Consider the following 288,358-nt stretch of genomic DNA (forward strand, 5'->3'; position numbering starts at 1 on the left):
AGACTCCCAGACCCCTCCCTGCAGCTTCTGAAGTAGAGGGTCAGCAATGTGTCTTTGAAAACAAGCACCCAAGGGGAATGTTATGAACAGGTCCATTTGGGGAACGCAACATAAGGACCCAGTCCCCACCTCCCCGACACAGCACTACCAGAGGTCCAAGGTCACTGTAGCAGAAGCCAGAAAACAGAGGCCCGGAGGTAGAAAACAAGATTAGAACCGTGGTCCTCAACCCTCACAGCGTGTTAGAATCACCTGGAGCTCTGGTTTACATGTCTGTGTCCTGACTGCAATCCAAACCCCCTGAGCCAGAACGTCCGCAGGTGTTTTTCAGAACGACCGCATGAATCTGAGGGACAGCCAGTGTTGAAAATCACTGGAGAGCTGCAGCTGGCCCTCAAGCGGGACTGACTCGCCTCCTTCCCGGTGTGCCAAAAGAATGGAGGATGCCGTGCTCTCCTTGGGGGGCCGCGATCTCCACTCCATTGAGGGGATTTGTGCAAAGCCGTCAATCACCCTTTATTCCACAGATATTCACGGAGCACCTGCTAGTTACCGGTCCCGCTCTAGGTGTTCGGGGATGCCGTAAACAAGATACAGGCATGGTCTCTGCCCTCCTCGTGCTTACATCCTGGAAGCAGAGAGGCACAGCCAGATTTTTCAGTTGCACTTAGACCCGTGAACTGCACAACTGCACATTAGAACCACCTAGAGAGCTGCTAAAAAGTCCAAATGCCTGGGTCCCACAAAATCAATTAAATGAGAATGTCCAGGCGTGAGGCCCAGGTCTTGGGGTTCTGTGAAAAGTTCCCATGGATGCTTCTCACATGTGGCCAGGGGTGAGAACAACTGCGGTAGACTCAAACTCCACTGCAGGGGCCCAGGCCTGGCTCAGGACTCACCAGCCTTCAGAGTCTTGGGAGGCAATTTCTGGCTCTCCCAACACAAGGAAATCCCCTCCTTGGTTTCCTAGCCATAGTGCAGCCATACTGTGTGTATCCCACAAGCATCTTAGCAGATGACTGATAAATTTAGATGGATGAGGAGAAAGGGAAGACCCAGGCACTTACAGTCAAGCTTCTAGAAGGAGATGGTTGCTCTTGGATCCCATGACAGTTAGAAAGGCTTTCAATTTCCCATGGGGTCCAGGCCCCTGGAATTTGGTCAGGGATAAGCACAGGAACCTGCTTCCCTTTGTAGCTTACCACAGTGGTACAAGACCCCATGGTGGTATAGAACGGCCAGTGTCACCCCCAGACATTTTTTCTTATCCCTCCACTCCTAATGATTAAGTGCTTCTAATCTAGTAGGCATTTGTTGACTATGTCTACATAGAATCATTCTGCCCTTCTAAAAGCAGCACCCCAATGTGTTACTTTAGGAAACTACTCCAGGCACAATCTTGGTAAAACTATCAACCCATGTGTCCCACCCTCCCCTGGCAAAGAAGTGAACACATGGCCCAAACTAGACCAATCAGAAAATTCTATCTATGGCCTCTTCCTGTGAGTTCCACTAAGGCAGGATTATCACTGCCTCATTCATAGCTTTATGTACATTGGATATACGGATGTATGGATGTATGGATGGATGGATGGGTGGGTGGATGGATGGGTGGGTGGGTGGATAGATGGATAAAGCTTGAATAAGATCCTTCTATCTCTCTTATAAAGTGTTCGCCTCCTTGAGACATAGCCTGGCCACCCATTTGGTAGGACAAGAACCCTAAATTCCCTTCCCAACTTGACATCCTCTTGAGATACCCAATAAGAAGAAGAGTTAATAAACTGAAGATCGTTTTACAACTGATAAAATACTAAGAAAAACAAAAACAAAAACTTCAGCCTTAGGAAGAATGGTTCTAGACATTCTAAATAGGCCTCTTACTTGCCTTAGTTGTCCCTCTGAACAGTGGATATATTTTTAAACCTTCTAGGATTCAGAATCTGCACCAAAGTGATCAGAGTTCTTTGAAGGGAAAAGGTCCAGGCTAGGGCCTGTTCTGTAACAAAGTTTCTACGGAGCAGTGGGAAGGGAGAAGGTGTTCTCTAAAGGCCACCTGGAAGGTTGGGGTGGGGTTGCGGGTACATATTTTCAATTCTAAAATGAATTATTCGTGTTCTTAGCAGCACAGGGCCAGGAGTGGAATGCATGGCCTTTATGCCTTCAGAGGTCAATTCAGGGCAAGGGGGCCTTCCGAGCCGCCCTGTCAAACCTGCTGTCTGCCCCACAGCTGCCCTCCTTGTAGAGGCTCTGGCCTTTTTTTTTTTTTCTCTCTAGTCACTCCAACAAAAGTGCCATGGAAACTAGCAAAGCCACTGAAAGTTTGAAATATTTAGGATACACTTGTACTGTCTGAACAATGGCCCAGGAAGTCGGCTCACTCTAACAAGTATTTACCCCAAAGTATAATTACAAACTGAGAGGAGCCAGGAAAGGAAAAGAAATGGTGCTATGGAGCTTAGTCAAGGAAACCTGATCTAAACAGGCAGTGCATGGAAGGCTGACTTGGGGAGATGATATTTAAGCTATAGCAGGAAGGATGAATAGAAGTTAGCTAGGGAGTAATGAGGGGAAGAACTAACAGCCAGATGAGAAAGTAGGTGCAAAGGCCCTGAGGCAGGAGGAAGTATGAAGTATTAGAGGAGGTGCGAGAAGGCTGGAGTGGCAGGTACTCAGGGAAGAAGGAGAAGTGGTGTAAGGTAAGGATGGGGAGGTAAATGGGGCCTGGGGCACCTTGTTGAGAATTTTGGATCTAAAAGCAATGGGAGAAAAAAATAAAATAAAAGCAATGGGAGACAATTGAAGAGTATTAAGCGGTGCATGACACAGTCATATCTGAGTTTTTAAACAACTGCCATGGGTTCTGTGTGGAGAAGAAACCGCAAGGGCAAGGATGGGAGCAGGAAGCCAGTTAGGAGGCTTGGAGCCATCGAGGCAAATTTCCAAGTTAGCTGGGCATCCCTTGTTTTATCTGGCATCCCTGGCTGCCTCCCAAATCCTAGAATAATAGCCTGCAGATGGTATGTCCTCACCACATTGTAGCTGAAAGAATGACTGAAAGAATGGTGCCCAACTGATCTTCCCCGGGAGAGATCAGTAAGTAAATGAAATCGCCTCAGGAGGAAGCGCTGCAGCCCAGCTTTGCTCGCTCTGATGGGACAGGTCCAGTGACAGTGTAGAACCTGGCGGTGGCTTGCACAGTTGGCAGCCCACTCTCTAGACTGGTTATAATACCTGTAATTATTTTTATATAAATAACATTTTATCTGAGTCAATGGCGTCAGGGAAATTCTGCCTGTACATGTTTTTTAAAAAAGAAAAACAACAACTATTCTCTGTAAAGGTAACTGTCCTTTGTCCTGTTATAGAAAATATGTCTTGGGGTTATTAGAACAAGACTGGTTGATTTGAATCGAATCACCACCCCACCACCCCAAGCTCACTTTCCTGGGAGTCAATGGCACCCACAGGCCTGAAATCATAAACGTTTGGCCAAGGCTGGGGTAATAAAGAATAGCTCAGAACTGTGAGGCCCTGGATTCAATCCGAGTGCTTCTTCCTCTAACCCACTTTATGACCTTTGTAAGCAAGTCACCCAGCCTCTCTGTGCCTCGATTTCTCCATCTGTAAGATGCCAAGGGTGGGGGTGAATTAGACAATGCCCAAACCCCCACTTCAGCTCTAACACTCGGGGATTCTTTGACCCTGGTAAGGGAAGCCAAGCTAAGCCGAGCTGCGGTGTGGGCAGGCTGCGGCGCCAGCGGCCTGGGCGGGCAGGCATGGCCCCACGCTGGGAAGGGCCCCTGCCTGGAGGGACCCCACACCTGCTACAAAGCTCTGCTGTCACTGTCGTGAAATTCTGAGTAATTTATAAGAACACGCTGACGATAAATCCAGGCACTGAAATGTTTTTAAGTCCAATCCAGAGAGTGAGAACATTCTTTACCAGATTCCAGAAACCTGCTCCCCCAGTTAAGCAAACTCTGGGGTTCATTATCATTCTAGTCTATATTATAATTTATAGACCAGTGCATTTAATCCTACAGGGCTGGAGCTGGGGTGAGGCAGGTAAAGCAAAATTTAAGAGGCTGCCAAAAAACTCAGTAATCAATATTTTAATGCAATATTTTGAAAAATTGAAACACGCAACATATCCATGATGAAGAAAATGCTATGATTTGAAATAAAGACGGGATTGGTAACAGCACTGTGCCAAGCCAGATTGAAGCCTGGTGGTAAAAGGGAAAATGAGTAATATTGATGCTGTCTTTATTTAAACTTGTGATTTTTAAAAATGCATCATGGATTTTTTGCATTGAATCTGATCTTTTAAAATATTACATTAAAATCAATTATGTTAAAATATTAGTTTCTCTTGATTACTAAGTTTGTTGGTTGGTACCCCCTCAAAGTTTGCTCCTAAGGTGGGTGCCTCACTTGCCTCGCCCCATGCCGGCCCCGGAGTCCTGTACCGTGAGCCTGCAGAAGGATGGTGCGCACGCCTACAAAGCCATTGTCAGGAGATGAGGTCTTTATGGATTGGGAAAGAATAAGACAGCTCCAAACCTGACTTTCACTCCATTCTACCATTTCCCACATCCTTGTTTAAAGCCTGAAGTAGCATTTTTAAATTGGGAGATTTCATATAAAAATCCAGATTTCCAATTTTTCCTGTAAATGGGAAGAGCTGGCCATACCAGGTCCCTCTTCCCAAGTGGAACAACGAGCTGCTGTTGAGTAGAAGCTGCTCCCTTTGGATGAACCTGCTGCTCTCAGGTCCCCACAGTCCCCACCTGGCTGCCTCCTTCATTTATGGCACCTGCCAGCTCTCCAGGATCATTTGGCTTCGAGACCCTGATGTCCAGTTTCTTGACGCTACCTGGTCCCTGCTCGCCAACTTAGTCCTGGGTTTGGGTCCCCTCCTTGCTCCATGGTTATCCCCCTCTGCCTTAAGGATCCAAGGTTTAGGAGGGGCAGTCAGCAAACCCCCTTTTACCACTGCCCTTGCCCTCAATGAAACAGGAGATGCCACCAACCCACGCCCACGGGGACTTCATCTCCTATGAGGTCAGAGCCTTCAGGGCCGGGTGGTGGAGGGCTGGCGAGTTACAGAGTGGAGGGCTGGTGAGTCTTTACCCCACTCCTCCATAGAAGCAACCACCCCCTGGCTCCTCCTCTCCCTGTCACCCTTCAAGACCCACACTACCCTCCTAGAGGACTGAGCCCCGACTCCCACTTCTCACTTCTGTTCTCTCTCCTGCCATATTCTTTGCAGGCTCAAACACCTGTTTAATTCCATAACCCCTGACGTGAGGGAGGGTGGGGAACGATGAGGGCAAGCAAGCTGACTTTAAGGACCTCAGAGCTACCCAGCAGCAGCCTTCACCAGCACCACCACACCCTGGAGGGCCTCCCACCCCCACCCCAAAGAAGCACATGGCACCTGCTCTCTCACGTTGCATGCTCTCTCTTGTTGTTCTCCATGGCCACAATCACTAGACTTCACTTAAATTTTTAGTTACTTAATATGAAAATGGCTTCAGTCTCCCCCAAATTTACCTTTAAAAAAAAAATCTTTATCTCCCTTTCAGTGGCAAAAAAGCACGTCTTATGTATCATGGATTTTCTCTATTCCACCTAGCAAAGTGTTTTGCATCTAGTAGACTCTCCACAAACACCTCTGGGCAATTGAATGGCTAAAGTAGGTCATCTAGGACCCACACAACAAACTCCGAGTGTCTGGTAGAAAATGGATTTATTTCCTTCACAAAGGTCTCTTGAAGACGATTAGGCTGAAGGCAAGTCATAAGAAGAAATTGAAATTAAAACCATAAAATCATGTAAAAATGGCAACCAACATAAAGTGACCACTTCACACACACCCTGAGAGGTTTACAAATACTATCTCCTTTAAACCTCAAAGCACCCCCCATGTGAAGGGCTTACTGTGACCCCCCTTTTTCAGGCATAGAGCAGGTGGTGATGTTCATTTTACAACCCGCCATGCCACCATGGAAATGGTTTGGTCCCACATGAGTCTGACACTCATTACTGAGTCACACTGCTCCTGGGTTATTAAGTGAGGGTGGATTTGCCGAGGGACATTTTTGGAAAAAGATGAAACACTAAAAAAAAGTCTTATATGACTCCTAATGATAGCAGATGGTGGAAGGGAAGCTGCCGTGGGAATCTAGGCGGGTGGAAGGCATGACTAAAGCGCTCACATTGTTGACCAAATAAATGAATGGCATCGACATTCAGGTGCTAAAGGATGTCCCTACAGAACCCTGGGTCCAAGGAAACATAGTATGAGAACCGCAAAGGGACGCCCAGTGGACTGGGAGGGAACACTTCCCCCCACCCGCTCTGCCCCGCGCTGGTCTCAGTGACCACCATCTGTCTGGGCCACTTTCAGCAGCCTCCCGTTGGCTCTTACCCACCTGAGGCTATTCTCCCTTAAAGCTAACGAAACCACACGCGCTGCTGCCGAACAATCCCCCAGGGGCTCCGTGTCACCCGGAGAGAATGCCAAACTCCTTCCGAGGCCCTCGGAGCGCCTGCCCTGCTGCCTCCCTGATCGCAGCTCCCGGCACATGCCCCCTTGCTCTTCCTGTTCCAGGCACGTGGTCTTGCTGCTGTTCACTGAACATCCCGAGCACATGTCCGCCCCCAGGGCCTTTGCATGTGCTGTTCCTTCTGTCTGCAGCGCTCTTCCCTCAGCCATGCTACAGGCAAATTTCTGAAGTTGTCAGTTAAAAAAAAAAAAAAAGAATCTCCCAAGGGCAGGGGTCTTAACCTTTTCTTGTTCCAGGGACCCCTTCTCAGAATGAAGCGGCTGGCAGTTTTATGGCATTCAACATCGGAGGTCAGAGAAAATAAGGATAGTAAGTGGATTTTTGTTTTTCAATTCAAGCTCACGGACCCCCTGAAACCTTCCCACCAACCCCTTGGGGGTCCGTGGACCCCTGGCTAAGAACCCTGCCTTGGAGAGATCTGCGTGGGCCACACAGTCTGAATCGGCGCTGTCCACCCACCTCCCACCACCGCACGCCCAATCCCTCTCCATCCATCCTCCCAGTTTAGACCCTGGCATCCAGCACCACTTGAAATCCTCGTGGCTTCGTCTTCCGCAGCGGCAGCCCCATGACCTGCCCGCCCCCCTATCCCCCGCCCCTTGGACAGTAACTGGCACCGCCTGGATGCTTTTAAGATGTGCGTTAAGGCAAGTCAAACGGCCCAGGAGGTTCCTTGGCAGAGTCAGGGGTTGGGCGGGGCCTTGAGCAAAGGCTGAAGGGAGAGGGCAGCCCCGAGGGGGGACCCGGCGCAGGGTCCCTGTGAGGTGGGGGAGCTGAGCAACCCACATGGGCCAGAGACTGGGCTGGAAGGGAGGCCAGAGAGGAGGTGTCCGGAGGGGATGGGTGGAGCAGAAAGGCAAAGGCAAGGCTCCGGAAGAGACCCCACCCAGACCCTTCTCCAGCTCGCCCCCTTGGCTGGGTGGTCCTGCTGCCAGAAGCGGGAGAGGCAGGAAGGACCTGGAGATCTGCCGCGGGCTGGGTCTCGGCCAGCGCTTGGCGCGCGCGGTTGGCTTTCCTCACCTCTGGGAGGGGATATTGACAGGCCTCCAGGGTTTTCTGCCAGTGCAGTGAGGAGCTATCTGCAAAGAGCTTGGCCCTCCAGTACCAGCCCAGGGGGAAAGCTGATCGCCCTGCTTCTAGGCTGTTCAGCTTCCCCGTCAGGGTGGCCCGGGCTGGAACCCAAGCTCGTGACTTTTCAGTGCTGTGACCTGGGTGAGTGGTCACCTCTGTGCCCAGTGGGGGCAGTAACTTAGGGTTGGCACAGGGACCCACAGGGTGGCCCACGCGTGGCTCCTCAAGTGGTGTCCGCTGTGGAGCTGGCGCTCAGTAAACCGTGCCTGGTGCTGTTGGGCCTGTTGGACGGTGCTGCTGAGGCCACCGCCCCAGGTGTGAAAATGTGGACCTTAGCTGGCCACTGTCATTGACAAAAGGAGGCAGGAGACAACGAGCCAAAGAGATGGCACAGCACTTCCAAAGTTAATTCTGTGGTCCTAACAAGTCCGTTCACTCCTACTATGCATCATTTATTCATTCACTCATTCATTCAACTATTGATTTAATGGGAAAAAATTACTGAACACCTACTAAGTGCCAGCACAGTCCCTGGCATGGGGGCCACAGTGGTGAACATGATCTTTGGTCCCTGGAACGCACACTTGGTGAACGACACGGAAGAATCATTGGACGTTTCCTGTCAGTAAATGACAGCACCGTGAGTGGGGAGCCCAGGGCTGAGACTTGGGGGACCCAGAGGAGGTTCCAGTCAAGGGCAATTGCAGGTTCTCAAATTCCTTTTCTAGAAAAGGAACAAAAATAGGAACCTGACCAGATTCTTCCACGTAGTATATTAAGTGTGTGCCGTCCAATGAGAATATGTGCGAGAAAGCACTTGGTATTTTTTTTTTTTGGTATACTAATTTGTTGTATTAATGAATTGTTCAATGATAATGATGGCTATTATTTACTGCGTGGAAACTTGGAGGGTCATATAGATTATTAAAAGATTGAAAACCTCCATGGATTGATAAAAAATTGCTGCTATGAGCCCCGCCCCACTCCCTACCAAGGGCCTTTGCAGTTAGGATCCTCCCCACAATTCAGCAAACAAAGGGTTAAGGCCTGGCCCAGCAGGGGACTGTCTTGGGAGCTTGCTCCTGCTGTTCTTTCAGTTGATACCCAGTTGCTAAATATATTAAATATCACTCTTTTAAACACAGGGAAACTGAGGCATGGGATGGGAAGTTACTTGCACAAGGCCATGCAGCTAGCAAGCGTCAGAGCCAGGATCTGATCCTCTGACTCAGAGCTCAAGCTGTTCCTATCTTAGGTGGAAGAAAGGTTATCCAGAGCCCACTGGGAACTCACAGAAATAGAAGTCTGGCCCCCCAGGGGCCTTACAAAGGAGCCAAGGAAGGGTTTGCTCTAGCAGGGCTGTCTGGGTAGCAAAAGAGGGGGTTAGGCAGGAGGACGGGGCCCTTGAGGGCTCTCGAGGTGCCATGGGTGCAGAAGAAGGCGCTGGCTTTAGAGCCTCCTGGCCATCTGGGGCCTTTTACTTCCTCCAATAAAAGAGGAAACACCCGCTTTCGTTTCCCTGAGACCACTCCAGGCAAGTAGCCCTCGCTGACTTGCCCAGGGACCGATCAGCTGCTGCCACAATCGGCCCCCGCCCCCCAACACCGATGCTTGTAGCTGATACATCCTCTACTTGTGCTCTCTTTCCCTTCCAGGAGATGTCAAGGAATCATTGGTGAAAATGCCCAGGACACAGGGCTGGTCCCACCTCAGTTTCCTCATCTGTCAAATGGTATTATGAAAAGTTACAATGTTGGCGAGTTTCAGAGGCAGCAGAGACCGGGTCTGACTCACGGCTCCGCTGCTTCCCTGCTGGATACCACGGGGCCAGTGACTGCACCTCTCTGTGCCTCGCTCCCTCCATGGAGGGGACAAAGATGACAGTACTCACCCCGTAGGGCTGCCGTGGGCATGAAAAGAACTGATACTGGTAAAGCATCAGCCGTGTCTGGCTCCAAGTCAGAGCTCCATATCTGTTTGCTGTCACCGTCACTGACAGCAATCGAGCACTCCCTATGTGCCAGGCACCAGGTGACTTACTTGCCCTGTGACCCTGGGCAAATCTGGGTCTCTCTGTTCTCGACCACCAGTCAATAGGAACATTTGGAGTGTGTCTACTGCGCATTCAGCACAGTGACAAGCATTTTGCGTGTGTGATTTCATGTGCAGCCGTGGGCAACCCTGTGCCAAGTGCACTACCATTGTCCCCGCTTTACAGAGGAGGAAATTGAGGCTTCCCAAGTTAGGAGCCTAACTTAAGGTGTGCCATCCTGAGGCTCCTCTAAATTAAAAGCACCTTGAGAGGTATAAAGCACTGCATCTCTTCAAATAATTTTTGTAGTGAAATTTCATTTCTATATCCACGTTATTGTTTTCATGTCTCCAATATAATAGGAGCTGTAGGTAACATTTACCAAGTGTTGGCTCTGAGCAAGACACCATTGACTCTCACACAACACCTCTAGGAGGTAGGCATTTTTATTGGCCCCATTTTACAGAAGAGAAAACTGAGGCACAGAAAGGTTAAGTTACTTGCCCTAGATCGCACAGTCGCGATGAAGTCTAATCCACGCAGAAGGCAGTTTAGGTCTGGGAGGGGGCAGATCTCACCCTGGGTTTGTTTATTCCTGAAATACTTTCCATCATCCCATCTCGGATAAAACTGAACACACCTCTTTCAGAGCTTCAGTTTTTCCCAGGGCTTCAGCCCAAAGCTGCATAGCAAACTTAGATATTTTCTGACCGTGCAAATATTTCTATTCTCCAGCTAATGGCCCCACCCATCTATCTGTATGCACACGGCAGGTCTGTCTCTGTGAGCGTGGTGGTGCTTGAGTTAAAAGGGGCAGCAGGCTTTCCCTCAGGAGACCCCTATGAGGGGCACAGTCGAAGCTCTTGGACCAACCTGTCTAGAACCAGCTGGCTTTGATGCCTGTCGTTGCACCCTGTGTGCCCATCTGCCCTGGCATTCCAAGTGCGGTTCTCCCGGGAACAGTATGGAGGTGCCCTTCTTTCCCACACTGGCATACACATACCCACAACCCCGGCACACACGAGCAGGGACTGGGGAGGGTCGGCAACACACGTGCACATGCACACACTCACATGCACGTAAAATCCTTAACAGAGGAGCAAGTTCATAAACCTGGAACAGAGGTTTAGCGGCACTAATAAAACTGGAGATTTGGGTTAGATCACACAGTGAAACAGAAGCCGGATTTCTCTTCCAAGCTGGCTCTCTCTCTCTGTCTCTCTCCCTTTCCGGATAGAGCCTGGTTTCAGCATGTATGACAGTAAAAACCAATTCACATCTTTCATGTATCCACTGCCTGTCTGAAAACATCATTTTTACAGATGATGCAATATTAGTAATTTATTTTCTCTCTCTCGCTCGCTTTTTCTTTCTCTGCCATTACTTTTTCATATATTTAACCACTAGCAGGAGGCAGGATAAACTGGTACAAGTGAAAACATTAAAAGCGTTGGCAAGGTCTCCCTTTCAAAAGTGCAACTCGGCTAAAAACGTGTCATTAAGGTCTCGCTGCTTGGCAAGACCAGCCATTTACCTAACCCAAGGCATGGCCTCTCTCTGGCTTCAGAAACACCCCATAGGTTTATTTACTGAGATTGTCATTTCTTCCCCCCCCCCCAGAACTTTAATCAGCCACGCAGAGCACAAAACCTACATTCACCTCTGATTTTATGACACGAGGCTAACTCCTCCCACCGTATTTATTTCACTTAACTCTTCCGGCCCTGCCCTCTTGGCAGTGCCCCCCTCCCCCAAAGCTGGGCTCGCCTCTGAAAACGGCATCGCCGCAGCGCCCGCCGGCTTTCCACTTTCCAAGCCCGGTTCAGTTGTACAGCCCAAAGCCCTCCTGGATCCCGACCAGATGGGACATTTTCATATCATATTCTCAGGCATTAACCCCGCTCCCGGCATCTCCAAGCCGTCTGACTCCAACACTAAATCCAAGAAGAGGGGGTGAGGAAAGCAGCAGAAACACAGAAAGTACAGTGTAATCAGATCGCAAAGCAAACTGATGGTACATTGCACTTTAAAGGGGAGACTGGATGATTTTACCCATCAGGCACATCCAAGAGGGAAAAGAAAATCGTTTAAATGTCCTCAAGCATCTGGCTCTGTCAAGCTGTAAATACGAAAAAAAAAAAAAAAAAAAAAAAAGCACGGTCTTCGGGGTCCCCTCTATATAGTAAAATGCCAAGCCCTTTCTCTTAAAAAGAAAAAAAAAACTAATAATAATACGGCCGAGCGGCATCTGCTGTGAAAAGCCGAGCGCTGAAACGGTTAAGCCGCCAGCGGTTAGTAGCGAGAGTCCCTCCCGGCGCCCCGCCGAGGGGAAAATCCCCCGCCGGACTGGCCTCGGGCACCCCGCCGGGCTCCCCTGCTCTGCCGCCGCGCACAGGGGTCTCAAGCCGGCTTTCCAGGGCTTTCCCTTCTCCGCCGGGGCACCCTCGCCTCCTGGCCCCTCCACCTGGGCGCCCCCGGGAAAGCGGGGTAGGGGCCGGAGCCCCGGGGCCCTCCCCCGCCCCCCGACGGGCGGCCCGGGCCAGGCGCGAGGGGGCGCGGGCCGGGCGGCGGGACGGGCAGGCGGGGAGGGACGGCCGGTCGGTTACCTTGATCCACAGACCCCATGATGCGGAGGGGATGGCAGTGCCCGGGTCTGCACGCAGCCTCTCTCTGCATCTGGAGGGGACGGGGCCCGCGGAGGGCGCGCGCACGGGGGTCTGCGTTCAGAGCTCGGCAGGCGCGGGGCGCCGTCGGCGCTGGGGCATGCTCGCGGGGCTGCGCGGGCCGAGCGGGCTCCAGGCGGCCCGGGAGCTGCGCGCCTCCCGGCTCCCGGCGCGGCGGAGTCGGCGCGGCTCCGCGGTCTGGGTTACTCGAGAGGGAACGCGACTTCCTTCCCCGCGCTCCGTGTTTATAGGCTTTCAATGCAGTAAAATAACGGGATTCCCTCACTGTTTCCTCCTGTTTACCCAGCGCCATGGAAACCACTGGATCCCGTCCATCTCCAAAGCTGAGGGCTTTCCTGCAAACTTCACACTCAGGAATCCATGACGTCGCCTCCTCCGCCGCCAGCCAGCGCCGTGGCTCCCTCGGCCGCCAGCACAAGTCCCCGATTGTTCCGGAGAAAAGTCCGGGAGCGGGAGCGCCGTGGACGGGCGGCGAGAGGAAGGGGGTGGGGGCGTGCGGGTGTCCAAGGCCCCGTCGCGGGAGCCGGGGGCCGCCGTGCGCGAGGACCGCCGCCCACGCCGCCTCCCCAGGCCGCGGGCGCTTCGCAGACGGCCCGGATCGCCCCATGCCCCAAGCGGGGCGCCCCTGGGAGAAAGCCCTCCTGGGCGCCTGCCACCCCGTCCCCATCCTCCAGGGGCCTTTCCCAATGCCCAGCTTTTTTTTTTTTTTTTTTTTTTTTGACTTCAGGGAGAGTGATCCAAGGAGGAGGAGGAGGGAAGAAATTAAATAAATAATGGTGCCTCCTGTCAACTCTCCAACTTCCAAGTTGTGTTTTTTTTTTTCTTCGAGGAGTTTATTTTTAGATTCATTTAGAAAATCCAAGGTTTCCAGTGATGCTCAGAGACTCCAGCAGGAATGAAATGGCCAAAGAGACGCAGAAACCAGGCAACCCATGTGTTTACACATGCTCCAAATAAACAGGAAAATAAAGGGAAGGGATGTCGTGAACTCAGCTGCAGGCCCTAGGAGAGGGCCCCGGTGATGCCACGCAGGGTGGGTGTCTGTAGGCCGGAGCCCCCCTGAGCAGGCCAGTGGGGCTGGGGGACCGAGGGATGCCCTGCTGTGCAGGCTAAGTTTCTGGCCTCCGGCTGGATCTGCCTCTTCACCTGCATGCAGGGGGAGCCATTCTGGGCCCAGAGATAAAGCTGGCTTTGAGACTGGACATTTCAAATGCTGTTGTGAACTCCGATAAAACTGTGGATAGCAACCAAGGCTGGTGACTCACCACTCCCCCCACCATCGCCACTTTCTCACAGAGACTTGAACTTAGAGAGCATTGAGAGGCAGCTGGCTCGCATCCGTGGGACCTCTGTTTTCCACGCCTCAGCCTACAAGAGCCTCACTGGGCTCTTGGACTGCCCCTCCTGCTGGAGCTGCTGTCCCCCAGAGAGCCACTGGGACTGGATCTGAGACAGCCCCTTTCCCTTCCCCCTGCCCCACCCTGCCAGGGACCCTCCTCCAGGCCTACCTCAGTGGGGGTGGTCTCCAGCAGTCGGATTTAAGTGCTGCTGTTCCTCCAAAGATCAGCCATTATCTGCCCACCTCCTGGGCACCAAGCTCTGGATGACCTTACCTGGAATTCCTCGCAGCCACCCTGCAAGCAGGGAACCCTTCCCCTCTGCTTTCCAAAGGGGGAAACGGAGGCACAGAGAGGGCAGGGGCTGGCCTGTTGGTGTACTTGACAAATGCTGGACTGCAGACTGTCAGGCTGTGGAAAGGAGTCTTCTCAGTGGAGCCCACGGGGGAAGCCTGGTTCCCTGAGGACTCTCCACCCAATCAATCTTCTGAGGCATGAAAAGGACCCCTAACTGTCCCGGGTGGCCTGGGATCAAGGGTCCCAGGATGCAGGACTTCCCATTTTTAAACGGGGACTGTCCCTAGCATGAATGAAACTCAGGAATTCCACTTTCTTTTGCTGCCCACCCAGACAGCAGAGAAACTGATGGACCACGGTCTTGTGAGACAATTCCTAGACTTAGCAACACTTAACTCAATAGCAACCCTTAACTCAGCACCTACTGTGCACTGGACACTGAGTAGGGTCATCTACCAGATTCCTTCAAAGGCTCACCACCACCTTGCAAAGCAACTCATTGAGGCTGGGAGAGGTCAACCCTGCTCCATCCAATATGGTAGCTGCTTGCCACATGTGGCTACTTAAAGTGATTAAAAAACGAAGTCAAATTTATAAACCAGTTCTTCGGCGACATGAGCCACATTTCAAGAGTTCAAAAGCCACATGTGGCTACTGGCTACTGAACTGGACAACGCAGAGCAGAACATTTCCACCACAGCCGAAAAGCTGTTGAGCAGCACTGTGGTAGGCGACCCAAGAGGCAGCTGAGAGCACCTGGCTGGCCCGGCTTCCTGCCGCAAAGCCACTTACCCATTCTGTCAAGTGGCCTTCGTCACAGATTGACGAAAGGACGAAATGAGTTTATTTCACTGACGTGCTGGGAACAAGCGCTAAATACATATATATATAAAAAATAGGTCATAGATATAACCTTCTCGTGGTCACAGATTAGTAGTGATTAAGCTGGGATTAAGAATGTTTGATTCTGAAATCCTGGCTCTTAAGCTTCAAGCCTCCCTTTTCTGAAACAACAACCCAGTCCCTGGAACCAAGCAGGCTCGTTGCAAGATCTCATTTGTATCACCCTCCCTCCGGGCTGGAGGATTGTGACCGCTTTGTCGGTGGGCAAACTGAGGCTCCGTGCGCTCAAGTGACCTGCTCGGGTTCACAGTCAGTGCGCGGCGCAGACTTGAACCCAGCTCTGTTTGACAACAAAGGCCACGTTCTTGGCACCGCGGCCCCTGCCTCCCAGAAGCCTCCTCGGAGCCGAGCTCTTAGAGGCCAGGAGCGAGGCAGGAAACGAGCTTGCTGGGCCCTCCTCTGCCAGACTCATTATCGGGGATAATTTTAGACTCAGTCCCACCCAAGCTCAAGGCGCGGAGGCCGGTCCCGGTCCCCACAGGTGCTGCCGAGCGGGGGACGCCTTTTGGAACTCGGTGGAATCAGCATTAGGAGCGTTTTTATGGAACCCACTCTTTGTCACGGTTAAGCGTTTTTCCCTTTTAAAGCCCATTACTACTGCCGGGCCTGGAGCTGGGGGAGCCGCGGCTGAGTCACCTAATTTGCCCTTCTGGGCTGCAGCGTTCGGCTGCTTAGTTTAGCCGTTCTTCAGTTCCTCAGACAATTTCTTTCCTCTCCCAGTGCCAGAGCAAGAAATATTTTGTCCTTTTGAACTGAACCACCCACTGTTTTTCACTTCTCGCGCGCACTCTCCCTTTTTTAAGGGATGCTCCGAGGGGGGTAGGTGGGGAGCTCCCGCCCACTAAATTATCCACGAGAACTCCCAAAAATAGAGGCCCTCAGCTGGGACGGGAACACGCCAGCGGGCGAGGAAAAAGCAAGAGGGAGGCCGAACCAAAGCAAACAGGAGCCCAGGTGGCCGCGGCGGGGAGGGCCCGGGAGACGCACGGGCAGCCGGGCCGCGGAGCCCTCGCCGCCCGGCGAGCCTTTTATGAGGCTCTCTGCCCTCCGACGGCCTCGTAAATAAGACACGCGGTGTTTCTGCTGAGACACCACTTCCCGGTGCTGCCCCAAACGACTGATTCAACACCAGGGAGGTTGGCGAGCCCTGGGCAGGTGAGGGCCCCGTGCGGGCCCCCGCGCAGCTTTAGCGCCCAAGCGTCCGCGCCGCCTCTCGCCGACCTCGATGGCAGTTGAGATGTGGTCTGGATCTCCACGGGTCCTGAACGTAGACAGTTGTTCAACACGGATGTTTGAAAACCAGCACGCTGAGGTTGACTGGTCCATCTGGGACCACGTCGAGGATTTGTTGGCTACGTGGCTGGCGTCGTTGTCAGTGTTGTTCACAGATTCACTCATTGAATCCAACCAACAGTCCCATGGTTCTCATAAGACAGAGCTGGAAATCGCGGCACAAGAGGTTAAGCAGCTTGCCCAAAGTTGCCCAGCTGGTAAGTGGCAGAGGTGGGACTGAACCTAGCCCCCCTGGCTCCAGAGCCCATGCGTAGTGCCTCTCGACTGCCGTCTCGGTGGCTCTAAGAACATGGTTTCACCCAACATCTCCTCACACATCAAGCTTATTTCATGTGCCTGACTCTGTGCTCGGGGATAGGGGTGAGTGGCAAAGGCAGAAGACCTGGTGCTTCCAAGAACCTTGGGCTTGGTTGACAAGGCCACAGCGATGACACGGGAGCAGCAGGGAAGCGTGGCAACAGCAGGAGCTGCTCGCCTGGGCCGTAAATGCCGGGGACGCTCACAAAGCAGGGTTGGTGCAGCCAACCAGGGGCCCTGGAGAGGCCATGAACCTCCGCCCTCCCCCCCAGCTGCCTCGGCCAGGGACCTGGCCGTTGCCATCCTCGACTCTTTCCTTCCCTCCCACCGCCACACACCGCAAAGCTCTCAGGCCTCAACATTTCCCTCCTAAAAAAATCTCTTGAATCCATCAACCCCTCTTCCCCCAACATCACCAGGTTTGCCAGCTGCCCCACCCCATGTCTTCCTCCCGCCCTTCCCTAAGGGCTACTCTCTCCTGCACAGCCAACAAGGCATTCTTCCCAAAAGCTGGAACCTAAAGGACACCTGATTCAACGCCATTCCCCCTGCTGAAAAACCAGGGTATGGTGGCCTTCAGGACAAAGACCCAAATCCCACGTCTGGCCTGCAAAGGTCCATAAAACTATGCCACCCCCACCAGCCTCACTGCTCACCTCTTGTGCCCTGAAATTCTCAGGCTCCCCTGAATTCTCCTTGCCTACTTTCCTTCGGGCTTTCTCTCTTCTGATCCCAGTCTCTTCTCTTCTTTTGGGTGATTCTACGCTTCTTTGGAAAGTCCCAGCTGCCTCATCTGTGAACGGAGCTCTGCCTCCCTCTGAGGGAGTCCAAGGCTGAGGTCCCCTGAAGCACTAAACAGCACAGGGCCGGGACCCAATAAGCTCTCAGCGACGGCAGCTAGTGTTTCTAGCATCTCGCCACTCCATACGGCACACGCACACGTGTCCAGCCAAATCTGCCCTCTCAGAGGTTTTGTGTCCCTCTTAGAATGCAATCAAAATGCCTCGCTGTGGCTTCCCGGCCATCCCTGAAGGAGGCCCCAATCTATCTGTATAGGTTGTCATAACCTACAAAATTGTGCAGGACTGTGTGTAAACTAATGTAAACTGTAATCTGTGGGGTAGTCAGAAAAAAAAAAAGAAGTCCCCAATAGGCCTTGGTACTTGTCACCTTCTACACTGGATAGGGCCCAACTGTGTAACACCAGGAGATTGTGGAAATGATGGTAAGCGGCCTCTGTCACAAAAGCCAAGTCTTGATCCCTTGGACCACTTGCTCTGGGAAAGCCAACCACCATGTTGTGAGGCCCGGGAGCAGGGCTCTGGGGCGTCGGCCTCTGCCCACAGCCTGTGGAGTGCGCCATTTTGGAAGTCCCTGTCAAACTTTCAGACGACTGCAGCTGCTGCCAACAGCTTGACTCATGAGAGGCCCGGAACGGGCCAACGAAGCTGCCCCTGGCCCACAGAAAATGTGAGCGAAGAAGCATGTCCTTTTAAGCCACTGTGTTTTGGGACAGCAACAGGTGACAGATACAATGGCCTCCAAGACCCAGCCCTACCCACCTGGCTGATCTCATCTTCCCTCTCTCCCTCCCGCTGTTGCAGCCGCCCTGCCCTTCTCTCTCTGCCTTAGTACCACCTCAGAGCCTTTGCACTCCGTTGCCTAGAACTCTTTGTCTCAAGTTCTCCCATGCCCAGCTTATCCTTTCAGGCTCAGTTCACGTGTCACCCTCTCAAAGCATTCTTCCGTGACCCTCCTCTTAATGCTCAACCCCCACCCCACAATTCTCAATCACAACACCCTGCTGTGTTTCTTTACGGAATTTACCACTTATGTAACCATTTGTATATTGTCATCTCTCCCCTCACCCCCACTAAAATGTAAAAATGTAAACTCTACAAAGGCAGGAGCTTCATTTGATTCACCACTGTGTCTCCAGCACCTAGAATAATGCCTGGCAACTAGTTGAACCTCAAAAGTGTTTGTTGAATGAATAAAAGACTATGACATCATCTCATCTGTTTGTTAACTTGGTTATGACCTTTCTCCCCCACTAGACTAGAAAAATAGGGGCATGCCTGGCTTACTCAGGGCTTGAAATGGTGCCTGATTTGGGGTACTCAATAAATAATCCTAGTAAGTATCAAGTGATGACCAGGCGACAGGCCCTCTCCCACGTTCTCCACTTGTACTAACTCATTTGATCCTCACACCAGCCCGACAAGATAAAGACTATCATCGTCTCTGTTAGGCAGGTGAGGAAACTGACGCATGGCAAGCCAAGGTCACCAAATAGTAAGCAGCAGGTAGATGTGAACTTGGACCCCAGCAGCCGGTTCCAGAGCCATACCCCTGCACACTCGCCTCTGAGTCCTTCCAGCATTTGTTGAATGAATGGACAGACCCGATGGCCCCCATCATAGCTGGCTGAGAAGGACCCTCACCCAGTCACCGGGCAGAGGAGGTGGGTGAGGTGCTCAGCCAGAGCTGGCAGCAGAGAAGGAACGAGGCGGTGGCCGGGCAGCTGGGGAGGCTTCCCCCAAGTCCGAGAGATGGAAAGGTCCACCTCATCCGGAAAGAACTCCCAGTTCCGTGGTTGTGGCAGGGAGCAAGGTGTCTCCCTGGCCTGGTTCGTTTCAAAGAACATTGTCTTGCTTTTAATAGCCTCACAATCTGCTCTTGGAGGTTCTCATGACTGCCTGTTCCCAAAATAATACCCGGTACTGCTTTTTCCAGCTCAGAAGTGCTGAATCTTGCTACCTCCCAATCAGCCGCTGGCTGCCATGGAGAGCCCTGGTAATCCCAGTGTCCCCCAAGCCGGAATGTGACCCAACAGGGAGGTTTCCGAGACATTCAGAGAGAACCCCAGACGTCCCCTGCCAACTCACAGGGCTGCTGACAGCAAGTTTCCAGAAGAGCCCTGCCTGCCCGCGGGCCTCCCTCTGGCTGCTTCGGGCCGGCTGGGCTGGGATGGGACAGCGGGCGGAAGGCAGCCCTCGGATTGCCCCGGGCCCTCCGAGACGGGGAAGATTTTCCTAGAAGCTGGAGAGCTGACGTGGAGCAAGAGGGAATTGGCTTTTGGCTGTCGAGGCTTCGATCGGCTTGGCTTGCCTTCCCCCTTCTGTGGGCAGCTGAAAAGAGAAGAGTGGGGGTGGGGGGGAGGGAAAGGTTGGTCTCGGCAGTTCTCTGAGCCCTTGAAACACGGAGCCTTTCTTTTGTTCAAGAAAGGACGGAGGCACTCAGAACCAGAGGCTGTCCTCCTCCTATTCTAAAGAGCAGTTTTTAAAATGTGTTCATTTGTTTTTTCATTCAACAAGTATCATCACGGCCCTGCAACGTTCTGGGCACCGAAGATGCCGCCGCAAGCAAAACCGAGGCAGATGCTGCCCTCCTTGAGCTTACTGTCCAGTGGGGGAGACAGAGAGTGAACTCGCTCTCCTGTCGACTGGTGATATGTGCCAGGAAAAAAAACATAAAGCAGGGCAAGTGTAGAGAGAGGGGCAGGGAGAGGGGCCAGTTTAGCCAGCGTGATCAGGGAAGGCTTCACTGAGGAGGCAACAGTCAGCAGAACTGCATGACGTAAGGAAGCGGCCGTGCAGGTGGCTGGGGAAATGCATTGGTAGCAGGGCGATCTGCATGTGCAAAGACCCTGAGAAAGGATCTTGTAAGGCAGTGAGCCTGCTGTTGCTTCATGCAGTCAACCAATTTTCGGTGGCACCACCATGTGGCTCTGTGCCTGAGGCTGGGATACAGCAGGAAAATAAAAGAGACAGCGCACGTCTTCACGGAGCTCTCAGTCCATTCGGGAGAGAGAAGTTAGGGTTCTAGTGCTGCAGTGGGGGTATAGGTAGGCTTTCAAGAGAGGTGTCATCTAAAGGAGTCCACAATAGTCACAGCCACTGACATTTATTGAGTGTTTACTCTGTGCTTGGCCCTAATCCAAATGTTGGGCATTTATTAAGTCATCTAATCCTCATAACTTTTGAAAGAAGTTTGATTGTTTTCCCATCTTACAGATCACAAAACAGTGTGAATGAGAAGCACCAGGCCATACAGCGGAGGATCCTAGAATTAAGCCCTTAATGAGAAGGGACATACTCTCCACTTCCCTTTCTCCCCTTACTACTAAAATAGGGGCTTGATGGCAGGAACTTAAGCAGCCATCATGGGTCATGAGGTAGTACCGATTTAATAAGGCACAGCTGTCAGATAGAGGGAACTCAGATCCCATTCCCAGTGATCATGGTGCCTCCATACCTGCCCTGAACCTCCTACCCATATTATTTTATAAGAGAAAAATTAACATCTCAGGTTAAGCCACTGCTATTTGGTGATCTTCAGTGCAGCAGCTGAATCTGTGCCCAAACCAATATGGATTTTATGCGAAGAGTAACAGGGAGCCACCAAGTGTGGAGATACTGAATGACATGATCAGAAATGTACTTCAGAAAGATGGCAAGAGCTGGGGTTGAGTCCAGCCTCCGGAGTCGAATGACCTGGCTTCAAATTCCAGCTCTGCCTCTCCCTAGCTTTGTGACCTTGGGCAAGTTATTTAACCGCTATCTGCCCCGGTTTCCTCATCTGCAAAATGGGAGTGATATGACACAATTATAGAGCTGTAGTTAGGATTAAATGACTTGGCCTGGGTAAGAGTGCTTGTACACATATTGTAGAGCCTTGGAGTAGCGAATCCAGGTTAGGAGGGTACCCTCCTTCAGCCTTTTCTGCAGGGCTGAAAAAGCAGGTTGCAACTTCCCTCTCCCAGGAGGAGCTGGTGGGCACCTGGAAACACAAGGAGCAGAGAAGGATGCCTGGAGGCAGCTCCGAGGCTTCACGTGCACTCAGAGGAAATGGGTCACCGGGGAGAAGACCTGGAAGGGACAGTAACCGAGGTCTAGGCCACTGGGCCATCCTGGGGGGTGGCTCTGCATCCAGAATGGGCCTTGGGGGGCCATTAGGCCCCATTGCAGAAAGCCGCCTCAGCACATTCCAGCCCAGGAAGCGGATCCGGGAGCCCCGAATGGACAGGGGGCAGCGCCCCCGCCCAGAGAAGCGTGCTGCCCTTTCCCGCCGCAGCTCCCTGGAAGATAAGAACCCCAAGCTTCCTGAGGATATGCTCTGGCCCCGCCCGCGGGCTCCTCTGGGCTTGTCAAAATATTTCTTTGTGATGCCATCCCGGTTTTTCCATTAATAAGAGTATTTTGGGGCTCCCAGCAACAATGAGTGTGTGTTACAAAAGAGGCCGGGCCTTCCAAGGTAAACAGCCTCATCGCCGCCCTAGCCGGCCGGCCCTGGCCCCCAAACAGGGGCCGCAGGTTCTCACTCGGGCTTTCTGTGGTCTGAGCAGCCGCTGCTCTGGGGGCCCCGGGTTCACGCCGAGCCTGTCATCTGCCTGTCCCTCCAGACAGCGGAGGGCAGCAGGAGAGGCGCAGCGGCGCCCCAGGGGGCCTCCCAGGGTACAAAGGAGGCGGATAAACCCCCAGGGGCCGCGGTAGATGTCTCCCCCGGGTCAAGCAAGGCCAGAGGCGAGCGAGGCCTACAGCCCAGCAGTGAAGATTCAAATCCAGATTCAAATCCAGCTCCACCGCCTACTGGCCGGCCAGGAAGCCTTGGGCAAGTGATTCGGCCTTTTAGGGAGTCAGTGTCTTCACCTGCAAAGTGGGGACCCTAATGGAAATTAATACAAATAGCTTGGAAGAGAACTGTAAGCAGTACAGACGTGTTGGCTATTAAATAGTGGCTTTATGGGAAACGGACTTGGCCCAGTGGTTGGGGCACCCGTCTACCACATGGGAGATCCGCGGTTCAAACCCCGGGCCTCCTTGACCCGTGTGGAGCTGGCCCATGCGCAGTGCTGATGCGCGCAAGGAGTGCCGTGCCACGCAGGGGTGTCCCCAGCATGGGGGAGCCCCATGCGCAAGGAGTGCGCCCAGTAAGGAGAGCTGCCCAGCGCGAAAGAGGGTGCAGCCTGCCCAGGAATGGCGCCGCCCACACTTCCCGTGCCGCTGAAGACAACAGAAGCGAACAAGGAAACAAGATGCAGGGAATGGACACAGAGAACAGACAACCGGGGGAGGGGGTGAATTAAATAAATAAATAAATCTAAAAAAAAAAAAGACAACTTTCTTTTAAAAAAAAAATAGTGGCTTTAAAGAGCTCAGTGTCTGTTGAAAGAGTAAATGAATGACTGGGTAAGAAAGTGGATGGATGGATGGATGGATAGATAGAGTCAATGTGTCAGGGACTATTTATTACTGTATAATAAATCACCCCAAAACTCAGTGTCTTGAAACAACAATAAACAGTTATCATCTCGCCAAGTGTCCTGAGCCAAAAGTTGGAAAGCAGCCTTGTTGGGCCAGCGGCAGGCCCTGGGTTGGACCCCTGGAGCCGGCGGGGGCTGCCATCAGCCAAAGGCTTGACTCAGGGCTGCTCGAGGGTCGTCACGGCATGGCAGAAGGCTTCCCTCAGAGCGAGTGATTTCAGAAGAGACCCAGGCAGAGCTGTGACCAGGGCGGAAACCCCACACCACTGCTCCGGCCACATTCTGCTCCTTAGAAGCAAATCACTAAGTCTAACCCAGGTTCAAGGACAAGGGAATTAGGCTTCACCTTTGCCTTTTGAAGATAGAAGCATCAAAGAATTTGCCATTTAAAATTCCAACAGTGACCAGATTTCCCTAAACAGACCAGAAGGGCCTCAAATACCAATCTCTCCAGAAGAAAAGAATACAGAATTCCATTTATATGAGACTCTGGAAGAGTCCAGCTAGGCTAAAGTGAGAGCAGTCAGATCAATAGTTGACCATGCTGGGGTGGGGAATCACCTGCAAAGGAGTGGTCAACACTCATCAAACTCTTCATTTAAAATGTGACTTTGTTGTATGTAAGTTATAATCTAGAAAACTGATCTTTGAAAATACCAGCTTCCTGACCGGAAGTACCAACCATTCCAACAATTTCTTTGGTCTAGAGTAGGGGTCAGCAAACCACAGCCCTCAGGCCAAACCTGGCCCTCTACTTGTTTTTGCAAATAAAGTTTTATTGGAACACTGCCATGGCCGTTCATTTGCCTATTGTTTGTCTATGGCTGCTGTCGTGCTGCTGTGGCAGAGGCGAGTGGCTGCAACAGTCTGTAAGGCCTACAAAGCCTAAAACATTTACTATCTGGCCCTTTGCAGACAAAGCTTGCTGTCTCCTGCTCTACAGGAAAACTAGGATCTTAAACCTATTTCAGATGCAACCACTTGCAGAGCCAAATGGAGGCCACCTTCTCAAGCCTTTCACCCCAAGGCAGCCCCAGGTAAGGGTTTGCATGGTGGGGGAAGATATGTATCCTTCCAGAAGAGCCCTCAATTTGTCCCCATTTGGAAGCCATTTGTCATTTCCATAGACGCACTTTCTGCAGCTTGTCTTTTTGGATCTGGGAGCCCTGACAGGAGCTGGTAAATCAAGTATGACCCCAAACAGATCCTGGGCCCAAGGAGCAGGGACAGTGGCTGCACTCCTTGGGGGCTCTTAAAATTCGACGACTTATGTTTATCTACAGTCAACCCTTTTTCCTTCTTTCCTGCTTTCTTACTGCAAAGACACGGAAGTCCACCAGATTGGTTGTGTGGGCTGGAGTCTCTCAAAGTGATTATTTTTCATGGCACTGACTCAATCAGTAGTCAGGCAAGCAGTATAAAATGGCACTGTAATCAGCTTTAAGAGCAAAACTAATTAAAAAAGAAAATGGAAGCTATGAATAAAAGGCTGCAGGGAGGACAGCCGCCCGCCACTGGCCTCTCTCCCCAAACTGAAAAGTCAGAGCAGGAAATGGACGATCTCAGGGTCCCACCTGACAGCCCCTGAACTCTGCCAGGGATGAGGGAGAACTTTATGCTGCGGCCGGCTGGGGGCGGGGAGGTCCTCCCTGCCAGAAGCCTCCCTCTGGTAGGCAATCACTGGGTTTTGCCTCTTACCCCGAATCCCTCTTTTTCTGGAAACAGTGCCTGAAATTTTCTTTGGGGGTCAGACCTTCCTGCCTCTCGGTTCATGTAGCTCAAGAGGGGGTAACTCAAACCCCAGGTCTAGGGATGAGCACGTGACCGAGGCTCAGCTAACTGGCGGCATCCACAGTGACTGACTCGAGCCAAAGAGAGCCAGCCACGGGCCTTCAGCGTGGACTATGAGGGAAGCAAATCTCACACAGACGTTCTCTCTCTTTCCTCGAGAGCTAGAAGGATGCTAGCCTGGAATTGTTGGTTGGCAGTCATCTTGGTGCCCTGTACTGTAGGAGAATGGAACAAACATTGGCGAGAGAGGGGAAGCAGTATTAGAGCCCCTGGATCCGACCATCCCTGAACTCAGGGGAAGTTCCTGAAGCTTCTCACTTACATGAAAACATTTCCTTTCCACTTAAGCCACTTTGAATTGGATCTTCTGTCACTTGCAACACCTCCCATTTCATCCAAAAGAGTTTGAAATCTGGAGATGCCACCCCCGCTGCTGATAGCAGCCACCTTGTCACCATGAAGGAAGCCAGTCTGAGGACAAAGCAGATATACAGAGGAGGACAAACCAGGGAAATGCAGAGACGTGGAGCCAGAGCCCTGAGCGTGCAATTCCTGAAACCCACCTTACCGCGACATCTCTGAGCGTGAGCTGACACACTGCCTTACAGTTCAGGCCTTTCGGGTGAGGTTGCGTCTTACCTGCCAAGTTTACTCGGTTTCCTTCTGTGGAACATGCTGATGATCACTCTCACCTCAGTTAGTGGCCTGAGGAACAGACACTGGATTGGTGAAGGGCGCTGCCCGCCGTGAGTGCCCTGCCCTACTCTGATATTCTCCTCCCCGTCCTCACTGCCAGTGCCTTGCAGGGCGGCAGGGAAGTCGTGGCTTAGAGCCCAGGCTCTCCGTGTGCAGCGCCTGCAAGGGCTTAAAGTGGCCCCCCGAATTTCTCTCTGCAGCCCGGCCCTCCCCCACCCTCAGTCCTGGCACTTGGCGGGCACTTCACGCCAGACCATGCTGAGTCACGTGAGCAAGGCTAAGCCAATCAGCACACCGAATGCCCCTGCCCGCGGAGATTGGCTCAGTCAGGGCCGACGCAGGTTGAGGAGACTTCAGCGTGGGTTCTGGACCGTCTCTCGGTCTTTCCTGCTGGAAATAAAGGTAGAAGAGTGTGGTGATCATGGAAAGGAGAGTACAGAGTCAGGGCAGGAAATCAGAGTCAAGAAAGCAGAGAGAGAGAGAATCCAAATCCTAAAACACGGCACCAACCGCTGACTCCAACCGAGCCTGAAGTCCACACCCTGAGCTGCTGAACAGTAAAGTCCCGCCTTTTACTTAGACTGGTTGGTAGGGCTGCCAGATTTAGTAAATTCGAATTTCAGATAAATTTGAATTTCAGATAAACAAAAGATAATTTTTGAGCCTAAGTGTGATCCATACACTATTTGGGACATACTCATACTAAGAAAATATTCATTGTTACCTAAAATCACACTTGACCTGCATCTTGTATTTTACCTGGGGATCTTACTGGTTTGGGCAAGGTCTCTGATTCCTGGCATCCAACAGAGTCGTAACTGATGTTCAACCTATTCTCTTAAAGGCACAGAAGTGGCCTCTGGCCCTGCCTCTGGCCACAGAACCGAAGCCCCTACTGCCCACGGCAGAGGCTCCCTCCAGCTGCCTCCTCTGGACCGCAGCTCCTCCTTGTGTGCCCGGGGCAGTTGGGAAGCACCTGGAACTGCCTCCTACCTCCACACCTGCACCCCCACGCTCCTTTCCAGGAGGGAGGCACAACCACAGCCCTCATCTTACAGGCGTGGAAACTGATGCTCAGAGACTGTGTGACTCACCCAGGGTCACACAGCTACCAAGAGGTAGAGGCACATTTCAAACCACGTCTCTGTCTCACGAATTACATTCTAAGCCGGCGAGAACAGGGCAGAAGCCGCCGCGCTCTGGGTAGAGGTAGAGGCCTGGGGAGAGCTGAGTCACCGGATGGCTGCGGAGGGGGGCCCTGGATCAGCAGAAAACGCACAGGCTCCTTCCCCGAGGGGCTGAGAGGGGCTGGGCACGGGGCAGGGGGGCAGGGCACCCAACAAGCTGTCCCCAGCAGGCGGAGGGTCGGGCTGTGTCTGCAGACACGTGGGGATGGGTCCCCACCTTTGACTCCAGCCTCCTTGGCCTTGCCCGAGCCCCTCCTCCTGAAGGGCTCCCTCGCTCTCAACTTCTATTTCACTCTGTTCTGTTTTTTCCCCTGTTGTTACCACTTAAAAATAAGTAAATAAACCAAACCAACAAAGCAAACATCTGGAAAGCTTTGTGGAAAATGGCATCTTGTGCTGAGGATCCGCCTTCCCTGGGGCAGAATGCAAGGGCTGACGGGACACTCGACTGGCCCCCGCGTGGTCCACGGGGGAATGAGGGCAGGCCCCGGTGCTCCTACCAAAGCCCTGTCTTCCCTGGAGGGTCATGTCCTTCTAAAGTCACCACCACCCTCAGGGCTCCCAACTCCTCTGCTGTGGCCCTGACCAAGTGTCCAACAGACACTTGGGCCTCCCTGCCCCACACCCAGCATGTCCCAGACCCCATTCTTCCAATTCCCTGCTCACTTCGGTCGCTCCTTTCCACCCTAGCAGCCACCGGCCTATCTGGGGCTTGTGCCACATTTTCCCCGGTCCCGTCACAACAGCCTTTTTCCTGATCTCCTTACCTTTTTCTCTTTCCACTCTTACTGGACCCCTTCCCTACCACCACTGTAGAAGGCATCTTCCCAAAGAACAGCTCAGAGAATACCACTCCCCTGCTCAATAACCTTCTATGGCTCCCCAATGCCTTCTGTGATGCTAAAACCTTTCCAGCATTCCCTCTGGGTTTGGTAAATCACTCTGGGCTTTCTTTGGGGGCACCACCCCTCCCCCGCACTGAGTCCTGGTGGTTTGGAGGCTGAAGACAGCCCAAGGGCCAGGGGCGGCTCCGTGACCAGGCTAGGAGGACAGTGTGATGTGCGGCTTTCTTCTGAACCTAAGAGTTGGTTTACAGTTGGCCACGTGACCCAGATTGGACCAACTATAGCCAACTCAGATCCCTGGCTGGATCTGCTGAGAAAAAGAGGCCGGCTGGCTGGCTGTGTCAGTTTTGTCAGGTTGAGAGGATGTAGGTCAGAGCTTCAGGGGGCCATCTTCCTACCACAAGAGGGGAGCCAGACCAGGGCAAGGCAGAGCTACCAGTCCTTGAGAGAGCTGTAAATCCCTGTGCCTGAAGCGAGTTATGCCGGGGGTTCTCCACCACGTGAGCCAACACTCTCCACCGCCCCCCCCACCCCTTACTTAGGCCTGCACTCATTTGAGATGAGTTTCTGTCACGGGCGACCAAAGGAATTCTAATTAATACGGCCCCCAACCAACTGATTCCAACTTACTTTTCTAGCTTTACCCCTACTCTTCTCCTACATGTCTCTGTGCTTTTGATCCAACGGGGCCTCTTGAATGGTGGATGGAACAACCCCACAGCGCTGCCTCTGTGCCTTTCATCCTGCTATGACCTGGACCTGAAATGCCCTCCTCCCATTACTGCCCGCAGAAACCCCCGTGCTTCTTTAAGGCATTGCTCAAGCAGATCGCTCTTCCACGGGAAGGTCCTAGCTGCCATTTTTTAACCTTCAGATCCCTACATTCTCTCGAGGAACTTTTCACACCGCCCTTGAATTCTGGTCATTTGTGTACCTATTATCCCTTCTCTGAGACAGAGAATTAGAGGACAAGGAGGCGCTCTGGCTCAGCTCTTTCTAAGCGCAATGCTTAACCCAGAGCAGAAGCTCAGGGACGGCTTCTCTGCACGGGTGGCCACGTGGTGACGCTTCCCAGGGCTCACTCACCTGAGGCCTTGATTTTGCGAGATGGCTGGCCTGCCCTGCACCCATTATCCCATCTTCTCATACCAGCACTCCAATTTTTCTTTGGAGAACCACTCCATCTCCATTCTCATTCTTGTGGCTTGGGCAGACGTCACCCCAGTTCTCTCTGGCTCCACAGGTGGCCTGTAACACAGCCCTGGGGCCACCCAGACTATTCCACATCCCTAGCCATAGTGACTGTCTCAGGGTTGAGCCTGCGACCGAGGCCAGTGTGATTCAAACCTAGAGCCTTTGATGGAACAACTGGAAAGGAACAGTCCTTTGGTTGCGATCAGGGAAGTAGAGGGAGGTAAACCTGGAATGGCCAGGAGCCACCAGGAAGAGAGTTTCTGTCTGAGAAAGAAGCAAACATAAAACAAAACAGGGGCAGGAGAGAGAGACAGATGCCTGAAGCATTTGCATCCTAGATCTGGCCATGCCTGAAGGTAGAACTCGCTGAACATTTTAGTTACATGAGCCAGTAAGTTCCCATTTACTAGGGCTTCTGTCACTTGAGACTTCTGTCAGTTGAGACCATGAGTCTCAACTGATTCATATTCTAGTCTTTCTCCCGAGGGTTAGGCCTGATCCACGTCTCAAACACATCAAGGGGTTGGTAAGTATTTAGTCATGGACTGAGGCCAGGGCTTGTTCTCCACACTGTCACTTTCCCTTCTCTCCACTCCATACCCCAACTCTTATTCTAGTTAAAAACACCCATACTTCAAGTCTCAGCTTAAATATCACTCCCAGAAAGACCTTTCCTGATATTTCCCAGGAAAAAATTAGGGCTCCCCTTCTACTCTCTCCTGATGCCCCAGGCTTTCCCTTCACAGCACTTCTCATAACTGGTGACTACATAATGCATTTATTGTCTGTCTGTCTCTCCCCCAAACTGCAAACTCTAACAGCCCAGACATTTACTCATTTGCCACTGAATTCCCGGTGCCCAGCACAGAGCCTGGCACACAGTAGGTGCTCAATAAATAGCCACTGGGTTAATAAATACATTGATAGAACACAGGAATCAATTAAAAGGATCTGTCTGGTGGAGCCACATCTCCCAACAGTACCTGGTCGATTGAAGGGGGTGGGGGTGTCCAAAGAGAACCCAGGCTAAGGAAGGCTTGGGGAGAAATTGCCACTTCATTTGTGCAACTCCACAGGAGTACTGGCATACTGAACTCGATCAGAAAGTCCAGCACAATTTGTGATTCATTATGGGAGAGACCCTAGCCACGCCCTGAAGCATATGTCAAATTTCACACATTTAATGAACTCCAAACTTGAAATATGTGACCTATAAAATCTGATTTACACTGCTGTTAAAATCCTTGGTGCCTAAAGAGGAATGTGAAAAGTATGTATTTGTGCACAGAGAAGGGGTGCGCTTTTTTTGAGACATTAATTCACTCCAAAGCATATAAACGTTCCCTAAAGCATTATTTCAATTGCAATATTTCTTTCAGCACCTCGAATTTAGTTACCAACGCTTGAGAAGAGTGACTGTGTTGGGTTACACGCGAGTGGAAAAGCGCCACCATGCAACTGTCAGCTCTGTGGAAGGTAAGCCGAGTTGACAGCTGAGCTCGGGCGCCCCAAACAGGCGCAGTACAGTTTACCTGGCACCATAATTAAAACCTGACTTAAGTCAACACTGGGCGCAGTTTTGGGGCCTGGCAAGATGATTTTTTAATTTTTTTTTCAATTTGGCCATGACACTTATTTATTGGATGCTAATACCTGGTTTCTCTTTGTCTCCAGGTTCAAGGTTCACTTTGGTGAATATTTGGTAGATTCAATGAGCATGAGGGGCTGGGGTACAGCTGAGCTACCCGGAGTGACAGATGGCCTCCCTCTGGGGTGCCCCAAAGGAGCAGTGGCCACATAAACCAATCTTCAGGAGCACCTTGCACCCTGACCCCCACTTTAAAGCTTTACTGACTTGGAGAATTCTGTCCAACCAAGCCCTGAGACCCTGGAGCAAGAGAAAGCAAGGCCCACCAATCCAGCGGCAGCCAACTGCCACGCCCCTTCTTCCCAGCTTCAGGCAACCACGTGGTCAGTAAGAGTAGAGTGAAATCTGATTGGTCTTAACTCATTCCCCTCTCGCCATTGATTGGTGTAGACATGGGAGTGCATCCCAGTACTGGCCAATGAGTTGTAAGAGGGACCTCCACGAAAGGTTTCCAAACCACTTCAAAAGAGATGACCTAAAAGACATTGCCTTCTCTTTTTCTACAGTTCTACCAGAGATTCTGAGAGTCACCCTGGTGAGGATCTCAGGGCCTTATTTGATAGAGTAGAAAGTGAAGCCTGGAGAGGTGACATGACTTAATCAGGTGAGTTTCGTGACAAAGCCAACATCATTATTCTACTGGAAGTGTGTTTTTTTTTTTTATCATCAGACAGTCATTTGCCTTTTCTTCCAGAGGAAAAATAAAAATACCCTGTTTTCCCTTTTGAGGAATGACCTCTTTCCCAGTTCCCAAGTCTTGAGACTTAAAGTCTTGAGACCTTCACAATTCCCCAGTCTTGGGTGAACTGTCAATCAAAAGACTCCTCCCAAGTGCAATGGCTAAGACCAATAAAGAAGGATGGTCCAACAATGAGCCCTTGATATTAATGACTATGCTTGTGAGCCTGTGTGCCTGAAATAAGAACTAGGCCTAGAGCTGCAGGGTGCCTGAGAATTACCTCCTGAGACCCTCCATGTTGCTCAAATGTGGCCAGCCTCGAAGCCAAACTCAGCATATAAATGCATTAGGTTCCCCCCTGCCTGGGACATGACTCCTGGGGATAAGCCTCCCTGGCACCAAGGGATTACTACCAAGTACCAGTTGATGATGTAACTAGAAAATGACCTTGAATAAAAGGGTCAACTCAGACCAGCAGAATATCTCAGCCTACATGTAGTATCGGGTGCCAAAAATACTTTTTGACCTTGATTAAAAGGGGGAAATGGAAAGGACAAATGCGTTTACATGGCTATGAGTCTCCAAAAAAGAGTCAAGAGGTCATCAGAGGGGTCGCTATTACACATGCCTCAGCAGGGTCCCAGAGACAGCCAAAGTAAATACAAGCACAGGTATTGGTTCTTCTGAGGCTACAGAGACCCACAGGTTCTATGGTCATGGCAGATGGAGTTCAGTGCCATGTCAGTTGGCCCTACTTTGGAGTTTGTGTTCCTGAGTGTGATGGAGTTGAACTCAGATGTGATCTTTTTTCACAAGCCTCTCCTGTTACTTTTACTGGACCTGTGGTTAGTGCTGGGGTTTAGTGTATCCTCAAGGGACCTGAATCTTTGGATTGTCCATGTGATAGCCAGGTCCTGAGCCTCAATAGACCTGCAAATCCTATCCTCTGGTTTAATGAACTTACTCCAGCCAGCTAACAGGGAGGTGAAGAAGGTCAACCACCACACCAGGGAGCCAAGAGTGCCTACAACCGCAAGCAGGAGAATTGCATCCATCATCCATGTGGAATCTAAGCACCCTCTTGATATAGATGGGGAGTGGACATACCATCCCAGGGTCCACAGGATGGAGGAAGTATGGATTAGAGTGGACTTACTGATATTCTGTTCTGGAATTATTGCGATTAGTAATGGAAGAAAATGTAGCATTAATGTGGAGAAAGTGGCCATGGTAGCTGCTGAGGGTAGGGAGAGGGAAGAGGAGATATGATGTAGGGGCATGTTCAGGACTTAGAATTGTCCTGGGTGGTACTGCAGGGACAATTGCTGGACATTGTAGGTCCTGTCATGGCCCACTGGGTGGACTGGGTGAGAGTGTAAACTACAATGTAAACCACTATCCATGTGGTACAGCAGTGCTCCAAATGTATTCACCAAATGCAATGAATGTGCCATGATGATGACAGAGGTTGTTGATGTCGGAGGAGTGGGGTGAGGGGGGTGGGAGCTATATAGGGACCTCATATTTTTTAATGTAACATTTAAAGATTAATTAATTAAAATAAATTTTTTAAAAAATACTCCGTCTTACCCCTGGTCAAAAAGTGGCATGTGACCTTACCTTGGCCAGTCAGTTTTTCATGCCAGGACGTTGACTGTTGAGTGATGCAAGAAGGGGGAGGGAGGTGTGGCAAAACAGCTGGAGGTGAGCAAACAAGCAGTGGTGAGCTAACACATGGTAGCTTAGCTCCTGCTACCTGGATCCCCAGAGTGTCCTGGCTCTTGTCCATTCCAAGCCAAAGCTCCAGTCTGAGCTATTCCATATCCTTGCAATAAACAGCTTCCCCACTTCTCTGTCTTAATTTTGCCAGTGCTAATTTCTGTTGTGTGCATCCACAGAGCTATCATGGATACAGAATGGCTTTCTATGTTCATGCCCCATACCAGACACTTCACATACATTGTCACATTTATTTCTCCCAACAATATTATCAAGTGAGGACTGCACACATAAACACATCCCCATTTTACATATGAAAAACCTGTGCAGTGTCCCACAGCTAAGTTGCCAAGCCAGAAATTTAAGTGCATCTTGCTCTCCTTCTCTGTAAAATGAGTTTAATTCCATTTAACCCACAGGTTATCATGAGGACTCAAGGAGATACTACCAGGAGAAGTGCCTAGCACCCAGCATGTGTCAGTAACCATTAGTTCTCTTATTTTTAATCCACCCACACACTCATTTGGAAGCCACGTGGCTTTCAGAAGTCTCCTTCTTTGAGAAGTATTCCTTGGGACCAGGGGAGGTTCTCACAAGAATTAAAAGAACTTTTTCATGGATTGACCCAACTCCTGAAAGCCACGGTTCCTCACTTGGAGACAGCAGAGTGATCTGGGGTGGGTGAGTCATCTCCTTGACATCTCTGGCTACAGGACTCCAAGGTCCCAGATCTGGGGTCTCTCATGTGACACATAGTAGGTCCCCTCTCTACGCTTACCTGCAAAGGCTAGAGGGCAGCTGCCTGGCATGGTAGGGACAGCCCAGCAGGTACACAGATGCTATCTTACTAGTCAGCAATACCCACCTTCTGTATTTGTGAACACTGGCTGCCACTGGTCAACTTTCTATTCCCAAATACACCAAACCCTTCTTGCCACAGGACATTTGCACTTGCTGTTTCCTCTACCTGGAATACTCTCCCCTCAGATCTGTGAATGCTGGCTTCCTCTCCTTCTTATTTCAGCTCAAGAGGCACCTCCTCAGGGAAGCCCCCCTTGATCACTGAGTCAGTCTCCTAACAGCTTCCTGATTTAATGTCTTCATAGCAGAAAGTCCTCCAAAATGCAGTGACCTCATTTGTTCACTTCATTCATTTAACATTTATTGAACACCCCCGCTGTGCCATATTTTTCTAGGCACCCTGGATGGCAAACAAGCCAAAGTCCCTGCCCTCACAGAGCTTACATTTTAGTGAGTGACTGGAAGTTATTGTCCTAATAGCAGCAAGTGCATGAGGACAAATTAAGCAGAAAAAGGGGCTAGGGTGCGACAGGACTACAGTGCTGGAAGGGGTGGGCAGGGGAGGCCTGAGAAGGGACATCCGAACAAGACCTGCCAAGGCCCTGCCAGGACCAAATCTCCATAAGAAAGCAGGGACCATCATGTTCCAGAGCCTAGAAGCTGCCAGCAACAAGTAGGTGCTCAATAAATGCACATGCAGTGGATTCCAGTGGTACCTCCAGACAGCTCAGAGGCTATTTCACAGGGGTGACAACATCCCCACAATGACTCATGGCTCGAGGGCTCTACCCCATCGAGTCTGGCTCTGATCATAATTAGAAGGTGGGACAGCCACAATGACAGCAGCTAGAGAATGTGGCAATGCCCTGGGAACAGCTATGTCAGGATGGAGGTGAGGAGGGTCCCTGGGGGTGACTGGAGTCAGAAAAATGGAGCATTCGTTCATCATCTTTGTCAGCATTTCTCAACCTCCCGTGACATGCCATAAAGGAATGCAGATTGCCAGAGAGAAGCAAGGCTGCTGCTTTGCCTTTGAGCCTTGAAGCTGCGGGTTGAATCACATCTGAGCTCAAAAGTGGCAGCTGGTTTTGAGACAAGAGTCCTGGGTTTCCATCCTGACTCCACCTCTCACCTGCCAGCTGCGGGAGCCTGAGCGAGTCACCGCATCTCTTAAAGCCTCACCTGTAAAACGGATAATGAAAGTCCCTTACTCTAAAAAAAACAGATTCTGTATGTAAAGCATTTTGCAGATAGCCATATCTGCTGCTGACCCAAGACTCCACAGACAAGACTAAGAAAGGATTTGATGCAAATCAAAACCACAATGAGACACCACAACACACCTGCCAGGATGGCTAAAATTCAAATACATACCATAAAGACAATGAAAAGCCATGCTACAGACAGGGGGGAAAAGTTTTGCAAATCCATATCCAACAATAGACTTGTATCCAGAATAAAGAACTCTCAAAACTCGTAAGAAAGCAATATAATTTTTAAAACAAACGGGCAAAAGATATCAACACTTCACCAAAGAGGAATGTGGATGTCAAATAAGCACATGAAAAGATGTGTGATATTATTATCCATTAGGGAAATGCAAATAATGCCAAGGCACACCCATTAGAACGGTAAAACAAAAATACTGATGATACCAAGTGCTGACAAGGATGTGGCGCAACTGGAACTCTCATACACTGCTGGTGTGAAATGCAAAAATGGTACAGCCACTCCAGAAAATGGTTTGATGACTTTTTTAAAAAATAACTTTTTTGAGTTATAATTTATACACGATAAACTTCACCTAGTTTGCAATTCAGTGGTTTCTAGTATGTTCACTGAGTCGTGCAACTATCACCAAAATCTAATTTTAGAACATTTTCCTCAACCCAAAAAAGAAACCCTGTGTCACTTAGTAGTTGTCCCCCATACTCCCGAGACCTGTGGAACTACCAATCGATACAGATTTGCCTATTCTGGACATTTCATGTCAATGGAACCACACGGTATGTGGTCCTCTGTGACTGACTTCTTCCAGTGAGCAAGTTTTCATGGTTCATCCACGTCGTAGCGTGAACATGGGCCGCTGCCTCAGGTTGGCGGAGTGGAGGGCTGATGTGTCCATGATGGTCCACGCCAGCACGCCTCCCCTGGACTTCCTCAGCCCACCTTCTTTGTTATTTTAACTATTGTTTGGGGGTTTTCTGTTACATCACACTAGATGATTTCCTCAGACACACTCTCTCTGCAAATGCAACATGGAACATTCTTAGGTGTTGTGCAGGTCTGGCTGAATCTCAGGCTCTCAGAGGGTCGCTTTCCTCATCTGCAAAATGGAGGTAATGACCCCTGCCTCACAGGGTTCTGAGGCAGAGATGTGAGAGCACTTCACACCTATAAAACGTCATGAAAGGCCAAGGCTCTGCTTTTTTCAGTCAGGTTCCTGAACCTTCTAGAATCTTCTACCTCAGTGGCACATGTGAATTGACCATCGTTGAATTGGCAGGATGGGGACATGAGGTTTCGTGATCCCATTTTTCTCTACTTTTGTACATATTTAGAATTTTCCAGAATGAAAAGTTCAAACAAATGTAACTGATGATTATATCCAAATAAAACAGTGCTCTGAATTAAAAATAAAGCAGCAGCAGCAAACATCAATGGCACAAAGATTTACGGGGCCCTAACCAGGCCCTGAGCTGGCTGAGGAGGAACCGGAAGCCAGTTCCTCTCAAGCCATCCCTCCAGACGCTGTAAGAGCCGAAGCCAGTGATGGGGCCCCTCCCAGCATGACACTGGCCACCCTCTCCCCCACCACTCCTCTCAAGCCTTGCAATTATTTTTTTTTAAAACTCAAGCAAATTTTGTCTTTTATGCTATTAAATTAATGAATTTGTTTTCATGTAAAAACATGTTAGAAATGATTTGCCAATTCAATTACTTCCATTCTCCCAAATCCGTGAATAAGCTGGATTCTTTGGGCAGTCCCTTGGCTTCTTCCTTTGGCTACACGTAAGCCCAGCCCTGGAGGTGTGTGTGCTCCAAGCAGGGGTGCTCGGGCCAGCCCCGCACATTAGAGGTGGGTTCCCTCGCAGTTCAGGGCAAAGGCTCAAGGGAGCGGGCCTCGGAATACATCTGAAGGCAGAGCGTAGGCAAAATTAGGGAAAGGGGGCATGGAGAGATTCAAAGTTGAATGGGGTCACAGCTCCAAAACCTGGAAGTCTTAATCACAACTCTATCCTGCTGGGCGTCACGGCTTTGAGGAAAACGTGTGCATGAACCCATTTCTACAAGGGATGGAGTTCTGAACTTGGGAGAGATGCCTCCTCTCAGGGGCCTTGAGTGGCCATTTCCCCAGCATTTTATTAGCCCCCCCTGCTGAGCCTCACAACCCCTGGAAGAGAGAACCCAAAGCTCTAAGGATTTCAGAGATTGGCGAGTGGAGGCCTGGCATGTGAAGCAAGGCTGTCTCGATCCCAGCTGTGTCTATGGGTTATCCTTTGCAGCGCCCCACCCCAAATTCCAGCATGCCCCCCTAAAATGGCATTGCATTCCTTTCCACCCCCATTCCCCATTCATCCCCAGAAGAAAGGTCGTGCTTTTCCGTGGTGTCTTCCTCCTGCAGGAGGCATTTGGGAACTGAAGTCTCCACATCCGCATGAGCCAGTTCATGGAATTTTTCTGGGTTGATTTTCTCTAATTCTGGTAGGGATGAGCTGCCTTATAAAATTATGCTAAGTTATGTGCATAAAGAGGAGCATCTTACGCTCTAATTATCAGCCACGTCTTTGAAGAATTCTTGTGTAATTTCCAGGGTAATCAACTCACCTCTTTCTTCGAGCCTGATTAGCTGTTTGGGCTCATTTAAGCCCCCGGCCCCCCAGCCCCCCTTGAATCAACAGGGTTCTGGATGTCGTTAGCCACTCCAATTGCCTTTTCAAAAATCTGTTTCACATCAAAGGACAAATGAGGATGAATATTTGCCCATCTTTAAGACACTAACTACATTCTTTTCCGCAGCCTGTTCTCGTTATTCGTTCTTTCTTCGGGAGGAATCTGAGCACAGCTTGGGCCCCTGCAGTTCTTGACTGCAAAAGGCTTGGTCTTCGAACCAAGACCCAAGTAGGCATAGTCTGGATATGTGGCAACTTCGAAAATCATGACCCAGTTATTTCTTTCTTCCTCTTCTCCCTCCAGACTCATCTCCCAATTCCGGTGGCTGCTGTATGTGCCTGCTTTCCAGGCCTCGCGGGCCACCGCAGCCCAGATGCCCCACAAACAGGGCTGCTTGATGGAAAAGCAAGAAGAAACTTCACCCAAGGACCGGCTTCCTCTGCTCTTCATTTAATATTAATAGTTAGCGTGGCTTATGCCCACAGGATCATGCAGCAATTCTGGATGTGGGGGTGGGTAGGTTTCCTGAGCCTCCTGAGAACCACTGAGATGACAGTAAGAATGGGGTGGGGGGTGGTCAGGGAGGCAGGTGGAAGGAGGGAGTGACATAGTTCAAAGACAGAGGACTAGCTAGGCTAATTCCTGGTTTAATAATGCATGGTTTTGGCGCTGTAATCCTTAGCCCCGCTATCACAGCCTGCAGGCCCTGCTACTTCCCCGACCTCACCGCCTCCACACTCCTCCTTGGTCTTAGCACTCCAGCTATGTTGCCCTTTTCTGCTTCTCCAATACACCCAGCCTTTCCCACCCCAGGGCCTTTGCACATCCTGGACTCCACTTCTCCTGGATCTTTCCACAACTCCCTCCATCTCATCTTTCAGGTCTCTGCCCCAGCGTCCTGTCCCCAGAGGGCCCTTCTGTGACCCTCCCCCCCCCCACTTTCTCTACCTTTACTCATACCCAACCCCTAGCCTACTTATCTTCACAGGACTCATCTCTACCTGGTATTACAGTCTGTGTTTGTTTACTGTCTTTTTCTTACACAAGCAAGACTATAACCACCAGGAGGGCAGGGATTGTCAGTTTTCTCCACTGTACCTCCCGCCCAAATAACTGTACCTGACACATAAGCATGCAGTATTTGGTGAGTGACCGAAGGAAAATGTCAGCCTAGTCCACATGCCTGTACCCTGCGCTCTCTTTTTTTCTGGACTCTGCAGTCTTTCTCAAAGGAAAACATATTTTCCCAGGTGTACCTGGATCCAAGAAAAGGGAAAATGTTTTTCTCCGAAACCTCTTGGAAATGGACAGCCAAGACTCAGAACATCAAGATCTTAGTTTGAGCAAAGAGGACCTGCAGTCTGAAAAGTGAGACCTGGCTCGTCACCAGCATAGGATGCAGGGCTGGTGACATCACCCCTGACTCAGTTACCCAAAAGTTTAGGGGGAAATGAAAACCTCAACATGGAAAGCTGGGGGTAGCTTCATTGTGGCATTCTGGGACATGGAAGCTTCCTGGGGAGGCGGGGTGGGCAGCGGGAAAAGGAGAAACCCCAGGATCGGGTGTATTTCGCTGGTAAAGGCTTCACATGAAAACCGATCCAGGGATGCGTGAGCCTCCAAAAATCTGCCAGCCCCAAAGTGCTTAAGTTACGCCTCTGACCACAGCCACATGGAGAAGGAAATTAAATCCCATGGAAAGATTTGACTTTTTTAACATTATGCAATGTTTGGGTGAAAAAAGGGGGGCTAGGAGATATCAGGAAGAAAAAAAAAAACTCATCTTTTTCCCAGAGTTTAGCAAAGCTATTTCCAGCTTTTTAATGATACATTTCACCATCACTTCATGGGTAGTTTTAAGAGCCGCGAAGGCGGGACTGTTCTGTTATGTAACCCATTTAAAGTAGGAAATTAGCAAGTCCTGAATGAATTCTGTTACTGTGCTTTGACTTCTGGAAAGTTTGGAGCGACGACAGTTCTATTTTGAGGTGAGCAAATCCATCATTTATAGATCTTCTCACAAATACCGCAAGCCTTCGTGTCACCCTGAAAAGTTTCATAACAAAAACAGTTCAAGTACTTGGGGTGTTGGAACATTTCGTCTCAAAACCTTATGAGCCTAAAGAGTGAATGGGGCAAGGCGTCCCATTGCCAATTATTCAAAAATGCAAATATCCGAGAGCAAATAAATATTCATCGCCCACACATCACCACCCGCCCCCTCAGGTTTTTGGGGTGTTTTTTTTTTTAAACGAAGTCCAGCAAAATATCCTGGTCAACAACATAAAAAGAAATGTTTGTTTCTAACAGAGCCTTGCCCATGAAATAAATTCTGAAGCTATGAAAGCAACGTCTTGAAGAAACTCCGAGCAGTTGGGCCTGCCCGATTTTTGAAAACAGGAAACAGAACTTTCTTTCAATCCTCAAGTTCCCCCTAGTGGCTCGAGTGGAGCAGTGCCTGCACGTTAACGGAATTTCACCGCAAACGAACGCAGAGGCCTGAGATCCTCTCCTTGAAGGAAAAGTACTGTCCATCTGCATCTCATTGCGCCCCCTTCCCAGGCGCGGAGGGCTGTGTCCCAGGCCTGCCCAGGAGCGCCACTGTGGACAGAAGCACAGCTTCGTCACAACTCTAAAATACTAAGCAAACGGAGATCCAGCAAGAGGAAACCAGCACCTCGCACTGCGAATGGCTAATTAAAGCAGGCCAATGGAGGGATAATTTGCCTCCTGAGACAAACCCGCCTGTAGCGCTGCACCCTCTAGAAATGAGGAAAGACTTTTACAAGTGGTCAAGCTGACCTGTGCCGACTAAATCAGGTTTTCTCAACCTCAGCACTTGGGCCGGACTGTTCTTTGCTGTGGGTAGCTCTCCCGCACACTGTATCCTTGGGCTCTCCCCGGGAGCTGCCATTTGCTAGCAGCATTGGCCCTCCCCCCCATCTGCCCCCTAAGTTGTGACAACCCCAGATGTCTTCAGACTCTGCATGTCCCCTGGGTGCAAACCACCCCCTTGTGGAGAATCACTGGAATTACATTGATTAAAACAGGGCCTCTGCAGCCTCCTGCACGACAGCTCAACCATCTCTTTGGCCCAAAACTTACGGGAGCTTGCTCCCAAGTCTTCCATCACTAAATATTTAAAATAGGATTCCCAAATCCCCAAGGATTGTGCGTATAAATAAAATATGAACCTGATAAAACATGTTTTCACTTTTTTCCATTTATCACTTTTTGAAATTCTGACTTTCTGGAATGGGCAACAGTACAGAATAATAAATAATTCACTGATTTGTGTTTGTTTTTAACCAAAATCAAAATCGTATTTTTAACTTGAAAAGGGATTATTTACTTTTTATATACTATGAGAGAAGCACAAAATAGGAGCATTATAATAGAAAGCCCTCGTTTTGACACCAGAACCCATGTTTCCATACAAATCAAAATGATCCTCAAAGGCATAAAGTACATGAGCTTTATTGGACAACAGCAACGGGCCACGTTGGCAAACAATGAAAGTAGAACCACTCAGAAACACAAAAGATCACATGTGTGTCATCACAGAATTGAGAATTTAAATCATCTGGGAGTTCCTGCTAAATTAAAGCATATTGTACCAGAGTTTCCCTTTAATCAAAAAACGCTGTCCTGGTGAATACTTGCAATGAGGATTACATCTAAAGAGATCTACTAATGAGGAAATCATGGAAGCCGAGAAGTGCTTACTGTTAACCCCACTGCAGCAACTAATACATTAGCCACAATTTATTTTGCGAATACCACACCCCCCACTGATCCCCAGAAACACACCATTCACTGACATTGCCCAGCCACGGGAACAGGCTACTCTTCGGCCAGGTCCACGGGGAACGCTACTTTGGCGTGAGAAGATGCTTCGCAATCAAAGCAGTGGGGTGCTGCTCATGCCACACAGAGGTTCACATCTCAGCTCCATTCCAAAACATCATATAGAGTTTCCCCAAGGAGACGGAACTAGTGCTAAGAAGTATATACATATAGAAATGACAAAAAGCGTCACGTTAAAAGAGACGAAATAAAATGTTTACAAAACTTCTTATATATTTTTAAATACAAAGCTGGGAGTGAGGGACTTTTAATGCAATGAACACCGAATATTTCTTCCAGAAACTTGCGATGACATCACACACTCATGCACACGCACTTATTTCAAACACACACAGAAAAGATTAAAGACAAAAATGGCTGATAGGTGTTTGCCTTAAACTGGATGGAGCAGAAGAATGTCGCTCCCATAAGCAACTTTGGCAAAGGTTTAAAATGCTGCCCTATAAAGGTATGAGCACACTCCCATCCCAATCCCAGTAAAAACAAAAAGTATAAAAACCAAAATCTGAAGGGGAAAAAAAATTGGAGTTATCGTGTCAACTTCCAACAAACGCAAAATTCAGAAAACATTGAAAAAGTAACGTCAGTTAAACCTCAACTTTCAGCAGAGAGCACACTGAGGAAATGTCAGTAAACGGATGACGGTATTTAAGATTACTGCTACAAAAAAGGGCTTCACTCGAGGGAACCTAAAAGAGGGGACCCAGGACACAATGATGCTAAAAGTGGGAGAAATTCCAGCAATTGGCCAAGCAGCTCCAGGGGCTGCGAACAGGTGGTGGGCTCCGACTTTAAGACGCTCACGGGTCGCCCTCCATCCCCATCTGGCACATTACTTCGTCAGAGCTCACGTTGGTGCAGCCAGTCTCACCTAGCACCGCAGGCAACATACACGTGATCTCAAAGTTAGAATCCAAACCAACATAAGAAATGACTCAAGATGGACAACTTTTCGAGTCATTTTCTTGGACAGAAAGGGAGGTAGGAAGGAAGAAAAAAGAGGGAAACTAAGAGATCCTGCCCCCGTCACAATCATTATTACCAAAAAATAGAACAGAAAATAATAACCAAAGTTTTTACTCACACAGAAATAACCCATGTTATCAGAGGGCGGGGGAGAATTGTGATTTTTACTGTGAAAAGTGTTAATGGTGCAAAATGTGTGTCTCTGGCCCTGTCATCTCAAGTTAAAGCCTTAGTCCCAGGACTTTCCAAGGTGAGGAGACGGTGTCAGGGTTTCTTTCCAGATTGGTGAACCAAGAAAAAAGATCAACTGAATTCTTAAGTTTTACAGTAGAGTTTCCTATAAAATAGCTCAGGTTTTTTATTTGCCTTGTGTCTTTTCCCCACAACTAAGATAACTCACCTGAAGTGCCCAAGCACTCACTGATCCTCTACTGGGAGTAAAGTCTGGTTCGTGCAGGTAAGGAGCAAGTACTATCAGCTGATTTGCAGCTTCTGCCCTTTTGTTTCCAGTGTGGGAGCAGCAGTAGGTGCAGTCCTAGACACTCGGCCACCACCAGGGAGCGGGCATTGGCATGCTGCCCTGTTGGTGGTGGTCTTACAACATGGCGATTTCCACTTTGATTTTGTCCTTCTCGCCCCCAAATGCCTCCACCAAAGTGTGACTGAGAGAACAGAACAAGGAGGTCCAAGGCTGACAGTGAGAAGCATCTTGGACTTCTAGGTGTGGCTTCTTCAGCCCCTCTTGGGACCTTTCTCCCATCAAGATGTCAAGAAGTCAACTTGGGTGTTGACTTTGAAAGTTTTTTCTCAATGAATATAAAATCTGACTCATGCACCTTAGTCAAAATTGGGACTCGAAGAAAAAACCAAAAAGGCCATCTTCATTTCCTCTATCTGCTGGAAACATCTGCAATCTCTTAACAAGGATTCCATATGACCTGCCTATAGAGCTATCACTGTCTCTGTGAACCCAGAATGGAACTATCCTAAGACTTCTAGTTTTATAGGTTGACTTCTGATAAAACTGACTAAGGCTCACAAACTCTCAGCCCAGCTATCCTCCTCCACCTTTGAAACTACATAAAATCCCTCAATGAAGAAATAAGACTGGCTCGACCTTTCTGAAATTTTCAGATAAAGATCCTATTCTTATACAATCATCCATTCGATCAAGATATCTAGTGCGACAGAAAAGGCTGGAACAAAAGGGAGAAATACCATGAAACTGCAGAATCTTCCACCCAAATAGAAGTGATGTCAATAGCCAGTTTACCGCTACCTGCATCGTAGTGTCATTCTATAAAGTTTTAGACAGGTAGCACAAAATACACGAGCACCATCAGCATGCTCCTAAGGCAAGGGACTGCTCCTCACATCGACTCCCCAGGCCTGGTTTACCCCAGGGTCATGCGAATCAGCAGCCAGGCTGCAACGTAAGAGGCACCTGCAAGAAGAATCTGCTGAAGGGCTGAAAGGTATGTTCTCATAAAGAATTAATCACACATCCAAGGCATCAACTACATTCAACTCTTGAAGATCCACCAACCTAACCCTCTGGCATGCACATGTGGCTTTTGCAAGAAGTGACTTGAAACCCCAAGAATGCCTGGCCCTGCCACGTCCCATGCTTCCCAACTCCCTTCTCCCTCTGAAACAAGAAGCCACAGCTTTATAAGAAACACACACGCATGTACTCCATCCTGGTGGGGGAGGAATCTTTACTACTGGCTGCCTTTCAGCAAGTTCCTCTTGAAATGTGTACACAAGGAAACAGTCCCGCTGCAGCCCTGGCCCCTCCCCGCTGGGGCTCCTCGGTTGGAGCCGCCATTGCGGGATGGCAGCGCTGTAAGATGCCTCTGTCTTTGTCAGCTCGTCCTCATCATTCCTCCTAACAGGAAACAGATTTGTGTGGAGGTGAAGAACCCCGGCTCGCTGACCTTTCCGCTTTGGACGCAGGGGATCTGAGTCACAGCTGCCATGCTGTCTAAAGAATTAGCTGAGCCTCTTATCACACTGTCGACACATTTAGAGGCTGTTCAGTTGCACATTTCCTGCTAACACAACCCTGCTGAACATTTTTGAGGGTGTCCTCGGCCAGTTTTTTAACTGTTACCGGGTCTTAACAAAAGTAGGATAACACCTTCGAAAAAAATGTTTACGAGGTGGCAGGGGACGGTAACGCGCTGGAGATGTTGACCCAGACCAGGAATGACATACTGGGCTCTCGGAGCTCTTCTCAATCTCCTCTCGATGACCATTTTTTCAAAAAGTATCATTCTTAGAGATTCAATGCAGGCTTAATATGTGGGGCGATCTTAGAAGGAATATTTAGCATTTTCATATTGAGACTGTTGTTTGGATAACTTTTTACCAAATGACACTATCTTGTCCTCCAAATTTACACCAAGAGCTTTATATTTCTCTGGAATGATTTTTTTTTTTTTTTGAGCAAGAGAGAGAGAAAAACCATAAAGGGTACACATATATTAGGACTATTAAAAAAAAACAACACCTTTCTGCAATCTTCATCTAGACAGAAACTTTTATCACATGACCACAAAATTCAAGTCCTTAGGAAGCTTGCACAGTGACCCGTAGAAACATCTCAGCTGAGCCACCAGTTTTAACTTATTCACAGTCACTCAAATATGAATCAACAGGGGTGAAAGCAGGTCTGCACAGGCACCTTCCGGAAGCCCCCTCCGGCTCATTCAGCGTTAGGGCGCTGTTGAACTGCAGCGGCACTTCACATCAAAACTGCACACATGAGCAATTACTGCAAAATCCACAGGTGGCGGTTAGTAGGAACAGAACTTGAACCCCGTCCAGGAGGGCAGTGCAGAGACCAGGTCCCTGCGCCAGGTGCGCGGCCTACGACGTGAGCTTCGAGTAGCTGGGGGGAGAGAACCGCCTTCGCAGGTACTTGAGGACGTAGAGGGGGAGGCAGCTGACCAGCGTGATGACCGAGACCTTCCACAGGAACGACAAGGAGGCGATGAAGTACACATCTGCAAGGGGACAGTGAGGAGGCGGTGAGCCGGCAGCCACATTCGGGAAGGGGCACGTGGTTCAGAAAGAGCCATTGCCGCTCTCTAAGGGGAAGGAGCCTCGACACAGCCCCTGCACGTGCACGCACATGGTCCCCCACCCCCCACCCCCCGAGCCTTCCCGGGACCTGCCGTGGGTTACGAGCACACAGAGGTGGTCAGCCTGGCCCCCCTGCCCCCGCCTCCTGTCTCTGACCTGCTGCTGGCGCGTCCTGATAGTCACTGAAATGCTATTTTCAACGACTAAGAAACCTATGGGTACAAAAAATCCTCACAGGTGTCTGTGATTTGGAACCTGGCCGGTGGCGTCTCTCTCCCTCGACCCCCGCTGCCGCAGCACAGAAAGTGACCATGTAGGGCACATTTCCACTTCCCAAAATCCTTTTCCCTTCATCTTGGTCACGCCATCACAGAGACAGGAGATAGATCTGAGCCATGGGGCACAGCAGGCTGAGGTCCCCTGGCACATCCGGCAGCTACCGAGATTGACCCCAGAGGAGTGGCATCTGGTGGCTCGGCAGTGCGTGGAGAAACGTGAGAGGAGATGCCACCCCCAGATCCTGGCTAAGCATGGCCAGGGGAAAGGGCGGCTGGTGTTGACTGAGCACCTACTAAGTGCCAGGCTGGAGCGCCACCCAGTGCACAGAACTTCCCCGCGTGCTTCTGACCTGGCCCTGTGGCTGGTCTGTGGCTGAGGCCATCACGGCTCCCAGAGGGAGGGAAGTCTTCTAGCCCCTCAGCCCTAAGCTCTTTGCACAGAACGGGTGCAAAAGAAACCCAGGTTGAGAGATTTTTGAGACAAGCGTGAAACTGTCCTAACTCTCCCTTTTTCATGGGCACGGACTTTTTACCTTGATTAAAATTTATGAAGGAACTTTTGAGGCAGAAGAATAACAGATGATGGCCAAAGGTGCTTTGGTGGTAAGGGAGAGTTTCTCAGCCTTGTTTTTCACTGCTGCCCGCTAAGGAGCCTTTTTAGACGCTCTTTCCTCCCCTCCCCTCCTTATGAAGTTTGAGAGCGCAGGCATACTGGGTGCTTGTCTATGTACTGAATGTACACCGGCACTTCCTATATAGAAGTAAGATTGTGGACACTGCCCTGGGGGCAATGTCACCCCCACTGAGAATGCCTGTGGTAAAGGAGCAGGGTCCAACAACTGCTGTCCCAGAGCCCTGGAAAACCCCAGCCCTGCTGGCCTCCCACTGTGTGTGTATGGCGGGGAGGGGTCTATAAGGGAAAGCTTCCCCGGAGGGAAGGCAACCTGCAGCCAGGAGCAGAGGTGAGCCACCTGGCAGGGAAGCAGCCTCGGAGTGGCTAAGACAGGAGAGAAACCACCCAGAGGGATTTAGGGATTTTTTTTTAAGTAACACAGACAGAAACTTAAATGCCTCTATTAATGAAGGAAGAGCTGTATCAGGCTTTGCAAAAATAAAGAAGGCTATGTGCTGCCTCGGAGCTGGGCTTTACAGATGACCCGTGGCTTGAAAGTTGCCCCGTGCTGGGGAAACTAAGATTCGATTCCCAAAAGGTTAGCCACAGCACAATACAGTGTGGGGTCATCGGGACGGTCCCTGGCCTGACAGTTTATGGAGCTGAGATAGAAAACAGGCTTCTGCAGGGGACATGAAGCCCACCGCACCCTGGCAGGGCCCAGCCCCCTGCACGCTCCCCCTCGGGGGACCCACAGGGGCTAATGGCACAACAGATTGGTCAGTGCTGGCGAAACTGACCTGGCTTGGCAATATCCTGATACAAATGGCAGGTTGGCTGGGAGGGTCAGACACCCCTGCCAGCAGCCTGTGTATCCCAGGGACGAGGACACACTTGCCCAAAGGTGCCTGGACACCCCACTGTGGTGGGAGAAACCAGGCCTGCTCGTTGTGGGGCCTACACTTTCCCCCGTAGATTTCTAGGAAGTTTTTTTCCCCATTAATTACTTTTTATTTACATTTCCTTAATTATTGTGACTTCATTTTAACCTTTTTTTCCCTCTATTTTTTTTTTTAATGTTACATTCAAAAAATATGAGAGGTCCCCATATACCTTTTTTGGTCTGGGATCTCTCTGGGTCTCCAGCCCCTCACCCTGGTTTTCCCTCTGTGTAGCTCTGATGGCAATGAGGTTCCCGTGCTCACACCAGCGTTTACTTGACTGTCCTCCCAAGGAGAAGGCGTGCTCCAGGCCACAGCCTGCCCGCCTGGCTTGCCGCTGCAATCCCGGGACCTGACTGCTACTCAGAAATACCCACTGCATGAACCCGTGCCCACTGTCGACATCTTTAGCTTCTTAGTTCAGCCGCAAGGAACGGTGGTTTTTATTCTGAGCTCCTCAGAGTCGTCTTTGGAGCTATGTATCTGGATGAAAAAGAAAAGGGGGGGGGCTGGGCAGGCAAGCTTCTGGGGCTTGACGCCTCCTGGCGCTGGGTGGACCAAGGGGAGTCCAGGCTAATCAGTTTTATAGAGGGGACTTCTGATGAAAAATTCATGGAACGAAAAAAAAGTTTGAAACCTCAGAGGCACAGGTATGATGCCAGAGGCCACTGCTTTTCCGGGGCTTGGTTTTGGGACCCTCAGTGGATGGCCGTTTAGCTGGCAGTAAGTCCAGAAGCGCTAACCCACCTCCTTAGCTCAGCACAGCACTCAGCTCGCAGAGGCCCAATAAGTACGTGGTGAATTAAACGGGATACCCTTCTAAGCCAGTTGGCTTTGGGCGGCTTAAACAGGAAAAGTCTCTCTAGGGTAGGGGTTCTTGACCTTTTTTGTTCCACGGACCCCTCTGCCAGTCAGGTGAAAGCCACGGACCCCTTACTAAGTCCACACTACACTGTATATTATTTAATAAACATGTCACACCTGCACCAACACATCCCCACAAGAATAACACTTTTTTGAACTTCAATGCAAGCTCATGGACCCCTGGTTAAGAGCCCCTGCTCTCGTGAGACTGGGCACTGCACACTCAATTCCGGGGGGCTGATTCACAACATTCACTTGTCCCAAAGGGACACCAGTAAGAAAACGTGGTGGTCCAGTGCAAAGGGCAGCAGGACCCAGAGTCCAGGGGACGGGTCCCAGGGCTGGCCGCCCTCCTTCCCAGGCTGCTGGCACCCCCGGCCACGCAGCAGCGGGGCAGGGGTGGGAGCCTCACCGATGAACTCGTGTAAGAAGACCAGTGAGGCAATGTAGCAGGCCAGGCTGAGCAACTCGGCCACCGTCATGAGCCAGTGCCAGGTCTGAATCGTCAGTGCCACCATCAGCAGCTCGGTGAGGATCAGTGACGTGAAGGAAATCGCCACGATGTGCACAAATTCCGACTCGAACAGCAGCAGTGCCCCGTACATGATGGTGCTCCCTGGAAAGGCCCAGAAGAAATGGGTGAGAAGGCAGCTGCCCGAAGCTGCCTCCACCCACGATCGCCACCGCATGTCCATGTTGCTCGCCTGTATTTGACTTTTTAAAAATTTTAGACATGAAAGGTATTGTTTGTCGAATAAGATTAATGAGTGGTGTTTTATGGATGTTTTAAAGAGAGGTTTCACACTGTAGTTCTTCTGTTTTCCCATTTGAGCTTATACAATAAATAATCTATGGTGGGAGAGAGAGAGAGAATGGGGGGAAAGAAGAGAGGTGGAGGGAGGGGTTGAAGGGAAGAAGTGGGAGAGAGGAGGGGAAGGAGGTAGGGAGGAAGAAGGAAGGAGAATGGGACAGGGACAGAGGGAGGGAAATGCAAATGAAAACCACAATGAAATACCACTTCACTCCCACTAGAACAGCTCCTATGAAAACAACAACAAAAACAGAAAATAACAAGTGTTGGTGAGGATATGGGGAAATAGGAGCACTCGTTCAGTATTGGTGAGAAAGCAAAATGGTACAGCAGCTGTGGAACGGTGTAGCAGTTAAGGAAAGGACAGGCTTACCACACGACCCAGCAATACCACTTCTAAGTATATACCTAAAGGACTTGACAGCAGGGACTTGGACAGCTAGTTTTCACACTGATGTTCACAGCTGCATTATTCAGTTGCCAAATATGGAAGCAACCCAAGTGTCTGTCCACAAATGAGTGAATAAACTCAGTGTGGAATATACACACAACGGAATATTACTCAGCCATAAAAAGGAAACAAGAACTGATACATGCAACAACACAGAGGAACCCTGAAGACATGGTGAGTGAAATAAACCAGATGCAAAAGGACAAGTATTACATGATCTCACTAATATGAAATAATTAGAATACGCAAATTCATAGAATCAGAAACTAGAAACAGGCTACTAGGAGCCAGGGTGGGGTAGAGAAAGGGGAATTAATGCTTAATTGGTATGGAGTTCCTCTTTAGGGTAGTGGAAAAGTTTTGGTAATGGAAAGTGATGATGACAGCACAACACCGAGAGTGTAATTAATTCCACTGAATTGGATATCTGAACGTGGTCAAAAGGGGAAATTTTAGGTTATATATACATTCCCAGAATAAAAACTTACAAAAACCACAGGACTGCACAACACAGTGAGCCCTGACGTAAACTACAGTGTAATCATAATGACATGTTTCACCGATTGTCACAAAGGTACCACACCAACGCAAAGTGTTACTACCAGGGACTACTACGAGAGGGGCGTATGGGAATTCTGCACTTTCTGCGTGGCTTGTCTGCAAACTTATAGCTTCTCTAATTAAAATAATTTTAATAAAGAAAAAAGATGGAGGGAGGGATGGGCAGGGGATGAGGCGGGGAGGGGAGTCGATGGAACAAGAAATAGAATTTAAAGCGTATTATTTTTAAGTTATAAACATAATTCAGAGAGAAAAACTCAAAGAATTCTCGCCCTGTATTGAGAGGAGAAGGAAAGGTGGGGGTGGGGTGGGTACAATGAGTCTTCTCTCAGCAGGGACAATGGCTGGTGGGTCTTGCTGATTAAACGCACCTGCAGCAGGAGCAGACTATGGAACGAGGCCAGAAGACCCTTGTGACAAGACTCTCCCAGCGACTGTGTCTGGGAAGCAGGTTGAAGATGCAGAGGGGTAGGTGGAAGGGCCATGGCTTATTATTATAAATTGTTGCACAGGATTTGCTTTGGTAACCACATGCTCCTATTATACTTTGAGAGGCTTCTTTTAAAAATAAATTAAATAAATAAATAAATAAATAAATAAATGCCTTAAAGACAATCTAAGCCCCTGCCAACAAACTGAATGGTCTGTAAACTTTTTTAGTGTACATGCCATCTTCAAAACCAGTAAGAATGAACTCCAAATATACATGCTTATTTGTAAGTTACATATACGGGCTTGTGCAGATATAGATAGAGGCTGGAACCACTGGGGAAATATACTGTTTGCATTATAAAACATACCGAAAAATAGGAATTCTAAAGCGTGAGGGACAAATAAATAAAAATAGAGATTTTGACACTTTCTTGTTATATTCCAACAGGACATCTTACAAAGCCCCTGCTCTCTTTGAGACCCACTCTGGGGACCACTGAAATAAATATCTGTTTTTCAGAAACTAAAACCTGACCTTCCTCTCACAATGTGTCAGAATATTCTGGAAACCGACCACTCCGTTGCAGGGATGAAGCCTCAGCGGTTGTGATCAGCAGCGGTTCCACTTCCCTCTGGCTCTGCTCCCCTCTGCGGCAGCCAGCTCCTACCCTGCAGAGCCGACGCTGTGCTGAGCGTTGAGTCCTCTCTGCTCACTGGGCAGGGTCTCCCCGCCACACGTGTCACACTCATTACTGTTACATTCTCTTCACGGTTTATAGACATGAAGGGCCAACACCAGAGCACAAGAAAAACCTGGCGCTTCACCCTTCCTTACCTTGATAGATGCTGATCAAAACCCAGATTAAGAATGTCTTGTAGGACAACGGGCGACCCTAAAGGAGAGACAGAGAAAGGTCAGAGCAGGGCATCCAGCCGTCCTCCTTTGCCGGATTCTTCCACTGGCTAGGCAAGGCAACCTGCCTGTTTTCATCAAAAAGTGATTAACCAACACCTGACTGCATTAGAGACATTAACTTTTTAAGGATTGATATTAGGTGGGACGAAATCTGCCCTTTAGGAAAAAACCTTCAAAGACACGCATGCACACACACCCCACATTTTTAGGAAGTGTGCAAAGATCATTTCTAAAATAAGACACAAGTTGCAGCTGCAAAATGAAACTCTAAGGGGCTCTTTGGAAGCTGTTAGTTGATTTGTTTTCTGTTTATATATGACTGTACTGCTTAAAATTCTTAACGGGCATACATTACTTTGGGAAGGGAAAAAAAAACAAAACACCTCCCCACTCCTGCCTCCAAACAGTGAGAAAGGTACTGGTGTCCCTCGAGTTTCAAATCAGATGTGGAACTAAATTAAATGGAGAGAGCGGAGGGGCGGGGGGAAAGCGGGAGGAAGGAACCTTGAGGAGATCTTTGTAGAGTTCCGGATACAGCATGGCAACTTCTGATTTGACATCTTTGTCCAGGACCAAGGAGAATACAGGAAACATGGTGTAAATCGTGGAGTATCTAGGAGAGAAAAGTCACCACGCATCAGCCAATGGAACACGAGCCACCAACGTGCCCCCAGCTGGGCACCCAAGCCACTGGAGCCCATCTGCCTTCCTTCAACAACTGTTTACTGAGTGCCTATTAGGTGCAGGGCCCGTTTTGGAGATTCCAGATGAAAAAACAGACAAAACACTTCTGCCCTCAGAGAGTTTTGACGCTAGTTAGAGTGCATCAATAAACAAATACATTAAAATACATTGCATGTTAAAGACAGACGCTAAGAAGAAAAACAGGATGGGGAGAGGGAGTAAGACTGCAGGGGGTGCACCTGTAGAGAAGGGGCCAAGGAAGGCTTCACTGAGGAGGTGACATTTGAGTAAACACACACAAGAGGTGAGGGGAAAGAGCAGGTGCAAGGCCCTGGGGTGGGGGGGTGTCTGTCACGCTAGAAGAACTGCAAGGAGGCCAAGGAAGCTGAAGCGGGCAGGGCAAGAGACAAGGAGATGTGGCCAGAGAGGGAAGGGGGCGGACCCTGGAAGGCCACGGAGAGCACGGCTCGAGTAGCCCCTGGCCACCCTCTGGCATGTCCTCCACTCTCCAGGACCCGACGAAAGGACAGTCTATTTTCTCAGTTAGAAGCAGGCAGGATTCCAGGGGCTACTCTCAGGCTGAAGCAACGGGCAGAACATGCAAAGATGGAAAGTGGACTCTGAAGACCCTCCCCTGGGACTACCCTGCCCCCTGGACTTCCCACCTCTCCATCGCTGAGGGTGGGCCCTGGGTGCACCCGTGCATTTGCTAACCCCACCCCACCAACCCGGGCAATCCAACAAGGGAGCACATTCTCAGAAAGGGTCCAAAGGAACCTCGCGACGTTCCAGGTCAGGAGTGTGTGGTGTGAGGACAGCAGATGTCCGAGGGCCTCCTTTCTCGGGGTGGCCGGCCTGGGGCCGAGCCCTAGTGATTGCGTGTGTGTCCGCAGCAAGAGCCAGCTCCGGCCCTCCTGATGGAGCCGGCAGGGAGGCCCACCGGGACAGCAAGGAGACCGCAGACCCTCCTTTCACTTGTCCTGCGACGGTGGTAAAGTCACCAGCTCTGGGAGCCCGCAGACTTGCTCTTGCTGCAATTCGCTGATGGCCCCCAACTCCGCCGGGTGAGCTCTTGTTCATTACCAGGTACACGTGCAAGGGCCACAGACCTAGCAGGCTTGCCTTGCTCCATCTCAAGGGTGTCCGTGTTTAGGGACCTGACACAAGGAGGCACTGCGCTGCACGGCTGTCCTGGGGACCGAGGCGGCTCTGGACAGCTTTTTCTCTCTTTTGTGGCATTTTAAGGTTTCAGTTTTTTAAAAAATTAATACCTTGCCTGGCTTTCCTTACCCGATGATGAGGAATCCTTGATAGAGAGGAACGGAGGCAAAGTAAAACACTGAGGAAAAGACCGCCTGTGAGGGAGGGAAAAGAAGATGTCACCAAACACCAGTGGGACAGCCCTTGCGTTTATATACTAAAAATAGCGCCTGACACCTAGACTGCGGTTAGTATACACCCGGCACCATGGGTGCTTCATTTCAGTTGATTCTCACATCAACCCTACGAACTAGAGACTGTTATCACCACCCCTACTTTACAGAAGAGGAAAGTGAGGTGCAGAGAGGTTAAGTGACTTCCCCAGGCCACAGAGCTCATAAGCAGCAGAGCCAGGAATTCGAGCCCAGGTAGCCTAGCTCCCGGGTCCGCGCTCGGCCACTCTGAGCACTCGGGGACCTCCGCGCACTGGACACTGTACATGATCTTGGTGAACCCCCGACCCACCTATGAGATGGAGTCCCAACAGCACCCACGTTTTACAGGAGGGGACGCCGAGAGGCCGGTGGCACTGCCGGGACTCCCGGCCAGCTCTGCCTCCAGAGCCCACGCTCCTAACGGCGAGGAACGGCCCCTCTCCGGGAGCGCACACCCACCAACAGGTTGGCCAATGTATGGAACCAGTCAGGAAGCATCCTGAAAAGGCACACCAGCCACTTTGGGGAGTGGGACTGCAGAGAGCCCCGTACTCCTTACATGACGCATTTTTGTAATTTTGGAAATTTTTACAAAGAGCAGTTACATGCTCCTTTTGCAATCAGACAAAAGCAATCAAGATATTTACAAGCCCGTTCTGAAATCCGCCTGCTTCCTGATTTGGGAAATATTAGCCAGTGAAGCACAGGTAGGGAGGTAAGACTCAGGCTGGATGCTCTCGGTGCCTTCTCTGGGTGTTTCTAGGCTAACAGGAGAAAGGCTGTCCCAAAAGCTCAATCTCTATTACTGGAGAACCCAAGGGAAGGCAAGGCCCGCAGTCACCTGAAGGCTAAACGGAGAGAGGCTGAGTGACCCTAGTGATGAGAAGCAGCTTCTACCCAGAGCCTTCTCCCCTCAGCCCCCGCGGCAGGTGAAGAGGGAAGGCACGTGAAGAACGTGCCCTTGACACGGGTGCCACCGACAGCCATGGCCCTGATTCCAGAACCACCGCACCGGGAAAGAGCCTTTCAGCTGACTTCTCACCCACGCGACCTCAGGAGCCCCTCGCTCTGTAAGGGCCGTTATGACCACAAAGCCTTCGCCCTGAAAAGAGCGCTTTGGGGGAAAAAATGCCGTGTCCATGTCTTTCCAAGAGGCCGATGGCAAGGGGCAGTTTAAGGGGGGCTGGTGCTCAGCCAGCCACTTTCAGCACAGTGGACAGGGGTCAAGGCCATTTTCTGCACCACAAAGAGGAGCCAATTCCTCAACCTGGAACTTTTTCCCCAAATCTATAGCAGTGGTATCACAAGGGCATTGCAGAAGTCAAGTTCAGCTAGCATGGCTTTTGTGTGTCCGCCCAGTGACACGCTGATTTATCTCCCAGTGATTAAAAACACAGCAGCATCCAGTTGAGTCGACGAGTTAACACAGACTTAAAGTACAAATGTGATCTGATGAGCCACATCGGCTGTTTGGGTTTAGATCATTTTGGTGGAAATCACTTTAAGGGCTTCTCTACTCACAAGCGTGATAGACATTTAAAACCTAAAACCACCTCCAAAAGTCACGGAGGCGGTCAGGGCAGGGTGAGTTCTCAGGCACGTCCTCGAGGCCCTCCTGGCAGGGTGCCTTTCATGCATGACTTAAACACCTTCCCCATAAACTAAAATGTCACATTCTGTTTATAATTTACCCTCTTTCACTTTAATAATGGTAAGGATGCCTGCCGTTTGCCCGGCACTTGACGGCTTATAAACCTCTCGCACATTCGAGATCTGTTTCTAGTAGCAGCCTGTCCACGAGGCAAGGCAGGCTCTATTACCCCCATTTCACAGGTGGAAGGACTGAGGCTCAGAGGAGGAAAGTGACTTGCTCACAGTCTCACAGTCACTTAGTGGTGTGGCCAAGAAGAGATGTGGGTCCCACTCCGATATTTTCATCACTAAACTGTATCTTCACCTACATGTGCAAGGAGGTGAAAGAGTCAATACTTTCAACACCCAAAATGTTTGCTTCGCTTCCCTTTGGTCTCCTTCCCAGTACATACTTAATTGCTAGCACCTGATGACAGATTTGAGAGAGATGGTGAGAGAGAAGGTGGGGAAATGCCTTAGACCCTCTAGAAGCCTTTGGTGGAAAAGCAAGATGGTGGCAAGCTGCAGACTCCCTCCCGTCACTAAGCTTGACCCCTCCCCGGGCCCTGCTGGGAGGCAGAGCTGGGAAGCCAGACGAGCTCCCCGCCATCTGCTGCACAGCCCCGGCCCCAGGACTACCCTGCACGTGAGGAGGGGCCCCCCACGCCTTCCCCTTGATGAGGTAAGGCGGGCCTCGGCAGCGGCCAGACACAACGGCCACAGTCCCGGCCGGCTCCGGCTGCTGTGAGGGTCAACAGAGACCCCGCCCAGTGGGCCTCAAGAAAGTGAGTTATTCTTTGGTGGCTGTTCTCTGGAGGCCCTGGCCTCTGCACGTGGAAAGATCAGATCTGGAGCAACCGTTCGGCATTTAATTCTGCATCTTTCCCTCTGGCAAACCAGTAGACCTGCCCCAACTGGAACAATCTCTGTCATTGAACTCTACACCTCTGGTGTCCAGCACCGGGCAGGCACTGTTGCTAATGCTCACTGCACTCCACAGGCAAGAACGGTCATCACCACGCAGCAGGCGGGGAGCCTGAGGCACCAAGGATAGGGGCCGTACCCAAGCTCTCTCAGCTGGAACATGGCCAGGTAGGGAAAACAGCGCCAAAGCAGGCCCATTCTACAATAACTACACAGCCACGCACACCTGGGCAGGGGTACAGCTGCCCACCTACCCACCTGCACAGTGTAGCCACATGCACCTGTGCAGAGGTGCAGCAGCCCACCCACCTGCATGGTGCTGATACAGAGGCTCCTGTGGATCACGAACTGGCTGAGGGCGGCCGATCGCTTGTAGCTGTTCCGGCCGTGCACCATGAGTAACCGGCCAAGATGCTTAAATTGAGTGATGGAGAAATCCGCAGCTAGCGAAGCCTGTTTTCCTTCCTAAAATCCAATGGCATTGGGCTCCATCAGCACAAGAAGTCAGGGCAAACACTTCTTTTTTTTTTTTTAATGAAAAGGCAAGACACTGTAAAGAGATCTTGGAAAAACTTCAGTAAAGACATTCTTTGGTTTGTAGCTATGTGAGGATGGTGGTTCAACTTTAAATTCAATTTAAAGAGAAGGATTCGTTTAAATAAAAAACATTCTGAATTGCAGATAGTTATAATTTGGAGGTCAAGCACAGCTAATGTGAAACCTAGGCCCACCCCATAATCTGTAGCAGAGCAAAAATCATTCAAAAATAGGTGTTTTATAACCTCCAGTTCCTTTAACAGGTAAACTTAACAGGGGGAAAACCTGATGCTACCAATAATATCATATCAAACAGTCCTAGACATACAGCTTTGCACACTTGGGGGACTATGTGTGGATAAAACTCATAGAAGTGGAATTAAATTACGGCACAGCCATTACTTCATAGGACAGCCAGAGAATGGAATTTTCTGTCTAAAAAATATGCAATGGACACCAATTACAGGACCAGCTGATACCAGGGCCTCCTGATGGGATGCAAGAGAAGGAAACAAAAGCCCCTGCAGGATGTGATACACTAAAACAGAACCGGGACCTAAGCAGTCAGACCAGCAGACCTCCTAGGACAGGGCTTCCTAACCAAAGGTCCATGGGCTTGAAATGAAATTCAAAAAAAAAAACCATTATTGTGGGGATGTGTTGGTACGGGTGTGATATATTTATTAAATAATGCATAGTATAGTGTGGACTTAGTAAGGGGGCCGTGGTTTTCACCTGCCTGGCAAAGCGGCCCATGGAACAAAAATGGTTAAGAGCCCCTGCTCTAGGACATCCTCCAAGACAATGGTTCTGAATGCTTCAAATAGATCAATGTCATGAAAAACAATACACCCTCCCTCTAAAAAGAGAAGGGATCATGTTCTTCTACATGAAAGAAGATGCAAGAGACATGAAAACATGATAATAAAATGCAACTTGTGATTCTTGATTGGATCCTAGATATTAAAAGAAAAAAAAGTTATAAAAATATTTTGAGGACAATTGGGAAAATTTGACTATGAATAGTATATATTACTATATTAATGTTATGTTTTTGAGGGGGAGATAATGATATTTTGCTTATGTAGGAGAATGCCCTTGTTTTTAGGAGATCCATGCTGAAGTATTTAGGGGTAAAGTATTATTATCTCTGCAACTTACTTTCAACTGATTCAGAAAAAGATGTAAATGTGTCTATGTATGTATAGATGGATGTATGTGTAAATAAACATATAAATGTTCCAAATGGTAACAACTGGTAAATCAAAGAGAGGGACAGATAGGTGCTCATTGTTCTATTTCTACTTCTCTGAAGAACCAACATTTTTCAAAATAAAAAGTTAGAAGATGAGTAAAACTTTATGGATCTACATGTTATGATGCAAAAATAAATCCACGATATAAAATATTTAAGCAGGCTGCATGACAAAATACATAGTATAATGCTTTTCATTTAAAAGCATACATGAAGGGAAGCAGACTTGGCCCAGTGGATAGGGTGTCCATCTACCACATGGGAGGTCCACGGTTCAAACCCCGGGCCTCCTTGACCCATGTGGAGCTGGCCCATGGGCAGTGCTGATGCACGCAAGGAGTGCCCTGCCATGCAGGGGTGCCCCCGCATAGGGGAACCCCACACGCAAGGAGTGCGCCCCGGAAGGAGAGCCGCCCAGTGTGAAAGAAAGTGCAGCCTGCCCAAGAACGGCACTGCACACACGGAGAGTTGACGCAGCAAGATGATGCAACAAAAAGAAACACAGATTCCTGTGCTGCTGACAACAAAAGAAGCTGACAAAAAGAACACACAGCAAATGGACACAGAGAACAGACAACTGGGGCGGGGGATGGGGAGGGGAAGGGGAGAGAAACAAAAATAAAAACTAAAAAAATTTTTTAAAAAAGCATACATGAAAATACATATGCATAAGATACATATATGTAACACAAATATATACACACCCATAACCAGTAAAATGTACACAGAAAAAATTCCAGAATAACCAATGTTAATAGTTTGATGTAGCTCTCTAAAACAAAGGATGCACTTAATCCATTTTGAAATGTTTTAATTTTTAACATTGAATACTATCTACTTTTATCATCTAAAAAACAAAAGAATCAGAATATAATTTTCTAATAAAGGGGAAATGTTTTAGAACTTGTAAATCATTCTATCTACCAAACTCCAGTATGCTACTTAAAATCTACATTAAGGGAATCTATATAGATTTCAGGTATAAATTCTCAGTCAAGGGTCATTTAATACTGCAACTTCAAATAATGGTTCTGGTTGAGAACCAGAAAAAATGCACATGGGCTTAACCAAATGCATGAAGATACGCAACAAAATGTATAGGAGAACATCTTGGCCCTCACTCGGGGCCTCTGTGCTGTTAGTTTAAATTGAAACCTTTTTTTTTTTTTGAGGTACAAGGGGCCGGGTTTTGAACCCAGGGCCTCGTATGTGGGAAGCCGACGCTCAACCACTTGAGCCACATCCGCTCCCTGCACTGTTAGTTTAGACACAGCTCTAACAAGCTCGGTGACCTCACCTCTTGCCTATAAGCATTTAGAGGTCACAAATTAGAGAATGCAGAGTAAACGTAAGAGGCAGGCAGAGAGTTGGCAAGGAGGAAAAGACAGAACAACGATTTTATTATGCACAAAGTTTAAAAATTTGGTGAAGTCTTTGAACAAGGGGCAAACCATGCGACACTGCTCCATCACCCCAGAAAGCTCAGAACGCAGCGTGGTGAGGTTTTTATCAACAATGATGACAATGGTGGAAAAGCTTAAAGGACATTCACTGTATCTTAAGAATACAGTAAAACACTGTTTTTTTGAAAAGGTATGTTTTGACAAGCAAAAAAGTCAACATTTGGCTGTCTGTAAGATTTACTGACATAGATCTCTGATTTCCAAGTAATATGTGGTTCCGTAGGTTTCTGAAATTTCTATCTAGAATTTCCAGAGGCATTAAAGCTGTGCCTTTAAAGGAAAAAGAAATCAGTGGAGCAGAGCAGCCACAGGGGAAGGACCTACAGACGTATCACTTGAACACTGACCATTCTGCTCCCCCCCTCCACTGGTGCTCACCTTTCCTTCGACCCCCACGCCACAGTCAGATTCCTGAATCATGCTGACATCATTGCCCCCGTCACCTGCAGGTAACACAGAGCAGAGAGAAGATGTGACAGTGGGGGAGGCAAGAGACACGACTCCCAAATATTAATACCATTCTTGCTTTAAATAACAGATTTTTGCCTTCTACAATCATGATGGCTTACCAAATGTCTCACCTGAATGGCTTCTTTTAATCACCCCAATTATCGCTTGTTTAGTCACTTCAACCACCCAGGGGCTTTTAGGATACTATTTTGTAGAAGAGGAGCTGAGGGTCAGAGAGCACAAGGCACCGAGCTATAGAGCAATGGAGACAGAACAGCATCCACACCGTGCTTATAACCCTGCATGTGCTGCCTCAGAGGTGGGTACCTTGTCGCTATCAGCTACGACGGGCACTTACTGAACACTGCACACCGTGGTAAGCACCTTTTAAATGTTCCCTCCTCTCATCCGTACAAGTACTGTTGGAAGTAACCACTATTGTTATCCCCTTTCCACTATGGGGAAACCGAGGCTCAGATGGGTGAAGGGAGTCAGTAAAAACCAGTGGAGAATTAGGTCCCAGATCCAACTCCCAAGTGTGAGACCTTTGCCCCTCTGGAATGCCGCACTTCCGGGTCCCTAACAAAGGAAGTGCAAGCCAAACAGGGAAGAAAACCTTGGGACATGCTTATCTACTCTTTCTCAAAGGGAAATACTAAAATTAATAATAACAACAACAGAGACAGTTTGTGGGGAAAAAAGTCATGACTTGTGGGCGGCGGACTTGGCCCAGTGGTTAGGGCGTCCGCCTACCACATGGGAGTTCTGCGGTTCAAACCCCGGGCCTCCTTGATCCGTGTGGAGCTGGCCCGTGCGCAGTGCTGATGCACGCAGGGGTGTCCCCCGCGTAGGGGAGCCCCACGCGCAAGGAGTGCGCCCCGTAAGGAGAGCCGCCCAGCGCGAAAGAAAGTGCAGCCTGCCCAGGAATGGCACTGCACACACGGAGAGCCGACACAGCAAGATGATGCAACAAAAAGAAACACAGATTTCCGTGCCGCTGACAACAACAGAAGCGGACAAAGAAGACTCAGCAAATAGACACAGAGAACAGACAACCGAGGTAGGTGGGGGAAGGGGAGAGAAATAAATAAATAAATCTTTAAAAAAAAAAAAAGTCATGACTTGTGAAAAATGGCCCAGGGAATTCAAAGAGCGCAGCAGCCAAATCCAGTTCTCCTTACGGAAAAGTTAGCAGGTGGACCATCAGGACAAGCCAGCAGGGCAGGGCCAGCCCAGACGCCTACCTACAGCGCAGGTGAGCTTTCCGGTGCGCTCCTGCAGCAGGCGCACAATCTGCGCCTTCTGGGTGGGCGCGCAGCGGCAGCAGACCACGGCCGGGCACTGGCAGGCCAGCTCCATGAACTCGTACTCGTAGTACTTGAGGCAGACCTGGGAGCGATGGCAGAGGGAGGGGGGGGCGGTCAGGGCTGGTAGCCTCACGTGCTCCTCGCCGAAGCCGGAAGAGGCGTGTGCTTCCGGGAGGACGGGTTCGTGGCGTCCCCGTGCCCACCTCCAGCGAGTCTCCAGAGATCACCAGGGCGCAGTCGTGCTTCCTGCGGAAGGCGTTCAGCTCAAGGTGGGCCTCCCCGCGGTTGGTCACCTGGAAGGGAAGAGAGGGGCGGAGAAGGCATCACTCTCTGCAGATGATAAAATAACAAGCAGTGGCTTCGTGGAGCCCGTGCGAAGACAATGGCCACCCCAGTCAAGGATCCCTTCCCCTCCTCAACCACCACACAAAGCCAAATTAAATCCTGCTCGGGATGATTCTGTGGGACTCACCGAGCCTGTACACCAACCATCACTTTCCATTTCCCCCAAGGACTGAGGTGACCCAGAGAATAAAAATAAGAGCTAAAATTGTGCCAGGCACTGTGCCAATAAGCACTTGAATTTTCTCACTTATTTCCCACAACTCTATGAAGTACATAACAATAATATCTCTATTTTGCACACAAGGAAATTGAAACAGAGCGTGATTATTAACCTGCCTAGAGGGACACAGCTAATGCGCTGTCAAGCAAGCATTCGAAGCTCAGCATTTTGAGGCTGGCCACCTTTTCTGCAAAGGGCTGAACAGTAAATATTCTAGGCTTTGTAATCCATATGGTCTCTATTGCAATGACTCAACTCTGCTGTAGTAGTGCAAAAGGAGCTAAAGGCAATATGTAAATATGCCTGTGTTCCAATAAAACTTATTTTCAAAAACAGGCAGCTGAAGAAAGAAGTAAAACTATCCCCATTCAATGATGAAATGATCTTAAATAGAGAAAATTCTGAGGAATCCACAAGAAAGCTACTAAAACTAATAAATGAACTCAGCAAAGTGGGGGGCTACAAGATCAACACACAAAAATTATTGGTGTTTCTATACATCAGCAATGAACAATGAGAAAGGGAATCAAGAAAAGAATTCCATTTACAAGAGCAAGTAAAAGAGTAAAATATCTAGGAATAAAACTACATAGAAAACTACAAAACATTTCTGAAAGAAATTAAAGAAGACCTAAGTAAATGGAAAGATATTCCATGTTCATGGATTGGCAGGCTTAACGACATTAGGATATCAATACTGGACAAAATGATTTACAGATTTAATACAATCCCAAACAAAATTCCAACAGAAACTGAAAAGCCAATCATCAAATTCATATGGGAGGGCAAAGGGCCCTATGTAGCCAAAACCATCTTGAAAAAAGAACAAAGTTGGAGGACTCCTACTTCCTAATTTAAAAACTTATTACAAAGCTAGAGTAAAAACAGATAAACTGGACTTCAAAATTAAAAACTTCTGTGCAACAAAGGATATTATCTAGAAACGGAGAAGAAAATCTACAGAATGGGGGAAAACAGTTGCAAATCATATATCTGAGAAGGGTTTAATATCCAGAATATATAAAGAACTCCTACAACTCAACAATAAAAAGACCAACAACCCAATCCCAATTAAAAAATGGGCAAAGGACTTGCATAGACATTTTTCCAGAGAAAATATACAAATGGCCAATAAGCACAAGAAAATATGCTCAACATCATTAGCTATTAAAACCACAATGGGATATATCACTTCACAGGTACTAGAATGGCATTAAAAATTAAAAAAAATTTAAAAAGGAAAATGAAAAGTTTTGGCAAGTACACAGATAAATAGAAATAGGAATCACTGTACATTGTTAGTGGAAATATAAAATGGTGCAACTGCTATGGAAAACAGTTTGGAAGCTCCTCAAAAAGGTAAATATAGAATTACCATTTGACCTGGTAATCCCACTTCTAGGTATACCCCAAAGAATTGAAAGCAGCATTCTGAACAGATCTCTATATTAAGAGCAGTAATATTTACTTTAGCCAAAAAATAGTATACATGAACAATAGAATGTTATTTGGCTGAAAAAAGGAATAAAAAAAGGAAGTTCTGATGCATGCTACAACATGGAGGAACCTTGAAGACATTATGTTGAGTAAAATAAACCAGAGCAAAAGGACAGATTTTGTATGATCTCACTTCTATGAAATAACCAGAATGTGCCAATTTATCGAGACAGGAAGTAGATTACAGGTCACTAGGGACTGGGGGAAAGAAAAATGAGGAGCTAATGCTTCATGGGTAGAGACTTTCTGTTTGGGGGGATGGAAAATTTGGGGGAGTGGACAATGGTGATGGCAGCACATTGTGAATATAATTGCCACCATTGAATTGTATACTTGAAAGTAATTAAAATGAGAACTAGAAACAAAAAGAAAAGAAAAGAAAAAAAAAGGAACAAAATCAGGTGGCCAGCCCCCGGGCCACAGTTTGCCAGCCACTGAGAACATACTGGCTTCTACACAGTTTGTACTTCTCCAAAAACTGCTGGATTTCTTGAAGCTTCTATGTGCTATGGGCCAAAGGTAGGGGAAAGGGGAAGAGTCCCAAAGCATCCAGAGTCCCTCCAGCTGTTTGGGCTCTTGGCTTCGGTTCAGAAACGTGGGATTGGTTCTTCCCAAACCGAAGGGGACCTTGTGCTCCCCACCTCCCTAACTCAGCAGAGCCGGGACGGTCCACGTGGACTTCAGGTCCCATAGCTGCTCCTGATACGTACATTGTTCTGGTCAGGTGCTTGCCCCAAGGGCAGGAAATCTTTCATTTGCCCGTGTTACACGCCTCCTTTGAGAAGTTCCTGAATGGTCCTAAACATTTCCCTTCAGGACAGACAGGCCAATACCTGTGGTCTGGAATCCATTTCTTATCCGAGGACATGGCCTTTGGGAATTCCCGTAAAATCCTGGGAGGCGTACGCCCCCTTTCTCGCTTATGAGCTTATCTGAGGGCTCCCGCCTAACGTGCCTCAGCCCCTCCAAGGAGACCATGGCCCACCCCTCCAAGAGGTAAAGACCACGGCATCGGCCCAAGTGCGGTGCTGGCAGAGCTCCTACTCCACCCCTCGCCCTCACCTGAGCCATTCCATCTCCACCCAAACCAGTGGCGCTGGAAGGTCCCCCCAGCCTTGGTGGCCGATCAGCCCCCACCCCAGGCCCACTTGGGAGGGTGAGGCTGGGGGAAGACATAGGACGCTTTACCAGCCGGAAAATGTGGATGTCCTGATTTCTGGTGACCAGATGGGCATTCTTGGCTGTGCACGTCGCCGTCTCCAGCTTGTCCCCCGTCAGCATCCACACCTGAAAGTATGGCCCCAGAGAGGTCCCGGGTGTGACTTTTTGAGGCCAGCCTGTCGACTGCATCAGCTAAGTGTCCAAGAACACCGAGCTGACCTCGATATGCTCCGTTTCCCAACCCGAGAATCATGGTGTTCCCAACACAGCACAGGAAACACCCCGGTCTGCGAGCTCAGGACCCCCCGCACTCCTCTGCTGGGGGGAGCAAAAGCAGGGGCAACGCCTTAGAAAGCCTTTGGCCTGGTGCTTCAGGAGCCATAGGGAAGCTTGGCCATTTGGCCCTGGAACCCTCTCCTGGGAATTTTTTTTAAAGCAATAAATAATCTAAGCAAAGGGCAAAGCTGCATACATGGAAGGTGTCCTCAGTGTCCTACAAGGGTAAACGCTCAGGGGGTGGTAAAACTGCTCATAAAACGCTGATGGTAAATCGACCGGATTCTCCTATACCTATTATTAGATAATTTCACCTTCACGGCAGTGTGCTCCGAGAGGAGGGTAGGGGACTTGTCCCAAAGCCACACAGGTCCAGAATATGGGCCTTTGGAGTCCAAACAGAAACTCTTCCTACTCTATCTTACCTGCTTAGCCCATTTATTTTCTTTGCTCCCAGCAGAGAGGAGCCTTCCAATAATAGGACAAAGAAAATCTCAACAGTGGGGAAGTACAGGAAGGGAAATTGCAACAATTATTTCCCGATTTCAATGACTGTTTATAAAGCAGGAAACTGAGGCACTGAGAGGTTAACTCACTTGCCAAGAGTCACAGAAGCAGTAAATGGAAAGGCAGGATTCGAACCTGTGGGACAATCAGAGGAGGGAAGCAGGTACTTCTGAGAGGGCTGAGACTTCTGGGCCATTTGCTCCAGGTTCGACCCTAGTGTGTGTCAGCAGTTGCCCTCACTTCCCCACCTGGCCTTAAAAACAAAATTCTGCTAAGACATCCCACTTAGGTTCTGGTTTTCTGATTTCAACGTGAGAAAGCAAACACTGGAGAGGAGCCTTCAAAGTCCCAACAAAAGCTCCAAGCAAATGTCGAGATAAAAGAGCAGATGTTGGAGAATTCTAGATTTTCAGTCACTTGAAGACTACTTTCTAAAGTATTTAAACTCTAGAGACAGTTTTTATCTTGCAGTGAACATAGTTAACTTTTGTAGTAGGGCTTATATCACTTTTAATTTAATGTGCAGTATTGTGAATGTTCAGTTCTGATTACTGAGTGTTCTCTATAAGTAGAATCAGTAAACATGAGTAAAGTGTGTGCAATGTTTGGTCTTATTCTGGTTGTAAAGAGAAAAAATCTGTTATTTCACTTACTTCATGATAAGAAAAACTATTACATGAGGTTAAATTTCCTATATTGTGGTTGTCAGAACTATTAATTGATTAGAATGAAGCATACGTCCCAGGTATGAAAGTATGATCTAAGACAAATGAGCTGTGAATATTAAGTTTTAAGAGCTAGTTCCTCTGAAAAAGTTCCTGCATTTTAAATTTCAAGTGGAACATAACTATTTTAATTTTAATTTTGTCACTGGGCTTGACAAATTATACCATGAGACCATTCAGCTGTACTTAAAGGCAATTCAGTTCAACTACTGGGAGTTCAGAGTGAATGAACTCATGCCAAGAAGGCTGCTAAACTTAATCTCCAAAAGCAGTAATAGTATTTAATTTAATTAATTAATTTACTTTGAATTAAAGATCTTTTCACACTTAACAACAACAACAAAAGAGCAAATGCTGGGAAAGGACTTGGGAGGCTCATGTTCTAGGAAACCATGGAAGAGTTCTCAGGGACACCAAGTAGTTCGTATCCCATGTTGGGGTGACAGAAGGAGCTAACAGGTAAGTGCCCAAGGCCACGTCCAGTCCAGGTTCTGCTGCTTCCCACATTGAGAGCCTTGGGGGTGGGGCTGCCGCTCTCAGCCTCAGTGGCTCTATCTGTGAAGAGGCTGAAGTAGAAAATTTCCAGGTTCAAGCCTCCTCTGAACCTGTGCAAGATCAGTACCTGAGACTGAATTACAGGTTGACCTGCACCTGGCTTCTCCCCCCACCACACCCCCCCTGCACCCCAGCATCTGACGAGGGAAGCAGGAGAAGCCAGTTTGGCACCATGTGAATGAAACCTCACATCTTTTGGAAAGTAGGGTTTGAAAAGGAGAAAAATCCCACAATGAAGCCAGAAGCATAAAAGCAAGTCTCCAAAACTTCAAGAGGAGATTGGCCAGCGCCAAATTATAACCACCAGAACAGCAGGAGCGGGCTCTTTCCACCAGACTGTCACATACCCAGGATCCCTCTGGCAATTCCCTTGTGGTAAACTAAGTCTGTGGCCACAGGTATGTGAGACACGAGCACACCTGCACTCACAGAAGGTCAGGAAGGTGGCAGGAGCTCACTCGCCATCCGGGTCTGATCTGCTTACAGGGCAGCCCCTAGGATGCAGCCAAGAGCTGCCTCTGAGTGGAGGCAGGTGGCAGATACACATATTTTCAGGAGCTTCAATTCAGTGCATTCTGAAGGAATTTTTATTTAGAAACCGAGTGGTGCTCATTAAGCTCCAGCCCGGGCCTCAGGCGCCCTCTGCCGGCCTCTCTGGTTAAACTCCTGGCTACATCATTTTTGGGCCCCAAATAAGTAAAGAACAGAACGCAAATAGGCAGTTTGTTGGCACAGACAGTCTGGTCACACTGTCGGGTGGGCAGTCACTCACTCACACGGCCGGACCAACAGGCAGATGGCCAGCCAGTCTCTCAACAACTCGGGGATGAATGCCCCCTGGGGACCGGGATAATGCAGGTGTGGCTCTGGCCTCCACGGAGCCCAGGGCAGTCAGGGGACACAGCAGCAAGAGTCATCAGAAAACCAAGCTGTCTTAGGGAGACAACCCCACTGCGAGGACGGGAGGTGGCGGCACTGGTCTGTCGTAGAAAGGGCTAGAGGTCACTGCCCGGGCCCCACTCGCCGTCCCCTAGCTCTTCCACGACCCCGCATGGCAGGTGGTCTCGGCGGCCGGGGGTGACTGGCCTACCTTGATGCCGGCGTTCCTCAGCGTCTCCAGGGTGGGCCGCACGTCCGCCTGCAGCTGGTCCTCCACGCCCGTCAGGCAGAGCAGCTCCATCTCCATCTCCAGGCTCTCGATCACGGTGGCCACTTTGAGCGAGCGGTCATGCACGCTCAGCTTGGCCTGGACGTAGCGGGCCTGGAGGCAGCCCAGAGGACACGGTCAGCGCTCTGGGCGGACGGGCAAGGTCAACCGTCTGGCTCTGAGAGTGGGCTGGACTGGGCACCCTCGCTCAAGCCCCCTGGGCCCCACAGGGTGGGCAACCCCAGCAGGTGGGATGGACCCCAAAGGGGTGAAAGAGGATTCCCGGCTCCTCCCGAGCTCAGCCCGGCCTCTGGAGTGGACACACTGGAGTCAGCTCTGTCCACACTCACCAGCTGTGAGACTAGCAAGTTGCCTAACTCCTCCAAGCCTTGTTTTTCATCTGTGGGGTGGCACTGTTGCAAAGACTAGTACACCCCAAAATCTCAAAAAACAGAAGGTTCTCCCACACACAACACTTTAACCAAGAATACTCTTGACCAACAGGTTTTCTAAAGACAAAGTCCCATTTTTGTGAAGGCCATTGGCCCAACCCTTCTGCTTATCCCCTCTCTACAGTGTCTAAAAGACCTGGACAAAAAACCAAACAAAACAGCCTAATAGGCCAACTCAGAGCATATGCTTTTAAAATGGAAAGGAAGGGAGAATTCATGAAGGCTAGAACACTTGTGAAATAAACCCTTACAAGCCCAGTGTCTCCAGTGGGAGCAGGGCAAGGGCCCAGTGGCCTGCCCTCGCTCCTCCCATTCGCTCACCCTTCCCTGGGGCTCACGGCTTTATGCCAGGCGCCAGGGACACAGCAGGGAACCAAACAAGGACTCTGCCCTCAAGGAACATGTGGTCCATGGGGCTGTAAGATGACAACAAACAAGTAAACCCGTGAAGTCACACTGGAACCCTTAGCAGCAAAAATCAATGACCTAGTTCGACTCTGACAATTTTCACAGCTTAAAGAAATTGGGATCAAAGAGAGTGACTTATTTATCCATTAAACCAAAATTTCTGAAGGTACACTATGTGCCAAGGACTATGCTAAGCATTGGGGATATCAACGAACTGGACTGATAAGATCCTTGCCCTCAAAAAAGGGTTATTCCAGAAGGCAGATGGATAAGAAGAATGTAAAAATGTAAATGAGGTCAAATATAGACTACTTAAGAATGATGAAGAAAATAAGGCAGGGTGATGGGTGGACAGTGACAGTGTGGGGCTGCCTTAGACGGGTGGACCAAGGACGACTTCTCAGAGGAGGTGGCATCTGAGCTGAGACCCAAAGGCGGCGAGGAAGGGGACCATGGAGCTCTATGGAGGAAAAGGGTTCCAGGTGGAGATGAGTAAACACAAAGCCCCAAGACAAGAGGGAGCCTGGAGGGCTCAACAGACAGGAAGTCAGAATGTCTCCAAGAGAATAAGCCAGGGGGAGGGCGCACCAAGATATGACAGGGGGCTGCAAAAAGAGCAAAAGGGTCACAGAACAACTTACTTCAAAGTCTTGATACTGCTCCTCCGCCAGCGACTTCTTGGCCACGACGAGCACCCGCAGCCCTTCTCGGGCCATGTTGCCACACTGAAAAGCAAAGTACTGTCAGCAGAGCCACCCCCAGGACCCAGGCTCGCACCAAGGAGGGGCTCGACACTGGCGCAGATGCCCCCTCCATGCAGAGAGCAGAATGGCAAATGGGAAAACTGCCTTCCCAAAAGCAAACCCTCTGAAAGGCTGTGGGCTGCGTGTGGCCCACAAATCGGTCTCTTTGACCAGCACAGTATATTTCTGAATTTAAGTCAACATGACATGATTCACACAAAAATCTTGATTTCTGCCTTCACTGGGGGGAAAAAACACACAAACATCTGACAAAATGGGGTATACTTTCCTGAAGAGCTATCAGCGATGGTCGAGAAGGGGCTGCATCTACATGTTTCCAGAAAACACAGGTGTCCAATGAAGACCATTCCGGGTCTATACGATTCATCTGCATTACCTGCCCTGTAGGCATTTGAGCCTGCCACCCCAACCTCCAAAACCACTCAATTAAACGGGAACTTCCCACTTGGAGCTGAAGGATGAAACCAAAATGGCCTATAAACCCGAGCCTTCCTTCCCTCCAAGACCCCCACTGCGGGCCGCTGTCCAGGTCAGAAACTGTGCTAGGCCAGACTGCCCAGCAAGGGCCCACTGACCCCCTCCTGATGCCCCAGAACTGGAACCTCACAAACAGTTCAGCAAAAGTCACATGTCAGTTCTGAGATGAGGTTACAAAAGACACACTTGCGTCTCGCTTGCCCTTCCCCGCTCCCTCTCCTGTAGGCTCTGATGGGGCCGCCTGCTAGGTTGTACCAGGAACTCGGGGCCGCCTCCAGCCAACAGCCGCTAGGAACGGAGGCCCCCGGCCCCGCAGCCCACCAGGAACTGAGTCTTGCCAACAACCACATGAGTGACCTTGGAAGCAAATTCTCCCCGAGTCGAGCCTTGAAGGGCGGTGGTCTCGGCCAACACCAATTGCAGCCTGTGAAAGACCCTGAGCCACAGGCCCCAGTGGGATTCCCGACCCACAGGCACTGTGAGATAAAACACGTTTGAAGGCTCTGTTCAAAAGCTGGAAGCTTTGGGATGATTTGCTACGCAGTCATAGATAACAAGTACAGAGACCCGCCTCATGTACAACGCAAGGGGCTGCCTCTTCCGAACGGGCTCCTGCGCCCCAGTTTTAACTCCCCGTGTCATGCTTACCTCTTCCTCCAGCCAGTCATTGTACTGCACAATTCCAGCCATGACAACATCCGCTCCCTTCATGTAAAATGTAATTTCTCCAGTTGATTCATCCTGGAGGGGGGGGGGGCGGGGGGGGAGGCAGGAAAGAATGAGTAACTGCAAGGAACACCCTCTCTCTGCTCCAATGCCCACTTCCCATTAAAGATGATGTACAGAACGTGCTTAAATGACTCAAATGTTTTTTCATTTGGCCAAAGATGAAAAGTGAGGGGACCTCGCTTTGGGGCGAAGGCCATAGAAAAGAGAAGAAAGCTCACAGCCTCTGAAAAATTATTAAATGAAATCATTATCAAAAAGAATGGACCACTTGGTTTTTACAGTTATTACTACTCCTTTGGGAATGATCTCCCACAATATAATTTCAAATTTATAGGTGGGACTGACAGTGTCACCAACTTGTGGTCCACCCAGAAGAATAGGGAGGAAGATAATTATCCAAATCAGGGTTTCTCAATCTTGGAACTATTGACTTTGGGGCTGGATACTTCTCTGCTGGGGGAGGAACTCTGTGCAGTGTAGGTTTTTAGAGCCATCCCTGGCCTCTACCCATGGGATGCTGGTGGCACCCCCTTCTCCAGCTGTGACAACCAGAATGTCTCCAGACACTGCCACATGTCCCCGAGGAGGCAGAACCGTCTCAGCTGAGAACTGCTGATCAAGCTAACTCAGGACCCCCTATGACTATTTGGGGACTTGGAAAGAGATGAGATAACCTAGATGCTCAGGTCACACTGACCAGATGTCCTGGTTAGGGATAGTGCTACTGAGTTGGGATTAAATGCTTGGGCCAGTTCCAAGCTGTCCTCAAACAAGATACTTCATTTCTCTATGCCTCAGTTTCCTCTGCTATAAAACAGGTCCGAGCCATTCTTACTGCACAGGCTGTAGTGGCTTTGGTGAGATAATCCACGTAAGGCCCCAAGCACAGTGCCAGACACGGGGGCAGGGCCCGCTCGGTGCTATCATCTTGGTGGTGGTGTTGGTAACGTCACTGAAGGCAAAGAACAAGGCGTGGAGTGGCTCTCAGCCGGAGCAGTTCTGTCCCCAGAATTCTCTAGCCCCGGATGTCAGCAGCGCAGAAGGTGAGGCCCCGGCTTAGAGCAATGGTGGCGGAATTGCCAGCTTCTACCTTCCTCTCCCCTTGATGACCTCAGTCATGGGGAGGCCAAGGGAACCAAACGTGGCCATCAAAACCGTGTGCCGAAATTTTGTTGTACCAGGAAGTCCAGAATAAATGCCTGTAAACTCTTCACTGAATACAAAATAAAAACCCACAAATTAGTGGTATAGTTTCCTCTTTTAGAATAACTTTCAAGTGTCCTCTCATCATTAACCATCCTTTAGAACAGCAAACTTACCAAAAAGCACTCGCAGGGCAAGAAGAGGCACCTGCGTGCTACAAGCTTTAAGTGCACGGTTTATCTTTGATGTATCACTCCTGTGCTTGCTTGTGGTTCGGGTCAAAGATAGTTGTGGGTTCTCAACATAAAAGCATCAGAGTTTTGGGTTTTTTTTTCTTTTCCCCTCTACCCAAAAGGTGTTTAACAACATGGCTATAGGAAATAACGCCCCCCTCCCAGCTTCCTTTACTATGGAAGGGGCTTAGAGCATTTAGAGAGTTCGTCCAATATAAATACTGTATCAACTAACTCCTCCCATTAGTCATTTCCTCCCACCAAGTTCATCACAAGGTTACTTCGTTCCCATATTATGGCAAGATTACGCTATAAATTTACAGAGAGATTTGCCGGGTGTGTTGCATTGTTTTGGGGCTTCATCTTTTTCCACTGTGGTCGGATTCTGGCACCTGTTCAAAGGCCTTTTTTATTCAAACCATGACAATGGTGTGATCTATAGCAACGACCCCTCTTCATCATTCCACACGGAAGGGGAGGGCAGTGGAACATCTTGTCCACAGCAAAAACAAAACAGGCGAGGGGACCTTCCTTCAAAAAGACAAGTACAAAGGCCCCAAGCAACCGGTTTCACTAATCTTGGCCAAGTTTTTAGCAGGCGGAGAGTCATGTAGAGGGAAGCCCTTGCTTTGTGGGGCCAAGAAGGAGCTGCCAACTGCACTGTGCATGAGCTCCCACAAGTTCAAGAGCTTTGATGGAACAGACCGGCAAGACCAAAACCATAACTGGCAAGAGTGGGTAGTCCAAGCCTAGACACGTCATGCGTGGGGGCAAACTTCCTCACACCAGGCAACTGGACAGCCCTTTTCACACAACAGGCAAGTTACAGGAACACAGTAGAGCAGGGATTCTCCATGTCAGAATAATCACTACTTGGGGGGATCATTCTTTGTTGGTGGGGCCATTCAGGGCATCGTGGGACCCCTACCCACCAGATGCCAGGAACATTTCCCCTGGGGACAAGTTCACCCAGGGACGAGAACCACCGCATTAAAGGAGTGTGGTGAGATTTATGTAAACTGCAAAACGGTCCAAAAATCTTGGACGCTGATTTCTACCCGCCCAAACCAAAGATAAAGAGGGAGGCAGGTCAGAAAACAAGAGGAACTAGCAAAACAACATGCATTTCATTAAAGACAGCCTAGCAAAGAGGGATGCTCATAGCAGCAGCATTTTCAGTTGTGGAAAACTAGAAACAACTTAAGTATCCCCCCAAAAAGGAAGAGTTAATGACATAATGGTACATTCTTTCAACGAAACACCATGCACACATTGAAAATCATGTTTTAATGATATTAGGAAATTTTTACCATATATCGTTCAATGAGGGGGGTATAGAAAGTCTTATATACAATTTTATTTAAAATGTATGAATTTAGCCAGAAATGGCAGCTGTGTGCAGCAGGGGGGAGAGAGAGAGAGATTGAGAGGTGGGGAATTTTGTTTGTCTGTTTTTTTGTTTATTATTATTATTGAAGTAATGGAAATGCTGTGATAATGACTGAAGTGATGAATGCACAACTATGAGATTATACCAAATACCATTGATTGTATATTTTGGATGAATTGTATGCTTTATTAATATGTATCAGTAAAACAGATCTGTTTTAAAAAATTAAATGTATGAATTTATACTAAAATTCTGAATGTAAAATATAAAATTTTTAAATTTAATTCTAGATACATATATACATAAAATTTTAAATATAAAATATATTAAATTGAAGTTGAAATTTTATAAATTTATAAAAATGTATGTGGATATTTACTCTCATATACTTTTAGAAAAAAGAGTGAAAGGAAATTGCCTGATAAGAGTGGTTGTCTTTGGGTGGTAAAAATAGAGATGAATAGCTTTGATCCTCGTCTTTATATATGTCTTTGTTCCAAATGCCTATGCTATGAATGTTGACTATTTTTATAGCCAGGGGATGGGAGGGTGCTATTGTAAAATGATGATAGATTTGCCCATCCAACATGTGTACAGTACTTCTGGGTACTTCTGGTCTTGCTGTGGGCTGACGTGGGGCCACGTCTCCTAAAATGGCTAGTGTCTGGGAATAAGACGTCTTTACAACTAAATGAAGGGCAGTGTATAATGCTCACTTATTCCAGAAATGGTTGATGTCGGACACATTCAATGATGATTCAACCTTCAAATGACTTCAGCAGAGCCCAAGGCCCCAGAACTTGAAAAAATAAAGGCTGGAACAAAATTAAAGTCATTACTTAGGAGATAATGGCTCCAATTCCCTGGGAAGCAGTCACCGCAGGACTGATGCCACTGCTTCCACATCAGGGACCTTCTTGGCGTCAGATGTGTGCTCAAGACAGGGCTCAGAAACCAAGGGTTGGGCCAGGTGCTGAGCAGTGGGGAGAGCAGCAGCTGTGGGGGGCAGGGAGCTCCCTTCCCACTGAAAGAGGCCAAGAACACACATCCTGGGAAGCCTGAAAATGTCTGCTGGCATCTGGGACATAAAAATCCCTTAAAATGCATCATTTTTGGGAAGCGGAGTTGGCCCAGTGGTTAGGGCGATCATCTACCACATGGGAGGTGTGCAGTTCAAACCCCGGGCCTCCTTGACCTGTGTGGAGCTGGTCCACGTGCAGTGCTGATGCGCGCAAGGGGTGCCCTGCCACGCAGGGGTGTCCCCCGCGTAGGGGAGCCTCACGTGCAAGGAGTGCGCCCTGTAAGGAAAGCCGCCCAGCGCGAAAGAAGTGCAACCTGCCCAGGAATGGCGCCACACACACAGAGAGCTGACACAAGATGACGCAACAAAAAGAAACACAGATTCCCGTGCCACTGACAACAACAGAAGCGGACAAAGAAGAATGTGCAGCAAATGGACACAGAGAACAGACAACTGAGGCAGGGGGAGGGGGGGAAGGGGAGACAAATAAATAAAATAAATCTTTTTAAAAAAAATGCATCATTTTCAAAAGCATGTTCCAAGTGCGTCTTACTGGATTGTCAAAACAGTAGCCCATGGAGCTGCCTCTGCCTTGTGTTGCCTGGGGGCGGGGGGGGGGGGGTGGCATGCTCTAAGATGGCAACCAGTGAGCCCCCTCCTGGTAGCCACACCCTTGTATAAACCCCTCCCTTTGAGCAGGGCAAGGCCCAGTGACTCGCTTCTAAGGATGTCACTTCTGAGGTTAGGTTACAAATGCCTATGACTGCTGTCATGCTCACACTCTCCCACTTGCTCAGTTTGAAGAAGGCGGCTGCCTGGTGAGCTGCCCTGTGGAGAGGCCCACGTGGGAAGGAATTGAGGGTAGCCTCTGGTCAACCCCAGCGAGGAGCTAAGGTCTGTGGAGCAACAGCCCATGACAGCTGCATCCTGCCAACGGCCACTGATTTTGCCAGAAGCAAAACCTGCCCCAGCTGTACCTTGAGATGGCCACGGCCCCAGCTGACACCTCAAGATCCTAAGCCAGAGCACTCAATTAAGCTCTACTCAGATTCCTGACCCACAACCACTGTAAGGTAGTAAGTGTTCTTTCCAGCCACTAAGTGTGGGGCAATTTGTTACACACGATACATAACTAATACGCTACCTCAACATTACTGTGGATGCACTATTAGCTTTTGGCCTCCCTGCCATCACACCCAAACTCCCAAGTCCTCACAGTAAAAAGCCTGAGCTTGGAAAGCAAATAACATGGGATCGAATCTCAGCTCCACCCTTTTCTAGCTGTGTGAACCTGGGCAGGTTTCCTAGCCTCTCTATGCCTCAGTTTCTATCTCTGACAAATGTCAATAGGGACAGTACCTACTTCACTTGGTTATGGTGAAAAGTAAAAGAGACAGTTTATGTCAATCGCTTACAATGGTGCCTGGAACACAACAGGCGCTGTTTAAATGCTGCCTGTCGTTATCGTTACTGTTGTTACTACTGCTGCCCCTAGTACTCCTGCTACTCCTACTCCTACTAATCCAGATTCGCCCCAGGCACTAAAGCTACCTAGTAAATGATGGAGGAAAAGACTGTTGAAAATCTAGGAGGGCTAGAAGAAGCGATGAGGTGTTCTGCCCTAACATAAGAAAAATAACTGGCCATCACCCTTGAGCCCCGTTTAGTTCAGCGTGTCCCGGAGCCCACCGCGTGCCAGGTCAGAGGGCGGGACACAGGGCTCAGCAGGGGGAAGAATGTGGCCTTGGTCCTGCCCTCACCTCAACAGAAAAGTTGGGTGCTGAGCATGGAAGCCCACAATACACAAAGATTTTCAATATGTGACAAATGCTCCCGGAAAAAGAAAGGTGCTGCAAGAGCTTGTTTGAAGAAGACAAGGGACCTGTAAAAGCTGAAGGGGCCAATCACTGGCTGAAGGCACTCTCCCAGCAAGAAGGAATGAAGTGCCACATGCCAACAGCTACTCTTTTAATCAACTAAAATGGAATCCAAGGCATGAAACACTTGGGTTGATGGAGTAGAAGGGATTCTCATTTGTTTAAAAAGAAAAACCCAGAAAAGAATAAAGTTATTCCAAAGATTCCTGTGATTTGAGGCAGAGTTTTCCCAACCAAGCCAAATAATGTGAAGAACCTTTAAAAAGAGTGGGAACCATCCCAATATCAAAATAGATCTGGGATGGGACCAAGTAATGTGTACCGTAAAAGCTTCCTTGCTAATTCTGATGACCCACCAAGTTTGAGGAGTACTGAATAAAGTGATATACAAATACCAGCTTTTGAGAGAGGCCTGGCTGCTTGTGGTTCTGATCTGCTGCCTTCCCATTCCAGCCTGCGAGCTCTCGGGGCCAGCGAGCAGGCCTGTTTGGAATTACCCTTGACCCGGGAGAGAGTTCCAAATGGGAACTTATGGCCAGGGTCCACGGATCCTGCACACTTCCAGGAGGGGTCCAGGGCCACGTGGTCTGCCAGGTCTTCAGCTGTGACCTAAGTCTCCTCCATTCTAACCTGCCTCAGGTGGGCAAGGACACAACTCAATAAATGGCACCGGAAGACCATGACAAACCCTCTGTAAAAAACATTAAAACGAGTTTCCTATGGCAAATTAAATTCTAGAGGAATGGTTATTTCTAAAAATCCATAAAAGTATTAAACTCAACATATGTGATGTAAAAACTAATATTGATATGCAACCATCACCTAACAGAGTGCCTGGTAGAGCTCTTAATATGAAACACTTTTAAAATTTCTGTGTAGCAAGAAAGCCACAACACAAGAAAGAAAACTTGCAAAAAGCACTAAAAAGAGCGGGAAAAAAAAAAAAAACACAACAAATACCAGCTTTTCTGGGCTTCCCAAAATGTAAAGTATGATCTCTTCTGAGTAAAAAAGCAAACAGAGAAACAAGAGAATATTAATTTAGTCTCTGCAAATTGGCAAAAAGTTTAACAAGGGAAGCAGATTTGGCTCAACTGATACGGCATCCACCTACCACATGGGAGGTCCAAGGATTCAAACCCAGGGCTTCCTGACCCATGTCGTGAGCTGGCCCATGGGCAGTCTGATGTGCACAAGGAGTGCTGTGCCACGCAGGGGTGTCCCCCACATAGGGGAGCCCCACGTACAAGGAGTGCACCCCTCAAGGAGAGCTGCCCCATGCAACAAAAAGCACAGCCTGCCCAGGAGTGGTGCTGCACACACGGAGAGCTGACACAGCAAGATGATGCAACAAAAAGAGACACAGATTCCCAGCGCTGCTGACAAGAATACAGGCAGACACAGAAGAACACGCAGGGAATGGACACAGAGAGCAGACAATGGAGGGGGAGGGGGGAGGAGAAGGGGAGAGAAATCAATAAAAATAAACCTTTTTAATGGAAAAAAAAGTCTAACAATATCAAGTGTCAGTAAGGTGATGGAGGAACAGGAAAGTTCAAGTAATGCTAGTGGGACTACCATTAAGATAATCACTTTGAGAAAAGTTGACAGTATCTGGTAGAGTTGAAGATATGTATATTCTACAACCCAGCAATTCTAGCTCTGTACAAAGGGTACTGGAAAAGGCAAGAATCTAGATAATAGCATTGCTTCTAACACCAAAAAGTGGCAGCCACCTAAATGGCTACCAATAGGAAGAACAGACCTTGAGAACAGGTATATTCATACGATGAAATACTGTAACACAGCTAAGATCAGTGAACTAGAAGTGAATGCATGAACATAATACACATTTTTTAAAATGTTCAACAAAAAGAAGTGAATTAATGGCATGCACACTTTGCTGCCATTTATAGAGAGAATAAAAACATGGAAAGTCCTAATACATATTGTTTATACCCAAACATGTCTGATGATAGTATGTTTAAATCCCTAAGAATGATGAACTTGGGAAGCGGACTTGGCCCAGTGGTTAGGGCGTCCGTCTACCACATGGGAGGTCCGCGGTTCAAACCCCGGGCCTTCTTGACCCGTGTGGAGCTGACCCATGCGCAGTGCTGATGTGCACAAGGAGTGCCGTGCCATGCAAGGGTGTCCCCCGCGTGGGGGAGCCCCACGTGCAAGGAGTGCGCCCGTAAGGAGAGCTGCCCAGCGTGAAAAGAAAGAGCAGCCTGCCCAGGAATGGCGCCGCCCACATGCAGAGCTAACACAACAAGATGACGCAACAAAAACAGACACAGATTCCCGTGCCACTGACAACAACAGAAGCAGACAAAGAAGACGCAGCAAATAGACACAGAGAACAGACAACTGGGGGGGGGGGGGGGAGGGAAGAGAAATAAATAAATAAATCTTTAGGAAAAAAAAAAAAAAGAATGGTGAACTTGGGGAATGGCATCTAGGAGGGACAGGTGGGGCTCCAGTGGAACCCCCAACATTTTATTTCTTTAAAAAAATGTGAACTACAATACATGCAAAACTATGTATGACTCTCACAAACATAACTTGGGCAAACAAACCCATTTACATAGAGTTCAAATACAGACAAAACTAGTCGGATCAAGTCATGCCAAGGACAGTGGTTCTCTCCTGGCAGGGAGGAGGTGCAGTGGCTGGAAAGGGCCACATGGGGGCTTCTGGGGTGACGGGCAGGCAGGTTCTGCCGCTGGCTCCTAATCACGGGTGTGTGAACTGTGAACACCTGAGCTGTCCACTTAGAGTGGCTGCATTTTTCTCGGTGCATGTTCGATGTTGATAAAAGGTAAAAAATATATAAAAAGAAAATCTAAAACAATTGTAACCCCTGTATTTTTCTCAATGATGGTCTAACTGCACAAATAAAAACAATTTAAAAATATTTCATTAAACAAAAAAGTACACTGGGCGAGATCTATTACCAAGAAACACCTGATCTATACTCATTAGTCCTTTGGCTCTGAAACTGGGTTAACCGGAAGCTGGTCAGCTGTCTGGGCGGGTCCAATCGACGGCGTTCCCTTGTTAGTCGGGGCGAGGGGCACACGATGAAGAGGGTTAGAGAGAGGTAAGAAAGAACGTCGAGCCACAGGGCGGGTTCCGACCTCAAGTCACACACACAGGAAACTCACCCGCACGATGATGCCCATGCGCTTGCTCTCGTAGGTGAAAGGGAAGATCTGCAAGATGGTGAAGTTCAGGATCTGGTCGCCAGGGGTCCTCAGCTGCATGGAAGACTGGTCTCGGCCCACCAGGGTTAAGCCCACGCTTTCCGTCCACTGTACCAGGGCCACCTAAATATAACACAGGGTCGAAGGTCAGGCGCGCAGCCCAGGGTCGAGGTTCACAGGTCATGCAAATGCAGAAACTGCGGGGGGGAGGCAGAAACAGGTGAAGGGCAAGCGGGCACACCTGTCACTAGGGGAGGCCAGGACTCGGCCCCGGGGACCTCGAAGCTGCCCCTGGCCCCCGAGGCTGTGCCGTCTGGGTGGCGCTGTCCATCCCCCTGGCCCTGAAGGGGCTACTGCTGGAGGAGGAGCACCTCATCTTCTCTACCAGGCCCTGAGGCGGGCTGCACGCCCGAGCCAGGGCGGAGGGGGGCAAGGCGGGGGACGAGAGCACCGAACAAAACGGCGAAGCTGGAGTCGAGTGCAAGGAGAGAGGCAGCCACACGCCGGTGAGGAGCGTCCCCTCCCAGCCCTCACCACCGCTCGGCCAGGGGAGCATCTACAGCGGGCCTCAGCCGGGGCGACCCCGTCCCCAGCGGGCCTCAGCCAGGGGGCCACCTCTGTCCCCAGCAGGCCAAAACCTGGGGACGACCCCGTCCCCAGGAGGCCTCAGCCAGGGGGCGACCCCATCCCCAGCGGGCCTCAACCGGGGGCGACCCCGTCCCCAGCGGGCCTCGACCGGGGGCGACCCCGTCCCCAGCGGGCCTCGACCGGGGGCCGCCTCTGTCCCCAGCGGGCCTCGACCGGGGGCCGCCTCTGTCCCCAGCGGGCCTCGACCGGGGGCCGCCTCTGTCCCCAGCGGGCCTCGACCGGGGGCCGCCTCTGTCCCCAGCGGGCCTCGACCGGGGGCCGCCTCTGTCCCCAGCGGGCCTCGACCGGGGGCCGCCTCTGTCCCCAGCGGGCCTCGACCGGGGGCCGCCTCTGTCCCCAGCAGACCTCAGCCTGAGGGTCGACTTTGTCCCCAGCAAATGTTCAGAGACCTTCCTGAGAGTCCTAAGTTGGGGTGGGGGGCATCTGGTGGGCCGAGGCCAGGGATGCTGCTCAGGAATTTGCTCAGGGTGACACTGCTGGACGTGGCCAAGGCCAGGCCAACCCTGCAGCCGCGGCCTGCAGAGTCCCGTCCAGCACAGCACACTGCACCCCCCGGAGGCCTTTTCTGGGTGGCGAGTGGGAAGCTTCTCATGGAGCCAGCACAGCCTGCATCACTTAAGGCCCAATGGGCGGAGACCACAGACTCCAAGGCAGGGCCAGGCAGGTGACGCAAACGCGTGAGGAGGGCCGGGCAGGGACGGTGGCAACGGGAAGAGCTCAGGCCTCATCTGAAGGGGCAGCCACCAGCCAAGGACGCTGCCCTACAGGAAAGCAGGCCCAGGGTGGCGGGAGCGTCCTGTGCCCCAGGAAAAAACAGAGATAGGGACTTTTCCCTGAAATCTTCTGGTTTTCCAGTGTAAGTGATTCATTTGCCTGTTTTTAAAGCCCATAAAGAAAATAAAGCATGTCTGCAGATCGCATCTGGCCTGGGATTTACAGGCAAAAAGGGAGTAAGAGCAGAAAAGAAAAACAAAAAAGTTTTTAGAAAAGAGGAGAAAATGTAGGAGCAGAGCGGGGAGACAGGGAAGGGCCCCCCGGCACCCTGCTGCGGGGGCAAGGCCACAATGGGGGGGGCACCAGAAGCAGGAGGAACCCACAGTCCCAGGCGGGCTAAGACACACTCCACATGGGGAACGCAGACGCTGAGGCAGGGAGCGGAGAGCTGCTCACGGCCGTGACGTGGCCGGGGCGGGATCTGACCAGGTGTCTAGGTGACCTAAGGGAGGGGGCTCAAGGCACAGACCCTGCCAGCCCAGGTCCTAGGTGCCAGGGCCCGGCAGACTTCAGGCTTAAGTCCACCCGCAGCAAGCCTGTCACCATCAGGAAGCTGGCGGCAGGTGTGGTAAGCAGCGCACCTGCCCCACACAGACACCCACGTGCTGCGCCTGGCAGCTGTGACTACCCGACCTCAGGTGGCAAAGGGAGGTGGGAGGATTCCCTGGATTCCCCAGGTGGGCCCAACGTACTCACACAAAGGGGAGAACCTGCCCTGGCTGCGGGCAGAGGGCTGTGAGGACAGAAGAAGGGTCAAAGGCACGTGACACTGCTGGCCGGGAAGGGGGACGGGGCCCCGAGTCCAGGAATGTGATGACCCCTGGAAGCTGGAAAAGGCCAGGGACAGTCCTCCCCGCGGCCTCCGGAAGGAAGGCAGCCCTGCCGGCACCTTGATTTGAGCCCGGGGAGACCCGTGTCGGACCTCTGACCTTCAGAACTGTCAGATAATAAATTCATGTTGTTTTAAAACACCAGGTTTGAGCTAATTTGCTACAGCAGCAGTTAACTAATACAGGAGGCTCCCAACTCTCATGTCAGACAAGCTGTGATTGCAGCGTGATCCAAGTGAGGGCACACGGCAACTCAGACCATCAAAAAGCAAAGGTACCCCCGCCCCCTTTCTTCTCATAAAATTGAACCGGGCGGTGGGGGGGAGGTGGGTTTGGACAGACTGTTTACATGGGGGGTGGGGGGAGAGTGATGAGGGAGGGTAGACAGCAGACCTCGGTTCTCTCCGCAGTGTTCACCGTCTGTAAGCCAGGCAGTGGGGCTATGCGGGGTCATTACATTTACTCTCTATGACTCTGCTCATCTGAAATCTCTCATCCTGACTCTTTTTTTCACTGGAGGAGGTGGATGGTAAAGGGGGTCCCTTTTCAAGGCCCTCCAGCACTTGCTTCTGTTCGGCTAGGGTCCTACCCGAGCCCCCCATCCTCCCACCAAAGGACTCTGCAAGAGCAAGAAGGCAGCGCGCCCCCCACAGCTCCTCCTTGTTTCTGGGGAATCCACACCAGGATTCCTGAGCCTCTTCCTGGGCCAGCCTGCTACTCCCTGAGGGCCACTGAGGTGGCACCACCCCCGGCTCAAAACTGGGCTCCAGTCCCAGCCTCTCCACCAGCTCCCTTCCCCTCACTGGGCCTCTGCAAAAGAAGGGATTCGAAGGCGACTGTTCCTCATTTCTCCTCGGGCTCTAAAAATGCCTTTGATACATCCTTAGTTAGATGTGGACAGAGACCTAATTTGATATCTGTTGCTGACATTAACATTTATATATATTATGTGTGCATTTACATGAGCAAAAATTCTTTTCCAAGAATGAGAGGCTTGACCCTGTTTTGATGAATATCATAACTAGTCAACCAGAATTAATATTAACTAGCCTTCAACTCTGACCAATGGAAGAAACCGTCATACTGCCCCCCAACTTTCTTTGGGACCAAACAGATAATGTGTGTTTTGTCTACTGGTGTGTCTCTGTTTTTGTTTTTGTGTTTGCTACTAGCCTGCAGAAGTCTTTGAAAATGCAGTCATTTCTTTAATTCAATGACTCAAGCTTTCAATATGGCCTGATTTGTCTTATAACAATTTTCTTTAGAAGTTTAAAATTAACCAATCTAACGAAGATTGGGTCATACAAAATAATCCCATCTGTATGTACACACACACACACAGCTTGGATATATATACACACAAATGTTTATGGACTGATACACATAAAGAGAAATGCTTCTAGCTTTTCTGTGTCTATAACACTGAAACATATTTAACATTTGCACACATTTCTTTTAGTTTTAATTTTAGTTAAGTAAATAAATATGCCAACACTATTGAAGATATTATAAATACCTCAGCACACACAAGCTAAAAAAAAAATGCCTGACTAAATTTACATCCTTCTTCACATGCCAATTTAGTAAACAAAGAGGGCGGGTAATTCTTCTTTGGGTGCCTTCAAACATTATTGTTATTGAAAGGATTTTTTTCATTACTGTTTTTATGTAGATGTTATTCACCCCTTAAAAACCTATTTAACTGTCCTGAAGAGAGGTGAAAAGTCTGTGGTATTGGGCTTCAAGGAGATATATTCACAAATTCCCCAAACACATACCCTAAACTTCAGCAGAGAAAACCTGGAACTCCAGTTCAGAGCTGGAAGAGGCTCCCAGGGCGAGAGAAGCTCGCGGCGAGGGCAGCCCAGCCCCGGGCCGGGGGCGGGTGGGGGGGACCCTACAGGCCTGTGTGAGGGGAAAAGGTGAGCAGTCGATCTGAAATGATCGAAAATGCCAAATATTCCCAATGAAGGATGAACTACATGTTTCCATTTTTTAATTGTGCTTTCTCCCAGAACCAACCTCTCAAAGTTGATAAGGACCCTTCGGCCCACCACTGCTTGCCCCCTCCCCACGTGGGGTTCACCATCCTCATCAAAACCTCAGGGGTCTTGGGGGCTTATTCAAACAGGATATGAGCCCTGCGGGGGGTCTTTGGGTCTCACCTTCCACTCTCAGACTCCGCCTTCACATATGTCAGTGATAATTTAAAGCTACTTTCTAACAGAACCCGTAAAACCCCCGGTTGTAGAATCTGGGTTCTCACTAACGCTTCTCATTTCGGGAAGAGAAATGTGCCACAATGATGAAAGAAGCTGTTGATGTGGGAGGAGTGGGGGGGTGGGGTGTGGAGTATATAGGAACCTCTTATATTTTTTAATGTAACATTTTTTGTGATCTATGTATCTTCAAAAAAGTACAATTAAAAATGATGGAGTGGGGGTGGAGAGTGGGGTATTATGGGAACCTCGTGTTTTTTTCATGTAATGTTGTGTGATCTATTGACCTTAAAAAAAAGATAATTGTAAAAATTAAATTAAAATTTTTAAAAAAGTTAAAAAAACACTAGAGGAGTAAATTGAGACAACTGCATCCCTTTCAAAACAAAATGACAGAAAGCACGGCTAGTTGTTACCCTGGTGGGACCGAGCTATGGCTCAAAGGGACCATATCGCAGAGTCAAAGGAAACTGGGCTTGAGTCTCCCCTAAACAGCCTGAGATGGGGTCTCAGGTCAGAATGTCCAGATACCAGAAGGGCTCAGAATGAGGAACCTCATTAGACACCAACTAAACCAAACTCTGGAAACGAAGGCGGGATGGGACAGAATCTCACAAGTCTGTGGCGCCTCCCGTTTGGGTCTAAGGGGCAAATCAAAAAGACAGCGCGCCCCACTTTCCCTTCCCAAAGTGCCCGTCCCAAGAACTCACACACCAGAAACCATCCGTGAAAGGGCTTTTTCATCATGTGCTGGTCAGCAATAAACTACCTGTGACAAGTTTTAATAATTTTCCCTTTGTACGTGGGAACGTGTGCTTGGGACACACGCCAGGCCACGTTAAATAACCCCGTGTTCTTGTTAAAGGCAGGGCATAGACGGATCAGGAGAGCGTGCACGATACAAAGACGGGAATCTGAGATCTGATTAAAAGGGCTCTTTGGGGGCATTGGGTAAGAGAAATACCCAGGCTCTCAAAAGAGGGGCCAGTGGGCCCTAATCCAGCTTTTCAAGATTATAAATCTATCTACAGACCCAATGTTTTATTTTTTCAATTATTAATTCAACCACGAGCCAGATGGCAATTTTAGTTTCCAGGGCCAACAGGGACTGGGCGGGGAGCAGACAGGAGCCAGAGAGGCGGGGCGTGAACCGAGCAGGCCCCCTCCAAAGCGCAGCAGCGGCCCAGCTCAGCCCACCTCTGGCAGGGAGAAACGAAGCCCACTATTTCCAGATCAGATCTTTCTCAAGATAAGCTGATTTTTACATAAAATTACATGGTTTTTAAAATAGTGCCTTTTTTAAGAAAAACAAACAAAACAGCTTAACTACATTTAGCCATCGGTGGACAACATGGCATAAGAGAAATCGCTCAGCTCAAAACTTCCTTGATCTTGTGCTCAAAATTCATCCTGAAATCATTTAACTTGGATAAAAATAAGTATTTGGAAAGGGATATTTTAGAATGGCATCATCTCCATAAAAATGTAAATGGTCCTTGAGAAATAACTATTTAAGTCCATTCTGGGTCAACACTAATTAGATGGGACAGAACTTTTGCATCACTGGCCCATGGAAGGGCTGATACCAAAAAATGTTTGACAGTTTTCTATGAGGTCCCAAAGACCCTGGCTGTTGCTGCCTTAAACAGCCCCTAGTTCCTTCTTTGCAACCAAAACCCTATTTCAAGATTCTAGCCTAGTGGTTAATAAATAACCCTGATGGCACATTTTCCCCTTACGTTCCCGACCTCTGGGCTCCGACCTCACCCTCCGAATCCGAGGGCAGAGCGACATGACTGTTAAAGCCCCCTTCCCCTCCTAAATCCTTCTGAATCAATATTCCGTGTGCCTTGTGCCACGTCTGAATGCTGGCATTGTCTGCAGGACTGAAGCTGAAGCTCCAGGTAGGCGGAAGCTTTTAGAAAACTGCACACACCTGATGTTCACTAGAGATATGAACGTGACCATGAAGAAAACAAAAACTAGAACCACCTTACTGTTCCAAAAGGACTGTGAGGTCACAGGCCCACCCTGAAGCCATGAGCTTGAATTTCCCCAATCCTGCTCCCACTCGCTCTGCTCTCAAGCAATAAGTTTAGGGACTTCTTCATACACGGTCAGCGATGGAGAGAGAGGTAGTACATAAGGCCGCCTACTGCAGCAGGACTTAGGACGCCAAAAGGGGAAGACCACCAAACTGCTAGGCTTGGGAGAGAGACACAGAAATCTGCGGTATACTTAAGCAGTGTAATAGAGGACAGCCATTAAACCTTCTTACCCCAGGTGGTAAAAAGAGAATTCTCACACTGTACTATTAAGTAAACCAATCAAAATGGAATATGGGTGACACTAAATATTTAAATCATATGTAAAAAAAGGGAGCTAGGAAGGGGGAAAAACATCAAAATGTTAAGTGATGGTCACTGAGTTTTGGAATTATGGATATTTATGTTTTTTTCTTTTTTTCCCTTTTTTCTACAGCAGGCATGTGTCACAATTGGGGAGAGGGACTAAAAATAAAATATGTTGCTAGGGTGGCTGTATCTTTCACTGTACTTTCATATTACACCTGCCTATATGACCGTCAGCATCCTGAGGCTCCAAGTGGGTGCAGGAATTCTCTCCATCAACAGACAGTGCTGTCAGGAGGAGAGACCCACAGCCACGCCTGCCCATCTCTCCATGGTCATTTGCAAGGGGGTCGTTTAAGGTACCATGGACTGGAGGAGAAACACATTCCTTTTGGTCTTTCTTTCTAAGGGTACTGTTTTGGTTTCCCAGCTGCTGAAACAAATTCCATACAATGGACTGGCTTAACAGGAATTTACTGGCTCACGGTTTCCAAGGCTAGAAGGCTGGCTCCCTATCAGCATCTGAATCTTCTGGCTGCTGGCTCCCTATCAGCATCTGAATCTTCTGGCTGGCCAGCAATCTTGGGGTTCCTTGGCTTTTCAATCACATGGCATTGTCTTCTCCTTTCTCTCCCAGGGTCTGCTAACTTCTAGCCTCTGGCTGCTCCCTGAGGCTTCTTCCTCTATGTCTGAATTTCACTCTGCTTATTAAAGCCCAACCTGACTCAGCTGGACCACACCTCAACTGAAGTAGCATCTTCAAGAGAGCCTCTTTACAATGGATCTGCACCCACCAGAATGCAGACCAAGCCAAGTACGCATCCAACCTGGGGTGCATGGTTCAATCCACTATAGGCAGGACCTAAAGATGGGTGGGGAAAGCACCAGACCCAGAAGGTAGGTTTTGGAGGCCTGGCAGAACAAGGTTTATCATCACCAATTGGGAGCTTCCCAAGAAAGAAAAGGGGGATGGAACCAAAGAAAGTTCCATGGAGGCTGGGAGCTACGCTAGCTCAGAACAGGGCACCCAAGAGGGCTAGAGTAGTTGAGAATGACCAGAGTCTTGAGCTTTGTGCAATATCAGCCCTGAGTTTCCCAAACACAAATGCCTTAACTCTGCCACATTTCACGAGTTTTCAAAGCACTTTCCCACTATCACCCATGGGTAGGGAGGAGGTATTATGGGGTTTACAAGTCTTGCTCTGGGTGTGGGTTAGCTGATTTAACCTTTCCAGCCACGTGAGTCCGGGAAAATTCCTTAACCAACCTAATCCTCATCTGAAAAATGGACACAATAATACTAACTCTACATCATAAGATGAGACCTATAGCACAGAACATGACAGAGTAGGCATTCAACAGATGGCCAATTTCTTACCAAAGTCATCATGGTGGCTACTTTGTCCTCATTTCAGACCTGTAGGGTCAATAGTATTAGCAGGAGGCAATTTGCCTAAAATTACATAACTAATCACATCAGAACTTCGAAGTTAAACACATGGCTAGCAATGGTACTGGGGGTGGGCCATGGGATCCATGCATCTTCAATGGAAGGTAGTGGAAGGAAGGGTCTTAAAATGTAGGCTTTGGTCTAACCTATTTAGAGACTACAGGACCCAATGATGTAGAACAATGCAGCCCTCCACTGAGCTCATTGGGCAGTGGAACTCCATGTGCTGACTCACTTCCAAAACTGACACACCAAAATCAGAGTATCTTTATGTTTGTGTTCGTATTTTGAATTTTGAATTTTAAAAATATATTAGTACTTAGAGGGTGAGGGTAATTCTTATATATTGAGAGGATTATCACTGCAAAGATCCTCAGATATCAATAACAGTGGGTGCCTCAGACCTGGGACAGGGAAACCGGGGCGGAGACTGGGAGAGTGGCAGCCTTGAGTAGAAAGGAGACTTGCTTCTCACTCTGTGCCTAAGCATGTGCGCCTGGAGAAAATTCTATATGGCTAACTTTAACTTGTCTGCAATGGATCTTTCTGAAATTAATGAGATATTAAAGACATGGCCAAATACATCAAGAGACTTTCGTTTCTACTCCCACATACTCATATACACATATCAACTCATGTACACGCAAACTTCCACACATTTATACATATGCACACACATACTACATGCTCACACCACACAGGCACACACCTGTACATGCAAACACCTACACACACAATGCACACATATAAAAATTCTACAGGAATATGAAAATTATATGACTTTCTAAAGGATGTTACAATCAATTCACTTCCATCCTATTCAATGACATGTACTACAAAACACAAAGGTTTCTACATACACCTAGATGTGTGAGCATGCGTGTGCGCATGTGTGTATGCATATTCATGTATCTATGTATATATAAATGCACAGATAGATAAATTTAGGGAAAAAACTTGGGAAAATCTACACTAGATAAATAGATAAATAGTAGTCATCGCTAGGTGACAATAATAAAATTATTTCAGTCAACTTTTTGAATCTGCAATCTCTACTTTTTCTGTAGTGAGGACAATATTCCTTGTGATTTAAAAGCTTAAAACATATTTTCAGTATGGGAACTTTCATGGAAAAGACAAATGAATGCTTCCCAGGATAAGTTCTGACTGCTCCGAGGAGGGCGCCTCGTTGACTGCTCAAGCCAAGAAGCAGAAACTTTACAAGTTGTGTCACTATTGCAACCCCTGCCCTCTTGAACCCTCCCCTACCCCCAATGCGCCCGAATATCCTGGAAATGATGAAATGCTGTCGGGGTTGAAACTGCTTGCTTGAGCATCTGAGGACTACTTACTTATCTCAGGTCAGATCATGTATGTTTCATTTCCCCTGTGAGTTACTGTACAGCACATGCAGGGCCGAGCGCCCCTCGGGCTGAAACTGATAGCTGCGTAAAGACACTTCAAGGCTTCCAAAGGAGAATGTGCACAGGAAACAAATTTAGGAAATCCTGCTTTCTGTTTCAGGAAATGAATCCTATGCCAACTGGTAGAAATTACTTCATCGACTCCACAGTAAAATGAATACTGGCTTCTGTATGTATTTCACAAACTGACCTTGCCGACAATAGCAGTGTTTTATTGATATAGAATTTCAAAGGTAGGATTCCAGACCTAGATGGGTCTACATAGAATCCTACAGGAATTTGGAAACAGTATGGCTTTCTGAAAGATTTTCCTTGAACTAGATTTAGCTTCCTTTTTGTCATGTGATGTGTATGTGTGTATAGGCATATTTATATTTTGCAGTACACAACATCTGAAAATAGTTTAGAAGGCTGATCACCAAAATATTATCAGTGGCTACACATTGAATTCGTTGACTTTCCTTCTTTTGTTTATCTATATTTTCACATTTTCTACTATGAACATGAAATATTGTGCAGCAAAAAATAATAAAGTTGGGGGTAAGAGATACCAATAATGTATAATACTGACCTCTGTAAACACACCAAAGAAAAATACCTCCAATTTTTTCCCAATCACTACTCAGACTCTTAAAACCTCAGGACAAATCCGAATCCAAGTGCAATTAGTGGACAGAAGAGATAAAAGAATTTTCACCTTGAGAAAAAGGCGCTGAGAAGCACAAGGCAGTCCATGAAAGATTTATCCTCATGGAAAAAACTCTGTGCGGCCATAAAACCAATATAATCAAATTCGGTGGGAACACGTGGTGTGGCAGGCATTAAAGACCATGCATATGCACATCAACATTCAATCACATATCAAGAGACCGAAGGCAGAGTGTGGATCAGCTTGTCAACTGCCGGAACTTGCTCAATTTCAAAGTCTATCAAATATCCATAAGCACCTGATTCCCAGTCTATAACCACTAAGAATACAGTCCTTTCTCCTCTATTCTTCAGTGTACAGTATTCGCATTCCCAAATGAAGAAAACGAGGTCAAAGAGACTAAGCATGGTGAGCCAGAAAAGAAAAGTGATGGTAAGCTTGAAGTGTTCTCAGTTCCCATGCTTGAGCCCAGTAGAGTGGCAGAGCCATCCATACCTACTCCCCCCACCCTCTTTTGGCACACAATTCCCATTTCAAAATGTGATGGGAGTGGGGGGAGTGGCACAACAATTTTCACTCAAAAAAAAGAAAAACAACCCCAGTTCAAATCTGAATGGTCATAGATGAACACAGTCACAAATCTGAATGGTCACAGATGGGCTTGGTACCTTGAACTGTTCCACACACACCATGCAGACTGGAAGGAGGCATCCGCCAGGTGACAAATTCCACTGCCCAAATAAAGGAGAAAGAAACAACACACCGGACAAAAGACATCCACGAGTCCCTCCATTTCCAAACTTTGGGGAAAAGCTCATTGTGCCATGCCCAACCACTGTTAAGTACAGGTTGGTCCAGACCAACTTCCTTTGCCCAGAGAGGCTCCCTCCTCCTCATTATGACCCCCACTGTAAAAAAGGAAGTCCCTGTAAAGTCGGTACTCTGCAGGGGATACCATCAAAGAAGTGAAAAGACAACCGTAGCAGCTTGATTCAAAGGTTTTTAAGTTCACTTGATTAAATCAAGATTAGGACTTTGATTTGACCACATCAATAGGGTCAAACTGAGGGTTGAGAATCCACCCGCTTGGTGGGCTGATATAAATGGACATTGATTCAGGAAGACACACAGAAGAGGAGAGAACTTGGTCCTTTCGGTCCTGCCACTTGACAGAAAGGAGAAGGCTCAAACAGCTAAGCTCCAAGAAGAGAAACGAGTCCTATGCGAGCCTACAACTGAGATCAGAAGAAACTGAGCCCATGGAGCCTTAAGAGGAAGAAGGAAAGAGAGACCAGGACGGGGATGCCTACCATCTTGCGTCAACACATGGCAACTGACTTTGGTGAGGAAGTAACCTTTAGTTGGACTCTTTAGGACCTTGTAACTGTAAGCTTCTACTGCAAATAAATACCCTTTATAAAAGCCAACAGATTTCTAGTAAAGCTTGCTTCAGTATCCCTTTGGCGACTAATGCAACAACCCTCAGAATGCGGGAAAATATTTGCAAATTATATAGCTGAAAAGGAACTTCTATCTAGAATATACAAAGAATTAATAATTAAAAAGAATTAATAAAACACAATATTAAAGTGAGCAAAGGATCTGACATTTCTCCAAAGATATACAAATGGCCAATAAGCACATGAAAACATGTTAACATCATTAGTCATTAGGATAATGAAGTCCAAAACCACAGTGAGACACCACTTTATACCCATGAGGATGTCCATAATCAAAGGACAGACAATAACCAGCATTGGTGAGAATGTAGAGAAATCAGCCCCCACATACACTGCTGGTGGGAACACAAAGTGGTCGAGAATAGACAAGTCCACAGAGAAAGAAAGATGAGTGCTTATCTGCGACTGGAGTTTTGGGGGAGAAAATGGGTGCAGGGTTTCTTTCTGGAGTGAGGGAATGTTCTAAAATTGATTGTGGTGATGGTTGTGCAACTCGGTGAATATACTAAACACCACTGAATTGTACACTTTAAACAGGCGAATTGTATGGTATGTGAACTCTATCTTAATGTAGCTTTTATATTTCTTTTTAAGGATGTGGCTTAAATGGCATCTTGTGCCTCTCTTCAGTGCATTGAGTTACAAAGCAAGATCTCTTCCTTTTTCCTACTTCATAACTTATCTCAAGTCCATAATCATTGCTTTTGGAGGAAGCTTAACTCCCCTGTATATTTGGAAAGGGGTTTACCTAACTTTGGTGCATCACCCTGGCTCCTGTCGTCCACCACCCCTGCCCTGGCAGGTCGCCTCAGTAGGAAGCCTCTTGTGGACAGCATCTGCCCCAGGCGCTTACCTCGTCAGGGCTGGACGCCTGGTAGACACGGCAGGCGTCCTCATACTGCTTCTCGGCCTCGGCCTGGTCGGTGACACCGTTGGACTCATACACAGGTGTCACGTTGTGGCACAGCGCAATGGCCTTTGCGGCCTCGTGCACACGGCTGCTCATGGTGCGCCGGACCTTGGTGGTGAGTGCAGGTCCCTTCTGAGCAGGTGGGTCCTGGGATTGCTGGTGGAAGAGAAAGGAACAGGTGGGTGATGAGCAGTGAAGGGTCTCGACAGTGGGGACGGACAGGCATGCAGAGCTGCTGCTTTTCTTGCTACTGCTCTACACTCCCAACTCTTAGGTACGTCAATGGCGACAGTGCTGTCAGTGATAGATTTTCAGGATTTCAATTATTAATGCTTGGCAAAAAAAAAATCAGGATAAATAGAGAAAGGGAAAATTATAATGTAATGAGTGTGGGTGATTCCACCTGTGAATGATGTTTGAGACCTCCGACACAGAGGGGAAGTGACCCCTGCATGTCAGACCAGGGGCTCTCAACCTGAGAACTCCCTGTTGCAGGGCGGGGGGGGGGGGGGGCAGCTGTCCTGTGCACTGCAGGATGTTGAGCAGCGTCCCTGGCCTCTGCCCAGCAGACGCCAGCAGCAGCCCCCCCCCGTCAGGTGTGACAACCAAAATGTCTCCAGACATTGCTGGACACCCCGTGGGGGACAAAAATCCTCTCCAGGTGAGAATCACTGTTTGAAATGTACGTTGTTTTTGGTTTACAATAGTGGCCCCTAACCAAAGGCTACCACTTCATCTGGTTCCCTATGGAAATAACCACCAGCAGTCAACAATGGAAGGAAACACAGCTGGGTGAACCTTACAGAAAAGTGGTACTGAGCATTCCATTAGGGCAGGTACAAAGAATATTCCAGAGTAATTTTAACTCTGCTCAATTTCTGCCCTCCACACTGACTTCGGATCCCAGCTCTTACCTCTGAAGCGACTCCACTGCTTATGCAGTCTTTACCCATCCGTCTGTTCGTACCTTACAGCACATGGTGGAGGCCTTCTGAGGGCCACATTGTGAAGACTAGGGCAAACGTATTCAATTTCTATGGTGAAAAGAGCATGGAGGACTAGGAAATCTGAGTTTATTTCTGGATGGGTTGCTGAACAGCTTTCTGATGTTGGGCAAGTCACATTTGTTCTCTATGCCTCAGTTTCCTCATTTGGAGAAGAAAGGGATAGAGGGATGGTTTTCAACTCATCCTCCACACCGAGTCCCAGGAATCCCAAGGAACCCGTTCGGTGCCACCAAGTGTGGAGGAGAGAGGAGATTGCAGCAAGCAGCCCCAGTCCTATCTGTGTTCTTACCAGGTGCCATGAAGGCCTTGAGATATAATAAAAAATTAAGACCACCAAGAAAAAAAAAAACACTTGTTTCCATTCTATGACTCAGTACCCAATAAAATCCAGATGTCCTCCCATGGCCCATGAGGCCGGCCAGATCGACCACTGCCCACTTCTCCGGCCTCTCCTCAGGCCATCTTCCCCCTCAGTCACTCTGTTGTAGCTACACTGGGCTCCTTTCTGTTCTTTGGATGCTGCCAGGCTCTTCCTACCTCAGGACCTTCGCACGTGCTGTGCCCTCTGTCTGGAGCACAGTTCCCTGGATCTCTGCAGGGCTGGCTTGCTCCCATCACTCAGGTCTCAATTCTAATGTTACCTCCTTAGAGGCCCTCTTTTGACCCCACCGCCCATCATGGTGCCCCTCTCTCACCTTCCCCATCACCCTCTGTGATGCTGGCTTCACTGTCTAAAATTGGCTGGTTGGCCTGATGAGTCTCTCTCTTGTGGGACGGTGAGTACGGAAAGCTTGTTATCCATCACTATACTCCTAGAACCTAGGACAGTGACTGGCATGCAACAGCTATTTGCTGAACAAGTGAACAAATCAGTAACTTAATATTCTCTGAGGTGGTAGTGGGAGCCCTTGCTAAGCATGGTTGTTTTTTTTCCATTTCCAAGAAATAAATATCAAATTGACCACCATCAGCTCCAGGTTTAAAATCACAGCTTTGATCAACAGATCACCTGCAAGAGTCTTACTGCCTCCATAACTAACCTAATCCCCAAAGGCAGAAATGTTTATGGAGTTACTGGATTCCACGTCCCATTAAAAACCTACTTCATCCAAGAGAAGAGAGGCGATCTGATCTCTTAGAATGAACTGCCTTGTGTACCCCTGAACACGTGGTTGCCCAAAATAGAGACCAGATGGTTTACAAGAAACAAGAAGATGACTTTCATTTAATTTTTTAATACTATTTTTAGTAGTGGCATCAGACTCCTCAGGTAATTAGACAATTACTAAATTATACTGGTCACTGCGGGGACACACGGTGTTCTGCTTCCTGCTCTGTTAACCTCTGGTGTCAAGAGGACACAAGTTTCACTTCCAGGCCAAAGGGCACTGCATGGTAACAATAATTAGAGTAATGAATCACAACTACAGTTTAAATGAATCATTATTTGCCAAGTGCTTTTAATTATAAAGAATTTAACCCTAAAAATTATAAAGAGCACTGAAGATTTACAGAAAAGGGTCTCTCCCCTGAACAGACTAAATCAAGAACTTTTTAAAGTTCCCTAATTTATGTTCTAGCCAAGGACGTGTGTCTTCATTTTTACCCACTTTCCTCAACACCTGGATCAAATTATTATTTAACATTAGGGCCAATAACAAGACCTTTGACAAAGCAATTGCTTCAGTTGGCAAGTTTTAGTAACGGTGGGTTTGAATGAAATGCCACAGGCTGAGTCAAGGGCATCCTGGCAAACTTTTGGACTTTGTAAGCGATCTGATTTTGTAACCAAAGAAGTCAAATACTTCCACTAATATTTCAAATGTGGGACAACACAGAGCATTTGGGTTTTGTATTCCAGGTGATTCAGCTCCCGAGCAAGGCACAAAGGCAGCACTAGAGAAGCGTGGGCAGCCAGATTTTGCAAAGACCTCACTTTCAGATCAGGGGACACTTGACAAGGACTCAGAGCAGCTGGGTGACAGCCCCAACCAACATGATAGGCCGTTTAATGTCTCCACATTAGTTTACTTCTCTCTTAAATTAACGCTTGTCCCACTTTCCTACGAAGCAGTTTCAGGGAGGTGGCAGTTGGACACACACAACCACCGATGCTGAAATTCTCTTTCAATTTACAAATAAAAAGACGCCTCCACACACCCAATGTTAATCCACAGATGTGGTGAGAGGGGGCTCAGCTCGGGGGGTGCCTAGTATTAGGCCCATTCTGCAAACATCCTCACGGTCCCATATGGAAGAGTTTCACATTGTACAGTGTTTATCTCTAGCCTCCTCCCAATAGACCCTTTAACCTACACACATTTCTTCCTACTTAAAAAATACCAGGGGAAACAAAAACAGATGTGGTATCCACAGAGGCAGGTTACGACTCTTTCTGCCCTGGGGGAAAACCAGCGGTCCCCTCACGGAGAGAGGACAAACTCTCTCCACACGGGGTCAGAAGCGATTTCACAACCGACCGCCAGTCCTAAGCGATGCTGGGAGGAACTGGGACCTCCACATACAAAGGCCCCTGCAGTCCTGGGGTGGGCACCCCTGTCATAGGGCACGGCAGAGTCCTTCTCCAGCCTCCCAGCCGACAAACGAGGAACCAAGACAGGGAAATCTAGGCCTCCCTTTCTCACTAATGAGCCAAGCAGGAACCTTTCCTGATGCAAACTCCAGGCCACGATTCAGGAAAGAAGATCGCAAACATCACATGCTGGCTCATCACAAGCACCAGTGTTCCTTTTAGATGTAGTTAAAATTGACCACTTGTTAACATTCATAAGAGTAATCGATATTGTGAGTTGGGTGTAATTATTAAAAATACACCACTATAGAAAAGTCTGTTTTGAAAGCCTCCTTACCCCTACGCCAACTCAAAGAAGCTCAAAGCTGATAACTCAGTCTCAAAGAGCTACCACCACAGAGACAGGCTCAGAGCTCCTATTTCCAAACAAGTCAACCAAGTTACCGGGTGATTAAATGACCAAATAAATGCAACGATTAAAATGTAATAGTAGAGGGAAGCAGATGTGGCTCAAAGCCCTTGGGCGCCCACCTACCACATGGGAGGTCCCAGGTTCGGCTCCCAGTGCCTCCGAACGAAGACAAGCAAGACAGCGAGCTGACGCAACAAGATGATAACACAACAAGGAGACACCATGAGAGACACAACAAGCAGGGAGCAGAGGTGGCTCAAGTGATTTTGAATTTCTAGCCTTCCAAACTGTGAGAAGGTAATTCCTGTTGTTTAAGCCAACCAACTTGTGGTATTTATCACAGGAGCCCTGGAAAACGAAGACAGATGCTTTCTTTTTTGGGGGGGGAGCAGGGGAAGAACAGACACACATTCACATTGAGCAGACATCTGTCCAGACACACAAAAGCAGAGAAAATGGTTTGGCCTTTTATACACTAAGATGTTCCAAATGCTTATCTCTGAATAACATGAATACAAGTGATTTCTACGTTTTTCTTTGTGTTTATTGATTTTTTTCTGCAGTGATAATTTATATAAAGAACTAATAGAGATTTTGAAAATTAGTTTAAACTACAAAGTAAGCTCTGGGTCCCAGAGGAAAACATATAGAAAAAACAAGTCTTCCTCAAGAAAGCATAAATGGAAGTTTACATATGTTTCCTATGGATGCAGAAAGTGAGAATTCTGCCTGGCAGAGAGGAACTGAATGAATCATGTGGTACAAGAAACTAAACCACAAACTCACATATTCATAAACACTCATTTTTTAAAACTCACGGTAAATTCTAATTTTAGCAAAAATGCTAAAACCATATTAGAAGGACTTCTGGGATGATGGAGGATTAGCGAGGCATAGGGCTAACTTCTCTGCCAGAAAAATAGCTAGAGGACAAACAAAAACTATCTAGAAAACTGTTCTAAGGCTTAGGACACTAGGGGAAGGCTAGACTCCACCCAGAAGAGAGAGGGCTGAAGGAAAGGAGTCTCTGCTGGCTGAAAAATCCCCTGAATAAAGCTGAAGCAGCAGCTGCTGGCACCCATCCCTCCACCTTCAGAGCAAATAGCACTGGGTCCTCCAGCCCCTGGAAGGAGGCTGCAGACTAAAGTGGGTACAGGTATCCTCTTCCCCAAGAAAGGGAAGAGGGAGGGATATAGCCTACAGCAAATTCAGATTTTGCCCAGGGAACTTGGTCTGCTGGATTGGAGAGGCTGTACACGTCCAGGATGGGTAGGGCCGCGACACTGTTTGCTCTGAGAGGCTGGAGGTAGCTAAACATAATTTGCCTTCTCAAATACCCTCCCTACTGCCCTGGGCTGGTTGCTGAGGACTCAGAGGGTGGAAGTATGCAGCTGCCCAAGGGAGGAAAGCAACTTCTGAGAAAGTTTGATTGGGAGGCTTGGCCCGCCCTGAAGACATTGCTACTGTACCGCCCACCCACTGAGTAAATACACTGAATGCATTCACCCCAAGCACCTGGCCTGACCTGAGAGGTCTGTCAAAGAGTGGCCTCTACTGGCCAGACCAGAAAAGTGCAAGAAAAAGGGAAAGTAATAATAAAGAGAAGAGGCAAGCAGGTGCCTTTACTGCCACTCTCTCCAAGGCCCTTGGAAACTGGCCTGCCCCCCATTACTGGGTCCTCAGTCCTGGTTTGAGCAGTTAAACAGCGACAATCCTAAATATCTAGAACAAGTTGAACCAAGAGTCATAGAACAGTGGTAGCACACAGCTACTTAACAGTCAATCCCTAGGCAAGAGAGAAACTGAACATCAGAGTAATCTCAGCATCTTAATCAGATGCCTAGACATCAGCAAACAATTACAAGCTATACTAAGAAAAAGAAAAATATGTCTCAGGCAAAGGAACAAATCAATGCTCCAGACAAGACACAGGACTTGAAACAACTAATCAATGAGGTTCATACAAATCTCTTAAATGAAATCACGGAGTTGAAGGACAACATGGCTAAAGAAATAAAAGAAATTAAGAAGACACTGGATGAGCACAAAGAAAAATTTGAAAACCTGAATAGAAAAATAACAATGCTTAATGGGAATGAAAGATACAAGTAAGATTTAAAATATAACAAATCAGGGGAGCAGGTGTAGCTCAGTGGTTGAGTGTCTGCTTCCCATGTATGAGGTCCTAGGTTCGATCCCCAGTCTCTCATTAAAAAAAAAAATCCATGATATGAAAATACAACAGAGGCATATGTCAGCCAATTTGAAATCATGGAAGAAAGAATCAGTGACATAGAAAACAGAATAACTGAAATTGGAAAGAAAAGAAGAGAGAGAAAAAAGAATGGAAAAAATTGAGCAGGGGCTCAGGGAGTTGAATAACAGCATGAAGTACACTCACATGTGTGTTATGGGAATTCCAAAGGAGAAGAGAGGGGAAAGAGGCAGAAAGAGAGTCTGAGGAAATAATGGCCAAGAATTTCCCAACTCTCATGAAATACATAAATATATGTGTCCAGGAAGTACAGCATACTCCAATTAGAATAAACCCAAACAGACCTACACCAAGAAACACACTCTTCAGAATGCCAAATGCCAAAGATAAAGAAAAAATTCTGAAAACAGTGGAAGATAAATAAAACATCACATGCAAGGGACATCCAGTAAGATTTACTACAAATTTCTCTTCAGAAACTATGGAGGCGAGAAGGTAGTGGTATGATATAATTAAGTTACTGAAAGAAAAATCACCAGCCAAGAATTCTTTATCCGGCAAAACTGTCCTTCAGATACAACAGTGAGTTTAAAATATTCACAGATAAAGAGAACCTAAGAGAGTTCATAAACAAGAATCCAGTGCTGCAGGAAACACTGAAGGGAGTTCTGCAGTCAGAAAAAAAAAAAAAGACAAGAGAGGGAGGCTTAGAGGAAAGGGTAAAAGTGAAGACTATCAGAAAAGACAACCAAAAGGCTAAAAAGACAGACAAAAATAAAATATGACATATGAAAGCCAAAAACTGAACTAATGCCTTTACAGTAATAACATTAAATGTTAACGGATTAAACTCCCCAATCAAGACACAGGCTGACAGCATGGATAAGCAAACATCCGTAGGGGACTCTCCTTAGACCTAAGGATGCAGTAGACTGAAAGTGAAAGATTAGAAAAAGTCATTTCATGCAAACAGTAACCAAAAGAGAGCAAGGGTAGCTATAGTGGTGTCAGACAAAACAGACTTTAAATGCAAAAAAGTGATGAGATGCAGAAGGACATTATATATTAATAAAAGGGATAATCCACCAGGAAGAAGCACAGTCATAAATATCTATGAAACTAACCAGGGTACCCCAAAATACATGAGGCAAACTCTGGCAAAACTGAAAGGAGAAATAGATGTCTCTAAGAAAAATAGTTGGAGACTTTAATACATCACTCAAACCAGTGGACAGAACAACTAAACAGGATTAACAAGGAACCAGAGAACATGAACAATATGATAAATGAGCTGGACCTAGCAGACATATACAGAACAGCAGGTTATACATTCTTTTCAAGAAGAACTAGGGAAACGGACTTAACCCAGTGGTTAAGGCGTCTGTCTACCACATGGGAGGTCCACGGTTCAAACCCCAGGCCTCCTTGACCTGTGGAGCTGGCCCATGCACAGTGCTGATGCGCACAAGGAGTGCCCTGCCATGCAGGGGTGTCCCCCGCATAGGGGAGCCCCACGCGCAAGGAGTGCGCCCCGTAAGGAGAGCCGCCCAGCGCGAAAGAAAGTGCAGCCTGCCCAGGAATGGCGCCGCCCACACTTACCATGCCGCTGACGACAACAGAAGCGGACAAAGAAACAAGACGCAGCAAATAAACACAGAGAACAGACAACCAGGGGAGCGGGGGTGGGGGGGGGAGTTAAATAAATAAATAAATCTTAAAAAAAAAAAAAAAAGAACTCATGGATCTTTCTCTAGGATAGATCACACATTGGGCCACAAAATACCTCTCAATAAATTTAAGAAGATTGAAATTACACAAAGCACCTTCTCTTACAATAATGGAATAAAGCTAGAAATCAATAATAGGTGGGAAAGAAAAAATTTTGCAACAATATAGAGGCTAAACAGCACATTTTAAAAAATCACTGGGTCAAGAAGAAACTGCAAGAGAAATGAGTAGATATCTGGAGACAAATGAAAACAAGAACAGAACTTTTCAAAACTTATGGGATACAGCAAAACAATGCTTACAGGGAAATTTATAGCCCTAAATTCCTATATTAGAAAAGAAGAAAAAGCTAAAATCAAACACCTATCTTAACACTGGAGAAACTAGAAAAAGAACAGTAAACCAATCCCAAAGCAAACAGAAAGAAATAACAAAGATTAGAGAAGAAATAAATGAACATGAGAATGAAAAAAACAATAGAGAAAATCAACAAAACCAAAAGCTGGTTCTTTGCAAAGATCAATAAAACCAATAAATCCTTAGCTAGACTAACAAAGAGAAAATGAGAAAAGATGAAAATAAATAAAATCAGGAATGAAAGGGAGGGGGTATTACAACTGACACCATAGAAATGAAAAGGAACATAAAGGACATTATGAGAAACTGCATGCCAACAAATTAGACAGCTAGATTAAATGGACAAATGCACAAACCACCTACATTGACTTTACAAGAAATATAGGAAATCAACAAACCAATCACAAGTTAAAAAATTGAATCAGTCATCAAAAATCTTCCAACAAAGAAAAATCCAGGACAAGATGGCTTCACGGGTGAATTCTACCAAACATTTTGAGGACAATTAATACCAATCCTGTTTAAACTCTTCTGAAAAAACTGAAAAGGAGGAAAAATTACTCAACACATTTTATGAAGCCAGTGTCACCCTAACACCAAAGCCAAAAAGATACAAGAAAAGAAAATCACAGACCAATCTAATGAATATAGATGCAAAAATTTTCAACAAAATACTTGCAAATCAAATCTAACAGCCTATTAAAAGAATTGTACACTTCAATCAAGTGGTTTTTACTTGGCATGCAAGTGTGGTTCAAAATAAGAAATTCAATTAATGTAATATACCATATTAACAAATCAAAAGAAAAAAATAAAGATCATTTCGATTGATGCAGAAAGGCATTTGACAAAATCCAGCATCCTTTCTTGATAAAAACACTTCAAAAGATAAGTATAGAAGGAAAGTTCCTCAACATAACAAAGGGTATATATGAAAATCCCATAGCCAGCATCATACTCAATAGGGAGACGTCAAATGCCTCTAAGACAGGGGTTCTTAACAAGGAGTCTGTGAACTTGAATTGAAATTCAAAAGAATATTATTCTTGTGGGGACATGTTGGTGCAGGTGTGATATATTTATTAAATAATACACAGTATAGACTGGACTTAGTAAGGGGTCTGTTGTTTTCACCTGACTGGCAAAGGGGTCCATGGAACAAAAAAGTTTAAGAAGCCCTGCTCTAAGATCAGCAACAAGACAAGGATGCCCACTGTCACCACAGTTATTCATAAAAAGACTAAAATATCTACAAACTAATTTAACCAGGAATGTAAAGGATCTGTATTCAGATAACAATATACTGCTAAAAGAAATCAAAGACCTAAACAAATGAAAGGACATTCCATGTCCATGGATCGGAAAAATTAAATATCATGATAATGTCAATTCTACTCAAACTGATTTACAGAGTCAACACAATACTAATCAAAATTCTAACGCCTACTTTACAGAAACAGAAAAGTCAATTACCCAATTACCAAATTTATTTGTAAGGGAAGGGGTCCTGAAGAGAAAAAAAAAAAAAAAGTCCTAAAAAAGAAGAGCAAGATTGGAGGATTCATGCTTCCTGGGCTTGAAGTGTATTATAAAGCTACAGTGGTCAAAACAGCATGGTAATGGCTTAAAGATAGACACAATGATCAATGGACTCAAATTGAGAGTTCAGAAATAGACCCACATCTCCATGTCAATTGATATTTGATAAGCCTACCAAGTTCATTTTTCAGAGACAGAACAGTCTCTTCAAGAAACAGTGCTTGAGATCTGGATATTCATAACTAAAACAATGAAAGAGGTCCCATATTTCATTCCCTAAACTCAAGGGAAGCAGACTTGGCCCAGTGGATAGGGTGTCTGTCTACCACATGGGAGGTCCCCAGTTCAAACCCCAGGCCTCCTTGATCCGTGTGGAGCTGGCCCATGTGCAGTGCTGATGTGCACAAGGAGTGCCCTGCCACGCAGGGGTGCCACCCACGTAGGGGAGCCCCATGCACAAGGAGTGCGCCCCATAAGGAGAGCCGCCCAGCATGAAAGAAAGTGCAGCCTGCCCAGGAATGGTGCCGCACACATGGAGAACTAACACAGCAAGATGACACAACAAAAAGAAACAGATTCCCGTGCCGCTGACAACAACAGAAGCGGACAAAGAAGAACACACAGCAAATAGACACAGAGAACGGACAACTGGGGCTGTGGGGAGGGGGAAGGGGAGAGAAATAAATAAAAATAAATCTTTAAAAAAATAAATAAATAAACTCAAAATGGATCAGAGACCTAAACATAAAAGCCAAGACCATAAAACTCCTAGAAGATTATGTAAGGAAACAACTACAAGACCTTGTAGTAGGTGGGGGTCTCTTAAACCTTACACCCAAAGCACAAGCAGCAAAAGAAAAAAATAGATAAATGGGACCTCCTCAAAATTAAACACTTCTGCACCTCAAAGGACTTTTCGAAGATGGTAAAAAGGCAGCTGATTCCATGGGAGAAAATATTTGGAAATCACTTCCAACAAAGGTCTAATATCCATGATATATAAAGAGATCCTACAACTCAACAATAAAAAGACAAATGACTCAATTAAAAACTGGGCAAAAGACCTGAATAGACATTTTTCTAAAGAAGAAATACAAGTGGCAAAAAATATATATATATAGGAAAAAATGTTCAACATCACTGGCTATTAGGGAAATGCAAATCAAAGCTACAATGACATATTATTTCAGACCTATTAGAATGGCCACTATTAAAAAGACAGAAAACTATAAGTGTTGGACAGGATGTGAAGAGATAAGAACACTTATTTACTGTTGGTGGGAGTGTATAATAGAATGGTATAGCCATTGTGGAAGTCTGTTTGGCAGTTCCTAAGTAAGTTAGATATTTATCTGCCATGTGACCTGGCAATACCACTACAAGGTATATACCCAGAAGAACTGAAAGCAGTGACATCAACAGACATCTGCAAACCAATGTTCATAGCAGCATTATACACAATTGCCAAAAGGCTGAAACAATCCATGTGTCCATCAACTGAAGAATGGGTAAACAAACTGTGGTATATACACAGGGTAGAATATTATGCAGCTGTAAGAAGAAATGAAGTCGTGACACATATCACAACATGGGTGAACCTGGAGGACATTATGTTAAGTGAAAGAAGCCAGGCACAAATTGACAGATAAAGAACGATTCTCTATTATGAACTAAATATAATGAGTTACTAGCTAGAATAAAAGTCACCAGAGAATTGAATGTGGTTAGGGAATGGAAAGCTGAGGTTTAATCTGCGTAGGATTGGTAAAAAGTTGTTTGGAAATGAATAGAAATGGACAAAACACATCATAAGATTGGTAATTAGTAGTGCTAACACATGGGTATGAAGTGTGTTTTTTGCTTTTGTTTTTCTTTTTTTGGAGTAATGAAAATGCTCTAATATTGATTGATGTATGCACAACTTGGTGATTATACCAAATGCCATTGATTGTACACTTTTGATAAATTGTATGGTTTATGAACAACAAAAAAAGTAGGTGGGTTGGGTGGAAAATACACCAAATATAAGATATGGACTGTAGTTAGTAGTAATACTTTGACAATGCTCTTTCATAATTTGCAACAAATGTTTTACAACAACGCAAGGTATTGGTAGTGGGGTGACGTATGGGAGCCCTGTATGATGTTACGCATGTTTGTTTTATAAGTTCACAACTTTTACTATAAACTTATTTTGTAAGTATGTTCATGTATGAATGATATACTTCAATAAATTGTTTTTAAATGAAAAAATACTAGAGAAAATATTATTACATGAAAACAGCAGTTCACAGATTAAACTATGTTACATGATCTCAGTTACGTTTTTTGAAAAACATGAATTTATGCATATAAAACAGCTTCAAAAAACACATGCAAAAACACTGGAGCACAACAATCATGAGGCTCCCATTTTTTGTAGTCACTAATTTTTAGTTTTTACAGATGTACATATTAACATGAATTAAAAGAGATTTCTAGTTGGTGAGAGGGTAGAATAAAATAGATTGCTATATAGTCTAGGTTATATAGACCCATTGTATCAAAATATTTTGATCATACAGAAAAAACTTTTTATCACAAATTGAGAAAAAAAAATTTGAGCAATCTCATATTCTCTCTCTCTATATATATATATTTATATAACCTTGCATAAAAATTGCTTATGTATTACTGTGCTTTAGAAAACAACAAAATTTTAAAATATTAAAAAAGATGGGGAAGCAGTTGTAGCTCAACTGATAAAGCGTCCGCCTACCGTATGGAGGGTCCAGAGTTCTATACACAGGGCCTCCTGACCTGTGTGGAAAGCTGGCCCACACGCAGTGCTGATGCGTGCAAGGAGTGCCATGCCATGCACTGGTGTCCCCTATGTTAAGGGTGCCCCATGCACAAGGAGTGCACCCCGTAAGGAGAGCCACTCCGTGTGAACAAAGTGCAGCCTGCCCAGGAGTGGCACACATGGAGAGCTGACACAGCAAGATGATGTAATAAAAAGAGACACAGATTCCCAGTGCCACTGACAAGAATACGAGTAGACACAGAAGAACACACAGTGAATGGACACAGAGAGCAGACAATGGTGGGGGAAGGGGAGAGAAATTTTAAAAAATAAAAACGTAATGAAAATGACAACCAATAGTGCCCACAAAACTAGCTAATATCTCAAGGAAAACAAATACTCAGGGTAAGGGGCACTGGGGATTATAAAGTTACACTTTATGGGAGATGTCCTGAGAAAGGATGCAATCTGTGCTAGAGCTAAGAGCACAACCAGCCTGACTACACCTAAACCCAGGACGCAGGGCTATTTTAGACCCCAGAGCAGGAAAAGCAAATCAATTTATGTGCTTTGCTGAAGAAGGGTTATCAGGTAGAGTTCATGGTAAAAAATGTTTTCTGAGATTTAACACTTAGAAGTTAAGCCAAACCAAAACCTGAACCACAAAAGCTGAAATACACAAATATCCTTAGAAAGGATGACTTCTGTAAATACCACAAGCTCTTTTAAAAAACCCACAAATACGGGCAAGTGGGCACGGGAGCGCCTCCTGCTGGCCACACACACCACCGCCTGCGAAGCTCTTACATGGTCATTAGCAGGGTCGGTACCCCTGGCCAGGGGCTGCGAGGGCTGCCTATCTAGCCAGGTGCTTATAAACACAAGGATCCAAAGAACGAGCCCCCGCAGAAGGAACCTGGGAGACACGTGGCGTTGGTGGTTCAGAGGAAATTCCTCCAAGATGCAGAAATGAGGCAGCTCACCCCACCCTACGCACTGGAGTGAGCAGGAGAGGATGAATGGCGGGGCGGGGGCACAGGTCGAGGCTAGACCCAGGAGAGAGCCGATGGCATGAGGGCACTCCTGCACCTGTAAAGGGTGGATGGGAGAGGAGCACGAAGGGAAGCAGGGCATCCATGCTGGAGGTGAGAGCACACAAGTCAGGCGAGATGAAAACAAAAGGCCACATGGAGAACCTGGTGGAAGATGTGCCAGAGACGGGCACATTCCTGAAGGCAAGAGGTGAAGGAGCAGGAATAGGGGAGGTTTCCCAAATCCTAGGCTGGAGCAACAAGGTGCATGGGGGTGGCATTTGCTAAGATGGGGACCTCTGGGAGAGCAATGGCTTAGGGGTGAGGGAGGAACATGGGGACCCACGCAGCCATGCCAGCGGCAGGCAGGCTACAGTGCGAAGCTCCAGAGCAAGGAGGGGCTGGAGACGGGGGAGTCATCGGCAGGGGACAGCAAGGGAGCAAGAGGGAGGAGGGGACGACCCAGAAAGCAGCATACGCAGAGCACAGGACACCAGCGACGGATCCCCATGCAGCAAAACAGAGATCAGAGAGAAGAGACACGGGGCCACGTCGGTTCTCCTCCCTCTCTAAGGAGGGCCACGGGATTGTTTTCATTTTATTTTCTAGTCTGAAATAATTTCAGATTTACAGAACATTACAAAAATAATACAAACCTATACAGAGAACTTTACCATATCCCCACACAGATATCCAGATCCATCTATCAGTCTATTTCATCCACCTATTTCCTAAACACGTGAAAGCAGGTTGTTTACACCATGCTCCCAGAACACTTAATACTTCCTTGTGTATTTCTCAAGAACAAGGATATTCACTTACATAACCACCTTAAGTACAATTATCAGGCTCAAGAAATTTAACACTGATCTAATGCTTACGGTCTTTATTCCAAGTTTTTCATATGTCCCAATAATGTCCTTTTGGGCACATAATGATTTTTCAGTAGCCCTAAAAAATCCTTGAAAAAGGCCCTATGATCCATTTTGAAATAAGTCACAATAAAGGCACATGGTCCTAGAAGAAGCATAAGTGTTTCACCCCAGTCACAGGTGACATTAGGTGGGAGTTTCTAATTAACCATTGTCCACTTAAATTCAGTGCCAGCTTTCACACACTATCACCTGCCATCCCATTTCCAAGAGACAGCCTGGAAAGCCAGGTGTGTCTGCTACCAAATGTGCCGGTAAATTAAACGTTGACTATGTGCCACAAGGATTCAGGGACTCTGCCTTAAACCCCTATCAGAGGCTTTTCCTTCACATCTTCAACTGATCTTCTGACTACAGTGTCATTATCTATTTTGACAAGTTTAAGCAAAAAAAATTCTCCCTCTTGTTGTCTCCAAACGTGTGTATAACATACAGCTTAGCCCCAGACGTACAAAAGAATTACTGTGTGTTGGTTGGTCTGTTTTGTCTTGTCTTAAAAACACAGAAGCCCAGGCCCTACCCTAGTCTTCAGGTATCAGAATGTCCAGGTATCAGGCCCAAGTAAATGCCTTTTGTTTTTGTTTTGTTTTGTTTTTAAACCCTACCAGTAATTCTGATGAGCGGCCAAGGTAGACTCTTTAGGAATATTAGGATACTTCCCAGGAATGTCTTTCCCTGAAAAATGACTGGTTTTGAAAAAGTTTGTAGAATTAAAGAGGGGAAAGCTAAGTTGTAAGTCATTTCTGAGAAAGTAACTTCTTCCATCTGATTGCTGAGCTGAATGTAGATGAGAAATCAAAATGTCTGAGTTTGCCAGAGCTGCTATGACAAATGACACACAAAGCGTTGGCTTAAACAAAAGTGTTCACTGTCTCATGGTTTTGAAGGATGAAAGTCTGAAATCAAGATGTCAGCAAGCCTGCTTTCTCCCGGGGTCAGCAACATTCTGGTGGTCGCTGTCCTCTGTCACCTGGTGCCCTCTCCCTCTCTCTCCTCTCTGGCTCCTTCTGGCTGACTGCTCCCCTATTTCCTCTCTTTATAAGGTCTCCAGACACACAGTTCAAGACCCAGCCTCATTCAACTTGACCACATCTTAAGTAACAATGACAACTTCAAAAGGTCCTATTGACAAACGGGTTCATACCCACCAGAACACGGATTAAGAGCTGAGCATGAGCATGTCTTTGGGAAGGGGGCGCATGATCCAATCCCCCAAAAGAGCTAACCAGTATAACAGCCTATTTCATAATTAAACCATTAATTATTGCTGCTTTGGCTCACAGCTAGGGAAGAGGAAAAAATAAACATGTTCACAAACGTAAGTATAAATAAGCAGTAGATTCTCAGGCACATCACTTTCTATTAGGTTTTCCCCAATATCCACTAAACCTTCAACAGAGTATTTTAGCCCTTGGCACAAGGAAAACGGGTAAACCTCAATTTCGATTTCATTCCAAATATAAAAGATCAGTAGTGTCTAGAAGTTGGGGAGGAAGCAGGGTTGGGAGAAAATGGGGAGTGGCTGCTCATGAGTGTTGGGTTTCTTTTGGGGGTGCTGAAAATGTTCTAAAATTGATTGTGGTGATGAATGCACAAGTCTGTGAATATAGTACAGTACACACCACTGCACCGTCCTTTGTAAACAGGTGAATAGTGTGGTATGTGAATTATACTTCAGTATCGCTGGTAACAAAATGCAAAGGAATTGTCTTGGGTGTTGAAACAGGAGGCTTTACCTGGGTGTAAATACTAAATATGTGGCTTTGTACTTCATCCATTGAGTCAAGTCCATAGGCCACCGTTCCCAGATGGAGCCGTTTGAAAACCATCTCATTCTGGGTAAGAGTTCCTGAAATACAAGACAAATGAGTAACTGTGCCTGCACTCCAGGACTATACTGATGATAACTGCTTTTTTGTCACACACAGTTTAAATACTGCCCTGGATGGGGGCCGGTTAGACATCCGTGGGATTTTGTCTGCCCAGAATCCTATTCCTCCTTTTTTGAAAACGGGACCCTCGGATTCCATGGGGAAATTACCACCCACATTCCCTGGGATGGCCTGGAGGGCCTGTCAATCAAACAGCATGAACCATTTCATTGGCCAAAAGCGTGGCACGTGATATACACCATGCCAATCTGAAGGAGAAAGAAAACATGGCGATAAGATGATCAGAAGAATAACAGAGCCCTACAAAAACTGTCCCAGGGTCCTGTTACTGACAAATACAGAGCTTCCCAGGGTCCTGTCCTCCCTGAAGCCTGGATCATCTCTGATTTGGGGAGCCACCTGGGACCTCACAAGAGCTCCCCTTCCAGCCTATAGCCACCCAGGTCTCCCCACTGCCGAATCCTTGCTCTTAGCCACTATGGGAACCTCATTAACAGACAGGCATTAAATCGTGGGGCAGGATCCTGGTGTGTGGTCACGAGAGCAGCACTTGAGGTCAGGCTGCCTTGTTCAGAGCCTGGTGCTACTGCGATGACAAGTCACCGAACCTCTCCATAAAGTGGGATAACAATACTCCCTAACTCATGAGGTTTGGATGGGGATTCACTGGGTTACTGTAAATTACACCTCAGAACAGTGCTTTCCACATAATTAGTATAATCTGTAAGGGCTTGCTGCCATCACCATCATCATCAAATAAGCAGCTTCCCCTCCCACCTCAAAAGATGAGGAAAACAAAACAGCAGCAGCATGCGTCTCTAATACCTGTAGAAAGAGAACGGGAGCGTTTGGGTCACAGCACTTGGGGGCCCCCTTTCACCCGGCATCCTGCTTGGTTCCCTGGGAAGCGCTCACCTGTCTTGTCTGTGAGTAAGTAGGAAATCCTCCCCAGCTGCTCAGGAATTGTGCTGGAGCGAACCACGGTCCCAGGGATCTTGGAATCCCTTCGAATCACCCAGCTATACACAATCTTGCCCATGTCCAGGTTCACACGCAAACTAGACAGAAAACCAGGGCAAATGGGTTAATAGGAGCACAGAGGGCTCCTGGAGCTCTTTTTATAAACAACTTGGGCTCTGCGTAAACATCATTTGTGCCATAACATCTGGAATCATTCCCTATGGAAACACAATGCTGGCACTGAATTCACAGATTTAACAAGAGTCAACACCACTATCAAATAACTCGCTAAACAAACCGTTATTTTCAAGGAACTCTCCTCTTATGGACTGAAGTCACTTAAAAAAAAACCCAAAGATGGAGGAGTGGGATGAGGGGGGTGGGGGGGTATATGGGGACCTCATATTTTTTCAATGTAACATTAAAAAAATAAAGACAAAAAAAAAACCCAAACAGGTATTTAGCTATTTTAACTTAAATTTTTTTGTTTTTAATTTTTTTAAGTTATTGGTTCCTTAAGTTAAAACAATTTAAATAATTTACTAATTTTTAAATATTACTTTATTGCAAAAATAAACAGAAGTCTTCAAAATTATTCATAATCCTATAAACCAAACAGCTTGTCATTTAATGCCTATTCCTAGGCCATATGCATATTCATTCAATTAAGTAATTTTCACTAATGTTATAGCTAGAACTTAATAACCTGCATTTTCACTTAACACTATACCACAAACACTTCTCTCTTTTTTTTCTAGCAATCAAGTAGATTTGCTTATTATTGGAAACCAACATCCAGAGCATCCCAGCACCTCATTACAGCTGGGATGAAACAAATATGCAAAAGAGCAGGACAAAACAGAAGACAATACGTAAGTGTAAGGTAGAAATGATACATACTAAAAGTTAAATATTTATGTATCACTTACTATGGAAGAAAAAAATCAAAACAAGTATCCAACAACATGGGACTAAATAAACTGTTAAACCTAGAACATATTCACATATACATTGCCTTCTTTAAAAAAAAAAAAAAGGCAGATTTTATGTAGAGCAAAATCCCCTTTATCTAAAATAGAAAGAAACATATATCCCCAAATATTAACAGTGATTATTACCTGGCTGTGATGGGAAAAGGTGGTTTTTAATTTTCTTTCTTCTTTAGCTAATGTCAATCTTCATTCTTTTCTACTATGACCATCTATTACTTATATAATTTTTAAAAAACAGTTTATTCAGTCCCCACACCAGGTAGGCAAACAATTGGCAGGTGTTACCATTCTTCCTTTATATATTTATGGCAGATGTTACTAATCAATCACAAAAGTTATTTTGCCCGGGAGCCCAAACTCAGACTCAAGAGTCCTTCTCGACACAGCACTCCTGGCACCTACTGCCAAGTTGTCAGAGCTGGCACATGAGGTGGACTCTATTTGGCATCCCTAGCATAGACTGGACAAGGCAAGATCTTTTGAGCAGAGGTTATTCAAGAAATGACAGTTCATGGAAGAATGTGCCATCTAGTCCTACAGACACAGAGCATGGTTCACCCTCCTGACCTCAGTCATTCTTGGTCATCACTCTGCCAAGAGACTGGATCCTTTTAAAAGCCACAAAACCGGAAGCAATTAGGCATCCACCTCCCACATGGAGGTCCTGGGTTCGGTTCCCAGTGCCTCCTAAAGAAGACGAGCAGACACCACAACCAGCAGGGAGGGGAAGTGGCTCAAGCGGCTGGGCATTCGCCTCCCACATGGGAGGTTCCGGGTTCGGTTCCCGGTGCCTCCTAAAGAGAACGAGCAAACGGGGGAGCCATGGTGGGGGCGGGCAGGGAGGAGGGTAAAAACAATAAACAAACAAACAAAAAAGCCACAAAACCATGATTTTTAAATGAGAAAAGAAAAGCAAACATTCAGGGGCCCCAATACTCCCCCAAACAGTCAAGTTCCCAAACACGAGATCGTCCCCGTCTTACCTGATGGGAATGATGTTGGAAAACAAGAGGAGGAACCGGATGATCTGTAGGTACCAGCGGCCCGCGAAGTGCTGGAGGGCAACCATGACCAGCGAGACCACCACCAACGCACCGAAGAGGATCTTGGTGAGGCAGTTCACTTCCAGGTCAAACAGGCCGATCTGGGGACAGCGCACCAAGGTGGCCTTGAGATGACCTGGGGCACCCACAGCCACTGGACAACCCATCCTCCACCCCAGGGGAGACGGTGATATCCATCGGTCCCACATCTTTTGTCTGAGAAGACTGGGTTCCATGGGCTAGGGCTCAAAACAGACATCCAAGGGACCTCAAAGGACTTGGACTTGGAATTTGTCATGATTTAAGAAGATGGACACTGGAGAACATATAAGCAGGTCACTACTGCACCTCCTGCACAGTGTGCATCACAACCCTCCACTGTGGCCCTGCGAAATGACTCACATGCATGCACTCTTAGCACCACACCACACACCAATTCAGTTTTCCCTGAAAGGTCGAGACATACACTTGGGACCTACAAATTGGGATAGTGTCCAATTCTTAGGTGCTACATTAATAATTATTTATCTTAATGTATATTCCCCTGCAAAAATGTACCTAACACATCAATCCCATTGACATTACAGAAATATGGCCCAGGATGAGGCTGAAACACTAAATAAATGACATTAGAGTTGTACTGTGGCAGGGAGGGGTGAAAATGACTGAGGTTTAGGAAACAGTTCAAGCTATTGACAAAAGAAATCTTACTGCAATATTCTGATTCCTGGGACCTGGAAGAGGGGTCTTTGTGGGAACTAAGCAGAAAAGGGAGGCATCAGGCAGACCATACATTTGACACCTTAGGATGCGCTACCGCCAGGTGTTCAGCTGGGGTTAGAGGCCGGGGCTGCCCCTTTGTCACCGTGTACCCCTGGACCGAGCCACTGCGCTTCCTGTCTATAGAATGAGGGCTCTAGAAGCACCCTGCTCATAGGAACTCTGCAAGGAGCATGCAAGATGCTTAGAAGGGTGCAGCCGATACCCGCAAACAGGGCACGCTTAGCAGTACTGTTTAACTTAAAACTTTTGTTAAGTATATTTTAATAACGCACATTTTTATAAATTTTTATGAACCAAATAATGCTATTAGGTGCTCCTGCCTTTAAATCTAGTCTCTCACCTCACCCACACCAGTCACTAAAATACACCTGGGCAGAAAGCTCTGACAAGGAAATGCATCCTGGCGACATGGAACATACCTTGCTACGGGGATTTGACGTATTCATGACACTCCTCAGTTCCCGGCCCGTGTAAAGAACGACCCCCACCACCGTACCTAAAATGAGAAAACAAACCCAAAGAAACATTAACACTGACAGGCAGGCTTACAAGCAGAAGGGCCCTGCCTGCTTGACTGAATGTTCTAAACCCAACGGCCACACCATGAAAATATCAGAAAGTCTACACAGGTGCCCCCAATGATCCATGGCTATGCTACCAGTATGGAAGCCCTTGGCCACGGGTAACTAAGTTCAAATCCACATGATGAGATAGAATACACATCTTCATTTTCACTACCTACACTTGTTCAGCAGCCACGTGGTCTATGGACCTGCCACGTGGGACAACCAAGAGACTATGGTGTTTCCATCATCTAAGAAAGTTCTATTGGCCACACTGATCTGTGAGGGTCAGAGGCCTCTAAATATGGGAGATTTGGGGGGCAGAGTGTTGTCCTCCCAGCCACTGGCCTTAAAAGTTTCCAGAGGTGCCTTCTTACTAGAGGGTATTCTTGTTGGTGAGTCACACCCTTTTGAACATTGTGTCTGACCAGGCCATTTGGGGGGGCATCTGACCAGAGAACAGTACACGATTTTCCTTTTCTGAGAACTTTCCCCATCCAATGATCTCATCCACCCTCCCCCAGGACACAACATGGAAAAACATCAACCCTTTCAAAAGTAAACAGTCTAGAGAACAAACGCAATTGGCCAGTTATCATTAAAAAAGATGTTCATACAACATAAGTTATAATCCATGCTGTGTAGCAATGCTCCAGAATATACTCATCAAATGCAGTGAATGTACCACACTAATGAAAGAAGTTGTCGATGTGGGAGGAATGGGGAGGGGGGTGGGGAGGGGGGTATATGGGAACCTCTTATATTTTTTAATGTAACATTTTGTGTGATCCATGTATCTAAAAAATAAAAATAAAAAATTTTTTAAAAAAGATGTTCAGCCTAGTGCATGATCAACGAAATGCAAAATAAACCATTTTATGCCCAACAGATTGGCAAAATTTCAAAGGAACAATAACACCAGCAGTGGCCAAGAGGTGGGGACACCAATCAGAACAATCTTTTTAATGGAGGAGGGACAGGGGTGGCAGTATCCATTTAAAAATTTAACAATGTAAGAATGAGGAACTGTATTTTATTTAAGTGTAACTGAATTTTGGCGTGAGCCAAGAAAATGTTCACATTGCAATGGGAAAGGCAGACAATAAAGAAGGAAGCCAGGTGAGCACAATAAACTGGGGCAGTGAGGAGGGCCACGATGAAAATAAAGCAGAGGAATGGGGAGCAGAGTGGGAGGGCCCCCGTTTGTAGTGGGCTCAGGGAAGCGGTCGCTGAGCTGATGACATCTGAGCTGAAACCTGAAACGGGAGAAGGGGCCAGCCCTCCAAGCTCTTGAGAGAAGATCCAGGAAAACAAACAATTCCCTGGAAAAAGAAAACACCCGACCCTCACTCCCCTCTCCCCCTTACTCCCAGGAATATCACTGTCAGCAGGGTATCCAAAAATTCAAAGACTGCTAAAAATCCAGAGGTTATAACACAGTCGCAGTAAAAGAGTCCAGTCCCCAAACGAAGAACGGCGACTGGACTGCCTTGCCTGGACAAAGAGGAGGGGCCCTGAGGTCCCTCGGAGTTCAATGCACTTGGCCAGGCGAACAATACCTTCCAGCACAATGCGGTTCCGGCCGAGGGGGGCTCCGGCAGATGGCAGGCCAGGGCGAGCCCGCTGCCCCTCGGCAGATGGCAGGCTCCTGGGAAGGTGGTGGGCCCGCCCCTCGGGCCCCGTCCCCGCAGCAGATGGCTGGATGGTGGGAGCCGGGTCCGGGCCGTGCTGGGGGCTGCCACGGCCGCTGCACCCACTCCTCCAGCGTGGCTCCACCCCAAAGCTGATGCCCAGGGCTATGAGAGTCCAGGACATTCAAGGAGCATCGCCCCGCTGGCCCTGGCCAACCCCGATGCCTTCATTTTTTTCTTTTTTAAAAAATTTATTTCTTTCTCTCCCCTTCCCTCCATCGTCTGCTTTCTGTGTCCATTCACTGTGTTCTGCATCCGCTTACATTATCTGGCAGCACTGGGAAACTGCATCTCCATTTTTTGCATTATCTTGCTGCGTCAGCTCTCCATGTGTGCGGCACCACTCCTGGGCAGTCTGTGCTTTTTTCACGCAGGGCGGGCTCTCCCTGCGGGGCACACACCTTGCACATGGGGTACCCCTACACAGGGGCACCCCAGCATGGCAGGGCACTCCTTGCACACAGAAACACTGCACAAGGGCCGGTTCACCCCATGGGTCAGGAGGCCCTGGGGAATCGAACCCTGGACCCTCTATATGGGAGACGGACACTCTATCAGTTGAGCCACGTCCACTTGCCCCGATCCTTTGAACACTGCTGAAAATGGCCCTGCCCCCACCACAACGCCTCCCACCCTCCAACCAAAACGAAGGAAGCCAGCAGCCAAACCACCGCCTCACCCTGAACATCGTGGCCCCCCAAAGACAAGCGCAAAGTGGCGGCCCAGGGATGGGCATTGGCTTGGTCTGCCCAGTGCTTTAAAGACTTTGAACTGGTTGCCAACTTTCAAATTCAGGAGCTTCCCATAAAAAGTTGAGAGTTCTGACTTCTGGAAAACCAGGTCTGCTGACACCAGGCCCTCATGTCATCCCTATCACCCGCTGGTGCTGAGCAGGGCTGGCCCCTCAGAGGGTGCGGGCTCGCAGCTCACCCCGGGCCCCACCCAGCCCACCGCACTCCTCCAAGCCCCCTGCCCAATCTGCAACTCCCGACTCAAACCGCTCCACCCCAAGACCTCTAGCCCCTGCTTCCTACCTTGTTACCTCTCCTGGTCCCAGCCACCCATTGCTCTTACTCTCTGCAGCCTGCAGACTACAGAACCTTCTGGACTTTCAGTCAGCCCACGTCTGGCTTCGCCAGTGAGCCAGGCTATCATGTGAACTCTCTAGAACGGGGCCGGTGCTACTCCATCGCCACTTTTTCCTGGTCCATAGCAAGACAAATGCTGGACTACTGAGAATGAGCATTTAGAAACTTCAACAGCAACGTGATGTGGCTGCCACATTCGCACCTGGACCAGCGGGTTCATCCCACCGAACAGGGAGCAGACCACTTGGGCGCTGTCAAACTTGGGTGGCAAGGCCCAGACAGCATGATCTGCATACTGATCCCACACAGGAGGACCACAGATCAATTTGCTACAGATTGGGAAACAAAATGACTGGAACCTTCCCACTGGAAGTTTGAGAGGAACTGGGCTAGGGCAACAGGACTCTATGACATCCAGGCCACCGGCTCTGCCAAACCCCCAGGCTCCTCCATCCCGTCCCTTCATCCATCACTCCAGCAATGTGTGGTGTTATCCTCCACATCCTCCACAGATTGATACCAGTTGGCAAGCCTTTTTTTTAAACTTCCAACTGAATTTGTGTAACAAGAGAGTGACCAAGAAGCAGTATTCAGATTCTAAACGGAACAAAGAAGGGCAATCTCATGTCATTGAGATGACATTTTTTTTTTTTTTTGGCTGCTTCAGCAGTTGAGTGCTATTGGGAAATGGCTTGCATTTAGCTCCAGGTTCACATTAGAATCAGAGTACAGTTTGGTGCCCCCTCAATTAGAAGCAGGAGGGAGACCATAAATGCACATGCAGCTGCGCACACGCATTCCAAAAGAGAAGTCCACCAAAGGCCATGGAAGGCACCTGCTCTCTCTTCCCACGTCCCCAAGCCCAGAGAGAGGAATTCAGACAAGATTTTTTAAATGTTTGTTCAACTCCACAATTCATTTCTCATGAACTGTTCAAGATCCCAATTTGCCCATCTCCTCTCATCCTCCCAGGAGGCAACTCTACTGAAGTTGCGTGACACTGGACAAGTAACTTAACCTCTCTGAGATCAGTTCGTCATTCCATTAAACGTCCTCATTTTTTGAAAAAAGGTTTATTTATTTATCCCCCCCCTTCCCATGTCTGTTCTCTGTGTCCATTCACTGTGTGTTCTTCTATCTCTGCTTCTATTCTAATTAGGCAGCTCCAGGGACCCATCCTGGGACTTTCTGGAGTGAGAAAGAGTTGATTATTCTCTTGCCCCACCTCAGCAACCTGATCTGCCACGTCTCTTATTATCTCTTCTCTGTGTCTCTTTTTGTTGCATCATCCTGATGTGCGCGCTTTCCAAATGGGCCAGCACTCCTGTACGGGGCAGTACTCTGCACAGGCCAGCACTTCATGTGGGCCAGCTCGCCACACAGGCCAGCTTGCCTTCACCAGGAGGCCCCAGGAATCAAACCCTGGACCTCCCATATGGTAGACGGGAGCCCAATTGCTTGAGCCACATCCACTTCCCTTAAATGGACTCGTTTAATGTTGTGAGAAAACAAGAGAATGACAGCAAGATGTTTTGTAAATAAAAAATGATAAATGAAAGGTTTTGTTGTTATTCCTCTAAGATTACAGCTGACAAGCCCCCTCAACCTCACTCCCTCTACCTCAGCATTCTACAAACCTTCACCTAAATCATTTTCCTTTTTTCTTGTCCCAGACGAAGTACATAGAAGTCTCTCCTGTGTCCTCCCACCTTTTCCTTAAGCTCCTTCTATACTCTAAATTCCAGGGGGTTGGAGGCCACAGTTACCCTGGGATCTAGCATGGAGTTTGACATACAACAAGTGCTTAATAAAGGTCTGTGGCATAGAAGAAGGAGAGAGAAAATCACCAAAAAGAAAACCAGACACTTAAGAGTGTATTTATAATTGAAATGTTAGCATTATCAAATCAACACCCGACCAAACCAATCGAGGCTATTAGAATTCAAGGTAGTGGTTAACTGTGGGTGGGGAGGAGGCGCCAGGAAGGGGGCTCAGAGGAACTGTAGAAGGAGCTGGTAATACCCTGTTACTTAGTCTGGGTGTTGGTGACAAAGGGGTGTGCACCATGTGAAAACCCATCAGGCTCTACACTCAGGATTTACATCCCTTTCTCAATGTGTGCCACATGCCACTAAAAAAGTTCCAGAGGTTATGCTTATGCACGTCTCAGCAGGATCCCACTGACTGCCACAGTAAGTAGTGCCTCAAATAGTGGGGCTCCTGAGGGCTCTGGAGACATCCAGACACTGCAGGCAGGGCAGACAGCTCAGGGTTTGGCGCCCTCCAGTGGACCTTACCTTGGACTTTATGCTCCCCAGTGTGACAGAGGTGGACTCATTTGTGGTTTCCCTACACATGGCTCTTCTGCCCCTTCCACTTGAACTTTTAGCTATTACTATACTTGATAGATGTACGTCCAAGAGACTTAAATCTTTGGTCCACCCATGTGCCAACTGGGCCCTGAATCTCAGCAGAATTGCAGCACCTACTCTCCAGTTCACTGGACTCACCCAGGACAACTAATAAGGAGATGATGATGGACAATGCCCATCCCAAAGAACAGAGCAAGTCAGCAATTGCAAGTAAGGCAGTCTCATCCATCAGCCCCATGGGATCTAAGCCCCCTCTCAGTTAGAGGCAGAGTAGGCATCACCATCCCAGAATACTCAGAATTAGGGAATGAACAAGGGCCTGGAGTAGACTTACTGTTTTTCTACTATAGACGTATTTTTATTCTAGCAATGGAAGAACTTTTATCATTGATGTGGAGGCAGTGGCCACTGTAGCCTCTGAGGGGAGGGAAAGGGAAAAATAGGTATAATTTGGGGGCATTTTTGGGACTTGGGAATTGTCCTGAATGACACTGCAATGACAGATACAGGTGAGGATATATCTTGTAATAACTTACAAAAATGTATGGGAGAGAGTGTAAACTACAATGTAAATTATAATCCACACTTAGTGGCAATGCTCCAAAATGTGTTCATCAATTGTAACAAATGTACCACACTAATGAAGGATGTTCTTAATGTGGAGATATGTGGGAGGGCTAGGGAGTGGGGCATATGGGAATCCCCTATATTTTTAATGTAACATTTATGTAATCTAAGTATCTGTAAAAACTTTTTTTAAGTATATTAAAAATAAATGCACTCAGGATAACATACAAAAGGATAATATTCGTACAATATAGAGTTCTGTCAAATCGTTTTTTAAAAACAAACCTATCAACAGAAAAAAAAGGGCACAGGGCATAATGTGGCAATACACATAAAAAATTTATAAATGGTCAGTAAACATACAGAAAGATGCCCAACTTCATAAATAACTTAAAAAAGGCAAATCAATATGAGATATTTACTTAATGCCTGTCAGAATGGCAAAAATTTAAAGTCAGACAGAAGCAGGTGCGGGCAAGGGTGCTGGGAGCACTCCTTTAAGGTTATCAGAAGTATGAATTAGAAGCAGGAAGTTTGGCACATGAAAGTATAAAATGAACATACCCTTTGACCACGATAGCTTTGCTGGTTAGTTTTTTGGCTTATAGAAATAAAACATGAACATTTTAATTTGGGATCTATAAAAGAATTGCCCCATATTCCTAAAATAGTTGGAATTCAAATTTAACTTTCTTTCTAAAAGATGTGGAGGCAGCTTAAAATGTTTAACAATAGCAAAAAAGACTTGTATGAATAAAAGAGGACATGAAGGAGACCTGGTAATACCATTTCTAAGAAAATATTGACTATATAAAAATTTTAAACTTCTACATGGTAGAAACAAAGAAACAAAAAGCTCACCATAGATAAAAACAAGAGTGGCAATAAGCTGTGAAAATGTATTTGCAACACATGACAGATGATAGTGTGATGTTCTTTTTTCTGTAAAGCAGTCTTACAAATTGATAAGAAAATGAGGAACCCAGAAGGAAAGTAGACAGGCTGAAATATGAAGAAATGGCTTTTATATGGCAAGATATATTCAAAGTTATTTACAATGAAAGAAATGAAAATTAAAACATTAATGAGATGCCATTTATCACCCAACAGACTGGAAAAGGATAAAAATATTTTTTAACTTCTGAATATCAAATACACCATAAATAAAGTAAAAAAAAATTTTTTTAAAAACATGATAAATTGGATGAGGAAAAAGGATGGCATATGCATCAGAAATGAGAAACGCTAGCAAACAAAAAAGAGAGATAAAAACCACAAGAGAAAAAACAATTGAAAGACACAAGAAAGTAATTCATGAAGGAAGAAACAGAAGAGACGCACTGACGGCCCACCTCCTGGCTGACCCAGGAAACACAATCTCAGAGATGCATTTCCTGGGTCAACGATGACAGAGTAAAAACAACCACATCAGTAATTGACTTAAACGTGGAGAAAAGCTGGCGAGGAAGAGGGACCCGTCCAGAGAACTCCGGGCGGAGCCGCAGCAGGAGGACAGCGGAAAGGGCAAGTGTTGCCAGGCACAGCGTGGGCACGGAGCTTAGGGGCCAGTTCCTCGTTTGCTTGGTCACCAGGAGTCTTGAGAGACATTCCAGAAGTAGGAGGGCAGTGGGCCACAAAGGTGGCAAAACCTAGAGCAAATGATTCTCTGCCCATTGGCACTAGTGAGCGAGTGGGCGAAGGGCGCGTCCAGCGGCCTGCAGGTCCTCGGTGCTGGCTCGTCCCCTCCCTTACCACATGACATCGTGAGTGAGCCCGCTGTGCAGAGGGCCACACAGCGGCATCAAGCAGGGGAACGTGGGCGGGGCGGAGAGATGGTGTTTGAAAAGGGGAAAAAATTGATTTCACCAAATCGAAAGATAGAAAGTTGCCAGTAGTGGAATCACAGCAACGAGATGGGTAATATGTTACTACATTACATGTAACAGAATAGCTACACAGTGATCAGTTTCGTCTCTGGAGCAAAGCATCTGCTTTCAAATCTCAGCTCTGCCGTGTGACCTGGAGCAGGTCCTTAACCTCCCTGAGCCCTTATCTGCTCATCTGCAGAATGCAGATGCTTCGAGTACCTGCCCTCATGGTACCGTTGGGAGGGTTAAGTGACACATGTAATACACACAAGGGGCTCAGCACCTGCAGATATCACCCGCTGCTACCGCAGACCATGCTTGGCCGCCAGTGCCTCTTCTGCTCTGGGGCCATGGGTTCACTTTCAACCCCACATTCAAGCTCTAAAGGCAGCCCTTTCCAGTTTATCCTGGGGTTTTAAGATGCTCCATCTCCCCCCACAGCCTTTTCGCATGTGCAGGAGCTCCCTGTACTGGCCATACCTGCTCGGCAGTCCCCACAGACATAACTTCCAGCCAGAACATCCAGGCTGACCCCATTGCTGGTACAGATTAGAATGTCAATCTGCAGGGGCAATTAAGGGCTATTCCCAGAGCGCACGCTGCAGCAGAGTCCAAAGGCCACAGCAGCTTCTCCTCTAGACGTCCTTACGTGTCTGAGGGGCAATTAGATGTCCGTTTAGTTCCCTGGAGGTGCCGGGACAAGTGGAAAACTCTATTTGACCGACGACTAATTTTCCCGACTGACAGATGATTATTCTAATTGCAAAGGGATTTTCTTTCCCTTTCAAATTGCTAGCACATTCCTCAGCAGTGGTGCCCGTACCTGATGCGATGACGGTGCCGGCCCAGAGAGTGTTCTCGATGCTCAGGCTCTCGCTGATCGGAGGGTCGCTGTCTTCCTGGCAAAGACCAAAGGGACACACATTTACCTGCCAGGGTTCCGACAGGATCCACAGGCTATTCCTAGCATGGTCTTCCAAAGACAGAGAGAGAAGGACTTCACCTGATGCGGCTGTGGACCCTACTTTAGAAGTTGCTGCAAGAGAAGGGTCCTTGGGGTTTTTGTCTCCCATGGAAATACTTGTAAAAGTTGGTGTCTGGTTTAAGAAGCACCAGCCTCAACTAGACTGAAGAAATAAATGTTTTACAAGGTAAGAAATGAAATTCAGAAGCAAAGCTATCGTGGATGGCACTCTGTCTTGTCGAAAGAAAAGCCCATTTTAATATGGGTCTATAAATGAATTGTCCCATATTCCTAAAATAGTTTGAATTCAAATTTAACTTTCTTTCTGAAAGGTCTGGAGGTGGCTTAAAATTTTTAGCAATGGCAGAAAGGATGTGTGTGAGTAAAAGAGGACATGGGTCCATCTGAAGAAGACAGAAAGAGTAACTGCTAGACTCTTAAGTTGTCAGGTAATTGCAGCTGTCCCAAACTTTAATTCCGAAGAAAATCCCAGCAGGGGGAAATGACGTGCCAGCCTCCGAGGTGCAACCTTCAAAGGGAATTTCACTCCCACCTGCCATAAAGTCACTTCCTGAGAAAGAACTGCCCGCCCTTCTTGGCAGGCCTCCACCTCGCACACGCACTCTAGACAGCATTCGCTGCCGTCGAGAGAGCTTACTTACCCTGGTGAAAGTCCCCACGAAGTTGTGAATGTCAATATTTGGCTCCTCTGCATACACGTATGATCGAATCTGAAGGAGATCCTGTCAGAGGTAACATTTTTGGGGTTAAAACAGGGCCCGGTTTGTGATTTAACCCTTCAAGAGATACCCAGTATTTTTCAAAAGGAACTGTATTTTCCAAACTGAGCAAACAGGCTTTCAAAATCATGAGGCAGGTGAAAAGAGGAGGAAACTCCTCAAGTGGGCAGGAAAGTTGCTACATACCCTATGTCTCAGGACACACTGAGAAACTGCAGTAAAGATGCCTGCCTAACAGCACCTTCCAAACTGACTGATGGAAATGGGGACACAACATGACAATTAAGACCGTGGGAATGAGCAGATCCCCGTGGCCTAACTGGTTTACAGAGTCGATCATAGCAGTGAGAACCTGCGCTCAGTCGACAAATAGTTAAGTCTTACAAGCTGTCTGGAAAGGACAGAGAGATGCAAAAGTGGGCAAGAAGCCACCCTTAGGTTAATTATACAACTGTGTAGAAGAAATACAAATCTTGGCAAAAAAAAAAAACAACTACATTTCAAAGCAGAATATGTTAAAGACAGGTGCATAAGACAGAAGGTGAAGGACAGGTATGGTCACACAGAGCATCAGCTGCTTCCAGAAGAAAGAATAAAGGAAGTGGAAGGGGAGCTGGGCAACAGGGAGCGGAGCCAAAACTGGCAGAGAAACACAAAGTCCAGAAGCAGAAACTGCAGGGCGAGCGGGAGCAGCAAATGGCTCTGCAGGCCCAGCTCCAGGAGTGCCCAAGGGGAAACAGGTGGGGGTCAGATGGTGTCACAGGTTAAAGGCCAGCTAAAAGTGTTATTATTATGCTTTGTACACACAGAGACACACACCCACACACATATACAGTGTGATGGCAGGGAGTTTATCTTCAGATGGTTTTCCTTAATGGCTGTTGCTACCTAAAAGGATGATCATTTGGCTTCCTATCGGGAATAGGGCACTGGCCCATCACCCGCTGTCAAAGACGAGGCTCTGAACAAGCACCAGCCCCTCCACACGCCAGCCGCGTGGGTTTGGAGAAATTACCAACCCCCTCTCCTCTAGCCTCAGGCTCCTCACCTATGAAATGGCCACAATAACACCTGTGTCTTAGGGAGCAGCGTGGACTCATGAGACACGAGGGAGAGCCGAGTTCCAGCTCGTCACAAAAGGGGAGGCAGCTGCCAACATCACCAACCTCGAGCACTGGACGTCCCCACGTTCCCACACTGCCCTAGCACCTATTTACTTGCTCTTTCTCCCTCCCCTCCTTCCTGATTCTTCTTTCTTCTTCTTCATTTTAATAAAATTCTTTCACTACCAGCAATGCTACTCCTGACAAGGTGCCCAGCCGTGCCCACAACTGCTGCAGGCAGATAGCATCCTGGCCCTCCAGAAAGCCCATCTGAGCAAAACCCGTTACCCTGCCCCAAAACGACAGCTGCTGCCAGTAATCTGTAAGTGTGTCCTCAGCCCTAATATTCAGAAGTTTCCTTTTATGTCATCTTTCTCTGACCTTTCAAAGAAAATAATGATAATTTATAGGAAAAAGGAAGCAAGGATTCTCTCACTAGATAAATTTTACTTAATAACCAAGGTCCATGATTATAAAGTACTGGATAAACCTAAGACCACTCACAAGTATTAAAGGATGGCAAATGGATGCTTTATGATATACACGTGTCTTGCAATATTATGCAGATGCAAGAAAGAATGAGGAGCCGATTAAAATTTTTAGTTAACTGCCAACATTTAAAATTTGAGAGACTTTACACGAAAATCTGGTTTGCTGGGTTCTCTTTCTAAAACAAACAGGTGGTCAAGGAAACTCAAGGCAAAAATACCACTTGCCCATACCAGTCTACAGCTGAATAACAGTAGAGACCTGTGTTCTCTGATAACATCACCTGCGAGGCCCAAGCACAGTTTGCACTAGGTACCCACCAAAAACAAGGGGGTGGGATGCAAAATAGTAAGATACAGCATGATCCTGTTGTGTAAAACTACAACCCACAAACATGTTTATATATTTGTTAGTAAGGGCATTGAAAAGCATCTAGAAAGACCAGTATTGAGTTTACACGATCCTCTCTGGGATAAGGCAGGACTTGGGGAAAAGGCTGTCCAGCAGGACTTTGCTTTTTCCTCTATAGCTTTCCACACAATTTTATTATTTTTCAACAAGAATATAGGCATGTATTAGGAAATTTTTATAATTGCATTTATAATCTTTTTATATTTTTATAAATTTGTAATTCTTTTAGTCTAAAATCTTGTGAAAATGCTGCTCCCATCAGACCCTCTTATACCTACCAAAGCTCCCTTATATTTATCTGAACCACAGCTCAGGCCTGGACCACCTAAGGGCAAAGCAAGTGTTTTCTAAACTGTGACTCTTCCAAAGAACAGACCGAGAAATGCGAATCTTTGCTGCAAAATATGCAGCTATCCTCACTTATAGGCCATTCTAGGCTGTTTCCAGAACATTGTCCTTCAAATCTTTCTTGGGAGAAATCTTACCAGAAAGTAAAATGCATCACTCAGACAAAATCAGAACCACCCTTGTTAGATTAGCCCCGTCTCACAGGCACAAAGGTATGTTCTAAGGATTCCCAGGGGCTCCCGAACCATTGTTAAAACCCTTAGCTATAATTTCTGGTTTAAAAATTAACAATAATAACGGTGCTATTTCACTTTTTACTAACCATGAAATATAATTAAGATGGTTGTCTTGTTTGTTATCATGTTAACTCTATTAGGACACAGAACCTTCACCTGGCCAATCCTTGCTCCTGGAACAAGGTTTGGAGAAGCATAAATTGGCACAACAGGAAAATCTAGCGTGTTCCATTTAACCCTTTCAGACCAGTGAGTGTGCACTGGCATTTAAAATAACTTTAGGGTTTTGTTACAGAGATGGCACAATAGGGCAGTCAGCAGACCACATCCAACCCCCGTGGTTGCTTTTGCATTTGGTCTTTGGCTCACTCCCTCGCTCATTCTACAAACAATGGCAAGAGTGCAGGGGTGCTGGTGGGGGCACAGGCTCTGCAGAGCTTGGAGCACTAGTGGGTTCCACCCTCGCAGCCAGCCCCTTGGGCAGGACAGGGCCTGCTTTATGCACTGCTGCACACACTGCTTATGCAGCAGGGAAGGGCACAGGCAGAGCCTGCTCTCCAGGATACGATACTGCTTCATAAGGAGTAGCTGCTTACGAAAAGACTCTCTGAGAAGGTGACTCGTGCACAAAGCCCCAGGGAAGTGATGGAGATGCCTGAGCCCAATATGGAGGATGAGGGCTCCAGGTGGTGCAAACAGCAGGGCAAATACCCAAGGCCAAAGGCTGATGTGGCTGAAGCTGGTGGGCAGAGGGGAAAGGCAGAAGCTGAAGGTCGAGAGTTAGCAGAGCGACAGGTCATACGGGGTTTGCAGAGGGCAGCAGGACTGTGGGGTTGATTCTAGGTAGGAAAAGGTTTTGGGGGTTTTGAGGTGGGGAATGCCATGCCCTGGCTCTCCTTGTAAAGTTCTGCTTGCATCCTTGCCAACGTTCATTAAGATTTTGAACCTCCTTCAAAGAAACCTTTGTCCCTGGCACACCGGACCTGCAATTGGCATGGCCGCAATCAGTTGGAATCAACGAGAGCTCTAAGTTCTCCTGGCCCCCACACTTCCCCACCAGGCCCACTTCACAACTGGCATCCCCATTTTGGGCCCCCGAAGCCATCTGAGTTCAAAACCCTGCGATGACCCCGTTGCCAGTCTGTGCCTCTGCAGGGAAAGAGACTCACGGCGGCCGTGGGGAGCCTCTGCGTACAGGCCACAGGGAGCCGCAGCTTCCAGTCCGTCTCCCCATCCAGCTGATCCGTCCGCAGGAAGCAAGAGCCTGTGAAAGACAGGTGGGTGCCGCCTAAGCACCTGCCACAGGAGCGCCTCTGCCTGGGCAACCAGTGTGCTATGGGCGGCTCTGGACAACTCCTGCTCCGGTCCTGATAAAAATGGCCAACTGACGGCCAAAGGCCAGGTGGAAAAATAAACACCATATTCCCCACTTCCTCCGTAAGCAACAAAAGACCTGGGTTCGAATCCAAGCTCTACCACTCACTTGCCATGAGAGCTTGGGCTGCTTTCTTGACCTCACTAAGCCTCAGGGTCCCCTCGTCTGTAAAATGAGAAGAAACGCAAAAGCTTGTTGCAGGGATGCCGGGTGTAGGGGGGTGACAGATGGGATCCCTCAGCTCAGAGACTGGCCCAGGGTAAGGGGCCTCGAAGGAGAGCTATGACTGAAACCGCCATCCGAGGCTGCCCTGGCCGGACGCCGCGAGCACCTCCTGGGGGTCAGGGCTGCCACGTACTCGCCGCGGGCCCGTCCCCAGTTCTTCCGCCTCTCGGAGCCTCGGTTACCTTGTCTGTGAAAATGGAGACAATGGCGACACCAGCCTCACAGGGTTTTTGTGAGGATTAGAGTTGAGCCCCGCAGAGTGCTCAGACCTGCGCTGACCCACGGCAAGTACCCGCGGGCGTCTGCCAGGACGGCCTGCTCTCACGTCGCAGGGCCGCGCGTTTCCTCGGACATCAAGTCCACACGGTTGGTCAGCCACACACTTCACCAGCTAGGGGCTGGGTCAGGTTGCTGAGGCTGCAATGGAGCCTTCTGAGAAGAATTATGAGGGAAGAACACTTCTCCTTGCTGCTGTCTGGAGGAACGGGAGCTACGTGATGGGCCCTAATACTGAACGCTCCAAATTCACTGAGGAGGACAAAATAACCAATTTGAGGTCAAAGTGGCAGCTTTCAAATCCAGTTTCAGTCTAGTACTCCTCCTCCCGCTCCTGATCTCTGACATGTTATTGATAAAAAACTTCTTTTGTATTTGATTCATAGTAAGATTGGTTGTAGCAACTTCAAAGGAACAGAAACGCAAGTTTTTCAGAGATTCAGAAATCTCTGATTGTGCCTGATGGGCAAGAGGAAACAGCCTTATTTCCTCAGCACAGCTTAAACGACGACGAGATTTTGAGTCAACTGGTAGGGTGGTACCAGACCCTGGCCCTGAGAGTTTACCCGAGCAAATGCGGCTCTAACGATAAAGTGATGGGAGCAGGCCACGCCACTCACTCACCAGCATAGGGAGGGCGGAAAAGGCTACCTCCTTCTCCCTGGTTCTCGAGTGCCAGTCTCATCACACCACGTCTCTCGGTGCTTCCTCAGCAGACAGAGGATTTCTGTTTGCCTCTATTTGTTAGATACACTTCCTCCTCTCCTCCAGCCCCTCAAGTTGAGCTCAGGACAACTCAGGGAGCAAAACTGTGGCTGCTGCGTGTGACATTACCAGCTGCGACTCAACGTGGGTCCAGCTAACTCTATCTTTTTAATTATCAAAATCCATGGACCTGCAAGCGCCAAATATATTTTTTTGAAAGACCCCTCTATTTAAAAAGATGTTTTGGATTCGCCTCCCTGGCTCCAAAATTCTATCTACTTCTGTTACATTTTCAAATGATTATTTTGCCAAATTACCACTGAAAGGTTAATGGTTATTTTCAAAATTGATCCCAGATGTTTACCATTTTTTTCTGATGTCCTCAGGAAGATCATGTCAGCAGGGACCCGCTGGTTCTGTGTTATGAAAAGAAAGACTGTTACTGTGACTGCCCATGTGTGGTTTGGGCCCCCACCCCCACTCCTCTTAATGGGGAAGGGACTACCAAAACCAACAGCCTCTTTTAAGTTTCTGCCTTTGAGATAGATTTGGGCATCTATTTTATTTTTAATCCGAAAAAGCTTGCACACTGCTGTTATTTTACTAATCCTGATCAGAATCGTATCTCAGAAAAGAGAGCTTCTAGTTTTCTGGCAAATCCAACCATTACCTCCCCAAAATCCCTGACAGAAGACATGGGGCCGAAAACCAGCTGGCTTCCTTCCAGGCTATCTGCTGATACTACAGACACACATACTCGCTCTATGCTCATGCTTGCTGCTTCTATCTATTTTTCTACTTGATGTTTGGTTTGTAATGGAATTTTAACAAGGAAGTAAAGCAGTAAGAAGCAACAAAGGCCATTCTCAAAAAAAGGGGGAAGCCAAGAGCAGACCTGTTTAATTACAAACAGAAAAGAATATAACATAAAGGGGTTTGTGTGGTCCTTCTGAGCTGCCACCCAAAAAAAGTTTCAGTTTACTGCAAATCAACTTTGAATTCTTGGATTTAATCCTTTTTAAAGAGCATAGTTCACTTCCTAAAGAAACAAGTTAAGACACAATCCTTTTCTAATCAAATATTATTCCAAGACTCTCCAGGGCCACCCCCAAGATCCAATAACTTCCAAATACACAGTAATAAAGAGAGATGAGTGTTTGCTCAAGTAACGAACATATGCTATTTTGAAAATGCATTTTGTGCCTTTTTACTATTCTCATATACTTTCACTTCCTATAAAACAGAAAATCACAGACTTTATGTCAATAAATGTAAGCTAAAATTGCTCAAAAGGTAAAATACATAAATATTTAAGTGCATATGTAGCACACAGACTTCTAGGGACTATTTTATAAGTTAAAAAAAAAGACCCTTCCCCCAAAGCAATAAATATATCAAATAGAAAATCAAAATTTGTATTTGTGTTTGTAAAGCAGGATTTCTCACTAAGCAGCACACGTAAACCTTGACAAAAAAATACTTTTCGGTCTCTCATAGGGAAGAGTGTTTTCTCCCTAGGCAGAGCTCTTAGAATCCCAAAGACTGCACACTCCCTTAGTCTACCAGATTTACAAATTCCAATTCAGGACTCACTCAAGTGGCAGCACAGCCTTCACAATTCCACACTCCCATGCAGCAGCCTGTTAAAAGTCGCAAAAGTGACTCACCTTTTCGACGATGATGAGATCCCCAACTTGGATGCTGGAGCTCTTCACCTTCACTGTCCCTGCAAAGCAACAGGTCCAAGAGACATCACTGTTTTCATTCATTTGGACATGGCATGTCTTGGCAGAGTATATGCCAACCTGCACAGTCAGCACAAGGCCCCCAGATGTACGTGGACCACCCCCCCAACAGCATCATCAACTCCCAACTCCTTTATAAAAGGTTCACCTGTGGCAGACTGCTTCAAACATCACATTAGCGATACCACTCTGGCCATAATTCAAGCCCTTCAGGTGTCTGTCCTCAAATAAGATCACCTCAAGGGTGCCTCAGATGCTTCTCTAAACTGGTACCATAAGGGATTACAGTCAGCCTCAAAAAGACATGTAGAGCTGGGAAACAGATGTGGCTCAAGTGATAGAGCTTCCGCCTACCATATGGGAGGACCTGGGTTCGATCCCAGGGCCTCTTGGTGAAAAAGAAGAGAAAATGTGCCTGTTTGGCGAGCCAGTGCCCTTGCAAGTGCCCACGTGGTGAGCCGATGCCTCCGTGAGTGCCCACGCGAGTACCCGCGTGAAGAGCCAGTGTCCCATGCAAGTGAGTCACGCAGCAAGATGATGATGCAATGAAAGAGAGACAAGGGGAGGATCAAGGTGAAGCGCAGCAGAAACCAGGAGCTAAGGTGGCGCAATTGACTGGGAACCTATCTCCCCATCAGAGGTCTCCAGCATCGAATCCCAGTGAATCCTAGACGAGAGAAAATGAGAAGACAGCAAAAACGCAGGGGAGGATGGGAGGAGGGGAAGGAGGAAAATAATTAAATTAAATTAAATTTTTAAAAAAGACATGTATAGGGAAGCTGATGGGGCTCAAGTAGTTGAGTACCCGCCTACCACACGGGAGGTCCCAGGTTCAGTTCCCAGGGTCTCCTAAAGAAGACGAACAAGACAGCAAGTGCAAACAACAAGGGGGGTGGGGAAATAAATTTAATTTAACTTCAAAAAGATAAATATGTATAAAAATTGGAAAGAAAATTAAGAGTCAGATTTTTGGACAGAAGGTCACCTCTTCATTTTCAACATCACTGAAAGAAGCTAACCCAAAATAATTGATTTTTTTTTTAATTTATAACTTCTATATAGTTCAGTTCATACGATTTTGAACAGGCTATATAATTTTTACTGGCTGTTTATCTAGATAAACAATATCAACTAAGACTAAAAAGTAATTCTATGTTAAACTTTATAAAGATACTGATGGCTTCATTTAATCCTCACAGCAGCTGTTCAGTTAGGTATTATCATCTCAGTTTTAAGATGAGGAAGTAGGCTCAGGGAGGCTCAATCTTCCCCTAAAGGCTCAGAGCTAAAATAGGATGGTGTCAAGGTTTGCACCACATCTGTCTGCCTCCAGGGTGTAGAATAAAAAACAGTGAGCTCAGTGCAACTCAAACATTTACTGAGTGCTATGTCCTGGGAATTCAAAGATTGATTCAGTCCCCACTTCCTCAAAAAGCTACCGTCTAGTGCAGGAATCAACAAACTTTTTCTGTAAAAGGCCAGATAGCAGAAACTTTAGACTTTGAGGGCCAAGATGCAATGTCCTCAACCCTTTCAACAACTTTTCTCCCCAAAAGGCTAACAACAGTCTTTTTATTTTTTTTATTTTTTTCAATTTTTTAACAGCAGTCCTCTTGACATTTATATTTGACATTTTAAAAACATAGAAACTATTCTTAGCTCCCAGGGCATACCTAAAAAGGCAATGGGCCAGATTTGGCCCATTGGCTGCAATTTGCCTACCAACCCCATCTAGTGAGAAAGACAGCCAGAACGATGGCCATTAGTGCAAAATGGTGTGTGAAATGATGGAAGATCCAGTGTGCTAAGGGAGCAGAAAGGAGGGAAGTATCTCCCTTGGGAGAAGGACCTGGAACAGTGCCCAGCATACAGAAAGCACTGGATTTGACCATCCAACTAACAACATTTACTGAGCGCCTGTGGTATGCCAAGTGTTTTAAGTGCTGGGGATACACAGAGCTCCCATTCCAGTGGAGGTGATAAGGAAATGATGATTGGTAGGAGAGGAGGTGGTCAGAAATGCTCTGCAGGGGAGCTGAGGCCAGAAATAGGGGGGTAAAGTGGCAATCATGAATCAGCTGGCCCTTACTGTATATGATTTCTAGCTTTCATTTCCTTAGCTGAAAGAACTTAAAAGTCACGAAATCATCTAGAGTGCACAACTCTAGACTTGTACAATTTTTCAGACTATTTTACACTTTCAACCTAATATTTCAACATATATTTTAGTAATTCATCACCAATGAGATGTATCAATGCAATCAAATCATTTCTATGAAACAACTCGAATAGCCTCCAAAGGGTTTCATTTTAACTAATAGTCCTATTTAATTAATTTGTTATTATAACCATAAGTAAATCTGGCATTAAAAGTTCTATACACAACACTATTAATTTCTACCACACACAACAATGAATGGTAACAAGCTGAGCCAAGCCTCTCCTGAACTCTCCTGGTACAGCTACCTCACCTGGCTAAGTGAGCACCTAGCACTCCAGTCTGCATCGTTTTTATAAAACACGGTGCTCAACTCAACGCAAAGGGCTGCGTCTCGACATACCAGAGAGACCTGCCAGCCTCAGTGTTCCCTACGCCGTGGGCGCCAGTGAACGTATTTACAAAAGGAATGGAGAAGAGCCTCTAATCCGAAGAGTAAGATCTTTAGAAATGGATGAAGAGAGGGTCTAATGTGAACCTTACTGCCTGAACAACTCCTCTTGTTCCACTAGGGGGTAACAGAACAAATTGTGCACAGATGGCAGCTCCTCCTGGTGAGTCTCTCAAGGCCGAGGAGGGAGCTCGTAAATTCAACATGGCCCGTGGCGCCAGTGAACTTTTCTTTCACCTGAGCTTGCCCCAACTTTCCCAAACATAAATTTACACATTGTCTTTGGTTTTACTACTAAAATTTATGCTGGTGGCCTGACCCGAAGTCTCACGCCTGTGTTCTAGCTACAAGTTTTCTCTTAAAATTTAACTCAAAGAAATGTACACGTTTTAATTCTCATTAAATAACAATTGTCTGTGTATGTGTGTGCATATTAGCAGGACTAAAGACAAAGCCAGGAGGATTATAATAAAAGGATTAATGGTGATTCAGTCCAGGAGGTAGAGGATTTGGCTCTTTCTCTGACGTATTTACTTTCTACCCTTTTCACATTAATTTTCTTATAATAAGCATGAGGTGCTTTTCTAATAAGTAAATGAAATACATTTAAATTAGCTCAAACAAAAAATAAATTAGCTCAGATATTTAAATGACCAGGCCCAGATTTCGGCCTTCTACAACTGTCCTGATTTATTATCAGTTAATTTGAACTCTGCCTCTCTAGGTCCATCTGCTCCACCTCCACAAAAAAGCCCTTTAATCCGCTGTTCGGAGACCAGTTTCTGAGCGGCCGCTGCATCCTGCAAACTCTCCCACTGCACAGCCTGTCTGTCAGCCCACAGGCCACTGCTGCAATCTCAAGAGGAGGGTAAAACGGGAGCCACCGTCCTGAGGCCACTCGTATTTCTTAGCCACGGTTCCTTCTTTAGCACTTTTTCAGGATGAGCTCCAGCTTTGTGGCTGGAACAGAGAGAGATGCTTGACTCCCATTCTACTGAACAAACGCATGGTGCCAATCACATATTTTGACTTCCCACCCCAGCTGCAGTTTTATGGTGATCAAAAATATGCAGTGTGGGCCTGGCATGTTGGATACATATTTATAATGTGTGTGTTCTGAATGAGGATAGGAAAGGCAAATAAAACCTTAAGGAAAGGAAGAAAAAGAGAAGGGAAAGCAGATAGTCGAATTCTTACTCCGACATTTACTGGGAATTTGCTACCAGCAAGACACTCTGATTAGTTGTAGACATCTGAATAAAATGCCCCTATCTAACAGGTCACAGTTTAGCAGAAAATGTACAACTAGGGAGGGAGGAAGAGGAGGGTGAGAAAACGGAGACCTAAATTAGAATTGAGGAACAGCTGAGCAAGCGAGCAACAGCAGGGATTAACTCAGAGAAGGCAAGAAACCTCTTGGGATTGTGGAAAGGGCCCCAAACACTTAACTTCGAACCTTAAACTAAATTCCGCTCTCCATCCTCCATAACTGTTCTTGGGGGGGGGGGGGGAATGGGGGGGGCAGATGGGGGAGGGATGGGGACAAACTCAGGCAGGGCTCCCTTTCTTCCTAACAAAGAAACATAACAGAGGCGGAAGGCACACTTACAACGATTACCTATCTCAAAAGAGCAGGACCTCGCCTTTCGTCCATCTGACTAGAAAGAAAATAGACCCGCGCCCTCACGACATTCCTCTGAGAATTTAGAAGGCTTACTTCTGAAGCACTCCTGTTTTAGTTTTTTCTCTCTCCTCTTCTCCTAACTCTGAGGGAAGCCGGCCCAGCTTCAGGGCAGGCAACGAGCATTCGTACAGGGCCAAAGCTTGGATGCTCTCGTTGCCATCCTGAAATCCTTAATTTTTGAGCAAGATTCCCCGCGTTTTCATTTCGTGCTGGGCCCTGCAAATTATGCAGCTGGTCCCTGGTCACAGCACATAGGCACACAAGGACCTGCCCTAGGAACCGAGGTCACAGAATTCTTAACTTTCCTCCCCCCAGGACCTCTCTCTAATCTTTTGGGTCCTGTAACACCCCATTACTAGACTCTAGACTCTGGGATTTGTAAACGCATTCGAAGAGACTCCAGAAAAGTTGGGTAAGAGATTTTTGCAAAGGTTAAGTGGAAAATCCTCTGCTGGCCACATCCTAAATCATTAAATGCCTTCTATAAAATAAATTTATCCCTTTCACCACTTCCCTCAAATCACCTCTGAGTCTGCGTTTATAACAGGGAACAAACTTCCAATTACGAGGGCTGTTTATTTCTGTAGAGATGGACCCCAAGCCTTTCATAAGCAAACCTATTGAGCCCAAACCATGCCTTTGCATGGATCACAGCTTCAGAATAAGAGCTGTCTGTCTACGTTGCAGGGAGAAACCAGATGTTTCCCTTGAGTTGAAACAAGTAAATGACAATTCAGTCAAATTGCAGAACAGACTGAAAAAAAAAAAAATTTAAATGTATTCGGGAGCACTAGTATGTGCGGGCCTATTTTCTGACCCGAACACCGCCAGCTATACTTTGTGTGTTTCACCGTGCAAGCAGGACATTGATTGCTGCTGTGTAACGGCAATCTCCATGCACTAAGCCTGGTTAATGTACTACTCTTTAATTCATGCTCTAATCTGACGGTGACAGTGCTGAGTTGTAAATTCTGCTGCGTGTGTACATTTCCTGGGGTTGACATTAAAATGCCTCTGCAGACCCAGTGGAGGTCAGAGGTTTAAAGCTGAAATTTTCATATTCAAATAGAGTTGTCTGCATTCCCCCAAAGCCTGAGAAAAGCCTGTTATTTGAAATCCGGCAAAGGGATGAAAAGTATTACTATAAATACCACACCATTTCAAGGGGCCTTTGTTTAAATAGGCGGATCTCTAAAAAAAAAAAAAAAAAAGCCTAAGTTTAAATGTAGCATGTTTACATCCCACAGAGACTTTTTGAATAAATATATAAATGGTCTTCCCTGTTTACAGTGCCCAATAGTGATGATTCCCGGAGGGGGGAGGGGTGCGGAGCGTGGGGTGGGGTATACCTTTTGGGAAAGATAACAGTGCAATTTGCATATGGGATTTTTCAGGTATTTGTGTCTTAATTAAAAAATAGATCAGTTCATCAATGATGCGAAATTAAGCACTTGAAAAGAAAGGTCCAACCCTGTGGAGCTGCAAAAGCTTTGTGTCTGTCAGAGAACGTGCAAGAATTTGGCAAAACCTGTTTTAAATAAGACTTGTAAATGCTGATGCTCTGTATCTGAAGAAGGGAAGCTTGGGAAGGGGAATTCGTTGCTCATTGAATTGTATGTGAGGTCCCTGCTGTTCTACTGCATAACATCAAAAAGTCTACCACTTGAATCTTCTTTTTAACAAGTATCATAGGCCATAAAAAGTACTGATGCATGCTACAACATGGGTGACCCTTGAACATCATGCCAAGGGAGAGACGTCAACTGCAAAAGATCCCATATTATATGATCTTAGTCACATGAGATGTCCAGACGGGAAAACCTACAGAGATGGAAAAGATTAGTGGCTACCAAGCACTGGGGTTTGGGAGATGGGGGATAAGGAGGGAATGGCTAAAGGGTACAGGATTCTTTTCAAGATGATGAGAATGTCCTAAAATTGACTGTGGTGATGGTTGCACATACATGTGGACATACCAAAAATCACTGAATTGTACACTTTGAATGGATAATTGTAGGGTAGGTGAATTATTTCCTTAATAAATCTGCTTTTTTAAAAAATCATAAAGCGTATCTTAGGGTTCTTCCATGTCTGAACAGTTAATACTGAAAACATAGTGTTTGTGTTTAGGAATACAGAGTTTCAATTTAGTTAATTAAACAGTTTTCTCTTAATGAATGCATCTTCCCTATGCTAATCTACTTTCTCCTGATTCATTCCAATGGAATACAACTCCACAGAAGAAAAATCTTCCTTGGATCTCAAAATTGAAGTACATTAACAGCAATCTTAAATAATGGCCCAAAGTGGATTTCGAATTGAACTGAAAAACAGCTATCACTCTCAAGTGGGAGGGAGGTCCCTGAGGTTCCATGCAATTCTGTAACTGTGGAAGAGTCCCAGGATACCGCTAACCCACCTGGAGAGAAGTCGAGAGGCGGAAAGGCAGGTTCCCACACTCCGGTGCGGAATACGGTGGGTAAAAGTTCGCTTCTTCACACCACACATGTACACAGGACTAAAAAGCTAAAGCCAGGAGGGCTTCTCTTGATTCTGTGTGTCCATTTAACTTATGACTTACGGTGAACCCTCGGCCCAGCTGTCCCCAGCAGGAAGACACATCAGCAATTGTGTTAATTATGCTTCTGTTTGCTCTTTCAAGGCTAATTATCCCCTTGCTTCATTTAGCCCTTGATCTGAAGTTAGTCCAAAAAGGCATTCCTGGTATGAAGACTCATGGTAATTCATCTTGGGAAAATGCAAATCCAATTTCCCTATCGCCTGTGATAATTGAGGCAAATCCTTCAGAATTAAAGTTTTGGTTTAAGGGAGAGAAGTATAAAGAGGAATAATCCATTCACTAATTATTCCATCCTGACCCAGCCCAAGTCTTCTGAGTAACAAAATTAAGTTTTGCTGGGTCTGCTCCTACTTCAAGATCGTCTTTTTTCTGGCTTTGGCATTTCCAGTGCTACTGGAGGCTTATTAATTTGAAAAGGCAGCTCTGTAATTAAAACCATAAAAACCAATTAAGGCCTAAGAACCTCTCTTAAGTCTCTGATCAACTATGTTTAAATATGGATTTCAAGTAGGAAGGCAAGGACTTGCAGACTGATCTGAAAGCACTCTTCCCTACCTACTATGACAGTAGCAGGCTTATAGAATCTTAAGAGCAAGGAGCTGGATTGGGAGGGTTTTTTGATCTTGGAAATGTATTTTAAAAGACTTGAATCTTAAAGCCCTTACATAGCATGTGTGTTAAGGCTGATCACCATGGCAACCATTGAGACATTACATGCAAAAGTGCTGAGCTGGGCTCCAGGCACATGGTAGGTGCCCAGAACAAAAGGTTGGGCTTTCACATTCACAAAAATCTGGGCTTGAATGCCAGCTCTACTCTTAACTTACTACATCATTTCAGACAAGATGCTTCTCCTCTCTGAGCCTCAGTTTCCCCATCTGTACAAGCTATCTCCACGGGGTTGTTTGAAAAAGTACAGACTAGACTGCAGCCAATCCACTGGTCGGCTTATGGTAGCTGTTAAGTAAATTATTAACAGTCTTCATTTTACTCCTGCTTTCCCATTTGGACAGCATTTTTCAAACAGCTCCGATGTCATCTCCTTCCTGTAACATGCCCTGGATACGAATTCTTGGATCACAGAATCGACCTTCCCAGAGCCTCAGGTTCTCAGTGGCCTACGCGGCCTTTTCTTTTGTTCTCCCAGGAGGGAGGGCACTCAGGAATCACATGGGAAGAACAAGACGGAGCCAACACCAGGGGTTCTGTACCCCATACTCCCAGGGTGACAGCCTGTGGCCCTGAGCTCTGCTTCGTGCGAAGAGCACGAAGATCTGCTCTTCAGGGCCGGCCCCACAGACATGAGACCCCACGTTCCGTGGGGCCCCTGCCAGCTCTAATGCTCTGCTCTCACCGTCTGGGAATTCTTCATTTTTGAACCAGGGCCCCACACTCCATTTTTACACTGAGCTCCACAAATCATGTCTCTGCTCCTGCTCCCCCTCACCCTGTGTGATGCAGGATGAAGGGCCCCTCCTCTGGGAAGACTTCGCAGTCCAGCCCCTGGCTTGCACCTCCGTGTGTGTGCTGGCCAACACTAATGAGGCCCTGCCTGAAACCATCAGCACTGGCCCTCCTGGGCAGACAGCACGTCCCAGGCCCTCGGCTCGGTTCTTCCCAGGTGTGAGTCATCTGGACCACCCTCTAGGGGAGATGGACGCTATCCAGGACCCAGGCAGAGAACAAGCTGGGAACCCCCACCTTCCACCGCCAGGAGCGCAGTGCTCAAGAAAGGGGGCCCACCTCACAGGCCCACCACGCAGGCCACTAAATGTAACTGTTAGTTAAGTCTATGGAATTATCTGTTTACAGGTCTGGATACTCACTGGACTATGAATTTCCCTCTAGTTCCCACCTCTCATGTTAATCTCTGTAATCCAGAAACCTATCAGACTTGGCTTGCAATGGATTCTCAAATACGTCTCAGAAGAATGAATGGTCATTTCCATGCAGGTGGCTAAATTTTATTATTAAAACACTCCAAATACTCCATATTAAGCCATGACGGTGGCATTAACAATTAATCCAACTGGTGTGTTAGATTAATGAAATAAGATGCTATAAAATAGAAGTTCTTAAACTTTTTTGTTCCACAGACCCCTCTGCCAGTATAGACCCTGTACTAAGTCTACACTATACTGTGTATTATTTAATAAATATATCACACCCGCATTAACATGTCCCCACAAAAATAACTTTTTAAAATTTTCAATTCAAGTTCACAGACCCCCCCCCCTGAAATCTTTCCACGGACTCCCTGGGGGTCTCTGGACCCCCAAAAATAGTTGGAAGCAACTATTTTTTTAAAAAGAGGAAAAATTCTCAATCATTTTTCCTTCCATTGTGACTTCTTTATTATCAGGGCTTTTAGATCAGCTGTTTACAATATTCTTTTTTCTCAAAGTAAAATTTGATATGTTCCCATTTGATTAAAAACTTCTAAAACTTTAGCCATGTGCCAACAAGAATCCATGCCTTTGGCATTCTGAAGCTATACTAAATCCTGCTAAAAATGCATGTGGTGGTTCTAATCTTAAGGAAACACAAATGGAAGGACATGCTACAAAATAACTGGCCTATCACTGCACTGTCCTTTTTGAAAATGTCAATGTCATGAGAGACAAAGGAAACCTAAGAGCTGTACCAGGCTAGAGGATTCTAAAGAGACAGAAAAGTTAAATGCAATGGGTGATCCTGGATTGCTTCCTGGGCCAGGAAAAAAAAATGCTATAAAGCACACCATATAGACAATTGACAGAATTTGAGTAAGGGCTGAAGATAAGATGAATAGCAACGTATCAATGTTGAATTTCCTGATTTTATTTTATTACGTTGTATTTAATTAGATTATAACAATGTAAAACAAATGTCCTTTCTTAGGAATTACACACTGAAGTATTTAGGGGTAAAAGAGAATGTTGTTTGCAACTTAATCCTCTAATGGGTCAGATTAAAAAAAAAAAAGCAGAAAGAGGGAGAGTATTAAAAGGCAAATGTGGCTAAATGTTAACAATTGGTAAATCTGGGTGAAGGAAACTCAGAAGTTTTCTATGATTTTTGCAACGTTTTTGCTGGTTAGCAATTATTTCAAGACAAAAATGTGAAACTATACTAGTATCAGTACTGCTATGATTAATTGGAAATGTGAAGAATATAAGCAACATCATGGCACATAATCTAGTGATCAAGGACTTGATATTCTTGCTTTAAATATTTTTAAATTCCAAAACTAGTGTTGAAAAATACATTTAAAAGATTCATGTGACTAAAAAGGAAGCAGTTGTGCATGGCTCTGTGTGAGCATATATGTATACATATCCATATACAGATTTGTCTCATTTTGCTTTTGAATGTATTAAAATGAAAATGTTGGTGAAGCGTTTCATCCAAGTAATTATTATTAAGTAATTAAATAGTATTGCCCAAAAAGGCTTCTTTTTTTTCCTCTCTCTGAAATCTTCCAGTTTGGGCTTGTTATTCTGGTCCTTCCATAGCCCCCTCCCCCCAAAGTGTATCAAATGACTAAACTCGCCTTCATCACTTTCCAGGCTGACAGTTTCTTCAACGTTTTGTTGGACTTTCAAAACAAATTGCGGGGTTAGAGTCTGGGTTAATATTAAGAAGTCGGTTCTGTTTTCCTCTACTGTCACATTGTCATGACAATGGTGGGACCAGGGCACACAAAGGAAGCCCAACAAAGGGGGACAAGTTTTTAATGCTAGAGCCATCTGCCAATTCTCCTTAGTACCTTTTCAAGAACAGAGTGAAGTTAAAGCAGGAGCTGGGAAGGGGGTCTGGGGAGGGGGGGTAGAAAAATCATTCATGGGAAAAGCAATTGCAATATGAAAAGAACCAACGAAGGGTCGAGGCTGGATGATGAATGAATGGAATCCAGAGGCCCCTCCTCTTTCCTCTAAATAGATCCACCGCACTCTCTCCAATGGGGCTTTTGTTGGTTGCCAAGCATTTTAAATGTTATAGTGAGAATATGTTATTAAGGGAGGATTTAATATACACAGACCACAAAAAACACCCTCCAGAGGGGGCTTCTGATTACCCACATGGAAAGCCCAAGCCACCTGCCTTTGCAAAGAGCATGCTGATTTTTTTCTTTAGGTAGCAAAATGTCCTAAATACAGTAGTTTAGCAATAATAAGGCATTTCTGTGTCAACTCTAAATCCCCCTTTCTCCCAGAGACTTGAACATTTTTAAGACCAACTATACAAATCGACTCAAATGCATTAAAGAAAAACACTGTCATGCCCTTGTGGAATTTTATAAAAATTTCAATGTTTTCTGGACCCAAAAATAAATTACTCCAACAAACATCTTTTCGAGAAAGAAAAACCTATTAAAAATCCCCAAAACTACGGCCAGACAGCTTATTTGGAAGGTGAAGGCACGTCACACAAAGCAGTTCACACCTGGGCTCAGATACCAAATCAGTGAGGCATCTATCCTCTCTCTTTCAGAATTCGCAAATTTCCTGAAGGCAGAGCATAGTTTTTACTCCCTTCAACCCATACTAAAGCATGTATGGAATAAAGTCTGAATGGAATTAGTAAATTTATGGAGTATTCTATTTGTATTTTCCTTCAGCCACAATAGCAACCTTGAGTAATATTTTTTCATTTCTGACTATAACTTAAAAGGTAAATCTAATGAAGAGTTTGTAATTGAAAAGAGAGATGGACACACTGGGTTGCTCTGTTGCTTTTCTAATGTAGGATTTGGGTGGGTTTTTTAAGTTCCACCATTGAAAATGTACGTGGTCCTGCAAGGAGTTCAATGATTATCTTGTCACTCCTCTTGGCTATAAAATGTGTGGGTGGAGACAACGCCCTCTCCATTTTTCAATTTCTAGGGTTCATAAGATGCCTTTAAAGAAATCTTCACAGGTGCAGTATTTATGTAAACCCGTTGCCATTTAAAAAGATAATGTTCCAACTATTTGATTTCAAAGTATTCACTGTTGAAAGAGCGTCTCTTAAAGCTGTCCTCCCTTCCCTCAAAACACGCCCGTGTGTGTTTGACGTCTGCAGTCTCCCAGATACAGGAGGGGCCCCCACCCTCCTCCCTCCGTGACCCTGGTGGCTGCCAAATGTCCAGAAAGTAAATCCAGGTCGATGCCACCCTGTCGGCTGACAGGGACAACTCTAGGAAGAGCCCGGAGGCCCGGGGATGCGGCCCGAGTCCCGTGGGCCCGGGCAGGGCAGGCCTCCCGGGGGCCAGAGGCAAGGGTGACCGCACTGGCACAGGGCGCCCGCACGCCCGCCAGCCCCGGGCCGTGAACTCTGCTGCCCTGACTGTCAGCGGCCCGTGATGGAGATGCGGCCCGGTGGCCCTGGCCCCGGGAGGGGCTGGAGGCTGACCTCTTGCTGTGAGCCGGCTGTAGACCTGGGAGTTGACTTCCTTGTCCCTCAAGTAGCACCGCGTCTCCTCCACCGCCTCGCGGATGATGGTGACGGCCAGCACGAAGCCCTGGGGAGAGGGGAGAGAGGCGTGAGCTGTGACGCCCAGCAGCTGGTGCTCCGGGGTGGGGCACAGGAAAGGGCGCTGTCCCTCTGGAGGGCAGCAGGACCTGAGATGCACGGACCCAGCAAGCACACTTCTGCAAACCCACCCCGGAGAACACGCTCGCACGCACAGCCCTAGAGAAATGCTCATTGGGGCATGCACAAGGATCACAAGGGCACCCGTGTTCACCCCCACAGGGTTTCTAAGAGTGAAAACTGCAGAAGCCACAGACCTTCCACCCACAGGGGAATGGCCGGCCAACAGTGGCCCATAACGTTTGTGTCCAGCACAAAACACTTTCCATCTATTAGCTCATTTAAGCCTCACAGCAACCCTATGAGATACATTATTATTACTGAGATCCTCATGGTATAGACATCAAACCTGAGGCACACAGAGGTTATAGAATCCTGCCCAAAGACACAAAGCTCGTAGGTGAAAAGCAGGAATTTGAATCCAGGAAATCTGGCTCCAGAGTCCTTGCTCTAACTGCCACCTTATCTTACACCTAGGGAAACCTGGATGGAGCCAAAAGGATAGGCAGCCAGGGGACTACTAAAAAGAATGGCAAGGCTATCAAGGCTATGGACTGTGGTTAGCAGTAATAATATAATATTCTTGCATCTATGCAAAAGATGTACTGTGTTGATACTGAGGCAGTACGGAAAATGTGAGCCAAATGTACACTATGGACATGGTAACAATCAGATGATGATATTTTATCTGTAGCAAATGGCACACCACATTGTCGTGTGTTGATGGAGGGATGTTGTTTGGGAATTCTGCACATATGCATGATTGTTTTATAAGTTTATAACTTCTGTCATAAAAAATATATTTTAAAAATAATAATAGGATGGGTTGGGGGGGAAAACACCAAATGTAAGATAAGGTCTATGATTAGTAATAAGATTTTGACAGTGTTCTTTCATAGCTTGTAACAAATGTCTCATGACAATGCAAGGCGTTGGTGGAGGGTTGATGTATGGGACCCCTGTATGATGTGATGAATGTTTGCTTTGTAAATTCACAACTTTTACTATATACTTAATTGTTTATGTATGTTCATATATAAATGAATAAAGATAATAAACAGATTGGTTATGGGAAAACTACTTTGTTTAGTAGTAATTGACAATGCTGTTTAATCATTAGTTAAAAAAGTTTAAAAACAATGCAAGATATTGGTGGTAGGATGAGATGTTACAAATGTTTGTTTGATGTTATATATGTTTGGTTTGTAAGTTCACAACTACTGTACGCTTACTGTTTATGTATGTTTATGTATGAGTGATATATTTCAATAAAAAATAAAAATTAAAAAAAAGAATGGCAAGGGCCCCCATCAAGACAGTGGAGTTAGACACTTCAGGGCTCCATCCTGAGAGAAGCTTTGAACAACTAGCAAGAGCTGACAGAAACATCTTTCTAAAAACTCCAGAAAACAAACAAAGGGCTGAAGTAACAGGGCAAGCACCAAATCAAGAAAAACGCTACTTAAAAGCTGTAGGACGTCTGGGTGCCCTGGCTTGCCCCTGCTCCTCCCCTCACCAGCTTGGCATGCGGTTGGCCTGCGCTCCCAGTGCAGTTCCAGAAGGAGCAGAGCAACCCGCAGGCACGTGCTGGGAGCTTGCATCTGGCCCCATCTGTCTGGTGGTGGCCAAGGGACTCACAGTCCCAGAACTTGCCCTGCGTGTAGAAAGCAGCTCACAGAGCTCCCCTAAGGAATGCTGTGGGAGGGCAGTCACAAGGCTGCCTGGGGCAAGGGAGGGCTGGCTGTGGGACATACTGTGCAGTGCTGGGGATTGTGAGGAAACTGTTCCTTAAGAGGGACATTCATATCTACATAAACGGGGGAATTCCTAGGCCGCATGTGCATGTCTCAGACAAGAAACGTGTGCAGAAAGGACCAGCGAGGTGCCTACACTTTGGCCTGGAGCTATTCTCTACACTCATAGTATGCATAAGCTCTGAAGGAGAGCACTGGCACAGGCCAATCCGTAAAGACTGGGAAAGGTGTTTCCATTTTTTCCTTTTTTTTGGTTAGCTCCTGGCATTCAAGGAAAGCTCTATCATAACACTAGCTGGAAACAAGCTTAAAGAACAGATGCCTCAGAGTATATCCAGCTATAACACATTAAAACATCAAAATGCCTAGGTTTCAACAAAAAGTAACAAAAAATACAAAGAAACATGAAGTGATGGCCCAGGGACCTGAGATGATTAAAGCATTAGAAACTATCAATGAAGAGGATCAGACCTGGGATATGCAAACAAAGACTAAATATGCTCAAGACTAAATATGGTCCTAAATATGCTCCAAGAGTTCATGGAAAACATGAACAACTACAGGGAATCAAGAAAACAATAGATGAAAATAAAAGATTATAAGGCTGTGAGTCTCTAAAAAAGAGTCTGGAGGTTGTCAGAAGGAATACCCCTATGTACAACTGAACAGAGTCCAAGAGACAGATAAGGTAGATACAACCCCAGGTATTGGTTCTTTTGAGGGATAAAGAGACCCACGGGTTCCATGGTCATGGCAGAAGGGGTTCACTGCCATGACAGATAGCCCTTCTTTGGAGCTGGTGTTTCTGCGTGATGGAATTGGACTCAGAGGGGATCTCTTTTCACAAGACTTGCATGCTACTTTATTGGAATTGTAGTCGGTGCTGGGTTTAAGATATATGTAGGGGATTCGAATCTCTGGACTGATAATATGACACCCAGGCCCAGAGCCTCAACAGACTTCAGCTCCTACACTTTGATTTATTGGACTTACTCCACTCAGCTAACATGGAGTTGAAGAAGATCAACCACCACAACATGGAGCCTAGAGTGTCTACAACTGGAAGCGGGAGGAGTGCATCCAGTACCCATATGGAATCTAAGCCCTCACTTGACATAGATGTGCAATGGACACAACCAATCCAATGTCCACAGAGAAAATGTGGAATGGGTGTGGGAACGGTAGCCATGGTGGCTGCTGGGTGTGGGGAACGGGAGGAAGAGATGAGATGTGGAGGTGTTTTCGGGACGTGGAGTTGTCCTGGATAGTGCTTCACAGACAATTACGGGACATTATAGATCCCCCCAGGGCCCACTGGATGGAACGTGAGAGAGTCTGGGCTATGATGTGGACCATTGACTATGGGGTGCAGTGATGCTCAGAGATGAACTTACCAGGTGCAATGGATGTGTCATGATGATGGGAGAGAGTGTTGCTGTGGGGGGTGTGGGGGGCGGGGGCGGTGGGGTTGAATGGGACCTCATATTTTTCATAATGTAATTTTAAAAAAAATAATAAATAAATAATTTTAAAAAATAAAATAAAATAAATAAAGAGAATATTAATAGAGAAATGGAAATTATGAAAAGGAACCAAACAGAGCTGAATAGCACAGTAACAGAAAAGTAGAACCTTCCTAGAGGGTTTCAAAAGAAGAGCTGAGCTGGCAGAAGAGAGAATCAGTGAACTTGAAGATAAGACAATTGAAATCATCCAGTCTGAGGAAGAAAGAACGAAGGAAAGTAAATACAGCTGAGAAACCAGTCGGATACCGTCAGGTACACCAATTTACACATTGTAGTAATCTCAGAAGAAAAAAGTAAGAAAGGAGCACAAAATATCTGAAGAAATAATGGCTGAAAACTTCCCAAATTTAATGCAAGACATGAATTTACACATCCAAGATTCTCAATGAACTCCAAACAGGACAAACCCAAAAAGACCCACACCATGCCATGTTACAATCAAACTAGCCAATGCCAAAGACAGAGAATTCTGAAAGCCACATGAAAGAAGCAACATGTCACATACAAGGGAGCCCCAGTATAAGTGCTGATTTCTCAATGGAAACATGGAAGTAAGAAGGCAGTGGGAAAAACATATTTAAACTACTGAAAGCAAAATTTGCCAATTTAGAATTCTATATCTGGCAAAACTGTCTTTCAAAAATGAAGGAGGAGGAAGCAGATTTGGCTCAACTAATAGAGCATCCATCTACCATATATAGGCAGTCCAGGGTTCAAACCCAGGGCCTTATGACCCATGTGGTAAGGTAGCCCACACGCAGTGCTGATACATGCAAGAATGTCATGCCAAGCAGGGGTACCCCTGTGCAGGGGAGTGCCACACACAAGGCACAAGGAGTGCTCCCTGCAAGGAGAGCTGCCGCACGTGAAAAAAAGTGGTCTGCCCAGGAGCGGTGCCACATACATGGAGGGCTGATGCAGCAAGGTGACACAACAGAAAGAGACACAGATTCCCAGTGCCACCAACAAGAAGGAAAGTAGACACAGAAGAACGCAGACAGCAGAGAGCAGACAATAGGAATGGGGCGGGGGGGAGGGGAAATAAATAAATAAATAATAAATCTTAAAAAAAAATGAAGGCAGGATTAAGACATTCCCAGTTAAACAAAAGCTGAGGAGTTTTGTCATCACTTGTCCAACCCTACAAGACATGCCAAAGTAAAACTTGCAGGTTGAAAGGAAAGGACATCAGACAAGTGACTGAAGTCACACGAAGAAACAAATATCTCTGCCAAAGATAATGACATGGGCAAAGATAGAAGCCAGTGCTATTGTATTTTTGTTGTAATACCACTTTTTACTTCCTTCAGGGCCTTAAAGGGAAATGCACAAAATGTAGTAATAAATCAGTGGTTTTAGAATTGGAATGTATAAATATACAATTTGAGGCAGAAACTACAAAAAGTAGGGGGGCAGAGGAGTATAGGAATACAGTTTGTGTATGCTATTGAAGTTAAGTTGGTATCAAAGCAAATGAGACTCTTATAGATTTAAGATGTTAAATTTAAGCCTCATGGTAGCCATAAAGAAAATATCAGAGACTATGCAAACTTAAAGAGACAAAAGATAGAGTACAGGTTACCGGGGTTGGGGGCAGAGGTAATGGGAGGCATGCAAAACAGCATAGGCTTCTGTTGGGGTGAAGGGAAAGTGCTAGTTATGGATGGTGGGGAGGACATTGCAACATCATGAACGTGATGAATCCCACCAAATGGTATGCTTGGGAGGGGCTGGTATAAGGAGATTTATATTATAAATATGTGTGTGTTTCCACTATTTAAAAAAAAGAAACTAAAGAGATACTGACAATTAAATGCAATACATGGTACTGGATGGGATCTAAGAATGGAGGAGAAAAGGCTGATAAGGACATTATTGGAACCTAAGAAAAAGTGGGAATATAGAATGTAAGCTTTATATCAACATTAAATTTCTTAAACTTGATAACTGTACTTCTGGTGAATACCCTTGTTCACAGGAAATGTACATGGAAGAATTATGTGTCCAAAGAGTATGTCATATGCAATTTGCTCTTAAATGTTCAGAAAATAAAGATGGATGGAAGGATGGATGGATGAAAGAGAGGGAGGGAAAAAAGGCAAAGGTGGCAAATGTTGAAACTGGTGGACCTGGGTATCTGGGAGGGATGAGGGTATGCTCGAGTTCTCTGCTTGGGGCTTGTATTATTTTTACAACTGTCTTGTAAGTTTGAAATTATTTCAAAAAAAAAAGTTAAAGATGACAAAAATTTATTACACTGACAGGGCTAAGTGGGAAATCAACCTTTTAGAACAATGTCATACCATTTATATAAACAACAACAAAGATTCCAAGACACTGCTAGATATTTTCTAATTTCCTATGGGTACCCAGGACATAGATGTGTATAAAGTCTGGGAAGAGAAACAGTAAAACCTTAGCTTTTGCAGCTGAGCACCTGCCTTTCACATGGGAGGTCACAGGTTCAGTTCCCAGTGCCTCCTAAAAATGACAGACAATAAGCAAAAACAATGAGCAGACAAAGCAAAAAACAAAAAACAAGCAGGGAGCAGATGTGGCTCAAGCAGTTGAGAGCCTGCCTCCCACATGGGAAGTCCTGGGTTCCGTTCCCAGTGCCTCCTAAAGAAAAAATCAAGCAGACAATAAGCAAAAACAACAAGCAAACAGACAAGGGAGCCATGGCATGGCATGGGGCGGGGGGACATGCGGGGTGGAAGCTTAGCTTTTGGTTGATTCTTCTACAAAGAAGAGGCCTGGGATCAGAGAGGGGAGGGACTGAAGAAACTTCAGCCTTATCTGTCCTGTTTAAAATTTCTTACAAAGAAAATATATTAATTGCATAAGTACCAATTACTAAAAAGAAAATAAAACAAACTGCTCCTGACCTTCCTCTGAGTCAGGTACCCCAACTCATAAAATCTGGGGGGAGGGTCACGCAGGGCAAGAATTTATTTCCATCTACAGTTTTCCTCTGCCAACAACAGCAGAAACATTTGCTCCTTTTCCTCACCCAATCCCCTTGTCTTCCTCCCTTCCCGTCTCTCCTGTTAGGCTTGCCAGCACACATTCATTTTTTAACATACGTATAGAATTACCACCCGGGAGTTTAGAAGTAGTGATTCTTTGAGGATTTCACTTTCCTACTGTTTACCCTGTGAAATATATTAACTTCAATTCAAAGGACTTTAAATCTCTTACGTAAATCCATCCAGAGATGGGCTGTTTTGTGAACCAACTCTGAAGGCCCATAGATCTCTCCAATCAAAGGAGTCCTCCTGTTTCCAATCAGATGTAAAGTACACACGGCGGGCCAAAGGAAAACTGGTTCATTTCACAACAAACGCACAACCAGACCACATAGGGAGGCAGGAGAAAACCCTGTCCCGGAAGCGCGCAGCCTTGGCGTGCGGCGCGCCCCTCCCCCCGCGCCACGGGGCTGTTCTGCTGTTCTGGGCCAGAACTCGGGGTTGTTGTTGTTTGTTTTTTCAAACGTTCCGGTTTCGATTTCTCTCTCCGTGGGCCTAGCTAAATCCCATTGACGTTAACCTAAAGTGTGTGCTCACCCAAAGATGGGAGCTCCTAACCTCTGCTGCAAAAAAACAGCACCCCCTACCACGCTGGCCCGTCCTGCTCCCATCCCCCAAGCACACAGTTCTCATTAATCCTGGAGGACACGCCGCCCTTAGGCTAGAAACTGCTTCACAGAGAGATGCAAATGCAGTCCAGAAATCAATTCCAACTGTCCAACTTAGGAGGTCCCTCATATCCACAGATATTTAGAAAGAGGCTTTCATACAGGGCCTGGGGTTGTCTAAGCTTGTAAAGAAATCACAGGCAGTGACAGGGTACAGACAAGCAATTCTGAAGGTGCTAAGTCTTTTTTTATTTTTTTAATGTTGTGCTTAAAAAATAGATATACTGTAGCATGAGCAATAGAAATCAGAAAAGCAGTTGTCTGATGGAGTGGGTGCAGAGGTTGTTAACTAGAAAAGAGCACAAGGGAGCTTTCTAGGGTAATGGAAATGTTATCTGTCCTGACTGGGGTGATGTTTTACATGGGTATCGACAGCTGTCAACGCTCACTGACAGCTGCAACCCAAGTTCTGGGCATTTTATGGTATGTAAACTACATCCCAATGACAAAAAAGCATCCAGATTTATTATTTGGTCTTCATACCATTTTATGGATTATATGGATTATTTCAGCTATCTTGTGAGGAATTTCTGCCTTTAACATATGAGTACCAAGAAAAAGTTATTAAAAGCTAAAACTGATCCATACATTGAATGACGATGCCATTAGTGCCAGACTTTAAAAATTAAAATGAGGGAAGTGGACTTGGCCCAGTGGTTAGGGCACCTGCCTACCACATGGGAGGTCCACAGTTCAAACCCCGGGCCTCCTTGACCCATGTGGAGCTGGCCCGTGCGCAGTGCTGATGCGTGCAAGGAGTGCCGTGCCACGCAGGGGTGCCCCTCACATAGGGGAGCCCCACATGCAAGGAGTGTGCACCGTAAGGAGAGCCGCCCAGCGTGAAAGAAAGTGCAGCCTGCCCAGGAATGGCGCCACACACACAGAAAGCTGATGCAGCAAGATGACGCAACAGAAAGAAAGACAGATTCTTGGTGCCGCTGATAAGGATAGACCAGGTCACAGAAGAACACACAGCGAATGGACACAGAGAGCAGACAACTGGGGGGGGGGGGGGGGGAGGGAAGAGAAATAAATAAAAAATCTTTAAAAAAAATTTTTTTTAAAGTCCATTATGTTGGCGGAAACAGATGTGGTTCAAGCAATTGGCTTCCTGTCTACTATATAGGAGATCCAGGGTTCGATACCCAAGGCCTCCTGGTGAAGGCAAGCTGGCCCGGGTGACAAGCTGGCCCACACAGAGTGTGGGCTCATGTGGAGTGCTGGCCCACAGGGAGTGCTGGCTCACAGGGAGTGCTGCCCTGCACAGGAGTGCTAACGCAGCAAGATGACACTACAAAAAGAGACACTGAGGAGAGATAATAAGAGATGCAGCAGATCAGGGAGCTGAGGTGGTCCAAGAGAATGATCACCTCTCTCCCACTCCAGAGGGTCCCAGGATTGATTCCTGGAGAGGCCTAATAAGAATACAAGCAGGCACAGAAGAACGCACAGTGAATGGACACAAAGAGCAGACAATGGGGGTGGGGGAGGGGGAATAAATAAATCTTAAACAATAAAATAACGTTTAGTGTGCAATAAATTGTGCCCTACCTTATAAAAAAATCCATTAGGTTGAATGTACACTTTAGATGGATTATATGCATTACTAATACATATCAATAAAACTGATTAAATAAACTCTATTAGAGGAAATCAGCTATAGTCACCTAGAAATACATATGCTGTCAAATCTGTCTTTGACCGCAAATCCCCTTTCCCTGTTGTCTCTGGCAAGAGCGGCAGACCACTGGCACCTCTCAAAGGTCACAGGAAGAGCTGGCTCTAAAAGTGCTCATGATGCAGAGCTGGAAACTGAGGGCCACCAGAGGTGCCCAAACCTAGAGAAGACAAGCCATTAACCTGCCTGGCATCTACCTAAAGCTACAGTCACAGGGCAACAGCAGAGGTAGCAAAGCGGTCACCCACAGGTGGCTCTACCCTTGGTACAAATATTTTGGGGGGCCCACTACAAACAAAAAAGCTCAAAATAACGGCCTACATTTAAAGTCAGAACTTCTGACTTCTCTTGAAAATCAGAGCATTGGGCAGCACAGAGCAGGAGCCGCTGGGAGTGAGGAGACATCTGGCTGGAGCTGAGTGCTGGGGCCCCCTTCAAGAGGATAGCAGGGGACACCCAAGTTCAGTCCTGTACCCACTGCTCTCCACCCTGCCTGCCTGCAGGGGGCACTCCGGCGGGCACTGGAGTTTGCTGTACTCTCAGTGATGTAGTGAACATCAGTAGAGTGAACTTGCAATGTTCAAAGAAACAGCACGTAGTAAAGAAACATTCAACACTTTGATCCTCATTCACCATCCCCAAGTAACAATCTTGCTTCCCACTGTAGAGAGCAACTTTGTTCAAAAGGGTTTAAAACATCCTGAATATACTTTTTTTTTTTGAGGAACGAGGACCTAAGATTGAACCCAGGACCTCATATGTGGGAAGCCAGTGCTCAACCACTAAGCCACATCGGCTTTCCTGAATGTACTTTTGACCTATTTTGTTTTCTGTACGTCACTGACTTCCAGAAAGGGACTGAGGCTACTTAAGATACAATAAGGGAAGGAGATGTGTCTCAAGCTATTGCCCTTCCACCTACTGCATGAGAGGTCCTGGGTTTGGTTCCTAGTGCCTCCTGAAGAAGAAGAGCAAGACAGCGAGCTGGGGTGATAGGCAGGCATAGCAAGCTGACTCAATAAAATGATGCAACAAGGAGACACGAAGAGGAAAGACAATGAAAGACACAACAAAGCAAGGAGCTGAGGTGGCTCAAGTGATCGAGGGCCTCTCTCCCACACGGGAGGTTCCAGGTTTGGTTCCCGGTGCCTCCTAAAAGGAAGATGAGCAGACACAGAGAGCACACAGCAAAGGGACACAGAGAGCAGACAGCGAGCACAAACAATGAGGGAAGGATAAATAAAATAAATCTTTAAAAAAAAAAAAGATACAATACAGGGGAAGGCGGATATAGCTACTAAGTGACTAAGTGCCTGCTTCCCACGTACAAGGTCCCAGGTTCGATCCCCAGTACCTCCTAAAAACAAATGAAAAAACCAACTCTCACTGGGGAGCATGGTTCTGGGTTCGATCCACAGTACCTCCTGAAAAAATAAACAAACAAAAAACTCCTGGCTCCAAAGTTGGCATTGCCTTTGGTAAAGATCCTTCCAGACCTCTAATGCATTTATATATGGGTACACAGAAATATTTGAAGGAGTAATAAGAATGGGATCATACTACCAGGTTATTCTGCAATTTGCATGATTCACATCCTCCCATGCCAACACAAACGGAACTACTTCCCAACTCCCAGATAACATTTCATGGAATAGATACACCATATTTCAGGAGCAGATACAGCTCAAGTGGTTGAGCACCTGCTTCACACAAGGGAGGTTCCAGGTTTGGCTTCCGGTGCCTCCTAGAAACAAAACAACAAACAACAAGCAAACAAATGAAAAAACCAACTCAGGAAGCAGATCTGGCTCAGTGGTTGAGCACTGGCTTCCCACCTACAAGGTCCTGAGTTCAATCTCTGGCCCCGGTACCTCAAAAAAAAAAAAAGAGGAAAAAAGTAGATACCAGAGCTTAGTCATTATTGATGCACCTTTGTTTGTTTCCAGGGTTTTAGTAATACAAACCAGGCTGCAAGAACATTCGTGCATATTCTGCATCCAAACTCCTCTCCTTAGGGAAAAAGGGTCCCGTTTCCTCTAGTCCCAGAAACACTTTTTGTATCCTAGTATCTCAGACCAATTCCACGGTCTCCTTGGTACCTGTGTTCCCTTTCAACAAGTGAAGAAACATTTTCCCTACCAGTCCTTTTTCCCTTTAGTCCACAGGAACCTACTCTGGAAAAATTAAACAGAGCTGTTTCATTTCCCACCCGACTATTTCTCATTTAAATTCTGCATAATTCCAATACCCTGTAGGCTTATCTTCTTGAATCTCGGTTAAGAGAATGAAAAATTTAAACCCATGTGGCAGAAGTCCCTTCTCCACCACAGATACCAATTATAATGTAAATGAGGTCACTTGGATGCTAATGTCTGTACCCCAAGAACCTTCTGGAAGGTTTATCCAGCTGCAAGCTGACAATGGACAGAGGGGTGTGGGGATCACCAACCAGTCTGCATGTATCTGAGCCCCAAAAGGCAGGCAAGAGGGGGAGGCACACAGCTGACTCTGTGGGTACCATGTGAATCCAACTTATAAGACATATATTTACGCAATATATAGTTTAATAAAACACATATTATAGTTTACATAAAACTCATACTTATATAAAGAGACTAAAAGGAAATATGTCAGAAATAAATACAAATGGGGTTATCTCAGGATGGTGCCATGCCAGTGATTTTTATCTCCCTTCTTGTGATTTTTTTTCTTCTTCAGGTTTTTCTCCAATAATCACGAAACACTTTATAATTGAAAAAGGAATAAATGTGATTAGAAGCAGCTTTGGAGGAAGTAGCAGGATCAGCTGGCCCTGGCTATTGGGAGAATCCAATAGACAAGGTTTGCGGGGGGGGGGGGGGGGGGGGGGGGGGGGGGGGGGGGGGTGTCTGGAGCACTCCATGCTGCAGGGAGGACAGGTTCTGAGCCTGGGAGGTGCTAAGGAACTGCTCCATCTTCAACTAGAGCGGAGACGGCAAGCGGCAGCCTGTATGACAAACACCCAAGGGAAGGGGTGTGTTCAGTTCACACAGTGCTTTAAAAAATAATTTTAAATTAGTTGTCAACATTTAAAAATCAAGAGAAAGATACACTGGAAATGAAAAAGAAAGGAATGATTCAGCACTGTCTATATCTTATCTTTGGAGGAAAAGAAGAATTTTTATTCATTGCACTTATTTGTTCATAAAGAAACTCTTGGGAAGATGGACAAAAAATGAAGGACAGTGTTTGGGGGCAGAACTAGATGGAAGCGAAGTTTTTCACTAGAGACCTTTTTATGTTTCTTGAATCACATGAATGTATTACCTTTCGAATAACTATTTTAAAGAAATAACCCAAAAAGGCAGCGTGATATTTTGAATATGTTACAGTCTTTTATAAATAACTTATGGATTGACTTTATATAAGTATATAATAAATTAGCTGTGAATCCAAAACTCAAAAATAAAATTAGGGCATTTCTTGTAAAAATCTCCAATTTCTAACTCTTATATTTGGCAACACTGGGCAGATGTTTGCCCCTGGTAGCCTACTTTTATTTATTATTATTATTTTTTTTGTAGCTTGCTTTTATTTCTATTATTTTTTTAAGATTTATTTTTTATTTATTTCTCTTCCCTTCCCCACCCCCCGCCCCTGCTTGTTCTGCTGTCTGTGTCCATTTGTTGTGTGTTCTTCTGTGTCCACTTGTCAGTGGCACCAGGAATCTGTGTTTCTTTTTGTTGCATCATCTTGCTGCGTCAGCTCTCCCGTGTGTGTGGCGCCACTCCTGGGCAGGCTATGCTTTTTCCACGTGGGGCAGCTCTCCTCGCAGGGCGCATTCCTTGTGCGTGGGGCTGCCCTACACGGGGGACACCCCTGCATGGCACGGTACTCCTTGCACGCATCAGCACTGCGCGTGGGCCAGCTCACTACATGGGTTTGAACCCTGGACCTCCCATATGGTAGACAGATGCTCTATCAGTTGAGCCCAGTCCGCTTCCCTGTAGCTTGCTTTCAGATGGGCCATGAGCTCAGTTCTTCCCACAACTTTGGTCTCCCAACCTGACTCCTTGTGGCAGCTGAATTTGCAAGGGGAAGGCAAATGCTTTCTGATAATCACAGCCTCCTCTGTCTAAGGGTGCACCAACCTCCTACTTTGGCTACTAAGCACTCCTCCAGACACAGTCAGGAACGTCTGTTATCCGAGGGGATGGATAATTGCGTGTCCCAGCATCATCTCTCACCCACCAATAAATCAAAGCAGGAAAGAACTGTTCCCACATCCCAAAAGCACCTTTGCTATTTATGTTGAAGAAGTAAATGCCCCACCCCTGCCCTCTTCTCTCCTTGGGGCCAGAACTGCTGGACACAACTTGTCTGATGGTTTGGCACATGCTGCTTGTGTACACTCACAACTCCTTCCACGCCACACATGCCTCTGCACCAAATCCGTATCAGCTTCCACACACCACAGGTGCACACAAAACTTGTTTCTGTTTCTTTTTTATGTTTATTGTGGGGACATATATGTAACATAAGATTTCCCACTTTAACCACTTTCAATATATATAATTCAGTGGTGTTACATTCACAATGTTGTGTTACCATCACCTCAACAATCTTCTCTATATTAGAATTTTAACAAGGTTTGTGAGCAGAGAAGCCAAGTGTTTCACTTGATGAGAAATAAACAGCAATTATATTTCACAATGTCTCTGTTTGGAGGAGAGACTTTTAGTTCTGCCCTCCCCACACCCTGGCCACACTGGGCTTCTCTCTGGTCCTCAAACACCTACCACAGGGCCTTTGCCTTGCTGCTCCCTGTACCTGGAGTACACCCTCCACCTCCCTTCTCATTCCACTGCCCACAGAGGACTTGCACAGCCACTCTAAGGCCCCCTCCCCTCCTCCCATACCCCACCTTTTTCCATTCAACAAATACGAACCAAGCACTGGTGATATGCCTGAGATACCCCATTATCCCATGACCTTATGTTATTGCCTTCATAGTAGTTTGTCTGAAACAATTTTTTTTTATCTGTTCATTGTCTATCCCTGCAAAATGTCAGCTCCTGGACTGTTTCATTCATTTCTGCATCCCTGGCATCCTGATCAGTGCACACAGTAGGTGCTCAATAACCATTTACCAAAGGGGAGGAAGAAAGAAAAGGAGGTGTGGCAAAGAATGGAGGAGCTGGGCAGTTCTGTTACACTGAGCAAGCACTAAAGCACACACTCTATGTATAGCAAACAGAAAATAATTCAACTAATATCATCCATAAAAGGCAGAGGTTTGTCGTTCTCATTCACCTGTGTCCCCAGGGTCTAGAACTGTGCCAACAGAGTGAGCACATAATAACTACCTGCTAAATGATGAATGACTGAACAGCTAGCTGAATGACTGAATGAATGAGTGAATGAATGAAAGGCATAGGCTTTGCTCTATTTTGATCCTGGTAGTGTAAGAAATAGAGCTTCAACAGTATTACCTCAGAGCCTCCTGTCCCTTAAAGGGCCGCTGGCCCATCCCAGAGGCTCAGGTGAGAGAAACAAAGAACTGCTTGTCTCCAAACCTTGGAGGTTCCTGAACAAATAATGTCTATTTACTCACCAGGGGAACCCAATAGGTGTAGAGTGCACCAAGCCTCATTTCAGGAACAAACTGGGAGCAGGCGAGAAGTAAGAAGTAGAGGTTGAAAAAGTATTTGAACTGGTTAAACAGCACCTGGAATACAAAGACAATAGAAAGGAGAAACATTCAGGGCTTGTCTGATGAGGTTCAGTCGGTTTAGAGGGAGACAAATAATATTTAAAACATTCCTGCAGAAGAGAACAACTTACATCCTACCTCTCAGGTGCTGAAAATATAAATTATAAAAGTATAAAATAAATAATGATATACATGGAAATTTAAACATCAAGTTCAAGATAGTGGTTATCTCTCCAGGGAGGTAGGGGGTTTCAACTGGGGAAGGGCATGCAGGGAGCTTCAACTATATGTACTATTTCTTTAGCTATATATTTTGAAAGTATAGGCAGGCCATTAAAAATATTGTTTAGGCGGCAGACTTGGCCCAGTGGTTAGGGCGTCCATCTACCACATGGGAGGTCCTCGGTTCAAACCCCAGGCCTCCTAGACCCGTGTGGAGCTGGCCCATGTGCAGTGCTGATTTGCGCAAGGAGTGCCCTGCCACACAGGGATGTCCCCCACGTAGGGGAGCCCCATGCGCAAAGAGTGCGCCCTGTAAGGAGAGCCACCCAGTGCGAAAGAAAGAGCAGCCTGCCCAGGAATGGTGCCACACACACAGAGAGCTGACACAATAAGATGACTCAACAAAAAGAAACACAGATTCCCATGCCGCTGACGACAACAGAAGCGGACAAAGACGACGCAGCAAATGGACACAGAGAACAGACAACCGGGGAGGGTGGGGAAGGGGAGGGAAATAAATAAATAAATCTTTAAAAAAATATATTGTTTAGGAACAGGTTTTGGTGGAAAATACTTATGCTGTTAGACTAAATTTTTAAAAAGCAAAATTAAAATGAAACAAAAAATAAAAAAGCAAGATAAAAACATAACACAGAAACCTGCACAAGAATGTTTACAGCAGCTTTATTTATTATTGCCAAAAACTAGACACAACCAAGATGTCCTTTAATAGGTAAATGGATAAATAAACTGTGATATATCCATTTAATGAGCTATCAAGCTTCCAAAAACTTGGAGGAAACTTAAATGCATGTTACTAAGTGAAAAAAAAAGTCATCTGAAAAGGCTACCTTCTGTATGATCCAAAATATATAACATTCTGGAAAAGGCAAAACTATAGAGACATGAAAAAAGAGCAGTGGTCATCAGGAGTTTGGGAGAGAAAGAAACGGCAGAAAGGAGATGGATAGGTAGGGCCCAGGAGTTTTTTTAGAGCAGTGAAACTATTCTGTGTGAGGCTGTAACATTGGGTACATGACATCATGCACTTGTCAACTGTAGAGTATAAAGAGTGAACCCTAAAGTAAACTAGGAACTTAAGTTAATAGTAATGTATCGATATTGATTCAATCCTAATAAATGTACCACACCAATGCAATATGCTAATAAGAGGAAAAACCATATATAGGGAAAGGAGGTATATGGGAATCTTTGTATTATCTGTACAATATTCCTATAAACCTAGAACTGCTCTAAAAGATATTTTTTTCCAAAGGAAAGAAAAAAAAGTTACACCCACAATACAGTCCCAATGGAATAAAATACACCCAGGAGAATCCCACGCTGTGAGGCAGGCTCCCATGTGCTCCTCTCCACCTCCCGGCCTCCTGGCAGGGAGGCTGGTGTCAGGTCACTCGTTCTCGCCAATGGGCACGAGCAGAAGTGCTGTGTCCTCTGAGGCTGAGGCACTGAGGGGCACATGCTCCCCAGCACCTGGCCCTTCCCTGCCATTAGACCCCAGCAGCCAGCACGTCCAGGTGGCTCAGCTGTGAGATAGAGGGCGGTGGCCCTAACTGCACCAGACTTCATGGGAATGAAAAATAAAGCTTTTCTTATCTTAAAATACTGAGATTGGCAAGGGTCGGGGGGTTGAAGCAGTAATCACCCTAAAAGCCATACCTTAAACTACAGTAAAATATGTTTGTGTTTGTGTATCATGACTCAATACTCGAAATCTAATCCTGGCTTTTTCCCTTCCAGCAGTGAAACTATTGGCTGCTGCCTCTTCTTCAGTCCATTAGCATGTTTGGAGACCACAGTGGATAAAACTAGGTATTTAATTTATATGTGTGTTGGGAGGAAGGTTTGCCAACACTAATCTTAAGGTTTGTTGAGTACAAATACGTGGATTTGTGTAAATTAATGTGGGACTGTGATGACTGTAGAGTAAATAATTCACAAAGCAGAAGCATTAAGAAAAAACTTATTAAGGAGTCTCTCTAGGTGGTAGGATTAAAATTGATTTTTTCTCTATACTTTTATCACCCAACTTTTCTATACTGATAGTGCAAATAAATTTTAAGCATTGCTGGTTTGTTGTCACTGGTGGTGGTGGTGTTTTGATTTTAAAGCTAGGTCCCCAAAGTGTTATTTTTTAATACCTTTTTCACTCCTGGGTCCAATGTACCAAACCCATGTGAAGTTACTCTAGCCAATCACAGGGAATCTTGCAGCCTTGCAGAGAGGTGCTGAGGACCAGCGAAGGTAAACGGAATGGCCAGTGCCTAAGGCCGCACAGAGAGGACACAGGGTGTTTGCAAACCCTGCCACAATCACATATATGTGGTGAGAAGGAAAATAAGGCATGGGCCCTGCCTGTACATACCCCAGGAAGGAAGGTGAAGAAGTTGTACTTCTGGTTGTTGATGACATTTCTAGGGTACCTCTGGTCCCTCTTTTCGGGGTGCCCCAACCAGACTGTGCGGGGCCTGGGCTCCCCTCCACCACAGCATCTCAGCCACTCGCAGCACCTGTGGGAAAGACACGCCCACAGAGTCAAGGCCACGCCTATTGAGCCAAAACCACGCCTACACCCGCCCACTCACCGTTACAGGGAAACAGTCACAAGGATGTTTTTCTAGACCATCTTCACTGGATGAGGACTATATTTGGGGCTCCATCTTTCACTGGAGTAAAATTATTTACTTCAAAAAGTAGTATTAATTGTTAAATGCTAAGATTTAGGTTTTTTAAAAAAGTAAATACAAAGCAACAGTGTTATCATTCTCTCCATTTCACAAATGAGAAAAGGGAAACTCAGCACGGTTAAAGCCCCCAAGTTTGTCGAGCTGCTAGAAACAGCCAAGGTCGGACTTGAACTATGTCCCTCTCTTCCAAACCCTTGTGTCCAAGTTGCTGTTTAGCCCAAAAGACTATTACATAAAGGAGAAGCTGGAGGGGGGATCTCTCCAACCCCCACTCTCTTTTTTTAACACACACTGGAAGGGCAGCCCAGGGGTGGGCCAGCGGGCCAGGTGGGCGGCCTGGCCCTCCCCAGAGCGCAGCTTGCTGGCACCAACCCGCCTGTACGCGAGCAAGGAAACACCTGGGAACCTAGACTGCTCTGGCCAAACAAAGCGGCTCTGAGAAACCAAAACAAAACAAAAAGGGTGGGGGCAGCCTGTAGCTTGGGAAAGCCTGTAAACAACCGGCTTGGAGAATTATAAGCCCTTTAAGCAATGAAAACGCCCCCAAATGAACTGCTCTCTTCCCTGGCCCAGCACGCACGGGCCAGGAGGGAGACGGGGCAGTGCCAGCCCCTGGGGAGTTTGCCAGGCGAAGTGAAACTGACCAGCCATGGCCGGTGCTTGGGGACCCTAAACAGCACAAGAGCAAGCTGCCTGCCTCTCTAGAGGCTCAAAATTTCCATGATGAAATTCAGTGCTCTTCCTTAAAAATAGCATCCTGGTTCCAGTATCCTGGAGCCTGGAGTGGATTCTGACTCTGATAAAGACAGGTTTTTACTTCCAGAAACTTATTTCAAGTTGCCCAAAGGCCAGAGGGACACCCACGGCCTCAAGGAGCAAAGCTCCTCTCCCAGTCCTGCTCCTGGGTGCAAAGCAGCCTGCCTGGCCAGCGATGGCGGCTCCCCAAATGCATGTTGAATGAATGTAAGAAGCAAGGGAGGCGGGGGAGGGAGGGAAGCACACAGCTATCTGCAGAAACTGACTCATCTGTGGGCCAGAAATTCTCTTCCACTCCTAAAATAGTACTGTAATGATGGATCCCACAGTTGTAGGTTTCTAATGAATTTAAGAGAACCGCATGCCACCAGGTTGGTCGTTTATAGGACTTTTCTGTTTTGCTTTAACACATCAAGCTATCAGGTTAAGCTTTTCATTACTTAATCCGCAGATGTGTGCAAAGCACCAGGATAATCACTGCCGCATGGCCTGTAGTAGCAAAAGAACAGAACAAACCTAACCATTCTTTGGTGGGGGGCTAGATAAATAAGCCTGGAACATCCATAAAATGGAATTCCCGACACCCTTTAAAGAATGAGGTACAACTGTATGCACGAACGTGGTCCCATTTCCAAGATCCGTTAAATCAAAAAGCAAGGTGGTGAGAAGCAGGTGTAGCTCAGTGATTGACAACTGCTTCATACAAACTTGGTCCCAGGTTCAATCACCTGTACCTCCTGAAAAAAAAAGGTGCTGAACCACATGTCCAGGATGCTACACTCTGCATTAAAACAAGAGGACATATATGCAGAATGTGCTTGCAAATGGGTAGAAAATCTCCAGAAGGCCCCCAGACAAGCTAGTAATTCTGGTTCCTTTTGGGCAGAAGGGTGCTAGGGAGACCTTTTCCTGTACAGTCTTTAGTAATATTTGAATTATTTTATTGTACATATATTATCTATTCCAACTAAATGTTCCTTCAGCTGAATTCATAATACTGAGCACTTATTAAGTGCCCATCTGGTGAAAGGTACTATTCCAGGACCTGTAGGGGCCCAAAAATTTGAAAAAAAGGAAACGGATGGGATCTCTGCCTTCTCCTTCCTCACAACCTCATCGCAAAACAGATGTAAGTGTTTGGCATGGGATAAAATAAGGACTTTTTATTACACCTGAGCCCAGTGTAATTAGCCCAAGTCCATCTCATTTTATCAATTTGATTTTCATCTCATTTATTCACTAACTACCTGCAGGAAATGTAATTTGCACACTTTCAAAACAGGATTAATTTACTTTCATGTCAATGAGCGTTGATTAAACATTTAGTAATACCCATAATGAGACAATGACATGGAATCCATCACAACTTCTTTTCTGTCATGCATGCACTTGTCAAGTAGGTATGGCGCTGACCCTCTCCCAGGCACTGGGCCTTGAGTTGTGAAAAAGGTGCACAAGGTCCTCCTTGCATGAAGTTTGTACCCCATCAGTGACAGTCAACAACTAGCCAAACTAAGGGAGTGGAGAAGAGGCGTGGCTACGTGCGATGGGGTGACCCAGGAGGCTGGAGTGACACCCCAGCTGAAAGCCAAGAAGGAGCCAGCCGTGCACGGAAGCAAAGAGCTGCAAAGCAGCAGATGGGGCTGCGAGGACCAAGGCCCAGAGGCGGGACACAGAGCACCAGAGGCGCCAGCGAGGCTGGAATGCAGCATCACGGGAGAGAGGGTCAGAGACGGGCAGAAGCCGGGCAGAAGCCGGGCAGAGACTCAGGGCCTGGTGGCCAGGACGAGGAACCTGGATTTCATTCCAAGCAGAGTGGGGACCACTGGAGATTCCAAGCAGGGGAACAGCATGATCTGATTGACCTTTTTTAAAAGCCCTCTGGCTGCTGGGCAGGGAAGACACCACCGCAGCAGGTAAGAGTGGAAGCAGTTGAGTATGTGGTTTCTTTTGGGGGTGATGAAAATATTCTAACATTGACTGTGATGATGGCTGCACAATTCTGTGAATATACTAAACACCTCTGAATTGTATGCTTTAAAAGGGCGAACTGTATGGTATGTTGATCATATTTCAACAGAGCTGTTATAATAATAATACAAAAGAGTGGGGGTGGGGGAGCATGCAGGAGGCCACTGCCATAGTCCAGGCAAGCAAAGACAGCGCTCCAGGCCAGGTGGTGGCAGTGGGGGTGATGCGAGGGTACAGAGTCTCAATATATTATGGATGTGAAAATGCACTACTGTGCATTATTTCAACTAATCATAAATGCACCGTTTCATTTAACCATAAATGCACCATTTCATTTAGTGTTCCCCTTAACCCTACAAGGTACCTACCTTGTAGTTAGGAACATCTCCTCCCTATGTTCACGGAAGACAAACAGCTCCAGAGAGGATTCAGTGACTTTCCTGAGATTGTACATCTACTACCAAGAGGAAGAAGCAGGATTTGAAACCAGGCCCGCCTGTTCCAGACCCAGCAGTCAGGGCTGCACAGCGTTAGCAGCCTCATTGGCAGTTATTTCACAGCTATGTATTTTTTCAGTCTCTCCTCATTTCACAACATTGGAAGGGTCTTTGGGGACCCTCACGACGCAGGAGCTCCTCTGCAGAGCTCGTCGGGCACCCCGCCTGCCCCCTCCCAGCCACTTATCTTGGTTCAGTCTGAATGTGCTGCCTCTGAGCTCTAAGGCCACCCTTCAATACCCGCCCTGTGACAACAGACAGAATCCCTTTAAGCATCTCCCCCTCTCAGCGAGTGCAACGATAAGCTTTCTCAGTCGTGGGCACCAGAGGGGCACGGTGGCTTCGCCTGCATGTGAGTGAGGGGACAGTGGTGGTGCTCTGCCCAGCCGGTCACTGGAACAACACGCTGTCCCTCAATGACCTGGTGGCCCCAAGCCTGGCCTGGTGGTCACCTGTGTCCCCAGCTGCCTGCACACCAGTGCCCTAAGGCCCTCTGCACGTCTGCGTGCCATCCCGGTGCCCAGGTTGGCCTGCTGAGGTGCTCCCATCACTGCAGCCCCCCAGGCCTCCTGTCCACACCAGCACCCCTACTCCCACTGAACACCCGCCCCCCCCCCACTGAGCTTTGCCAGCTGACCCTGCACTCTAGGCAGTTGCATCCTGCTTGCCATGCACCTCCAGACCAGCTCTGGCCTGGCCACCCAGTGGGCTGAGCTACACCTTCTCCACGAAGTGTGCACCCCAGGCTTGGGGAGCGGCCCCTCCCAAGTTTGTCCTTCCCTGGATGCTCTTCATCAGTCTTAGGGTTCCAGGTAGAATTATCTCACTCTCATCATGGTGTAATAATTCCTCATATTAAACTTCTCCTGTTTAATTCACTGTGTGGTTCTACCTCTGACTGTACCCAGAATGACCAGTCTCCATCCTCCTCCTCTCACCTCAGTTTCCCTCCATTTTCATTCCACCTCTTTCAGGTGGCCTGACCCCATCTCTAGACTCCAGCCACGATGAACTGAGAGCTCTTGACTTTCTGCACATGGTAACTGGCTCAAGAAAGGGCCAGGGAGATCCCTCACTGGAATTTTCCTAGAAATATTAGGAAAGAAGTGCTCTTTTTCCTGGGATTGCTATGGCTACGCTGGCAGCTAGCCACCTCATTCCCATTTAGGGAACTGTCTGTCCGAAAATGAAGTCAACATGGAAGATAAAGAGAACAAGAGGTTCTTGACAACTTTGGCAAAGCATGGAGATCTGGCCACCCCTGGACTTTTCAATCTTAGAATGCAATAGTTTTTTTATTTTACTTTACTCAAGTCAATTTCAATCGGGTGTCTGTTAACCAATGCCACGGTCTCCCACACGGCATTCCCATCAGCAACATGGCTGGCCCATACTTAAAGACACATCCCTGTGGGTTCATGTGTCTTCAGTTCTAAGGTTCCAAACAGTACAGTCTACCTGGTAAAGCCTGCGTTTTTATCATACAGGCTCCTCCATTCTGATTTCTTTAGAGCTGTGTTGTCTAGCACATGTGGCTGCTTAAATTCAAATTCATAAGAATAAATAATTCTCTCCACCTTCTTTCTAGCCATTTGAGTGCTCCATTGCTACAAGTGGCCAGTGGCTACTGGGCTGGACCATACAGACACAGAACAAAGGCCATCTCAGCAGGAAGGTCTATGGGACAGCACTGCTTCAAAGCATCCCCTTCAAAAATCCTTCCACCTGATACTTGAACTGGCATCGGGGCTAAAGGATACACACGTGAACATCAGCATGTGGACCTCACAATCGAGGAAAACGAGCCTAAGTAAGGTTGCCCAGACTTCAGCCATTTTCATACAATACACGTGACTTCCATGATAGCCAATGATTTAGGGTGAAGTTTCATAAATTATATCAGTGATTCTCAACCGCCCCCCAGGGAGATATAAGGTCCATTTCTTGGTTGTCACAACTGGAGGGGGTGCTGTGGCAGGTGGAGGGGGGAAGACCACCTCCCAAAAAAGAATTGCCTGGGCCAGATGTCAAGCAAGTGAAGGATGAACAACCAGCCCTACCCTAGATCTTATTTACTTCATATTTGTTTTTAAATGGACTCACCCCACTCCCTCACAATTATTTTAGAAGGTAACATCAAATGACTGCCATCATGCAAAAGCAGCATCACGTGCCATTAAGAGAAGGCCAACATCGAAGTCAAGGGAAGGAGATGTGGCTTGAGCAGTTGGGTGCCCACCTACCACATGGGAGGCCCCAGGTTCTGCTCCCGGTGTCTCCTAAAGAAGACAAGCAAGACAGTGAGCTGACGTGATGGGCTAGTGCGGCAAGCTAACGCAATGAGAGCTGATGCAACGAAGAGACGCAACAAGGAAAACACAATGAGAGGCACAACAAGCAGTGAGTGTAGGTGACTCAAGCCACTGGGTGCCTCCCTCCCACATGGGAGTTCCCAGGTTCAGTTCCCAGTGCCACCTAAAAGGAAGATGAGCACACAACAGACACAGAGAACAGACAGCAAGACAGCAAGTGCAAACAATGGTGGAGGGGGCATGTAAGTAAATAAATCTTTTTTTAAAAAAGCCAATGTCACTAAATTCTACCTGGATACTGTGGCTCTGAGCCTGAAGCTGCTGCCTGATCTGTTCCTTCTCTTTCCTTACTACAGAGACATTAGCAAGGGTGAGAAATATGGAAAGAAAATGCAAAGAGGGAATAATTGTCTCTATGCAATCTAATTCTATGAACTATTTAAACTATATCACTGAGGCACCCAAAGCCTTCACCTGCCAGAACTTTGGGAACTACTGTCCCGAAGGAAAAGCCATGGGCTTGGTGGCAACTTCCCCCACATCTTTCCAAACTGAAGAGGTGGCAGGCAGACTCCTGCTCAGCATCCAGATTTATACCTTCGAGCCACTCTTCCCTGGTGGCTGGGACCCACCCTGTTTATCTAATGGGTGGACTTCAGCCCCTGGGGTTGGGGGTGGGGGCAGTTGCCAAGGAGCTGGGTTGTGGCAGCTGTCATCTTGGCATCATGGATGCCTGCTTTATTTCTGAGCACCAAAGTGAGTTGTCTATCACTTCCCCAAAGTAACTTGTGCCACATTCTAGAAAGGCTGGAGAAATGGGCTGCAAAAGAGAAGCCCCTTCCACAACAATGCATGGTGTTGGTGGTAGGGTGATGTACAGGAATCCTGTATGTTATGCATGATTGTTTTGTAAACTCACAACTCCTCTAACAAAAATAATATTAATAATAAAACCAGAATCCCTTAAGAGTGAGAAATTAGCCAAGAGCCTGAAATTGAATCAACAGACAAGATCTGCAGACAAGATCATGCACCAGGACCATGTGGCTAAAGGAAGGAAAGCAGGCTTTTCAGCCACACAGACCTGGGTGCGAATCCCAGCCCTGCTCCACACTGGCTGTGTGGCTCTGAACCAGTTACTCACTTTCTTTGTTCCCCATATTGTCCTATCTGTAAAATGACAATAAGATCTGCTTTGTCGAATTACCATGAAGATCAGAGATTTTATACATAAAGGGCCTAGGAGAACACCTGGTCCACAGCAGCTATTCAGTTAACAGTAGATAACAACATTTCTCTGAAGTTGTTTTTCCAGATTAAAAAAGAAAACATGAAAGAGCTTTCTCATCTGTTGATATCAAGAGCTATTCAACTCCATTAAGATATAAGGCTAGAAGTAATTCATCTTATCCTTCTTCCAATTTGGACTATGTGTACAAAGGAAAACCAAAGTGGATTTCATTAAGATTTGAAACAAATAAAGATTTTGACAGCTGAAAGCCTGCTGACCAGACGGTGCAGTGGATTCAAGCAATCTGCAGGAAAAGCAAGGGAAAAGCAAATATTATGGAGGAAACAGCACGGGAACAGTGTTTCTGGAAAAGGTAACTAATCTAACAAGGACTTGCCCTCCACACAAGAGATCATCTCTGCTCGGTGCCACCAACCAGCAGGCACTGAGTCAATATTTGCTGACCTGCCTTCATGAGGTACAAACCTCTCAGGAAGCCAGAGAGTTCAGGAAGTGACAGGCTCTACCTTGAAACTGGGGAGATCCAGGAAGAATGCAGACATTAAAAACAACGTGGAACAATAGTTTAGGTCAGTGGGTCACGGTGGGGAGAAATTTTGTCCCCCAAGAGACAATGGGCAAGGTCTGGAGACATTTTTATTGGCCACAGCTGGGAGGTGCCACTGCATCTAGTGCGGAGAGGCCAGGGGTACTACTAAACACAGGGCAGACCCACAACAAAGAACAATCTGTGATGTGTGAGGGGTGGGGTGGGTGGGGTGGGGGGTATTTGGGGACCTCATGTTTTTTTAATGTAACATTTAAAAGAAAATAAAGCAGAAAAAATAAAATTAAAATTAAAATTAAAATTAATTTAAAAAAAGAACGATCTGGCAGCAAATGCCCACAGGGCTGCAGTTGGCAAACCCTGCTCGAGAGCGGTCCTGTCCAATAAATGTCTGCAATGATGAAAATGGTCTTTAGCTGCACTACCCAATAGGGATGCGGATGCTGAACACTCAAAAGTGAAATTAAACTAATTCATTAATTCGATTAATGAATCTAAATAGCCGCACATGTCTAGTAGCTGCCATACTGGACCGCAGGGGTAGAGGGATGTTTCCCAAATTGTTAAATGCAGATGCCTTGGGGCAGGCAGGGGCGTTAGAAGGAGTGAAAGGAGAGGTGTGAAGGGAAGACTTTGCTCTTGGTTCTGAATATATGTAAATGGCCTGTTTCTGCTTGTTTGTTTTTAACTTAGGAGAAGGTAAAATCTGAAGTCAGGAAGGAAGCTGGCTCAGTTCTCTGACTGGCCTTGGCCACAGGAATGCTGGCTGGAGGAGAATGGGGATAAGTCACCTTCCCAAAAAAGCCAAGTAAATACGGCAATTTCTGTTTCCACGTAAAGTTCAGACCCTCTGACATAGCCAATCTATCGAGAGGGATGCATCTTACAAAAATACTGCTACTGGAGAGCTTTATAACGTTCATGGTAGCAAAATCAGAGAGCAGAAACAGGGAAATGACCAAATGCCCATTATGGTGGCCCTCAATGGGCCTGAAGCCACCGAGGAATGAGGTAGCACCACATTCCTGGCAGGACAAGGTGGCAAGATGTCCAAGGGACTAAGAGAACTCCTAAAGCAAAATAATACGCATTTTACAAGTCCACATTTAATAAAAATGTTAATATATGCATGGGGGTATCCTGAGACACAAACACAGGCATACCTGTTATCACATCGGCAGGAAGGGTTCTCTTGGGGAGAAAGGAAGAGTCAGGGAGGGTGGGAGGGGTCTCCTGTCCCTATTTCTCCCTGCAGCAAGGCTTTTCCCATCGAGCCTTCATACTGCTCAGCATTGCACAATTCCACCTCCAGGATGATGACTCAGGAACTGTGACTCACCGTCCACCTGCCCCATCCTGCCACAGTCAAGCAGGCATGCCTGCTCCCTCGACCCCACCATCCCACTTTTCTGCAATGATGCAAACCCTCTGCAAGCTCTGATTTAGTCCTCATTCGCCACTTCCCCTGCCCCTGACCACCTATGACCTACTTTCTCTATATATGAATTTGCATATTCCAGTTATTTCATGTAAGTCAAGTCGTACAATCTGTCCTTTTGAGTGGCTTATTTCACTCAACATGATAGCTTCGAGGTTCGTCCATGTTGTCGCATGTATCAGAACTTGATGCCCTTTTATAGCTGAAAAGTATGCCCTTGTGTGTATATATACCTTTTGTTTATCCATTTATCTGTTGATGGAAACTTGGGTGGCTTCCAACCCTTGGCTATTGTGAATATATGCTGCTATGAACTGTGGTGTGAAGATATCTGCCCAAGTCCCTGCTTAAAAGTCCTTCGCCTAGAAGTAGGATTTCTGGGTCATATGGTAATTCTGTTTAATTCTCTAAGGAAGGGGGATGGGGGGTATTTGGGGACCTCATATTTTGTTAATGTAATTTTTTAAAAATGAATAAAAACAAAATAAATAAATAAATAAATTCTCTAAGGAACTACCAAACTGTCTTCCACAATGGCTATACCACTTTAAACTCCCCACCAACAATGCATGAGGGTTCCTATTTCACCACATGCTTACTAATTTTCTGGCTTTTAAATAATATCCATGTTAGTGGGTGTGAAATGGCATCTCATTGTGCTTTTTTTTTTTTAAGATTTATTTTATTTATCCCCATCCCTCATTGTTTGTGCTCGCTGTCTGCTGTGTCTGTTCATTGTGTGCTCTTCTTTTAGGAGGCACCAGAAACCGAACCCAGGACCTCCCATGTTGGAGGGAGGCACCTAATGGCTTGCACCACTTCTGCTCCTCCTTGCTGTGCTCTCACTGTATTTCCTTGTTATGTCTCTTGGTTGCATCATCTTGTTGCACCAGCTTGCCACACCAGCCCACAGCGTCAGCTCACTGTCTTGCTCGTCTTCCTTAGGAGGCACTGGAAACCAAACCTGGGACCTCCCGTGTGGTAGGCAGACACCCAACTGCTTGAGCCACATCCATGTCCCTCATTGTGGTTGTTTTTTTTTTTAATTTTTATTTATTTCTCTCCCCTTCTCCCCCTCCCCAACTGTCTGTTCTCTGTGTCCATTTGCTGCATGTTCTTCTTTGTCCACTTCTTGTGTTGTCAGCGGCACAGGAATCTGTGTTTCTTTTTGTTGTGTCATCCTGCTGTGTCAGCTCTCCGTGTGTGCGGCGCCATTCCTGGGCAGGCTGCACTTTCTTTCGCACTGGGCGGCTCTCCTTATGGGGCACACTCCTTGTGCATGGGGCTCCCCTACGCAGGGAACACCCCTGCATGGCACAGCACTCCTTGTGTGCATCAGCACTGCACATGGGCCAGCTCCACACGGGTCAAGGAGGCCCGGGGTTTGAACTGCGGACCTCCCATGTGGTAGATGGATGCCCTATCCATTGGGCCAAGTCCGCTTCCCTCAATGTGGTTTTGATTTGCTTTTCCGTACTGGCTTACAATGTGGAACATCTTTTCACATGCTTATTGGCCATGTCTTTTTTAGAGAAATGTCTATTCGAGTCCTTGGCCCATTTTTAAATTGGGTTGTCTTTTTACTGTTGTGTTATAGGAGTTCTTTATATAGTCTGGATATTAAATCCCTATCATCAGATATATGGTTTCCAAATATTTCCTTCCATTATATAGGCTGTCTTTTCACTTTTTTGATAATGTCCTTTGTGCACCGAAGTTTTTCATTTTGATGAAATCCATTTTATCTATTTTACCTTTTGTTGTTTGTGCTCTTAGTGTAACATCTAAGGATCCATTGCTAAATCCAAAGTCATGAAGATTTACTCCTATGTTTCTAAGAGTTTTATAGTTTAAGCTCTTATATTTAGGTCATTTACCTATTTTGAGTATTTTTTATATAATGTGAAGTAGAGGTCCACTTTCATTCTTTTGCATATGGATTTCCAGTTTTCCCAGCACCATTTGTTGAAGACACTATTTTTTTCTCAGGAGTGGACTTGGCACCCTTGTCAAAAATCAGTTGGCCTCAGATGTGGGTCTGTCTCTGCATTCTTGGTTCTATTCCATTGGTCTATATGTCCGTCCTTATGGCTAGTAGTACAATATTTTGATTGTTGTAGCTTTCAATAAATTTTGAAATTGCAAAGAGTATGTCTTCCAACTTCGTTCTTTCCCAAGATGGTTTTGGCTCTTCTGGGCCCCTTGCTCTTCCATATGAACTTGGCGATTGGCTTTACAATTTTGCAAAGAAGGCTATTGCACTGATGCCTGGGGTTGTGTTGGATTTATCAATCGCTTTGGGTAGTACCGACATCTTACCAATATTAAGTCTTCCAATCTACAAAGGCAGGATGACTTTCCATTTATTTAGGTCATCTTCAATTGCTTTCAGCACTATTTTGTGGCTTTCCATGTGGAAGTCTTTTACATCCTTGGTTAAATTTCTTCCTAGATAGTCTATTATTTTAATTTGCTATTAAGAATAGAATTGTTTCCTTGATACCCTTTTTGGGTTGTTTATTATTGGTCAACTGATTCAATTTTCAAATATAAAAAATTAAAAGTACAATGAGATTTTTTCCCCTTTTTTTTTTCTTTTTGTTGTTCCTGAGATACCATTTTTTAGTTAGCATGGTAATCACAGTCAACAAGTTTACTACCACCTATGTTGGTCAGGATGTGGGCTAACGGGCACTTGTGCTGTTGGGAGAGTCAGAGTATACACACTACCTCTGTATACATATTAAATCACTACAACCTTTAGGAGGCCACTTTGGCCATATCTTCAAAATTACAAATATATATTCACTTTGACCCAGGGCTTCAAGATATTCCATGTATTCTAATGTGCACAATCAATTACTTTCAAGGTTATTCACTGCAAATTGCTAATAATAGCGAAAGATATAAACAACCTAGACGGACGACTGGCTAAATAAACTATGGTACATCTATTCAATGGAATACTACAAAGCCATTTTTTCAAAAAAGGAATGAAGAAGCTTTCTATGTGTTGATATTGAATGAGTTCCCAGGTTGTACTGCTAAGTGTAAAAAACATGTTGTGCTCTGTAAGGTGTGCTACTAATTGCATACCAAAAAAGGGGGGGGACAAGGAATCTTGTGTATGTGTGTCTGCCTAGCTACCTACAAATCAATCTATTCAGAGAGGGAGGAAAAAAATTCACCTTTTGGTAAATTCTTAAAAATTCTCCAGAATGACACAGAAGAAAGTGACAGCGATACCTCAGGAGGGCACGGAGTGGCTAAGTGAATGGGGGTGGCAGGGGGACAAACTGTGCCATGTATTTACTTCTGGACTTTTCAAACACTATGGGAAGAGTCTGCAGGCATCCGAGAGAAGCCAACACATCCCAGACTTGGGGCCTCCAGGCTCACCTGAGTCCAGCAGTCCCTGTAAGTCTCTGGATTAGGCCCCGGGGCTACAGGGCAAAGTGTCTCCCAAGAAAAGTCAGGAATAAAAACCGAGGAATGATGCTTCAGTCTGAAATCCCTGGAAACCTCCAGGAAATAAAGAAGGAAGAAGACAGTCAGGAAGTAAAAAAGGAAGAAAACACACAGGAAGTAAAGAAAGTAGAAGACAGGAAGTAAAGAAGGTAGAAGTCAGGAAGCAAAGAAGAAGACAGGAAGTAGAGAAGGAAGAAGATAGGAAGTAAAGAAGGTAGAAGACAGGAAGTAAGAAGACAGGAAGTAAAGAAGGTAGAAGACAGTCAGGAAGTAAAGAAGGAAGAAGACAGGAAGTAGAGAAGGAAGAAGACAGGAAGTAAAGAAGGTAAAAGACAGTCAGGAAGTAAAGAAGTGAAAAGGCTCTCAGGAACCAGAGAACCCCTCAATTCAGTTAATTACTCCTTGGAGCGACAAGGAAATCAGGAGTTTTGTTCAGGAATGGGAATTCTACAGACATCTGACGCATCCCAGATGCAAGAAGGCTTATATGCTATTGAAATGGACTGCCGGGGACTCCAGCAAAGAAGCAACAAGAAGAGCTGGCAGCAACGTCCCCACGTGTTGATAAGCCTGGTGGATTTCTATGGCGCTATAAAGGAGGCCAGAAGCCAAGGAACGAACCCCTGCCAGGTGCTTACGGAGAGGCTCCAGACAGGCTAATAGAATCTAACGGGGACACAACATCTCCTCAGGTCCTTCCTGGGCCGACATAGCCAACCTCCCACCTCCCGAGTGGCAGCCCCAGGCCATCCTCATCCCTGCTGAAGAGGAAACGTGGGACCCCCCCCACGTGATCTACCTGGAGAACCCTCAGGTACCAGGACGGGAAACCTGGGCCCCAAGCCCTCGAGGGCGACCTCCACTCCCACATCCTGCCATTCTCCCAGGAGACCCCACCCTTTGGCAGCAGGGGTTGACCTCCTCTGACTCGGAAGCAGATTCTGGCCTGCATAACTTGAACCTGGATCCAAATTTTGTTTGAGAAAGAACAAAAAAATCTCAGACCCATGCATGCATTCACCAAACTGAGTGTAATGAAAATAAAGTTTGAAATTGGTCACCACAAAAAAAATTAATAAAAATAAATTCTATGTGAATCCATGGCTAAACTCTTTTCAATTTAAAAACAAAACCAAAAATGCCACCATCCCGCAGCACAAATCGCACACAGCTCTCATTCTGCAGCCTCGCGTCGCGGAAGGGGGGAGAAATAAATAAATCTTTAAAAAAAAAAAAGGCAGGTGGAGAAGGCCAGAATCTTCTCTGATCCAGGAACGTGGGGCAATTCAGGCTTCCATGGGGTGTAAAATGGCAGGGCGCTTCCAGAAGCCCCTGAGTAACAGGCAGTAAGAGCCCTGGAACACCCACACCTTTAACCCAGTGGCTTGGGATCTCACCTATGAAAGTTCTCCAAAATGGAGGGAAAATTTTTTCATCAAGATGTACCCTCTAAAATAGATAGATGACACACAGACAAAATGATATGACCAATGTGGCAAATTGCTAACAGTTGGTAAATTTGGGTATGGGGTGGGAGATGTTGGAGTTCTTTATTTTGTTTTTGTGTTGTTTTTGAAACTTTCCTGTAAATCTGAAGTTGTTTCAAAATAAAATGTTAAAGAAAGTGAGAGTGGAGCAGGTATGGCTCTGTGGTTGAGCACCTGATTTGCATGTACAAGGTCCTGGGTTCAATCCCTGGTACCTCAAAAAAAAAAAAGGAAATGACCTCAACAGACTTTATTTATAGTAGCAAAAATGAAATTTGATTCTACTTACATGAAATACCTAGAATCAGCAATTTCAGAGATATAGAAAGTAGATTACTGATTGCCAGGGGAGGAGAAATTGAAGAATTACTGCTTAATGGGTACAGTTTCTGTTTTGGGTGATGAAAGTTTTGGAAATGGATGGCAATGATGGTAGCATATCATTTTAAACATAATTAATGCCACTGAATTATATACATAAAAATAATGAAAATGGCAAACTTTATGTTTAAATATCCACACACACAAAAAAAAAATACATATATATACACCAAGAACTGAAATAACGTCACAACAGTCATTCAATAAAGATCACAAGGAAACATCTTCCCAATGGGAGATAGGACTTTAAATCATTCTAAGCTATGGTGTTTTTAACTTTTCGTATGCTATTTTCTAACAGGAGTCATTACTTTTCTGTAACTGGAATTATTACTTGTACAAGCAGGGAAACAACAAAACTCTAGTGTTTAAACATCCCATGCCGGGCGGCAGAGCTGGGGTGAGCGCTCCGCAGGGTTCTGAGGGCAAGCAGGTCCTGCCCTTCCTGAGCAGCGCTCACCCTCTCTGGAGCTAAGGGGTGGCTGAGCAGGGATCTTTCTAGAGGAACGCCTGGTCCCACAAGCCATCGCTTGGCCCAGACCAGCCCATTGCCACTCAGAAGGCCATCGGGGACTCTGTGACAAAGGCTCAGACCCAGCTAATGCAAGTGCTTGGAAATGCTGGAAATCTTGGTGACGCAGATGATCTGAGGAAGCTGCTGGGAACAGTGAGATCAAAACAGGGGTATCTCAGCCAAGAAGCAAATATGGGATCAATTGGAAATCTGTGACGCAGGCCTCTGACGAGGCAGGTAGCTGCTTCTGTGGCTGATCCTTTGAAGCCACAGGCTACGTGAATAAAAGCAGAGGGTGGGGAGAAAAGGCCCCGATTTCCTCTATTTCTGTGCAGAAGTGGGCTCAGTATTTTTTCCTTATTCTACTCTAATATTCAACACAAATCTTTACTTAATTACTAAGGCAAAGTCTCTTAGGGTTTTCAACATTTCAGAATAAAGCTGAAGGCAGACATACCTGACTGGTTCTTATTCTTCATTCATTCATCACTCTTTCATTCAAGCAGCAAACATTTAATGAGCAACTACTACGTGCCAAGCAGGGATTTATGACTCTTACGTCTACTGCTCTATCCAACATTAAATCTGTGCCGGGGACATAGTAAGTGCCAATAAATATTTACACCATGAATGAATTAATGAATCAACAGTAGTTATTTTTATTCTTCACACTATTAATTTTGGTTAACTTGTTTGTGAATATGTACAGCTTTGAGATCTGTATACCCTTTAAAGTAGCCAGCAATCCTCTGAAATGTCTAAAAACTGGGGCTTAAATTCTTAAGTCCTGGTTTTCTTTGGTGTAGTGAACATAACTGTTTTTCTGAATGTCACCTTGCCAATCTGGCTCATCCCACCCCAGACAGGTGAGTTCTCAGGCCTGGGAACACTTCCTAACTCCACTTTCTAGAATTTTCCTCCCCATCAACATCATTTCTGCTACCAACTGCCCCCTACTAGGGATCACAGAATGTATCCATACTTCTCTCCAAATCACTGTAGCCTCACAAATCCCCAGTTTCTTTCCCCACATCAACAATTATCTGCCCTAAGAGTTAAGAATAGAATTACCATATAATCCCACTACTAGGTATATTCCCAAAAGATTTAAAAGCAGGGACTCAAACAGATATTTGCATACCAATGTTCATAGCAGCATTATTCACAATTCCAAAAGACGGAAGGAACCCAAGTGTCCATCAATCGATGAAAATGGATACATAAAATTGGTTTATACACACAATGGGATCTTTTTCACCTGTAAAAAAGGAATGAAATCCTGATATATGCAACAACTTGGATGAATCTTGAAGACATGTGGAATGAAATAAGCCAGACACAAAAGAATATTTTATGAGCTCACTGATATGAAATAATTAGGATAAGCAACCTCATAGAGTTAGAATCTAGAATATAGGTTACCAAGGGCCAGGGTATGGGCAGGGAATGGGGAGTTGATGCCGGAACTGTACAGTTTGTATTATAAAGTTCTGGTGTGGATGGCAGTGATCGTAGCACAGCACTGTGAACACAGTGACAGCCACTGAATTCTGTAGTTAAAAGGGGTTCTGGGAAGCAGATGGGGCTCAAGCAACTGGGCTTCCACCTATCACAAGGGAGGACCCAGGTTCAGTTCCCAGTGCCTTCTGGAAAAGGCAAGCTGGCACAATGGACAGGCGTGATGGGTAGGCACAACAGGATGACACAACAAAAGAAACACAAACAAGACAATGAGAGACACAACAAACCAGGGAGATGAGGTTGCTCAAGTGACTGAGTGCCTCTCTCCCACATGGCAGGTCCCAGGTTCAGTTTCCAGTGCCTCCTAAGGAGAAGATGAGCTGGGAAACAAATGTGGCTCAAGCAGTTGGGCTTCCATTTACCATATAAGGAGGTCCAGGGTTCGCTGCTCAGGGCCTCCTGGTGAAGGCAAGCTGGTCTGTGCGGCAAGCTGGCCCACAGGGAGTGCCAGCCCACGCAGAAGTGCCACCCCACATAGGAATCCCGCCCCGCGGGGGAGTGCTCCACCCTTTGCAGTAGTGCCACCCCACGCACGAGTGCCGGCCAATGCGGAGAGCTGGTGCAGCAAGATAATGCAACAAGAGACACAGAGAAGAGATAATAAGGGACGTAGCAGAACAGGTAGCTGAGGTGTAGCAAGAGAATGATCGCCTCTCTCCCACTCCAGAAGGTCCCAGGATCAGTTCCCAGAGCTGCCTAATGAGAACACAAGCAGACACAGAAGAACACAGAGCGAATGGATACAGAGAGCAGACAATGGGGTGGTGGGGGAGAGAGAAATAAATAATAAATCTTTTAAAAATATATATTAAAGAGAGAAGATGAGCAGACACAGAAAGCAAACAGCAAATGGAAACAGCGGATAGTAACTGCAATGAGAGGAGGATAAATAAATAATAAATCTTTAATAAAATAAATAAATAAGGTTAAAAGAGGAAGTTTTAGGTGGTATATATGTTACCAGGATAAAAAAATTTTTGTCAAACCACAGAACTGTACACCACAGGGAACCCTAATGTAAACTATGGACTAGAGGTACTAGTACAGCTATAATAATGTCATCTATCAATTGTAACAAAAGCTCCACGCTATTGCAAAGTGTTAATTACAGGGAAAATTGATGGGGAATGGAGGTGGGGGTTGTATGTGGGAACTCTGTACGTTCTGCATGGCTTTTCTGTAAGCCTACAACCCCTCTCATTTTTTTTTTAAGGAAATATCTGGGCATGGCCCCTCCACCCAGCAGAATTCTTGGGGCATATCTTAGATTCTTCCTAAAGAGAGAGAGCAGGTCTGCTCCAGTCCAAATGGCTTTGCAACCATGTGCTTCTGGAGAATTCTCTCAGGTCTGGGCTGTCTAAATAAAACTGCTAAAGAACTTACCAACATCAGTTTAAAATAAAGGTTTTAATAAAATAAAGGGATGGCAAAACTGCCCATATTTGATACATGAGACAGGTCCCAACAGCTCAAGGCTTCCTTAGCTACTAAATCAGAAAGCTGAACTCGTCACCAAGAGCAACAGGCCAAAGGTGAATTTCTCACCCAACAGGTTTCCTTTGTTGTTCAGTACTGAAGAGGAGGAGGCACCTGAAAAGGGATGTGGCCACTCAGTGAACATTCATTAGCCTCATGGCTCTCAACAGGCAGGGATTTTGTCCCCCAGGGGACATGGGCAATGTCTGGAGACATTTGTGGTTGTCACCACCGGGGGGCGGGGGCAGGGGGGTGACAGTTTCTCCTGGCATCTCGTGGGCAGAGGCTGGGGATGCTACTCGACCTCCTACAATGCCCAGGAGAGCCCCAGAGCCGAGAATTACTGGCCCCAAATGTCAGCACTGCCAGGCTTGCGCAGCCTGAAGCCGGGCTGACCAACGCCATCCTGCGTCATCGCAGACCGCACGCGGAGGCGGGCGGCCCTGCCAGGCCCCTGACGGGGAGGGCACTGCTGGCAGCACACCCTGCTTCCTCCCTGCAGTCGGCAGCTGTTCCCGGGAATCCTCTGCCTGACTCTGCGTGGACAGGTGGGCTCTTCCCCGGCATTCGGTCAATGCCACCGGACCGTCCTGGGAGGAGGGACAGGTCCAGCCTGCCTGTCCAACCCCCCACCAGGACCTTCCATGGGGCCCCCCCTTCCCACCTCCTCTCCCAGAATTCCCTCCAACTCTGTTGAGGCAAAGGTAAGAGCAACTTTAGCCTGGTAAGTTACCCATTGTTTAAAGTCATGCTTTTCATGGATAACTTGGCAAAATACAATACAAATTTGTTCATATAACCAGATCATGCCTTTTATTTTCCCTTGCAGCAAAAATATTATGTTCTCAGGCAGACAGTGCTACTGCAGAAGCCGCCACTTAAACGTCAGTCATGACGTGGGGCATATCTACAGAGCTCGTGAACTATTATTTGCTTCAGACTTTTCTTTAACTCTGTTAAAAAAATGTATTCTAAAAGGAAACTTCCTATGACTACTATAAAGAGAAAACAAGAATCACTCACACAAACACAAGGAACCACAAAAACACACGTTTGGCTGTTAGCCACCTAAAGTGATCTTTGGTGACATTTCCCACTGGCCAACCTATGAACACACACTAATCTCACAAACTCACACTAATGAAAGAAAACAGATACTAGTTAATAAAATCAGCACCATCTTTTCCTTGTAGTTAAAGACCATAAGACTGGTCTTTTTCTTTCTAAATTACACAGTCCCCTCACTTTCTGTGCAAGCGGTATTACTGGTGGCATAAAATGGTTACTGGTGCCATAAAATGCAGCCAGCCCCAATCACTGACTCTCACCATTTGCATCTGGGCAAAGACATTAAAAGAGCTTTCTGTTCTGATGAGTAATGGCCAAAAGTCCAAAGATGGAATTTTCACTGCCTCACCACCTCCTTCCAACTGGTCCCACGTGTTGCTGGCAAGGGAGAGGTTCAGGATCAAACGGCTGCCCTCTTTCCCTGGGGACAGGCCGCTGGGGGCCTCCCCTCACTGGCCTGCTAGAGGGTGGCTCCTGGGTCCTCTGTCCTCCAGAGTCCTGATCTCAGCTTGGAATTACCCTGCCCCAGAGTCACTGCCTGCGAGCTCCACGGCGACAGGGGCCACCTGGCCTGGTTTTGGTTAGCGCAGGGCAGGGGACTCCGTAACTGGAAATGGATGGCACATGTGCGGCTGGGCTGGCTGGCAGAGGACAAAGAGCACTTCCTGACAGGCCACGGCCAAGCTTCCACTGACTATTCTCATCCAAGGGGCAAAAACTGCTGTTCATGCAACTCCTCACTCCACCATGAAGTGGGGGAGAGCTGGGGGGTCTCTGGATTTCACCGATGAGCACAATACCCCCCCAAAAGCCCTCCCCCAAACACATCTCTATAGGCTATATGCCTAATACTATCTCGAGTCCATCAAAGAAAAAACATTTAAAACATACACAAGGAAAAGACAACCTACAAAATGTGAGAAAATAGTTGACAATCATGTATCTGATAAAGATTTAGTATCCAGAATATATAAAGAATTCTTATAACTCAATAACAAAAAGACAACTCAATGTTAAAATATGCACAGGACTTGAATAGACATTTCTCCAAAGATTATACCCAAAGGGCCGATAAAAGTGAAAAAATGCTAAACATCATTAGCCATTAGGGAAATGCAACTCAAAAGTACACTGAATGCAAATCAAAACTATACTGTGCTCGCTTCAACAGCATATATATTGAAGTTGGAGCAATGCAGAGAAGATTAGCATGGCCCCTGTACAAGGAAGACACACGAACTCATGAAGTGTTCCATATTAAAAAAAAAAACTACACTGAGAAAGCGGATGTGGCTCAAGCAATTGAGCTCCTGCCTACCACACGAGAGGTCCCAGGTTCAGTTTCCGGTGCCTCCTGGAGAAGAGGAGCAAGACACCTGCACCAACATGTCCCCACAAGAATAATGTTTTTTTGAATTTCAATTCACGCTCACAGACCCCTGGTCAAGAAGCCCTGAATTGAAAACGGCATCTCTGAGGGACCCAGTCCGGGGCCCAGTGACGAGAAGCAGGTGGCCTTGGGGGCCCTATAAAGGGAGGCACCTCACTTGAGGACTATTTCTGGGGGTCCAAGATGGCTTCTAGTGGACTCAAATCCACCTGAAGTGTGGGCTTTCTCTGGCCAGACATCCTTTTCAACTAGACCCTCTACAAAGAAAGGGAGTGAATGCTGGTCAGAAAAAGAATCCACAAGTGTGTGGTCTGACCCCCACACCGCGAGAACTTCAATTTCTGACCTTCTCTAAATGCTAGTCTGTATGCTCATGCCAAGGACACGGGTACTCTTAGGAGAGTCCCGTTTTACAGGAAAGGAAACTGAGGCACAGGGGGTGAAGGTAGTGGCCCCAGGTTATACAGGCAGTAAAATGGCAAAGCTGGTACATAAACCTAGGTCTGCGTGACCCTAGAATCCAAACTCTTAGCCCCAGGCAACAAAGCCAACATGCTGCCCAGGGCATTTAAAATTATGGTAATATTCTTATCTCTTTTCTTTCTTTTATATATATATATACACACACACACAGCATTTTGCAAAATGTGATACCATAAGTAGTGGATGTGGCTCAGGCAGGTGGGTGTCCGCCTCCCACATGGGAGATCCTGGGTTCGGTTCCTGACGCCTCCTAAAGAAGACAAGCAAAAGAAGACAGGCAAACAACGAGCAAACATCAAACAAAAATGAAGAGCAGACAATGAGCAAAAAAAAAAATCAAGACAGTGAGCAAAAGCAAAAAAAAAAAAGAGCAGGGAGCAGATGTGGCTCAAGCAGTTGGGCACCCCTTCCCACATGGAGGTCCCGGGTTCAGTTCCCAGAATCTCCTAAACAAGAAACAGACAATGAGCAGACAACTAGCAAGAACAATGAGCAGACAACAAGCAAAGCAGCAAGCAAACAGATAAGGGAGCCATCTCAGGGGGAGGGGGGAAATGTGATACCATAAACAACTGCTACTCCCAAATTTCCTATCCTGCAGTCACTCAGAAAAAAAAAAAAGACTTCATTGCTATTAGAGGGAACAACAAAACATTAACCAGGAAAAAACCTACATCGTGAGGGCAGAGCCTTCTAGCTGGCAGCCTGGCTGCCCAAGAAAGAACCAACACCATTTCTCCTAATTTGGAGTCAGACTCACCTGCATTCTAATTAGATTCTGCCACTCATTTGTGACCTCAACCAATTACTTAAACTTTCTGAGTCCCCATTTCCTTATTAATCAGTAAACACAGATTTAAAATAAAAAAAAAAAAACATCAAATGTCTATTGTATTTATTTCTCTTTCTGAACACTGGAAAAACAAATGAGTTTGTTTGTAGGATTAAATAAGATATATGTGCCTAGACAGAATTTTTTAAATTAATGCTTCCATAATTTGTTAAGCTGCCTTTTGCCTGTTATTCTATTTTTTGAAATTGAAATAAAGTTTACTTAAAAAGGGGTGGGGGGGGGTGTTTTTATGCACTGTGAATGAGAAAACACCAGTCCAGAGCCACACTGTAGATCCTAAACAAATATGAGCTTTTTTCTGCTCCATGGTCAGGGAATGAGGCACACAACACCGATTTAAATTCTGTGCTCTCAAGCAAACTGTAAACCTGAGCCTCAAAATGCCTCTCTTACATCCACCCAGGCAAGGCCTTCTTGCCAGGACCCCAACTGCCTCCACGGGATGCAGAGGTTGGTATGAAAATCCAAGGTCTAGAATCTATACCCATCTGTCTTTGTTTTCTTTTGCTGCCATATATTTAAAAAAACAAAAACAAAAAAAATACCACAAACTTATTTTACGGTTATAAAGATCAGAAATCCAGAATAGGTCTCATGGGGCAAAAAATCAAGGTGTCAGCAGAGCTCTGTTCCTTCTGGAGGCTCTAGAGGCTGCCTGCATTCCTTGGCTCACAGCCCCTTCCTCCACCTTCAAGCCAGCAGCAGCGCATCTTCAAATCTTTCTCTCTGGCCACTAACCCTGCCACCATCATCACTTCTTCCTGTCTCTGACCTTCCTGCCTCTCTCTCATAAGGACCTTTGTGATTACACTGGATCCACTGGATAATACAGGATAATCTCCCCATCTCAAGATCCTTAACTTCATCACATCTGCAGTGGCTCTTCTACCATGTAAGGAAACATATTCTCAGGTTCTGAGGATTCAGATGTGGACATCTTAGAGGAGGGGGTTTGCAGGAGTTATTCACCTGATCACACCATCCATGCTGTAACCTCTGGAACAATCCAGACTTCATATTATTTTATTAGTTCTCATTAAACACATGACATCTTGCATTTTTATTAGTTTACCTTTATAAGATTTTTCACAAAAATGAATCCACCAAAAAAAATAGTCTTCACCAGAATACAGATCTCACACTTAAAGACTAAATGAAAATTAAGTCATCTCACAAGCCCGAACACCATCTAACCTGATGCTCCCCCCAGTACAGGGAGAGAGAACCGGGTGGCCAAGGAGCTCTGGGCTGTCCTCTCTGCCTGTCAGTGTCCACTGCTCCTTTCTCCCGGCACCTGCTCCCTCAAATTCCCTAGGCAGCCATGCCTCCACCACTCTCAAATCGTGTGGTTAAGACCTACAGCCTTGATTCCATCAACCAGGAAGGAATTCCAAGCTGGGGAGAGACATGATGGAAGATTAGGTAAGCAACAGCTTGACAACACCCAGCAGGCTTGTGCCTGGTCCTTCAAGGACAGGTGATCCTATCGCGACTCCTAGGAGCAAAGGTTGCACCCTCCTTTTAAAGACCTGGAGACTGACTTCGGTTGAACCTTCCTTCAACAAGTATTTATTTTCAGTTGCCAGCATCCATGTGGAATCTGAGCCTCCTCTTGACATAGAGGTGCAATGGACACAACCAATCCAATGTCCACATAGAAGAGGTGGCATTGGATTGGGAAAAGTGGACATGGTGGACGATGGGTATGGGGAAGGGCAGGAAGAGATGAGAGGTGGGGGCGTATTTGGGACGTGGAGCTGCCCTGGATGGCGCCTCGGGGGTGATCACCGGACATCGTGGATCCTCACAGGGCCCACTGGATGGAATGGAGGAGAGTATGGGCCATGATGTGGACCATTGTCTATGAGGTGCAGAGGTGCCCAAAGATGTACTTACCAAATCCAATGGATGTGTCATGATGATGGGAACGAGTGTTGTTGGGGGGGGGAGAGGGGGGATGGGGGGGTGGGGTTGAATGGGACCTCACATATATATTTTTAATGTAATATTATTACAAAGTCAATAAAAAAAAAAAAAAACAAGTATTTATCCAGCATCAGCTCTGTGCCAGGCTCTGTGTAATGGTCAGCGTCACTGCCCAGGGCCTCGTGGCATTCCCAACCAAATGACAATACAAACCGATGTAGAACAGCAACTGTGTCAAGTGCAAGAGAGGAGAGGGTCAGGTGCTCCGAGAGGCTCCAAGGGTGGGATCTGATCCCTAGTCGGGAACATTGGGGAAGCTTCCCTGAGGAGGGGACATCCCAAGTGAGGCTTAATGGAAGAATGAGCATGAACTAGTGAAGAGGGAAGGGAAGGGCGTTTCAGGCAGAAAAGAGCGTGTGCGAAGGCGGTCATGCATAGAGCGCCTGGGAGGAGGAGACACCGGCGAAGGCTGCTGTGGCTGCAGGAGGGAAGGGATGGAGTGTGTTGAGACAGGCGGTAGGCAGGGGCCGGAGTGGCGGTGCCAGCAGAACTTTCTGTGATGGTGGGAATGCTCTGTATCTGCACCATCCACTACAGATGCCAATGGCATATGTGGCGAAGATGCATGGCAACGTGGCAAGTGCCACTGAGGAACTGGGTTTTTTCCTTCATTTCATTTTAATTATGTTAAATTTAGATGTAAATAGCCACATGTGGCTAGTGGCTACCATACTGGACAGTGCAGGGCCTGAGCGCTGCCAGGCCTCATACAGATGGGTAACCGCTGGAGGGGTTTAAGCAGAAGATATTCATGATCGGCTCTACATGATCTACACCTGGTTACATCTGCTCTGGCTGCAAGGTGAAGGGGACAATGACAGTGAACAGCATGGACACAGGGAGACAAGTGATGACAATGATGACAAAGACGGCAGCAGACCTGAGGGAGATGTGGACATCTCCAAAGAGGAACGTAGGGGGCAAAACCGGTGAGGGAGGTGAGGGAGAGGGCAGCGCCCAGGGCTGACTCCTGCATTTCAAGGTTCTGCCCACAGATGGCGCATCCATTCTCTGAGCGGGGCGACGCAGCAGGTAAGAAGACAGGATGGGGCGGGGCCAAGGCCCTGGGTGGGCTTTTGGCCAGGTCGAAAGGAAGAATCAGGAGAATAATGGTTTAGGGCCCTTGTGTAAGATGGCCCCCGAGGCCAGGGCATGGATGAGCTCACCCAGAGAGGGAGCAGAAAGAGGCAAGAAGGGCCCAGGGCCAATTTAACACTTAAAGGCTGGACAGAGAAAGCTGAGGTGGGAGAGCCCACGGGGCTGTCATGGAAGACAGGAAAAACCGATACTCTGGCTCTCAAGTGCGCAGAGTAGACAAAAGCAATGAAAACATGGCCACACAAGGACATGAACTGCAACACAAATGTCTACCATGGTACAAAAATGTGGTCTATCCATACAACGGAACTCTATTAGGCAATAAAAAGGAACTTCAAACATACTGTACTTGAATTATTCCATTTATATAAAACTTCCAGAAAAGGCAAACCGTTAGAAACAGAAAGCAGATCAGCGGTTGGCTGGGGCAGCGGTGAGGGCAGAGATTAACTGCAAACGGGCACAAGGGAACTTTTTGGGGTGGTAGAAAGATTCAAAACTGGATTGGCACAACTCTATGAATTTATTAAAAACGCAATGAATTGCATACTTACAATATGGTATGCAAATTATACCTCAAGAAAGCTTTAAAAAAAATCTTGTGTAGACCATATATATGCCTAAATATTCAGCTCTTATTTATCAACTCGGTTCAAATCCAAAAGTTCCTAGTTCCCAAATCCAAACGTAAACACCAAAGCATCCTTGTCCACTCTGGCCACAAAACCTAGAGTTATTGTTAAGAAAATTCGGCATTCCCTGCCCTTTCTGCAACATCCCACCTGGGCCTGGATGGAACACACAGATAGATTCAATCTACATAGATAGATTCCCCTGAATTTGATCAAGCGAGAGCTTTGACATCCATATCTTTCTAATTCCCCACCACTTGGGGAGCAGATGTGGCTCAGGCCATTGGGCACTTGCCCTTTATGCAGGAGGTCCCGGGTTTGGCTCCCAGTGCCTCCTGCAGAGGGTGAGCAAACAATGAACAAACAGACACTAGAACCATCTGGGAGGGGGGGATGATAAAGAAAAATAAAGTAAATAAATCTAATTCCCCACCACCAAGGGCCACTTCCTCCCAAAGAGGCACTCTGGAGGCCTCTGACAACAAAGCTCATGCCAAAACCTAGTCATTACTATTCACCCCAGTAAACAACGGAGGTTTACTGAGTATTTACTGTTGGAAGCTTTATAGGCAGTAAGTTTCAAAACAGCCTATGAGGCAGAGGATTATTTTTAATGCCCCTCTACAGATGAAGAAACTGACACCCAAAGAAGTAAAATAATTTTCCCAAGGTCACACAGGTAGTAAGTGTGGGTCCTGGGATGGGACTCAGCTCCTTGACTCCAAGTCCACACTACCAGCCAACCAACAACCACTCGCTCGTGTTTCAGCACCTGGAACTCCATCCAACCAGAAGCAAAGCACACATATCAGAAAATGTCCTCTTTCCCAATGAAACCATTTCAATAGTTTTCTCAACATCAGGATGTGGTAACTTTCTCAAGGGAGAAAAGAAGGGCTTTGGGGCCCCGGACTTCCTCCACCAAATAAACTGCATTTCTTGGCAACATACGCTGAGTGACCCTAGAGTGAATTACACTCCGTCCCATGGGACACGGGCACCTACGTTTTGGGATTTCTACCCAGAACCCCCACCCACTCTGCAGTTTTACTGCCCAGACTCTGGATGGCTGGAGCAGACCCTCTCTCTCAGTCTAGTTCTAAGACCTTGAACAAATTGTTTCACATCACTGAGTCTCAGTTTCCTCATTTACAAAATGGGGAAAGTAACCCCAATACTCATAGGGCCACTGGGGAGATTAAAATAGGGGCATTTATGGGGAGCAGTTGTAGTTCAGTGGCTGAGCATCTGCCCAGATTCAATATCCAGTACCTCCTAAAAAAAGGGGGGGGGAGTCACTTATCTCAGGTGCCCTCCAGCCTGCCCCATCACAAATTTTTTCTTCTCCCTTTAACCCTCACCCCATCATCTACCTGAGAAAGCCTCTCCATCTTTGTGCTTCTAACAGTGTTCCCAAATACCAAGATTCCCTGATATCACTACTCCAAAAAATGCAGATTAAATACAACAACATATATGCAGATGCCTGGCATTTAGGAAACACTATTTGAATCTGAATCTGTGTTAACTATTTAGGAAATAAAATTTGTTCCAAAGCTAACAAACGCTAAAGGGGATGTGATCCTCCAAACCAATACCAAACAGAAACTTGTATTTTTTTTTAAAGTTCTTCGTACTTCTCCCTCTAGACTCCCATCTTAATGATGCCTACTCCTATCATAATAATTATCGCTTTTTAAAAATTATTTGTCTTTTTCTCTCATGCACTAAAGCCAAGTTCTCCACCGTGACTGCCCATTAAAATCATGTGGCGGAGCCAGTGGGGCTCAGTGGTGGGGCACTGGCTTCCCACACACAAGGTCCAGGATTCAACCCCCAGCCCTGGGACCTCAAAAAAAGCAAAATCATGTGGGTACTCTCAGTCTGAAGTAGAGGGTGGACATCATCATGCCAAATTCCTCAGAACTGAGGGGTGAACAAACACAAGGGGGGAATGCAACCAGGACCAAAAGTAGGCTTTATTGTTATCGTAGTAATAGTAACAGAAGAACTTGTAACACTGAAATAAAGATAGTGGTTACCAGAGGGTCTAAGGGGAGAGGAGACGAGATGGAATACAGGGCATGTTTAGGGGATTGGAATGGTTCTGCAATGACAGATACAGCCATTTTACATTTTATCAAAACCTATAAAAATGTACAGCACAAAGTGTAAACTATAATGTAAACTGTAGACCTTGGCTAGTAACAATGCTTCAATATTGGCTCATCAATTGTAACAAACACACCACACTCATGGAACATGTTACTAATAGGGGAAAGTGTGGGAGGCAGAGGGGAAGGGTTATATGGGAATCCCCTATACTTTCGATGAAATTTTTCTGGAATGTAAACTTTCTCTTAACATAAACTTTATTATTATAAATAAATCATGGGGGGAGCTTTTTAAATAGAGAAATATTTATACCCAGACCGCAACCCAAGAGGGTCTTATTGTACTGGCCCAGACTGGGCCAGGGGAGTGGCTGCTTGAGCTCCCTCGGTGCCTGTGAGTTAAAGCCAGGACTGAAGTCAGGCTAGTCTGATTCACTTTCACATCCCCATCACCTGGCACAGTCCCTACACACAGTGGGCATCTCATAATTGTTCATGGCAGAAATTAATAATTACAGGACTTTCGCATCCTCCGATCATATCGAACCTCAAATATTAGCTGAGGATATATACTAAGTGCTGGGCAATACTCCAGGCAAAGAGCTTGTCATTCTTTAGCCTGGAGTAGCCAGGATTAAAATCCAGGAGAAGGGGGGGTGGGGAGGAGGGGGCGGGCAGGAGGGAACTAGTCTCCTCTTTGGGCCACTCTTAAGTTGAGTCTCCCTTCTGCAGCTTCCTCACCTGGGTGACACCAATGAGACCAGGGACAAAGCCCCCACAAAATGGCAACCGGCATCATTCCACTTTTTTAAACTCCCCTGGCACCTAGTTAAGTCCGGGGGAGCCGGGGCGTAGGGGGTCCACCATTCTATCCTCCCCCACCCCCCACCTCCTGTTCCAGCACCAGATGCTCTTACCCTAGGCGTCGCTGCACCAGGCCCCGCGCACCAGGCCCCGCCCAGCTGTCCTTTCGGGCCATCAGGGGGCCTCAGCCTCACCTGGACCGCCCGGGAGAATGCATGACCCCAAGCCCAGCCCGAAAGAACTCTGACTGGTAGGTCGGGGGGCCAGGGAATCTGCATTTTAACCAGCCCCTCCCCCCCCGCCAAGTGTCGCTGGCACACAGCCCTCAAAGCCTTCACAGCTCACCACGTCAAGCTCCAAGTAGGAGGGGAGGGCAAAGTACCCCCCGTCGTCCCCAACCCAGGAAGGGGAGCTCCTGCCTCTTCCATACCTGGGCTGCACTCGGGGTCTGCCGCTAAGCCCCTGCCTGCCAGGGGGCTCCTTGCCCCCGAGGGATTGGGAGTTGTCACCCATCGGCTGGCAGAAGCCCCTCCCTCCCTCCGGCGCCCGCTGGTTCGGGACCACCTAGGACCAGGAGGGGAAGGCGGCCGCCAGGAGCGCAGGTGGAGGCGGCACAGACCCTAGGGGCCGGGCCCGGAAGGCGACCGTCCCTTCCCCTCCCCCCCCTCCAAATAAACAGCTTCTCCGGGCTCCAGAGTTTGCTACTGACCAAATCATCGTTACGACGACAAGCCGGAGCCACGAAACCAGAAAAGGGTTAAAAGGCCTGGCCGAGGCGAGTTCCGCGCGCGGGGACACCGCGCTGGGGAGGACCCGGCTTCTCGGGCTTTCTAAAGGAAGGCGGCCCGGGAGCCCGGGCAGCCGCGCGCGCCAGCCCCAGGGCGCCGCGCCCCGGCCCGGGGCTGAGCCCCGGCGGGCCCCCTCCCGGCGCTTCCCCGCCCGGGCCGGGCCGAGCTGTCAGGCCCCGGCGCCCGCCCGCCCCAGCCCCGGCCGCCGGCCCCGCGCGGACAAAGGAGGGGCGGCGGGCGCGGGGCGCGCTCACCCGGCGCGGGGCCTGCTGTCCATCCGCTTCTTCTGGCGCACCGGCTGCAGCGGGATGTTGTCCGTCATTTCCGCGGCGCCGCCCGCCTTGGCCCCCGCGCCCCCAGCGCCGCCGCCGCCGCCGCCTGGGCCGCCGCCCGGTCCGGCCTCCGCGCTGCCGCCCGCCGGCGCCGCGCCGCCCCGGGGGAGGAGGCGGCGGCAGCGGGCGGGCCGGGCCCGCAGCGAGGGGGCGAGGTCGCGAGCGCCGGGCCACGCGCGGAGCCGCCCGCGCGGCCCGACCGACGGACACGGGCGCACCATGGGCCCGAGCTCCGCGCCGCGCCCGTCCGCGCCGCGCCAGCCACGGGGGGCGGCGGGGCCGTGTCCGCGCCGCCGCCGCCGCCGCAGTCTTCCCGCCCCCGGCCCGCGCCGCGCGCCCCCCACGCGCGCCCACCCGGCCACGCGCCCCCTCCCCGCGCACGCGCGCTCTGCTGCCGCACTGCCCACCAACATGCAGCCCTCAGCCACACGCGCACCCCTTGCACACACACACCTTGCCACGCTCACCCCAACACACCCATTCTCACCGGCCCACTCCCGCACCAAATCGGGGATTCACAATCACACGCGCACCTGTACACACACACTGCCACACTCATCCCATCACACTCATTCTAATCCGTCCACCCCATGACATTCACAATCACACACTCATTCTCACCCACTCACTCCTCCACCCATATCTGACATGCATAGTCACACACACACCTGCCATACTCCATCGCAATCATGTTCATTCACTCTCCTCACTCTTACACCAACATCCACGCTCACACCCTGCCACACTTGTCCCATCACACTCATTTTGCATGCACTCCTCTTCCCACTGACAACCAACCTTAATTACACACACGCTGACCTGACCACGCTCACCCCTCCCACTGGTCACTCTCATCCACCCACCCTGGATCTCGGGCCTCACACTTATGCCCCCAAGGATTATAGTCACACTCATTTTCACACATGTGCACACATCTGTCTCACCATCCTTCACCACCACACACATATCCTTACTCTCCCACCCATGTTCCCCAGGACTCACAGTCACACCCACACACACCGCCTCACTCATCCAAACACCCTCATGCTAACCCTCACACTTAGTTCTCACACCCACTCCCTGAGCCACCTTCTCGGGCTTGCACATGTGTCCCTCTTTCAGTCGCTCGGATACATTCAGTACATGTGTGTCTTTTTCTCACACTCAATCACTAAGCCGCCATCCTCACTGTGACTCACAAGCTCACCCACACCTGATTCCCTCCCCCAGACAGCACACCCACTCTCACAGCCCACGACCACTCGTGCACCATCTCACCCAACTGCAGCTTCCTCATACACTCCCCATGTGCACTTACACACTCGCCCACATGGTTTCTGGAACCCACACACTTTCCAAGGGCTTGATACATCTTTCATCTTTGTGAACAGAATAAATAAGGAAGAATAGGAGCAGAGGAAGAAAGGAAGAAGGCAGGGAGGAAGGGCCAAAAGCCAATACGTAATTAAAGAGCTTCGGAATGAAATAACGTGAACTAATTTACTGCAGAAAGAAAAAGAAAAAAAAAAGCTACCTAAAGTGAAGTTTGAAGTAGTTATATCTACTGATAGTTCATGTTGGTTGTGGATTCCTTTTAATCCACAAAATACCTGGATGAAGTCACCAAATACCTGAGTGTCTGGGACCCTGGGTGGAGGAAAGAGGAACTAGGAACATTTAAAGGAACCCAAACCAAGAATTGCAACTTATATCTCCCTGAAGTTCCTCAAGGAAAGCAGCATGCGTTACAGTTCCTGTATTACACACACGTCTGACGGGAAAATAGCATTCTTGAGCTCACAGAGAAGGACTGCTTTGTTTTCTGCTCTCTCCTCTACATCTAGGCAAAAATCATGGCCTACAGTTAGCACTCAATACATGGTTCTTGCGTGAAAAAAATGTAAACCCCCTGACCTACTAATAATGGCACTGGCAGCCCTCCCCCCGCCTGATCTTTGCAAATTCCTTCTCAAACCCCCATTCCACATCAGATGAGCTAGCTGCAAACACTTCTCTCTCCTCTCCACCTCTACAGACATTCCAGAGAAAATGGCAATAGTGACCATGAAGCTTTAGCCCAGTGTCCCCCCCACTCCCACAGATGGTATTCAGCAGACATACAGTATTGTTTCTGGCACGTATCTGCAACATACTTGGAGTTCCACTTTCAAGCCCCGCCTCTGGCAGCGCCGCCAGATCAGTGAAATCATCAACTCCATTTTACAGGTGATGAAACAGAAGCTCAGTGTCTGAGGTACCTGCCGTTGGGAGGCAGCCTTGGTCTTTCATGCTCCAGAAGGCAGGAGAAGTGGCCTTTTGTGACCAATTAAACCGCAGTTAGCACGACACTTCCAGACACCTACTCGTCCAGGTTCCAAGCATCTTCAAAGTCCCCTGGCCCCTGTGGAAGCCACCTAGGGCCATCCTCGCCAGACTCCGCCTGCTTTTCTAAAACTTGGAAACCTCCTTACTTCTGGGATCCAGTGGCAATCACCCCCACCACTGGGGAACCTGGGACAAGTAATCAAGCTCTGCCGGGCCTGCTTCTTCGTCTGGAAAATGGGAATACGATAGGGCTAGCCTCACAGGATTCTTGCGAGGGATAAATGAGTGAGTAACATGGAAAAAAAGTACTTAGGGGAATACCTGCCCCCAGAGGAAGTGCTCAGGAAGGTCATCACTGCGGAGGTGTGGCGCTGAGTCAGTGCAATAATGGATACTTGTCAGGCGACTACTACAATGTCTGGCCTGGACTAAACACTCAGCAAAAGTTAGCTATTACTACTGCTGCTTTTATTTAAAGATTTATTTATTTATTTATTTCTCTCCCCTCCCCGCCCCGGTTGTCTGTTCTCTGTGTCTATTTGCTGCGTCTTTTTCTTTGTCCGCTTCTGTTGTTGTCAGCCGCACGGGAATCTGTGTTGCTTTTTTTGTTGCATCGTCTTGTTGCGTCAGCTCTCCGTTCCTGGGCAGGCTGCACTTTCTTTCGCGCTGGGCGGCTCTCCTTACAGGGCACACTCCTTGCACATGGGGCTCCCCTACACGGGGGACACCCTTGTGTGGCATGGCCCTCCTTGCGCACATCAGCACTGCGCATGGGCCAGCTCCACATGGGTCAAGGAGGCCCGGGGTTTGAACCGCGGACCTCCCATGTGATAGACAGATGCCCCAACCACCAGGCCAAGTCCACTTCCCTACTGCTGCTTTTATGACTTTAAATAAACACCACAGTTTTTTCAATGGTTGTCCCAGGGAAAAAAAGATTCCAGGTGGATTGGGTTTTTTAAATCATTAATAGACTTTATTATTTAGTAATTTATAGACAAAGTGAGCAGATGGTATAGAGTTCCATATACCTAGCCCATGCCTGGCACACAATTTCCTTTATTATTGATATCTTGCATTAGTGGGATTTACCCAGATAGATTTTTTATTTCCTTCTTTTTGCTTTGGCTGTATTTTCTGCTTTTTCTCCAGATATTACTTTTTTTTTTTTTTTTTATGGTATTGGGGCTGGGGATCGAACCCAGGACTTGGTATGTGGGAAGCCAGTGCTCAACCACAGAGCCACGACAGCTCCACTGAGTTGGTTCTTTCGTCTGTTTGCTTGTTTTTAGGAGGCACCTGGAACTGAACCCGGGTGGGAAGCAGGTGTGCAACAGCTTGAGACACATCAGATCTCTAGCATTATTATTTTTTTTAAGATTTGTTTTATTTATTATTTATTTCTCTCCTCCTCCCCCTCCCTCCCCCCCATCGTCTGCTCTCTGTGTCCACTCACTGTGTGTTCTTCTGCATCCACTTGCATTATCCAGCAGCCCTGGGAAACTGCATCTCTTTTTTGTTGCATCATCTTGCTGCATCAGCTCTGTGTGTGCAGCGCCACTCCTGGGTGGGCTGCGCTTTTTAATGCAGGGCAGCTCTCTTTACGGGGCGCACTCCTTGCATGTGGGGCACCCCTACCCAGGGGAGCCCTGTGTGGCATGGCACTCCTTGCACATGGCAGCACTGCACGTGGGCCAGCTCACCACACGTGAGGCCCTGGGGATGGAACCCTGGACCCTCCACATGGTAGATAGACACTCTATCAGTTGAGCCACGTCCACTTCCCACATTATTACTTTTTAAATAACCTTTTTCCTTAAACAAAGATATTTTTAAAAACCCAAAGATTCCCCTATTAAACTCCAAATGTAATAACATTTCATGTGAAGAGAGGGTGAAACCAAGAGTGGTTTTTATTGCCTTTGCATTTTCCACATTTTCTTCTGAACTTTTTTTTTCACTGTGGAAAGTACTTTATTTATGTACATCGGAAGGGTAGCTGCAAGCCCCTCAGAGTAAACTCCACCCTCAAAGGAAAATCTTAGAGAAGTCCCAGGCCCCTCGGCTCTTCCAGGCCGGACAGGAGGGCTGAGTTTCTTGTCTTGGTGACCCCCTCATCCCCGTCCCACTGAATGATTCCAAATCAGAAAGAAACTGGTGCCCGAGCTGGGGTCAGGGGGAGCCAGGAGCCCGGTCATTCCCAGGAAGAGGGAGTGACACCGTTATTAGGATGGTCCTGAGTCCTATGACCTGCCAGCTTACGAGCCGGCAGCAGGTGGGGCCCGAGTAGAAGGAACTGGAAGAACATTCGTCATGGGCTGAAGGGTGCACACACACAGGTGTGGCCGGGCACACATCTTCAAAAGAATCTCTCCCAGTCAGGCAGTTCCTCCGGGATCCAGACACTTGAAGGCTCTTTCCCTAAGGGAAAAGGAGGTTTGCCTGCCTGAGACAGGACAGACAGCCTTGGGGTTTGAGGGAGTGATGTCTGGATGAGAAATGGGGCAGGGATCAGTGATGGGACTGAATGGGTGGTTATACCGAGCCCTCCCACAGGGGGCACAGTACCCTCCCGCCCTCTGCCCGTGGTCCCAGGAACGGTCAGTCCACGGTATTGCCGTGGGAAGAGGAGCCCACTCCACCCACCAGGCTGTGGATGCAGGCTCAGGAAACCCCTGCCTCCCGGAAGTGGGGAGAAGGGTCTTCTAGACGTACGCCAACCTAGTCCAGCCTCTGCCTCCCAGAAATTGGAGATGGTCCTCAGAGGGGTTCCACAAGCTGGCTAGGGAATAGCAGGGCCAGGCCTGAAAGGACCTTGAGCCTCTAGTGCAGAGCTGTGTCCGCCCCAACCTGACTGTTGTTCACCTCTGCTCTAGGGAAGGAGCGTTGGTGGTAAGTGAGCAAGAGGTCAAGCAGTAAGATGGAGGAGATGGAGGCGGCAGTGAGATGGAGGAGGCAGGGAAAATGAGAATTCAGAAATAATGAAAATGCTTTGGGTGAGCTCAGACTGGGGAGAGAAGAAATGAAGTCCCTTTTAGTACCGTCCACAGTCTCTCCGAGTGGATGCTCTAGGTAACTCCAGGGCAGACAGTTCTTTGTGGGGGGCAGCCTGCGCCCTGTCGGTGTTTAGCAGCATCCCCGGTCTCTACACATTAGATGCCAGGAGCAGTCCCCCCCGGCCCTACTCCATGCCCCTCCAAGTTGTGACAACCGAACTATCTCCCAACATTGCCAAGTGTCCAAGGGGGGTGGGAGGATAACCCCCCCCTCCAGTTAAGAACTACCACTCTAGAGAGTGATGTTAAACGTTTAAACCTCTAGTAAGACATCACCAACACTTACTAATCCCATACCTCCCCCCACCACCACTTTTTTAGAAAAAAAAATGAAGTGGCCCATGTAAAGAGCTTCCCACAACCAACAGTATCTAGCTAAGATTTCAGGATACTGTGTTTCTCTTATACTGTTTTTACCTCCAAAAAGCACAGTAGCAAGTCTAGGAGATTCATTCATTCATTCAAGTAATCTACCCAAAGGAGCTACTATGCTTCAGGCGCTGGGGTGACAGTTAACAAGACACAGCCTCTGCTTCAGATATGACATCCTGCTGTGGATTGTAGACTTTGAAATGGGCAAAAAAAATTGGCTGGGTGAGCAGTGCAGCACTCTTTCAAGGTGACCTGTGCCTCTCTGCCTTAGCTATTTTATGATAGAAAACTGCCAGTAATGTACAGGATTCTGGCATTAGAAATGCCAATGATTCTGTCCTGCAGAATGCAATTGGTTGTTGCCTTCTGGCTACCGAACATTTTGGATGTCTAGTTGTAAATTCATTTCAGCATTCCTGATGGCTTTCCATTCTCCTTTGAGTCTTTCCATTCTCCTTTGAACCAGTTGTAAATCTAGTAAAACCTTTGACAGGTGTTCATTTTATATTTGTATGACTCAATCTCCTCCTTTTTAAATATTATGCTTTAGACAAAATAAACAAGTAAACTAAAATTGTAGTGTGCAAATGCCACGTTGGCAAACAGGATAGTGTGAAGAATCTGTGCTGTTAATCATCTTTACTTGATAAAATGAAAAAGTTAGCAACCCACAGTTCTCTCCTGTGAAATCCCAAGTGCCACCAAAGAGTTTCTCATCCTTACTCCCCTATGGCCTTGACCAGGACAGTTTATCAGAAAGAGCAGGTGGACACACAACCAACTCCAAGACACTTAGGGAAGTCAGAGAAAATAATTTCTCTCCTCAGAGTGGCCTCAAATCTATGGGACTATAGTTGGCAAGCATTTAAGGATCCAAATTTGTCCCATCAGGATAAAATAAACCTGACTTTGTATCCTTTTTTTCATGCCTTGGTTTTTAGTAGGACACTAGTGTCCATTCAACTTAGCTCTTCTTTGCTGAAAACAATAGGTTGTTTGCAAAGGGCTGGAGGGTAGAAATGAATTAAGGGAGAAAATCCAAGTCATATTTGGGATGTTCATTTTTCTCCCCAAAAGGTCACTTTCAAACTTTAGACTTGAAAACACATTTTGAAGGTCATATCTTAAATGCCTTGTACTGCTGAGAGGTAAATTCGAATTCCTTACTCTTATTTTGGCCTATTTTAGCTAATGCTCCATTTTTCTTTGGATATTTAGAAATAGGTGGAATTGGTTACAGCAAAGGAATAAGAACCTGAAATGTTTTTTCCTCTTTGGCAAAAATCTGTGAATTTGCATGGGTGACAGGAGCAGAAATCCCTGTCAATAGCCATAGTGGACAAAGCATTTGCTTCTTTAGGCCTGTTAGAGGATTCTGATAGCTTTGAAAGCTAACCCATTTTCTTTTCTTTAAAGTAAATGAACATTCCTCATTTTAAGTACTTCATGATTCTGGTTTGGAAACAGAACTTTAGGAATTCATAGGACCTGGGATAATTATTCCACAAGAAGCATATATGCTTTTTCTACTGGAAAATGAGCCTCTTTTAAATCAATACATTATGGATGCAGAATCTACAAGGTAAGTGAGAGATGCCAAAAAGAGAAGAAAGCAAAGGCTTTCAATTAGCTAACTTGTTTTTTGTTTAGGTCTGAGCTTAAGTCTATCAATCCAAGATCAGCAACGTGAGCATAGCCAATCCTAGCTCTTCAGACTCAAAATGCGCCCCCCCCCCCACCAAAGAAAAGGGCCTGGAGCCAGCGGGTTATTTTCATTGAGTTCCGAGCACAGGCATCTGACTCTCCAGAGGTGTTGGTGGCAAACGGCGGTGAGGAGGGAGGTAAAATGTGCATCTAAGAATCAATGAAGTGTGAAATGTGGTAGCCCCCCGGTGAAATTCTTAGTTGTTCATGTGAGCTTATTTGAAGACACACATGGAAAGCCCACCTTAAAAATTACTCCCGCTAGCCTGTTTGCTCATTATTACATACATATTTTAACAAAGTTAGGGAAGGGTTGAATATACGTACTATTACATGGATGTCACCAACTCTGGGCTGAAAAAGCTCATGTATCGTTGGCCAACTAAGGACCAAGGACTGCCAGCAGCCAGCCCCAGAATGCCCGTCTTTGGAAAGAAAGCATTACCTTGATGTCTTGATTTGCACTTTTCCCTAGCCCCAAAAGTTGAGCAAATAAATTCCCATTGTTTAGCCTGGGTGTGGGAGAGAAAACTCACTTCCCATCAAGGTAAAGGCGCTGCCTACCCCTCCCTGACTTCAGTCCCAGCTGCCTGCACCAAGGGTTCACCTAATCTAGAAACTCCCTGGAATAAATCTTAAGTAGGATAGGGTGGATTTGCTGAGCCAAGCAACACAGAGACGTGGCTACCCTAGTGAATGCTTACTATGGCCCAGATCGAGCAGTATCATGAGCCCACTTAATATTCACTATGAATCAAATACTATATCCCTATTTTACAGAGGAGGTAACCGAGGTTCACCTAAGGTAAAGTAATTTGCACTAGGGCACCCAGCCAAAATGTTGAGACTGGACTTTAAAACCACTTCTCTCCCACACGAAAAGCCAGTTATTATCTCATCAGGAAGCAATCATCTCTCCACTGATTTGAAATGCCCCTTGATCTAACTTCTCACTAATTTGCCGTTTCTGGCTTTTCTGTGTATGCTGACATGTGTTACATTTCCTGTTTGGGCTCAAACGGATCTGCTGAGTTGTAAACAAGAAGTTATGTTGCTTGTGGGAGATGCCTTTGAAATTTTATTAAGAGCTTCCTGAAGAAGCGCAGCTATTTCAACACCTTCCTTGGTGTTGTGGTTTAGCTAAACCGTCACCTGGCTCAACCTGGCGTGGTCAGACCTAACTGAACACCACCTTCCCCACAGCCCAGGCCCGTTCTCGGCTGTTCCCAGGTAAGTTCTTCCTTTCACACAAGGTCCAAACCACACCTGGGGTCCATCGCAAGTTTTCTGCAGCCTCTCTCTCCAAACTCCTCTCTCTCCCCTCCAACCCACACAAAGCAAAATTCCTTTTCTAAAACACTTGTCTTTGGAAATCCCTTAAAAACTACCCATCAAATATAAAAAATGAGTTTTACCTTGGTAAGATGTCTAAAATATGTCGAGAGGGAAAAACATCATTTTCCACTTAAGTGAAATAATACACACTTGCATCAAGAAGGCCCTAATACTTACCTATGGGTTAGTATCAAGAGGGAAAAAGGGTGAAGATTTATATTTGGAACCAGACCATATTCATTTTTAAATTAACTATTTCCATTTAAATTATCTACAGGATTGGGTTAATCTTGTTCTCAGAGCAAACAGGGCGGCTGCTTCACGCCAAATTTAAGATGAGCTGAGGCCATAAAGGTGACCAAACCTTGGATGGGGTGGGATGGGAAACATCAGATCAGAGGCCATAAGAACACAATTCCCCCCTCCCTGGATGGAAATAAAAAATCCACTCCAGTTCCCCACCCCTAGTTCTCACCACTGGGTCAGAGACAAAGACAGCAAAAGGTGGGCAAGAGAGTCCCTTACCAGCAGGGCAACAGCCTGGTCTTGCCCTTATACCTCTGCCTCATCAACAACTTCCCTTGGAATTAAATGCCATCTCCTACTTGACTCTCCCCGACCTTCTTCCAGGGGCCCATAAATCTGAGAAGTAGAGGCTACTCTTTGCCAAGTCACCTATCCCACGTTAAGATGTGTTGTGAGTAACCTAAGGCAGAATAAACCTTCTATGACCACAAGTAAAACATAAGCAAAAGTCCTCTAGAATAAAATTCCTGTAACAAAACGTTTGTCCTGTAAAGGAAAAAGAAGATAGATGTGAGAAGTGGGTCAGTTATAGATCAAACCAAATGTGTATTTCAGCCTCTAGGACCTAAAGGATCACAAGGCAGATGGGAATGAGTGTCAAGGAAGGATTCTGATTTCCAGCAGAAGCTACCAGAAAAACATACATACACACCTGGGGGGGAAAAGCCATCCAAATTTATTCTCCAACAGACAGAAAGCATCAGCAGGTAAAACTACAGGGGTATCTCCATAGATCATACATTCACAAGGCATGATTAGCTTGACAGTGAGAAAGCCTCTGGTGTGTTCTTGTAACAATATCTACTTCACAGTGTAAACAGGTAATATTATTATGTTCACTTACAATTCCAGAAGGAAAGGCACAACTTGGCAAAAAAAAAAAAAAAAATTTGGATCCTAAAGTCAGGTGCAATAACTAAGGGACAAACTTTTGCTAACACATTTCAATTTGCAGGCCTTCCACATAGAGAGGAAAGATTTCTCTTCCCCCAAAATTAGGGTATTTCTTTCTCCCTCCTTGTTAAACCATCAGAGCAATGTTTCATCGCTTGCTTAGTATTATTAACATGTACAAAAGGGGATAAAAAAAAATCACAAAAACACCTCAAATGTCCAGCTGTTCACATCATACAACAGCTCTTAGATTTAAGATAGGGTCTAGGAACAGTTCTGTCATCATAAAATAGGAAAATAGAGACTATGGCTACAAAAATAAAAAATGAGGTAGATAAATTAAAGCTTTCACACCCAGGACTTGCCTGTTCCAACTTTGTAGCCTTCATGCAATACTCAGGAAAAAAAAAATCTTCATAATTACTTGGTATTAGTCACCAAGGAAATTTTTAAAAATTAGTATGTGAACCCCTAACAAGAAACATGCCCTTTCACGAGAGTTTCTTCTCAAGAATGAAAACTCAGTTCAACAGAGTAGGCACTGGCGAACAAAATTAAGTCACCTGAGATCCCCTGCTCACCTGCCCACCTCCCCGCTTCTGGTGTTCAGGGAGATGGAGGCATCTGGAAAGCATGGGAGTACATTGGCACTCTTGGGGCTCCAAATGAACTGTATTTAAATAAGCAGCAACATACACATTGATTCCCCAAGGACTAAAACAAGTCCATTTGAGGGCATTCTACTTATTTATGGGTCTAAGGTTGAATTTTGTCAGTTTACAACCTTAGCTTAATGGGAAAGTACATTCAAAAAACAACAAAACAATGGATGTGAGGCTCGGGGGCATACAAAACAGGTCCCTAAATAGACAACAGACCTTTTCCATTCACCTCCATAAATGGTTACCCCATTAAGGATGCAGTACCCACGCCCCACCCCCTTCAGGTTAAGCAATTGTCTACTCCACTGTTGGTTCAATAAATTCCAATCATTCCACCTTGAAAGAGGTGATAGTCTTTGGAAACAGTTAATCTAGGTTGTATAAAGTTTCTATGTACAGTTTGTTGCAAGTAACAAAGCTACTTTGCAAGACCCGCTTCTTTCCAAAATGAAAAAAAAAACTAGTCTGTATTTGTTTTGGTATGTTTTCTTTTTCTTTTTTTTCTGCAAAGCAGCATAGCAACATGATTGTAGGACTGCCTGAGGTTGCGGTCACAACCGTAAACATCATTTGCACATCAGTAAGGGGGTGGGGGGGAACAAAACAGAAGACAGGTGGGTTCTTAAAAAATAAAAAGACAGATGCTAGAGATTTCACTTTGCCTGCACTTCTTCACTGCGAGGTCTCCGTTGGCTTAGCTGACCGCAATCTTGTTTTCTTCCAGGAAGTGAGGGAACTGGTGTTTGGGGACACCATCAGTAGCACCTGGCTTCTCCACCTCAGCACTGATACCTGCCTGGGAGCCATCCATCTTGGAGGCGGTGGCGTTACTCACTACCGAGCTGGCCCCCAGGGACACCGGGAGGGCAGGGATGGCGCCACCACCGCCCTGGATCACCGAGATCTCATTGGTCTTCATGGCCAGGCCGCCGCTGAGCATGGCGGCATACTGGTTCCACACCACGGGGTCCATGCTCGCCGAAGGCGCCAGGATGTCCTTGGGAAACATTTCAGGGACCCTCTTTCCGTCCGTGCCCAACAGAGCCATGGTGTTCTCGATGGCCAGCTTCCTGCCACGGCGTGCCGAGTTATTGTTCGCCCCGTGCGTCATGTAGTGGACCTGTGGGGACAGGGACACAACGGCGTTCACCGAAACCGACAACTCCACGTTGGCAAGTCAAACTCAGCCTGCAAAAGGATTTGGTTCTGTCCAGCGTTTCCTCATAAATTCTAGTTAGATTTCATACCATACAACAACAAAATCCAGGTGTTTGTTCTCTCAAAAAAAAAAAAAAATTCAGCTAAATCTAGCTACCGTAGGACCCTGCACTCCTGCCTAGAACTGAGCAAAAATAACCAAAGTTAGGGCTGAAACTCTTATCTGTCCATATACCAGGCACTGCTAGGTTTACATGAGCCTACACAGGTAAGATTGCACAGAACTTACACACACACCTGAGTACAGGTAAAACCCAAAACCTGAGTATGTTTGGTAAATTTTATCAATGTCAGTATCCTTGTTGCAGCATCTTACTCTAGAGCTTTGCAAAATGTTACCACTGGGGAAAACAAAGGAGGCAAAGACTATAAGGATCGCTCTGTATTACTTCTTACTGCATGGGACTCTATATGCTTGAGGTAACTATGATCTCAGAAATTCAATTAGAATCCATTTGTGAACAGCCCTAGCTGGAGGGTGGGACATCCCCAAGGTAACATGTACTTTGTCCTTCATAGTCATGGCCACACAGAAAGGGCAGTGTTAGGAAGCCAGTGATCACGGGGAGCAGAGAGCAAGGCAAGGTCTCTTGCTCTGTCTGATGGACAGACTCTACACTGCTCCTTCAACCTGGCCTGCTTTCCAGTTATTTTTTCCTGCCTGACTTTTGAGTTCCCAATCCCCTGTCTGGTTTAAGACAGGGCCCTGGGCTTTCTAGACGCTCTCATTTCATCTTCACTGGCATCTCTGGGACGTCAGAGCAGTCTGTTGGTATTAGAGGGAAGCTTGCTGTGCCACTGAAATCACGACTGCTAACCCCACTGGGTAAGGCTCCAGGCACTACTGTTAACATTTCCCTGCTACAACCCACTTTACTCCCCAGGACAATCCTGAGGGCATCATTAGCACTATTCCCATATCCCAGGTAAGGATCTGGGCACAGGAAGTCATCGTCCCAAAACCACAATCCAGTAAGAGGGCCAGACTTAGATCCAGCTGATTCCAGAGCCTGGGAATTAACTAAGCTTCATATTTCTAAGTTATTTGATACCAAGTGACTTCACCTAGGTTCAGGTCCTGGTGCCTCCTAAAAGACAAGCACACACCGCCTCCCGCCACAATACAGCCAGACCTCCTGAAGCAAGGAGCTAGACTCCACCCCCGCCACAACAAGCAGAGGCCACAACAAGCAGACACTGCAGCCCACGGGGAGCGGATGTGGCTCAGCCCGTTGGGTACTTGCCTCTCATACGGGAGGTCCGGGGTTCGGTTCCCGGTGCCTCCTGGAGAAGGCGAGCAGAGAGACAAGCGAACATCTGGGGGAAGGGGGGATAAATAAAGAAAAATAAAAAAGTAAATAAAAAAAGAGAAATCAACTAGTCAGCCCATTTGAGGTGGGGACAGAAATCCAGAGAGGGCTGAACCCTGCTCCCAGGTCATCCACCAAATTGGAGACAGCGGCGAGATGAACTATATCCCGCAAAGAGAGAGGCTGAAGTCCTAACCCCAGGAACTGGGAATGTGACTTTATTTGGGACAGGGTCTTTGAAGAAGTAATCAAGTCAAGATGAGGTCATACAACTTTAGGGGATGGGGCGGGGCGGGGGGGAGGGGGGCCCCTAAATCCAGTGACTGGTATCCTTAAAAGGATAGGGAGAGGGGAGCGGATGTGGCTCAAGTGGTTGAGCGCCTGCTTCCCACATGGGAGGTCCTGGGTTTGGTTTCCGGTGCCTCCTGAAAACAAAAAAACAAACAAATAAATGAAAAACCAACTCAGGGAAGCCAATGTGGCTCAGTGGTTGAGCGCCAGCTTCCCACATATGAGGTCCCGGATTCAATCCCCAGCCCCTAGTACCTCAAAATAAAATAAAATAATTTAAAAATTTGGGGAGAGCAGAGCGGGTATTGCAGGATAGGGAGATTTGGAGACAAAGAGACACCAACACAGGGGAGAAAGCTGTGAAGACAGAGGCAGATTGGAGTGATGCTCCCACAAGCCAAGGAACACCTGGGGCCACCCAAATTGCTGGAGGCATTGAGGAATTCTCCCCTAGGGGGCCTTTGGAGGGAGCCTGGCCCTGCCAAGACACTGTAGTTTCACACTTTAGAGCCTCCCCAACTGTAAGAGAATATATTTCTGTTGTTTTAAGCCACCCACATTGTTGTAAGTTGTTATGGCAGTTCCAGAAAACTATATATATATATAGTTAAAATATATATATATATATATATATATATATATATAAGCCATTTACATGGGCTACTTCTCCCCAGATGAAATCTTAGGTGCAATAAACTTATCATGACAGTACCTGTAAATCACTCTCTGGTGGAAAGAATATCAGGAGGGACCCAGCTGCTCAGTTTTTTAATGTGTGCTGATCACCTGGAGTCCCACCCCCCACATTCCAGTGGCACTGAATTACACGTATGTTTAACTTGTGGTGTTTACTTCAACTTTGCAAGCAAGGAAAATAAAAACCAATGTACAGGGCAGTCAAAGTTTGGAAGCATAGGACAAAAGAATGATTTACTGATACATTACCAATATGACAAATGCCATTTATGTTTCCAGATTTTACTTCACATCTGCACTTCAACTATTGTACAAAGAAATCATGCTCTGCCAACATTAGAGGGTCATCTACCCACGCTGGACTTCCAACAGACAGGAGCCTAGAGAAAAATGGCGTCCTGCATCCAGCCAGCATCCATTAAAAAAAGCAGTTCACGTGCCCCTGAAACCAGACACATTGCTTTCTTCTCCCACTGACTGCAAAGGAGCACCCCAATTCCAGAGACGTTATCATGTGATAAAAAACAGTAACTTAAAAAATGATATTCCAAGAGCTGACTGAGATGCATCTATCAACCCCACGTGGTCTTTACTCTGGACGTGCTCCCCACGGGTAACACCACTGAGGGGGCACCCCTCCCAGCCCCCAGCTCGGCTGAAAGCCTAAAGAAACCCACCTTCAAGTTGCCCTTGGTGGTAAAAGCTCGCCCGCAGATGTTGCACACGAAAGGCTTCTCTCCAGTGTGAGTTCGCTCGTGAATCTGCAGTGCGCTCGCGGACGAGAAGTTCTTCCCGCAGCGCGTGCAGCCGTGATGCTTGGCCTGCCGGCGTGGCTGGGCCGCTAACAAGGGCATCATGCCCGGGGACAGGGTTGAGGGTCCAACAAATGTGCCAGGAAACTCAACTTTGATATAGGTTGGCTGCGCTCGGATGAATGGTGGGAGGCCGCTCCGACCTAGAGATGCACAGGGGAAGAAAACATGCAGCCGTTATCACCCCACACTCAACCCTTCCTCACACCAAAAGCTTTAGAAGCAACTGCCCACTAGTCTGAGAACCTGGAAACGGGTTCGCAGATAATTAAACTTGCACCTCAGAAGCAGCTTTCTTTGATTTCTCTATGTGCACAAAAAAACGACTCAAAAAAATAATGACTCAAACACTTTCCCCTTAAGAGTTATTCATCAGTAAACCTTAGAGTGGCAACTTCGAATCAAGTACTATGGCTTTTATCAGTGGCCAAAAAGAAATGGCCACTTTCTCAAACATTCTTCTATTGGAGTTTACTTACGATTACACACATACCCCCATTAGGCTCAAAGACAAAAAATAAAGATACACTGTCCTGATCCAATTTGCATTAACCATTATTAAAAAAAAAAAAAGGGTTCATTATTGAGGTAGAGGCAGTTGTTACTTCCCTCTACCCAAAAGAAAGACTAGTTTCCCTACAGGAGCTGCTTCTAATACCATACTCTCCATTTGTAAAGGGCAACCCAGGTTCCTCTTGGATGACCTTGTGCCCAAAATGGACATAAGTTAAATCCAAAGCGCTATCACCTTCCGTCTCGGGGCGGCTGTTCTCTGTGCTCTCTGCTTTGCCCCCGGCATCCGGAGACTTGGACTTGATGCTTTCCGCTTGGCTATTGGCCGGAGAGAGTGCCTGGAAGGACACGGTCTCCAGGGCTTCTGGACTTCTGCCCTGATACTCCGGGTCTCCCATCCCCGAGGACGAGTCGTTAGTCAAGCCATCGCTCTCCACGGAACCGTTTTCCCGGCTGCTCTGCCGCTGCAGGCCGAGAGGGGCAGGGCCTGCCTTCCCCGGGGCATCCAGGGAGGCCATCACGGCGAAGCCCAGAGTTGGTGACGCCGAGTGGAGGTTGGGAAGAGGCGTGGGGACCTTTGAGGAGCTACTGGGGGCATCCTGGGAGCTGACTTCGTCTACATCGATGCTTTCGATGATGTCGTCGTGGCAAAGAGCACCTCCACTGCCATTCTCGCCGACCACCATCGGCTCCGCAGCAGTGAAGTCACAGGGACTCTCTGGCAGAGGCGTGTTGGGAATCTGACCACCCATGTGCATGCGAATGTGTTGTTGCAACATGACGGCGTTGGTGAATTTCTTCTGGCAGATCGGGCACGAGTGCTGCATCTTTATTGACGCATTGGTTCGGTGAACCCCGAGGTGTGTCTTCAGATTGCCTTTGGTGGAGAAGGCTCGGCCACAGATCTTGCACTGGAAGGGTCTCTCCCCGGTGTGGGTGCGGTAATGCATTTTGAGGGAGCTCTGGCAGCTCAGGACGCGGTGGCAGATGAGACATTCGTTGGGGTCGGTGGTGGCCTTGTCAATGTTCTCCACTAGCTGCTGCAGTTTCAGAGTCTCTGACCCTGGCTCGGGGGTCCCGCTCCCTTGAAAGCCATCAACCCTTGGGGAATTAGGATTTGGTCCCACCCGAGGCAGTGTGGCTCCACCCTCACTTTCTGGGGAAGGCCCAGGTTGCAGGTTGTTGGGCAACAGGCCACTCATGAGGTCCTTGGGGTTAGTCCCCGAAGAGAGATTTTGAGGTAGCCCTACAGAGGGGGTCTCTGGGACCAGGATGGGTTTGCTGTCTAAGGAGAGGCTCGATTCATCTACAGGAACAGGTAGAGAGAGTGCAAAGGGGATGCCGTTGCCTGCCGCCATCTTATCCTGGAACTCGGCAAATAGCTGGGGGTTTGCCTTCACCTGGGGATGTCGATGAAAGTGCACCTTGAGGTTGCCCTTGGTGGTGAAACGGTGGCCACAGACAGAGCACACGAAGGGTCTCTCTCCAGTGTGGGAGCGGAGGTGGATCTGCAAGGAGCTATCAGTCCCAAAAACCTTGCTACAGTACTTACACTTGTGCTTGTAGAGAACGGCCTCGTCTTTGGGTTTGACATCCACCGCAGAGACGTTGGGCGGCTTCCCCTTCACTTTCTTGGATGGGTCTAACACCGCAGAGGAAAAAGGGCTCTGGAAGAGCACAGAGCCTGGAGCCTGAGGTAGGAGAGCCCCCGGGAGGCGCGACATGACGTTCGGGAGCACCCTCGACCCGTCCGGCTTCAGGGCGAAGGGTGGCAGCCCTGGGGACAGAGAGCTGGCAGTGGAAGGGATGTTTGTGTGAGGTAGCTTGGCTTGTTTCAAGGCGTCCAGGGACAGACCCTGGCTGCCAGCTTTCTGGCTGAGCAGAGCCACGGCGGCAGACACCTGCTGGGACACATGGCTGCCTAAAGTCTTCAGGGTGTCAGCTCCAGCCACACCGGGGTGCAGGGCATGGGAGGCCCACATGTTCACCTGCAGGCGGATCTGCTCCGTGAGCTGGATCTGCTGTAGCTGCTGCTGCTGCAGACAAAGGATCTGCTCGAGGACCCAGGGCAGGCTGCCAGCCCCGGGCAAGGGGGCTGACAGGGCCTCTGCACTCCGCTGATTCACCGCCACCTTGGTGCCCCGCAGGGCTTGTAAAGTCACATTAGTGTTGGCCACTTTGCTTTTGGGTCCATAGCTTATGTCCTGAGGGGTGGGCAGCAGGGCGGGCTCTGTCTTCAGGAACACCGCAGACTCGGCGCCCAGCTTCTCTTTCACGTCCCCTGAGCTGCCCCCGTTCTCCATGCGACCGTCCTTGCTGCTCGGACTCCGTGGCCGGTGGCTCAGCACGGCTACGGGGAAGTCTTCGGAAGGCACCGGCCCCTCGCTGTCATTCATGATGAGGACAGGTGGATTTTTAGTGCAATTTTTCTTATGTTCTAAGAACTCAGAGATGTTAAAGAACTCCGCACAGCATTTCTCGCAGACGTGAGTCTCCTCCCGCCGAGGCCGCTTGACAGTCGCTTCCTCCCCATCCGCTCCGTTGTCATTCCCCGGGTGGTTCACTGGAGTACCTAGTACGAAAGAGGGCAAACTGAGAACTCTGGCCCCAAAAGGAGGTGGGGGTGGGGGTGGTGGGAAAGGATTTACTGGGAGAAACCACAACAACAACACACACCATCACAGAGGGTCTCGTCTGTATTCCAACAGGCAGAAGACCATGTGAGGGGAAAAAGTCATTCGGAGAGACAGAAGGACCAGCCACTTATTAAAATTAAATTGAAAACAACCCCTATTCAAACCCCTCAAGTCCACCAGGGCACAACTATGTGGTATCCTGGCAAGCACTGACACGGGGCATAGGAGGTGAGCAGAACACGTTGCGTTGCAGGGAGTGTGCGAATATTGTGATGGTGCTTCCGTTTCAAATAAACCCAATGTGCAAAAGTGTGGGACAAGGGCAGGAAGGGCACCCACGACTTTAAATAATAAAATTATCGGTCTTTAAAGCAAACTAACATTTTGTTTCAACTTGGTGATTTTACTTAAAACCCTGAGGGGCTCTTGACTGAGGGCTCCATAGGGAGCCACCAGCAGTTTTTGTTTGTTTTTTTTTGGGGGGGGGGGGAATTGACCATAAAACAAAACAGCATTTCTCATAAAGACTCATTTTCAAAAGCAGTTCCTTTAAATTTAAGAAGCATGGCAACGAGAAATTGGACTAAAATAAAATTTATTATTTATCCCATCCCCCTTGTCTGCTCTCTGTGTCCATTCATTGTGTGTTCTTCTATATCCACTTGCATTCTTGTAAGCAGCACCAGGAATCTGCAGCTCTCTGTGTGTGCGGCGCCACTCCTGGGTGGGCTGTGCTTTCTTCGTGCTGGGCGGCTCTCCTTGCAGTGTGCACTCCTTGCACGTGGGGCTCCCCTACATGGGGGACACCCCTGTGTGGCACAGCAGTCCTTGCACATATTAGCACTACGCATGGGCCAGCTCATCGCACAGATCAGGAAGGCCTGGGGTTTGAACCCTGGACCTCCCATATGGTAGGCGGACACTCCATCAGTTGAGCCAAATCTGCTTCCCTGGACTAGATCTTACTAACCCCAGACTGGGTAAGAATATGAAGCTTCGCAAGGTATGTGTGGGTTGGAGGTATAGGTATGGTCTGCCAGGGACAAGAAAACAGGCTTACCCCTCAGAACTTTCAGGAAACATGGCTATGTCAACGTCACAAAAAAAGACACCTGGATTCAGGGAGGTAAGTAATTTAACGACTGTTTGGCGAACACCCACCACAAGCCTTGTACCATCCTAGAACTGGGGATCGTGCAGATACTGAGTAGCCAGGTGTTCAATGAACATCACTTCCCTGCCTTGACTCTTTCTAAAGGCACATCTGGTTGCCTGGGAACTAGGACTGCCGGAGGAAGGACAACTTATACCATGTACTCAGCAACACCTCTAATCTCCTGTGTGTAAGGCAGGGGCTAGGGATCCAATGGTAAACAAAACAAATGTGCCTAGGTGCCCCTTGCTACATACTCATTCAATCCTATCAAATATCAGCCCTACTTACAGATGAGAAAAACTGAGGCTCAGAGAGGTTAACAGGGCTTTCCTGAAGCAACAATGAAAAATAGATGGCATTACTTTTTGAACACTTAGTACATACAGCTGTGGTCTAAACAATCTATGTGTAATTAACAACCCTGTGAGGTAGGTACTATCATCCTATTTGAGAGGGGGAAACTGAGGTACAGGAGACACATTAACTTGCTCAAGGCAATACAATTTTAGTAAACTGAGAACCAACATTAAAATCCAGGCCTGTGGCTTCCCCAGGTCCTCTATTTGAACCCTCAGCCTGTACACTTCCTATCACACTATGTTTCTTTTCTTAAGATTGTAACTATCTTTCCTCTTACAGAAGCCAGAGGATAGAAAAGCCTGGGAAGGCTGGGAATGGAAACTGGTGTTACTGTTCCTATCTTGTATCTGAGACTCCCAGAAGTTGCTTTCAAAGTATTAGGACAGGAGACAGGAAGTGGCTCAAGCAGTTCAGGGCCTGCTTCCCACATGGGAGGTCCCCGGTTCAGTTCCAGGTGCCTCCTAGAAAAGCAACAACAAGCAGAACAGATGGAAGAGCTCAGGGCAGCCAATGTGGCTCAGTGGTTGAGCGCCAGCTTCCCACATATGAGGTCCTGGGTTCAAGTGTCAGGACTCTAGGCACACTGGCTACTTCCAGGAAGATTTCAAGTAGCCGAGAATCATACTACTTTGGATCAGTCTTTTCTAGCTTGAAGAGTCAAATTAAACATATTCTGCAATTCCCAGAACCCTTGAGACTAACAATCTGCACAACTTCCTAAGAAACCAAAATGCGGTGCTTGTGGAGATGGTTAGGCTGACCATCTTTCTGGGAAGGCAATTCTGGCAATTTTGAGTGAAGAACTTTTAAAAGGTCCCAAAAAAGTTCCTCATTGTGGGGGAAAGACTCACAGTTGATAGGTGCAGATCAATGGGTACAACTTGCAGCCTTGTGATTTTAAATGCAACTCTCCTTTGATGTAGCAATTAACTTTCTGCAATACAAGGATGTTTCTTGCAGTTTTCTATATTAATAAACAGCAACAACAAAAATGGATGTGCTAGTAGGAATATTCTGAGGAAGTGCTTTCATAATTTGTAACAAATGTCTCACAATGCAAGGTGTTGGTAGTAGGGTGATATATGGGACCTCTGTATGAGGATATGCATGTTTGTTTTGCAAGTACACAACTTTTTACTATATACTTATTATTTATATAGGTTCACGTTTGAATGATATACTTCAATACAATTTAATTCTTAAAAAAAAGGATGTGCTGTGGTCCATACCTAAGGTTCTGGTTAAATTAGGGTACAGAAATATGATGACTAGTTTGTAGCCTACAAGAATAAAACACATCTGCATGTGCTGCTATATAAGACAACTACCCAAGATTTACTTCAAGACTGAGGTGGGGGGGAAAACACGACAGGATGTATATAATATGCTCCATTTGTGTTTACAGACAAAGATATAAATGTACGTGGAGAATTTCTGAAATGAAAAAAGAAACAGTTGCTGGCGACCACCTCCTGGAAAGTGAGCCTGGGTTGGAAGAGAAAAACTGTAAACACTTTTGTACTATGGCTTCTTTTTAATTAGCATGTTTGCAGCTGTTGACCTGGTCACTCTACTTCTGGAAATCTCTAATAAAGCTTATGCAAAAACACTGACCATTCCATCCCACCTTTTAATAGCCAAAGCAAAACCTTCACCACCTTCCCCTCCAAAAGAACAAAAAACATACACTTCAGACTCACACCTTCAGAGCCATGTAAGAAATAAGCATCTTCATTCTCATTTTGCAGATGTTTTTCCCCCAAGCGGTTTAATGTGACAGAAAGTACTAGCCAGGAAAGAGCAAGGATTGGATTCTTAAAAACACTATTGAAGAAGGGGGACTGAAATTGGTGGCATAAGTTAAATTGTTTCTTGGCTATCACTCCTCCCTCTATGGAGACTTCCAGATATTTTTTACCCTCTTCCCCCACTCCCCCCATCACCCCCCCCGTTAATCATCCCAGCATATTTTAATACCACAGATATACTGGTTATCTGTTTATGTCCTCTGGTCCCCCGTAGGGCCACCTAATTTTTTTCACCTCTCCCAAAACAATTCACCCCTTGGGGACAATATACCCTGCCCCCAACAGCATTTAGAAGTAGGTTCTTTAATAATTTAACTATTAGGAATGCAGGGAGAACCGATTTGGCTCAAGCAGTTGAGCACCTGCTTCCCCAATGGGAGGTCCTGGGTTCGTTCTGGTGCCTCCTAAGAGCAAAAGCCAAAACAGCAAGCAAACAAAGGCAAGGCAGGGAAGTCCATGTGGCTCAGTGGCTGGCTTCCCGGTTTCCCACTTGAGGTCCCGGGTTTAATCCCCAGCCCCAGGACCTCAAAAAAAGAGGGAACATAGCCCGATGGTATTAATTGGAACCTGTGACTGCCATCAGTCGAAACCAGAGATATGTTCATATCATGTTTCAGTTGTTACATTCCTTGGAAAAATTTCAGTGGCTACTTGATAGGCTAAAGAAGCACATGTTACTATATCACAAAGGTTTAATTTCTCCATAACTAGATGTCAATGTTATTTGCTTGGTATTCTGTATCTTTTTACTTCATGCATTTAAAGATAGTGTGTTGAGAAGGGCCTGCCAAAGGCATCCTGTGGCACAAAAAAGGTTAAGCTCTCCAGCTCTCGATGGATCCAACAGTTCCCAAGAGTGATTTACAACCTGAATACCAGCTTGCCTTTGCTGTATACACAAACTGGCCTCTCCTGTAGCCTCGAAGCAATTCCAGCAACATCCCACTGGAATCTTAAAACAGCAGCGGTGCTGTTTACTTGGGCAGTAAAAAGTACCTCTATTTCTAGACCACCGTTAGCAAATACTGAAACCGTATTTGCCAAAGTGTAAGAGGACTCTGTTACGACAATTGCCGAGTTCTCGAGTTAACCCTTTGAAAAAGGAAAAAGCAAAGTTCAGGGGGATTACACTACAGCTAGTTCTTCCACCCCTCCTCCCCACCCCCACGCCGAATTTTAGGAATGTTATCTCTCAGCATCTAGTTATCCAATAAGTTGGAAGAATGCAGTAAACCCAGCAGGGGTCTTAGATTCAATCACTGCCAAATGGGTAGAAAATACGGTTACTATTGTATAGGAGGAAAGCCTCATCTACTAAGGACCAATCAAATTCTGGAGACACTAAAAGGTTTAAAAAAAAATAAAAGCTGTATATCTTGATAAAAGCATTATGAATCAAACTTATCTTTTTCCACTCCTATATTAAAAGAATTACAAAGAGTAGATTATCTAAAGCACATAAGATCGCCTACCCTTCCCCTTAGTGATAATTGCTTACAAAAAGAAAAAAAAAAAAAGCTGAGATGTCCTTAAGTAATGAACCAGTTGAAAGTACTTTACACCAGTTTAATTTCACATCTGAATTCTGCAGTTTGAAACACTTAAAGCAACAAATTTGGTAAATTCAGGGCTAAAATTAATTGCTCCAAAATAAGAGCAAAAAATAATTTGCTGTCTTGGATCAAAATTAAATCCAGGGACTCCGCTCTCAAAGGAGAAAACATAAAAGGAAGCTTTCGAGCTGCTTGGGTGTATGAGTTCTGCTAGCAAGGCTCCAAAGCCCGTTTTCCAGAACTAGAGCTGTGGCTAGCAAATCTGCAATTCCGTGAGGGAAGGGCGCTGGGCTGTCTCCTTCCTCAGTGCTCCCTAGAACAAAGCCTGACAAGACATGAAATTCGTTTAAAAACAAAAATAGATGGTAGTGACTGGAAATCCAGTTCTCTTGGAAGAGAGGCTTCTAAAAATGTTTAGATTCCTTCTTAAATGATCAAAAGAATGATCAAGGGTGATGAGAGAGGGAACTTCTAAACTCTTTCTCTAATTTTTCCAAGGCAATAAAGCCCAGAAAAACCAAGCAAATGCAAACGAACACTGCTTTCTTTCCAACTAGCTGTAATTTTTCCATTTCTAGGGACCTCTTGATCAAAACCCTGCAAAGGCTCATCTCAAAAATTTAGAGAGATCACCAAACCCAAAACTTAACATGGCTCCCTCAACCTACCCCCATCACCAGTTGCTAAGACCTTATTAACCCAGCCCCCTGGATACAGACCAACTCATTTCAACCAATCACCACAGATTACTCTAAAATGAATAAAAACACTGCTTTGGCAAGCTGTTGCGAGAATTAAAGTTCATGAACTTGAGTCTGGTGCCAGGCACATAGTACGCCACGGTTACTACAGAATTATCAATCGGCAGCACAACACCAGCTTGATGCAATAAGTAAATAAAAACTAAAGCCTTACTATTTTGGACAAAAATAATTACCTGATCACATTCGAAGCACACAGTAGGTCTTCCATATCGAAATTAGTACCTAAACAGGGTGTTTTATCTCCCCTGTACAGTTAGAACCCCAGAGCAGACGTCAAATGAGCCACACAGCTGAAAGTCATACAACCAGAGTTGGCTGCAGATCTCACTCTAAAAACCATGCCCCAAACCAAACCCTTCACATTCACAAGAGGAAGTGCTAACTCCATCTCCCGCCTACGGAGATGGCTCCCCACTCCACCACCACCCCACCCCCCAGTGAGGAAGCCAGCATGGGCAAGAATGACAAAGTATCATTTTCTCCTGCACTGGAGGGTTGGTTACATTCTTAAGGTCAGAGAATAGGGATTTTACAATGCAATTTATTTTCAATGAACAAAAGGGACTGGGGGGCAAGTTATAGTCCCTCATGCTTTTAGAAATCCAATTCAAAATCTAATTCGGGACGTTTGGCTTGCAACTTTTAACTAGTGCTAATATCAACAGGATTTCCCTCATCCTAAATTAAAATAGAAGCCCCGAGAACCCTATTCCCTTACAACCACCGTCGGTCGTTTTTAGAAATGGGCTAGGCAGTTATTTGAGACCTGGGAATCTTAATCGTTGATGGTTGTAATCCAGTTTAGCACAAAGGGCATTTGAAACTCTTTTGAAAAAATGCTAATTTTCCGTTTGTAGCATTAGTCCCCAGACCACCTGCAGATTTTTTGATCTGTTAATTTGATCGCTAGACTTCACAATCCTCCCTCAAAATCTGCATACTCTGCGTTTCAAATGATTTTGCAACATAAGACCGGTCCACTCTCTACTTTAAAAATATACACTTCGTATATTCATACATACCTACATGAAATAGATTTAAGGCTGCTCAATCGCAAGCAGCCAAAACGCAGCATCAAAATGTACCGCTCGGGGAAACTACCTTCTGTCCCAACTCGGTATCCGGGAGTTGTTCAAACACATTTAGGATGGAGGAGTTCTTTCCACGAATTCCAAAGACTTGGCGAGAATACCGGGAGCAGCAGCGATCGCGAAAGCCAGTGGCACCAGTCCGCAGAGGTGCCCATCCTCGGTCTGGCGCAGCCCTCTCCATTTGCCCTTCAACCTGGTCCCACCCACCAGGTGTGAGCCGTACCTGCCGGGGAACCGCCTTCCGGCTCAGGGAGCGGCTCCAGGCTTGGCCTCCAGGGGGCGCCCGCGCGCAACCCGGCCGTCCGCTCCAACCGCGGCGATCCTCAGTGGACACCCGCCCCCCAAACGCGAACGGCCGCGGGAGCGCACAGCCAGGACTGGGACCCCAGCCCGGCTCATGGTAACTCTGACACGAGACTGCAACCCGCAGGAACTTAAGCAGCTCTCCGGTAACAAGTTCCCGCCAAAGTGGCAGGCATCACCAAAAGCCACACTTGCGGGCGCCCACCCAAAATGAGGGGAGTAGGAGGAAGGGGAGAGGCGAGCAGGACCAGAGGAGGGACGGGGAGGTCGGAGCTGGCCCCTCCCCTCCGGGGCAGGCGGGCGGGCCGAGGTTAACCCTTTTGTTCCAGGTGGGCCAGGCGGCGAAGCCTCTCCCCGCTCCCCCCACCCCCGCCCGGCCAAAGGCACAAAGAGAGTCCAGGCTGCGGCGACTTCGGGGCGCGCTGCCCTGACCTTCCGACGCCCCCAAGCCGCAGAGCCGCCCTCTAGGGCAAGCAGATTTCTAATTTGCGCTAGAAAAATGTTATTTGGGGGATTTGGGGGAAAACGGGGACTGCATTAACTTATTGTAAATTTTGGCAATTTATTACATTCCTCCCTTCCCCCCAAAAAAACACAAACAACCACAACGGTACGATGCGGTAATACTAAGAGGCAGCGGCCGCTTTCTTGGGAAAACCAGGGCGTCGGATTGTCCCGGGCTGCCGCGCACACCCCCCACATCAGCTGCTGGGAAATTAGAAAGCAGGCGGGGAGGGGAGAAAGGCGACGGGCAAGGCCCGAGGCCAGGGAGGAGGTTTACAGTGCCCCCTCCCCCCACGCGGACGCTACAAACTTATCAGGCGACAATTTGGCGGGCCGGGAAGGACAGGAGATAGTGGGAAATCGACGCGCTCCTACGACCCCCGCCGTTAAGCGATCACGCGGAAGAGGCGGCGGCGGGTCCGCGTCCAGCCGGGCGGGGGTCCCGAACCTCCCTCCCCCTCGGGGGCCGCTCGCCCCGGCGGCGCGGGCCCGGGCGGCCGCGGTAGCTCGCCCTGCGCGCCCGCTCGGCCCCGACCTCGCCCCGGCCCCCGTCCGCACACGCACCCGGAGCCGGGCGCCCCGGAAAAGCCGCGCCGAGCGCGGGGCCGCTGCAGCCGCCGCGGGGCGGCCGCGCACCCCGGGCCCCGACGCCGGGGGCCAGCACCCCTCGGGCTTCCTGCGGTTCCATTTAGGAAGTCGGAAATCAAAGATGGCTGGAGGTCAGGCCCCGAAAGGTTAGGGCGAGGATCGCCGGCGACGCGGCCCGGGGGGCGCAGGCACGACCCGAGAAGGAAGAGCGATCTCAAGGGGGAATGGGGAGCCCTTCTCCCCCATCTCGCCCGGCCCCCGAATCCCGGCCGCGGCGCGGGTGGCCCGCACCCCCGCTCCTGGGGGTGGGGAGAGGTCGCGCCTCCTCCCCCCGCGGGGCCCGGGAGGGCAGCGTGCCGCTGGCCGCCCTTCTCCCGGGGCCCTCCAGGGGTGCGCCCCACCTCCAGCCCACTGCAAAAGCCCCAGGGCGGGCGGGGGTGGGGGGGGCAGAGGCCGGGGCTCCTTTCTTTGGAAAAAGCGGCGCCAGGGATGGAGAGGAACCTAAGTTACAAGTGGGGGGCGGGGGGGGGGCGGGCGAGGGGGGTGGAACCAATTAAGAGGGGGGAGAGGACCAGAGACTCTTTCAAGAGTGAGGGGTTCCAGAGGACTGGGGGTGAAACTTACACGAGAGAAAGGAGGAAAAAGTGTAAAATGTGCAAGGGCGCGGGGAGAAGGGGCTGCCTCCCCTTGCCCAAGAACTGAACCCCCCAAGATCTCGGCTCCCACATCTATGCCGGCGGCCACCCGCTCTCCGGAGCCCGCGCCCACGAGGGTCCCGCGAATGTCCGGGAAGTTCCCCGCCCGGGGCGGACGCCCCAGCCCCACTCACCCGGCGCCCCCGCCGCCGGCGCCCCTGGGGCGGCATCTGCAAACTCCGGGGTCGGCTGCTGCGGCTGCTGCTCGCCCTGGTCCTCCTCGGAGTTGATGTGCTGGGGTTTCGCCTGCTTGCGCCTCGACATGGTGCGAGCATCGGGGCGCCGGGAGAGCCGCGGTGATTTGCCCTCTCCGCCACAAATTCCTGGAGTTCGGAAATTTACCCCCCTTCGGCCGGAACGCGCATGTCCCAGTAATTATTATTATCAATAATGCATTGCGATTTATCATGAGCCCTGACAGCTGATTGGCCTGGGTCCAAGACCTCAGAGATCATTTAAATAAGCTCTCATTGATCAGGGAGGGGCGAGGCATGCTGGGCTTTGTAGTTCGGCCCTACATGTGACAAAGGCGTGTTCATCAAGAGAGCTCAGTTAATTAGCATCCGGGCTCAGATTGGCTGGGGTGTGGATGAAATCAGAGGGGCAGCCGTCGGTGCTCCAATTGTCTGAGGCTCTGGAGGGGAAAAAGGAAATAAATGGGTATTTATTTAAAACTGGAAGCTTGCATAAAAGTTTGGGGATGGGTTTGTGCTTGGTAGCATGTTCCAAAAATTACTTCAGTAAGACTGATGTCCGCAAGCGGGAGTAGAACTTCCTTTCGGTCGAACATTTTGGCCCAATTTTTACCTCTCCCCCAAAAAACTGAGCTGTGACCCTCGTTCCTTCCCACCTTTTTAAAGGAAAAGTTTAAATTGAGTTTCGAGACGAGGGAAGAAGATGCATGGTGGCTTATTCAATTTTCCCACCCCATCTAAACCCCTTAAGAGGCCTTCGAATTTCCAAAGTTTCAGATTACCTCCTCATCTTGATTTTCTTCCTTTAAACGCTAAATAACAGCTTCCAGGACTCATATTCACAAGGATTATTCGTTACAATTTGAGCTTGGTTTGTTCGGTTTTTGTATGTGTTGTTTTGGGGTTTGTTTTTTTTTGCTTTTAAAATGACTACTAAACATAGAAAAGGCAGATTAAAAGCAAGCATAGTCAGATAATATCAAAACAGCAAGCAATTGCATTTTCCTCCATGAGCCTGATAACATCATGTTTTATTACAGAGACCATGCTCTTCAGAGAAAATTTGCATCTCCTGTGGAATAGCAATGACTTAAAAACTATAGACAATGTCAGGATAACTGGGTGTTAGTTACTAATCATCCTTTTGCAATACAGACTTAGGATATAGTTCACAGTGATTGTATCGTCTGACACAGGGATGCTTGAAATTTCCTAAAGTTATATATGGGTGCTTGTGTATATATATATATCTGATACATCTATACAGTACATCTATATATATTTAATTCGCTAACAGCCTTGCACATGGTAAATGCTCAATAAATGTTCAATGAATGAGGAAACCTTCCAACTTCTAAGTCTTTGTAGTTCCACAATGCCTCTGGGCATGCGTCTTTATTGGGCAACTATAAACCCTTCCTCCACATTTGTGCACTGCGTTTTCTTGATTAGTTATTTGTCAAGTTCTCAGCTTGTAAGAGTTTCTTGCAAGCCAATCAGGAATGCAAGCAAAATGGAATGCCGGGCTCATTAAGTTTGTTCACCTGGGTGTTTGGACAACACAAGGCAGAAAATAAATCAGCTTGATCATCTACTTTATGTTCAGTAAAAACTTATTGAAGAAAGTAGGGTTAACCTCAAAATTTTGAATCCCTGTTTGAAAATGTTTTGCGTTGTTTTATGTAAGTCGCCTAAAGCAAATAAGATAGAATTACAGTCAACAGCCCCAGTTGGAGAGGTAAGAATTTGGTGTAATAATACATGAGAAGCCATTTAAAATTCTGATACTAAGACCAATTAACACCTGCCTGTTGACTAATCTAGTGATATTCCAAACACCTTTTCTGTGTATGAAAGTGTGGCAGGAGATGTAACTTAAATCTAAATGAATGCACAGTAGGTTTCCAGTGCAAGAAACAAAAGGTGTTAAGGAAAACTTCATTTGAGACGCAGTTGTTTTATACTTATTTGTTTTATGGAGTACCCATTCTGAATCTACCTGCACCGTAAGCACTGCAGCCGGAAGTTGGCGCGCAGGAGGTGATGTGGGACGGGAGAGCCCAGCTGAGCCGTGGGTGGAGGGTGTGGCGCAGAGGGCACGGCTCTCAGCAAAGCTAATTTTTGACTATTTAATTTTCCTTAAATAACCAGAAGACCTGAGTGGGACCAGAGGTAGAAAACAAAAATCATCTAAGTAGAGGTTATTAAGCTTTTTAACTTTAATGTCCTGTCTTCCGTGATTGGGTTTTTATAATCCAATCATTTTCAATGTGCTGGGTGAGAATTGTTGGGAAATTCACTAGTTGCTATATCTTTCATCCAGCACTCTATAAACACAGGATTTACTGTTGATGAAGAGATTTGGAATACATATTACATTTTATCCTCATTAAAATCCTTTATTATTCCCATTTCATTAATAGGAAAACTGCAGCCCTGAGCCCAGTCATGAAGGTACTCCACAAATGCATGCTGAATGTATGGATTAATTAACTTTCCCATTAAGGGGTGCAGGTCTCAGTGGAACTCGGAGCTTCAAACTCCATAACGTCTACCTCTGCTCCTTTCTGCCGAGAACTTTCTTCTCCAGTCCTAGCCTCTCCCCCATCCACACCTAAACCTCCATTCTCAGCTCAAATTTCCCTTCCTAAAATTGACCTTCCCTCAAGCAAATTAGGTCTTGCTTATTTGTGCTGATTGTCTAGAAGCCAATTCTTTCCTTTTATAGCCTGTTTCAAAATTTGCGATTACGGATTTAATCGTAGGTCTGTTTACTGTTCGTGGACCAACCTCCCACACCGTGGGCTCCATGAAGGTAAACCCTTTCATCATAGCAGCCCTAGTACTTAACCCCAGCAGTGGAAACACAGAAGTCACAATAATAATGAATGGGAGAATGAATGAATGAATGATTTGGGGTTCCTTAATGTGAAATAAAGTGTTGAAAGGTCATTATAAACGGGATGGTGGCGGCAGACTTGGCCCAGTGGTTAGGGCACCCATCTACCACATGGGAGGTCCGCGGTTCAAACCCCGGGCCTCCTTGACCCGTGTGGAGCTGGCCCATGTGCAGTGCTGATGCGCGCAAGGAGTGCCCTGCCACGCAGGGGTGTCCCCACGTAGGGGAGCCCCATGCTCAAGGAGTGCACCCCGTAAGGAGAGCCGCCCAGCTCGAAAGAAAGTGCAGCCTGCCCAGGAATGGCGCCGCACACACGGAGGGCTGACACAACCAAAAGAAACACAGATTCCCATGCCCCTGACAACAACAGAAGCGGACCAAGAAGACGCAGCAAATAGACACAGAGAACAGACAATGGGGGCAGGGGGGGGAGGAGGGAAGGGGAGAGAAAGAAATAAATAAAATAAATCTTTAAAAAAAAACCAGGATGGTGGTAATGGTTGCACAACTTTATGCATTTACTAAAAATCATTGAACTTACAATGGTGAATTTTACAATATATAAATTATACCTAAATGAAGCTGTTTCTAACAAGACAATTAAATACTTGGTTATCTCTGTAATTGAAAGGGCCACAAGCATCTGTTGTTTTTTTCCTATGTGAGATTCCCAGCATCTCCAGCTCAAAATGACTACACTGGCGGTTTGGTCCCCATAAATCATGACCTGCCACTGCAGAAGTATGGCCCCCTTTGGATCTCTATTCATGCCAGGAAGTGCAATTGACCAACTTCATAACATTATTGCTTTAATGTGGGAAATGCAATGTTTGGATTCGCAAAATATAAAAAGTAGCCTTTTTCTCAACATGGACCAGCCTCTTGGAAGCTATGGACTTTCATCAATTTGATATTTGCTTACTTCAAATGGAAAGCATTTAGAATTCATCTGGAAGTCACTCTTCAAATTCTAGAGATTTAGATACAGGGTTAAAATTGCTTCAGAAATACGCTGGGAGTGCTTTATTACTACGGGGCCAAATGTCCACTTTTCTGAGTGAACTGGCCCAAAGTACCTCTGCTGGGCTGATTTATGGTTGTAAAGTCTGGCTAATTGCGCTAATCACCACTTAACTGATGATAGCCCCTCACTTTGCTATCTCTTTGCCTTGCCACCATTTGATCAATTCCAAATTGTTATTGAACAATTTCTAGCTCCGATTAGTCTCCCTGGTTGGAGCTGATGTATTGAGGCCTACAGCTATACCCAAAAAGCCCAAAACAACATAGAACTATCGCAGTTTGTTAAAGCAGGGCTGAATGGTCAGACTTCTGCAAGTCCAAGTGGTCCTTCACTTGAAAACTAGCTGGACCCTGCTGCTGGCTTTGTGTCCCTTAGTCAGTTGCCAGCTCACTCTAGTCTATTCAGGTCAATCTCAGGCACCCACGGGTAAGGCTGATTCTTTAAGTCCACCTGAAATTAAGGTTAAGGCAGTGATTCTCAATGAGGGCTGATTTTACCCCCAGAGGACACTCAACAATGCCTAGAGACATTTTTGGGTGCTTCTGGCACCTAGTGTGTAGGGGCCAGGGATGCTGCAAAATATCCCACAACCTGGGGACAACCATCCCCACCCGTCCAGCAAAGAATTATCTGGCCCAAAGAGTCAATGCTGCTATAGCTGAGAAACCCAGGTCTATGGGTAATATGATTTCAAGGCCATATTAGGATCTACCTAATACTTTTTTTTTTTTTTTGAGTAGTAAAATATATTCTAATAAGATTTTTAAGTATTGAGACACAAATCTAATCATCTTATCTTCTCCAGGGAAACCTTCTTAACCTCCCCAACTAGATCAAACCCCAGCCTCCTGACCTTTTCCCCAAAGTACTTGGCATAATTGCAATCCTATATTCACTGGTGTGATGATGGGAGTAATTTATTAGCTTCCCCTGCAGATTAGAGAAAAATAACATTTTGGTGAATTTTTTCCAGTCTTTCTTCCATGACTAAAATAACTTTAACACAATTGAGATCATTTTGAAAATACCTCTTGAAGTTCTGTTTATTTCACTGAACATGAAAGGTTTACGCTATCATAAACCTTTTCCACTTAATTAAAAAATGCAAATGTGTTTGTTTTAAATATAATCTTTCACTCTCAATAAACTCTTAATTTGCTTAACCGATCTAGGTTATATATTTGAGTTGTTATCACTGTTTCTTTATCATAGATATGATCTAGGTGAATATTCTTGTTTATAAAGCTCTTTTTGAAATGGGTGTTGTTCACAAATTCACAACCCTTCAAGAGCTTTTTCAAATGCTTTCTTATTCCCTTTGTGGGCTCTTGTCTTGTGCAAGACAAGTACTCTGAGCCACCAAACCAAATATGTTATCCCTTCAACATTCTTATCAGGACACTTACATATTGCGTAACTTGACAAGCGAAATGTATAGATTTTCAAAAACAAGTCGAAGGTTCAATTGATTGAACAATTTTTCTGCTAAAAAGGCTTTCCATTTCATTCCCTTTTTAGCAGTCCTGATTCATTCTTTACTTAAATATTTCCTAATTGGCACCCAAAACAGCAGACTCAAACCTTTCTTAAGAGTTTCTCTCTCTCACTCTCTTTTTTTTTTTTTTTTCTGGTTATCTACCAGGCACATATCCTGCCCCCTCCCCCAGGGAAAAAAGTGCTTATTGAGAATTTTGTCTTTAGAAAATATTACTGAGAAGACACCTCTGTAAAATTTCCACAAGCTTTCTTTATTATAACAAACCTTAAAGAGCTAAAAGCCCAACAGACTGGAAAGTTTACTGATATAAATATCTATGTCTTTGTGATATAAATTATAATAAAAAATAAACTTGTCAGAATTCTACCCAACACACAAAAAGTGAGACAGAGCAAGGCAATTAAGAATGTTAATTGGCACAGCGAGAAAAGCAAAGGATGGTCATTGTTAAGATAACTGGTCTATAAACACCTAAATGGATTTTGTGAAGGGAAAGAAAGGATCATCTTTTGACCATGAAAGGAAATATAAAATGTTCTTTTCTTAGTTATAAGTGTGGAGAGATTTCAACATCTCATTTCAGTTCAGACTCCCAAATAAACAAATGCTTTGGCCCTAGACTAGCAGTGGTAACAAAGGAAAGAGATGAGGCACCAAAGTAGAAAGAAGAGGGAAAGGCAAGTTAGACTGAAGAAAGGAAGTGCTGGAGAAGAAAAGTGAGGATGATAAGTGGAGGAGAATAAAGAAACCAAAAGAGAAGGAATAAGACGCCTAAGAACCACCATCCCTTGAAAGTGAGCATCAAGCACAGATAATTACAAGAAAGTTTTTGTTGATTGTTTTCACCTCGAGGTGATCTGAAAGTGAATTTCTTGGAGAGGGTGGAGTGCACTGCAGAACTGAATCTGGATCTTGGCTTTGCAATTTCCACCCCGGCTGAATAACCTCGGCCAGAGTCCTCAACCTCTCTGCACCTTGTTTTCTTCCCTAGTAAGTGGGGAGGCAGATCTCTACTTGTGGCATGTAATTGGTATTCAGGATACGTGGGTATCATAAAAATCATTTCAAGCTATAGCAGGAATTTTTGTCAAAGATTTCTCATGATAATGAGTAGAGCCACAAGATACATGGTAGTTTAGGGGTCAGTTGTGTACTTGATCATTAGTTTGTTCGTTCAGTCATTCATTCATTCACATAGTCCTTAGTTTGTCTACTATGTACCAGCCCCTATGCTAGGTATTGTGGATTTTTTGATGACAAATTTCAAGTGGTTCACAGTCTAGAATGTGTAAAAGTTCAATGTCAACCATGTGGGTTCAAGCGAAAACAGAGGTCTATGGCAAGCACCCGGACTGCCTAGAATGGGACTGGGATGGAAAAAGGGTCATGAAAGGCATATTTGAGGACATTTCCCCTTCTGGAATAGATGCCCCATGAAGAAGGGGCGGTGGTCCCCGTGTTCACAGTTGCATCCTTACTGCATAGAACCGTGCCTGCTACCTTGGAGAGGGCTCCTTACTATTGCTGAATGAATGAAAAGGGGCACTTTGAGAGATGAAATTGTGAAGGTTGACAGGAGATTGGTCATTTCATTCATTTACCCATTAAACAATGTTTATTGAGCTCCTACTATTTGCCAGACTCTTCTAAATGAATACAGCAAAGTCTTCTCTCAGGCACTTAGATTTGAGTAGGGGGAGACAAAAATAAACAAATTCCTTAACTGCCTGTCAGCTAGGAGCAAGGACTGTGAAGAAAATCAGAGCAAAGCAAAGGGCTAGAGGGTATTGGCAGATACTTTTTCCATAAGATGTAGGATGATCAAGAAAGAAATTTTTGGTGACCACAGTGGTCGAGCAGTTGAGCACCTGCTTCCCAGATGGGAGGTCCCAGGTTAGGTTCCCAGTACCTCCTAAAAGACAAAAAACACACAACAAGCAAACAAACAAAAAAACCAACTTAGGGGAACCAATGTGGCTCAGTGGTTGAGTATCGGCTTCCCACGTTCAATGTCCCAGGTTCAATCCCCCTGCCAGGTACATTAAAAAAAAAAAGTGCTGATCCAAAGACCTGGGAATGCTCACTTCGGCAGCACACATACTAAAATTGGAAAGATACAGAGAAGACTGAACCCTTGAACAAGGATGACACACTTCTAGGGTAGCAGAGACCTGAAGGAGGCGAGGGAGGGAGTCAGGAAGATGTCTAGAGAGAGCCTTCTAGGAGGAGGGCTTGGGAAGCACAAAGCCGGAGAGTCAGCACCACGCTTGACTTGGTGGAGCACCCACGGGCTGGAGGGGGATGGGGGTGAGGTGGGCGAGGAGGCTGGGCCTTAGGGACCATTGCGAGGACCATAGGTTTTGCAGAAGATGCTGTTTCCCCTTCCTCCTCCGCTTATTTTAAATGTCATCTCGCAGCAGCTGCTACCTACCGAATAGCTACCAGGACATTTCAGAGGTGTAAAGAATAACTCAAAAGTGGTGACCAGTATCCCAGAAAACAGAACAAGGTTAGAGAATGGAAAGCTGAGGGTTAACTTGTACAGAACTGTTAAAAAGATTGTGTATTAATTTTTGGAAATGAATAAAAAAGGTGAAAGCACAACATAATGTTTGGAACAAGCAGTGCTATTAAATGGGTATGACAGTGGTTGAAAGGGAAAGTCTAAGGTCGTGTATATTACTAAAAGGAAGACTAAAAAAATGTAATGTGGGACTGTATAGCACAGTAAAACCTCCTGTGAAATATGAATATGGGTAATAGTTTTCTTTGAAGCTAGACAAATGTTATGGCATGTGAATGTTACAAGATGTTAATATCAGGCCAAAAAAGCCACATTATGCTAAGTGAAAGAAATCAGACACAAAGTACTACATATTGTATGATTCCATTTATATAAAATGTAAATATATGTCAATTTATAAAGATGAAGTTAGGGAAGTGGATGGGGCACCCTCCTACCACATGGGAGGTCTCGGGTTTGGGTCCTGGAGCCTCCTGGAGAAGGTGAGCAAACAATTAGCAGACGGACAAAGAAACATCTTGGGGGGAAGGGGGGATAAATAATTTAAAATTTTTTTTTAAAGATGAAATTAGATTAGTGGTTATGTAGGGCTGGGGAAGGATGTAGGGATTTACAGGAGACTGCAAAAGGGTGTGGAGTTTTTTTTTTTGGAGTAATGAAATTGTTCAAAAAAATGTTTATGGTGATGAATGCACAACATCGTGATTACACCAAAAGCCACTGATTGTACACTTTGGATGGAGTATATGGGATGTGAACATATCTCAATAAAGCTGCTTAAAAAAAAAAAACTCTGGGCTATTAGAATGCTAATAAATATGCTTAATAAAGTCTGATGTGTCGTGCACCAAAAACATATCAGTTGAAATATTTGATAGGCTCCATCTTATTTTGACTACTAAGACAATTAGCATTTAGATAGCTAATTGTTGTCTTACTTGTATAAGTCAGCTTTATTTCTTTTCCTTTCTTTTCTTTCTTTCTTTCCTTTATCTGTGTCTCCTTCCCTCCCTGCCTCTCTCCCTCCCTACCTCCCTCCCTCCCTGCCTCCTTCCTTCCTTTCTTCCTTCCTGCCTCCCTCCCTCCCTGCCTCCCTCCCTGCCTCCTTCCTTCCTTCCTTCCTGCCTTCCTTCCTTCTTTCCTCCCTCCCTCCCTTCCTTCCTTCCTTCCTTCGAATTTGGCTTTTTTCCTAGTGAGATGAAAAGCTGTTGGAGAGTTTTGAGCAGAGGAATGGCTTTCTTACTGTTTTAAAAGGAGACCCCTTATGTCCAGTCCCCCTCTACATCAAGGGGCTTAGATTGCACATGGATGATGGACGCAATTCTCCTGCTAGCAGCTGTAGGCACTTTTGGCTCCCTGGTGTGGGGGCTGGCCCTCTTCACCTCCCTGTCAGCTGGCCAGGGTAAGTCCAACAAACCAGAGGGTAGGAGCTGCAAGTCTGCTGAGGCCCAGGGCCTGGCCGTCACATGGACAGTCCAGAGATCAGGTCTCCTGAGTATACACCAACCCAAACGCCAACCACAGGTCTGGTAAAAGTAACAGAAGAGGCATGAGTAGAAAGGTCATATCTGAGTCCAACTCCATCACACTCAGCAACGCAAGCTCCAAAGTAGGGCCAACTGGCATGGCCCTGACCTCCAGAGCCATCTGCCATGACCATAGAACCTAACCATCCTGGGGTCCACAGGAGGGAGGGATAGAGTATGGATTAGAGTGGACTTACTGGTGTTCTGCGGGGGAGCTGTTGTGATTAGTAAGGGAAGAAATTTTGTAGTGTCGTGGAGAGGGTGGCCATGGTGGCTGCTGACGGTAGGGAGACAGAAGAAGAAATATCGTATGGGGGTATTTTCAGGATTTGGAGTTGTCCTGGGTGGTGCTGCAGGGACGGATGCTGGACGTTGTGTGTCCTGCTGTGGCCCACTGGGTGGACTGGGGGAGAGTGTGGACTGCAATGTGGACCACTGTCCATGTGCTGCAGCGGTGCTCCAGAATGTATTCGCCAGGTGCAGTGGATGTGCCATGATGATGGAAGAGGTTGTTGATGTGGAAGGCGTGGGGTCGGGGGGTGGGGTCGGGGGGTGTATATGGGGACCTCATATTTTTAATGTAACATTTAAAAGAAAATAAAGAAGAAGAAAAAGGAGATCCCTGAGTGCTGTGATGGACAGCGGCATGCAGGGGGAGGGTGGTCGTGAGAATAGCAGTGAGGAAGCAATTGTAATTCTCCAGGAGCAAGAGGACAGCGGCTAAGACCAAGGAGGAAGTGATGGGGGTGGGAAGGTGTGGCTGGATTTGGGACCATGTGGTGATCCTATTGCCGATAGGACTTGCTAACGGATTGGATGTGGGGTATGAGAAAGAGGCATCCAGGATGATTCCCAGACTTTGGACTTGAGCACCTGGAAAGTGCAAGTGTCTTGTACAGAAATAGGGAAGACTGGAAAAGTAGATCTGACGGAGAAGTGCTTCCTAATTCACTGGGGATGTGTTATAGCTGAGATGCCAATCAGGCATTTAAGTGGAGACATCGATCAACATTTGGCAAGGACCAAGCCAGCGTTGCTATAGGAGTGAACACTGAAGAGGGTTGAAGAAAGATCAGGAGGAGGCACTGAGTATGGTCGGCTCTTTCAAAGATGTCTCATTGCAAAGAGCGAGCCGCTGCAGAGAGAATGTGGGGTTAGGGAAGATGCGATAAAATGTGCTGGATGATAACAGGAATGACCCAGAGGAGGGGAACCAAGAGAGGGAATAAGTACAGAGTAATGCCTGCATGAAGGCGGGAAGGGGAGGTTTTGAGTTGTACATACACTACCACACACACATACACAAGTAGAGGAAGGTGCGAGGGCAGGGGGTGTTGGCCTGTGACGTGGTAACAGACAATTCATCCCTTACAACGACAGGGAAGGTAAAAGGTTTGGGTGCAGGTCAAGGCAGCTAGGCTGTTTGTACGTGGGAATGTGTGAAAGTTATGTCACTGAAATTAGAAACATGAGTGAGAAAGAGGAGAGAGGGTTGGATGTCAGAGGAGAAAAAGGAGAGAGGGAGAACGACTGGAAGAGGAAATTGCAGGAGATGGCTGGGCTCACATGGCTGGTTATGCATTTAAAGCAAGGCCAGTTATTTATTGCAGTGTGCATTTTTCCCCAGCCTTCTTTAGCTGTTCCAGTGCAGAAACAGAATGGACTAAGGGTTGGATTTAATCAGCAATGGGGTTTAGCCAAGCAAGTACAATAGAAAAAGAAAAGGGCAAGTGTGTCCAGGGTGAGTGTGAGGGATTATAATAGACCATAGAATCCAAACATGGTAAAAGAAGGGGGTGATGGGAGAAAAACAATGGGAGGGTCAGTGAACGTGGAGGTAAGAGTCAGGTTACGGGATCGATGGAAATGGTGTCCCAAAGGATGTGAGCTTGAAAGATGTTAGGTGGTGGTCAGGTGAGATATGCTGAAGATTGAGGTCATCAAGGGGATTTCTTTATTGGGAATGATGGGAATCTGAGCATGCTAACTGGGACGAGGGCCAGATCCCTCAAAGAAAGGAGGTCAAGGAACTAAGACCAGGGCATTGAAAGGATCGACTTCATGGATGTTGAAAACATGAGGAATTATAGGTGAGCAAGATACTGAGCCAGGTCACACAATCTTTAAGAACTGAGGAGCAGGGTGTCAGGGGTCTGTGGAGGATGCAATGAGCAGGGATGCACGGATGGGAAAATCGCAAGTCTGGGCCTCAAAAGAGTTGAAGGCTGAAGGGTTTCCAGGAGGAAGAAAGGATAATCGTGGTGATGAGAAGTAAGGAACTCACCTGCTCCAACTCGAGGTGACTGAGGGAAAACAACCACCCCTGGAGAGGGTTGGGGGGGAAGCAGTGTCCCAAAGGAAGAGTGCAGAGCAAAAGGATGCGGGCACATTCAGAAAAGGGGGAGGATAAAGGGGATTTTGCGATAATGCCGGGTGGGACTTGGGGAGGGGTTGGAGATTGAGTCAGATAAGGGCTTGCAGAATTGGTTCCTTAGCAACTGGTGCTCTTTTAGCCATTTTGTGTATGTTTAGTCACTACAAACCTATGTAGTAATTGCTACTATAATTATACTCATTTTCCAAATGAGGAGATTGGAAAGACGAGTGACATGCCCACGGTCTCAGAGTTGGGTCAGGATTCTTCAGAACCAGGCAAGCTTTCCATGGCCATACCAGGACCAGCGAATGGACCAAGAATGGGTTTCATACATAAACATTTGTGATCAGTTTGGTGGTAGGGAACACAAATTTTGAATCCGTTGAGTGAAATATTATCCCCTCAAAACAGAATTCCATTCTTCTCACTAGTAGATCTGCATTAGAAAAAATTTCAATATGTTATTACAATATTCTGAATTTCATTGATTAAAATTTGTGAAAAACCTTTTTCTCTCTTGTTACATAAGTATCTACATAAGAGCCTTTTGGCATGCAAAGACTAAAATATTTCTATTTGGCCCTTACAGAAAGAGTTTGGTAATCTCTGAATTACATTCAAATGCTTTTCAATAGAGGAAATGTTCAATAACGTTACTGCTGACCATTATCATTGACACCTAATTTGTAGGTCTTAAAAACAACCTGGTTATGAGTCCAGCCCTGTGGTGTGACCCCCAAAATACTAAACAAGTGTTAGTTATCAAATGGATGAATGAATGAGTGGGAGCAGTTGAGGTGGGGTAGGAGTGGGGAGGGCACTGAAATCGGAGGTGTCTTGCACCGGGGCAGAGCACATCAGGAGGAGAATGGCCAGCTTTGGGGTGGGTCAGAAGCAGTGAGTTGAGCTTCAGAAATGTTGTTGAAAGTGAGTGTTGATGAGGTCAGCCTAAATCCAGGCAATGCTGGTTGAATCAGGTAAATCCACCATTGTCCTCAGTATCTGACCCTGACAGAAAATTCCAGTTACACAGAAAGCCCTTTATACCTCCCAAATATTTTTATAGGGAATATGAAAAAGCTGGGCTGGGGGTTGGGGGATGGGGGAGAAAATTCTACAGAGCACGTCCTCTGAGAAGAGTTTATCAGGGAAGACAGTATTTATTGAGTGCCACCTAAATGAAGAACAATGTGCAGGGCCCTTACCTAGTTGTTTTCACACATCTCAGGAATAGATACTGTTCTTCCCATTTTACAAATGTGAAAACTGAAGGTGGGAGAAGCTGTGACCCGTCCCAGAGTACGTGGCTCAGAAGCAGCCAGTCCAGGCTTTGCCTCTGCTTGTCTGACTGCCAGTTATCTATTTGCCTCCTCCTGCAACCCAAGGGGCCGGTGCAGTTCTAAGCCCCAGGTAGGAACCCTCATGCAAGTAAACAACACACAAATAAATTACAGCAGATTGCTATATGAGCTGTGGAGGGCATGAACAGGGCGGTGTAATTAGGGAGTGCTCAGACGTGGTGGCTACCTGAGTTGGAATGGTCATGGGTGGCCTCCCTGAGATGCAACGAGTACAGCTGGGGATAGAATGCTCTAGAAAATAGCAAGGGACCCAAGGCAGGAATGAGTTGGAGTGTCACTGTGCTATCCACTCAATCTTTCTGCAATTTCAAACTCTTCTAAATATTAAAGTCTCCCGATTAAAAAGAATAGCTGGGAAACGGACTTTGGCCCAGTGGTTAGGGCGTCCGTCTACCATATGGGAGGTCCGCGGTTCAAACCCCGGGCCTCCTTGACCCGTGTGGAGCTGGCCATGTGCAGCGCTGATGCGCGCAAGGAGTGCCGTGCCACGCAAGGGTGTCCCCCGCGTGGGGGAGCCCCACGTGCAAGGAGTGCGCCCGTGATGAAAGCCGCCCAGCGTGAAAAGAAAGAGCAGCCTGCCCAGGAATGGCGCCGCCCACACTTCCCGTGCTGCTGACGACAACAGAAGCGGACAAAGAAACAAGACGCAGCAAATAGACACCAAGAACAGACAACCAGGGGAGGGGGGGAAATTAAATAAATAAGTAAATCTTTAAAAAAAAATAAAATAAAAAAAAAATAAAAAGAATAGCTATCCCTGTAGTTGTAGGGAGAGATTAACAGAAGATGCCTTCAAAGGCTAGCAGAGATCAGAAGGTGGAGCGAAGTCTTCCACTGGTGAATTTAGTAAGGCTTCTGGAAGGAAGGAATATGAGGACCTTGAAGGCTGGGTAGGATTTGGACAGAAATGAGGCAGAGAGACTGCAGGCCGAAGGTAAGAAAATAAGAAAGATGTGAGCCTGCCCAGAGGAGGGTCAGTTTGGCGGGAGCATCAATCTACAAAGAGCAAAAGGGCCAGATGGTCAAACCGGGAAGAAGATGCCCCTGACAACTCACTGGAAACCCTGGCTCGGCGGTGGGGAAAGCCTAGGAGTTCAGTGAGGCAATTCGTGTTCACAGGCTCTACTTTTTACCTGCTGGGTGACGATTAGTACCTGCCAAGTCTTAGTTTCTACAACTACCAAGTGAGAGGAACAGGGTCCCACTCCACAGGGAAGTGGTGTGGATTGAGGGAGAGCGTGCATCATTCCTGCGAGATGGCAAGTGCTCTTTGGGCTTTGGCCCGGAGTTTTCCCCTAACACTCTCATAAGCTAGAGTTAAAGAACCCCCTTTTGTCAATGGAAATGCTCCCAGGTGTATCTCTTGTCCTTAAATAATTCGTAGGTAGGTTTTGAGAAAGGCTGAAAGCTGACTTGGGTTGGCCTTTTATTATTTGTCATCATTTCTCCTATGCCATCCTTCCTTCCCCGCTTTTTTGGCTCCAAGGTCTCTGTGGTTAAGGGAGAAAAACGGATGCTGAAATGAACGACACAGTTGTTGGGAAGACATAATATCTACCTTAAAAATGTTTTTTTTTTTAATTGTTGTAACATGTATACAACACAAAATTTCCCAATTTAGCCACTTTCATACGTACAATTTAGTGGTATTAGTTACATTCACAATATTGTGCTACCATCACCACCATCCATTACCAAACTTTTCATTACCCCAAACAGATACCCTGTACCCCTTTAACAATAAGTCCCCTTTCCTCCCTCCCTGCAGTCCCTGGTAACCCATAATCTATTTCTGTCTCTCTGAATTTGCTTATTCTAGATATTTCATATAAGTAGAATCACACAATATCTATCATGTTGTGTCTGGTTTATTTCACGCACGAGATGTCATCAGGTTCATGCGGGTTATAGTGTGTATCAGGACTTCATTCCTTAATTTTTTTAAATTGGAGCACTTGTAGATTGGCAGAAGAATCGTGCAGAAAGTACAGGGTTCCCATATACCCCACCTCACAAGCAGTTTTCCCCAGTATCAACATTTGAGTTAGTTTTGGTAACTTTGTCACAATTAATGAAACAATATTATTAAAATCAGGCTATCAAGTCTAGCTCTCTGTTTACATTGGGGTTCACTCTTTGTGTTATATAGTTCTATGTTTTATTTTTGTGTGTGATAACTTATGTGCAACCTAAATTTTCCCATTTTATCCTTTTTTAAATATACAATTCAGTAGTGTTAATTACATTCACAAAGTTATAGCTCCATCACCATCAGCCAATCAAAACTTTTTCACCAGCCCAGTCAGAAACTCCATACCAATTAAACATTAACTCCACCCCTCCCCCATCAGGCTGCTGGCAACCTGTATTCTAGTTTATGACTTTATAAATTTGCTTATTCTGCTTATTTCATAAAGGTGAGATCATTTAGAAATTTTCTTTTTTTTTTGTTTCTACAGTGAACCTATCATTTAAAAAAATTATTGATGTCTATCACTCATACATAAACATATATAAACTCATACATAAACATACACAAACAATAAGTGTTTAATAATAGTGGTGAACTTACGAAACAAACATACATAACAGCATACAGGGCTCTCATCCCTCACCCTACCACCAATACCTTGCATTTGTTGTGCAACATTTTTAACTAATGATTTAAGAGCATTCCCCAAATATTACTACTAACCAAACTATCCTACATTTGGTGTATTTTTCCTGCAACGCACCCTATTATTATTTTTTAATATCATTTATAAATGAACATAAATAGTAAATGTATAGTAAAAATTGGGAACTTACAAAGCAAACATGCATAACATCATACAGGGGTCCCGTACACCTTACATTGTTGTGAGACATTTGTTACAAAGTATAAAAGAATATCTTCAGGCGGTGGACTTGGCCCAGTGGTTAGGGCGTCCGCCTACCACATGGGAGGTCCGCGGTTCAAACCCTGGGCCTTCTTGACCCGTGTGGAGCTGGCCCATGCGCAGTGCTGATGCACGCAACGAGTGCCCTGCCACACAGGGGTGTCCCCCACGTAGGAGAGCCCCACACGCAAGGAGTGCGCCCCGTAAGGAGGGCGGCCCAGCACCAAAGAAAGTGCAGCCTGCCTAAGAATAGCGCCACCCACACAGAGAGATGACACAAGATGAGACACAGCAAAAAGAAACACGGATTCCCGTGCCACTGACAATAACAGAAGTGGACAAAGAAGATACAGCAAATAGACACAGAGAACAGACAACCGGGGTGGTGGGGGGGAAGGGGAGAGAAATAAATAAATAAAATAAATCTTAAAAAAAAAAAAAAGGATATCTTCAAAATCTTACTACTAACTATAGTCCATATCTTACATTTGGTGTATTTTTCCCTCAACCCCCCATATATTTTTTTAAAACATATTTTTAGTACAGAAGTTGTGAACTTACAAAATGATCATGAGCATGTGTAGAATTCCCACACAACATCCCTTCACCAACAGACCACACCATGGTGGAACATTTGTTACAGATTATGAGATAATATCATCAGACTATTACCAGTAATTATCTTTTTGTTTCTAGCTTATTTCATTCAGCATGGTGTCTTCAAGTTTCATCCATGTGGTAGCATGCATTAGTTCATTCCTTTTAATGCCTGAATAATATTCCATTGTATGGATGTAATACATTTTGTTTATCCATTCATCTGTTGATGGACACTTGGGCTGCTTCCACATTTTGGCTATTGCAAATAATATAGTGATGAACACTGGTGTACAAATATCTGTTCAGGTCTCTATTTTCAATTCTTTTCAGTCTATAACTAGAATTGGGATTATGCTCTTTGGTAATTTCTGCCTTTTTCATTGCAAGAAAAATGGTCAATGTGCAAGGAAAATTACACATTATCTGTGTGAACGAGACAAATCTCGTAATCTTAGCTTTGTGATCCATAAATAAGTTCCTGGGATGATTGAGCCACCTGACACTGTATGTCAAATTTGGTGCATTTTTCCAGGGTGAAGTTACGTTGTTTTCCTTGGATTCTCAAAGGGTCTTCCATACTCCTAAACTATTTGAAAGCCATTGCTTTAGGTTGAAGCCCTTGATCAGTGTTTCTCAACCTCAGTACTATTAATGCATTGGGACTGGACAATTCTGTGCGGTGGGTGCTTCCTGTGTATTGTAGGGTGTTTAGCAGCATGCCTGGGCTCTACCCACTGGATGCCAGGAACACCCTCCGCTCCGTAGTAACAACCAAAATGTCTCCAGATGCTGGCACATGTCCCCTGGGGAACAAAATCTCCCCTCGTTGAGAACCACTGCTTTAGATGGCCCATCTTTGACTATGTGGACACCAACTGCCATTTGAGCTCTTGCGCAGCCTTCCAGCAGTGCCACACAGTCCCCCACGTGATTGGCAAGGCCTCCCCTGGGCCACAGAACCTTTTGTAGTGGGCCACCTGGTTCTCAGGCTAACCATGATGATCTGAACCAACCTAGAGAACTATCCAAAGGTCCAATGCAATCATGTACATGCACCACTTGGGAAAATAAAAAAGAGCACTATGGGAATAAACAGACAATAGACATAATGCTTAACATAATATATCTTAAATGTCTTTTATATAATGATATATTAATATATAATGATATATTAATATAATTATTAATATATTAGTATCATCATGAGTAATAAAGGTTTGATTGAAAAATGACCACGCTTTGTCATCCCTCTCCTTACATATACTATATCTCTCCTAATTCTGCTGACAGTGCTACAAAGGTGGTACTCGTGCAATAAGCATTTCCTGAATACCTACTAGGTGCCAGACACTGAGCCCCACGCTGCAAACCAGAGATGAGCAAGCACTCCAGCCCAGTCAGTGTGACCCAGCGATCAAGGAACACCTCACACTGCTATCCTAATGTACCCTGCCCTATTTTTTCCTTGAAGAAGAAAAGTTTGTAACTGACATTGTATCATTAATCGATTTGTTTATTCCTCTCCTGCACTACAGCTGCCTAAACTGGGACTTCGGATTGCTTTGTTCACCTCTAAACCCCTGTATTAAGAGCCTAGGGGGGAAGCAGACTTGGCCCAGTGGTTAGGGCGTCCGTCTACCACATGGAAGGTCCACGGTTCAAACCCCGGGCCTCCTTAACCCGTGTGGAGCTGGCCCACGCGCAGTGCTGATGCACGCAAGGAGTGCCCTGCCACTCAAGGGTGTCCCCCGGGTAGGGGAGCCCCACGCGCAAGGAGTGCGCCCGTAAGGAGAGCCGCCCAGCGAGAAAGAAAGTGCAGCCTGCCCAGGAATAGTGCCTCCTCCCACCTGGAGAGCTGACACAACAAGATGACGCAACAAAAAGAAATACAGATTCCCGGTGCCACTTATAGAGATGGAGGCGGTCTCGGAGGAGCACACAGTGAATGGACACAGAGAGCAGACAAGGGGGGGGAGTGTGGAGGGGGCAGAGTGGAAGGGCGAAGAAATGAAAAAAAAAAAGACCTTGGGGGAATCTGTTGTGGCTCAACTGATAGAGCATCCACGCAGGGGTGTCCCCCATGTAGGGGAGCCCCACGCGCAGGAGTGCACCCCGTAAGGAGAGCCACCCCACACGAAAAAGGCACAGCCTGCCCAGGAGTGGTGCTGCACACATGGAGAACTGATGCAGCAAGATGATGCAACAACAACAACAACAAAAGTGACACAGTTTCCTGGTCCCACATGACAAAAATGCAAGTGCACACAGAAAAACACACAGCAAATGGACACGAAGAGCAGACAACGAGGGGAAAGGGAGAGAAATAAATAAAATAAATCTTAAAAAAAAAAAAAGGAGCGTAGGCACACAGCAACTATTGTTAAATAAGGGTGTCCTGCTAGCTTCGCTGAGAAGGCTGGTGGACTTAGCAATACGGACCATGAAGCAAGGGTCTGGCTGGGGACAGAACTGCGAGAGTCCCCGGTTGACGGGTGGCTTAGGAACGGCAGGTGTAGAGATGATCCCCTGGGGAGAAGTTCCGAGGAAGAAAGCGACGAGGTCCCCAGAGGACTCCCTGAGGAGCGCCAGCATCCAGTGCGCCGCGGGGCAGCGTGTGGTGGCAGAAGGGCAGCGAGAGGGGAGGCAGCCCGGGAGGGGTGGTTCAGGGAGGCCCGGGAAAGGGGCTCTCTGGGGAAGGCAGGAGGCCGTGCACACCCTGGGTGCCTGGATGCTGCTGAGAGAGCAAGATGCAGGCAGGAGGGTGCTGGGCGCACACCAGGGCGACACCTGCCAGGACTGTTTCCATGAAGGACAGAGGCCAAGTGAGGACAAAGGACTGATTTGAGATGGGGCAGTAGCCAAAGGGGAATGTGGGGGCAAGGGAGGGTGTTTTCTTTTAAAGATGAGATTTCTTCTTCTTCTTTTTTTTTTCCTCTCTTTATTTTTTTTTAATGTTACATTAAAAAATATAAGAGGTCCCCATAAACCCCCCACCCCCCTCATCCCACTCCTCCCTCATCAACAACCTCTTTCATCATCGTGGCACATTCATCGCATTTGGTGAATCCATTTTGGAGCACTGCTGCTCCGCGTGGATAGTGGTTTACACTGTAGTTTACACTCTCCCCCAGCACCCAGTGGGCCATGGCGGGACCTACAATGGCCAGCATCTGTCCCTGCAGCACCATCTAGGACAACTCCAAGTCCTGAAAATGCCCCCACATCACATCTCTTCTTTCCTCTCCCTGCCTTCAGCAGCTACCGTGGCCACTTTCTCCACATCAATGCTACAATTTCTTCCATTACTAATCACAATAGTTTCGTAATAGAATATCAGTAAGTCCACTCTAATCCATACTCTATTCCTCCATCCTGTGGACCCTGGGATATTATGGCCACTCCCCCTCTTTATCAAAAGGAGGTTTAGATTCCACATGGATGATGGATGCAATGAGAGAGATTTTAAATGCTGAAGGGAAGGATGCAATTGGAAAGGAAAGTCAGTATTCCAGAGCAAGGCCCAGGAAGGAAGGTTCTGAGGGGTTGGGGTGCAAAGTGCGGGAGACAGGATGGGCCTGAGGTGGAAGAAGGACGTCTTTCAACAAGAAGCTGAGGGGAAGTGGTTGTGGCTCAACTGATAGAGTGTCCGTCTACCATATAGAGGGGCCAGGGTTCGATCCCCAGGGCCTCCTGACCCATGTGGTGAGCTGGCCCACGCACAGTGCTGCCGCGCACAAGGAGTGCTGTGCCACCCAGGGGTGTCCCCTGTGTAGGGGAGCCCCACGTGTGAGGAGTGCGCCCTGTGTGAAAAAAGCGCAGCCCGCCCAAGAGTGGTGCCCCACACAGGGAGAGCTGATGCAGCAAGATGACGCAACAACAACAAAAAGTGACATGACGGGAAACGGACTTTGGCCCAGTGGTTAGGGCGTCCGTCTACCATATGGGAGGTCCGCGGTTCAAACCCCGGGCCTCCTTGACCGGTGTGGAGCTGGCCCATGTGCAGTGCTGATGCGCGCAAGGAGTGCCGTACCACGCAAAGGTGTCCCCCGCGTGGGGGAGCCCCACGGGCAAGGAGTGCGCCCATGAGGAAAGCCGCCCAGCGTGAAAAGAAAGTGCAGCCTGCCCAGGAATGGCGCCGCCCACACTTCCCGTGCCGCTGACGACAACAGAAAGCGGACAAAGAAACAAGACGCAGCAAATAGACACCAAGAACAGACAACCAGGGGAGGGGGGGAAATTAAATAAATAAATCTTTAAAAAAAAAAAAAAAGTGACATGACAAGAATGCAAGTGGACACAGAAGAACACACAGTGAATGGACACAAAGAGCAGACAACGAGGCGGGGAGGGGAGAGAAATAAATAAAATAAATCTTAAAAATAAATAATAAATAAATAAAGGTACTGGAGGTCACAAATAGCCTTAAAAAAACCAAGACACTGAGGACAATGGGCAGGGCCAAAGTCCTCCCAAGGGCCTGCACGTCTGGCCCTCGCTGTCCCCACTCCCGCCTGTTCTCGGGCCTCGCCTCCTCTCTTCCCCTCTTCCCCAGTCTGCCCAGCCAGCTGCCCCTTGGCCACCCCCCCAGCCCCCACCAGCGCCCCTGCCTTTACTCTTCCCCCCACCCAAAATGCTCTTGCTGCAGAGTGGCTCATCCCTGGCTTCACCCGGGCCTATGCCTTTCTCAGAGGCCTTCCCTGACCGCCCGCCGCCCATCCCAGCATCTCCTGCCACCCAGCGCGCCCTCGTCCTGCCAGCTCCTCTTCCACGACCTCATCGCTGCGGTACGTATATTTGTATTTTTCTGTTCATGATCTCTCACCCCTCATTCGAAGTTAAGCTCCAGGCCTTTGCCTGATTTACTTATTGTTGTTTTCCCACCTCCTGGTACAGTGCCTGGCAGAGAAGAAATGCTGGAGAATGGTTTGTCAAATGAATACATGCACAACGGATCAAGGGCTAAGTAGGTCCACATATTTGGTTGGGGCGGGCTGGGGGTGTCGCCTTCTGATGGAGTCCTCTTCTCTGTGACAAAGGAAATGAGATCCATGGCTGTGGTGGGCTGGGAGGGGGAGAGGAGCAGGGAGAAAGCAGAGAGTTGGCTTATTTCGGGATTATGCTCCCAAGATTTGGGCAAGAGCGATTGTGAGGGTCTTGGCAAGAATGTTTTTCAGATGAAAGATCCTGCAGTCAAGACTGATAAGGGATGAGAAGGAGCAGGCGGCTCTTTGGGCTAAAGTGGCAGAAGATTCCAGCAGGGAACAAAAAGAAAGGAGGAAGGGCGTGGGACGTAACCTCTATGATCCCCATTTTACAGATGAGGAAACAAAAGCTCTGAAAGGTGAGGGAGCTCTCCTTGACCTTTCCCACCGCAGAGAAGGGACAGAACTCAAATTTGAACCCAGATCTGCCACATTCCACAGCCAGATTCACCCACTGTGACAAGAACCCAAATCCTACCATTGCTTTAAGGAATGGCTTAAGCAGTCACCTAAAATGCTTTTGAGCTGAGATATTACGCGGTAGAATCTCAAGAAGGAGTTTTAAGGAGGAAAAAACCCTCTTTCTAGGATTGAAGGACTCAGAGGTCTCCTTTGTTAGGCTTGTTCCAAGATTCTCAAATGATTTCCTCTCCTCCCCATTTTCCTCCATTTCTTAAATCTTCAGTTTTTCCTGCTGAGGTCTGTTGGGTGTGGCTGGAAAAAAAAAAAAACCTAAGCTGGAGGCATTGAAACTTGTTGCTCAATTTATCAGGTAACTTATCACCAGTTATTGTGATAGTTCCCTGGTATGGGCTTTTGAGCCCTTTTATAAGTGTGAGTGAAGCTCTTCTTTAGGGCAGTGATTTTTAACTTGGGATCCAAGGTCTGGGTGTGGGGACATGAGCCCTTTGCAATGATATAACAAGTTTTGTGTGCACCTGCACTTTCTTTTACCAGGGGGAGAATCCACAACTCTAATCAAATTCTCATGTCCTCCCCACTGTTAGCCCCCAAGTTTCTACAAGCTTCTTTTTAGACCCTCTCTCTTACCACTCTCTTACCACAGGGCCTTTGCACCTGCTATTTCTGCTTCCTGACCCGCTTTGCCTTCCCTAAATCTTGTTAACAAATTTTAGCCCTTGCCCAGGCATTATGTCTTCAGGGATTCTCTCCTCTTCCTCCATGACTAGGTCAGATCCTCTGATACACAGCCCTTAGATAGCTGGAAGCCTCTCCGATAGCATTTAGCATGGTTATGATTTTACTTTATTTGTGAGATTATTTGACCAAGATCCTTCTCCCTCACTAGACTGTAGCCTCCATCAGAGTAGGCGCCATAACTATTTTGCCCAGTATTTTATGCCCAGGGTTGGTGTAGTGCCAGGCACCTACCAGATACCCAGTAACACATATATCTGAACCACTGCTCAGCCAGCACTGCAGATCTGGAGACTGAAGTTCAAGATCCACACCAGCACCCATTTATTGAGCACCCCAAACCCAGATCTGTCTGACATCCAAAACCGTGTGCCAAACACTATGTGTACAACTTCCCTAGACTGTTTTTCCAAGGATGCCCTTCATTTACAGAGTCGGTGTTGCAGAGAGGATGAGAGCCTGTCACCTGGAATCAGACTGCCTGAATTTTACTCCTGGCTCTGCAGCTAAGGGGCCCAGTCCAGCTGGCTCAGGACTCTCTGTGCCCCCGTTACCCATCTGCAAAGTGCGAATAACACACGCATCCCAGGTCCATCGGGAGGTTGAATGTAACGCCGCGTGCACAGCACATCATATGGACTCACTTTGCTATTCTTTCCCACGCCAGACTTTGCTAAACTCTTACTGATTTTTATGCAGAGCCCCTAAGAGATGACCAACCCAAGTTTCTGGCACGTGCATTTTTTTTAACATATCAATTTTATTGATACATATTAATAAAGCATGCAATTCATCGCAAGTGTACCATCAATGGTATTTGGTATAATCATGTAGTTTTGTGCATTCATCACTTCAATCATTATTAGAGCATTTTCACAATTTCAGTAATAATAGTAATAATAAACAAAAAAACCAGACAAGCAAGAAAATTCTTCACCTCTCAATCTCTCTCTGTTTCCCCTGCTGTACATAGCTGCTATTTCTGGCTAATCTTGCACAATTATCTATTTATTTATTTATTTATTTATTTATTTATTTATTTATTTATTTATTTATTAAACTATTTTATTGAGATATATTCGCATACAGATACAGTATGATTCATCTAAAGTTCATTTTTATTCATGTCTCCAAAAGCTCAGATTGTGATTGTAAGCACAATGCCTGAATGAAGCACAGGGATCTTCACTGGTGCATCTACTACAGGCCAAGTTCAGTTTTTAAAAGAGCGGTAAGTACTTGTAAGACAGCCGGCAGGCAGTGAATGAAGGAATAGCTACATTTACAAGATCCACTGGCTGCTGGCGGTGCGGGTCGGGGGATGCATTTGTTGGCTGCAGTGGCAGATGCTCTGCGGGCCATGAGATACACCTTTTGCCCTGACGTCAGCTAAGAACAACAGATCTTTGGCAGGATTTGTCCATCGAGCACATTTGCCAAAACATCTTGGCTTCATTCATTATATTGGGATTTTAAAAGCATGTAAACTATTTTATGTGGCTCCTGCAAAAGGGTAAGCTCATAAATAACCAGCAGGGAGAGAATGACTTTTTAAGAAACGGGGTCTGCTGAAGAGCATGTGTTATCTCTGTGGACATCTGAGTGTGTGGGACATTCTCTGTACGCCCCTCTGGATTCCCTCTCCATCCTCTCCACTTGCCCCGTGCCCGGGGGGCTGACCTGTGGGAACAGCGTCAGCTGGCTCCTGCCGGCCATGCCTGGTTTCTCGTTGGGGGTTCAGCAAATAAGGAGCATGGGCAGGAGACAGCACTGACTGTCTGGCCTTGGTTAGCAGTGGCTGTTCTTTTCTTGCCAGGTTCTGGAACCACTCTCTGCTCTTGCCCTTTCAGGCCCAGGGGCTGGAATGGCTCCCTGCTCTTGCTAGCCCCAGGGTACTCCATCGCCCTACTGGGCTCCCTGCATCATGCCTGCACCTGTTTAAGTGTCCCCTTTACTAAACTCCCTCCTGTTACCCTGCTCGAGTGAGGCTTCTCATTCCTGCTGGATGCCTGAATGAACTCAATAACTATTATCATATTACAGTTAGAAATCAAAATCTTAGAGGAACTTGAGCTTTTACCTCGTGGTGGCTTCCTGACCCAACGAGAAGTTTATCCTCACAGTAGCGAGGCTGAGCTTGAAGTTGTGGCCAAACATCAAATATTTATCCCAGGTGCTAGTGATGCAAGTTATACGTGATCTCGACCACCCAGAAACATCTTTTAGCAGAGAAGATAGACAATTCAATAAGCAAATATCATCTAGGGGGACTATAACCCAGCAGTTAGGAACACTGGTGATAGAGCTCAACATACACAAGTTCAAATCTAGCTGGGCAGCTCTGGGCAGGTTGTCTAAACTGTTTAGTGCCTCCGTCTCATCATCCAGAAAATGCAGATAGAGCGCAACAATGGCCCCCAGGCTTATGGTGAAGATGCTGTGACATCCCGTGTGTTAGTGTTTAAAATGTTCCTGGTATGTAGTGAATGTTTATTGCTAAAGGGTTATGCTTCTTCTAGATGCCATCTCCTTATGGATGTCTAGAGAGCACCAAATTGGCTCCTTTCCCAATCTTATAAATTGGCACCCCTGACAACCCTATTGCCTAAGCCTCCTGTGATTCCTCTCTCATTGCTCATTATCACTTCCTCAGTGTGCCTGTTGAGTATCCGTGTGCTTTATTCGGGGTCCGTTCACTTCTTTCCATCTCTACCAGTCCGATTTCAATACAAGTCATTATCTTTCTGGGTCAACCTCTTGAACAGAGTGGCAGCCTCCTAACTTGTCTTCCTGCTGTCATTGGCCCCTCTTCAGATCATCCCCTGTGCAGTAATATTTTTAAAACAAGGATCCCACCAGGTCTCGCCCCTGCTCAAAAGGCCCTGATGACATCCCGTCGGAGTTAAGCTCTGAAGTCATACTCAATGCTCAGGGCCTGAGGAGCCGGCCTCTCCTGCCGCCCAGCACTGCTTCCTGCGGCTTTCCCCTTCATCGCTGCCTTCCAGCCACATGGCCTTTGTGCCCTTCCTCCAGGATAGCAGGAGACCCACTGCAGGGCCTTTGCATGTGCTCTTCCCTCTGCCAGGCATGGCCTCTCCAGGATGGCAGCCTTCTCCCTCACTTCACTGAAGTCTCTACTCAAACATTGCCTCTTAGAAAAAAAACTTCTTTCAAAAAAAAAAAAAACTTCTTTCAAAACACAAACGATTTTTCAAAATAAAATAAAAAAACTCCTTTCAAAATAAAATAAAATAACATTTTAAAACACTAAAATAAATAAAATAATAAAAGTAATAAAACTCCTAAAATACAATAATTTAATAACTCCTTTCAAAAGAAAAGAAAAGAAAAGAAATTTTAAAATATCTTCAAAATTAAAAAAAAAAATTCTCTCTCCCTAGAAGTCTTCTTTGGCCACTCTTTACTGATTACATTGGCTCTCCCGTCCCCTCAGCTCTCTAGCTCATCATTCTATATTATTGTCCTCATAGCACTTATCACTCTCAGAAGTTATCATATGTATTGATATGTGCTTGTTTGTTTATTGTGATCTGCATAGCATTTAAAACAATAATAACATTATTATTATGGTCTGCCTCTGTCATTAGAATGCACCTTGTCCAGCAGCAGAGAACTACCTGGCTCACTGCTGGATTTCTAGCACCTGGAAGGGTGCCTGGACCCTAACAGGCATTTAGGAAATCTAGGTCATGTTGGGGAATAGAAACAAATACGAAATGATCCGGGTTTCTATACCCATCTCCCCTGCTTCCCGCTTGAACAAAACCACCAGCAGAGGAAAGAAGCAGAACATGTAAAAGAACTGTCAAGACTCTTACTTTGGAAAAATGGCCAGCCCCTGGAAGCCAGGGCAGCTCCAGCATGGGCAAGCATGGGCAAGCGTTGGCTTGCTGGAGCTCACCGTGCAAGCGTGGGTGGGCTGGGGTAACAGATCCATGCCGGGTGGGGGCCGGGGGCATCACGAGGTGTTTAAGCCTGTCCATAAAAAGGGGGTCCGCTGCTTTGTATCTGCAGCTACTCAAGGGAAATAAGGCCGTTTGCTTATAAAGAATTTCCATAAACATTTCTGAGGATGTGTATTAGGGGTAATCTTGGGATGTGCATTAAGCTAAACAGGGTAGTATAAACACAGGAACAGGCTGAAAGAGGGAGAATAAATGGCCCAGGTTTGCCCTGGCCCGATGGCCTTAAGCAACTTGTGCAGCCTGCAGAAGCCTGGAGATTGTATTTAAAGAAGGTGGAGCAAAGAAGGGGAACCAAATGCAGCCCACTGATGGGCAGCTTCTTGAACTCTCTCTGGAATTAAGCTTATTATTTTTATTTTTTCCCTTCTACCGCTCAATGCTTTGGATTCCTGAAATCAAATATGTTGAAATACTTGAGAGGTGGTAAAAAGAACATCGGTAGTGTTATGTGGCGCACGTTCTGTACCAGGCACAGTTCTAGAAGCTGTATGTGCACGATCTAATTTCATCCCCCCACGGTAGGAAAGGCACCTCTCTTGTCTCTGTTTCAGAGATGAGGAAACTGCGGCAGAGAGAGATGTGATGACCTGGTGAAGGTCACGGTTTGAGAGGAGGGATTGCACGGCTAACCCCGCCCTCTGAGCTCTTCAAACCTTCTCTGAAAAGGAAAAGGCTCACCACTGTTCTCATCAAGGTTTTCTCACAGAGCCTTCAGATTTTTTGTGAGGCACCTCCAGAGCCTCCATTCATGGCTGGCCCTCCCCATGGACTTCTGCAAGAAGCCTCGTTTAAAAAGTAATTACTCGGCGGCAGACTTAGCCCAGTGGTTAGGGCGTCCGTCAACCACATGGGAGGTCCCCGGTTCAAACCCCGGGCCTCCTTGACCCGTGTGGAGCTGGCCCATGTGCAGTGCTGATGCACGCAAGGAGTTTCGTGCCATGCAGGGGTGTCCCCCGCGTAGGGGAGCCCCACGTGCAAGGACTGCACTCCGCAAGGAGAGCCGCCCAGCGCTAAAGAAGTGCAGCCTGCCCAAGAATGGCGTGGCATACACGGAGAGCTGACACAACAAGGTGACACAACAAAAAGAAACACAGATTCCCGTGTCACTGACAACATCAGAAGTGGACAAAGAATATGACACAGCAAATAGACACAGAGAACGGACAACCGGTGGGGGGTGAGGGGAGAAATAAATAAATAAATAAATAAAATCTTTTAAAAAAATTATTACTCAACTGTGTTATCTGCTTCAGCAATCACATGGTGTTTCCCCTCTGCCTATGACCAAATTTCTTCTTCTTATAAGGACTCAGGTCATATTGGAATAAGGGCCCACTGTCCTCCATTATGATCTCATTTTAACTTGTCTAATTCCATCTATAATGACCCTATTTTTACATACTATCATATCTTTTAGGTACTGGGGATTAGGACTTCAAAATACCTTTTTGGGGAATGCAAATTAATCCATAACACAACATTTACTATGTAATAAGCATACCTCCAATTTTCAATAAAATTAGATACAAGATGATGTAAAATAAAAGGAAAATTGTTTTTTCAAGATTTGGAATGGCCCAAAGGCTCTAACACACATACATATGGAGTTGTATGTATGTTTACAATGAAGTATATTCCAATTCTTCATTTAAAAGGGATATCTTGGTTTAGTTGTGTCTGATTTATGTTTTTTAACAAATTGATTTTATTGATTTTTATTGACACAAATTAATAAAGCACAAATCCCTCCAAAGTGTAAAAAAAAATTAATTACTTATTTAGATAACCAATGCAAGACCACTTTAGAAAATTTAACAGGTTCAAAAGAGATACAGGGAAAGAAGGTCTCCCTCGCTCTTGCCCATGCCCCAGCCACCTTATTTCCCTCCCGGCAGGTCACTCTTTTGAGAGTGAGACTCCTCCACGTTCAGGTAAATACGCCTGTGTGTGTGTGTACGTCGTCTTTTTAAACAGATGCATGCTATCTCATTGGGTGGATGGGCCATAATTAATGTGGCCAGAACCCTATAATCTTGTCATAGGATATTGAGGCTGTTCCTTGTATTTTCAAGAAATAATGTTCTGGGGTGTGGGATTATGTGTAAAATATTATATGCATGTGTGTATAATTTCATACATGTGCAAGTCCATCTATAGGATCAATACACAGGAGTAGAATATTGGGACCCTCTTTTAAAATTATTTTACAATGTTCCCCATATTTCCTTCCCTGTCCTATAAAGTCACTTTTGCGTATTTAACATGAGTCCTTTCAATCTACTTGCCATATGCTTACTTTCATATATGTTGTTTACCCTTAAATATACACAATGGCTATGTTTTGATTGTGCCTAATTTATACAAATAATTTGTATAGCTTTCATTCTATTTCTTGCTTTTTTCACTCATCATTATATATTTATTTTTTTGAGATGATTTTTTTTTTACTCATAGAAGAGTGGTACAAAAAAGGATGGAATCCATTATGCTCTTCACCTCCTTTTCCTTTGTATCAATAACTTGCATAACTATATGGCAATGATCAGAACCAGGAAATCAATACTAGTACAACACCATCCACTAAACTGCAGACCTTCTAATTTCACAGATATTTTTTCAGGATCCCATGCAGAACAGAACCCCACACTGTCTTTTCTTGTTATTTCTCCATGGTCTCCTCCAATCTGTGGCAGTTTCTCAGACTTTTCTTATCGTGTACGACCTTGACATATTTGAAGAATACTAGTCATTTTGTAAAATGTCTCTTAGTTTTGGATTATTTGATGTTTTTTCAGGTTAGAATGAGGTGATGCACTTTTGGCAAGAAAGCCACAGAAATAATGTGTTGTTCTCAGGGCATTTTATCAAGGGGTTGTGTTGGTTGTTGGCATGTCTTATCAGTGACGTTAGCCTTGATCTCTGGGTTACGGGCTCCGTCCTAATCATTTTCAAACCCATCACTGCTGGCACATGTGGTTCCCTCCTTCTGCTTGTGTAGTATTCCTTCCTATACCTTGCTATATTTTGTTCATCCTTCATATTATGCCAAAAATTTTGTTCCTTATGAAATCAATGGTTGTCCAACCTTGGGCAGATCAGTAGAAGAATGGTTAAAGAAACTGTGCTTTTTGGGAAGTGGATTTGGCCCAATGGATAGGGCATCTGCCTACCACATGGGAGGTCCAAGATTCAAACCCAGGGCCTCCTGACCTGTGTGATGAGCTGGCCCACACGCAGTGCTGATGCGCGCAAGGAGTGCCATGCCACACAGGGGTATCCCCTGTGTAGGGGAGCCCCAAATGCAGGGAATGCACCCCATAAGGAGAGCCGCTCAGCACGAAAAAAGTGCAGCCTGCCAAGGAATGGCGCTGCACACATGGAGATCTGATGCAGCAAGATGACGCAACAAGAGACATAAGAAGGAAAACATAATGAGAGACATAGCAAAGCGAGGAGCAGAGGTGGCTCAAGCGATTAGATACTTCCCTCCCACATTGGAGGTCCTGGGTTCAGTTCCCAGTGCCTCCTAAGCAAACAATGAGGGGGTGGGGAGAAATCAATAAAATAAATCTTTAAAAAAATAGTGATGGGGAGGGGAGTTAATGTAGCTCAAGTGGTTGAGCATCTGCTTCCCATGTGTGAGGTCCTGGGATCAATCCCTAGTACCTCTTTGAAAAAAAATAGTGATAGGTAAAACATGCTGGAGAGTTTTATCTATGCCCAGATTCAGGGGTTTTGCTTTATGGGCATAGATTCAGGGGTTTTGCTTTATGTATATCTGCAATAGGGAATTGGAATTTATGGTCAATTCATGTAATGTAATATAATATGGCTGAATAAAAGAATAAGGATGCTCCAAGGGACTGATATGCAAAATTGTCAAGATACATGGTTGAAAGAAAAAAATCAGGCTGCTGGGAAAAATTATTACAGTTTGCTACCATGGATACATAAAAGAAGGGGCTAAGAATCCATATTCGTATTGCTTCTATTTGCGTAAAGATATTCTTCCAGGATCCATATGAAGAGTGGTTGCCAAAGGGTAGATGAGGAACAAGGGTTTGGGGGGCACATTTTACGGTGTCCGTTCTTTCTAGGTTTGGGATTATATGAATGCATTACCTATTCAAAAATTTGAATTATTTTTAAAAATTTCCAATGGAGTAAATACATCTACAAATTTTTAAGGGAGCGGATGTGGCTCAAGCAGTTCCATGCCTGCCTCCCACATAGGAGGTTCTGGGTTGGGTTTGGTGCCCCTAAAAGAAAATGAGCAGACAACGCGCAATGAGCGAAAACAACAAGCAGACAAAGAGCAAAAAAACAAGCAAACAATGAGCAAAAATAAATGAGCAAAAACGAGCAGACAGATGAGGGAACTGACTTGGGGGAGTAATGTGGCTCAGTGGTTGAGTGCTGGCCTCCCGCAGGCAAGGTCCTAGTGACTCAAAAACAAGTTTTAAAAAATGTGATGCACAAAAATAGGAATGCAAAGGCAACAACATATCCCCAAGTTTTAAAACAGCTCAACCTTGCTTTTGACATAAATGTCTATTGAAGAACTAAATAAGCTGCAAAAAGGTCAGAGCAGCATCTAAAACATGAAGTAGGCTGGTCTTTCCACTACCTTTTATAACTGCATGCAAATTACTCTCTTATGCTCATGAACAGTTGCCAATCAGCTTCTTTCTCTCTGCTCTGACCTGCTTGTCATGACCTTGACCTATTTCACTGTCCAAGTACTCTGCAACCAAATACAGCTCCTTCAAATATTCTGGCAAGAAATTTAGAGGAAAGAGATACTGTGCTCCAAAAAAGGCAGACTATCAATATTGTCACAAGTGTTTTGGTCCCCAAAGGAGAGGCCTTAGCTGGATGGCCCCAAATCAGAGAAGCAACTATTGCCAAGTTAGCCTGAGGATGCTCAAACCTGAGGTCAAAACATCTGGGAGAAAAGGTTAACTCAAATATCTGGTTGTTTTCATACACCTGGACTCCTTCATTCAACAAGTGTTTATTGGTCACCATGTGCCAGGCCAGGGTGGGGACGAGACAAGCGAGCCCACTGGGGCCCCAAATTTAAGTGCTGCCCTGTACTTGCACAGCCCTGAGAATAGAAGTCTCCTTAAATGTTAAGCCCGCCATGCCTCTCTTACCTCATCGTTGTCCTGCCCTATGCCAGGCATTGTTCTAGGACTGAGGTTAGATGTAGCAGTGAACAAGGGACATAAATGAAAATAAATAAATAAATGAAACTGAACGAATGGTCAAGTCTTCTCATTACAGACCTGGATAGTTCAGTGCTAAATCAATCCGGTTTCCTAAAAAAGGTGTTTTTGCCCAACCTTCACCTTGCAGTTAACAAGTGACCTTACCTACAGTATTGCTTTGTTGGTTTCTCACTGTTTCCCCAGGTTGTCCTTTGTGGCTTAGACAATGAGAGGTCTCACTTGCTGAATGCTCACCAATACCAGCACTGACTAACATAACCTACGTAGTACCCGGTGAGATGGTATCACCATTTTTCCAGACTGAGGTCCAGTGGGTCTGTAACGTGCCCGAGGTCAACCACAGAGAAGACTGGCCAAGACAAAATTCAGATCCCATGTGGATTCTGGATGCCTCCAGAATGGGCATTCTTCATCACTCCATACTAGTTATGATGGCTTGAGTTTAGGGTGACTCTTTTTCCCAGGCGTGGGTGGGCTGGGGCCAAGATATTGACTTGAAATGCAGGCTTTGATCCCAAGGGCCATTCTTTCTCCCCCTTAGGTACCAGCCCTGGAAAGCCCTTGACCAAACTCAAGGTGACCCCAGAGGTACCACCATAACTGGCAGTTCTACCTCTGGCCTGGGTGCCAAGGAAGATTCAAGTTAAGCTTTCTGGGTCCTTCCACCACTCTAGCCCAGTGTCCCAAACTGCCATCTCCTTTCTCAACATCTGCATTGAATCACTTTAGACACAATGTAAGCAACAGCAGTAAGAGTCAACATTCCCTGAGTCTCTCTCTCCCTTCCTTCGAATAACCTCATAATTATTTGACTGCCTATTAAATTCCAGTCCTTACCATGGGCACCGGGATGCAACAGTGAACCAAACAGACATGGTAGCCATTCCCAAGGAGCTCATGATCCAGTGGGGGAGATGGACATTAATTCAATAATCACCCCCTAAACGTGAAGATATATCATCATCACACACTATGATAACTGGTAAGAAAAAAGAGTCAGGTGCTACCATGGGGAGATGGGGTTGGTCCAGACGGGCTTCTCCGAGGAAGGGACCTCCAGAGTGAGACCTGAAGGATGAGGTAACACGGTGAACTGGGCAGGAAAGAGCATCCAGGCAGAGAACAGCATGGTCTTGCGAGTGTCCGGGTGAATGGAAGGAAGTGAAGAACACCCTTGTGGCTGGAGGGCACTGGGCAAGGGAAGAGCCCAGCGAAGAGGCTGGAGGGGAGGAGGAGGCCAGCTTGGGAAGGGCCTGAGACAGCCTAAGAAGGATGAGGGGTCACCTCTGTAGGGTCTCAGACAGGGGAGTCACAGGATTCATTTGGGATCAACCAAGGCCACCCTGGCTTTGGCTGTGGAACTCCTTGGAGGGGTTGGATGGGAATCTCCTCTCTTTTGAAACAAGTCTATTGTCTTCTCAAAAGACACTCAATTATTGTTCAGTACCAGGATATGATAATGAACTGATTGGAAACGATTTTCCTGTAATTTGAGATCTAATTTCATTAGCAAATGAAAACTGCTTTCAATACCAAAGTTGATCCTTTAAATTGATTTAATCAATTTAGAAAGATCTCAGAGACTTCCCTGTTTAAAACTGATGAGAATGGCTTTTCCTTCATTAGAGTTTATAGCATCACCCGGCACATACAGCTAATTAGGTTTGCAAAGCCATGTCTACAGCATCTTCTCATGACCTGGCCAGAAAAAAAAACAAGTTACAGAACAGCAACTAAGTATGATCTCATTTATGTTAAAACAAAACAAAACAAGAAAACTGAAATGCTCCCAACCCATCAGCATCACCTGAGAGCTTGTTAGAGCTGAAGAATCTGTAGTTTAACAAAATCCACAGGTGATTCCTCTAGACATCAGAGTTTGATAAGCACTGCTATGAAACTTGATGTGCACACACATAAGCACCTGTGTTTGCAGAGGAATAATTATATGAATGGAAATATAATTGCACAGAAAGATCTGGAATGATGTGCACCAAACTGCTAACAGTGGTTACTTCTGAGAAGGGGAGTGGATTTTGAGGGGTGTGGTGGTGAAGAGCAGGAGACTTGGAAATCATGGGGGTCTTTAACGTTTTACCTCACGTACTTCTGGATTGCTTGTTTATAGGATTTCGTTTCGTCTATAGGAGAACCTGTTGCTGTATTGCTTGAGTAACTTAAATTTAAATATTAAGGTAGTATATAACTGAAGACATGGTAAAGCTATCCTCAAGTCATTTCCTCTCTACTGATGAGCTAATAACAGACCCTTTGACCTACCAATTCTATTAGAGACCTGTCCTTCAGAATTTCTCACACAGTGAGATGATGTCTAACCCAGGTTATTCAGAGGAGCACGCTTGTAAGATCAAATGATGGAAGATAGTCTCAATACCCATCAACTGGGAACTAATTAAATCAATCAAGATACAGGGGAACACTACACAGCTATAAAAAAGATGGAGGAAGCTCTCTATGTATTGATAGGAAACAATGGCAGAGATAAATTGCTAGTGTCAGGGAAGTTTCAAATAATTTGTATAGTATATTACCACTTGTGTAAAAAGAGAACAGAATATATGTAATTACATTTGCTTATATATGCACAATATATCTCTGAAATGATACAAAATAGACCAGCAGTGGTTGACTAAACAAGAGGCTATAGGATAGTAAAGAAGTCTTCCACTGTTTTTCATTTCGTGATTTTTGAACCATGTAGATGCATTACCTATTCAAAACTTTACTGAAACAAGAACAAAACAAAACAAACAGGAGCCTCTAGGGTTCCTTTATTCCTGTGAGAATCCTTACTCATGGGAACTACATCTGGGGAAGTCATTGTGAACCTAATAACCCAGAAGCTTGGTTTCCCATGAAAAGGAGGCTCTTTTCAAGGAAGGAGAGGGACACCCTCCATCCGAAGGGGAAACACACACAGCCTCCAACAGCTGCCTTTATTGCATTCTGTCCTTTGCTGCTTTCATTTTATGTGGCTCAGCTTTTTTTCTTAAAGGTCCCACCAGTTCTTTTCAAAGATAGTGCCACAAGTAAAAATAAAATGAATTTTACTTTTAAAGCACCCCATCACCATCCCATTAAAAAAAAACCAAAAATACCACCACCACTAAAGATCTTATTCCAGGATAAAAGTAATGAATGGGTACTAGCTGGTTTTGTCCTTCCATTATTTTTTCTGCTGAAATAAAACGAAATAAAAATGAAAGTGAACAAAAACAGCAGACAAGGAAAAATGTATCAAAACCAGAATATCCCAGGCGGACTCCAGAGGTGAGCGGAGATGGACCCTTTGTGTGTTTTGCCCTAGCACCTTGGAAATGTAATTTTTTCCAAAAAAAAAAATTCTATAAATGGTGCGTGCTTGTTACAAAACAAAACAAAAAGCAATCATTTCCAAAGTGTAGAGGCCAGAAATATCTTGTTTTTAGCTAGCAATTTCCTTATCTTTCTCATGCTTTCCTGAGATTTGAATTATGCTTAAGAAAAAGAAGAAAAGAAAACAAGATAGAAAATAATGCTTGCTTAGGTAAATATAATCGGCTAGGGAAGCTTCATAGAAGGAGTATAATTCACTGAGCCCCAGTTTATAGAGGGAATCCTCAAACAAAGCACTTTTGTGAAGGGATCAGTCTCCGAGCCACCGTAACTTAGCATACAATGGGACAGCTTAATAAAAGAGGTTTCCAAAAGCCAAGATGTTATCAAGGAGCAGCCACAGAGGGAAGGAAAATGAAATCAAACATCTGGAAAGTTCCCAGCTATCTCTTAGCTAACATTCATGAATGCATGAAAGGTTTCTTATCAGCAGGGGTCCCACCCATTTCTCAAAATAGGAAGTTTCCTCCATTTTCTTGGAGACCTGTTCCTGGGTCAAGAGAGGTCTTTGCCTGGGTCTAGGAGATCTGTAAATTCACACATAGACTTTTTTTTTCAATGAACATTTCAGTCCTGTTAAGTGAATGGGTAAAATAATGATCCCCTCTTAAGGTTTGCTATAATACTTAACATCACATCCTATCATATGTCAGATATTTTAAGACTCACATTATACTATGTTGTATTATACTTGTAAATACCTTTATACACATAGCATATATTAAATCCAGCAGACTTTTTAACAAAGGTGGAATACTGTAAAGTTTACAGCTTAAAAGGGATAGGTTGTAGAATCAAAACAACTTCCAACTTGTCACAGTCGTCACAGGTGAGCAGTGGGGGAACCATCTGTCACGGGCTTCTCCCCCCAGCCCACACCTGGTCATGGCAGTTCCAGAGGTGCCATGTCCCAACACAGTAGTCCCAGGGCTCTCTTACTTTGGTGGCCCCTATTGGGTATATCCTGCCATATATATATATGTATGTATGTATATGCAAACATTTTAGAATGCAGATATATTACATATAAACATATAATTGCAGATACATTATATATATACAGTATTTATGCAGATATATTAGATGTATATAGCTAAATTTTTAAAATACTCTAATATTAAATATGTATTTATTGCTTTTTGTTAAGAATAGACTATTTTGTTCTTGGGATTTATTTATTTATTTTTTGTTGTTTTTGTTTGTTTTTTATTAATTGAAGTGTGCCATTCACATAGTTCTTGGGATATAAAGAAAATTTAAACTGAAAATCACAATGTGTATTGAGTTCAACTGCAGTTGCGGGTTAGCATGACGCTACATTTGGTAGCCATCAAGGAATTCTATATTTCTCTTTAGCTACTTGCAAAGCTGTAGGTTCTGGAATCTATTGCCCCAGCAGTCCATAAGAATATCCCTGAAAGTTCAGGCAAAGCAGTCCTTGGTTTTGACCTTGACTGCTTTTCATTCCATTTGCTATTCATCTTAAATTTCTGAAATCTCATTTTCATTCTGTCAGTTGTAGCCCGGGGAGGTGAGGGTGGGGTTCTGAAGATGGAAAAGGGGTGGGGATTTGTATCCAGTTTAGGCAATTAATCTTCCAGTATTTCTTAACCTCCCACTGTATGTAAATACTCCATACAGCTATGAGATACAAAGACGAATAAAACAAAATCCTTTCAGGAGGTTGCAAATGAGTATTGTGGATGAGATTAACAGGTTTATGTAAGAAAAGATTCTTGACCTCAGGCATTGTAAGAAAAATGTAAATATAATTTACTATGAGTTATCTTTTTTCTTTTCATTTATCAGATTTACAGAGAGCATAGTTTGATAACACTGTCTTTGCAATGTATGGGAAAACAAGCTCTCTTATACTTGGTTATGTAGGGTAGGAATTAATATGGGTTCAAATTCCTTGGGGGGTATTTGGAAACATCGATTAAAATAAAAGATGTACATATCCTTTGACCTAAGAATTATTCTGCTGGAAATTTATCCTCAAGGCACACTACTGAACGTATGACAAATGATGTGTGTACAAGGAAATACATTGCAACATTTGGTAAGTGAAAGCTAAATAATGGAAACAAGCAAAATGTCCATTAGGGAAGACTGTCAAAATAAGTTATGGTCATCTATAAAATGGCATTGTATTTCTGCAGCTGGAGGCAGCTGTGTTTGTACTGATATAGAATATTCTACAAGAGGTAGTGTTAAATGAAAAAATCAGGGGCTGGACTGTGTTTTGGATGATACCATTTGTGAGGAAAAAAAATATTAGATTGAACCATATGAAATTGCCAGTATTAGACCATTTGGGCATATAAAAATAATTTCATACAATTCAGTCTAATGTATAGAGATACATATTTTTAACTAAACTTTTTATTTTGAGATATTTGTTGGTTCACATTGAGTTATAAGAACTAATACAGAGAGACCTCTTGAAATTTTACCCAGTTTCCCAAAGGTAACATCTTAGAAAACTATAGTATAGTATCACAACTAGGAAGATGACACGGACACAGTTAAGATACTGAACATTTGCATCATAAGTATTCTTAATATTGCCCTCTCATGACCACACCTGCTTTCCTCCTGCCTCACCTAACTTTCTTTCTTTTAAAAATATTTTTAAAAACTTTTTATTTTGAACTAAGTTCAAATTTACAGGAAAGTTGCAAACATAATACAAAAATAATACAGCAAGCTCCCATTCACCGCCTACCCGGAAACCCAGATTTACTAATTTAACATTTTGCCACATTTCTTATACTATTCTAACTATTCACTAAACATTTGAGAATAGGTTGTATACATTATGCTCCATTACCACTTAATACTTCTGTGTATATCCCACTGTTTTCTTATTCCCTGGCAACTACTAATCCATTTCTATACAGTAGTTTTGTCATTTCAAATGGCATACTATATGAATGGAATCAAATAGTATGCAATCTTTTGGGATTGACTTTTATAACTCTGCATAATTCTCTGGAGATTCATGCAGGTTGGTTTTTGCAGATTTCAATAGTTTGTTTCTTTTTAAGCATTCACCCATCGAAGGATGTGTTGTTTCCAGTTTTGGGGCTATTAAGAATAAAGCTGCTGTAAATATTTTTGTACAGATTTTTGTATGAACATGTGTTTGCATTTCTATGGGATCAACAGTTATATCTGTTTTTAAGAAATTGCCAAACTTTCCCACGGTAGCTATATCATTTTATATTCCCACCAGCAATGATGAGTGATGTAGTTTCTCTACATATTTGTCAGCATTTGGTGTTGTTACTATTTTTATTTTAGCCATTATAATAAGTAAAAGGCTTACCCCCTTTTCTGGCCCATTTTCTAATTGGATTGTTTTTCTTTTTTTTTTACTGTTGAGTTTTTCTTTCTATGTTCTAGAAACTAGTCCTTTGACAGATCTGTGATTTGCAAATAATTTCTCCCAGTCTGTAGTTTGTCTTTTGGTCCTCTTAAATAGGTCTTTCATGGAGCAAAAGCTTTTAATTTTATTAAAGTCTAGGTTATCAATTTTTCCTTTTATGGACTTTGCTTTTGGTGTGTAATAACTCTTTGTCTAGTCTTAGATCCTACATATTTTCTCTCATTTTTTTTCTAAAATTTTATAGCTTTATATTTGATCTTTCTTTAAAATGTAAATATAGGGGGAAGTGGCTGTAGCTCAATTGATTGGGCTCCCATCTGCCATATGGGAGACCCTGGGTTCACATCCCAGGGCCTCCTTGTCAAGGCAAAGCTGGCCCGTGCCCACGGAGAGCTGGCGCAGCAAGATGACTCAACAAAGGAAGACAAGCAGACACAGAAGAACGCACAGTGAATGGACACAGAGTGCAGACAGCAAGCAAGCCACAAGGGGGGAAGGGATTAAAAAAAAATTGGGAGGCACTGTGTGTAATCATAAGTTTTTAAAAAAATGTAAATATAGGGGAGCGGATGTAGCTCAGTGGCTGAGTGCCTGCTTCCCATGTACAAGGTGCTGGGTTCAATCCCTGGTACCTCCTAAAGAAAAAAAAAAAAAGTTATAAAAAAAAGAGAAAAAAATGTAAATATAAAGGATTCAATTTGATTTCATTTTAAAATTTTTATTTTCTTTATTAGAGAAGTTGTAGAACAATAACGCATAAACAATTCCTAGATACCATCCTATTATAATACCTCGAACTGGTGTGGAAATTTGTAACCATTGATAATAGCACATTTTTACAATTGTACTATTACTAATAGTCTATGGCTTAACTTAGTGTTCACTGTTTGTGTAGTGAGTTTCCATGGATTTTTAAAAAATGTTCTGTTACCATATATATAATCTAATGTTTCCCCTTTTAATCACATTCAGATATTAACATATATCTCAGTGCTATTTATTACATCCACAATGTCATGGTATCATCACCACCATCCATTATCAAAACACTTCCATCATTCTGAATAGGAACTCTGTACATTTTAAGTCTTAACTTCCCATATTTATTCCCATCCCTTCCCTTGGTAACCTTGGTTGTAGGTTCTGACTCTGAGTTTGCTCATACTAATTATTTCAGATCAGTGAGATCATACTAATAATTGTTCTTTTGTGGCTGGCTTTTTACACTATTAATGTAATAATGACTATTCTGTTCTATGATGACTTCAAGTTTCATTATATTGTTGCATGTATCAGGACTTCACTCTTTTTTACAGCTAAATAATATTCCATTGTACATAAATAACACATTTGATTTAGCCATCCATTGGTTGATGGACACTTGGGTTGCTTCCATCTCTTGGCAATTGTGAATAATGCCTCTATGAACATGGGTGTACAAATATCTGTTTGAATCTCTGCTTTCAATTCTTTGTGGTATATCCCTAGCAGTGGGATTGGCAGGCATATGAGAATTTTTATACTTAGCTTTCTGAGGAACTGCCAAACTGTCTTCCACAGTGGTTTCTACATTTTACATTCTACCAACAATAAATGAATGTTGCTATTTCCCTACCTTCTCTCCAACTTGTTATTTTTCATTTTAAAAATAGCCTTTCTAATAGGTATGAAATGGTATCTTATTGTGGTTTTGATTGGCATTTCCATGATAGCTAATGATGTTCAGCATCTTTTCATGTGCTTTCTGGCCATTTGTTTATCTTCTTTGGAGTGATGTCTATTCAAGTCTTTTGCCCATTTTTAAATTGGGTTTTCTTTTTGTTATTAAGTTGAAGGATTTCTTTATATAATCTGAATATTAAACATTTATCAGATATGTGGTTTCCAAACATTGGTCTCCCATTGTGTGATAAAGTCCTTTGATTCACAAAAGTTTAAAATTTTGATGAGGTCCCATTTATGTATTTTTGCTTTTGTTGTTCGTGCTTTGGGTATAAAATCTAAGAAACTGTTACCTATCACAAAGTCCTGAAGGTGCTTCCCTTCTTTATCTTCTAGAAGTCTGAGAGTTCTGGCTCTTATATTTAGGTCTTTGATCCATTTTGAGTTGATGTTTGTTTAGGGCTTAGGTGAGGTGGGGGGTCCTTCTTTCCTGTTTTGCAAATGGAGATTCAGTTTTCCCAGCATCATTTGTTCATAAAGCATCAGTTGGTCATAAATGTGAGGATTGATATCTATGTTCTTAATTCGGTTCCATTGGTCTATAGGTCTGTGTTTGATCATGGTGTATAATTCTTTTAATACACTGTTGGATTTGGTTTACTAGTATTTTGTTTTGGATTTTTGCACCTGTATTCATAAGAGATGTTTGTCTGTAGTTTTCTTTTCTTATGGTATCTTTATCTGACTTTGGTATTAGGTTGATGTTGGCCTCATGGAATGAATTAAGGATGGTTCCTTCCTTTTCAATTTTTTTGGAAGAGTTTGAGCAGAATTTAAGTCTTCTTGGACCGTTTTGTAGAATTTCCCTGCAAAGCCATCTGGTCTGTGCCTGTTCTTTGTTGGGAGGGTCATGATGACAAATTCAATCTCTTTACTAGTAACTGGTCTGTTGAGCTCTTCTATTTCTTCTTGAGTCCGTGTAGGTAGGAGCCACATGCACTCAAGAAGAATGCATATCAGAACTTTCTCCTTGTCCTCTGCATTCAATAGTGAGATCACTGGATGATGGGTCTATTTTTCTTCATGTTTATCCTACTTGGTGTTCTCTGGGCCTCTTGGATGTATAAGTTAATTTTTGGACAAGGTGCCAGACATATTGAGGATCTTTTTTTTTTTTTTTTTTTTTGCCTGTAAATGCACTCTTTGTTGCAAAAGCTCTCTCTTCTTGTAATGTTTTTGAACCTTTGTCAAAAAGTCATTGAGAGGGCACTTTTTGGATAGAGATGGGCTTCCAGACTCACTCGCTCTTTCCAGGCCAGCTCTCAGCCCTCCTACTACTACAGCCTTATTTGTCTCCTGTAAGGAGTGTCTCCCCTACCTCACGGGCTACACTCTCTTGATGCCAGCAGTTTCCATGGGAAATATTGGCCAGTTGCAATAGATCTGATTATTTCCACCCTGAATATGTCTAAGATTGGTTACTTTTATGCTGATTGACTTGTGCCAATAGTTGGTAACAATCAGTGTGCAACTGCAGAGGAAAAGTCAACAAAACTCAGGACAAATGCTACGGTTTATTCATTGCCCCCAAAGAACCTGAGTTTTACATCCATATTTTTGGAGGAGGTATCACAAGACACATCACTCTATAATGAAAGTTGTTCTAAAGAAATCCTAATGACAGTTCTGGTGAAATTTGTTTCAGAAGGAGACAATATCCCAGATGCATTAGGTTTTGCTGAGTATATTAACGAATAGCTTCAGATAATTCTACCATGTAGTAGTGATCCCACAACATCTTCCAGGCCATGGAAAATGCCAAGTTCTTGAGGACTGCTCTTTTGCAGTGGTCTTCCCCCTGTACTTTAAAAAAGAAATCAGTTCTAAATTTTATACCATATATTTCACAATACATATTACCAGTACAACTGTTAAACATTCTGTATAAATATTTGTATTATCTGAGAATGTACCAAGAAATAAGTACTTACTTTTCACAAAAAATCTTAAAAAAAAAAGAATTAACAAAAGCCTGGTTTTCATACTTTTCATCATATGCAATAAATATAAATTTTGTATGATAAAATATTTCTCAAGAAAAAATCAGTTGATTGTATTTATATGGGTCCATTTCCAAGTTCTCTATTCTGTTCCATTGATCTATGTGTCTCTACCTCCATAGATCCCATTCAGTCTTGATTACTGTAGCTATATAATACAGTCTTGAAATCAGGCCAGTTCATTTTGTCTACTTTGTTCCTCTTTCTCAAAAATGGTTAGCTAGTCTAGTTCCTTTGCCTTTGCATATAAATTTAAGAATAATCTTGTGTATCTCTACAAAAAAGTCTTATTGGGATTTTAATAGGAATTATTTTAAAGCTATCAATTTGGAGAAAACTGATACCTTTATTATAGTGAGTCTTTCAATCCATAGATATGGTATGCCTCTCTATTTATTTAGATCTCCTGTTATTTCTTTCCTTAGCATTTTGTAGTGTGGAGTTTTTTTTGGGGGGGGATTTTCTATATAAATAATTATGTCATCTATGAACAAAGACAGTTTTATTTCTGTATTATAATCTTTATGCTTTTTATTTCCTTTTATTGCCTAGTTGTACTAGCTAGAACTTTCAGCTCTATATTAAATATGAATTGTAAGAGGGCCTATTGTTCCTATGTTCTGAATCTTAGAGGGAAAGCTTCAGTATATAACATTAAGTATAATGTCAGCTGTTGGTTGTTTTGTATTTCCTCCTTATCAAGTTGAAGAAATTCCCTTCTCTCCTATTTTTCTGAAAGTTTTTTATCATGAATGGTTGTTGAATTTAGTCAAATGCTTTTTTCGCATTGATTGATATGATCATGTGATTTTTTTCTTCTTTAATCTCTTAATATGGTGAAATAAGTTGATTTTCAAATATTAATCCAGTTTTACATCATTGAAAGAAATCATACTTGATTATGGTGAATAATTCTTTTTATATATGCTGAATTCTATTTGTTAATATTTTGGTAAGGATTTTTGCATCTATATTCATGAGGAATATTGACCTGTTGGATTTTTCTTTGTCCTGTCTGACTGAAAATCAGAGTAATGCTAACTTCACAAAATAAAGTGGCAAGTGTCCCCTTCTCTTTTATTTTCTAGAGGAGATTTTATAGCATTGGTGCTATCGCTTTTTTAAAAAACATCTGGTAGACTTCTCCAGTGAAACCACTTGGGCCTGAGGAATTCTTTTTTGTTGTTGCTTTTTTGTTGTTTTGTTGTTGCTGTTTGTAATTTTAAAATTAAAATGAATAGTTATAGTGCTATTCAAATACTCTCATATCAGGTAAATTGTGGTAGTTTGTGTTATTTTATTTATCTTTTATTATCTTTTTTTAAAAAAAGATACATAGATCACACAAAAGGTAATTTGTGTTTTTAAGTACTGGTCCATTTTGTCTCAGTTATTGCCATTTATTGCTTTTCTGTTTGTTCAGTTTATCACTGCTCTGTCTTCTTCCCTGCCTTCCTGTGTGTTATTTGAACATTTTTTATAATTCCATTTTCATTTATCTATAGTTTTGCATTTATCTCTTTGCATAACTTTTTTAGTGGTTGCTGTAGGTATTGTTTATATTATATATACATAATTTATATGTAGAAGTCTATTGGTACCTTCAGAGCACAGTTTGAGTAAAGTGGACAAACCCTACATTCCTTTATCCTTCCCCATTTATAAAGTAATTGTCTTGATATTTCCTCTACGTATATTTAAATATATCAACTCAGTGTTATAGTTTTGCCTTATCCAACAAATGTAATTTAGAAAACTCAAGAGAAGGAAAGTCTATTGTATTTACTCATATTTTGCTTACCATATTCTTTATTCATTCCTGAAGTTCCAAGATTCCTTCTTTATCATTCCTTTCCATTTAGAGAAATTCCTTTAGTCATTCTTTTAGAATAGGTCTTCTGGCAACAAATTCTCTTAGCATTACTTCATATAAGAACATCTTTATTTCTCCACCATTCCTGAAAGTTTTTTTCATTGGATATAGGAGTCCGAATTAACAGTTCTTTTCTTTTCTTTCAGCACTTGCAAAATGTTGTGTCACACATTCTGACCTCAATAATTCTAATGAGAAGCCCACAGTCATTTGAATTGTTTTTCCCTATAAGTAAGATGCTATTTCCCTCTTACTTCTTTCAAGACTTTTTCCTTGTCTTTCGTTTTCAGAAGTCAGGCTAAGCTTTCTTCTTGGTGTAGATTTCTTTGAGTTTATCTTGTTTGTGGGTCACTTGACTGCTTGAGATGTAGGTTTGTGTCTTTTGCCAAATTTGGGAAGTTTTCAACCATTATTTCTTCTGGTACTTCTTCAGCCCCACCCTCTTTCTTCTCTCCTTCCAGGACTCCAATGACAAAGAGGTCAGATCTTTTGTTATAGACCTATTGGTCCCTGAGGTTCTGTTCATTTTTTTTTTCTTCTTCAGTCTCTTTCCTCTCTGTGGTTCACATTAGGCCATTTCTATTGTTCTATCTTTCAATTCACTGAATCTTTCCTTTACCACCTCCATTCTGCTTTTGAGTCCATTAATTGAGTTTTTAATTTCAGTTATTGTATTTTTATGTTGTAAAGTTCCAATTGGCTATTCTTTATATCTTCTATTTCTTTGCTTTGTTGAGACTTTCATTTTTTCATTTTTTACAGTGTGTTTGTAATTGAAGACTTTTATTATGGCAGCTTTAATATCTCTTTTGGGTAATTTTGACATCTTTGTCATCTCAGTGTTGCTATCTACTGATTACCATTTATCACTCAGTTTGAGATCTTCCTATTTCTTGGTATGTTGAATGCTTTCAATTGAAACCTGAACAATTTTGGTAGTACATTATGAGACTTTGGATCTTATTTAAGTATCTGCTTTAGCTAACTTCTTTTTTTTCCTAAAGATTTAATTTTATTTATTTATTTATTTTATTTAATTATCCCTACCCCTCTTGTTGTTTTTCACTTGCTGAGTCTGTTCATCTTCCTTGTTTCTTTAGGAGGCACTGGGAGCCAAACCCCAGATCTCTGATGTGGTAGGGAGGTGTCCAATTACTTGAGCCACCTCTGCTCCCTGCTTTGTTGTGTCTCTTATTCTGTTTTTCCTCCCTGTGACTCTTGTTGCATCATCTTGTTATATCAGCTCACTGCACCTGTTTATCATGCCAGCTTGCTGTCTTCTTTAGGAGGCACTGGGATCTGAACCAGTGACCTCCCATGTGGTAGGCAGGAGCCTAGTCACTTGAGCCATATCTGCTTCCCTGTCTTTTCTTAAAAAGGATTTATTTATTTATTTATATCCGCCCCCCCTTGCTACTTGCACTTGCTGTATGCTCTCCGTGTCTGTTCACTGTGTGTTCTTCTGTGTCTGCTTGTCTTCTCTTCTTGTCTTCTCTTTAAGAGGCACCAGGAATCGATCCTGGGACCTTCCCACGTGGGAGAGAGGCACCCAATTGCTTGAGCCACCTCAGCTCCCTGGTTTGCTGTTTTCTCTCATTGTCTTTCCCTGTGTCTCTTTTTAGTTGTGTCGTCTTGTGACATCAGCTTGCCATGTGGGCCAGCTTTCTGTGTGGGCCAGCTTGCTCTCACCAGGAGACCCTGGGACCTCCCATATGGTAGATGGGAGCCCAATCTCTTGAGCCACATCTGCTTCCCCAGCCAGCTTCTTCTGACATCACTCTGACAGGGGAAGGAAAGATGCCACTTGGTTACTTCCAGATGGAGGGAGAAATGCAAGTCTCTACTTACCCTCCACTGATGCTGATGAGAGGAGGGGTCCTTCTTCCCTAGGTGGGGCAGGAGTTCATTCGCCCCACTAGGCCTCCATCAATACCTCCTGGACAGGTACTGCTTTCCACATGGCCTCCACTGACACCATTGTGTCTGTGCATGCATGCACACCTGCCAATACTTCCAGACAATGCTTGAAGTCCTGACTCTCCACTCAGTCCCCTCTGACACCACCCTAATGGGGAGAGGGCAGGTGCCTCATTACAGCCTCATGAGCGTGGATGCCTAGGCTTCTCACTCCGTCTTTGCTAGTGTGAGTGCGAGTGGAGTCTAGTTTTTTCCCCCATGGTATCTGGCTGGAGTAGATATTGTCTAAATCTTTTCTGTCTTGCCCCTTTCTTGGATCCTTGCCTCTCTAGAGCAAGCTCACATTGGGGCTTTTTCTGGACCGTGCCCATTGGTGCTTCTGATTTGCTCTTTTCTTCAGCTCCAAATCTGAGATTTATGAGGCAAAAAGAAAACTCAGGCAACTCACCGCCATGAAGTTCCTTGGGTCTGAGGTAATTAGAGAAGGAGACTGGAAGACAGAAGCGGAAAGGAGGAAGACCCGCTCTTATGGAGTCCTTTTTAGTGCCTTCCTCCCAACAACTCTGTGAGTGTGTGCTATCCTCATTCCAGTTGAGAAAACCAAGGTTTGAGAGGCTGACTCCCTCAAAGTGGGTGGGACAATAACTATGTCTACTGCACTTAAAATGTGCCCAGCATCAGGCTGGGGTCGTAGAGGTGAAGGGAACTAGACCAGCCTCTGTCCTCTTGGAGCACAGATTCTAACCCAGGGGTGGCAATCCCAAGAGTGTGAGGGCGGGGGGAGGTTCAGTGTGGGGTGGTAAGGGGGCATCACAAGTGAGTGAAGCAGCTAGGGGCTGGAGGGAAGCAGGGGACAGGAAAGTGTGTGTCCAGCCAAAGAAGGAGTCATCAGTGCAGCAAAAGACTGGAAACACTGTAGCTATTGGGGAACAGAAATATGTATAGTGTTTTTATTTGTGAGGATATATGCATAGTACTATATATGTACATTTATTTATATGTATGTTTATAGTATGTTTTGTGTTTGGTACATCCCTAAAATGGAATCTTGTGTCACCCTTAAAAATAAGGCAGGTCTTTTTCACTGATATTGTATGATCACAAAGATACTTTGTTAAGTAAAAAAAGAAAACAAAACCACAAGGGTACTAGGTAGAGTACAACAAATCTGTGATAAAGGGATGTTTCCTCTTTGGCCAAATGAAGCTCCAAATGATATTATTTTCATCCTTGAGGGTTTTTGTTGTTGTTGTTTGTTTTTAGGTTCCAGGGACTGGGGATTGAACTTGGGACCTCATATGTGGGGAGCCAGTGTTCAAATCACTGAGCTACATTGACTCCCCTGAGTTGGCTTTTTTGTTTGTTTTGCTTGTTGTTTTTGTTTCGTTTTGTTTTGTTTTTAGGAGGCACCAGGAGCCAAACCTGGGACTTCCCATGTAGGAAGTCGGTGTTCAATTGCTTGAGCCACATCCACTCCCCGTCCTTGAGTTCTGATGAGGTTGAAACATGAGAATACACATCGAGCTCTCAGCACAGAGCCAGACAGTCAATAGGGGTTATTTCCATTATTCTTCAGAGGATCATCTGTAACCAAGCCTGCTTCTCCATGCTGGCACCAATGGCAGTGGGATGTTGGGGGAGCTGACATTCCCCATTTTATATTATTCCCTAAACATATTTTTCAGAGTATCCAAAGATGATGGCAGAGCCAACAAAGGTGGGGAGGGGGACGACTAATATTAAGGGGATTAGGTCTGGTCAGATCTGGTCACTGGTCAAGATAGATGTTGTCTCCATTTGCAGGACAAGGAAGCATATGGAATTGGGAAGAAATGATACCGCTAGATGTCCTGGCCTCCATTCTCCTTCCTCTTTGACCTCACAGTTTGCAATTACTATAGATTATCCCAGAAAAGTCAGTGAGTTCCTTTCAGGCAAACGATTCCAGCATTCTCTCTGTATTATTTGCAATCAACAGAGTTTGGAACTTCAGAGAATGAAGTTTCAAGTAGCACCTGAGAAAACAGGCTGCGGAGGCAGAAGCAGTTCTGGTTTTGAGTCTGTCATCTGTCACTCACTGGCTGTGTGATCTCGGGCAAGTTACCAATCTATCTGTACTCCATGAAAGTACTGTGCACACAGCAGTGAACGCAACCTTCAAAAGCCCCTGCCCTTATGAACCTTACACTTGTTTAATCAAGCAAGCCCTGGTTTGACTGTCACTGTTTGGCTATTTCACGAATTTAAATCATCAGTCAGTTGATTCCATCTATGGCTGATTACATCTACAATCAACAAAGCTGATTGCCTTCAGCAATGACAGAAGTCCACCACTATTCATGTTACATTTTTCTGTAAATCCTTTTGCTTTAAAAAAAAAAATTAAATATACTTATAATGAGAACCTCTGTATTATTGCTGTAATTGGAAAATCAGACTCACTTGTTCCACATAGAAAATAATTCTAAAAATACATATAAGGAAAACAGGATATTCAACCACCTGTGCAATGCTCTGACCTGAGACCTACTCGTTCTTAGAAAAAGAGATTGGTAAGCATTATACTCAAGAGGCTTTCAAGACATCCTAGCACGGCAGCGGACTTGGCCCAGTGGTTAGGGTGTCCGTCTACCACATGGGAGATCCGCGGTTCAAACCCGGGGCCTCCTTGACCCGTGTGGAGCTGGCCCATGCGCAGTGCTGATGCGCGCAAGGAGTGCCCTGCCACGCAGGGGTGTCCCCAGCGTAGGGGAGCCCCACATGCAGGGAGTGTGCTCCATAAGGAGAGCCACCCAGTGCGAAAGAAAGTGCAGCCTGCCCAGGAATGGTGCCACACACACGGAGAACCGACACAGCAAGACGACGTAACAAAAAGAGACACAGATTCCCGTGCCGCTGACAACAACAGAAGCGGACAAAGAAGACGCAGCAAATAGACACAGAGAACAGACAACTGGGGCGGGGGGAGGGGAGAAAAAAAAAACTTAAAAAAAAAAAGACATCTTAGCATCCATCCACCCATCCATCCATCCATCCATCCATCCATCCATCCTCCATCCATCCAGCAAACGCTTACTGAACACCTGCTATTCGTAAGCACTCTTCTAGCCTTCAGCAATGACAAAAGTCTCACCTGATCAGCTGAAGGCCTTAAATGGAGATGGTGATTTCAGGAGTCAAAAAGAACATCCGTCTCTCTTCAGCTGTTCAGCTTCTCCTGGGGAAGTCACAGGACCCTTCATGGGCATTCCCAGCTTGCCGCCTGCCCCGTGGAATTCAAACGTGCTAATCCCTGCCGGCACGTGAGCCAATTCCTATCATAAATGCATGATATTTACCTAAGTTTAGGTATACATCCCGCCGGGTCTGTTTCTCTGGAGAATCCTGACTAAGACTGAAGGTGACAAGGGCTTTGAAGAGACTGTGGCAGTGAAGGGGGGCTGGGGTGCAGGGGTGGGTGGTGGAGCACTTGCGATGCTAAAGAAAAGGCAGGCCTAACTGGAAAGGTGGCATTTGAAAAGAGAATAAGGATGTTATTCTGGAAAGCAACGCTGCTCCACCACCCCCTAAAATTTTATTTCACTTTATTTTAAGCCAAGCCTTGAAGTCTTGCCCTCGCCCATCCTTCTTGCTTTCTCCACGAGGAGGGTGAGGCTGTAGGGGCTGCCCAGCTTGCCCGCTGTGCGTGAATGTGCGTGAACAGCACGGCCCGGGGAAGAACCCAGCTCTGCACTCTCTCCATCCAAAGCTTTCCTTTAACTTTAAGGAGGGAAATGGGCAAAAGGCTCACTGAGCAGACTCTGAGGCTTCCTTTTCAAGGGGTTTAGCACAATGCCGGGAGCAGAGGCGACCGTCAATCACGAAGGACTGCTCTTAGGCCTGTGGCTATTGTAACAAGAAGGTATTCCTAATACTGTCATTTTCATATTCCCATAAGGGGATGGGCTTCCGACCACGGTGTCACTTTGAAAACAATGGTTTGATGAGACGTATTTATCTACCATTTGTTGGACCTCTAGCCAGTCCCAGTTATCACAGTAAGCACTTGCTGTCCATTCTCACTGGGTGCTCAAAGCAACCCTGGGAGGAACGTGCTAGCAGGATCATTTCCCTCTGACAGCTAGGGCAGAGGCACCTCTGAGAGAGACATGGTTTGCCCAAGGCCATAGACCTGTAGAGGGGAAGAATGACATTTTGAATACTAGAGCGCTAGAAGAGGGGTTCTTAATCATTTTGGGGTTCAGAGATACCTCTGGAACTTGGACTTAAAGAATATCCACAAAACTTCACATTTGATTACAGGGCATTTGGGGACCAGCTGCCCCTCACCTGGGGGCTATAAAAGGGAGAGCCAAATGGGCTCCCCTTTAGGAAAGATCATCTCTCAAATCACTTGACCTCCCAAGGACAGTGGCCAGAGAGCGTCAGACTTGGAGCCTGAAGAACTGATACTTCCCAGTGTTTGACCGTGAGCAAGCCTCTTTCACTGTCTGGGCTTTGAAATGGAGGGAAGCCTGCTCTGCTGGACGCCTGCGAGGACTAAGTTATGCACACTGACCTGTCCTTCTCTCATATCTCATAGGTCAGCAAGTGTTGAGGACTGAATCACATCCCCCATAAAAGATATGTTCTAGTCAATCCACATTCCTGAGGGTGTAAGTACATAGGACCCTTGAAAAAGTTGTTATTCATTAAGGTGTGGACTCGTTTGTGAATAGGACCTTTGCAGAGCCTATTTAGAGGAGGTCAAAATAAATCAGGGTGGGTTTTAACCCATGTGACCAGTGTCCTTCTAAGGAGGGAAATCTAAATAGATGCACAGATGCCTGATTGGGAGAAGGAGAAGCCAAGGGGTGGAGGTAGAGTTGTAAGCCCAGGAACCCAAGGACTGTGCACAGCCAGGGAGCACCAGAAGGCTATAGACTCTGAGATAAAGTATGACCTCTAAGATTTTGATTTTGGACTCCTAGCCTCCAAAACTGTGAGACAATAAATTCCCATTGTTGAAGCCAACGCCCTGTGCAGCCTTTGTCATAGCAGCCCTGGCAAACCAAGACAGCGAGGTGCAGGTATGGCTGCGAGCAGAGGTGGAGTCTGCCCTTGTGGGTCTGAGAAGCCAGCTCTGAAGTTCCAATTCTAGGTCTCAAAGAACTGGGCCAGCTCTGTCTATTTCTTCAGGGAACGACTCAGTGGAATGAAGGAGAGCTCATCAAACCAGGTCTTTGCCAACAAACCAGGTGGAGAGGCTGCCAGGCTGGGCACTTTCTCCTCAGCAGCTTGCCTCTTGGTGGGAGCAGACACAGCTTACGACAACTGGTGACAAAGGGCGCCCCAGCCAGGCTGCCTGCCTACTGCAGGAGCTCTGCCAGGACCGAAAGAATCCTGCTGGGTACGTTACTTGTTGACAACAAGACATCCGATAAGAGCTGTTTAGATGTGATGAACACACATTTTAACAGCCCAGAGAGGTGGAATTATCGCAGAGTGGTGTAAGAAGGAGCAAAATTATTTCAGATAAACCATGAAGGAATTTTATTACCCGGTGAAGTTATAAATCAAGTTCTCCCTGTAAATGCAATAAAACAATTGTTTAGTCTGCATGATTCATACCACAAACCTTAGGATTCTGGGTTTTGATCTTATTGCCGCAATAAACTGTCTAGACAGCAATTAACAAACGGTTTTTCCTTCAGATGTTTGGAGTGCCACTGCAGCGGGAATCGGCACTTAGAAATACAGGGGCTTCTTCCTGGCTCCTATTAATTATCGGGTTGGCGGTGAGTGGGAAAAGCCTGGAATCTTGCCAGAATCACCCCCCGATTGTCTCCCCACCTTGAGTACGATGCTGAATCACATAATCCTGGTTTATAATGGGCGGGAACCTTAAATATTCATATTTTCCTTAAAAAAGATCTTGGCTTGTTATTGTGGTGTAATTGTAGGGAGAGTTTGCTAGAATTAACTTTTTAAAAGTGAACAGTTCTAGCAGGACACCCAGGTTCCTGTGGGACGATGAGAGAAAGAACCCACGTCTTAGCAGGAACAATCTGTATCTCTTGAGGGCACTGGAAGGGTCAGGTACCCGGCATGCTCTATTTTAGCCGCTCTTCACAACAGTCCTAGAAGGGGCGTGGCTGTGTTGCTAAAACCCAGAAAGAGAAGTGGTTTTGCCCAAGGTTTCAGATCTCGGGTTATGAAGCAGGGTTCAAAAGAGGTCATCTGGTTCCGCAGCCCTCCCTCTATCCCCCATGCCACACTGTCTAAATGGATGGAGAAGAGACAGATGGAATTCTAGAGACTCCTCAGTTTAAGTTCCACGAGCCCAGGGCTGCCGTGTGGCTGGGACTGTGTTTCACAGATGCGGCTTTCTTAAACTGACAAATGAACCGTGTGCACGCAGACAGGGGCGTGGGCTGGAGCATTCATGGTCAAGAGAGAAAAACTGGAAACCACCTAAATGTCAATCAACAGGGGACTGTGCAGTGAAGCAATGGGATGTTCAGACGATAGAAATATTCTGTAGCAAAGAGAAAGAGACCCCTCCATCTGAATGGACTTGGAAAGCTCTACGTGTATTATTAGAGCAAATTGCAAGAAAAAGTCCAAAACACACAGAACGATGTTATGTGTTATCCACAGATACAAATTCAGATATGTGCAGGGCACTGGAAAATTTCTGGAAGTCACAATGCAAATTGATGACTGAGGTTTCCACCGAAGAGAGAGGGAAAAGAAATTGGGCAAGTAGGGCAGCAAAGGAGAAATTAGCCTTATCTGTAATGTCTTAATTTTGGCAGAGAACACATTCATGTATTATTAGGAAAAGTGAAAATCAAGGAAAAGGAGAAAGTCCAGCTGTATAAGAATAGTTAGATAAATATTAATCCAAATAACCTATGAGACACAAAGCAGTATTAAAAATAATGAGACAGATCTATTTCTACTCTGTAGAAATCTCTCCAGGTCCCATTGTTCATCAAGAAGAACAAGGGACAGAAACAATTCATACGGAATGATTGTGTTTAGGTAAAATCAAGTTCTGGGAGGACATATATAAAGTAATTATGTCTGGGAAGAGGAATGGCCTAGGGTGTCACTGAAGGTAAACTCATTTATTTTTTAACTCTATATTCTGAATAACTTTATTCTAGAGGGGGGAAAAAAGAATATGAATTATTCACATGTTTTTAATTGTTTAATAAATAATATAAACAAAAAGTTTAAACATCGAGTGATAGCTGACACTGATTGGAGAGCTACAGGTGCCCAGGCATTGTGATAATGCAGCAATCTTACGAGGTTTAAGTTATTTCCAGCCTAATTTTACAGAGGAGGAAACCTAGGCGCAGACAGTTTAAATCCATTGTCTAAGGCCACAGAGAGTGAGAATCAGACCTAGGCTTAACCGCTCCACCACAGGTAAGCCCCCTGATGGGGCCAAGGGTGAGTGTAAATTCTGACCAGAACAGCCTGCTGGATCTCCAGTTCACCCCACTCATTGGACAAATAGGATTCTAAGGTCTAGAGAGACTATGCCAATTCTCTATGACCACACAGTGACAACCAGGGACAGGATCCAGTTTTTATCTAGTTTCTATCTCTAGTTCCCCAGCCCTTGAACACCCCTACTTTTTTTGTTTTTTTTACTATTCCAGTCTTCATAAATACATTCTTCTGTTTGCAAAGCACTGGGCGGTGGGAGGAGGGGGAACTTGCAGATTTATTCTGGGCAAAGATAACAATGAAGACATCAGTTTTCTTCTTGTTTAGCCTTCGTATATTCTTTGAGAAAAATCTATATACAGACTAACAAGTCATGCATTCATTTATTCTCTCACTCACCAGTAGGGTATAATGGTTGAGCATACTCGCTCAGGAGCCAGGCCAACTTGAATGGGGTTTCAAACATGTGACTTCACTGTCCTGAATCTCATTAGCCATACACTGAAAGTTGTGGGGATGATTAAATTAAATGATCGGTGTAAATTGCTGGCACATAAGGGCTGAAAAAATGTTCACTATTTTCATCCATCCACCTATCTACACACTCACTCACTCATGCCTTCCCTGCCTGGTGCTCTATGCCAGATTGTTAAGATTACAAAAAGAAATAAACATAACCCCTGACCACATAGAGATCCCAGTTTAGATGGAAAGACAGAATTAGGTTTCTGGCTGCAGGGAGTATTTGATCCTGAAGAGAATAGAGAGAAACCTTGGGGGAAGTGTTGACTATCTGTTCCAGCCCTGGTGGCTGTTTGGGCAGGTTTGTGATAACTCGGCTCTGGGTGGCTGAGAGCTCAGTGGTTAAAACTGACTTCGTCACCACAGTCAGGAATAGTGTGAGGACTCAACATCTGTCAACTGTCTCCACCAACAAACGACACTGTGATCTGGACTCAAGGGAGACCACCTAGCATACTCTTAAAACGAAGAAGTCCTCTCTGGGCTCCTTTTCCCTGCTCTGCCTCCGCGCCTCCGTTTTGCATCAATTTCTGTGTGCACTGGAGCCTGGAGCTCAGGCCACGCTGGGATGGATGTCTCATTTACAGAGAGAGCAGGATTCTGCAGACTCATGGAAATTAAAGAAGAGCTTTCCCAAAAAGGAATTCCAGTTTTCCCTCTGTGGGTGCGTCCAGCAAGGCTGGAGCCTCTGGTGATGACCACGAGAAGGTGACCCTTCCGTTTCCCATCTGGCAGGAGTGTGATTGCATTTAACACACAGACCTGGGGTTTGCCTCCTGCTTCCGCCTTGGCCTCGAGGGGGCTGTTGGTTTTCTCCCAGGCCCTTAGTTGCGTCATCTTGCTGCGTCAGCTCTGCATGCATATGGCTCCATTCCTGGGCAGGCTGCACTTTCTTTGGCGCTGGGCGGCTCTCCTTACAGGGCACACTCCTTGCATGTGAGGCTCCCCTACGCGGGGGACACCACTGCGTGGCAGGGCACTCCTTGCACACATCAGCACTGCACATGGGCCAGCTGCACACGGGTCAAGGAGGCCCGGGGTTTGAACCTTGGACCTCCCATGTGATAGGCGGACGCCCTATCTGTTGGGCCAAATCTGCTTCCCCCCAAATAAATTTTGAAAAGGAAAAAGCTCTACAAAGTATTATGTACTTTTACTATCACCATCGTCATCTTTATCATCATCAATGTTTCTCTTTTTACTGGGCTTATGTTGTGGAATTTGCTGTTAAGTACAATGGGTCTGTGATAAGGGTTCTACTTTATTTGTAAATTTTATTTGTAGAGACAGGTTTAGGATTTCTCTAAGCATTTCCACATACCTTTTAAAAAATTAACCTGAGCTCCTTCTGATGGTTCTGGCCTGGATCTGAGGCTCTTGGTCCTGGTCAGGTCCTGGGAAGGCCTACAGTAGTTCTTGCAGGGAGGCATCCTCAGGAAATGACCTGCAGAACAGAAATGGAAAGGACAAAGGAGGCTTCCTGCTCCAAGAAAGCCCTGATGCCTCCAGGGATGGCACCATATCCCTGACGACCTGCCTCCAGCGCCTCCAACAAGCAGTCCTTGCTCTGAATGGTCTCTCCTGCCTCCAGCCCTCCACCCTCTACTTGGCAGGCTCCTTCTCTTCCCTCACCTTTCTTCTCAGTGAGAGTGAGCATAAAGGAAGAGGCTAAAAACTTCCTGGTAGGTATCAGAGAGGTGACATAACCTTAAACGTCAGCTCAAACTCTGAGAGTCAATGATTCAGTGATTCTGCTGGCCTTGGAGCCAATAACTTCACCATCCATGGAGAATGATGAAGTCAACCAGACCGGTGTGGGAAGCTGAGCTACAATAGCATGTAGGATCTTGCAAATGGAATTGCAAGACTCTCTCCTCAAAATCTTCTCTTTGTCTGTACCTGCTCTCATCAGAGTCCTGGAGCCCTGAATGCACTTTAGAATCACCAGCGGAACATCTCAAAGTCTTGATGCCTAAGCCCCACCCCCAGATCAAATCCATCAGGACCTCTGGGGGTGGCGCCCAGCTTCAGAACTTTTGAAAACTCTTAGGGTGATTGCAAAGAGCAGCCAAAGTCGACTTTGTCCATTCCTATAGCGTTGAATACCATGAGCAGACAGAGGCGGCCCGCTGTGGCCACACTGCTGAGCTCCAGCCTTGCATCTGCTTCCTCCACATGACCATTTCATGTCTAATAGACAGCTCGCTTTGGCAAGAATAAAATGGAACCATCCTCTCCAGACCTTCCACCCCGGTATCTTCCATTTCAGTTCATGGCATCACCAATCATCCAGGTGTTGATCCCCCAAACTGGACATCTGCTCTTTGCCTCACAACTCATAGCCCCTCTGTTAATAACTCCTCTCAGCTGTACCCTCAAAATACACCCTCAGCCCAATCACTTTCCACTACCTCTGCAGCTGGTTCTGGGACAGCTCCCTGCTTCCTCTTTTGAACTTTTCTGGTCTGGTCTCTACCTGCATCCTAAGTGGAATCAATTACAAATGGAACTCAGCATCACAGTCATCGGGGAAATGCAAATTAAGCCACAACGAGATACTGATGCCCCCCCCCCCACCTCCAGAATGACTAAGATAAAAAAGACTGACAACACCCATTATTGGAGAGGGTGTGCAGAATCAGGAAATCTCATATGATGCTGGTGGGAGCAGAAGAAGGGGTAGCTGCTTTTCAGAACTCTTTGGAGGTCTGATGATCAGCAATAGTACTCCTAGATATTTAACCAAGAGAAATGAAAACATATGTCCACACAAACTGTAATAATAATGCTTGTCGTCACTATTAATAGTTTTTAATAGTCTCAAACTGGAAATAGTCCCGAAATCCATTGTCAGAATTCTGGTATAGTCATATAGTGGAGTACCAGTCAGCAATGAAAAGGAATGAATCACTGATACATGCAATGTCAATGAACCTCAAAAAAACATTATGCTGAATGAAAGCAGCCTGACATAAAAATGCACTTCTTGTATTTATTCCTTTATTTAATCTTCTAGAATAGGAAAAACTAACCTATGGTGCTAGAAATCAAATCAGTGCTTGCTTTGGGGTGGGGGGTGGATAAGGGCCAATATTATTTCTCCTGTTCAGTTATTCATTTATTTATTCAACATCCTTCTCACCCTGATCAAATGTCAGCTCCGTGAGGACAAGGGCTTCGTCCCTCCTGATCACTTAGAGCACTGTCTGACCCATAGCTGGTCCTCAGTAAAAACAATTGAATGAATAAACTGGATGAATGCATAACTACTGAGTGGACAGATGGAGATGTGACATTGACATTGGGATGAGCAGTCTGAGTGGGAAATTTAATCTGGGAAGCACGATCATATTGGAGACAGTACATATTATAAAATAATGCAGCAAATATTTGTTGAGCAGGCACTTCTGTTAGACCCAGGAGACACATAAATAAGACCTAAATGAGCTCTCAAAAAAGCCCACAGTTTCGTTTTAATTCATGTCCTCGCAACAACTCTGTGAAGTAGGTGCTCTTCTTGTCCCCACTTTGGGAGGAGGGAATTGAGGTTTAGAGGTAATAGCCGCTATCCCACAGCTGTAAATTGGACCCCAGGTCTGTCTGATGCTAAAACCAATGTTCTTAGCCGTGACACTACTTTTTCTCTTTTAAATGTAATATTTTAAAAAGCATCTTTTAGGAAGCAGCATGTAGCGGATTAAGGACTCAGAGTTACTGTCACTTCTCTTTTTTAAAATTAGAATTAGAATATGCAAAAAAAAATACGTATCAGATCTTGAAAGAGTATAAAGAGTTTCAGTACTACAAACGCCCATCCGCCCAGCACCCTGCTGCAGAGATGAAACATTGCTGGGCTCAGCCCCTTCCCTCTCCTCCAACGCTACCTGTATCTTGGCTTTTAGACTATTGTTGCCTTGTTTTTCTTTATAGTGTGACCGTATATATCCACCCCTAAACAATTAGTCTTTTAGTTCTTGCATGGCTTTTGGAATCACACCGCATGCATTCTTTTGTGCTTACCATTTTCCCCCCTCTCTCCCCTGCCACAGTTTCCCTCTAAGTACTGCTTGAGTTGCAACCTGTATGCTTGTGTATAGTATATTAATCATTGTTAAGTTCTAAATAATTTCAAAATTCAATAAGGATTTTTTATTTGAACCATGAATTTTTTTCAGAAAAATGCTTTAAAATTTCCAAATATGAGGGATTTCTGTAGTCATATTTTTTGTTATTAACTTCTAGCATTTTAGTCAGAGGACATGATGCTCACATTGAAACTTGAGGAAATTTGCTTTAACCCTGTGGTCATGAGTATACTTATTAAGTATACACTTTTCATGAGTATACTTATTAAGTCAAAGTATTAAAACATCCAGGAAAAGGATAAACTGCAACTTCAAGGCTGGGGCTCTGTCTGGTGAGAAGGGGTGATGGAGGGAAATGAGCGGGTGGAGAGTGGGTGGGATGTTAGCAAGACCTCTTATGGCTTTTGTTTTTTCCTTCTAAAAACCATGTAGAGATCTGAAACTAAATTGGTGGGGACCTACAATATCTATTCTAAAACCCCTGGGGCCAGATGTGTTTCAAAATTTAGAATTTTCTAGATTTTAGAAAGGTACTATGGTGCATATACTTTATATTATATACTATCAGTGGCATCTCTGTTAGCCCCTGTAACCAAATGCATTGTTAAATATGAGAAAAAATGTATATATTCCAGGGAAGCGGATGTGGCTCGACTGATAGAGTGTCCACCTACCATATGGATGGTCCAGGGTTCAATACCCAGGGCCTCCTGACCGGTATGGTGAGCTGGCCCACACACAGTGCTACCATGTGCAAGGAGTGCTACCATGCGCAAGGAGTGCTGTGCCACGCAGGGGCCCCCCACATAGGGGTGCCCCACGTGCAAGGAGTGCACCCCACAAGGAGAGCCGCCCCACATGAAGAAAGTGCAGCCGACCCAGGAGTGGTGCTGCACACACAGAGAGCTGATGCAGCAAGATGACGCAACAAAGAAGAGATGCAGTTTCCCAGTGCCGCCTGATAATGCAAGTGGACACAGAACACAGCAAATGGACACAGAGAGCAGACAATGGTGGGGAGGAGGGAGAAATAAAATAAATCTTTACAAAATATGTATATATTCCATATTAGGTAAAATAGTCATGCTAAGATTACAAATGGCCTCATATCAATTTGCAGTTTCAGGGCCTTTCATGTTTTGTAGTTGCAGATAAGAAGCCCTGGACATGTGAGATATTAATACTTATCGAATCAGGATGGCATAAACAGGTCTGTTACATTATTTGTTTGTAGTTCTCTGAATACTTGAAATACTTCAAAATTAAAATGATTAAAACTTTTGTTAAAGGATTAGAAGGGTACTTCTCAAGCTGCTTTCTACCAAGCGGTAAATGAAAATATGTATTAAAAAATTGAGCCTATGTATATAACAGTAAAACCTCATGAAAAACACAAATATGGGTGATTTTGCATATATGACTTTTTTACAAAATATAAGTACAAATATACTAGAGAGAATGAAAAAAATAGCTATGTAAAGCAGATGAAGCATAGAGAGATTGAGAGGTGATGAGTTTTGTGTTTGTTTTCGTTTATTATTATTGGAATAATGAAAGTGCTCTAAGAATGATTGAAGTGATGAATGTGCAACTATGTGATTACACCAAATACCCTTGATTGCAACTTTGGATAGATTTATGCTTTGTTAATATGTACTAAGAAAATTGATTTGTTAAAAAAAAAATTGAGGGAAGTGGATGTGGCTCAAATGATTGAGTTTCTGCCTATCACATGAGAGGTCCCAGGTTTGGTTTCCAGTGCCTCCTGGAGAAGATGAGCAAGACAGTGAGCTGGTGGGACAGGCAGGTGCAGTGTGTGATGCAACAAAATGATGCAACAAGGAGATACAAAGAGGAAAGACAATGAGAGACACAACAAAGCAGGGAGAGCAGGGAGCTGAGGTGGCTCAAGTGACTGAGCACCTTTCTCCCACATGGGAAGTCCCAGGTTTGGTTCCCAATGCCTTCTAAAGAGAAGATGAGCAGAGAGAGCACACAGCAAATGGACACAGAGAGCAGATAGCAGGTGTAAACAACGAGGGAAATGATACAAATAAATCTTCTTTAAAAATTGAGGCTGTGCAATGTGGTTTGCTGGACTGGATCATGGAACAGAAAAAGGACAGTAGTGGAGAATCTGGAGAAATCCAAAGAAAGACTGTAGTTTAGTTTGTAGTATTGCACCAATGTTACTTTCTTAGTTTTGACAAATGTGTCATGTCATGTCCTGGGACCTCTGATGTGGAGAGAGGTTCCCTCTCAATTGCTCCACCTCAGTTCCTGGTCTCTGCTGTGCTTCACCTTGACTCTCCCCTTCATCTCTCTTTTGTTGCATCATCACCTTGCTGCGTGACTCACTGCGCACCACTGGCTCGCCGCACGGGCACTCGGCTCTCTGTGCAGGCACTGGCTCGCCATGCGGACCCTCAGCTCATTGCACAGGCAGTCGGCTCACCACACGGGCACTAGTGTGGGCACTTGGCTCATCACGGAGGCACTCGGCTTGCCGCACAGGCTCTCACGTAGGCACTCGGCCCCCTGCACGGGCATTTGACTCACCGTGTGGGCACTCGCCTCTCCACGTGGGCACTGGTTCACCACACAGTCACACCTTCTTTTCTTCTTTTTCACCAGAAGGCCCCAGGGATCGAACCCAGGCTCTCCCATATGGTAGGCAGAGGCCTTATCACTTGAGCCACATCCGCTTCCCTAGGAGGGCCCTTTAAATGTGGCTCCCCTTCTACCCAGCCATCCCACCTCTGGGTGTTCAGCCATGAGGAATATTCCCACATGCGCAGAGTTTGATCCCATTTAGATATTTTTAAAAACACACAAAAATAAAGCTGTGTATTTCTATGTGGGTAGGAATACACAGATTTAGAAGACTTTATCCAAACAATATGGGTAATTGTCTGACATGGATTTTCTGCTCTGTATTTTTTGACATTTTGTCAATGAAAATGTTTTCAATCACCTTTTGTAAAACTGAAATAAAAATGAAGCAAGCCATAGATAAGTATGTATAATTGACTCCATTTTCTGTAAAAAAAAAAAATTAGGCATAAACACGTAGGCATCTTTCTTCTCCCTGTGTATCTTTTTATGTCTAAGGGAAAAGGCCTGGAGGAATTCACCCAGAGCTGTTAAGGGTCATTGTGAGGAAGGGGACTCTGAGCTGAGGGTGCTGGTGGCAAGGGTGGGGCTAGTAGGGGCTGCGTATGTTAACGCTCACTTTTCATTTTATAAAACTTTGTTTTGTTTGAATATTTTCTCCAGTCTTCAAGAGACATTTGTTCTGAAATTCAACGTTCTTTTAGTTCTTTTACAAAAAAAAAAAAAAACTTTGTGAGATTTAATTTATTCTAAGCATCCAAATTTTCAGCTCATCATCACAGAGAAGAACAGCAAAGCAATGGGGTGTGGGTGTAACTCGGTAGTTGAGCACCTGCCTCACATACACGATGTCCCGGGTTCGATTCCTAGTACTGCCTTAAAAAAAAGCAAAGCAAAGCAAAGCAAGTCTCCAACAACCAAAAACATACCTAACCCTGAGCCAGTTTGTAACTGCTGTGAACAGCACACCTGCAAGGCAAGAACACAGAGCCACTGCCCTGGGAAACATGGCTGAGTTCCCGTCACACTGTTGGGATCTGAAAAGAAAATAATAAGCAGTCTTCATAATTATATAATGTATTGTAAATCTTTGCTTATTATTTTAAAACGGCACTGTCCAATATATAACTAGTCACTACATGTGGCTATTTAAATTTATATCAATTAAAATTAAATAATGCTAAAAAATTTAGTTCCTCAGTCTCTCTAGTCCCATTACAGTAGCTTGTGGCTACTGTCTTGGAACATTTGACATTGGTGTAGAAAGTTCTGTTGGACAGTACTGGTTCAAGACATAACGGTGTCTGCAGGAAGCAGATGTGGCTCAGGTGATTGGGCTCCCGCCTACCTACCACATGGGAAGCCCCTGGTTGGGTTTCTGGTGCCTCCTAAAGAAGACAGCGAGCTGGTGCAATGGGCAGGTGCGGCGAGCTGACGTAACAATACAACAACAAGAGACACGAGGCAAACTTAACGAGAGACACAACAAAGCAGGGAGCGGAGGTGGCTCAAGTGATTAAGTGCCTCCCGCCCACATCAGAGGTCCTGGGTTTGGTTCCCGATTCCTCCTAAGAAAATAAGGAAGATGAACAGACACAGCAAGTGCAAACAACGAGTGGGTGGGGAGAAATAAAATTAAAAAATAAATCTTAAAAAAAAAAGAGACATAATGGTGTCTGAGCATTGTTATTTTTCACCCCCATCTGATAAGAAATTCTTACCTTTAAATACTCAGAGACATTGAGGGAAAGTTAGCAGAGTTGGGCTTCTGAAGGGTGCCAGTTTACAGGACATGTCGTGTGTAAATCTGAGCTCAGAGCTCCTTGAACCCACCACTTCCATCCCCTACTTCTTCCCACCCATTTAACATATTCCCAGTAGCTTCTAGGAAGTATTCCCCTCTTCTGGTCGAACTGGTTTATGAAAGCACTCTGAGAAGTCCAGTCTTGCAGGCGTTGCCTCTGTGTGGCCCTAAGAAGGTTATTTATGGAGGATGGGCAACGCTCAGGGAAGATGAAAGGTTGGATGGTAAAGGAAAGCAGGAGTTTGGAGAACCAGATTTCTCCGTATAGCAATGATTCTCCAGATAGGATAAATCACCCTGGGGCCATTAAACCTTCAAGAAGATTGCTCGTAAACCTCCCTGCCAAATTCACAAAGCATATTCCCTCCCGGGCCAGCCCATGTGGCCAGCGGCTCTTTCAAACCACCAGCTAGTCACGGTTTAACCCTACTGTGGTTTCTGCCTAGGACACTGAGCCAGAAAATCACTTTCAAAGTCCTTTTTTAGGATGGTCAACCTAAATCCTGATTACCCAGGATTGAAGGATTTCCTGGGACATGAGATTTTGAGTGCTGAAACCAGGAAAGTTTGGGGGACTAGCAGTCAGGGATGTGGTATGACAACAGATTTTTGTTCAAGTTTAGTGGCCATGTGTCAGGCACTGGGCAAAGACAACCCTTCGCTTGCTTTTTCTTCTCATCTAATGGGCTTGGTGTTATTATTATCACTAGTTGACATTTGAGGAAACTGAGGTTCGAAAACCTGAAGTGACTTTTGCAAGGTCACGCTTTCAATGGAGTCTGTGTCTCTATAGCCCATGCTCTTAACTGCTTAACTTTTTCTTCCTCCTCTTTCTTCTTCTGCCTCCTGCACAAATCAGGATTTCTGGGGTTTCCAGAAACTTCGCACAAAAAATAAGAGACTTTGGGAGTAAGCATAGTTTGATTGTTAATTTGATCTCCTAACCTGGCAGTTAGGAGAATACATCGGAAAGGGGCCTGTCTTGCCACTGTTCAAGTCTCATTTTCTGTAACTGTCTGGAACCTTTCACTGGCCAAAGCCAAGTTGGGAGACAGGTCAATAAATCCTCCTCAGATGTGGATTAGCCACGGCTCTGCAAACCCACCTGCTCCTACCCACCTGAGTTAGAATTTGGTGAGCTTTCCCCACCAAGTGAGGGGCATGTCAGAGCACCTGTGACCATAGGGGGAAACTCCAAAGGCTGGATTCACCAACGTGCTCCGCACAGGTGCGCTAGGCGAGCGTTTTGCCCTAAACCGCAGTATCAGCATTTAGGTCGCTTTTATGGAGGGCTCACTCCACGCCAGGCAAATGCTTCATTTCCTTCCCTTCTCACCGCTCTCTCTAAACAGCCACGACAGTTATCCCAGCTCTGAGGAGGCAAAGCGAGGAGTGGGGAGCTAGAGCTTCATCCAGGCCAGTGCTTCCCAACCAGGGGATATTTGGGAATACCTGAAGGCACTGTTGGTCCTTGGATCTGGGTGGCTGGGTGGGTGGGGGTGGCTGCTGGCAACTGGCAGAGGGCAGGCATCCTGCTGAGCATCCTGCAGTGGGTGAGGCAGCCCTGCCTCCTCACCAGAGAAATAGCCATCCCAAATGTTCATCGTGCTCGGGTAGAGAACCGCTGGCTGAAACAAGCAAAGGCCCACACTTCCTGGGGGGCCCCCTCACTCCAGACTGTGGGGACCATCTATAGTTACGTGGCCTGCAAAGGTCAAAGAAGAGGTCTGATCTGGCCTGCCCTGGAGAATACTTACTAAACGCTAGCCCCGGGACGCGGACGTGGCTCAACTGATAGAGCCTCCGCCTACCACATGGAGGGTCCGGGGTTCAACCCCCAGGGCCTCCTGGCCCATGTGCAGTGGTGATGCGCGCAAGGAGTGCCGTGCCACGCAGGGGTGTCCCCCGTGTAGGAAAGCCCCACCTGCAAGGAGTGCTCCCCGCAAGGAGAGCCACACTGAGTGAAAAAAAGCACAGCCCACCCAGGAGTGGCGCTGTGCAAACGGAGAGCTGAAGCAGCAAGATGACGCAACAAAAAAGAGATGCAGTTTCCCAGTGCCGCTGGATAAAGCAGGTGGATGTAAAAGAACACACAATGAATGGACAGAGAGAGCAGACAACGGGGGGAAGGGAGTAAAATAAATCTTTAAAAATAAATAAATAAACACTAGCCCCAGGAAGGTAGAGGTACTTGCTTAGGTGATACTGCGTTCCTGGGGCCTAGAATAGCGCTGGGCACAAAGGAAGCACCCAGCAAATAGTCGAATGAATGAATTAGTGAATACTTGATACTAGAATGAATGAATGACTTCTAAGGCTGCACTTCCTTAGGGGCTCTCTGTCTGCCAGGCCCCATGCTGGCCAGCTTAGAGGCATTGCTTTGTTTACTCCCCAGCACCTACCCCGGAGCTCGGCTCAGTACTGCTCCCCCAGGATCATTTACATTGGAGGAAACTGGTCTAGAGAGGAGAGGTCCCGGGCCCCAGGTCACTGGGCTGGACAGCACCCGAGGCAGCCCTCCCATCCAGGCTGGTCCAAGCTCGACTTGTAACTGCATGGCCTCACATTAGATGCTTCAGAAACAAGAACCATTTTCCAGGGCTCATTTATGACAACTTTTCTCACCACCCCCGGGTTTATGACGACACCACCACTTTGAACACTGACCACTCTTCTTTTCCCCCAATTAATTTTGGCCCTAATAGATGCCATCATCTAACCGATAAATAAAAGGGTTTCCTTCAGAGAAAGCTCTTGAAAAGGCCCCAAGAGCAAAGCTGTGCTGGGATCAGAGAGAAAAAGTCCAAAATCACATTTTGCATTTGGAGATGAAATGACCCAGGGATGGGGGCAAGGCGGCTTGGCCGGGAGTGGGGGGGCCCTTTCCGGCTATGGGGACAGCCTCGACTTGACATGAACGTTTTAACGAGTCTACCCAAGATGAGCCACGGAGGGGCTCTCCATTGTATTTCCGTTTTATGACATCTTTTTATATTCCAGAGGAGAGGATTCTGAATAAAAATGAGAGGGGCTTTTAGGGCTCCTTTTTATTATTGGCATTTGGTAAAAAACAACCTTAATGAGGTGTTAAGAGTCATCCTGCACCCTATTGTGGAGGAGGTCTGGGAGCTCATAAACTCCTGAAAAGCCTCAGGGCAATTTATGAGCCTGGACATTACCCCTTCCTGACCAAAAACGCCTCAGAGGGGAGCATCTTTAGTTCTCAGAGGCTTCCTGCAATTTACACGCCCAAGCTGCTTCGGCCACAGTCAGAATTAAGCCTGATTACATGTCAGCACGGAATTCTCCTCTCCCAGCTGCTCACCTCTGGGGAAACTTTGTCCAGGCCACCCTAAAATTTTCCACTGAGTTTGTATGGAAAGCTTAGCTTCTAGAAATTGGTTGTTCACATTTCTTTCCTGACTGGTGAGGGATTTGGCAGTGAGGGTGCTGGGGATAAAAATCTTTCGGTTCTCAGCAGGGAGAAAAGTTCCTTGACAAACACACTGGCATTTTACTACTTCGTCAATAGCCTTCCTGAAATGGCCTCATTTAAGTCTGAGGGCTCCACCCCCTCCCAGGAAGACGTGCTACCTATCAGAGCTGATGAAAAATAAACAGCATTTGTGACAGGAACAAATACCTTGGGCTTAATCTTGGAATCTGAATTTGAAGAAAAAGAAAATAGTTTAATCCTTCAAGTCGTCCTCATTTGGAACTCTCATTATCTTTAAAAGCACGTGTGACATGGTATATTGTGACTCAATTAAATCTTATGATTGAATATTGAACGGTAATTTTTTCATTGCTATGACATTGTAATATTAGGGTTTCACACTGTTTCTATTTGTTTTTCAAAAAAGAGTTCCTTTTGACTGAATACAACTCATATTTAACTTGAAAATGTATATTCATATTTCTCTTCAGTGGATGTATTTGAAAAGGAAGAGTGTAGGAATTAAACATTTTGTTATGCAAGATTTTATGGTGTTTCCAGAATCAGACTAAATAAACAATTCCCATATGAAACGTGCGTTTAGTTCCTAGGGCCTCTGAGCAGATCATGAGGGGAAGAGCCACAAAAATCCTGTGTCGGGAGGTCAGAGTTCAAAGCCTCCCCAGACACCAGCAGTAGGATCTGGAGCTGACCACTCACTCTCCGACTCCAAAATCCTCACTGACCAAATGAAACCAGTGATACCTGTCTCCCTGGGTTAATAAATTATTATTATTTATTATTGTATTAGTCAGCCAAAGGGGTGCCTGATGCAAGGTACCAGAAATCTGTTGGCTTTTATAAAGGGTAGTTATCTGGGGTAAAAGCTTACAGTTATAAGCCCTAAAGAGTCCAACTCAAGGTTGTTTTCTCACCAAAGTCAGTTGCCACATGTTGAAGCAAGATGGCGGGTGATCTCTGCCTGTTCTCTCTCTCCTTCTTCCTCTTAAGGATCCATGAACCCAGCTTCTTCTGATCTCATCTGGAGCTAGCATAGGGCTTGTCTCTCTTCCTGGGGCTTTAGCTATTTGAGGTTCTCCTTTCTGTGTGTCTTCTTCTGTGTCTTTTTGAGTGAGTGCCCATTTATATCAGCTCACAAGGCTGATACAAGACTTAACCTGAGTTACATCCTACTGATGTGGTTGAATCAAAGCCCTAATCTTAACACAATTAAATCAAAGACATTGCAGCTGAATCTAATACAATCAAAGGGGATCACACCCAGTGGAACAGACCAGTTTACAAACATGATCTCTCTTTTTGGAATTCATAAATAATCTCAAACTGCCACAATTATTATCATAATTGGCAGTTAATATTTAAGTGGATATAAAACTGAATGAGGCACTGTAAATACATTATGTTGCTTAACTAAAAAAACAAACTATACAGTGGGGACAGTAATTAGTACTCACATGTAAAGGTTAAGTAACCTGCCCACAGTCACACAGTCTATAAGTGTCAGAGCTAGGATTTGAATGCAGAACATCTGACAAAGACTGTCCCCCATTCCACTCAGCACTGCCTCTCTGGGATGATGTAAATGAAGTAGACTGTGAACTCCAAAGCCTTCTCTAAATATCCTGGTAAGAGGGAGGTTGCCATGTTGAAACCATGGGCAGGCCAAAACTGGTTTGGCAGGGGGTTAGGGAATGTCCTCTGCTTCTGTAACTTTTTCTTCTGAGTTTGCTTAACTGAGCACATATAACCTGAACATGCACAGAAAACATTGACTCTTGTCTTTTAGATGACCTTTGGGACAACAGGAACAAACATCAGGTCCTTCAATAAGGAAAATCTGGACTAAAATCTACTCTACCACATATGGACAACTCTGTAATTAACCAATTGGACTATGCCAAGTCAAATTTCCCCACTTCTGTCCCCACTTCTCACCTCCCATTCCCATAAAATCTCCCTTACAGATTTGAGCCTTGCCTCCTGTCTCCTTGCTTGCCTGCCTCGCAATAAACTCATTCTTTCCTTGAAATCTTGGTGTCTTGGCATTGACTTCAGTGCGCATCAGGTGATAAGCCCAATGCTCTCAGTAACAATGACATCGCAGATTTTTAAGTAGAAAAAGGGACTGGGAATCAACTAATTAAACAACTCAATATCTCAATGATGAGGTTGAGGGCCTACCTCTGGGCAAAACTAGGAAACAGAGATCTCAGATGAGAAAGAATGTATTTTGCTACCCCCTGAAACTCACCATACTGTTGTGGTTACATATTCAGACCTGGAAACAATTAATCTGGGTTCAAATCTCAGCTCTGTCACTTACTAGCTGTGCAATCCTGGGCAAGGTAATTAAGTTCTCCACTCCTCAGTTTCTGCATCTATGAAATGGGATTGCTAATTGTAATTATAGTAGGATTAAAGCCATTTAAAACATAAGAAATGCTTAAAACAGTACCTGACACATGATGATTTATATGTCTTTATTATGGCCACCACTGATATTCTTAATAATCACACCATCCCTAAACTGATGGATTGGACCTACATAGGAATCCACAGGTACCATTATCATCTTTATTCCTTGATAACCAGTTAAGGATAAAAGGAAGTTTAGAAGTCACCTTTCTAAACCACTAATCTGAACATTTCACTGTTCTGATTAAAACCTTTCCATAAAACAATTGCAAATCATATATCTAAGAATAACAAAAAGACAACACAGGGAAGTGGATGTGGCTCAACTAGTTGGGCGCCCACCTACCACATGGGAGGTCCCAGGTTCGGGTTCTGATGCCTCCTGAAAGAAGATGAGCAGATGTCACCCCCGCCACAATGAGCAGATGCCACAAACCAGCAGATGTGGCTCAGGCTGCTGAACTCTCACCTCTCATGTGGGAGGTTCTGGGTTCAGTTTCCAGTGCCTCCTGGAGAAGGTGAGCAGACAATGAGCAGACAGATGAGAGAACCAGTTGGGGGAGGGGGGATAAATAAAGAAAAATAGAGTAAATAAAGTAAATCTTAAAAACAAGCAAAATAAAAAAGACAATGTAATTTATAATGGGCAAAGAATTCAAACAGATATTTCTCCAAAGAAGATACATAGTTGTCCTAAAAGCACATGAAAAGATGCTTAATATCATTAGTCGCTTATTTGTTGTTTTTTTTTTTTTTTTTTTAAAGATTTATTTATTTATTTAATTTCCCCCCCTCCCCTGGTTGTCTGTTCTTGGTGTCTATTTGCTGCGTCTTGTTTCTTTGTCCGCTTCCGTTGTCGTCAGCGGCACGGGAAGTGTGGGCGGCGCCATTCCTGGGCAGGCTGCTCTTTCTTTTCACGCTGGGCGGCTTTCCTCACGGGCGCACTCCTTGCGCGTGGGGCGCCCCCACGCGGGGGACACCCTTGCGTGGCACGGCACTCCTTGCGCGCATCAGCACTGCGCATGGCCAGCTCCACACGGGTCAAGGAGGCCCGGGGTTTGAACCGCGGACCTCCCATATGGTAGACGGACGCCCTAACCACTGGGCCAAAGTCCGTTTCCCATTAGTCGCTTATTTGTGCAAATCAAAAGCACAATGAGATACCTCTTCACACCCATTAAAATGGCTATAACTTTTAAAAATGACAATAAGTATTGGCAAGAACATATGCTGCTGGTGGGAATGTATAATGGTGCAGTCACTTTGAAAAACCATCTGGTAGTTCCTTAAAATGTTAAACATAGTTTCCATATGATTCTCCAATTCCACTCCTAGGTATATACTCAAATAAATTGAATAAATATGTTCACACAAAAAAACTTCTATGCAAATATTTATAGCAGCATTATTCATAATTGCAAAAAAGTGGAAACAACCCAAATGAAATGTCTGTCAACTGAGGAAAGGATTAATAAAATATGGCATATCCATACAAGGGAAAATATTCAGCCATAAAAAGGAATGAAGTACTGATACATGTTACAACATAGATGAATCTTAAAAACCTGATGCTAAATGAAATTAGCCAGTCACAAAAGAGCACATAGGTATGCTTCCTTTTATATGATATGTCCAGAATAGGCAAATCCATGGAAACAGAAAGATTAGTGATTGCTAGGGGCTGGAGAGGGTGGGGAAATGGGAAGTGACTGTTAATGGGTACAGGTTTTTTTTTTTGTGGGGAATGATGAAAATGTCCTCAAATAGATAGTGGTGATGGTTGCAGAATCCTGTGAATATATTATAAACCATTGAATTATTCCCTTTACAAGGGTGGATTTTATGGTGCGTGAAATACTAAAATTTTTAAAAATTGTGTTTAAAAAAACACAACCCTTTCAACAGTTCTCCACTGTGTCAGGAAAAACTCCCCCTACTTTGCCATTCCCTCCTGGACCCTCTGTGATTTGGCCCCACGGGAGTCTCCAGCCTCACTCTCTGTCATCTTGTGCTATCTCACTCACAGTGACAGGCATGCTCACCTTCTCCTGCCCCACATTCCTGAGTTTTTCCATCATGGTTCTGTTCAGTGGTATAATAAAATAACTTGTCTACGTTCTTGTAAATATTTGCCTCTCCAATTAGACCCTGTGAGTTCTGGACTGTGTGTGTTTCATTTGTCATTAGCTCTAGAGTAGTACCTGGCACGTAGTAGGCACTTAATCATGTTGAGTAAATGATGGGGATTAATAAATGACCTCTCTGAGATGGTGCCAAGTCAGGGCCAGAGAGATGAAAGGAGACCCTTGGCCATCCCAGGAGACATTTTTGGTATGGATGCATGGGTGAGGCATAAAGAACAAGAGCGCAGCCTGATAATCTAGATCAGAAGTCACTTGAATGTGAAGTGACTTTGAAGTGAATGTGAAGTGATCCCAACTGTGAAGGGATCTTTGCTGCAAAGGATTATGTTGAAGACGTGACTGCCTTGCTACCTGCAGTGACTCCTCTGGAAAGCCAGCCTTCGGGGATTTACCTTCTGAGAAGCAATTAGCAGGCCATTTTGAACTGGCTGGTGTAGCTCTTGCTTTGTACTATTTACCCTGAGCCAAAGAGAAGATGTCTTTTCTTCCTCCTGTTTGAAACCTGCTGAAGGGATGGGATGTCAGGGCATGGGGACCGGCGGGGGGGGGGAGGGGGAGAAAGAGGTGGTGGAGAGCAGACAGTAGCACAATGAGTACAGGCTCTGGGTTCAAATCCTAGCTCAGCTGCTCACATGCTGTGTGATCTTAAGGCAAGTATTCTTAACCTCTCCAGCCCTGTTCCCTTATCTGTAAAATGAGCATGATAACAAAATTGATCTCATAGGGTTGCTGGGAGGGTTATGAGCAAATACCACTGAAGCCCTTACAACTATATGCCCAGCATATAGTTTCTACTTAATAAGTGTTAGCTGTTGCCATTACTTAGCATTTCTGTAGAGCTCTATTATGAGGCACCTGAAAAACAGCCTCCAGGATTTAGATGGTCACCATCCTACAGAGAAATGCACTGAAAAATCTCAATACAAAAGGAAAATGAAGCTCTGTAGTACCGACCTTGCCAACATACGTGCTCATCACCGGCCAGTTCTGAGCTGGTGTGAAGTGGTGGGCCATGCAGCTGGCTTGCCCCCAGCATCTGCTCTGATGCCAGTGCCTTGGCCAGTGCCTTGGCCAGGCTAGCTGCACTTCTGGAACGCAACTTCCCAGCCTGAGGGCAGCCAGAAGAGTCAGCTCCTCACTCCTGCCAAGGCTGCAGGGCTGCGGCTCAGAGATATGTTAACATTTTTATTTGCAGCTGAGACCCAGTGCCTCAGATTTCACCCAGGTACAATGAATTGAAGGCAGTGTTCTCCATAACACCTGGAAAACAGAGGTTTCAGGTGCCCAAGAGTTATAATTTATCATTGAAGAATTCCTGGTGGCAAGATTTCAATCAAGTGATAAAGAATGCAAGTGAAGTCTTTTCTCAGGGCAGGAGAGCAGCGTCTACTTTGTTAAGCTGTGACTGTTTAAAATCTGATGCTAATATATTTTGGCCCCGGAGTGCTGGAGACTTCAAGTGAGTTGCTATAGGTAATAGCAGAGATTCCCCTACAGCGGATTGGGTGTGAATACTGGATCTGTGATTCCTAGTGGTGCAATGCTGAGCGAGCACCCATGCCTCAATTTGCATCTGTTGAGTTGAATAATGTTGAGTTGACTTACTGTATTAGTCAGCCAAAAGGGTGCTGATGCAAAGTACCAGAAATTGATTGGCTTTTATAAAGGGTATTTATTTGGGGTAAAAGCTTACAGTTACAAGGCTCTAAAGAGTCCAACTCAAGGTACCATAAGAGGTACTTTCTCCCAACGTCAGCTGCCATGTATTGAAGCAAGATGGCGGGCGATCTCTACCTGGTCTCTCCTTCCTTCATCCTCTTAAGGCTCTGTGGTCCCAGCTACTTCTCATCTCAACTGTAGGCTGGTGTAGGGATGGTTTCTTTCTCAGCCTTCTCAGCTGCTCAGTTCTCTTGAACTGCAAACTGTTAGGCGAATGGCTCATCTCTCCCCAAGGTTCCGGAATCAAAACTGACAAAGTTATCTCTTTCTTCTTGTGAGTTCTGTGTGTCTTCCTGAGTGAGCGTCCCTTTTTATAGGCCAAGTGGGGTGGGGACTTAACCTGAGTTACACCTTACTGATGTAACCCAATCAGACGCCCCAAATTGATTTTATCAAGTAAACCTAATCAGAGGCCCCTCACGGAATCTAATGCAATCAAAGTTCATCACATTCTGAGTTTACAAACATAACCCTTCTCTCTTTGGGAATTTGAAACCATAATCTCAAACTGCCACAGTTACTATGCCTCAATCTTCATTTGTTAAATGGGGATAACAGAGGTAACATCAGCGTGAAGATTAGAAGAGTACTGGGCAATTCGAACATGTAGTAAAAGCTCCAGGAGTGGGGGCTTTGCAGAAGAACAGCTCATATTTATTCAGCCTTTGTTCTATTCCAGGCACTTTGTATTGTGCTCAGCAATTCCTACTTCAATTCTGATTTAAATATTTAAATTTAAACCATCCCCTAAGCTTGGAAAAAACCTTCCTGAATATCTGGTCTAAAGGAGAACCTCTCTCAACCATCCTTCTGTTTCCTTCAGAGAGCCCTGATTACGACTTGCAGTAAATTTACTTTGATTTTTTTTTTCCAACTGAACTCCTCCACTAGACTGTAAGCCCCATAAAGGCAGGGACTTTATTTTGTTCATCTAGGTATCCCCAGCACAGTTCCAGACACACAGAAGGTGCACAATATAGGTGTGTCGACCAAATAAAGGAGTGAATGAAAGAATCAATTACTGTCTCACTTGAGTCTCTGCTCTTAAAATAAAGCTGTGCCCCCTCGGATGCCCCACGTGGGGTGAGGGAGGGATCATGACTTAGAGCTGATTTACTAGTCACAGGTAGCTATTTAAATTGAACTTTAAATTGATTAAAATGAAATATAACGGAGAATTTAGTTCCCAGGCACATCCTCACATTTCATTCTCAGCACCCACATGCGGTAGGTGGATACTGAACATGTGGTTACCGGCCAATTCCATCGTGGCAGAAAGGGCTAGTGACAGCGCTGAATGAGAAGAGCACTTCTC

General features: G+C 46.0%; 2 protein-coding genes and 1 non-coding gene across 8 annotated transcripts; 1 reads left to right on the forward strand and 2 right to left on the reverse strand.

Moving 5' to 3' along the window:
• Window positions 1-40,669: 40,669 nt before the first annotated feature.
• ATP9A (ATPase phospholipid transporting 9A (putative)) lies at window positions 40,670-187,572 on the reverse strand. Of its 5 annotated transcripts, none has more exons than XM_058287233.1 (28): window positions 187,274-187,572; window positions 157,862-158,006; window positions 155,155-155,268; window positions 140,730-140,838; window positions 128,405-128,463; window positions 127,102-127,153; window positions 125,326-125,420; window positions 121,492-121,572; window positions 120,689-120,764; window positions 112,136-112,212; window positions 110,874-111,034; window positions 108,854-108,996; window positions 107,783-107,895; window positions 91,454-91,666; window positions 78,757-78,918; window positions 69,845-69,937; window positions 68,597-68,680; window positions 67,039-67,209; window positions 63,913-64,011; window positions 60,866-60,955; window positions 60,600-60,744; window positions 59,284-59,348; window positions 55,960-56,115; window positions 52,970-53,034; window positions 51,500-51,608; window positions 50,915-50,972; window positions 48,237-48,440; window positions 40,670-45,049 (listed from the first exon to the last, which is right to left on the reverse strand). In XM_058287233.1, exons 1-28 carry the CDS (start codon window positions 187,570-187,572, stop codon window positions 44,913-44,915), a joined length of 3,375 nt encoding a protein of 1,124 aa, XP_058143216.1. In that variant the 3' UTR covers window positions 40,670-44,912. The 5 variants fall into 5 exon arrangements, with proteins under 5 accessions (XP_058143216.1, XP_058143218.1, XP_071067892.1 ...); XM_058287235.2 differs by lacking the exon at window positions 187,274-187,572 and adding an exon at window positions 186,941-187,056; XM_071211791.1 differs by lacking the exon at window positions 187,274-187,572 and adding an exon at window positions 186,662-186,897.
• Window positions 178,027-178,133, forward strand: LOC111760125 (U6 spliceosomal RNA). Its single transcript, XR_002793909.1, has one exon. It is a non-coding gene; the product is annotated as a U6 spliceosomal RNA (small nuclear RNA).
• Window positions 187,573-198,578: 11,006 nt separating the features above from the next.
• On the reverse strand, window positions 198,579-214,604 carry SALL4 (spalt like transcription factor 4). 2 transcript variants are annotated; one of them, XM_004476967.4, is made up of 4 exons: window positions 214,438-214,604; window positions 203,081-205,417; window positions 202,198-202,475; window positions 198,579-199,125 (listed from the first exon to the last, which is right to left on the reverse strand). In XM_004476967.4, exons 1-4 carry the CDS (start codon window positions 214,565-214,567, stop codon window positions 198,700-198,702), a joined length of 3,171 nt encoding a protein of 1,056 aa, XP_004477024.1. In that variant the 5' UTR covers window positions 214,568-214,604; the 3' UTR covers window positions 198,579-198,699. The 2 variants fall into 2 exon arrangements, with proteins under 2 accessions (XP_004477024.1, XP_071067894.1); XM_071211793.1 differs by lacking the exon at window positions 198,579-199,125 and adding an exon at window positions 200,395-200,540.
• Window positions 214,605-288,358: the final 73,754 nt, after the last annotated feature.

Source organism: Dasypus novemcinctus, chromosome 24 (genome assembly GCF_030445035.2).
Source record: "Dasypus novemcinctus isolate mDasNov1 chromosome 24, mDasNov1.1.hap2, whole genome shotgun sequence".
Taxonomy (NCBI): domain Eukaryota; kingdom Metazoa; phylum Chordata; class Mammalia; order Cingulata; family Dasypodidae; genus Dasypus; species Dasypus novemcinctus.

Excerpts from the sequence above, each read along its gene's own strand:
- SALL4 (XM_004476967.4), bottom strand. The coding sequence starts at position 214,567 with ATGTCGAGGCGCAAGCAGGCGAAACCCCAGCACATCAACTCCGAGGAG. Across the intron at positions 205,418-214,437 it reads GCCGGCGGCGGGGGCGCCGG|GTACTCCAGTGAACCACCCG; the intron begins GTGAGTGGGGCT and ends CTTTCGTACTAG. Across the intron at positions 202,476-203,080 it reads CAGCCGCCCCGAGACGGAAG|GTCGGAGCGGCCTCCCACCA; the intron begins GTGATAGCGCTT and ends GTGCATCTCTAG.
- ATP9A (XM_058287233.1), bottom strand. The coding sequence starts at position 187,572 with ATGGTGCGCCCGTGTCCGTCGGTCGGGCCGCGCGGGCGGCTCCGCGCG. Across the intron at positions 67,210-68,596 it reads AGCAGTATCAAGACTTTGAA|GCCCGCTACGTCCAGGCCAA; the intron begins GTAAGTTGTTCT and ends GGCTGCCTCCAG. Across the intron at positions 50,973-51,499 it reads TCTACAAAGATCTCCTCAAG|GGTCGCCCGTTGTCCTACAA; the intron begins GTTCCTTCCTCC and ends TCTCTCCTTTAG.